General features: G+C 37.3%; 7 protein-coding genes and 2 non-coding genes across 18 annotated transcripts; 6 read left to right on the forward strand and 3 right to left on the reverse strand.

The window, feature by feature from the left end:
* Positions 1-3,790: 3,790 nt before the first annotated feature.
* LOC149835570 (ribosomal RNA-processing protein) lies at positions 3,791-8,205 on the forward strand. 2 transcript variants are annotated; one of them, XM_090010579.1, is made up of 5 exons: positions 3,791-3,982; positions 5,153-5,258; positions 6,290-6,419; positions 7,477-7,677; positions 7,806-8,205. In XM_090010579.1, exons 1-5 carry the CDS (start codon positions 3,852-3,854, stop codon positions 8,099-8,101), a joined length of 864 nt encoding a protein of 287 aa, XP_089866705.1. In that variant the 5' UTR covers positions 3,791-3,851; the 3' UTR covers positions 8,102-8,205. The 2 variants fall into 2 exon arrangements, with proteins under 2 accessions (XP_089866705.1, XP_089866706.1); XM_090010580.1 differs by having other exon boundaries at positions 7,809-8,205.
* A 3,429-nt stretch (positions 8,206-11,634) lies between these two features.
* Positions 11,635-25,620, reverse strand: LOC149835571 (FGGY family of carbohydrate kinase). 2 transcript variants are annotated; one of them, XM_090008597.1, is made up of 15 exons: positions 25,434-25,620; positions 24,572-24,651; positions 24,261-24,378; positions 23,856-24,034; positions 23,485-23,567; positions 22,929-23,113; positions 19,378-19,439; positions 19,075-19,183; positions 18,884-19,000; positions 18,573-18,692; positions 18,344-18,464; positions 16,955-17,111; positions 12,475-12,547; positions 12,259-12,386; positions 11,635-11,994 (listed from the first exon to the last, which is right to left on the reverse strand). In XM_090008597.1, the coding sequence occupies exons 1-15, from the start codon at positions 25,603-25,605 to the stop codon at positions 11,872-11,874; spliced, it is 1,827 nt and encodes a 608-aa protein (XP_089864723.1). In that variant the 5' UTR covers positions 25,606-25,620; the 3' UTR covers positions 11,635-11,871. The 2 variants fall into 2 exon arrangements, with proteins under 2 accessions (XP_089864723.1, XP_089864724.1); XM_090008598.1 differs by lacking the exon at positions 25,434-25,620 and adding an exon at positions 25,053-25,278.
* Positions 25,621-40,146: 14,526 nt separating this feature from the next.
* Positions 40,147-73,696, forward strand: BIO1 (adenosylmethionine-8-amino-7-oxononanoate transaminase). The gene is made up of 14 exons (XM_090009618.1): positions 40,147-40,892; positions 41,366-41,536; positions 45,990-46,251; positions 46,550-46,639; positions 51,776-51,896; positions 63,353-63,501; positions 64,839-64,933; positions 67,278-67,393; positions 67,472-67,615; positions 70,034-70,167; positions 70,263-70,394; positions 71,300-71,434; positions 71,604-71,716; positions 73,324-73,696. Exons 1-14 carry the CDS (start codon positions 40,147-40,149, stop codon positions 73,496-73,498), a joined length of 2,583 nt encoding a protein of 860 aa, XP_089865744.1. The 3' UTR covers positions 73,499-73,696.
* LOC149835573 (5S ribosomal RNA) lies at positions 56,012-56,130 on the forward strand. The gene has a single exon (XR_016432887.1). It is a non-coding gene; the product is annotated as a 5S ribosomal RNA (ribosomal RNA).
* Positions 73,697-84,722: 11,026 nt separating the features above from the next.
* On the forward strand, positions 84,723-101,586 carry LOC149835574 (calmodulin-binding protein 60 D-like). Its single transcript, XM_090008599.1, has 8 exons — positions 84,723-85,155; positions 86,175-86,250; positions 95,320-95,378; positions 96,885-97,378; positions 97,570-97,730; positions 97,814-98,017; positions 98,685-98,919; positions 100,596-101,586. The coding sequence occupies exons 1-8, from the start codon at positions 85,022-85,024 to the stop codon at positions 101,183-101,185; spliced, it is 1,953 nt and encodes a 650-aa protein (XP_089864725.1). The 5' UTR covers positions 84,723-85,021; the 3' UTR covers positions 101,186-101,586.
* Positions 101,587-122,291: 20,705 nt separating this feature from the next.
* Positions 122,292-199,970, forward strand: EMB3011 (RNA helicase family protein). 8 transcript variants are annotated; one of them, XM_090008602.1, is made up of 20 exons: positions 122,298-122,577; positions 122,937-122,969; positions 123,073-123,136; positions 133,637-133,745; positions 133,847-133,985; positions 134,135-134,341; positions 134,631-134,704; positions 139,952-140,183; positions 140,315-140,485; positions 140,687-140,829; positions 141,138-141,244; positions 158,911-159,016; positions 166,129-166,306; positions 167,808-168,037; positions 168,141-168,320; positions 176,882-176,953; positions 177,058-177,234; positions 177,480-177,541; positions 178,566-178,718; positions 198,239-199,970. In XM_090008602.1, the coding sequence occupies exons 4-20, from the start codon at positions 133,740-133,742 to the stop codon at positions 199,836-199,838; spliced, it is 3,837 nt and encodes a 1,278-aa protein (XP_089864728.1). In that variant the 5' UTR covers positions 122,298-122,577; positions 122,937-122,969; positions 123,073-123,136; positions 133,637-133,739; the 3' UTR covers positions 199,839-199,970. The 8 variants fall into 8 exon arrangements, with proteins under 8 accessions (XP_089864726.1, XP_089864728.1, XP_089864733.1 ...); XM_090008607.1 differs by having other exon boundaries at positions 133,850-133,985; XM_090008600.1 differs by lacking the exon at positions 123,073-123,136 and having other exon boundaries at positions 122,292-122,577; positions 133,688-133,745.
* On the reverse strand, positions 150,334-150,428 carry LOC149835576 (small nucleolar RNA snoR126). The gene has a single exon (XR_016432909.1). It is a non-coding gene; the product is annotated as a small nucleolar RNA snoR126 (small nucleolar RNA).
* Positions 199,971-201,017: 1,047 nt separating the features above from the next.
* LOC149835577 (uncharacterized) lies at positions 201,018-202,699 on the forward strand. Its single transcript, XM_090010581.1, has one exon. It carries the CDS (start codon positions 201,324-201,326, stop codon positions 202,542-202,544), a length of 1,221 nt encoding a protein of 406 aa, XP_089866707.1. The 5' UTR covers positions 201,018-201,323; the 3' UTR covers positions 202,545-202,699.
* A 26,690-nt stretch (positions 202,700-229,389) lies between these two features.
* On the reverse strand, positions 229,390-262,817 carry LOC149835578 (CMP-sialic acid transporter 2-like). The gene is made up of 14 exons (XM_090010582.1): positions 262,687-262,817; positions 262,249-262,409; positions 262,022-262,133; positions 261,724-261,803; positions 259,928-260,003; positions 248,759-248,859; positions 232,896-232,967; positions 232,578-232,626; positions 232,443-232,484; positions 231,821-231,942; positions 231,655-231,714; positions 231,529-231,577; positions 229,637-229,731; positions 229,390-229,535 (listed from the first exon to the last, which is right to left on the reverse strand). The coding sequence occupies exons 2-14, from the start codon at positions 262,302-262,304 to the stop codon at positions 229,484-229,486; spliced, it is 966 nt and encodes a 321-aa protein (XP_089866708.1). The 5' UTR covers positions 262,305-262,409; positions 262,687-262,817; the 3' UTR covers positions 229,390-229,483.
* Between the last annotated feature and the right edge of the window lie 25,541 nt (positions 262,818-288,358).

Here is a 288,358-nt window from a genome sequence, read left to right on the forward strand (position 1 = left end):
CACGAACCCGACCCCTTTAATAAACAGGTTAGGTGGGTCGACCCGTTTATGACACGAACCCGTTTAAGTCAAACCCGAACCCGGCTAAGAAGCGGGTTGGCGGGTCGTGTCAGATTTTGCCACCTGTAGAGGAAACCCTAAAACTGTATTTTTGAACTTTTTGAGTTATATAATTTTAGAAAGTTAAAGTGATTTTCTAGAAAAAAAATAGAAATTTCAAACTTGTCTTAGGTATTTTCCAGAGAACAGTCATGTTTTTGAATTTTTTCAGAAACAGAACCGCTGTTTTAAAAACAGAGGGCACAAGTGAAATGTTTAGTAAAGTGTAGGTGTATAAAACTAAATTAACTTAAGTAAATGAATAGTAATAAAAAATGAAAAAGTAAATATAAAAAAGGGAAAGAGCGGAGCTGACCCTTCTCGAAACCCTAATGTGTTCCACATTTTTTTTTATACAGATTTCTTCTGCAGTCACCAATCTTCTGGCATGAATGTTCAACGGGTCAGAGGTCAAGGCAAAGCAACGGAGTACTGCCACCTCCCCAGCCACCCCTGACTCCATCAGCAAAGGTCAGTCATTGTTCGGTGGAGGAGTTTCCTCCCTACGTTGCTGTCCCTCACCTGATCGTCACCCAATCACCACCACCATCAATGTCCTTGCCTTTCATGGCCGCCCGAGAGAGGTTTCCTCTCTGGCGACACCGTAGGGCATTGCAGTCTGGCGAGCATGCCCTTCGAGGCCGGGTATTCGCCACCCCCCTCCAGCAGCTCCGTTGGGATCAAGCTTTTCTCCAGCGGCTGCCTCTCTTCGGCAACACTATCGGCCTAGTCATCTATCCTACAAAAATGTTTTTTTCCTTTTTTCCTCCTGGCACTAGGGGTTTTCGGTCTGCCGAAATAGCCAAAAGTCGGCAGTCCACTTCCTCTTAGCAACTAACTCACTCCGGCAACACTGTCATGTAATCCCTCGGATTGCACTACCGAACACAATCTGCAGTTCTCTAGGGCTTACCGGTGAGGGGGGGGGGGGGGGGGAGGTTTTAGTTTGGCTTCGATAGTTGGGGGGTTCGATTTATCCTCCCTCGACTCATTGAAAACCGACGGTGGATTCCTTGTTACACCTCTCTCCTCTAACGGTTATCTAAAAAGGGTTTTGAGGCACCAATTGACTCAACCTACAATGAATTCTGTCGGCCAAAAGGTACAAGCGATGTATATTTTCTTTTTTCCATATTTGGTACTAAAGACCTCTGCCTCGCTACTTTACTCAAACAACACCTTCGACAATGATTTTTGAGATTTCGGCGAGGGGTTCTCAGCAAATATCTTGAATATTGTTGTTTTTTTTGTACCCTGAAATCCCATTACGGCTTCGTCGATCACAGTTTTTCGGTGACTGAGATACCGGTAACAGATTTCAATGACTATGGAGAGGGTGGTGTATGTTCGCCCCGGATGATTCACTGAATTCATGTACATGGGTCTCGTATTCCCGTGTAAGTTGACATAACTTTGCATCATGTTGTTGTAAAGACCTAATCACCCTTGCTTTTCATGCCCTGAAACGACGGTTCGAGGAAATGACAAAAATATCCTTCATTCAAAAGTTGTCAAACGACAGTTCGAGAAGCGGACAAAAAAGTCCTCCATCCAGAAAGTTAGATGTTAACTATTTAAAGTGGTGATGTTTTCTATTCATTAAACTCCTGCACCATCTGTTGTAACAGTAGTTCTCATTATCAACTCAAACTTTGCCTTCGTCTCCAGTCGAGTTTTCCGCCTTGTTTTTTACTCTGTTTTACAACACATTGTTTCCTTCTCGTGCTTACCTTGTGTTACAAAACATTCTCGTGTCTTCTTTTCATTTTTGCTGTCGTTAAGCATCATGGAAGAAAGCAATGATGCACAAACATTTCAACCAGTGCCATTAAGGCAACTTTAGTAGCTTTTCTTCTCATCATGCTATCGATGAAAAAGGTATGTCATCTTGTGTGCCATTAAGGAACATGAGATCTCAGTATCGGCCCTATTCGGAGGGGAACATATAACCTGCTTTGCAAAGATATGAACAAAAAAATTTGGACCCTCGCTCGATCGGTGTAAAGTCTCTGCGTACATCTGTAACCCCTGATACCAATGTTGGGATTTGAGAGGGAGGAAAATAAGAAAAAGAAGAGGGAAAGGTTTTCTCGTAAACGGCCTGTGTCACGGAGGATCGCTCGTACTATAACTCACTATGAGCATATGCCCAAGGACGTTGCTTGGTGTAGTTTTTTACATCTAAAATTTAATATATTTTAATATATATATTAATGCATACATTCGTGTTTTCTGAGTTAGGAGCTCACCGTTCATGTGGCTTCTTGGATTATATTTTTGAGCTCATATGGCCACATTAGATCATTTACCCATATCCAACAAAAAACAAATTGGGCTGGGTTGATGAGGGTAGCAATGGCGATGGGAGGGGAGGGGAGCAATGGCGATGGGAGGAAGACAGAGTAAAAAATCAGGGGGGGGGGGGGGGGGCTCTGCTTGTCTGGCAGGAGCAGTAAGAGCACGTTACCTTGTGTTGGGACATTGCAAGTTCGAACCTCAAATGGTATGGTTGTATAACCGGTAGGGGTTTTTTGTCGAAAAAAAGAGAGGAAAAAAGTAACCTGGCTTTCCTTTTTCCTATGTTCTTTCTTTTTATTTATTTTTATTTTTTAAATACCATAACACCGTTGCCTCAAGTGGGTGGCAAATAAAAAAAGGCCGCCACGTGGTATGATCTTGCCGCTCTCTCCAACGATCAGGATTGTCAGATGAAAACAAGTCTCATTTGACAAATGACCAGATCCCTCCAACTACTAACTCCCAATTCCCAATTAAAGCCTTGGAAATGATAATGCTTGATCAGGGAAAAAAAGAAGAAAATCAAAATCCAGGGTTTGTATGTAAAACACAAACGGATTCAATTTGATTCAGATCAAAATGTAGATCCTGCAGAAAGTACCCGATAAGAATTCAAACCCAAATCCAAAAAAGTCTAAGACTCTAATTATATAAGTCCCAATCTGATCCGAACATACTTTTGGTTTGGAGGTTACTTTAATATTCATATCATCATATCTTAGAATACCTGTCTGGATTCAGATTGAATCTCTCCGACTGAATCCAACCCATTTTCACCCCTCAATCACATCACAAGTTGGTTTTAGATAGGGGTGGCAAAACCTGACACGACCCGCAAACCCTCCTCTTAGGCGGGTTCGGGTTGGGCTTACACTAACCCATTTAATAAATGGGTTGACCCGCCTAACCCGTTTATTAAACGGGTCAGGTTCGTGTTAGGGGTATGCCAACCCACCAACCCGACCCGATTGCCACCCCTAGTTTCAGATATCCGATCTGAGTCAAACATGCTTTTTCTGGATATGAATCCTTTAAGTAAGATTCTGAGATACACTCCGATCCGATTTGGATCTGTTCAATCGGATTAGTTTTCTATTCGAGTAGGATGCCAACCAACATTTTATGTCAGATGTCAAATTGATCCGAATCGAAATCGGACCTAATTGCATTTTGTTTTTTACATGTAAATAACGTGTTTTTGTTCTTTTTTCCAGATCCAGTGTTACCACGAGTATGTCGGATTAAGATTCAACATTACCTCCTCGGATCTGATTCGGGTTAAGGTTCGGATCTACTGTTTATATTTTGGATTTAGGTCGGATCCAGAAAGAACCACCCCAAGTCCGATCCGTTTGCACATTTACAGGCCCCCCCTCATCTTCTTGGCCTTTGCAGCTTTCCCACAAAATCGGTCGCAGAGAGAAACCCAACACCAACAAAAACCCTAACTTGGGATGGAGTGGGATGATGAAGGAGAAGTGGGGGGTCGGATCCCCGACGCCTCTAGTGTTAGCGTGGGCCGCATCAAGAAGAAGCCTCTCAGGAACAAGTCGCTCACTGTCGGCTTCGACGAAAAGAACCTTCGGTGCGTTCTTTATTCCCCAACTCACTATCTCTTCCCTTGGCTCTCTCCCTCTTCTTCGGTTATATGGTTTCGTTGCCTTCATCGTCGTTTTATCTCTTTTTTTTTTTACTTTTTGAGCTTTTCGTGTGCAGAGTTTTGTTTTGATTCGCTGAAATGGGATAGTTTTCGTCTCTCTCTCTCTCTCTCTCTCTCTCTCTCTCTCTCTCTCTCTCTCTCTCTCTCTCTCTCTCTCTCTCTCTCTCTCTCTCTCTCCAAAACCCTACACTATTGTTACTTCTGTTTTACTCGCGGTATTTTCGTTTGATTTCGATTGCTTAAGCAAGTTAGAGAAGGAACATCTGTGATTCTATTGCTTGATATATGAATGATTTGCTGCCAATATCAAGCTTTGATTGATAGTTTTCTGTATATTGGAAAAGCCTTTAAAATACTGTATATTGGACCTCTTGCGTCGCAGATTTCAACGCTAGATCACCCCAAGTGTCAGATGAAGGCAATTCTCTCATAAAATTTGCTTTTAGGGATCATCCAGCATAGGGGCCAAGAAAGATGAATCTCTCAAAATAGCATCTTTGAGGGCTTGCTTTATGCAAATCCCTAAATTTTTATAGTGGTTCAATCCAAAAATTGTCGAGGGAAAAGGATTTTAGAGGTTTGGGTGTGAAAATAAGGTCAAAACAACCATTTTTACATTAAACCCTCTCCCCTCCCCCAAGAAAGAAACAGAAAAAAAATGGTTGGACGTCACTCTTCTTGCTACTGGGAACTTTACGTTCTCAGCAATGTCGACTCGTAGGATACAGGTCGGATTGTAGATTCCGTACTATATAAACTCATGTTGTATGATACGTACCCGTATCAGACTATCCCAATAGCAACTCCTGTTTTTGCTAGATTATGTTAAACGCGTTTGATACAGTAGACTTTGAATGCTTATGGTTCCAAATGCTTGCTATTCTTCCCTTTTTTTTTACATTGGAGAAGAGCCATAATTTTCTTTTTCAGGATGACCAATTTGAATTTTCCCTAATTTATTCACTTCCATTTTTTTGTGTGTGTTGGTGGGAATGGTTATTGGCATCTTTTCCTTTTTAAGTGAATATAAGATTCTTGATTACTTCATTTCTTAGTGGTTTTTATGCATGCTAAAGAAGATCTTGAATTTGATAGAGATTTTATCACTGGCTTTCACAAGCGAAAGAAGAAAAGGCGAAAAGAAGCCCAGCAGCAACTAGAAGAAAAGGCAAGAAAATGGCGAATTGAGCAACGTAAAAAGGTTTGATCTTTTTTGTTTGCTTCACAAAGTGTAATTCCTATATTCAACTACATTTGGTTGGCATACAACACTATGTAACATGGGTATGTCAAGGTAGAAAGAAAGAAGGAAGAAAGGAGGGGGGATCCTTCTTCTTCTTTAGTGAGCTCAAGTGACATACCTCTCCCTTTTTTTTAAGAGATAGGGGTAGAGGAGCAGGAAGGGGGTTCCAAAGCCTCACATCTTTTGTTTCAAGAGAGAGAGATTGAGAGAGAGGTGAAAACACCCCCTCATTTATAGCTGTATTTGCCCTTTTTAAAAAAATCATATTGTACTGTTCACACGTGTGCCCGTGTTTATGTGACATAGCATATGAAGTATATTCCCATATTAATGCATCTGGTTAACATTGGAATGTCAAGGGAGAAGTGAAAGGAGGAGGAGATAGTGAAGGGAGAAAGGGCGGGGTTATCCTTTTACGAGATTTAGAAAGGTACAGAGAGGGAAAGGGGGTTTCCCCTCCCCTGCCCTCCTTTCCTTTTCTTTTAAGGGAAAGAGAGAGGGGGGAGGGAGGAGAAAGGGGGTTAGAATCGAGATACCCTGAAGTGGTTAAGACGGTTGGCTCTATCTGATTTTATAAATCTTGTTAGCTTTTATCTGACTTTGTAAGGAAGTTCAGAATAAGCTCTGTGTTGTGTTCTGTTAAGCATGATATGCAATGGGCTTTGGCCTCTTTCAGTATTTATTTAGTGAGTTTTATTAATCCACAAACTCTGGAGTATAATGCATGTTAATTCAAAGATGACTCGCTGTTATTTGGTCATCACCATGATTCATACCATGTTTATGTGGCCCATTCCTTGCATGGATAAAATGAAAGCTATAAAATGGTAGACCCAGCTGAGAGTTGAGTGGAGCTATTCTAATCATTCAAATCGCAGGGACATCATCTTGGAACTGATTTGAGTCCCTGTGGCTATTCTAGTCCATATGACTTTCTCTCTGACTAAATATGCACACTGGCTCTATCTGATTTTACTAATCTACCACAGAGGAAGCTGGAAATAGAATTAGCTTATGGTGGATCTGCACTTGTTGGGAGAAACCCAAACACTGTTTCAGGTGGGTCCTACAATGAGCTTAAAGAGGACAATGAAGGCATTCAGACTCCAGCAGTTTCTGGTATGTTTGATCTGAACCATAAATTGCCACACACACACACACACACACACACACACACACATATTTATATATATATATATATATATATATATATATATAATATGGGTTAAAGTTTGCTACAATGGATTGTATGTACAAACAATTTATCAAACACTGTATTTAAAAAAAAATTAAGTCAAAGTGGCCCTATGTATGTGATCTGCGTGCTGTTTTTAGTAGCAACCAGTTCTTGAGACGATGGAATCCAATCTATTTAGAGGTTTTTCCGCTGATGCAAAAATTGACGGTTGTAAATGTACTGATTTTTCTAGACTCAAAATGGTGTTTTTTTCGAAAAAACATGATCCAAGGATCTATTCCTACTAAATCAACCATGCTGAACATATCTACAAGGTTAGTTTGAGTCAAAACGACTTGCATTGTGTGATTTCAACTAGATTGTAGGTAAAATCGACTGTATTAAACATATACACAATATATATAGGGAAAATATTTGTTATCCTCGTGGGTAAAGAACCCCATAGTTGGAACTCATAGAGAGAGGCTATTTTAATCAAATCTGACCCTGTGGATGTATTCAACATGTTCAAAATAATAGAAATTGACCCTTAGATCAAAAAATTTCAATGTAAAAATATGATTTTGTGAGGGTTGAAAATTCTGTACATTGTGGGCCATTGATTTTTCAACCCCTGGGAAATCTGACATACACATCTGAGAAACAAGATACAATGGCCAGTTTCTACTAAACCAACCATGTAGATCACATCTGGAGGGTCAGTTGTGTAAAAAAATTAAATAAATAAAGAATTTCGTTAAGGGGTTCTTTTACCCACGAGAGTAGCAAATATTATCTCCCACACACACACACAGTTTCCACTTTCCATTCAAATGATGTGATCTAAGCATCATGAATAAGAGAAAAACATAAATAAAACTTTTTGGACTTTGTATCTTGTAGCCCGACTTCGGTTATATGGGATTTTCACTCAAGTTTTTTGGTGTCCTGGAAAGGGATGTACCAATTTGGTCAATAATTCTCCTCCTTGTGCAATAGGTACTGCTGTGTATGATAATGGCGACATAACCATTACTGTGACGACTAGTGAGCTGTGTGGAGGAGAGGATAGAGATGTTCAGATATGGGATCACGAATCAGAAAAGCACACAATCCCTGTCAAGAAGCGAGTGTTGAAGGTGATTAAGGATCGTATGAAGTCGGGCAATAATTCAAGAGAACAGCGTGTGCAAAAGCAAGGCAGGAACAAGCTTTGATCTAATTTGAAGATTTTGCTCTTGTTTTAGTAATAAGTAACATTGTCATCAGAAATCATTATTAGAAAAGCTGTGTGGTATTTCTAATTATTGTGTTTTTGTTGCAAACAGCAGGTACCATATGTGGTAATGGTGATACGACCATAAATTTGGGGACTGATAAGTTGCATGCGATAGAGCAAGGAGGCTCTGGCTTGCGGAATCCTGAAGCAGAAAGGCATGCGATCTCTATCAAGAAGAATCCACTGGGTGTGGTGAAAAAACGCATGAAGAACCAGGGGAAGGGTTCATGGAGACTCAGAGGGAAAAAGAAAGGCAAGACCAAGGGTTCAAGAAAACAGAGAGGAAAATTGAAAGGCACGGCCAATGATTCAATGAAACGGAAAGGGAAAAAAGGCAGAGACTAGCTGTGATCAATGGTAACATTTGCTTTTTCCCTTTTTTTCTTGGTTAATAACATGTGAAGGTAATGGCCTTATTTTGAAAGAAGTATTGCATTTTTTGTGTTCAACTCTTACTTGCATTGATATTTGATACTACTCGTTGTGGTAAAGTTAGCTATTAACCTACCTGCCTAACCCCGTAAAATGCCTCGTGCCGCTGCGTCTGTATATCAGAATTGGTAGGCCCTAACCAGTTCTGCGTCTTTACTAGTTTTAAAATATATTTCATGTTTTTGTTAATCTTGTGTTTTTTTTTTGAAAGGCAACTGGGGTTAGCACTGGGGTTTGAACCTGCAACGTTCCACCACAAGGGGACGTGCACTGACAGCTCCTACCAACCACTCTGAGCCCCCGTTGGTAATGTGAGCTTAAAAAAACTCCCATCACAGGCTGCATATTGTCCGGCCCTCGGCTGGTAAAACAGTGTCTCCTCTACCCACTCAGGAGTACACTCATCTTCAACCTTTTTTTTTTTTTATAGTCAAGCTGGGTTTATGTCGACCCCTACCAGTTCATTTAATTTTAAAGTAACAGTTTACAAAATCAGGGGTGATCTTTCCATACACTCCGCTTCAACCTTGCAACAAAGGATGCCCCCATTGTGGGTTTTAAACCACTGTTGTCCTGTGTCAGGTGCAAGACGTGTTTTTTTTTTTGAAAGACAAGCTGGGGTTAGCCTGACCTCTGTAACAAATATTGCGAGATTTATAAAAAATCTCGCAATAATATTGTGAGAAATTGCCTGAAAGTTTAAAACAGCAATTTCTCGCAAGATTTTTAAACCGTGACAAATATCATGATATTTATGGTTTTAGATATTTATGGTTTTAGATATTTATCGTGAAAACCCCTGAGATTTTTATTTTTAAATGTGTTTTATTTATATTTTCTTATAAAATTTATTTTTTATTGTGGAGATTTTGCTGGAAAAAATGCAAGATTTATGAAAATTTTCAAAATCTCGAGTTTTTGACTCCTGAGATTTTGCCGTTTTTAACTTTTGTCACTGTGAGCCTGACCCTTACCAGTTATACAAAGATACCATTGGGATTTGAACTTGCAACGTCCCCACACAAGGTGACGTGCACTAGCTGCTCCTACAAGACAAGCGGAGCCCCCGCTGGGTTGTTCAACGGACTTCTAGAAACTCTAAAGATCAAGTTGATCAACAGCTCAAATTGCACTAGAATCTTATGGTTAAATGAAAATTTTCTATTTATTAATGGAATGTAAGTATCTTAGTAAATAAGCAATCGAAAGGAATCTATAGGTTCATCATTTAGCAAAAACACCTGAACTTTTTTTTTTTTTTGAAAGGCAAGCTGGGGTTAGGCAGATCCTTACCAATTATACAACTTTGCCATTGGGTTTTGAACCTGCAATGTACCCACAAGGTGAAGTGCACTAGCTGCTCCTACCAAACAAGCGAAGCCCCAGTTGGTCCCTGAAGTTGTTAAGATGGTTGTGTGGATCAACTGCCCAAGGCCTACCAATTCCTCTATGTATTTCTTGGTGATCACCACCATATCAGCATACCAGTTCAATGAAAACGGTTTTTAAGTTGCATCATCAAGCCTTGGATTTCATATCCATAGGATCAACCTTTGCCCTTTGGTACCTAAGATAAGCCCTATCAAAACCTTTACGCCAGTTGAGGGCTGGCTGCCAACGGGTCAGGTATCCAACCCATCAGGGTCAAACCAAATCCTCCTCCAAATAACATGCGGTCAGGTTGGAGTTCTGGTTTCAGTTATGTCAGGTGGAGTCCAAAGCTGACCCACAATTTAGGAAGGATCTAGAATATATTTTTTCTCCATAAAAGTATATAAGAAAACACTCAGATCAGCTAGGTCGGGTCTATACAGCAAAGGTCATACTGTGGATGTCCCCTCTTCGAATTGAATAGATTTAAAATGATGTCACTGCATGGATTTGGATTAGAGATTCTACCGTTTTCATCCACTAGATATTTAAGTAGCAAAAATAAAAAAGAGAGGATGCTCAATCCTCCAAGTCTTACCATCCACCATTCACAATGTCAGGCTGGGATGACAATGGATCGGAGCTTCACCGGACATCTATGGGTCCAGTCCTGCGTCCGACTCTGAGGTGCTGGTTTCGGGTCCAAACCTATACCTGGTTTCTATAAGAATAAAATAAACCAGACCTGGTTTATACCTGGCAAATAAATGTTTTCATGCTTTTCACTTTGAAATTTTGTGGATCTTAATTAAAGCTCACATCAGAATAGGATTCATGAACCATACACAGCTCTGTATCTACTGGGACCCTATGGGTCCAACCCAAATTCATGATCGAACCTCCTTTATTATCAAACCTGGATCTTATTGGATCCGATAAAGGTTGGGATCTACTCATATTCGACCCCTTGACTCCCTTAAAATGTCAGGTATATTTTGCTTTCAGTAGCTATAATGAGACATCTAAGAAACGAATTCAAAATAAGATTTCCACTTTACAGTTACTTCAAAATAATGACCCTTAATTAGAGGTCATTATTTGAGGTCAGAGTGTGCTCTGACAGTATTCTGTCAGAGTGCCTCTGGATGCCGTTGATCTCAAGATGAACGGCATCCAAAACCTGTACAAAATGGGATACGTATCACTTAGATGGGCCCCACTCATTTTTTTGTCGTTCTTATTTCGGATGAACGGCATCGGAATGGTTTAAAATGAACCGCACTCAATGGGTTTGTTCATTGTTTTTATGTGTCTCTGTTAGGCACCTAACAACGCCCCCCCTCAGGACGTGCATAGAAACAGATACATAGCCAAGTTGAAAACCAGGTCAGACAATATATATCTTGATGTCCTTAATTAAGGTAGGGCTGTGAAACAAGACAAACAGCTCATGACATGAGCTCAGCCAAGCCATAAGTTTGCTGATAAAACATCACTGAGCCGAGTGACAAATATCACGAAATTTATGAAAATATCGCGAGAAACTACCCAAAGTTAAAAACGATAATTTCTCGCAAGTTTTTCTTCAAAGCATAAATATTGTGTTTTAAACATGATATTTAGGTTTTTATTGGCTATTTATCATAAAAAACCATGTGGTTTTTATTTGTAAATAATTTTCGTTTATATTTCCTTATAAAAATTAATTTCTTTATTTTAAATTCTTTTTATTGCAGAGATTTTGTTGAAAAAATGAAAGATTTAAAAAAAAAAATCTTTTGTTTTAGGGCTCATTTCAAAACTTCTCATAAGCAAAAAAAAAATTCTATGAGAGTTTTTCTTCCTTCCAAACGTGAATTTAGGGCTCATTTGTTTTACCTGAAGCAGAGGGAAAATGGCCCAACCATGAGAACCGAAGACCTATCACATGAACTATCTTGGGCAATGAAAATGCGTTCATAACTTTCCCCCTGGGGAAGCGCTATCTTGCAGCACCATACGATGTACTGTCACCCTAAAAATGAACGGGAATGTACATGTCTCAACATGGGGGTGAATCAAGGCCGAACATCTCCAATCAAAGTTCGCATCACAAAGCAACCGTCACCGTTAAATAACTAATAATCCAACAATGATATGATAAAAAACAAATTGCACAAGATTGTCTAATCCAGGACACTTGATCGATTAAAAGGAAGAAAAACCAAAATTCCACTGCTTCCTTCCAACGTATAGTCGTACATAATTTTGGCATGATTTAATGGTTCCCCTCAATTAGAATCCATATTTTCGATTGAACACTTCCGAGACACTTAGCACAAGGCTTCAGCCATGATCGACCGATGAGAAAGTTGTTGCTCGTAGAGTTCGCGGAAAATGCGGTATTTGGCATCATGGTATTTCCTAACTTTTGGATCTTTAGAAGGATGGATCACCTGAAAAAGGGAAATTGTTAAGAGACGAAAATTCAGCCTCATGGAACTGACTAAAATCAAATATGGACCTGGCCTGGTCAAAAGATCGTATCTGAGCACCTGCTAGGCTAGATATCTAGAATAGAATATGATTTCATAAATCCAACTGAGTCCAGACTCAGACTGGATTGTGCCGATCAGTTCTCACCAGAAGTGTCGAATTTTTCAGAGTTGCTAACAGGCAGATGATACTAGAAGAGAGTGATCTTGGTCGAGTGCACACACCTGACCAGCAGCATTCATTGCTTTCATTGCATCATGAAGGCTCGGATGCTTTTTTGCAGCAGCAGCACCGAGAATTGCAGCACCCAAAAGCACGGATTCACTTTCTCTCGGAAGAATTATGGGGCATCCTGTCATTCATGAGAAATCATCACACACACACACACACATGTGCATCTGCGCATGCACACACACATACACAGAGGGATGAATAAGTACCAATAATATCAGCATGCTCTTGAATAAATAACCGGTTCTTAGCAAGCCCCCCACATGCTAGAACTATGTCAATCTGCAGATAGAGAAAAATAATCATGGAAAAGCATCCTTCTGATTGAGATAGAAAAAGCCAAAGATCAAACAAAAAGAAACAACTACAGAGTTAGAAAATGATCTCTATAATGGACGGAAAGCATGAAATGTAAAAGATAGTTCTGATTTGATGGTACAATTGCTTTTAATAGACCAAAATACTTTCTCAATGAAGCATTGTATTGACTCAGCCCTGCCAACTACTGAGAATCAATACATACACCTTTTATTTCAATGTCTCACTGCGACCTTGAATTGGAATTGTATTGTTCATCTGGTGTAGTGGAACTAGGATCCCATTGCATGGTTAGACAACAGGATCATTTGCCCAGGAGGCTTGTACACACAAAGTGGCACAAATCAGACAAATGCATGCATGCACGTCCCTTATTTTTGTGCGCATATAGTCACTTGAGTACATATATGTAGAAGACCTAATTTCCAAGGTACAGCCAATGTCTGCGCCATTTACTCTATAAAAAAATATAAATGCCCATTTCAGTTAAAATCAATGCATGAAAGCGTCATGCAGGTTTTGAATTTGTCAGAGGGTATAAATCGGTGGTCTAACGTGTTAACATCCACGCTGGGAGTATGCAGAAGTCTCAATTTAACAGGATAATAAAGAAACTTTACAAATTTAAAAATTCAAATCTAAAATTAAAAAATTCAGAGACATAAGACACAGACATAGCAATACAATTTAATGAAGAATAGGACCGTGGGACAACCTTATGTATTTACTTATTTTAATCATATATACAGTGTTCAAGAATTCCAACCTCCACAAGTTAGCATGTTAAGACTCGATCACCAAGAACTAATAGACATCAGTGACAAATTATAAAATGGAAAGAAGGTAATGACTTAACAAGGCTTTAAAACTTTGAACATTGTTACCACAAAAGATATGTGTTGTTATAAAACTTATGTAATTGTGAACTTTGATGACATTAAGAATGTATAATATATTTGTTTTAGTTACTATATTTGTGTTTCTTTGCCTATTTCTTAATGTTCAATGATTTGGTTGTTAATTGTTCTTTGGTAGTAAATATTTAATATGTTGTAGTTTACCTGTCAACTTCTATGTGTATTTGATAATCTAAACTTCCAATACTTTTAGTGCTTAAATCCTTATACATACATACATACATACATACATACATACATATACATATATTGATGAAAGCATGTTAAATGGATTTTCCAGTGCTTTTTCTACAATTCTGACCCAATAGATGTGTTCAGCATGGTTGATTTACTAGGAAGGGCAGGCAATACGGGTGTATCACACCTTAACGTATTGTATCGTAAGATATGGAAAAACCCCATTTTTTAAATCATAAAAAATTAAAAAATGCACAAAAACTCACAAAAAATCATAGAAAAAAAGAAAAAAAATCAAATTTAAGCATTATGAACAATTAAACATACACATGTACTACTATAACATATGAAACGATATTGTAACAAACTAACAGCTAACAAAACAAAAGTATTACTATTAAAGAGTCACATTAGATAATAAACAAAAGCAAAAAGTTATGAGTAAACAAATTATAACAATCACATAATATGGAATTAAAATAAAAATTAAAATAACTAGAAAAATAAAAATATGACCACAAAAATAATTAAAACACATTTTAGTCAAACTACAACATTAAATAAACTTAATTATGAAAATTGAGCATGAATAAATATGTAACAATTATCAAATATAAAAGCTATAATTATGATGTTATAACAATGTATCCATTACATATATCAAAAGAGTAAAGTAAAAAAAAAAGAAAATAATATGTCATTTCTAAGTAGTAAGCATTAAAAAAGAGAAGTTTCATAATGTCTTCATTAATTCATTTCACTAATTACAATAAGCACAAGAATTGAATAATGTGTGTTCTTCCATAATAATATTTCTCTTCTTTTTTTCTTGTCTTCACTAATCACAATAAATTAAGAAGAAACTTCTATTTTTTTGTTCACATAATTTATGAAATAAGTGAATAGGACTCTACTAAAGTTTTATTTATATAAAAAATTGTCACTAAAAGTGAAAAAGGATGCAAAATAAATTGCTTGAAAATTTTCAGCACAAAAAAGTGAAAAAGTTGTAGTATCGTAAGATATGGCATGTATCATAAGATAAGGCATATATCGTACGATACGGCCCGATATGATGCATTTTTCGATTCAAGGGTATGTCATATCGCATGGACCAGTGATACTGATAATGCTACTAAGAATTTTAGTCAACATATACATCGTCAGGGATCTCTCTCTCTCTCTCTCTCTCTCTCTCTCTCTCTCTCTCTCTCACACACACACACACACACACAAACACAAACACCATGTATGAAGCCTTTTAAGCTTCAACATGTATGACAATCTGACACCTGGATCAAGCTTTTTCGATGATGAAAAAACAATATTTGGAGCCTCGAAAACTTGGAAGATTTTGAGCCATGGATTTTTCAAACCTCATAAAAACCTAACCATGTGTTGGAATCAAACGCGCCAAGAGCTGATTCCTATAAAATCAAGCGCATAGATCACATTTGCAAGGTCAAATTTTAAAAACAAAACAAAAAAAACATTAGCTTATGCTCTCTCTCTCTCTCTCTCTCTCTCTCTCTCTCTCTCTCTCTCTCTCTCTCTCTCTCTCTCTCTCTCTCTATATATATATATATATATATATATATATATATATATATATAGAGAGAGAGAGAGAGAGTAGAGCGATGAGTAGGTGCTTGAGCACCAACTTAATCAAGCAGACTGTCCATCACGGGCTTGATGGACGGTCACGCACAAAAACAAAAAAGAAATTGTCAAAAACGCTAAGAAAGATGACGTTTTGCGCCAAAAATGCTTTAGCGGCGCTCAAAAAACGAAACTAAATGTCCAAAAGGATGTGCGCATGATTACAATTTTGTAATGACGTGTGCATCCCTATGTCTTTAGCGGCACTCAAAAAGTGCCGCTAAAGGGTATTTTAGCGGAAAAACTCTTTTTGACGGTTTTTTGTTTTGTTTTTGCGTGTGACCGTCCGCTCGATTGAGTAGGTGCTCAAGCACCTACTCATTAAGCAGCTATGCTCTACTATATATATATTATAGTGTTATGGCTTTTTTTCAATGTTGATTTTTTAAAATCTTTTGGAGGTGTATCTTACATTACAATACAATACAATATAATCCAATACGCTTGTATCTTAGACCCTTCTGGCACAATCCTCTGATATGCTTTTACAACATTGGTTTAAATTGAGTCCTGAATGGTTCAGGTACGAATGGGCTCAGACAAGTGGGTTCATTTCCAGGTCAATTCCTATAAAAATTATAAAGAACCATTTGGGTCAAGAATGGAAATGGTAGATTCAAGTAAAAGCAGAATGATCCTTGAGGTAGGGCCTACCATAGTCAAAATTCACATAGGATTTTCTTACAAGGGAACATCTCACAATGAGATAGAAGGTCCTGTTCTTTGGGAAAATCTGAGTACGTTTATAACTTAGATGAAAATTTTAAAAAAAAGTTTGAAAATATAAAACTATTAAAATAACAATAATATCATGATAAATTTTCACATTAAAATGACTAATAGGCAGAGAGATGTGTTGTATTACTTGTATAGAGTCGCATCTTCCTCGGTTGATGCATTGGCTCCAACATCTTCTTTATATGATGTCATCATGTGTCCATTCCACTTGCTTTTTTTTGCCCTTACGTCTTCATACATGGTTAACATATCCAGAGTATGACGCTCTATCTCCGTATGTTTTTCAGGCATCTAGCTCAACATACATGATTAGATGAGATTGGAAATTTCATTTTTTTAATTGCCTTAATGAAGATATGTTTTAGCTTGTAGTTATGAGCCTTTGCTTCATACTAAGGCTTCAGCATGTGGAATGGTACTTGAAAGTGTGGTTATGAAGAAAATGTATGAAAATATAAACAACTATTAAAAACCATAACAATATCATGATAAAATTGTGATATATTTAAAATTTTAAATTAAGGTTCTGAATTTCTTGTGATTCTATCAGGGATTTCCATGGCTCATAAATTTTTCGCAATAAAAGTCGCAAGATACTCAAAATACCAGTGACAGTGACTACACCTGACACACATCCTTTCGCTTTGCCAAAGGCTTCATACTCGGTTCAATTTTCTGAAGTTACAGATCTAGTACCAGACAGCAACAATGTTGCACATATGGGAATAAGCATTATGTCCAACATAGAAACTCTGGATAGATTTGATTTTATTGTTATTAAATGCAAAATGATACAACTTTATCCACCTCAGGGCACTCACAGTTTCAACTAACATGGTTTTATTGAAAAAATGAATCCTAAAAAGAAAGAAGCATGCACCTTGTGTCCGTGAGAATTACAATGATCTACAATGTGGCGTGTACCATATCCAATACCCTGTAAGGCTGCAAGGTACAAAAGTGCCAACTGTTTCTCACTGGTGTCCAGTGTTAAACCACATACCATTCCTTTTGATTTTGGATCTGCAATAGGGGACCTGCACCATCCAATAAACACAGTAACGCTCAGCTATTCATAAACAAGCTCATTCTAGCCAAATAATTGATGAAGTTCAGAAATGGTAGCAGTCTCATGAGGTCCTCAGACATGAATTACAAGCATAATATATATATATATATATAACATGATAAATTAATGATGCATATAACTTGGACAAAAAAAAAACTCCACAAAGTAGTTCCTGAAAAGATCACAATACAAAAACCACTGCCATAGCAACCTATGTGATCATTTAGACTCAAATAACTTAATCTCGTTACCATCCACTGCAACAAGTGCATGTAAATTTGACAATCCAACTCAGCCAAATCAATGGTGGAGCACTGCCAATAACTTAAAGTTGTACCCTACCTGAATTGCCAGAACACAAGAATCTATTTTCCCAAAGTAAACCATTATCTGTAATCTTTTTCTGCTGCAACCAGTGCATCAACAAGACTATGTACAACATAAATGAAATCCAAGACATGATCGATACTCAAGTACACTGAAAGTGCAGCAAGTTGGTAACATCGTTGACAAATTTCAAGATTTTGTACAGCCTAACAAATAAAGTTAAGATAGGAACCAATCTTGATCGAGATTTTTGGAGTCCGATATGTGTTTTTTAAGCTCATACTAGAATGATTCCATTCAAATAGCTATCCAGAGAGTTGGCAAAGATTGAACCTCGGAGGACCAGAACCTCACTGAGACCTTCCTCACATAAATAAGAGAAAGCAACATCAACGTGATGCAGATTGATTAGAAATCCCATACAAAATAAATTCCAATTTTCATTCATTGTGAAACTTTTGGTGATACAAGGTACTAGAGGAATGAACACAATCGAAGCTGCTCAAACGTTAACCCACAGTTAAATTATGGCAATCAACATACATAAAGAAAAAACTTGTCTACAATAGAACACATCGCAGCTATAATAGAAAACTCATAAAAGTTCTTGTCACCTATAAGAAACAATTCTGTGATGGATAACTAAGCATTTAACAAGAAATTTAGTAGCTCTGTCCTTTTAAGATGGCATGAAAACTGGTAATAAGTGCTTATTCTACCATCCTTATCTATAGGCAGCCATCAGTGCTACCACGGAATCAGTGGAGTCCTACCAACATTTATTACTCAATATTCTCCACCTGTGACCCTAAGTGAGCACATTAATGTGAATCAAGGCCAGAAAACCAATTAAATATAGCAAGTATCTGATACCTATTCCCATGGAAATCAGGAAGGACATGCAGATCCTTGGTCAAAGCAGCAACAAAAGGAGCTTTCAACTCATGGGCCATTGACTCTAGAATCTTGTTCAGCAATTCATACAGTGAAACATCTGGCAAATTTGAAAGACAGAAAGCATAAACTTAGAAACTCATGTCAGAGTCTTCATATCTGACAAATATTAAAAAACTGCTATTAGAGTATACAAAATATTAATTACGTTGAGCAGCAGCTCTATTAGCCAGATGAGAAGCAGCAACATGGTTATCCACTATATGGTCCAGTAAGGCTCCAGTCGCACTTTGACCACCCTCAGTGAGCCAATACTCTGGTATCATTGCTGAAAATAAAGAAAATTTTGTAACAGGAGGGAACTCATCATACTAAACTTAGAAACACTACAAGCTTGGACTCCATATTTTATCATCACCGAGAGGCATGAAACTTCAAGAAAGTTGCAGTTAAAAGTATGTCGAAAATGAAGACCTCATCAGTAAAGGGCTTCAATGCCAGGAACTTCCAGAAACATACCTGACCAATAAGGTCCCCAGACACCTGGAATAAAAATTTTATTCTGTGATAATGCCATGTGGCAGGTAGATGTTCCACAAACCAATACCAGGCGATGACATATCGCTTCCTTGTCCTCTGCATCAATAACGATTGTTGGACGGTAAGTTTTGAACTAATTAATATGGTCAACAGAACTGCAAGAACTGTACCCTCAGTAGGCAAATCCGAAAGAGGCACGCTTTCCATAACACCCACCCCACCAGCATGGGCATCAATTAAGGAAGCCCCCACTGGAGTCTCCGCTAGAAGCCCAAGCTCCTGTAACATATGCAGCTTTAGCAAATGGTGCATATTTTGCATAGATTACATGCAACAAAAAGGTTCAATCATCCATTTTGTTCCTCACAGAAAATGGGCTCTTATTTTACTCAAATGCATGTTAATTGAGTTAATGAACCTCAAGGAAGCGCCACTTAAGATCAATGTGAGTTCTTCATTGCTAAGTGTCTTGCCTTCGCAGCAGCTTCTGTTAGGCCAGCACCCAGAGGATGACCAGGAAATGCAACACTCCGTCCTATTAATTAGGAAATATGGATCAGCTTTACTCAAGAAACAAGTGTCTTTGGGCTTTTCTTTAGGTAGTACATAAGTAAAAAAAGATACAGGTAAAAAATGTAACCAATTAACCAAGAGCAAGAATTTACTTGATGCTTAAGATCATGTGCAACATACATCTCATAAATGTATTGAATTCACTGACTCTGTCAAGAGACTCAAGACAGTTAAAGATTCGTGATATATATAGCAGGTGGTAACTGCCTACCGCAAGCCTACCATCTTTTGAAGGGTTTTTTCCATGTTCTTTTTAAATCTGATCGAACAGATGTGTTTTACATGATTGATTTTATAGGAATCAATCGTCTGACTTCAACACACAGGTAGGTTTTTATAAGGTTTAAAAACCAATGGTCTAAGATTTTCATAAATATTTAAGGCTTAAAAAATCATATTTTTTTATCGAAAAAACAAGATCCAAGTGTCGTTTCCTAGCAACTGGACCATGTTGAACACATCTGCAGGGTCAGATTTGCTAAAAACAACCCAAAAACACCTGTTCACTCATGGTAAGCTGGTGGTAGGCTAAAAAAGCAGTAGGCAGCTACCACTTTTCCTATATATATATATATATATATATATATATATATATATATATATATATATATATATATATATATATATATATATATATATATATATATATATAGGGAAGGGCGTAACAGTGGACATCCTTCCCGTCGGACGCATGCATGATCAAGGGTGTGCGCTGATTTTGCGCAAAAATGAGCTTTAGTGGTGGTCTTTACTGCTGCTACCCATTTTTACACTTTTTTTGCGCCGCGCAATCAGCGGCGCAACTGCGTCCGAGTAACAGTGGACGAAATACTCGTCTACTGTTACTCCCATCCCTATGTTACAGACTTACATTTTACATATATATATATAGAGAGAGAGAGAGAGTTCAAATGCCTTTAAAGAGATAAAAACCATAGCGCAAGAGTTGCTATGTGCAACCAATCAACAATTCACTTTATTTGGGTATATGATAGATTCATATGTCATGACCTGCTAAGTATATTTTGGGTTTGAATCAAGGTTGTTTGTATCATACGATACCGATATGGTACGATACGTATCGTTACTATGAAGAAAAATGATACAATATGCACTCGTAGATACGAGTGTGTATCGTATGTACCGTACGATACAAACTCGTATGTACCATACGATACAAACTTGTATCGTACCATATTGTATGATACGGGGTGTATCGTACAATACAGGTTCAATGCACTTAAAAAAGGGCTGAATCATAATTTTTCAATTTTGGGTTTTAAAGACCTCTTGACAGCTGACTCCCGCATTAGTGTAGAAGCCATTAGAGAGGTATTCACACACCCTAAGACTTGTGAGAGCGATTTTGAGCTTTTTGGGGGGGGCATGGCATCAAATGATCTGGCATGGCATGGCATGGCAATGGGGCACTTGAATAATGAGTGAAAACCGATTGAAAATTGAGTGCACTTATTGTCATACAGTTTTTTCGGGTGGTATCTCTCGGTTGAAGCATTATTTAGCCGGAACATATCTAAATGTTGCAGCATGCATGTTAAGGAATTTGCCGGATGTCGTGAAATGTAAATGCCAGCAACTCACTGATTCAGGAGAAAAAAAAAAGCAAGAAAATATGAGGCAGAAATAAGGTATTCGCAGCCCTGGGAGAACAAAGATGAGCTTCCTACTTCTGATCCTGCAACCCCTAGCATAGCATCTAAAGTATAAAGTGAAAGGAAAAGGTATGGTTAGCGCAAGTAGTAGTAGTGTTGCAAGTACAAAAAGAAGAAGAGGAAAAGAAAGAGTAATAAAGAGTTCTAAGAGAGGAGGTAAATCTAGAGGCTCTATTAGGTGTTTTTTCCCTCCTAGTACTGCCCGTGGAGTGCAATCCAACATTCGTACTGCTATAAATCCTCAACATTTAGTTGAGCAGGTGAATGCCATAGTTGGAAGATGGTTCTATGATGCTTGAACGTCAATGAAGGAGGAGAAGAAGAAGAAGAAGCTGATAATGATGATGATAGTATAGTTTTAAAAAACTTGGTTATTGTTTCATGTGTTATTTTTTAAAAACTTGGTTATAATGTCTTATACAGCTCATAGATAAATAAATGTTTCATATGTGATTTTATAGTTGTAGTTTGTGCAATTCATCTTTGTTTCATGTGTTATGAATTTTTTCTATTTTTTCTGATTTTTCATAATTTTCTAGAATTTATGGATTTTTTTATTAAAAATTTATGATTTATTACGATATGATACGATACATATCTTATTTTGGAGTCGACTGATACGGGTAACGATACGATACTTACAACCTTGGTTTGAATAATTAGTTGATTTGAACCAGATGGGGTCATGAGTGTCCATAAAAAATCAAATAAAAATCTTAGACCAATCGGTCTTGGTCTTAGCTCAATTACTATGATTAAACTAGCACGCTATGTATTTGAAATTAATTTTAGATTGAAAAATGATTCCTTGACTACAAAGTCATGCTTTTTTATCACCACCTCTAAAGTCATAGTGTACTTTTCATAATTCACCTCAATGTTTTTGCTAATACTCTGACAGTCTGACTGTGCCTAACCTTTCATACGTGACTATTTCTCCAAGTCTTAAGACCCAATAAGATTGTTTATAATAGTAATTGGACATCAATGTATTGTTGCAACATACTTGAGTTTCACATTGAATTCATGTGTATTCAAGTTTTGATATTGAAATTAACAATTATATTAATTTCTACAGTTCCACCACTCTATTTCAGATTAAGCATTACATCATATTTGTGAATTTCATATATTTTCTGAAATGTGCATGTATTGGATTCTAATCAGCATGTACCTAACCTAATCATCATGTTTTAAATTCTTCCTGTTCATATATTACCTTAATTGGTACTATTTCATTGCTTGGTGTCCAAGTCCTATTCTTTAGTATTAACTCAACCATATGTTTTTTAGTATTCAATTAATTACTTTAGATATGATCCGAATATTCAACATGCTGATACCAATTACTTTTGCAGCACATATAGTTGTTCATATCATCTTTGTTAGTGATTTCAATTGACTTCCTTAAATCATATCTGAATTAGGTATTATTTTTCCTCTCAAAATTTTTTAATATCTTGCTATCTCTTAGGGCTCCTGAGAAGTTGTTTCAACACCATTGGCTAATATAGATCATACACACTTGTTCAAGAAATTAAGAAACTTGTCATGATATTGAGTGATGAAGAATATAAGATTCCATACCATGCTTTATGAGATATATAGGATTTCATACCATGCTTTATAATTTCACTACGTTCTGAACAGTGTAGTTGTAAGGGAGAAAAGAATGTTATCTACCTAATTATGTGCTGCTAAAAGGAAGAAATGATGTACCTACTCCATGTTCTAATCTCTTCAAAACGAGAGAGAGAGAAAGAGAGAGCAAAGAGTACCTATTTTAGCATGATGGCCGTCAACAAGATCTCCGAGACCAATTTCTTCCCAAAAGAGATCATCCCATCCACATGCTTCCATAGCTTCAGAATTCTTCTCGTGCATTTGTTGCATGTGAGCATGACCAAGGTATGTCCATTTGCACACTGTTGTACATAGACTGCGGGTATCATCTCCTGTAGCTCTATAGTATGATCACAGAGCAGATGTCATGGAATGCTTAGCTTTTTTTGAAGTCACATAATGCTTGATTTGAACAAATAAACAAGATATTGTATCTTCAATTTATTAGATAAACTTTTATAGAATAGTGCACATAACATCCTTTAAAGATTTCGTAATATGAAAATAAATGCAGATGGTGACAATATGGCCATGGAGGGTTCCTCTTTTCAATGCAGATGATAACAAGATAGTCATCAAGGGCTCCTCTTTTTCTTCCCTTTCATCCTTTCGCAACACATTGACAAGGTTGTATGGAGTAATGTCATAGAAAAAATGCCTACCTATCACAAGGAATATATAACATTATGATGGATGAATAATGAAACTTACCTATATGACAACCAGTCACTCAGATCCATCCACCTAAATGTCATGGACCAAGATTCTTGAAGATTTTCTTTTACCCACAAAAGCTGCAATTATTTAGAACCTTTAACGGATCAGGTTCATAGTGAACTACAAATAAACATGAAAAGCAAAGCTGTACAGCCTCCAAACATTATGCATACCAATCTTTGCTAGGAAATGAAGGCACCATGCATGTGAACCAGTGCAAGCAAAATAAATACATAGACAAGCACCAAATATCCAAAAAAGAGAAGATTATCGTTAGGGTTCATCCTATTGGTTACTTGAAATAAATGCACCTTGTTACTGGTTCAAGCCATTTTGGAAAATTAATTGTGGTTACAAATAAGTACCTTTGGAGGCTGCATTTCAGGAGACAGAGCCCCACCGCAATATTGCAGTACAGGAGATTTAAAGGAATTTATGCGTTCAGCCTGCTCCACAGCTCTATGATCCATCCAGACTATGACATTTCTCCTAGAATCACCACTTGAAGAAACTGTGACAGGAGAACCGTCTGCATCCACAGCAACTGCGACAAAGAAATAGGATGTAGCGTCCAATAATGTCAAAATCCAAAATGCCCAATAAATCAATGGTTTGTAAGCACAAATTTCGGTTGATAATCTTTAATGAAGAGCCAAAATCATGCAGAAAGAGATCACTGGTCTCAAAACAGACATTTTAAAGGAAACGCTAATGAAAAATATTAGACAACAATTACAGATATCGCGCAAAAGAAAATTAAATATACCAACCAAGCGAACAAGTAGCCGCAAATCCAAGACCAATAACTTGTTCAGCTCCAACGTTAGCTAAACTGCATGCTGCCTTAACAGCTGCACAACACGCATGCCATATATCTGTTGAAGATTGCTGGATTATAAAGCAAAACAAAATCAATCGCGAAACCCCGATAAACCAGTTAGTCATTGCTGATTTTACATTAGAGAGAACGGAAAACAAGATGAATAGCATCATACAGTCAAGCCGGAGTCGATTTCTCAAATTTCGCAACTCCACCAGAAAACACATTAATACGCAAGACAAAAAATGAATTTTTGGGTACCTCGATACAGTCACCATCTTTCCATATCTGTATGGGGCTACTAGCTGAACCTAGCAGTATTCCGTGTTCATCGAGGACACCTGCACCAGAAGCGGGCATTGATCTTCAGCGGATGATACTAACTTAGACCGTACAGAACCTTATAATCTGTCAATTTATCCGTTGTGCCTATAAAACTGCTCAAGTAATAGCAAGCAAAGATCACAGAGTACTTCTTTTCGTTTCAAGCCATTCAAATGCTGAAAAAAAAAAAGTCGATCGATACGAGTTCATATTGTTTAGGATATCAAGCAAAGGCTCGTTGGCACAAGCCATTTTCATAGCATGGGAATGGTTAGGTCTTGGGAGGACACTGTCTCAAACAAAAATTTCCTAATTTAATCCTTTACATAAGGCAACCAAAAATCAGGTGCAAAAGGAGGTAAGAAAGTAAAGGAAAAACAAAGAAACGTGAACTAAGGCCGGGTTCAGAATCAGATACCCATCGAAGCCACAGAGCGTCCCAAGGGGGGGTGGCGTAGTGGGGTGGGGGCCTTGGCTGCTAGACGGGCAGTCAAGATTCGATTCCCATGGGCGCGTATCATAAGCTCCGGGTGCAAGGGCCTAGCCTCTGAGTTTTACGCTGCCGGCACGACGACCGTAGGTATGGCAGGCTGATCCAGCGCTGCCGGATCTTCGTACCCGGCGCGGTTTCTTCGGGTTATAAATACAAACAAAAATATCGAAACCACAGAGCAAAACACGACGACGATGAACATCAATTATTACGACCCTCTTTCAATCACCAATACAGAACGTCAAGAGACCGAGAGAATTTGGAAAAAAATGAAAGCCAGCGAGAGAGAGAGAGAGAGAGAGAGACCTGCTCTGGCGCTGCCCGTGCCGACGTCGATGCCGATGAATGCCGATTTGGCGGTGGAGGGTCGGGTCATCTCGATGGAGCGATCAAGGGAGGAGGGACGCGAGGGAGGAGGAGGAGGAGGAGGAGGAGGAGTCTCGTTATCGTGATCGGACGCATTGAGCGCCGCGCCCATTTCCCCTTGTTTTTTATCCTCTTTTCTTGAGCTGGCCTTCGGAATCCACCTTGGCTGTTCGTGCTGAAGAGACGCACGCATATAATCATAATCTTGAATGAGCTCTAAAAGTAAGCCCTGCCTTCGTTTTTACCCCACCTGTAAAGTTACGGGAGGGTGGAGGATTTATTCCCAACTAACCTTTTTTCAAATGTACAGCTGGCACGGTTTCGGCATGGGAACTTGACTTTTAGGGGTTCTATCTTGTGAACTTGCAGTGATCTTTATTTTTATTTGTTGTTGCCCTTTGATATATAGGTAGGTCGTTCAGTTCAATTCCACGACTAGCCCTATTTCACTTAGGGATGGGCATCGGGCCGGCCCGGCCCATCCCGGTTTAGAGTTGGGTCCATCGGGCTTTAAGTGTGGTCGGGCCCATTTACTAACAGACCGGGTTTTGGCCCGGCTCTTAATGGGTTCGGTTTTGAAGAGCAACCCATGCCCCGGCCCATTGGTCCAACGGACCAACCCAACGTGAAGTGGACCGGGTTTAGCTCAACTAAGCTCAAATCCATTTGTAAATAGTTTTAATTATCTTTCTAGTTTTAACCTAACTAATTAGGTAAATAGTAATAGTTACCAAGTTACTATGTAATAGTTAATTTTTTTATTTTTATATTATTAGCAAATATTAAATAACACTGGTCCATCAATCCGGCCCTGCATAACGGTCCGGGTTTTGGCCCGGTACCTAATAGGCCCCGGACTAAAACCTTTGCCCAAACTCCGCCCACGGTGGGCCTGGTAGCCCAGCCGGTTGCCCACCCCTATTTCCACTTTCATACCGGCATCATCCGTTTGCAGGAGATAGTTTCTTCCGTTCTCTCAGGTGACTTGCCACAATTTTTGTTTAGCCTCTTCTTATGTTCCTTCACCCCATCTCTACTAGATCCATTTCATGACGTCCAAATATGGCTGATGTCCTATTAGTTATTTAAGCAAGTCAATTTTTAGATCCAATATTAGTTTTTTTTTTCTGTTCAAAAACCTAGTAAGACTCCAAATCAAGGTTGTTAAATGCGATGAGGCGAAGCGAGGCGTTGAGCCTGCGCTTCGCCTCTGAGGCGTACGCCTCATACGCCTCTCACAACTGGAATGGAAGTGAAGCGGTGGGAGGGGAGGCAGTAAGAGAAGGACCACCCGCCCAGCTGGTACGGAAGCGAGGGATATGCCGGTCGTCCGATGGTCGGAGAAGACTGAGCAGCAGCTGCAGCACAGCAACTCCGGTGGTCGGTGGTCACAACTGGTCGGAGGTTGATGAGGGGCGCATCACAGCAACGCCTCAGTACCTTGAGCGTGCGCCTCGCCTCTGAGGCATACGCTTCAGGTACTGAGGCGTACGCCTCTCACAACACTCCTTCAAATGTGAGTTTGAAGTCAATTTATGTAGTATTAGTTTTCTTGAAAGGCAAGCTGGGGTTAGACAGACCCCTACCAGTTATACAACTATACCATTGGGTTTTGAACCTGCAACGTCCCAACACAATGTGAAGTGCACTAGCTACTCCTACTAGACAACCGGAGCCCCCCCTCCCCCGTTTGTAGTGCATGTATCTTAACTGAATCCAACTCTTTTACATCCCTATGTGGGGATCTCAATTCTGTTTTCCATTGTTTTGACTATATAAAATACATATAAAGTAAATAAAAATGAAAAACAAAAATCAGAACATTTCCATATGCTGAATTTAGGGAAATTGAGACCCAAGGGATTTGGCGTAGTGGGATGGGGCCTACACCATTTGACAGACAGTCTAGGCTCAAATCCCTTGGGTGTCATCCCCTGCGTAAGCCAAAGCTTGGTGATTCCTTGGAGTCGAGGGGTAAGCCCTCGCAGTTTTACGTTGACAGGACAACGATCGAACACACGGTAGGCTGAGCCAGTGCAAGTAGGTCTCTCTGCTTGGGGCGGTTTCTCCAAGTATAAAAATTAAACAAAAAAATCAGAGAAACCGGTGAGGGAAAAGGTTAGGGGTGGCAATTTCTGACACGACCCGCCAACCCGCCTCTTAGGCGGGTTCGGGTTGGGCTTAAGCCAACCCGTTTAATAAACGGGTCGATCCGCGTAACCCATTTATTAAACAGGTCGGGTTCGGGTTGGGGGTATGCCAACCCGCCAACCCGGCTGACCCGTTTAATAAACGGGTTAGGCGGTTGGGTCAACCCGTCTGCCTGTCCCGTCAACCCGCCAACCCGACCCGATCCGTCAACCCAACCCGCCAACCTACCTACCTGCCAACCCGATCCGTCAACCCGCCAACCCGACCTGCCAACCTGACCCGCGAACCTGAAGACCTGTTTACCCGACCCAACCCATTTATTAAATGGGTTGGCGGGTCGTGTCGGGTTACCCGTTTATTAAACGGGTCGGGTTCGTGTTTGCCACAGCCGACCCGTTTAATAAATGGGTCGGGTTCAGGTTGAGGTATGCTGACACGCCAACCCGACCCGATTGCCACCCCTAGAAAAGGTATTGCCATAGAGTCACCTTTGCATTGTAGACTTCCTGTGCAACCCCAAGTGATGGAAGCTAAGCTCCTCCTTTCTTTTTCCTTTTTTTTTTATTATCAAGTTGGGGAATTAAGGCTCAAAGCCCTACTGGTGGCTATATACAATCAGGCAGTTGTTCAACCACCCATTCCAGTGGGGTTCGAACCTGCAACATTTCATCACTCGCTAAGCTACTTGCTTTGGTTAGACAAAAGCACTCTTTTATCTCTAATGAACCTTTGGAAGACATTCGATGGTTCTAAAACATGTGTTAGGTTAATGTTTCAAAATGAGTACTTGTTTGTCATTGATAACAATTCAACATTACAAATCTTAGACAATCTTACTCGTGACATTTTTCATCATAACTATAAGGGCACGTTTGGAAGCAAGAAAATAACTCATAGGAAAAGAAAAAATTGCCCATGACAAGTTTTGATATGACAAGTTTTTCAAAAGAAAAATTTTCTTTTGTTTGTGTAGCATGAGAAAAACGGGTCGAAAATGTAAGAGAAAATTTTTTGCTTGATTGGGTGTTGGAAAAATGGGTTGGAAACTTTCAACACCTAACAAATCATAAAACCACATGAGGGATCACCCAAAATTAAAAATTGGCAACCTTTTGTCGTCCAGCCCAAAACCCACTTTGAGAATGGGTAGATCAAGTCCCGAATAATACAACCAAAATCCCACTTTAAGAAAAAACACCACTTATATAGAAAGATATACATAATGTATCTATTGTTCATCACAAAAGTTGAAACTCTATCTCACACCAAAAAAACATGAAAAAATACCAAAAATTAATAGATTTTTCAACCATAAACAATCCCATGAAAAACAATAACTAAGATAAACAACACCAACGTCCACAATCTTCACAAAAAGACTCACAAACAACTCCACACCCATCATAAAAAAATGTACCACATCAACTAAGTGAAAGAAAAACCGCAAAAAAAAATCTAATTCATCCTCTTCAACCCAACCAACACCATTTTAAGAAGAAACTCTTTGCAAAACCGAGCAAGACCATTATTTGCAGCATAATAGTAAGAACCGATAATCATAACACATATGTAGTTCAAGCATTAAAATCATAGAAGGTTCAAATTAAATAGTCATACAAATTTAAACAACTATACAAATTTAACATTCATAGTCTTAGCATTACAAGCATAATCTCTCATATGTGTTTTTTTACAGATTAAATAATCGTAAGACGACAATAATCTCTTCAAAGCATGCTTGCAATTCGTAGACGAAGAACGTTGTTGCTTCCTCGCTTGGCACTTGGAGAGATGATTTCAATTTCTTCATTGGAATGATGACTTAAGTTTTTGTTACTTGTGACAACATATGGTTCAAATTGGTCATCATTTGGGTTTTGCTCCGTAATAAAATTTTGAAGCATGCACGCTACAAGCACAATATTTACTTGTGTCTCAAATTTATATCGTTAAGGTGTTTTAAGCATATGAAAACAAGCTTTCAATAAATCAAATGTGCACTCAACAATATTCAAATTTATATCGTTAAGGTGAGTATTTCTTTCTTTTAGATGGTTGAACTCCAAGTTTTGTGTATTGTTGCAAATGGTATCGGATTTTTTTAAACGGTGGTAGGAATCCAGTTATATTAGGATAACCTGGATCAACAAAGTAATATTTTCCGATACATAGGAAAACATGTAAATGAACATGTTAATATATCAATGAGAACATATAAAAAAAACCATTTTTAGATATAAAATATACCTTGAGATACTTTTTGTGGGTCATCTCTTTTATCAAGTGCATTATATAAAATTCATTAATAAGATGTTGAACCCTCTCATCAAGCCAATACATAATGAAACTTTACATCAAAGCCCGTTGCATCCATCACATTTTGTGTGAGTTGACTATTTTCATTGTAAAACCATGCTTGTTCTTTTATTGGTGTACATTAAGGTATATCAGTCTCATCAATGGCACCAATGCAATCCTTCGTAACAAGAATATTATTCTAAACTTATAATAATTATTAATTAATGTCTTATAAAAAAAAATATGTATTACACACAAATTTTGTTTACCTTAAAATATGAGCATAATCGAGGGTCACAAGTTGTTTTTTATGGAATTTTGTTGCTTGGCATTTTAATATACTCTAGTCAAAAAAATAAATTGCATATAATACTTCATTGAAATACCTACTAATAGTTTCACCATAATGCTAAAATACGTATTGAACAACTCATTTGTGTTCATTATATCCCAATGTTAACAAAAAAATGGCAACTTGTTATTTAACAATTATATAGTATCGATCATGTAACAAACCCTTTGTTCATAATATATTACGTAATTCTTGAAATGTCTTCGGCTAAATGCATAGGAAATCAAAACAACTTTGATGATTTTCATATAACAAGTCTTGTACAACATCCACTCCCTTAAGAATGGAATCATAAACAACAATTTTCATATAATGTTTTTTGTAATAGCTCACAAATAGAAGTACCATAATTCATAATAATGACACAAGTAAAACATCTTCATCTTCATGCCTAGTTTTTCAATGAAAGTGAACTTAATTGTTCATCAAACATATAATAAATCTAGTTTTCATAACAAAAAATTTAGTGTATACACACACTTTAAAGATCATAGCAAAGAAAGCATGCATAGATTGCATTACATTATTCATGACATACACATAATACAAGCCATTAAAAATTTAGGCACATATAAAAGTTTTTCGTCCCGACCCTAGCCAAAATAGCAAAAAGATGAACAACAAAGCTTGGTATGAAATGTGGAGAGGTGCCTTCCATTACACAAAATATATATAATATTTTCCATTTGGACTCTAGCTAATAAAAAAAAGACAAAATTGAAAGACAAGTTATTTCATTTCATAGGCAAGTACAAAACAAGGGTTGTGTCTTTTAACTCATTCAAACAATGGATTCACTTGCCTAACTCGTTAAACAATCAAAAATATATATGATCTTCCTTTATATCAAGAAAAACATGAGCCTTCCCTTCATTTTCAAATTATCTAACCTTGCAAAAAGTTTCATTGTTAAGGTGCTTGGTTTCCAAAATTTCAATGCATTTTTTATCTTTGATGTTGATCACTCTTTAACTAACTTCTGCAGAACTTCACCAACATTGTTTATTGTATTTATAATTAAATCTCCAGTTTTTTTTTCCGCTCTTTTGTTCCTCAACCCTTGCATTCCTCCAAAGAATCTCATAATTAGATGTATAATGGCCTAAGTTGTTGTTTTAGAAGATAAGAAAATAGATTATCATGGTCAAATATGATAAGAATATCATGTTTCACTGGTTCTTTCATCGGATTTGACGATGATAAAACTTTACGAACATGCACTGTAAAACATTGAGACATTGTCACATACAAAGTACCAACAAAAAAAGATAAATCCTCATAGTTAGTAAATGATGCATACCTAAATTTTTTATGCTTGTGATGTGCCTACATGTAAGTGCAAAAAAATCTATTAGTCAACAAAACTATAAATTAAGATATAATACAAAACAAAATCAAACTATTTTTCTATTGCTTACCATCACATATTCAGTTCATATATCATCAATAACTTCAACTTGCTTTGTCTCAAGCTTTATACCCACAACACTCAACCTTATAATCAGATGCATAATCATGTAATTGCCCTTTGAAGTCTTCAACTTGTTTCTTATGCTATCGTTGTTTTACTTGTAACAAAAAAATACTATGCATTTGTTCTCCATATCGGTATATTCTTTACTTGTCATTCCATTAGGTGTATTACTTCCATTAACTACTTGGTCTTTCATTGCTTGAATAATAACATTGTCATGTGCTTTGCTCTATACATGTAATGTTCTCTTTATTCTGAGAGCATCAATATTCTTTTGATATCTCAGGTACACTCTCATCGATATCAAATGCATCTTCAAACGTCTTTATTTTCATATTTATAATATGCAAATATATAAATGAACACATAGCAATACAATATAAAAAAAAAACATATGAAAATCGATCATGACCTGGCAACATAGAAATAGGCTTGTATTGGAATATGTGCAAAGGATCTCATGCTTCTAGTACATAATAACCTCCTATTTTGGATCTTAATACATCTGAATAAGTATTTGTTTACATGAATATAAAACATAAATGACAAACTATAAGTTGATTAAACATTGTGTGTGATCAAAAGATAGAAGTAAACACCAAATCAACGAGTAAACTACATCACAACACCTACTTTTTCTTCAAAGAACAACTCCATTGAGCATGTAGGAATACAAAAAATAAAGAAGGTAATGAATGGCAGATAGATGGCGGTAGTTGAGTCAATAAACTAGTTTAACTCTGTCCCTATCCAAGCTTTAACAATACTAGCACATATATGGCACAATTGCATTTCCTTTGGTTAGTTCATCTCAAAACTCCTCTTGCCCACTCACTCTCACACACACAACCACACACCCAAAAAGCATAAAGAAAGATAAGGGCAATCTCTAAGTAAAGAACTAGTCTTGACTCCGCAAGTAATATGACTATTGTTGCAAATGTAAGGCCATGTGGCCATAAGGTGATTGTTGGGGGCCATTCCAACAGTCACAATATTCAAATGAAGAGACGTATCTTTCGGAGGATGAAGGGATTTCTCCCTGGGTTGTGTCTCAAAACTTGAAGTATGGTTCAAAAAGTAAGAAAATACAAGGAATCATACAAGCATTCACAATTAGTAATGGTTGCAGTTACTAAAGGCATTCAAACTTGTGAAGGAGTTGAGAGTGTGGACTCCCTGGCGATTTCGAGCGTAATAGCGACACATTCATCCCGCAACAAATTTTGCATCCGTGTATCTATTTCTTACATTGGTATCAGAGTGGGTTCGACATATCCCTAATGGTACCAGAAGTAGATGATTCATGCGTGCGTGTTGACGCAGAAACATAACACTGGTAACGACAGTGACTCGTCGTCAGAAAAAGCATATAAAAGAAAAGTCAAAATAAGAGGTCAGTGCTTATTTTCTGATTTAGGCAAATCAGCGAACCAAGCATTCTCGATTTATGTAAATTTGAAAAAAAATGGAAGAGGGTTCATCCCTCTTCAGTTTTTTTATTCTTTGTCCAGGTAGAGGAAAGGAAAACCATCACTGATGGTGATTAGACATCGGTGGTGGCTTGGTCATTCTGACCTTCTATCTCTGTGCGCCGGACCACCAAATTTGTTGGTGGTCTCAATGTCGAAAAAAATAAAAAAAAAGAGAGAGAGAAGAGGAAAAGAGTTTGGTCTCCTCTTTCTTCTCTCTTTTCTAAGAGGACTTGAACCGAAAGAGGGTTCGATCCCCTCTTTCTTTTCCCTCTTTTTTTCTGAGAAAGGGCTCGAATCAAAGGAGAGTTTGGTTCCCTCTCTTTCTGATAAAGGCTTGAACCAAACGAAAATGTCTGCAAAGGCGTCGGTTGAATCCATTAAAAAAAACCGCTCACCCTTTCGATCAGAGGCTATATTAGTCATCGGAGGTGTTGTCGGGTCGCCATTGACACGAGGTGTCGTCGAACCGGTCCCTACAACGGCAGATAGATGCCAAATTTTCTCCAAGCCTTCAAACCCTCGCTGGTGGAGCCCTTAAGAGGTCGTGCGACATTCCGTCGGTCACCCAGTCTTTTGCGGCGTTCTCCATCAGTTGATAGTTGGGTGCAGTCGGGTGTGGTGTGTAGTCGTCGGACCGATGCCAAATTTCCACCCGCAGCGGCAGACAGACATCAAAACAAAAATAAGGAAGAGTATGGGGGAAAAGGTATTGCTTACCTGGGTGTCGTCGGACAGGCCGGAGGAGATCGCCAGAAGGATCCTTGCCAAAAAATCGACGTCGCTCCACTAGCGGGTTCCCTCTTTTCTCATAACAAAATAAAAGAAAACGAAAGGGGGAACCCTAATCAAGTCTCCCTCTTTTTGTTTTAACGTATAAACCTTTTTTACATAAAATAATAATAATTTAAAACTGGAATTTTTAAAAAAATCAGAAAAGGGGTTGGTTTTCTTGAAAAAAAATAGAAAAATAACATGCTGACTTTTCTAAAATTACAGAAAAGTGATTCCTTTCTTTTTTGTTTAACTCATAAAACTTTCTTTTTGAGGTTTATGTTTTCATTTTTGCTCGTAAGAGGTTATGTCTTTCTAGAAATTGCAGAAAAGTAGTTTGTCTTTTCTAATTAACTCAGAAATTCCAGAAAGTATTATGATTTATTGAGCTTTTGCAGAATAGGGTCTTTAAACCTTTTTGATATTGCATAAAAGAGTCTGAACTTTCTGTTTAACTCAAAAAGTTGCAGAAACAAGTTTCTGACTCTCATATTACTTTTTTAAATTGCAGAAAAGTGGTTCTCAGTTTCAGAAAACCACCTGCTACTTATTTTTGTCAAATAATGCTTAAATTTAGCAATTTTTGTAAGTTTATTATATACTTAAAAACTATATTGCATGCTAAACTAGTTTAGAAGGAACAAAACTAGTTACATTTATAAATATTAGTTTAAAAAGCTTTATTAATTATAGTATTTATTTATAATTAGGAATATGAAAAATCGAATAGTCATGGCTAAGTTATCAAAAATCAAAAAACTTAATGGGATAAATTTTAAAATATGGAGCAGAAAAATGAAATATCTATTGACACATGGCAATACCTTATACATATTGATCAATGTAAAATCTTTACTAACTAATAAATCGACTGAAGAAGAAAACAAAACTTATAACAAGTTTATTAAAGATGATCAACTTGCTCATGCAACTCTTCTAACATTTATGCAAGATGACCTCATCTGAGTGTTTGAAGACTTTGACACTGCGAAGAGAATGATGGAAGAAATCAGAAAAAAGTATGCTATGTCTTCAGAGATCCACATTCAACTTCTTTTGAAGCAGTACAACTCTTGTAGGATGCAATAGTACGACAATGTGGTTGATTATGTGAATCAAATGTTGATAATGGCTAAGGACATAGCCATAGCAGGAAATGATATTCTTGAGTGCATGCAAATCTCTACCATATTAAACAACCTTTCTCTAACATGAAAAATGGTGTCGATCGCCGTGAGATTAAACATAAAAGCCTTACTCAAACTGAGCTCTCTCTACAATTTGCTCTTAAGGAATAACACATGTCAAAAGATAAAAATGGAGAATTTATGAATACCTAAGAATCATTCACAACAACCTCTTATAAGTTCAAGTCTAAAGGCATATTCTTCAAGAATTTTAAGAGCAAATTTAACTAGAAACGTCCAGTGCAAACCAAAAACTCCAAGAGTGCAGTCAGGGGAGCATGTTTCTCTTATAGAAAAGTTGCATGTTTTAAGAATAATTGTCCAATTAAAACCAATAAAGAGAAATCAGGAAAGCAAGTAAATGGAGATCAATAATTAGTATGCATTATGTCTGAATCATTGATTGCAGATAGTGATCTTTCAGGGCGGTGGATTGATTCAGGGGTGACACGACATATGTCTAAGATAAATGAGGGACTTATGGAAATGAAAGAGTTGAAACTTGAAGATCATAAGGTGTATATGGCGGAAAATAACACATATAATGATATAGTGAGGATAAGGACCTAAAGGCTTCAGGTAGAAGGGACTAGACTCCTACTAACAAATATATTTTATGTATCTTCCATGAGAAAGAAACATTTAGCAGTTAGAGATTTTGCTAAAAAAGGCTTCGAAATCCACTTTCGGGGGGTGACAAGGTTACTATTGAGAAAGATAAAAAATGAAGTTGAGGGGTCACTATAATGTTGACCATGGTTTTTTTCGTCTTAATGTAACTCATTCTAGAAATAATACATTGAATATTTATAGTTATAATGATTGTACATTTAATATCGATGCATGTTTAAGAAATTTAAGGTTAAGACATGTAAATGTTAATAAAATAAAAATAATAATTCGCATGAGATTGTTATCTTCTTTTAAAAATGTAGAATTTGAAAAATATGAATCATGCATATAAGATAAAATGATTAGAAAACCTTTTTTTAATGAAAACATCTCATATGACTTGTTAGTTTTGGCATACACAGGTATTTATGGACCTTTAATCGTAGAAACATGTGAAAAAAAACATATTTCATCACATTTATAGATGATTACTCAAAGTATGGATACATATACCTAATCTCTGTGAAATTTGAAGTTCTAAAAAAGTTTAAGGCATATAAACATGAAATTGAAGGATTATTAAGAAGAAAAATCAAAGATATTAGATCTGATAGAAGAGGCGAATATAAATCTGATGAGTTTAAGACCTTTTGCATTAATAATAATATAACTCCTCATATAACTATGCTTTATACACCATAATAAAATGATGTAACATAACGAAGGAATATAATCTTAATGGATATGATAAGATCCATGTTGGCACATGCAAATCTTCCTAAGAAATTCTTGGGAGAAGCAATTTGCACTGTCATGTATATCATAAATAAGGTTCCTTCTAAGGTTGTAGAGCTTACACCCCATTAATTATGGACTGGTAGAAAGCCATAATTGAGTCATTTGTAAAAGTGGGAGTCACCTACTCTTGTATTGATTCATAATGAAATGAGAGATAAGTTGGATAGCAAAACTATCAAGTGCATCTTCATGGGATACCCAAAGGAATATCAATTATATAATCCTAAAATGGGATTTATAGAAAGTAGAGGGGCATAATTTTTGAAAACTCGAGAAAATAATTTTGATCTTGAAGATGATGATATCTTTCTTGATATCATAAATGATCTTAGGGTACCAAATAAAGATTTACAGAATAATAATCCAGTTATAAACAATGAGCAAAATTCACAACCAATAATTGAAAAAAAAAACAAAAGCTCTTCCATCCTATTTGAATTATTATTATACATTATTGAGTAAGTAATTATGTTATTCCATGAATTTGGATGAAACTCTTGACAACTTGAGTTTTGAAGATGTAGTTGATTCTAATGAGTCTGAACTATGAAAAAAAGTAATTAAAGATAAGTTGGACTCTATAAAAAATAATGAAGTTTGGGAATTAGTCACTTTGCCTAGTGGATATAGGGCAATTGGTAGTAAGTGGGCTCTTAAAAAAAAACTCAAGGCAGAAGGATCTATTAATAGATTCAAGGCAATGTTAGTAGCAAAAGGTTATTCTCAATAATAAGGGATTGATTATGAAGTAACTTACCCTCTAGTATCCAAAGTGACATCTATTCGTATTATATTGACATTGGTAGCTTATTTTGATCTTGACTTATATCAAATAAATGTGAAAATGACCTTCTTAAATAGTGAATTAAATAAAATTATTTTCATGTAGCAACCAGAAGATTTTGAAATTAAATGTCAATAGGATGAAGTATAAAAGTTAAATAAATGTCTATATGGACTTAAACAGACACCAAGATAGTAGTATTTGAATTTTCGTAGTGCTATAATCATTTTGGGTTATGAGGCAAATAGTTTGGACCACTGTGTATATGCCAAGAATAGTGAGAGTAAATTTATTGTGTTATCTCTGCATGTTGATGATATATTAATTACAGAAAATGACATAAACATGATAAATATAACTAAATCACGGTTAAGTTTTTTATTTAAAATAAATGATATGGGTGAAGCTTCATATATCCTTGGAATTAAAATTCAGAGATAAAAAATTGAGATTGCTATGTCTAAGTCAGGAAAAATATCTTGACCACATTTAAAAAAAAATAGAATGAAAAGTACCTAAGAAAAGGGTACTCTTGTAGTAAAATGCCAAAAGCTAAGTAAGAATGACTGACCAAAATATGGACAAGAAAAGTTTAATGTTCCTTATGATCAAGCAATTTGAAGCCTGAGGTATGTAATGCTTTGTACTAAATCTGATTTAAGCTTTTCTGTAGGTCTAGTACGTAGATATCAAAGTAATCCTGGCTCTCTCACTTGGAAGCAATGAAGATAATTTTTCAATATCTAAAGAAAACTAAGAAACTTAAGTTTTGTTACCAGTTAGATAGTTTAAAGCATGTAGGGTACTCAAATGCTAACTTTGTAGTGATAGGGATGAAATAAAGTTCACCTGTAGTTATGTATTTATATTAGGAGGTGGGGCAATTGCATGGTCATGCAAGTAACAAGGGTGTATGGCAATACATACCTAGGAAGTTGAATATATTGCCTATAATATGCCAACCACATTTGGTGAGTGGATAAATCATTTCATAAATAAGTTAAAAATGAACATTTCAAAAGATTCAATTTAACTTTATTGTGATAATAAAGCTGCTATAAGACTAATACAAACATGAGTTGATAGCGCTAAAAGTAAGCATATTGAAATTAAATATCAATATATCCATGATATGCTTATGAAAAATGAAATAGCGATGGGCTATATTCCTTTAAGTGACATTGTAGCAGATTCGTTAACGAAGGCAATCACTGAAGATGTTTTCACTAGACATGTGAGTCAGATGAGACTCATATACGTCTAAGTGGTGAGTAAGTAAATATTACTTAGAAAGTGTGTATGCATGGTTCTGATTGAGAACAAACATGTAAACATGGGGTTAGTAAATATTACTTGAAAAGTATGTATGCAAGGTTCCAGTTGAGAACAAAAATATAAACACAAAAAATCCCTTATAACCAAGTGAGAGATGTAAGGCCACGTGACCATAAGGTGACTTTTGTGGGTCATTCTAACAATCACAATATTTAAATGCAAGATACGTGTTGCTTGGGGGATGAAGAAATTTCAAGAGTTATCGAAACTTGAATTATTCGCTAACTATATATATAGTGAAAATGGTATGGTTCAAAAAGTAAGAAAATATAAAAAAAGCATGCAAGCATTCACAATTAGTAACAATTATAGTTACTAAAGGCATTCAGACTTATGAAGGAGTTGAGAGTCTGGACTCCCTAACGATTTCGAGTGTAACAACGATATCTTCATTCTGCTATAAATTATGCATCCGTTATGTATTTTTTACAACAAATGTTTTTTGAAGCATATCATCGACATTAGGCAGGCCCCATTGCAATTAAAAAGCCCCACAACAACAATCTTCTACATAAGCAAATTCAATAGCAACTTAAATATGTTATACGAATATATTTACAAGTTATGACATTATACAAATCATAGTAAACTGAAAAAGAACAGTAGACTGCCAATAGGAGAAGAAATTGAACTCGGCAAAAGTTGACACCACTCATAGGGCAAAGAAATCCATCAATTAGAGGGCTCATGTGACCTCATTTTTATCACTTGGCGAGTGTTGCTTTTGTCCGGCAATAGCAGCCCCGCCATTTCTTGCCATCACATGGCACACTTTGAAGTGTACAACTGCACTTGATGCCTCCATCTTTGGCTGACAGTAGGGGTGGCAAAACCTGAAATGGGTTGACCCGCCTAGCCCGTTTATTAAACGGGCCAGGTTCGTGTTAGGGGCATGACAACCCGCCAACCCGGCTGACCCGTTTAATAAACTGATTAGGCGGGCGGGTCAACCCGCCAACCTGACCCACCAACCCGTTTAATAAACGGGTTGGGTTCGTGTTTGCCACAGCTGACCCCGTTTAATAAACGGGTCAGGTTTGGGTTAAGGTATGCTGACCCGCCAACCCGACCCGATAGCTGACAGTATCAGTTGTGGGGCCCAAAAGGCACCATGTGATTCCTGCATCTTTCTTGCCAGCTTAGTATTTATTTATTAGTTTATAGTGGCCAAAGCCCTAGATTTTGGGTTTTGGTCAGCCAAACAGGTTAGAGAGTTGGAGGTTTTAAAGAACCCAAGCTTTGCCTATCACATCCAAACGGTACCTAATAAGTAATGAACTATCGTGTTTGAATTAATTTCCCTCGTCTGTCGCTGATAGCGTTAAGCTCTTCTCCCTCTCCCTTCGCTCTCTCGGTCTCATCGACGCGCGCTAGGTTTCCCCGGCAATTCTGACCCCCGCCCCCCCCGCCCAAAAAATGTCCCTAACCCGCCGTCTTCTCTCCCGCTCCCCTCGCCATGCACCCCCCTTTCCTCTCATCATCGCCCGGAGGGCCATCTCCACTCCCTCATTAGGTTTGGAACTCGACCTCTCCCACCCCGTCTACACCGTCTGGGGATCCAACACCGGCGTCGGCAAAACCCTCGTCTCCGCAGGCCTCGCCTCCTCTGTCCTCTGCCCCGACTCCAAGCCCTCCTCCCCTTCCAAATTCCTCTACATCAAGCCCGTCCAGACCGGCTTCCCCGAGGACTCCGACTCCCGGTTCGTCTACCGCAAAGCCTGCGAGTTTTTCCTGCATCAGCGGCCTAAAATCAGCCTGTTCGCGTCGAACCAAGCGGTGAGAACCTCTGTTGCGGCGTCGGAGTCGCTTCCCGGCTCTGGCGGCGAAGAGGACGACGTGGGAAGAAGCGGCGGCTTGAGGGAGCTGAACTTGTACGAGGAGAGGAGGATGTGCGGTGCGGATTCGCCGGTGGTCGGGTTCAAGTTGGCGTGTAAGATGCTGTACGGGTGGAAGGAGGCTGTGTCTCCGCACCTGGCGGCCGAGAGGGAAGGAGCGATGGTTAGCGACGCGGAGTTGCTCAGTTCTTTGCAGAGGTGCCTGCGTCTGCATTCGGCGGCGGATGGAGATTGCGGGAGCGAGGGGCGGATGTGGAGTGTGATCGAGACTGCGGGAGCCGTCGCTAGCCCGGGGCCTTCTGGATCCCTGCAGTGCGACATCTACAGGTTTTGTTTTCTCGACTTCAGATATCATTTTTGTGTGTGTTTGTTATCTTTGTTAGAAGCAAAAACAAACAAACAAAGATTGCTTGAAGAATTGAGATGAGCACACAGTTGGTGGCTTTAGAAATTAAGATAACTAGCTGAGTTGGGAAGTTGCACTTCACAATTAAAAAAAAGAGTTTTCTCTTCACAGAGGAATGTAATGGTTTATTTTGTTGTGAAGAAATATACGAGTAATGAGAGAATGTGTTTGGAGGTTTAGGTCCATTTTCATTGCTATTAGGTCTCTTATCTTTCACTACATCTGATAAATTTTGGTCTATGCTTGATGGTTGTGAAGAAATATACGAGTAATGAGAGAATGGGTTTGGAGGTTTAGCTCCATTTTCATTGTCATTAGGTCTTTTATCTTTCACTACATTTGATAAAATTTGGTCTATGCTTGATGCTAATTTTTCTTTATTTATCAAACCCAGAGCTTTTCGTTTACCAGCTATTCTCGTTGGTGATGGACGCTTAGGCGGCATTTCAGGGACTATTTCTGCTTATGAAAGTCTGAAACTTAGAGGTTATGATATTGTGGCCATTATTTTGGAAGATCATGGCCTACTCAACGAGGACAGCCTACTGTCCTACTTGAGAAATAGGTAATTTCCATTGTTCTGGTTTAAGTTTCATTTGTTAGGAAGCTTTTTTCTTTTTATAAATAGGCAAGTTCCATCTTAGATGTGTATTTTATGGATTGTATATTAGGAGTATTCATTATTACGTGGAAGATGCAGTTTATTGAACTATACCAGTGGGCACGTTCACCTGTTTTTTAGTGAATTTGCATGTGTCATCCTAGAAAATATGCCTAAATCTATTTTGATAAAATATAATACGTTTGCTATCCGTGATGGCTTGTTTCATGATTATGCTTGTGAAATTGCCATAGTTTGCATATCCTTTGTTGATAAGCATATATTTTGTTGGAAAACTTATGTATGGACACCTATTCAATGTGCAACAAATACCTAACCGTAGTCGTCAGTGTGCAAAGAATGTGGTGTAAATTGAATGCAAAACAGATGCTGTTAACAAGGAGAATGTTGGATCCTTGGTTATGAATGGAGAGGATTGGAATCTATATTTGTGACAAAAAAGGTTTGCTTAATGTAAGCTTTTAGAGGTCTAGCTTGTACAACGAAGAATTATGAAGGTAAGATCCTTCTGTAGGAAATGAGGTGGATATGTAACAAGCCTTTGTTTTCCTTCAAACAAAGTGGATGTGTCTAAACAATAAAAAAAGGTGGTTTGCTGAGGAAATTCATAGTTAATAGTTTGTTTTTTCCTCTAATGCAGCGGTTGGGTCTTTCCCAGTATCTTTGTTCTTTTCCACTGTATTGTGCCTTGATTTTCTTTCTCATGTCTTGGTTGAATCAGAATGTATTTTACTTTTGATATGAAAAAAATTTACCCATTTGAGTCTCTCATCTTGAATGCAAAGGCTAACCCTAGAGGATCTGTTTTGTGATAAACTGCTTGCCTCATATCTTTGCATATCGAGGCTTCTACCAGAGGAATGTGCTCTTCGTAGGATGGAACATGAAATTGTCAAGCGGTTTGCAGTGAATTGCTTGCAGGCTTCTTTACTCTTTGACTTTATTTACCACCTGAAGATCAACCTTCTAATTCTCAGCTTAGGGCACCCATAACTTTTCCATTTTGGGAAATCTAGGTATTAATATTGCAAAGAGAAGAGAAAAATGAAAATAATCGTATTTAGATTGGAAAAAATAGACTGGTTGCTTGAAACACATTGGAAAATATAAAGGAGGAGCTATTGTTAATATATATATATATATATATATATATTGTATGTTATGTAATAGGTAATGCTCTCTAGGGGCATTTTGGTCTTGTTTTTTTTCATGTAAACAGTGACTGTCCACTAAGGACAATATTGTATTTTTGTCTTTATTGTATAGTGTAGGGGGTCTATTTGACTGTTGGACTGTTCCAACAATCATAAATACGACTCTTGGAACAATGATTGCCCATGGGATTGTTCCAACCAGTGTTGTAAGTATCGTACTGTATCATACGCTACGCTACAATACGTATCGTTACTTTGGGGAAAACAATACGATACACACCCGCATCATACCTGTATCGAGTGTATCGTACAATACACCCCAATGTATCGATACAGTACTATATATATTTTTTGAATCGTATTTCATAAACTTGGTTATTTTGTTTTTGTTTATATAATATGAAAGTACGAGTCTTGTGGCATTATTCTTGTGAGATATGCGTGCAATATTATCCATAATTTTGTATTAGTTGATGTTTGATGATGTCTTATGTAGCTCATAGAGACATAAATGTGATTTTATGCAATTCATCACTGTTTCATGTGTTGTGATTTTTTTTTAGATTTTTTGTTATTTTTTTATGATTTTTCTGTTTTTTTGGATTTTTTGAAAATATTTTATTAAAAATTTATGATACGTTTACAACACAATACGATACAGTGTTACTTTGGGCCTGACTGATACAGGTAAAGATACGATACTTACAACCTTGGTTCCAAGCGTCATAAATATGATTGTTGGAACAATGAATGCCTCTTAAATGCCCATCTACATTTTCTCATATATAATGTGGCTATATAAATAAAATAAATTTTGAATGAGTTTATGTTGTGTTTGCCGACACATGAATTTATGTTAATTCTTTGAATCCAGGAAAATGCCAAAAATGCCAAAAAATGGATTAGACATCTCCTCACAACACTACATCAGCCCATTAGTAAATATTTGCTCTTTTGTGACAATCGAAGTGCAGTTGCAATTGCCTCCAATCCCGTTCAACACGGAAAGATGAAACATGTTGAATTAGATCAACATTTTGTTTGAGAGAAGATTAAGAGTCAAGAGATTCAATCTCTATTTATTAAAGGCGAAGATCAAATAGCGGATCTTTTTACGAAGCCACTTTCAGTTGCTCGGTATTGGCATCTCAAAGGCAAACTTTCCATGGTGATTTCTACCCCAAGTACAGTTTGAGGGGTGTGTTAGAAATATGAGCACGTTGACAGGGAAATATGAGCACGTTGACAGGGGTATTTTTGTCCATGTATAAATCTGTATAATTAAGGGTATTTTTGTCTCAACACATATTTCATTATATAAAGGAGAAGGGCGTGACCTAAGAAAATCACGACCCATTCAAGTTTCAGTTCTTCTTCTTTTGTTTTTTGGCTTTCTCTTGTTTTCTCCTTAACAGGGCATGATTCCCGAGGCAGGTTCTATCATTTTTTAGTCAATCATATCCTTTTCCTTTTCAATTGCTTTAAGTCTTTCTTCTTTTGATCCACCGTCGGTTCCAACAACCAATTTTGTGAGAATTGATTGTGGTTCCAATGCGGATCCATCAACAAAATGCCATAAGTCTTTACTCATGAGGATCCTCTTCACCGTCGCAGCTCACATGTTGTAGTTCTTCCCATCAAATTTGATGGGAACAACCATTATAATTTCTTTATCGGCCATAGTGGAGGAAATAATGAAGATAAGAATGAGAAGAAGGAAGATGAGAAGAAAGTAAAACAAGATTGTTGAAGAAGTTTGATGATGCGTTTCCTGAGACAACAAACCAACGAAACAATGCTCCACCAATCTCACGAATCTCCTCTTCAAGTTTTTGCCCAAGAGCACCAAAGGCTTTAATACCATGTAATGAAACAACAAGTGCACAAATACAATGCCACAATGTGGTTACAAAGTTGCACACTCACATGAACAAGAGCTACTAATGAGCCAAATACAAAGAGCCACTAAGGGCTAATCACACAAACTCTCAAACGAGAGCAAAAACATAAAAAATAATAAAGATTTTATTAAACAATGCTTGGCAACAAGCCTACATAATACAAGAGAGGTAGTGCCCATGCATAAAGGGGCTGGCCCAACTAGCTCTTCGGCCAGCCCTAAAGGCTAGATTTCTAGCCATTGGGGCTGGTTGGACCAGCTCCCAATCAGATGTCAGCTGCAGCTGCAACTGCAGTTGTCAGTTGTCAGAATCAAAATAAAAAAGTCTGAAAAAAGAAAAACTCGTCAGTCTCTAGTGGACTGTCCTATTACAACATGAAATGACTGAAATACCCTTGATGGGTATTTCAGTTTACATACATAGTGAACTATATGTATATATACACACACACACACACACACACAAAATACAAATGGCATATACACAATACATTTTAACATAAACTACCATCCTTACTTCTGTAACTGTGGTTGTCGTAAACCCAAAATTTGAAAAAAAAATGCTAGACTGATGTCAATGATATGAAAAAGACATGAATGGTTCAAATATTATGGGATTCAATTTGATGCGATACCTTTGAAGGATGTGAAATATCTAATTCACTAAATGTGTGCTCTTGCATTTTATTTTGTGGTTATGTAAATGGGGTCATTGGCCCTAGCTTATTGGTAGTGGAACCTTGGCAGATACTAACTTGAGAGGATTTGTCATTCATGAACATCTTACAGTGAGATTTCATGATTAATGAATATGTTTTTTAGGCTGGAACTTTTCTCAAAATATGTTCAGCACTGAGACTTTTTTTTGCTGAAAATGTAGGTCATGTGTAAATAACCTATTTCTAATGTGAAGCGTATGTCTGATTGGGGCTGCCTAAAAGTGTTTCACCTCTATAGTGATCGAGAAGTCAGAATTCAATCTTCATTCGCTTCCTGTGGTTAATAACTAACTGACAGGTTGCACTGTGCCTGAGCACGGTGCCCATTTGGGAGGCTTGGGTTCTCCTGCAGTACATCATTAGCTATAGAAATAGGTTGGCCTTTAAATTGCCATTGTTAACAACCAGTATCTATTCAGTGTTAGTGCATAGGCCTATTGAACCAATTATTCAGTGCTAGTAAATTTTTATATTGTTCCTTCCTTTTTTAACTTTCTGATGTTCCCTCCGTCATATAACATTTATCTTCTTCTTGTCATTCCGGTTTCTTATTTTGCGTGAAGGATGATATCAACTTAGTAAGGGTTCTTGACTATTAAATGGCTGCATCTTTCTTTCCTTAGAGTGCATGTGCTTGTCCTCCCACCGGTACCAAAAGACCTGTCTGATAACTTGATGGATTGGTTCAGTGAATCACAAAAAGTATTTGGTTCCCTTAAGGAAATAATGCTTGATCAGTTTTTGAAAAGGATTCGTCGGTTGAGAGAAATGCCAAAGAAAGCAGGGAATATGTTATGGTGGCCATTTACTCAACATAAACTTGTGCCAGATGACAGCATTACAGTCATTGATTCTCGATGTGGGGAAAACTTTGCTGTTTATAGGGTAAGTCTGCTTCTCCAGTTATGTTCTTTTATGTAGTTGGGTTTTGTTTTCGTTCTCTTTATGCTATTTATTAATTGAATTTGATTCTTCGTGTGATTGCTGCCTCTATTTACAAACGAATAATTTGTCATTGCAGTCTGCTGCATTTTACTTGTCTTGTTTGAACTTGATACAATATACTTTTTTCTTGGATAGGACACTATTTAGGTGATGTGATTTTGCATTTATTTTAGCCTTTTGAACTATTATTTATCTGATTTTGTTATGTATAAAAGATTGTGTCCTATTCTTATTGCAGGCTGTAAAAGGTGGGGATTGTTCTGTTATTGCTCAACAATTTGATGCATGTGCAAGTTGGTGGACTCAGGGACCTGATGCTGCACTTCAGGTCAAACAAATACTTGTATTGTTTTTTCAAACCACTTGCCTCTGCAAACAAAAACTTGTATATTTTTTTTTGAAGCCACTTGCCTTTACCCATGTTACCTATTTCTTGGTTTGCTCCTACTAGCAGGCCATACTGGTATCGGACATATATACAGTAATTTGATACTAACTAGGTTGAGTGCTTTAAGACACTTCAGTTTTGCTTCACGGATTGTCTGATATTTTTTGGACATGTATAGATGTGTTTTTCTGCCAGCTGATACTTTTGGACATTTATAAACACATATTTAAGGTGTCTGACCATTTCTAACACTCATGTTTACTTTAGATAGGTGCGTCATATTTCAGCATGTCCTTCCTTGAGTGCATGTGTGTGTGCAGTTATATACCTTAGTAAAAAAATATTGGTGATATTTTGATTTTTTTGCAAAAAAACACAATAAAATACCTAAATGAAATATTAGCATTTAAAACTCGATATTTTCAAAATATTGTTATATTTTAATTTCTTGTAAATTTATCACGTTTTATATATCCTTAAAAAGGCAATTCCATAAACACCCAATATGTAATGAAATATGCAGAAATACAAAACAAAGGCCTCTAAGGGCTTACATGATCATAAACAAAAGTGCACATGCAGATACACAAGTCTAACTAAGGGACAATCAAAGAGCATTAAGGCACTACACAAGCACTAAGTGCATACAAGACGAAATTAAAAGAACACAAGAATATAAAAAATATACATTTTATTAAGCATGAATGCTTAAGAGAAGCATTAGAAAATGAAAGGGGATAAAAGCTCCTATTTGTACACATAGAAGAGAGAGGGTCCTACAACTCTATTGACTAGTCAACTCTATGTTGCTTAGTCAGGAAAGAACCCAACAACTCTATTTGGTATTTGACCAAATAGTCCTTATAAAAACAGAAAAGAACAAAATAAATAAATAAAGTAAAAGTACTTATGTGCCCCTAATGGGCACAACCTATTACAAGGACTGAAATGACCAAAATACTCCTAATAGGTATTTACTTATTATATCATTATAAATAAAATATATATACATATATATGTACAATATGAACAATATATATATATATATATATATATATATATATATATATATTATACAACTTAACATTTTCCCTCAAACTTACAGTGTGATATACCAAAAGTTCAAAAATACAAAAAGAATCAACAGGAAGGATCAAAGTCTTCAAGTGTCTTCATTGGAAGTCTCTATCTTTATGTCGCATTAGAGAATTTTGCAAATACAAGTCTTCGAATGTCTTCATTGGTGATCGTCCTCAAACGCCTTCATCAGCTATCTTCATCTTCATGATATGATGTATCAAAGATATTCTTTTTTCAATCCATTGCATCTTTAAGAATTTGCAGAGAGAACAAAACAAAGGTTCTAACTACACAAAGGAAAATATCCTAACCAATAGTTATAAAGTTTTTAAAACAAATATATTTTTGAACAAGAGAAACATTAGATATTCATTAAGAAAGATAAGAGAAGCATATCTTAAGGATAATTTTTTTTGAAATCAAATCATAAACCCAAAATCAGATATTTTTTTTCAAGAAACATAAATATTGATTATAAGAGAATTTGATCGCTAAAGGACATATAAATCATAAAGAAGAGATAAAAAATTATGTATAAATAATATCTCAAGGATTTTTAGAAAAGCATTTCAAATGAAATAACTAATCATCACCTATAACATGCATATAAAATCTAACAATTCAAAAGAGCCCTCAAGAAAAGAGGAGATAATTAAATTTATGCATGCAATAATGTGAGCAAGATAATTAATATGAAACACATATATATCCAACATGTAATTAAAGCATATTTAATGCACATAATAATGAAAGAGAGCAATCTTATAAATCACAACTCATTAGGATTCATTCACACAACCTAAAATGGACTTAAGCACAAAGGGCGAAACATCAATCTTAATATATATATATATATTATTAATAAAATGCACATAAGATGCATAAAATTTTATCAATAAACATTTTCTCATACAAGTAGAAAAAGTTTAAAATTTTTATGGAGAGATTTTAAAAATCCTACACAACAAAAAGAATGGTATTTACAAATCTCAACAATAGTTCGACCACCACAAGCAATCACCTCACTAGACCTTTAAACCTCAAAAATTAAGTGTATCAACTACTAGAACAAGAGCATAATCACAATGCCACTAATGGGCTAAAACACACACAAAAAGTGTGAATAATTAACATTTCTTGTTTACATAAAATGACACTTAAACAAGTGTATCAACTAATAGAACAAGAGCATAATCACAATGCCAATAATGGGCTAAAACACACACAAAAAGTGTGAATAATCAACATCTCTTGTCTGCATAAAATGTGAATAACCAATGAGTGCACATAACTCATCATATTTGAAAAACATCTCTTGTTTATGTGAAATGACACTTAAATAAGAGGCATAACAAGAGGAAACACATGAGGTAAGAGAACTTGTAATGAAAACAAACTAATGCCATCAAGAAGAATAAGAATAATAATTTTAACAATCTTTCAAAACTCCATAGTTCCAAAAAACATAACTACTATCAGAGGAAAATCTAGATATCAAACATCTAATACTGTAACAATGGTCACACAAACAAATGAGTGGTAAAACATACCAATAGAAATTGAGGTCAATCACCTGCCAGTTAGATACATACTTATACCTACAAGATGACATGACGTGGACACAACTCACCCCAACGACTAACTCGGATTTTCAACCACAATGAGTTCAGAGGCCAATCAATCATCAATCAGACCCAAGGCAAATAGCAACACGTCACTCATAACCATTGAGAATCTCGACTGATAAGATGACATGAGGTGCTTTAACGACTAACCTTGATTCCACAACAACGAGATGTACAAGAAACAAATGAGTGATACAACACACTCATAAAACCAGAGGTTAATCAACTGTCAGTCAGAATCAAATCAATTGACAATCTATACTGACAAGAAGACAAATGTGCACACATAACTCACCTCAACAACTAAATCTGGTCCCACAACATAGAAGTGCATACAACTCACCTCGATAAGGCCAAACAAATAATAATGGATGTATCGAAAGAAGAGTGATGGACTTACAAAGCCAAATAATAAAAACCTTGAAATACACATTCCAAGGAACAAGAACTGATAAGACAAAAAATTTCAAGGAAATCCTCAAGTAATGAATTATAGAGCCTTCAATCACAAACTGAAATGTCCACCAATATTAAGTGGATAAACAAAAAAAAATGTTCTCTAACGAACATTCTCAGAAAACCCACAAAGGGGTACACAAGAAAGCTAACAATATAAAAAATGATATTTTATTGAATATCATAAGTATGCAATAAAAACATAACACTTAAAACTCATGCGAGGTATCATGACGCAAATAAATTTTAGTATGAAAATCGGGTCCAAGTCTAGTTCCACCTGAGTCCAAACCAAACCTGACCCGTTGACACCCCTAATGTATATACACATATTATATGTACTATATAAATTATCATGACATTTTTCTTGATATTTTGAAAAACATCTTTTCCTATATATTATAGATATTTGGTTCCTATTTTTTGTTTCTTCTATATTTTAAAAACTTTTGTAAATTTTTCTTTACATTTTTCTCAGAAAACTTATTATTTCTTATCTGTTTTATTATTTGTTATATTTTTTTTGAAAATTTAAAGATAACGTTTTCTTGAGAAGAACAGTTTTTTTGAAAAGAAGTCCCGAGAAATAGTAGAGGGCGATATTGGTGACTATGATATATATATATATATATATATATATATATATATATATATATATATATATATATATATATATAGAGAGAGAGAGAGAGAGAGAGAGAGAGAGAGAGAGAGAGAGAGAGAGAGAGAGAGAGAGAGAGAGAATCCCGTAACAGTAGATGAGCAAATCGTCCACTGTTAACGGACTCATATTCGCTGCTGATTCCGCAAAAAATCAGCTGCAGAACACCATTTTTTTGTAAAAGGCACATTTGGCGCCGGTCGCGACCACCACTAAATATGCAATTTCCGCCCAGAGCATTAGTGGCTGTCGTGACTGCTACTAATGCTTTTTTTTCTGCAAATCAGACGTGCAAGGCGCGTCCGACGTTTAACCCGCCCCTCATTATGAGTTTTCCTATATATATATGTGCACACACACATATACGTACATACATACATACATACATACATAGATACATATATAGGGGTCATATTTGATAGTCTTTTGTAGGTACAAATGCCTCTTTGTTATTTATTTATTTATTTCTTTTGCTTGTTTTTCATGAAACTAACCATACAAGTGTGGTCTACACGTTTTTCTTTGTGGGAATCGGCTCTTAAATCATCCAATTATGACATGTAATCAGGTTTCTATAAGGATTAAAAATAATGGCCTATAATGTGCAATACTCTCTGGGGTCATAAAATCATGTTTTTCATCAAAAAAACATGATTTGAGAGCCCATCCCTTACTATTTTGGACATGTCTGAATTCATTTATGAGGTCGATTGTATGAAAATGACCTGTCCCATGGTGATGCAGAGGCGTTTGTGCATACAAATTTTTCAGAAAACATTTTCCCACTATATATAATTTGGTTTTCTGTGCATGCATGAGTGCATTTCTGCTGTGTTACAGTTGGAAGGAAGTCATGCTTATTTATTGTATGTGGTGATTATTTGCACTTTTTGTTCACACATGAACACATTGCAACATGGGGGGTGCTTTTTCTGCGATACATCAGGGGAAGTTATATTTGTTTCTTGGTTGTTTACATACTTTTGATTGTAGACAATTGCTCTTGATGGGACTTTCATCCATTCAAGGAGGTGGATGCTAGCTTTGTCATAGTTACCTTTCATGGATGGTAGAATGCATTGTTTGCTTTTTCCCGAGGATGATTTACCATGTATTTCTCTATGCCGTTTCTCTTTTTTAATGTATTCTGGTTTTCCTTGTTCTATATTTATCAGTTGGGGATGTTAGTGTTTTACAAATTAGTTGCATATCTCTTAATATTTGTTCACAGTGACTCTGGTTAGGAGGTTACAGATAGAGCTTGCACGAGATCTGGGTTATGCCACTGCTAGGTTTGGTCATGTGATGTTTCCTGAGAATGTCTATGAGCCCGCATTGCATTGTGCAGAGCTTTTACTTGAAGGTGTTGGAAAAGGTCAGTGTTTCATAGCATGCATTTCATCTGGAAAGCGATTAGGCTAATCATTTTTACCTTCTTCAAAGCTCAAAAATGCTAGCTTAATCTTTTCTTTCTATGTTGGGAGAACAAACGCATAATCGATCCTTTACCTTGATCCTAATGACAGCTATATGAATTTTTAGCATTTGATGGGTTGTGATATTTCACGCTTTGATATATGTATATTTATAAATATACGTATATCAGGGGTATTCTGGTCATTTCATATTTTATATTTTTTGTAAAGTCCACTAGGGACTAAATAAAGCCTCCCCTCCCCTTGTTAAAGCATGCTTTTTAAAAGCATTTGAGATATTCTAATACAATATCCCTTTTCTTTATGATCTTGTGAGCTTTATGCTATTGTGATCTTGTGGGTTTCATGTTCTTGTATCTCTTTTATGAGATTCTTATCGGTCCATTAGAGACCACAATAATTTTTGTGCACTTGTTTAGCCCTTTGTTATTTGCTATAGTGATGGATGAGCTTACGAGATCAATTCAAGAAAATGTGCCGTGGTGTATGTTGTTTGCTGATGATATTGTTTTGATTGATGAGTCTAGAGCTGGGGTTAATGCTAAGTTAGAATTATGGAGACAGACATTGGAAGCAAGAGGTTTTAAGTTGAGTAAGAGTAAGACAAAATACATGGAATGTCGGTTTAGTAAGCAACAAAGTAATGATGAGAGTGTAGTGAAGCTTGGTGAGCAAGAAATATCGGTGGATGATTGTTTCAAATATTTGGGATCTATCATTCAAAAGTATGGAGAAATTGATGATGTAAATCATAGGATAAAGGTGTAATGAGATATTGCGGAAATATAAAGGGTGTATACAAGCACATACAACAATGAATAAAAGAGAAAATATCACAAATCCACGAAGGGACAATACAAGCACAAGCCTTTAAGAAGGCAACAATATACAAAGCCTCTTATTGAAAAGAGAGAGAAGCTCTCCAAGATGAGAATACACAAGGGGTTCACCCCTATTTATACAAGAGGAAGAGGAGGAAAAAGGAGGGCCAAAAGGGCCTCAAAAGGAGAGCCAAAAGGGGGCTCCCATAGAGTCGTTGGGAGCCCCCAACGGTCACATTTGTGACCGTTGGGGCTCCAACGACTTCTATGTTGGAGCCCCTTTAGGTCCTTAAAAAGAACAAAAAAAGAATTGAAAAAATAAAAATAAAAATTACATTTATTCAAAAAAGAAAAATAGTTGTTTTCTAAAACAACTATGTGAAATTACAAAAATACCTCTATCGGGTATTGATGTAATATACAGAATTTATATATATATATATATAATAGGTACATTTTAACACCCCCCTCAAACTTTACGGGGGAATGACAGAAAGTTTGCCAAGAAGAAACATGAAGCGAGGAGCCGGAAGAGCTTTAGTGAAGAAGTCCGCCAACTGTTATTCTGAAGTGACATATGGCATAGCAATAGTTCCTCGTAAAAATTCGTCACGAACATAGTGACAATCCATTTCGATATGTTTCGTACGTTCATGAAAAGTATGATTGCTCGCAATATAGATGGCACTCTTATTGTCGCAACACAGCTTTGAGGCTTCAGTAATATCAACTCCCATATCTTTAAGCAAACTGCGAAGCCATACAAGTTCCATTGTTGTGGTTGCCATCGCCCGGTACTCAGCTTCAGTGGATGATAGTGAAACTTTCTGCTGCTTCTTGCATTGCCAGGCAATCAATGAGTCCCTTAAAAAGACACAAAAACCAGTAGTTGAGACTCGATCATTGGGATTACCTCCCCAATCTGCATTAGTATAAGCAAGAAGATTCAAAGAGGAAGAGGAGGATAGAAATAGCCCTTTATTTATGGTATTCCGAATGTAGCGGATGATTCGGAGAACCGCACTCATATGCACGGTTGTAGGAGCATGCTGAAATTGACTGACTGAGTGAACCGCATGAGTGATATCTGGTCTGGTGATGGTCAAATATGTAAGAGACCCAATGAGTTGTCTGTACGGTGTGGGATCTTCCAGAAGAACTCCATCCTCTAACCGCAATTTGGCATTAATAACCTCGGGAGTCTCTACCTTCTTATCATCAGAAATCCCAGACTTAGAACATATATCTGCAGCAAGCTTCATCTGTGACAAAATATATCCTCTAGGAGAATATGCAACCTCAATTCCAAGAAAATATCTGAGAAAACCTAAATCAGACATATCAAAATTATCTATCAACATATTTTTAACATTAATAATACTACTTTGATCATTTCCAGTGATAATCATATCATCAACATAAAGCAACAAAATTACGATACTAGAACCTGCATTTTTAACAAAAAGAGCAGTGTCAGTATAACAAGAATGAAATCCTAATTTTATCATGATATCACTAAAACGATCATACCAAGTATTAGGGGCTTGTTTAAGACCATATAAGGCCTTTAAAAGCCGAAGAGTTTGACCTTGCTTAATATTTATTCCGGGTGGTGGATCCATATAAACTTCTTCACTTAAACTTCCATTTAAAAAAGCATTTTTTACGTCAAGTTGATAAATAGGCCATTTTTTGGTTGATGCGACAGCTATTAAGGTTCTGACACTAGTCATACGAGCTACGGGGGCGAATGTTTCTTCGTAATCAATACCATATTCTTGGGAGTATCCCTTAGCAACCAATCTGGCTTTATATCGTTCTAAAGAGCCATCGCTTTTAGTTTTAACTTTGAAGACCCACCGACAACCAATAGGTTTTTTGTGTGAGGGTAGATCAACTACTTCCCAGGTATTGGCCTTTTTTAAAGCATTTAGTTCAACTTGCATTGCTTCAACCCAATGAGGTATAGATTTAGCTTGATTATAGTGAGCCGGTTCAAAATAAGAATATAGAGTTATCAAACATGCCCGATAGTTGGGAGATAAAGAATCATAGGATACAAACCTATTTGGGGGTATTGATATTCTAGAAGAATGCCTAACTTGTGGTTCCTCAATGGATTCGGAAATTTGAGAGTATTTTTCGAGGGCACTAATAGGTTTTTCTTGATTTTTTCTTGAGTAAACATTTATATTGGCATCACTATCATGAACATTTGTATTTGAATTACTATCATTTGAGAGTGTTATGTCAAGAGGGGATACCTCGTGAGTGTCATCTATGTTTTCAAGAGAATCTTCTTGTATGTCATCAATAAGATCATATAAGAATATATAATCGATTTCATTTGTCTCTTCTATTTTGTCAAAACCGTTTTCTTCTTCGAGAAATGTTACATCTTTTGAAACATATAGTTTATCATTCTTAAAATCATAACATCTATACCCTTTTTTATTTTCACCATATCCAAAAAATACACATTCAATTGCTTTTGGAGATAACTTATCCCTTTTATGTAGTAGGACAAAACATTTGCAACCAAAAATACGAAGTCGATTAAAATCGGGTGAAAACTTAAAGAGTTTCTCATAGGGAGAAGCATTTTTTAACTTAGAAGAGGGCATTCTATTGATTAGATAGGTTGAGGTAAGAACGACTTCCGCCCAAATTTTTTTTGGAATATTTCTAGACACAAGTAATGTTCTAGCGGTTTCTATAATGTGCCTATGTTTCCTTTCCGCTAGGCCATTTTGTTGAGGAGTCCTAGGACATGACTTTTGATGACAAATGTCATTTTGGTTTAAATAGTTTTGAAATTCGTGAGATAAGTATTCACCACCGGAATCAGATCTTAAAATAGATATGTTACTTTGAAATTGATTTTGAACCTTTTTATGAAAATCTTTAAAGAAAGTAAATACTTCCGACTTATGACTAAGGAAATAAATCCAAACATACCGAGTAAAGTCATCAATAAACGTAACATAATATGAATAGCCCCCTTTAGACATAACCGGAGAAGGACCCCAAACATCTGAATGCACCAATTCAAAAGGCCTTGATCAGAGAAAAGATCTAGTTGGAAAAGGAATAGACTTCATTTTTCAAAAAATGCAATCTTTGCAATTAATTTCTTTTTCCTTACAAAATTTGTTTCCAAAAGGAAAGATACATTTTGGAATAACTTGGATGACCAAGTCTTTTATGCCAAGTTTCCATATTTTTTCCATATTTAGTGCGATCATACCAGCACTAAAGCACCGGATCCCATCAGAACTCCAAAGTTAAGCGTGCTTGGGTGAGAGTAGTACTGGGATGGGTGACCTCCTGGGAAGTCCTCGTGTTGCACTCTCTTTCCAACTCCGCCTGTGTAGTTATACACTGCCGGTCCCAAGCCCGGATAAAGGAGGAGGGTTGCGGTAGGCCTGTGACAGCCAGCATAAAAACTGTCATATCCTATGAAAATGAACCATTATGAGAATTTCGTTGGGGCGTTCCCTACTGAGCGACGCGGTGTACTCTCTAGGCCCGGAGGCAGTGATAAATGTGCAAGGGTTGCTAGGTCGTCGCCCAGAAGCGACGCGTCACACCGGCGCCCGGGTGTGGTGTCAAATAGGCAAGGGTTCCCTCACTTTGTTGGACGGGTGGGGGTAAAGAAGTTAGTCCAAGACCATAAAATTAGGCTAGCCACTTGGAACATAGGGTCTTTAACTGGTAAGTTGGTAGAGTTAGTAGATGTTATGTGTAGGAGAAAGATTGATATTTTATGTCTTCAAGAGACCAAATGGGTAGGTGAGAAAGCTAAAGTGATAGAACCTTGGGGATATAAGATTTGGTATACAGGAATAAATAGGAATAGGAATGGAGTAGGGATTGTTATGAGTCGTCAGTTTATAGATAATGTAGTTGAGGTCCGTAGGAAGGGTGATAGAATTTTACTTATTAAATTAGTATTAGGTACGGATATTATTAATATTATTAGTGTTTATGCACCTCAAGTAGGTTTAGATGATTCCATTAAGCATCAATTTTGGGAAGATTTAGATGGAGTAGTACAAGAGACATCTTATGGAGAAAAGCTTTTCATCGGCGGTGACCTTAATGGACATGTAGGCATTAGTAGGGATGGATTTGAGAATATCCATGGAGGCTATGGTATAGGAGAAAGAAATGAAAGTGGAGAAAGGATTTTAGATTTTTGTTTGTCCTATGATATGATCTTAGCAAACACTTGGTTTAGGAAGAGGGAGTCTCACCTAGTAACATTTAAAAGTGGGGTTAATACGAGTCAGATAGATTTTTTCCTACTTAGAAAGAGAGATAGGGGTTGTTGCATCGATTGTAAGGTTATACCAGGAGAAAGTGTAGCTACACAACATAGAGTCTTAATTTTAGATCTTAGAATTAGACAATGCCACAAAAGGGATAGACATAGGATAGATCCTAGAATTAAGTGGTGGGCACTGAAAGGAGCTAAACAAGGAATGTTTGTAGAGCAGGTAGTTTAGGAAGTTGATTGGTGTCTCGAGGAGGATTCAGAATCAATGTGGAATAAGATAGCGGGTGGTATGAGAAAAGTAGCTAAGGAGGTATTGGGTGAGTCTAAAGGCGGTGCACCACTAGGTAAGGATACATCATGGTGGAACGAGGATGTCAAATTAGCTATTAAGGTTAAAAGAGAGTGTTATAGAAATCTAAGTAAGAGTCGTGATAATGAGAATTTGGAGAAGTATATGATAGCAAAGAAGGAAGCTAAAAAAGTTGTTCGAAACGCGAGGGCTAAGGTATATAAGGAGGTTTATGACAAGTTGGATACCAAAGAAGGCGAGAAGGATATTTATAGGCTTGCAAAGATGAGAGATAGGAAATCGAAGGATTTGGGTATGGTTAGATGTATCAAAGATGAAACGCAAAGGGTTTTAGTCAAAGATGAGGAGATTAAGGAGAGATGGAAAGATTATTTTGATAAGCTATTTAATGATAGTCATGCTCAAGATCTTGGAGACTTCTCCATTCCTTTTCATGAGATAAATCGTGACTTCATGCGCAAGATTCAAAAGAAAGAAATTGCAGAGGCTTTGAAGAAAATGAAATCAAGAAGGGCAGTTGGCCCAGATGGTATACCTATCGAGGCTTGGAAATGCTTGGGAGAGAAAGGTTTAGAATGGTTGACAAATCTTTTTAACTTGATTTGGCGAACAAATAAGATGCCTAATGAGTGGAGGAAGAGTACTTTGGTGCCTTTATATAAGAATAAGGGTGATATACAAGATTGCACAAACTATCGTGGTATAAAACTCATGAGTCATACTATGAAACTTTGGGAGAGGGTGATTGAGTCTAGGTTGAGGAAGGTTGTCATGATATCGGAGAATCAATTTGGTTTTATGCCTGGAAGATCAACTATGGAAGCTATACATCTTCTTAGACAACTTATTGAAAGATATAGAGAGAGGAACAAAGATTTGCATATGGTTTTTATTGATTTAGAGAAGGCATACGATAGAGTACCTAGGGACGTTCTCTGGTGGACAATGATGAAGAAAGGTGTTTCTCTCAAGTACATTAGTATAATTAAAGATATGTATGAAGGAGTAGTAACCAATGTCCGCACTTGTGGAGGGGTGACAACCAATTTTCCGATAACGGTTGGGTTACATCAAGGATCTGCTTTAAGCCCTTTCCTATTTGCGATAGTGATGGATGAACTTACGAGATCAATTCAAGAAAATGTACCGTGGTGTATGTTGTTTGCTGATGATATTGTTTTGATTGATGAGTCTAGAGCTGGGGTTAATGCTAAGTTAGAATTATGGAGACAGACATTGGAAGCTAGAGGTTTTAAGTTGAGTAAGAGTAAGACTGAATATATGGAATGTCGGTTTAGTAAGCAACGAAGTAGTGATGGGAGTGTAGTGAAGCTTGGTGAGCAAGATATACCGGTGAATGATTATTTCAAATATTTGGGATCCATCATTCAAAAGTATGGAGAAATTGATGGAGTTGTAAATCATAGGATAAAGGTTGGGTGGATGAAATGGAAAAGTGCTACTGGAGTGCTGTGCGATCGTAGAATGCCATTGCGGTTGAAGGGAAAGTTTTATAGGACGACTATTAGACCCGCTTTAATATATGGTACGGAATGTTGGGCTGCCAAGAGACATCATATTCAAAAAATGAGTGTAGCTGAGATGCGGATGCTTAGATGGATGTGTGGAAATACAATAAAAGATAAGATTCGGAACGAAGAGATACGTAAGAAGGTAGGTGTTGCACCCATTGAAAATAAGATGCGAGAGAATCGTTTACGGTGGTTTGGACATATTCGGCGAAGGCCTAATGATGCTCCAGTTAGAAGGTTGGAGAAATGGGAAAATATATTAGTTAAAAGAGGTCGGGGTAGGCCTAGGAAGACTTGGATGGAGATGATAGGAAAGGATATGAATGCTTTGAACCTCACCGAGGACATGGCGTTGGATAGAAATGATTGGAGGAAAAGGATTCATGTGGAAGACCCAAAATGAATTTCTTTTTTGGTTCATATCGCTGACCCCAATTGTTTTGGGATGAAGGCGTAGTTGTTGTTGTTGTTGTAAGAACAAAAAAAATTTGTAGGGAGATCAAGATGGTCCATATAATAGAGGTCTCCCTTTCTATGGTCTTGCCCAATCCGCTTCCCGGACCGGAGATCCTGCACAAAGCAACCATTAGATGAGAAAGATATTTCACATCCATGGTCGGCAATTTGAGAAACCGAAAAAAGGTTTAAATTTAATTTGGGAACAACTCTTACTTTTGGAACACAAAAATTTTGTGAATCTTTAAAAGAGCCAATACTTGAAATTTTCAAAAAAGTTCCATCGGCCGTTGAGACACAAGAGTCCTTTGAATTGATGCAAACATCACTAAGTGCATTTTCATGAGGGGTCATATGAAAAGAAGCTCCAGAATCAAGGATCCAAGAATACGTACCGGGTGATGATGTTGAAGCAATGGCCGCACCCGATGTGGAGGAAGAAACTTTTAGCATTTGTTGGAGAGCCATAGATATTTGTCCAAGAGTTTCTTTAATGTCATTGTTTTTGCCTTCATCTTCTTTGGTGGTGGTTTCTTCAAGAGAGGCTACTTTAGGCTTGAAGGTTCCCATAAGCTTTGGACAAGCGGGTCTAATGTGACCCGGCTCATTGCAATAATGACAAACAATCATTTTTCTTCCTCCATTGTAGTTCCCTTGTTTCCCAAAATGAGGAGGCTTATAGGTTCTAACATTGTTACCCGGTATGGATACGGCAAGGACTTCATCAACATGCTTACTCATGCCAAGCCTTGTCTAGTCTTGAGTGATTTCGGCAATAGCATCCTCAATAGGAGGAAAAATAGATCTATGGAGAAGTGAGGATCTCACTTGCTCAAATTCGGGACGTAGTCCAAAAAGAAGTTGAAACAATCGCTCTTGTTCCATTTGTTTTTGTCTTAAATCAATATCTTCCATAGAAACCCACTTTGGCTCCAAGAGAGCCAATTCATCCCATAGTGGGTTTAGGGCACTATAGTAGTCTTGAATGCTAGAATCACCTTGCTTGGTGGTTCTAATCTTTTCTTGCAAGAAGTAAGCTCTTGCAAGATCCTTTTGGGTATACATACCCCTCATAAAGGACCAAGCCTCATTGGCTCTACGAAATTTAGCTATATTAGCACATACCTTAAGCTCCACATTGTTCATAAACCACGCAAGGATTTTTGCGTGATTGCTTTCCCAATCTTCCACTTCCTTTTGATGATTTTCAATGGCCTTGAGACGAGCATCTCCCTCAAGAGCCTTTTCTTGATCTTCTTCCATCTTTGTGAGCATAAGCTTAGGTTCCGGAACGGTCCCCATGACATAACCCCAAAGCTTCTTTCCTTTGAGATTATTCTCCATTGCCGATGCCCACATCATATAATTCTTTCCATTGAGCTTGAAAGAAAGATCAATCTTTGTCTCCATGATGTTGCCAAGAAGTGAGAAGATGTTCACTAAAATATGAGATACACGAACCACACCTTTCCTTCAAGAATCGAGTGACTTTGATACCATGTAATGAGATATTGCGGAAATATAAAGGGTGCATACAAGCACATACAACAATGAATAAAAGAGAAAATATCACAAGTCCACGAAGGGACAATACAAGCACAAGCCTTTAAGAAAGCAACAATATACAAAGCCTCTTATTGAAAAGAGAGAGAAGCTCTCCAAGATGAGAATACACAAGGGGTTCACCCCTATTTATACAAGAGGAAGAGGAGGAAAAAGGAGGGCCAAAAGGGCCTCAAAAGGAGAGCCAAAAGGGGGCTCCCATAGAGTCGTTGGGAGCCCCTAACGGTCACATTTGTGACCGTTGGGGGCTTCAACGACTTCTATGTTGGAGCCCCTTTAGGTCCTTAAAAAGAACAAAAAAAGAATTGAAAAAATAAAAATAAAAATTACATTTATTCAAAAAAGAAAAATAGTTGTTTTCTAAAACAACTATGTGAAATTACAAAAATACCCCTATCGGGTATTGATGTAATATACAGAATATATATATATATATATATAATAGGTACATTTTAACAAAAGGTTGGGTGGATGAAATGGAAAAGTGCAACTGGAGTGTTGTGCGATCGTAGAATGCCATTGCGGTTGAAGGGAAAGTTTTATAGGACGACTATTAGGCCTGCTTTACTATATGGTACGGAATGTTGGGCTGCCAAGAGACATCATATTCAAAAAATGAGTGTAGCTGAGATGCGTATGCTGAGATGGATGTGTGGAAATACAATAAAAGATAAGATTCGGAACGAGGAGATACGTAAGAAGGTTGGCGTTGCACCCATTGAAAATAAGATGAGAGAGAATTGTTTACAGTGGTTTGGACATATTCGGCGAAGGCCTAATGATGCTCCAGTTAGAAGGATGGAGAAATGAGAAAATATATTAGTTAAAAGAGGTCGGGGTAGGCCTAGGAAGACATGAATGGAGGTGATAGGAAAGGATATGAATGCTTTGAACCTCACCAAGGACATGGCATTGGATAGAAATGATTGGAGGAGAAGGATTCATGTGGAAGACCCATAATGATTTTCTTTTTTGGTTCATATCGCCGACCCCAATTATTTTGGGATGAAGGCGTAGTTGTTGTTGTTGTTGTTTAGCCCTTTGTTGGCATTGTATTTGTGCACTTTTGTTTCATTACATTGTTTACCCATGGCGACACACTCTCTCTCTCTTTTTAAAGCATCGATATTCGATACTATCTCTTTGGTTCACCTATTTTAGTGTGCATATATATATATATATATATATGTATATGGAAAACTTCTATTTTAAAAGGATAACTTTTATAGAAAAAATGGATCTAGTGCAAATTATAGCAGTTAAAATCCTACTACGTCGCCTAGGCTACCTAGGCTCAAGGCTACCGCCTAGGTGCCTAGGTGGTGGGCCGCCAAGGTTGGTATTCTGTATTTATTTCTTTATAATTTATAAAACATTATAATCATTTTGTTGTTTATTTTGAAACATTTAAGTTTTCAGTTATTTTCTTATTTTTATAATTTTATTTTAAGCGATTATATTCTTTATGGGTGTCTAGGCAGCGCCCTAGTCAGCTGACTAGACGTCACCTAACACCCTTGGGGGGCCAATGCCTAGGTGCTGCCTAGCACTTTTGTCTACTAAGGCCTAAATACATGGATGCTACTTTGGCTTCTATAAGGGCTTCCTTAAAGCCAATATGGTGTCTATCGAGTCAATTGTAATGAAACAAAAGGAAATACAATAAAGCCAGTAAGGGCATATAAGGATTAAGAACAATGTGCACAATCACAAGTCTACCAAGGGACAATACGAAGTTCAATCAATGGCAAATACAAAGCACAAAAAGTGCATACAATAGCCACTAAGGGCAACCGCAAGAGAGCACAATAAAAAGAATTTAAGTTCTCATTCACTAGAAAATGCTTAAGAAAAGCATATTTACAAGAGGGAAACCCCTTTTTGTAGACCACATGGGAGTCATTATAGTCGTTGAGTTGCTCCCAATGGCTATAAATATAGTGGTTGGGGAGATCCCAACAACTATATTGGTCTATCACCAATATACCCTTATTCAACATAGAAAAGACAAAAAAATGCAATTAAAAAAACAAAAAAAACAAAGACAGATCTGCCCCTAATGGGCAGTGCCTATTACATTCAGGTGAAAAGACAAAAATGCTCTAGAGGGCATTTTTTATTACATATATATATATATATATATATATTAAAATACACATATATATATATATATATTAAAATACAACTCATATTTTAACATGAATAGCTCCCCAAAATTTGGTTTTGATGTTTAAAGCACATAAACAATATAAATGCTTGTTTATCTTTGTTAAGAGATGATCAAATACACACGTACCCTTACAGGAAAATATGTATATATATACATATATATGTATGTATGATTGTTCTCAATTAAGTGTGTTACACTATTTTTACGTACTAAATTTTGTGATTTGACAAATATTGACTAGAGTCTTTGTCACATTCTTGGCAGGCTGGGCATCTCGTTCATACTTCTCTGACAACGGATCGACAGCTATAGAAATTGCCCTCAAGATGGCATTCCGCAAATATTCTTTTGAGCATGGGATCCTTTCCGATCCTACCAATGGAACATTAGAGGGAAAAAACATAGACTTCAAGGTTAGTTTTTTGTTGCCATGATAGTTCTGTTAGTCAAGTAGTTCACTCTGAATTATGATATCCAATCCCTTTGTTAGCTGTGTTAATGAAGTGGGTTATATTTTGAAGTTGAACCAACAAGAGTGTTTCTTGTTTGATTACCTGGACACCAATCAATTTTGTTTCCATTAGTTAGTGCTTGGATGGTGTGACCAGAGTGCTGCAACAGTTTTAATAGCAAAACTTTGAATATGGGGATCTAAAAAATGGCCATGATACTTATATCTTCTCTTGTGCTTTAACTCCAGACTATAAGGAGACTATAAGGACTTCTGTTCTTATGCATAATCTTTTACTTGGATGCGGGCTGTGTCACATGGACACTTTGCCATGTTGACACGATACAACACAACACTTCATGAGCACAATCAAACCTATATCGGACATGGTCAAAACTGTCTCGCTAACTTCATCTATTTCTTGTTATGATCTTGATTGTTCATTTTGTATTTACTTATGCGATTGCTCTTTTAAAATTTGTCATTTATTACATTACATTATCAGTTTTCAACTTTCATTTGCTATTAATGCTTATAAGTATAATGATTTAGATTTGATGTTGTGTGTGTACCATCTAAACCAGAGTTACCGGAAGCGCCTAGGTGTATGGGGAAGCATGCTTCCCCGATATGTGCTTCGGAAGCACGAAACGTCGCCCTTCCGAAACGCGTGGGAAAGCGTCCCCCTTTTTTTGGGAAGCGCGCTTCCCTTTTTTGGGAAACACGCTTCCCCCTCGCTCCCCCACACTTTTCCCTCGCTTCCCCATTTTTTCATTTTTTTCGCTTCCCCCTCGCTTCCGGTTCGCTTCCTAGGTCGCTTCCGAGACGGTTCATAATTTTTTTCTAAGTGGTCCCACGCTTCCCCGCTTCCTAAATTTTTGAAAGTGCCTCGCTTCCCGCTCCCGCTTCCCCTATCGCTTCCTCGATTGGTAACTCTGATCTAAACCCCATCCATATGGAAAGACACTAGCTGCCAATTTCCCCATTTTAGGCTTTTAGCAGCAGTCTTGACCATCACTAAAGATAATTTGAGTGTGCACGCCTGTTTGCATCTACCAATCACCTTATATATTTGTAGAAAAGAGTAAAATAATATATATATATATATATAGTACCTGTATCTGTGGTCTTATCTTAATCTAAAATTGCAAATTCCTCCGAAAAAAAAAATGCAAGTTCTTCCTACCATTCTATGTTGAAAACTTTCTATGCTTGGGAGGAAGTTGGAAGTTAGTGGACCAATATAGAAGTCTAGATCATCTTGCTGTATTGAAGAATGCTTGCTTTTCCTATTTCCAGGTCTTAGCTCTTAATGGTTCTTATCATGGTGATACTTTGGGTGCCATGGAAGCACAAGCACCATCACCATTTACTGGCTTTCTGCAGCAGCCATGGTATATCAATACTAACACTCAATCACTTTTTTGCTGTGTGATTAAGATCCTTTTTTTGTTGAGTTTGCTATTTGTTTTTTGAAAGCTTGGATATGACACTGTTCTTTAAATTTCTATCACTTGATTTGGACTTTTTAATTAGTCAGAGACCTGCTAGATAAATTTGTGTAGTTTGATTTACCGGACCATTTTTTTTGGTTTGCTCAGAACTCCTTGAAAAATCTTGTGGTTCATTTTAGTATCCGCATGTAGAGATTGCTAGATATTGCGATTCCATGTGTCTGTGGTAGTGTACAGGCTGAAGTGTGGTTGGGCTGGAGCGGCATGGGAAAGTTGGGTGCAGAGAGCACCCAGGTCTAGGATGTTAGCTGGGTCCAATGGGCTAAATCCATGTACAGAATCCAATTAGAGTAGAGTCTGTTATAAATAAGCGCATGCAAACATGATTAGTCATCAATTAAGTTAGCCTTGTGCTTTGAATGTCTCTCTGTTACTCTCGACATGTCTCTCTCACCCCTGTAATGAAACACAAGTGCTCAAGAGAGATGCCACAAAGAGCTATAAAGGGCTAAGCACAATCACACAAGTAATAAGCCACAAAAGGCTATGCACAATACTCACAAGAGGAACAAGAACAGATAAAAGAAATAATAATCTATTGAGAAAATGCTTAGAAAGGCATGTTAAATTGTATCCCATATATATATATATATATATATATATATATATATATATATATATAGAGAGAGAGAGAGAGAGAGAGAGAGAGAGAGAGATTTTTCATATATATGATTATGTATCTATCTATTTATATATATACAAATATATATACTTTTACTTTTGTAATACCCACTAGGGGTAAATCTGTCTTTTTCCTATTCACGTACCTTTCTTTTTTGAAATTTATTTTCTTTTTCTTTTCTTTCTTTTTTGTTATTTTTGTTCTTTTGGCGTTTAGCCATGGAGGGGCCCACCTCATGTGAACGTTGGGCCCCTCCAACGATCACATGAGGGCGCCCCTCCAAAGGCCCTCTCGTGTCTTATAAATAAGGGACTTTCCCTTCATTGTAACTTAAGCTTTTTTATAAAGCTCTCACTTGTGTTCAATAAAAAGATTCTTTTTATTTGTATGCCTTTTTGCATTTGTATCGGTGTGGGTGTTCATCTTGTGCCTTTATGCAATTGAAGGTAGTAGGTATTGATATTTTTTACTACTTGCAAACAGTTTAATTGAGATTTGAGATAGCTTGTCGTTCCCAGAGAAAATGATTAATGAGGTCTGAATTAACCAAAGAAGGAAAGCCTATCATGGAATGGTAGAGGGTTTGAGTTAAGCTGAATTTCCCCTAAAAAAGTTGAAGATAAAGGATTAGCATTCTATTCCATTAGAAACTTTATAGAATGTGGACTTTGAATAATAATACGTTTTAATATTTGCAATAATTGGCAGACAATAGCTAATTTGGAGAGAGTGAGGCTAAATAAGAAAATTCTACCAAATTTTTATGCATTTATTATCGTGAGAATCCGACATAATGACAAAGGTTTAAAAATTGGAAAAAAAATTATTGGCAGCCATATTCTCGTGGGAAATTGATTTTTTTTTTCTTTCAGAAAATATTGGCAAAAATAAACAAACTAAAAAGTAGGAATGAAGATATGTAAAAAGGCGCAAGAGATAAAAATATATATAAATACAAGATAACTATTTTTTCCCACAATATATCAGATATAAATGTGAATATCACGATAAAATCACTTTGTTTTGTTAAAGCAGAAACATCATGCTATTTGAAAATATCATCGATATTTTGGCTTTTAAAATGGTTACCATGATATCGAGTTTTTTGTGTAATGTTGCTGGCTTTTGTCACCATGTTTAGGGGGCACTTAATGGGTAGCATTAGCGAGAAGACTAAAAGGAGCATGTATAAGGTAGGTGGGTTTGGCTTGATCGGAAGTCAAGGCAAGACTGGGTTAAATAAAGTACAAGGGCATATAGATGCACATGCTATTTAATTATTTTTGGGTGAAGTATTCTAATTTTTGTGATGCTCAAGGCATGTTCTTTTTTCATGTTTCAAACCGTTTCTTTCTGATTTTCTTGTGTTTAGCGGTCAAACTAAAACTTTCCTTTGAGCTTGGCGCAGCCTATGTCATTATTTACTGCTTGCATAGTTCAAAAGTTGTAGAAAATTCCTAAATGTTTTGATTTTGTTAAATTCATTTTCTTTAGTTTGAATCTGTCATGCAGCCTATTGGATAGGACTTTGGGACATCTTAGATAAACTAATGGCATTTCTTTTCCTGTCACCTTCAATTATCATGGGTGATTATTTGGCAGGTATTCAGGTAGAGGCCTTTTTCTTCAACCTCCAACTGTCTTTCTCAGCAACATGGATTGGAAACTTCAGTTGCCAAGTGTTCTAGGGTGCAATAATTTTAGCAGAGATGACCTATGTGAGTGGCATATATTTTCTGTCATCATTGATATCTCCTTATACTATCACCTTTTTTTGAAAGTTCTTTTTTTTTTAGCATTTAGCTCTCGCAGTGAGCTATTTTCTGGAAGCAGGGACACTTCAGATCTAGCCCGAACATATTCTAATTATGTATCACAGCAGTTATCCTTATTCATAGGATCTAAAGGTTCTCATATTGCTGCATTGATCATTGAACCAGGCAAGATCCCTTTATTTATTAGCTTTTATGTTTTGGCATGATTTTGAGTTTAGTAGCTTTCTTGGAAATACTTGTACTATGTTTAGATTGTCAGATGTAACAGTATGATGAGTGCAACTCTTTTGTCTATGAGTTGAGTGTGCCACAAATGCAATGCATGTCTATGCATAGCAAGAAAAATATTTAATGTAATAAATGGGATAGATTTTATGCATGGTTTTAGCTGTTAGTTGCGCTTTGTTTTTTGATATGGGGGAGGGGGGAGGTGCTCCTGGCTAGAATAGGCTAGATATATATCTGGGGTTCTAGTGATTAATCATCTTATTATTCAATTGCATTTTCTATATTGGAGTTAACCTGTCTATGTTTCTGTTTTATATCTAAGTTATCCTGTCCAACATAAACCAAAATGGATCAATTTATGTAACTCTTTTTTGCTTGTGTCTTGGTTAAAGCTCAAAATATTAACATGCATTGTGCATTTGTGATATAATCAAATTGACCTATTATCTTAACAGCTGATTGTCTATGTCACAGGGACTCGGCTAGCAGGGTGCCGCACCCGCGTCGACGCGGGTGCGGCACCGGGTGCAGTCAACCTGACCCTGGGTGCGTTGACCGCACCCAGGGTCATTCTGGTCCATTTTTTTTCTAAAAAAAAAAATTCCCTATGAAATGGGCTGCGGAATTAAAAAAAAATCGGGGGTGGGGGGGGGGGGGGGCGCTGCCCCCCTGGACCCCCGCCCGCGGTCAGCACCTGCGCCGGGGGAAACCCCCGGACCCCCCTTATATATATTTTACATTTTTGCCCCTGCCGCACCCCCGCACCCGGGTTTTTTGGAAGTGCTGAATCCCCGCACCCATGTGACATAGCTGATTGTTTTGTTTGATTATCTTGTGCCATTGCTTTGTGTCAAATAGTTTGTCCAGCTTAGTGGCTTCAAAGTTGAGATTTGTAATAGTTGAATCATTACATATGGCATGGCTCCATAACAAATAGGGTCACAAGTTAATCACTATTTGGTAGGGTAAAAAAAGGTTTTTTATGTGACTATTGTCTAGTCATTGCCCGTGTGATTTTTCATATCAAACAAAGGTCTCTGTTTGGGTTCTTTGTCCAGGTCAAGTCTGTTGCACCTTAGGTTGTGTTATATGAAACTTATAGCGGCCAAAATAAACTTCAAATTCTTGGTATTGTTTCTCTGCACCAGTATATATTCTGCCTTTGTGTTGGTTCAACCATTATAGCAACAAGTATTTGTGTAACGCCCCAAAATTTCAAACTTGCGAACCTTTCAGAAAACAGGCAAGAGAGTAGAAAAAATCTCTTTCCTTCAGAGTTTGTTTATAAAATCAGCGGAAGACTATTCTTTTGTTGAATTTAGAAAGACAAGCTGGCAACTTTGGGCACGTTAGCTAAAAGAACCAAAAAGTGCAAAATTCGGATATTCAAAAGAAAACCCATGACAAAACCCACAAACGTCCAGCAGTCACATTTGTGACCATTGGAGAGGGTCCCCAACGACTCTATGTGGGCCCTATTCCAACACAAAAAACAAAAACAAAATATAAAATATAAAAACAAAAATAATAAAAATACAAAAAGGAAGTTCCTAATGGACATGCGTATTTACAAGTGAAAAGATGAATTTTCCCCTAGTGGACATTACAAAAGTCATATATATATATATATATACTTTAACATTAGTGTCTGGTACAAAAGAAGGCTCTAGCATCCTGCATCTAACATTAGGGAGTTGAATGGTGGGTTTGCATGTGAGGAAACAAAGAAAATAGGATTGTGAAAATACAGACTTGGGTTTCCGGTAAAAAAAAATGGTTCTGGTTGGGTTTCCAAGGAAAACTCATTAATCCTGGAGATAGTGGGCTATAAGCCTTTAGAGGCTGCTGTGGTTATAGGTCATCCATAGATACTTAGGGGGAAGATGAGTTGAAGATAAAGGGAGATGATGCTTTTTGAGTCATTCTCCTGATCTTCCATGCTCATAATTTTGGGACTTTTGTATCTCATTGGCCATCAGGTTGCTTCTCAGGGATAAAAACATTTTATACTTGTATGTTGATATTACTGAAGGTTCTGTAACATTGTTGGAAGCAATAGAGGACAAGATAGATGTGGAGTTAGTAACTTTACAATTTTCAGTTATATGTGTTCTTTTCCTTTCTGTAATGTTTTCAAAAAGTCCATTATTTGTCACAGGAATGCTAACTGTTGCATATTAGCTATGAATGCAAACAGACTTTCTAGTTCTTAAGGATGCAGGTTCGATTCCCACTATCCACCCATGGTGGAGTAAATCATGACTGCAATGTAGTCTGTCATATTCTTGGTGCCCTATTTGTCTATTGTCTTTTCAAGTGAATTGTGAAGGTCCAATTTGATGATTGTTTTTTCAGTTATTCATGGTGCTGGTGGGATGCATATGATTGATCCACTTTTTCAAAGGGTCCTTATCAATGAGTGTCGTGATCGTAAGATTCCAGTTATATATGATGAAGTATTTACAGGGTTTTGGCGTCTTGGAGTTGAGGTTGGTTGGGGAAATGCGATAGGAGTCTGATGGATTATTTCTTTCCAGGTCATTTTTCTTTCTTAAATGAAAATTTTGTGTTTTTTTTTTTTCAGTCTGCAACAGAATTATTAGGTTGTGTACCTGATATAGCCTGCTACGCAAAGCTGATGACTGGAGGAGTTATACCTTTGGCAGCTACACTGGCCACAGAAGCTGTTTTTAATGCTTTCAGTGGAGACTCCAAGGTTTTTATACCACTTTATATGACAGAAAATGTTTATCCGCTTTTGTTCTTGTTGCATAGGGAATCCCATGTAGAGCTTGCTTTGCCTACAGTGTGAATGAAAATTAGTTTCTTTAGCTATAATACTTGCAAGATAGGTAGTTCTATTGTCTTATATGTTTGCAAAGTTTGTGCATGTCGGATCATGTCATGCCTTGTTCTAAGACTCAGCTAACAGGATCCCGTGTTCCCACTTACATGGTATTTCTGTGTGGTGAAGCATATCATGCTCTTATATCATAGAGATAAAACCTTCCCATTTTCATTTTTGCTCTGGTTTGTAGTAAGTATGAACAGAATTCATCCTAATAAATTGAAGGGTTGTATGTGTTATATGTGTGCATGTGTTTTCCCATCATGGGCATGCATGCATGAATGTGTGGCTACAACAATCAGATCATTCAAATGGTTTCATGTTTTGAATTTCACTACCTGTGGTAGATCAAATATATTTTTTACCAATGCTATCCTCATTCCTTTGCGCAATCGACATGTTGTATAGGTTGTTGTATCATCACCAATACAGCATTTTCAGTGAGAATTCTGTTGTCCCCGTGAGAGCATGATAATTGAGACTTAAGAGTTTTAGAAGCGGTAGTGTGTGTGTGTGTGTGTGTGTGTGTGTGAGTGAGAGAGAGAGAGAGAGAGAGAGAGAGAGAGAGAGAGAGAGAGAGAGAGAGTTGGCAAAGCAGTTGTGACTTTTATGATAGGTGAATGTTTTCAAATCTTCACCTGTCTTTTGGTTATCTGATTTGTTTCCTGTGCATGATTTTACTGCTAAATTTGTTGATAATACTTTAATATACATCTGAAAAGTCCTCAGAAGAATTTAACATATTTATCTGTGTTACGTGTTTTTATTTCCAGCTCATGGCACTTCTCCACGGGCACTCTTATACTGCACATGCTTTGGGATGCACAGCTGCAGTTAAAGCAATACAATGGTTCAAGGACCCTCAAACTAATCCTAATATTATTCCCCAAGGAATGCAGCTAAGAGAGGTTTGTTTCTTTTTTCTTGTTGGTTTGAGCCGGGTTGTACAAGCAGACCTAGAATCTGATGCTTGCCCACTTAAAGACTTCTCTTTGATGGCAGGCCATTCAAGTTACTGGTCTTTATATTGTTTTTCTTGTGCTTGTATTGACTTGAGAGATCTGCTAATGCTTGCAGTTATGGGACTCTCAACTTGTCTACCAGCTGTCATCCAATTTAGCCGTGAAAAGAGTAATAGCTTTGGGAACACTATGTGCTGTAGAACTGAAATCAAAAGGCAATGATTCCGGGTATGTCATATGGTGCTACAATTTGTTATTTCTCTTGTACAGTGCTGCCGAGGGATAATCCTGGTTACTTATTGGCAGTCATTTGACTTGTAGTGTTATTTTCATTTGAAACCATTAGTATATTTTATGTAGTCAAAAGCACTAGGTGCCAGCCCCCTAACAGCCTGGACTGTGATTAGGTGCCATCTTGTTGGCCAAGGAGTTAGGGAAAGAATAAGAAGAAGAGGGATGAGGAAGAGGAAGAAGGCCAAGAAGAGAGAGAGAGAGAGAGAGAGAGAGAGAGAGAGAGAGAGAGAGAGAGAGAGAGAAGGCGGAGCCTGGTACAGTGATTTAGTTTGTGAAGGGAACTTGTGCGATAAATTGAGAAAATTTCTGCCTTCTTAAAACAGATCAACAAAATATCAGCAGATAGAAACATTGTCTTAAAACCTAAATATTATAACAACAGAAATGAGGGTAGTAGGTGCCAAACATTCATTTCTTAATGACTTTTTTTAATTGACATTCTTTCCATGTGGTTTAGGAATATAATTAAAATTTTATATGGGCATTTGTATGTAATTAAAAAAAAGTGTTATTTACATGGCACATTTGTATTTTTTTTAAACCAATGAGTTACCGTTTATAACGTAACCTCTTTGTCTCTCTTAAAAAAATTTAAGTATTTAATCTAGGATCTCCCTAAACTATCTACATATAAATTACTTCTTATCAAAAGCCTCTCTTTTCTAAAATGTCCCTCCCTCTCCCTATTTTTCTAAAAACGCCTCTTTATCTTTTTCAATACTCCAAACGTCCCCTCTCTCTATAAATCTCTCTCTAATGTATCCCCTCGGCAGAGAGAGAGAGAGAGAGAGAGAGAGAGAGAGAGAGAGAGAGAGAGAGAGAGAGAGAGAGAGAGAGAGAGAGAGAGAGAGAGAGAGAGGGTTTTGTGCTCCAAGATTGCCTTATTGGTTAGTCGAGGTCGACTAGTCAGTCGAATAGTCAACCTAGTATAGCCTAGCCGGCCGACGTGAAGTCATCCGGCTAACAGGCCCGTGACTGAGTGACTAGGCATGACTTTAACTACAGTAAATGCACTTATAGAAAAAAAAATCACCAAAAAATTGTGCTAAAAATGTCATGGACTAGTATGATTTTATATTTAATGTGTGGATCCATTCTATTTCACAATCAAAACTCTTGAAATTACTGGCTGACATTTGCAAAACCATGTAAGGATTAATTCTAGTGTTTTGAATGGAAAGTGATTGAGGTTGTTGATTTGTCCCATGGCGATTAAATTACAAACAATTTAAGTTAAAGGAACAGTATCATGTATCATGCCACTGCCATGATATATTTCGAGTATGGCGTTACTTTTGTGGTAAGCTCAGTTTATTGTGATGATTTTTTTTTATAGTGATGGCTGAAATAGGATGATAATCATGATATTTTGAAAAAGGACTGCCGATGCTTGCCTCTAGGATGACAGTTTGTGAAACTTAAATATGTGTATGTGCGTGCATGCATGCTGCTCCTACATGCTCATTTTTTGGTTGATTTGGTATGGAAGATTCTGAATGGGTCCCATTTGGCAAAGGTGTAACTTTGGTGATTTTATGCAGGTATGCTTCACTATATTCCAGCTCTCTTATAAAGAAATTTCGTGGAGATGGTATCTACATGAGGCCACTGGGGAATGTTATTTATCTTATGTGTGGCCCGTGTACATCCCCTCAGGTCTGTCACCAAGTTCTTGAGAAAGTATATGAAAGAATCAATAGCTCCAACTCGTTTTAACTTTTTTTACTGCAAAGGAGGATCAATCATGTTCTCCCTACTGAAATGCTGTAACATGTTGATTGGAACGGTAAAAAATTGTTTAGGTTTTGGCTTTGTCTAGTTTTCTTTAATTTTTTGTTACCTTTTTAGAAGTGATTCTTTTTTGGTGATGATGATAGTATCACCCTATCTGCTATTTCATTTGATTATCTGCAATTTATTGAGTGTTGATAGTAGGAACCTACAAATTTAATCTCTATAATTTTTTTAATAACAGTCATGTCTTAGATTATGATACTTTTATATGCAGACGTTTTTAATGACAATTTAAAGTCAATCACAATGCACTAAAATTTCATGATATGAAAATTGTTTTTTCGACCCCAAAAAGTTAAAAATGACTTTTTCATTTGAATGCATGTAAATGTTCAATAGAACTAATTTAATGCTAGATGAATAGTTTGTTTAACGGACACAATTGCATGCTTTGGTTTTGGTTAGATGTCGAACCCAAACCACATTCCTAGTAACTGCACTCCCCATTTTGAGTCAATGGATTTGGTTTGGTCTACTCCTTGTATGGTTGACTTGATCTATTGCCATTACAGTCCTTTTGTAAAACAAGTGCGAGTGTTGTTTTCTACACATAAAGCTCCAAAAACTCCCATATTGTACAAATTGGAAGCATGTTATGGCGGGTCTTGACTTTAGGGGCCTATCTCAGAATAACTTGTCATTAGGGCTTCTAACAGTTCGGGCAGATATTCTATCCGAGACTGATTTGTTATTTCCAGATTCGGATTTTTTAAGTAAAATCCAAGTGTGTATTTGGATCGGATTTGGATCTGTTCAATGGGATTACTTTTGGATTTGGATCAGCATTTTAAATCAGATTGGGAATTGATCCTAATCAAAATCTGGCCCGATCGTACTTTTTATACACGTAATAAGGTTGTTTTTGTTCTTTTTTTTTATCCAGTATTATCATATGTATTTTGGATTCGGATCCAATCATACCTCAGCTGATCTGATTCAGATCTGGATTCAACATCAGTAGGATAGCAGTCATATCGTAGAGGTCTGGCCTGCCACATTTTTGTATAGGGATGTAAACAGTTTAGATTCGGTTTGTATGTAACTGGTACCATATCCAACTAATTGGATGTTAGTTAAATGGATTGGAATTTGGATTCGGATTTGATGAGTGAAAAGCCCATGCAAAATCTAGATTTTTACAAGTAAATGGATTTGGATATTTGTTGGGCTCAGTATAAAAAAATAAATCAAACCATATCTGCATCCAATTATTATCTGTTAGAGTCTTGGCTTGCGAAATCCCAGTACATAGTGTCCGGTTCAGTCAGATCTAGAATAAAATCCAATCCATTGGCACCCCTACTTTTGTAGAACATGTATGAATCTTTTTAATTTCTAAACTCTTTTTGGGAACCTATAGGTGGCAATGAAATGCCTAATCCTGGATATATGAAATTCAGGATTTGGGGGCTTTGAGAGCTATATCCTTCGCCATTTTTGGAAGTTAGGTAGGAGGAAGGTATGGAATAATTCATTAACAAGCAAAGATGTGTTGAATGTTGGACGTTGAAGATAGCAATAACAACATTCTGAAAATTGCAGTGGAAATGGGGTGATAGGAGGGGGGGGCTCACCCATCCCATCTCCAAAATATCTGGCATACTCGGCTCCTAAATAAGCTAGGGAAATCAGTGTTGAGAATTCTTCATCCATGTCTCCTTCCCCTTCAACTCCTTAATGTTCCAGCTCCCAAACAGAGCCTTAGTTGTGCTTGATTCTGTAGTGTCATTATATGGAAAAATGCACATTTTGGGGGAAGTGACAAGTAGGCCTGCAAATGGGTCAGATTCGAGACCCAAGGCGTTTGGTGCATTGGAGGGGGCCTTAGCTACTATATGGGTGGTCAGGGTTCCATTCCCATGAGTGCCAAGCCCCTTGCATTAATGAGGGCAAGGGATAAGCCCTTGCTGAACAGAAGCCAGTTGATTCCCTGCGGGCAAGGGGTGCTCTGATCCAGAGGGTGGTTTCCCCTGTCTTTCATTAAAAAAAACAGGTCAGATTCGGGCCAGTCCTTGCCAAATCTGAATCTGAACATAAAAATTTGGATTGAAGAAGAACATGATGCAAAACTCAATCTAACAATGCTTTTCTGCCACAAGTACAAAAGAGGGTTGCAAACTTTGCAATTTTTGGCTGTCGGATCCGACTTCCCAATGTATTTTAGGATCCAAGATCCAATCCGTTTGCAACCCTAGTACAAAACAGGGTTGTCTTGAAAACCAACAAAATTATTGAGAATATTTTAGGAAGGAAAATGTCTTACTTCCCATATGGCAGAGTACAACAGGTCGTGCTTGTCTTTCAAGAACAACAACAGTGCCTCTCAAATTAATAGGATTACTAACATATGGTCCAATTGAATGGATAATAGTATTTTAAAAACATACTTTAGTAGTAAAAAAGTGTAGGTCCAACCAAAGTCTGTCTGGTACCAACCACATAAGAATGATGACATACTATGGGTTGGATTTGGCTTTGTCATAATATGCTAGGCACGTTTACTCACTGTAGCAATACACCAAATACCTTTTCAATATTATTGAGCGATATGCAAGTGGATTGGATATGGGCTGTATCATAATGGATCGGAATCTGAATCGGAATTTCAGACAGTAAGTTTGAATCTGAATCCGAATCCTAAATCGTTCTGATGAGGTAGATTTTAATCTGGAACTGAATTTATATGGAATATTGATGTTCTGCTCCGCTCCAGCGTCAAATATCAAATCCAGTAAAAATACTGTTGAAAAAACTGCAATTTACATGTAAATGTACATAGAAATTGGATTTGATTTGTTGATCCAAGTTCGAGTCCCGGTATCCAATATCTGAACTTAGGATAGCATCAAAAATTTTATTTAAGAACCATTCATAAAAGAAATATTTAAGAACCATATGTAAAATAGTGCAGCGAGCACAAATCAAAGGTTTGACCAAATCCAATCCATTTAGGCACCTACTCAAACCAAGGCGGGTCTCATGCTGGATCCATATATTGGGTTCCATAACTGGGTCTCAGTAAAAATCTTCTCAAGGCAAGATTCGATTGATCAGTTGGGCAAGCCATATCCATGTGAATTTTTACTTAAAAAAAACAAATTTTCCAATATACGTGGCAAAAAATTTCTAGGTAGGTTTGAGAAAATAATACCAAATGCAAAAAAAAATCACAAGAAAATTCTTTACACCGCTAATTTCCTTTTTTCACATGAAACAAGTGAGAAGATTTCTTTTTTCTGCAGAATTGGAACTTTCCTCGCTATTTCCCCACTTCAAAACGTGACCTAAAGATTTAGATCTGACTATTGAAGAGTGGGTCCAATCATGGATCCGGATCTGACTCTTATCTCAGCTTTTGCATGTTGTATTCATTTTTTATAAAACAGATTCTTAAGACTTGGACTTATACAAGTTGGGTTCGTTGTTCCATTTCCTCAACTTGACATAACCCGAACCAAACTAGTTATTTGGATGTGTTTCGGTACACCTTAATGGGTCCAATATCTGATCCATTCGCAGTACTAGAATCAAACATCGCCCAAATCGAATAATATTTTTTACCCGATTCAGTTGCTGTTAGAGCATATAGTTGTTCACTAGATTCGACTTGGATCTCACTGGCGCTCATTATATTTGTTTCTAATGACTAAGATTCAGGTATACAGCTATACACCATCTGAATATGGATGTAAATGGTTTAGATTCAGATTGGATGTGGCCAATACCATATTGGACTGATCGGATTTTGGCTAAATGGATTGGAATTCAGATTTGGATTCAGATGCTGAAAAGCTCATACGAAATCCGCTTTCTTACATGTGAGTCGATTCAGATATCTGTCAAATTCGGTTATTTATCATATTGGGTAGCAAAAAATGAAAACCGTATTAGCATCTGTTGACATGGTTTTGGCTTACCAAATGTAGGGATATAAACGGTTAGGATTCTGATTGGATGTGGCCATTACCATATTCCACTAATCTGATGTTGGTTAAATGGATTTGAATTCGGTTATGATTCGAATGGTGAAAAGCTCATTACAGATAAGCTTTTTTACATGTAAATGGATTTGGATATTGGATATTTGTCGGATTCAATAGTAAAAACAGAAAATAACCTACAATAAATATGACATGTTTTTCTAAAATTCTACAATTTATACTATTCTTTTGATGTCCAAAATCGTAAATATTAGATGTTAAAAAGTTCTTTTTACCCTTAGCACATGTGGACTTCATAAATATATGTGATTTTTTTCTCAAATATGTGATTGTTTTATACAAAATAGTCTTTGTTCTCGTATCTGTATCTCTCTAATCAGACATCAAAAACTTATGTGTTTAGAGTTATTGAAAAGTGGAGACACAAGCTTGCAATTTTTCATGTTTTGAGTCAGAATCAAAAACCCTTATAGGTTTCCGTTTATGAGTTTATAAAAACAAGAGATAAATAGGTGTGGCCGCACTTTTTTTTGTATGTTCTATGATATTTTTTTTTTGCCAACTGTGTTGAAAAACTAAAAAAATAGCAAAAATAACACACAAATTGGAATGTTAGCTTTCAAACACCACCAAGATCATCTTGATCTAATGAGTGATTAAAAAAAACATCCTTTAAAAGATAGACTTTTTAATGTATAACATCATATAACTAAAAGGTAGATTTAAATAATTTTTTTTGCGTGGACGAAGAGGTCTGCATATATTTTATGCGAGGATGAGGAGGTTCACATATATTTTATGCAAGGAATAGAAACAACAACAACGCCTTCATCCCAAACAATTGGGGTCAGCGATACGAACCAAAAAGAAAATCATTTTGGGTCCTTACATGAATCCTTCTCCTCCAATCATTTTTATCCAATGTCATGTCCTCGAGGTTCAAAGCATTCATATTCTTTCTTATCATCTCCATCCAAGTCTTCTTAGGCCTACCCCAACCTCTTTTAGCTAATAGATTTTCTCATTTCTCCATCCTTCTAACTGGAGCTTCATTAGGCCTTCGCGAATATGCCCAAACCATCATAAATGATTCTCACTCATCTTATTTTCAATGGATGCAATGCCTACCTTCTTACGTATTTTCTCGTTCTGAATCTTATCTTTTAGTGTATTTTCACACATCCATTGTCGCATACACATCTCAGTTACGCTCATTTTTTGAAAATGATGTCTCTTGGCAGCCCAACATTCCGTACCATATAGTAAAGTGGGTCTGATTGTCGTCCTATAAAATTTTTCCTTTAACCGCAATAACATTCTACGATCGCACAACACTCCAATTGCACTTTTCCATTTCATCCACCCAACCTTAATCCTACGATTTACATCTCCATCAATTTCTCTATTCTTTTAAATGATAGATCTCAAATATTTGAAACAGTCATTCACCGCTATTTGTTGCTCACCAAGCTTCACTAAACTCTCATCACTACTTCGTTGCTTACTAAACCGACATTCCATATATTTTGTCTTACTCTTACTCAACGTAAAACCTCTTGCTTCCAAAGTCTGTCTCCATAATTCTAACTTAGCATTAACCTCAGCTCTAAACTCATCAATCAAAAAATATCATCAGCAAACAACATACACCATGGTACATTTTCTTGAATTGATCTCGTAAGCTTATCCATCACTATAGCAAATAGGAAAGGGCTTAAAGCAGATCCTTGATGTAACCCAACCGTTATAGGAAAATTGGTTGTCACCCCTCCACAAGTGTAGACATTGGTTACTACTCCTTCCTACATATCTTTAATTATACTAATGTACTTAAAAGAAACACTTTTCTTCATCATTGTCCACCAGAGAACGTCCCTAGGTACTCTATCGTAAGCCTTCTCCAAATCAATAAAAACCATAAGCAAATCTTCGTTCCTCTCTCTATTTCTCTCAATAAGTTGTCTAAGAAGATGTATTAGCTTCCATAGTTGATCTTCCAGGCATAAAACCAAATTGATTCTCCGGTATCATGACAACCTTCCTCAACCTAGACTCAATCACCCTCTCCCAAAGTTTCATAGTATGACTCATGAATTTTATACCACGATAGTTTGTGCGATCTTGTATATCACCCTTATTCTTATATAGAGGCACCAAAGTACTCTTCCTCCACTCATTAGGCATCTTATTTGTTCGCCAAATCTTGTTAAAAAGATTTGTCAACCATTCTAAACCTTTCTCTCCCAAGCATTTCCAAGCCTCAATAGGTATACCATCTGGGCCAACTGCCCTTCTTGATTTCATTTTTTTCAAAGCCTCTGCAATTTCTTTCTTTTGAATCTTGCGCATGAAGTCACGATTCATCTCATGAAAAAGAATGGAAAAGTGTCCAAGATCATGGGCATGCCTTCCATTAAATAGCTTATCAAAATAATCTTTCCATCTCTCCTTAATCTTCTCATCTTTAACTAAAACCCTTTGCATTTCAACCATACCCAGATCCTTCGATTTCATATCTCTCATCTTTGCAAGCCTATAAGTATCCTTTTTGCCCTCCTTAGTATCCAACTTGTCATAGACCTCCTTATGTACCTTATCCCTTGCATTTTGAACTACTTTTTTAGCTTCCTTCTTTGCTACCATATCCTTCTCCAAATTCTTATTATCACGACTCTTACTTAGATTTCTACAACACTCTCTTTTAACCTTAATAGCTAATTTGACATATTCGTTCCAGCATGATGTATCCTTACCTTGCGGTGTACCGCCTTTAGACTCACCCAAAACTGCCTTCGCCACCTTTCGCATGCAACCCGCTATCTTATTCCACATTGATTCTGCATCCTCCTCGAGACACCAATTAGCTTCCTTAGCTACCTGTTCTACAAACATTCCTTGTTTAGCTCCTTTCAGTGCCCACCACTTAATTCTAGGATCTATCCTATGTCTATCCCTTTTGCGGCATTTTCTAATTTTAAGATCTAAAATTATGAGTCTATGTTGTGTAGCTACACTTTCTCCTGATATAACCTTACAATCGGTGCAACAACCCCTATCTCTCTTTCTGAGTAAAAAAATCTATCTGACTCTTATTGACCCCACTTTTAAATGTCACTAGGTGAGACTCTCTCTTCCTAAACCACGTGTTGGCTAAGATCAAATCATAGGACAAACCAAAATCTAAAATCCTTTCTCCATTTTCGTTTCTTTCTCCTATACCATAACCTCCATGGATACTCTCAAATCCATTCCTACTAATGCCTACATGCCCATTAAGGTCACCTTCGATGAAAAGCCTTTCTCCATAAGATATCCCTTGTACTACTCAGTCTAAATCTTCCCAAAATTGACGCTTAATGGAATCGTCTAAACCGACTTGAGGTGCGTAAACACTAATAAAATTAATAATATTTGTACCTAATACTAATTTAATAAGTAAAATCCTATCACCATTCCTACGGACCTCAACTACATTATCTATAAACTCACGACTCATAACAATCCCTACTCCATTCCTATTCTTATTTATTCCTGTATACCAAATCTTATATCCCCAAGGTTCTATCACTTTTGCTTTTTCACCTACCCATTTGGTCTCTTGCAGACATAAAATATCAATCTTTCTCCTACACATAACATCTACCAACTTACCTGTTAAAGACCCTATGTTCCAAGTGGCTAACCTAATTGTATGGTCTTGAACTATCTTTTTTACCCTCACCCATCCAACAAAGAGCGGGAACCCTTGCCTATTTGACCCCACCCCCGGGCGTCGGTTTGACGCATTGCTTCTAGGCAATGTCCTAGCTACCCTTGCCCACTTATCACTGCCTTTGGGCTTATAGAGTACAGAGCATCGCTTAGTAGGGAACGCCCCAACGAAATTCGCATATTGGTTCATATTCATAGGGTGTGACTAAGTCTTTACGTTGGCTGTCACTGGCCTACCACAACCCTTCTTCGTTATTCGGGCTTGGGACATACAGTGTATAACTAAACAATTATGCACAAGATAAAAAAACATGACCTAAAAATGTATAAAAAGCAAGTTTTTTTTTTAAAAGAACGACATGAAAACGCCAACAAAAGGAGAATTTGGCGGAAGTACCTAAAAAATATCTTGAATCGTCGCTCATCGATGAGGGCTTCCTCCGTCGCCCGTGTCGGATCTCCCAAAGCGTGAAAACCCCTCCCTGCCGCTGAGAGAGAGAGAGAGATAGATGTGCGGTGGGAGCTTCGTCTACCTCCTGCGACCCGGGTTCCGACGAGCTTCCTGCGCGCGCGCGCGCGCGCGAGAGAGAGAGAGAGAGAGAGAGAGAGAGAGAGAGAGAGAGAGAGAGAGAGAGAGCAGTTAATCGGGTTTGAGGGTTGGGGGAAGGCACTGACGAGCTTCGTTTGCCTCCGACGACCCAGGTTTCGGGGACCCAAAGAGAGAGAGAGTATCCGGTAGTCGAGGGTTTCAGATTGCGTCCCTGCTCTGGTTCAGGCGACCCCAAAAAGAGTGAGAGAGAGTAACCGTTAGTTGAGGGTTTTGCTTCACTGTTAGTTGGCGACCCAGGTTCCGGCGACCCAAAGAGAGAGAGAGAGAGAGAGAGAGAGAGTATCTGGTAGTCGAGGGTTTCAGATTGCGCCCTGCTTTAGTTCTGGGGACCCGCCTTGATTTACACCAAAAAATTGAATGAGAATCCCTGAGCCTTTCAGAAATCCACGAAATCTCCAAATCCACTACGCCTACGAATGTCGATTCACAAAAAATCTCAACCCCTCCTGGTTCCACTCATGAGAAAGGTAAGGAAGGAGTGTGGAATGTCTCATGAAAATTTGGTTGCCATTATTTTTCTCTCTAAGGCGTGAAGATCTCCTAATCTCAGAACGAATAGGAGACGCCAAAGAGAGCAGAAGAAGTGTCGGCCTATTTATAACGGTGAGTTGCCTGAAGAGGAAGCAGAAAATTCTATGCAAGGATGAGAAGGTCCGCCTATATTTTATACAACAATGAGAATGTTCACCTATAATTTGTGAGGTCCGCAAAAAAAATTGTGTGAATCTACCTTTTAATTAAAGGATTTGATACTTTCGTAAATTCTATCTTTTAAAGGATGTTTCTCTCAAACTGATCATCAAATCAAGACAACCTTGGTGGCGTTGAAAAGCTAACGTGTTGATCTATCTATTCTTTTTTATTATTTTTTTAGATTTTTGGCATAGATAGCGAAAAAAATCATGCAGCCAAAAAAAAATCATGTGAATCCTTAAATTTTTTGGTCAAAAATCAATAGTAAATTGTGTTACAGAAGAAATTTGCATATTTCAAGAAGTCTAAACGTTCAAAAATTAAGATGGTCATTTTAACACTCAACATTTATGGTTTTGGACAGCACGACAATAGCAAAATTTGCAAAGATTTTAGGGAATCGTGTCAAATTAGCCATACAATACGATCATTTTTGCATTAAAAAATCAAAACTATATCCATGTTCTATTATAATTCGCTACGGATTTGGCTTACCAAATGCAACTAAACCCAATCCAATAAGGTCAGATATCAGGTTTTTATCTTGTTCATTGACATATCCATATCTGAACATTCTGATAGCCATTAAAACGGTCAAAATATCGTTACATTTGAAAATTATTGCCCCATTTTATTTTTGAACGATCTTCCCTTTGTATTTTTTGTTTATTGGATATATCTTTGTAAAAATAGATTTTCTTTTAATTTGTAAGCACACTTACTTCTACTGAATTTTTACTTTATATACTTTTTGTCAATATTTTGCTGATAAAAATATGGGAAAAACAAAAAAAAAATCTGGCAAAAATTCGGCTGCCGTTATTTTTCCGTTTCAAACTTTTGTAATTGTGATAACCCCAGTTAGAATTGGAAGTCCCGAGCGATTTGCCGTCGGAGAATATTTTTGTCTTTTATCTTTTTTTTCCCACGAAAACTCTTTTCTCATGGAAATCTCAATGTGGTGAAAAGCAAAGTCAAAGCACATTCAGCCGCCAGACGCTTGTCCAACTAGTTCTGCTTTGCTGCTTCCGCAGGAGGAAATTACCAAAACGTGCATAACCTTCCAGTCAAGGACGAGAATAGGACTTCATTTCAGGCAGGCCAACCCCATGGTGCTTCAAGCAGACCCAAAACCTGTAACCGGGTCGGATCCAGTCCCGATATCCGAAATAATTTAAGTTAGGTCCCATTTGATATCCAGAACCCATATCAGCCAGCTTTACCCTTTAAATGGGGGGGAAAGGGAAAATGTAAAAAGGATTCAAGGTTCGGTTCTGGCGGAGATCCGGGTCCTACTTGTTTTTATACCCATCGAATACACTCTCGTCGTTCTGGTTCGGACCCTAGACCCGGAAATGACCATGACCATTGATCAAAGGATATGCTAGTGGGACCCACCACAGTCGGGCTAAAAGCTTTTGGCATTACTGACGCACGTGCATCATTGTTGCCGTGAAGGAGATGGGAGTCACATAACGGCTCCTCATTAGGACCGTCCATCTTGAGATGGACGGCTTTTCGTGGTGCTGCATCATATCAGTGGAGTATGAAAAATATTAAATATGCCCACAAGCTGGCAAATGACGAAACTATTCCTACCGTTTGCATCCCTGGCACGAAAATCATGTGTAATTTCGGAAATGTTTCATGAACAAAAATGTCTATCTGAAAATTGAAAGACCTCTTCCGTCCTTGACCGGGAAAACTATCTGTCCCGTTTACGTGCTTGACTTGTTGGCGAGGCACCGAGACGACCCAAATGTTGACAGTATCTGGACGATACGTATCAGCATACAGTCGATACGCATCACCTCTGAATCGGATTTTTAATAAATTTAAAATATACTAAAAATTAATTTTACATATTTTTAAATACTATTTAATGTTTTTAACACTTGTCAAATTTTGATTGACACGTAATGTTTTTAAATTATTTTTTGGCCGATACAGAACGATGCACTTGAGTATCGGTATCCGGCGATACATCTGAATCGTTGACCAAACGATTCAGGAACGATACGATACTGAAAAGTCATATCGTCAAAATATGAGGGATAATTTCGTCATATAACTTTGTCCTTGTGGATTGCCCGACCCCGGGCTGAAACGGACGGCCAGGATCTCTGAGAACGAGAGGATAGAGTTTGACGTGAACGGTGGATAAGAGGGCGAGGGAACTGTCAGCCGCCACTGGGAAAGCAAAGACGCGAGCTCTCGCTCTTCCTCTCCTCTTCTTCTTCCCCACCGGACAGTGATTTACCGGGTTTTTCTCGAATTTCGAGATCCCGATTTCAAGTCCTTCGTGGAAACTTCCCCGTTTGGATCTTTTAATGTTTCTGCTTCACTGGTTCAGTGATCTGAAGCTTCTGTGAATCTGAAGTTTGAGTTTTTTGCTTGATTTTTGGGGATCATCTCTTTTCCCGGCTTCAGAGTGAGATCGAGACCTGAGGGATTAGGAGGCAGGGTTTTTCTTCTTTTGCAGGAAAGGGAATGCAGAGGCCGGCGACTCGTTTCCTGGAGCGATCGAGCTCCATGAGGAGGGAGAAGAGAGGGTTGGAGCCCGGAGGCGACGCCGAGGAGCGCCCGACCGAGGAGAAGCGGCAGAAAGTCCCTGCTCTCGCCAGGTCTGCCCTTCCTCTCCTCCTCCCCTCTTTCTTTCTTTGATTATTTTTGTCTTTCTCGCCCTAATTCTTGGTTCGGCTTTCTGTAGTTAGGGTTCTTACTTTTTTCGTGTCCGTCTGTATGCTTTTCTTGGTAGTTAAATGATGTTAGAGCTTGTTAGTTCAGAGGGAGTTTGTAGGTAGAACTGTGGAATTTGTTGTATGTGCAGTTGGTGATGCAATTGCTGGCGAAAACGATATCTTTTAGTGTTTTTTAGTTTTATTGTTCATGCCGAGTGGCGTAGAACTGAGTGCATATTCCTGTGCTAACCCGTTTTCGTCTCGAGGGAGGGAAGGAGGAGGCTAGGTTATCCGGTCCAAGGATGCAACGAAACGTTGCTTTTTTTCTAGTAAGAAGGGGTAGAACAAATACCTCGACCAGCGCTTCGTATTTCTTTTCGCCATTTGTTTCCCACATGAATTGAAGGAAGCTTCTAGTTGTGGAATTCGTTGTCGTCGGCCTCGCACGCTTGATCGATGGTATCTTGGAGTAAACTGAAGCCGAGATTAGGCAAACAATCTTTCCTGTCATGAGATTGATGTGTGATGCTGGTGCATGATTTTTGTTGCTTTCCTTTCTTGTGTGTGTGTTAATTTGGTTGTGAAGGATCTTTTTCTCTCTGTCTCTTTCTTGGTGTTCTTTTCAGGAAAAATTCTGCTGTTTGTTTGCCTTTCTCTGTTTATGCATTCTGTTTGTTGTGTCAAATCCAGTTATTTTTTAGGTTCCTTTGCTACGAGCATCAAACCTTTGAAATCATATTTATGTCATTTGGTGGCAATTATGTTTAATTTTATTTTGTGGACTGCGAGAAAAAGAAAACTTGTTTTTGAGGAGTAATGCAATGTTCCTTGTGCTACATGGTTTATGATACTGCTTCGCACATTAATGATTTTTTTGGTGCTTATGATTGACTCCAGTCAATGGTTTGGGGAGAGACATCTGGTTCCTTAGCATCTTTTTTACTATGAATTGTTCTTTGCAGTGTGATAGTGGAAGCTCTCAAGGTGGATAGCTTGCAGAAGTTATGCTCATCATTGGAGCCTATTCTTCGTAGAGTTGTAAGTTATCTCTAGATGTATTGGCTTATCTTCATTACTTAGGTAGAAAGTGACGTTTCTATATTTACTACATCCACCAAGTGTGACCCGCATGTTGTGTTTTATTTTTCAAGTTATATGTGAGTTTGGCTTGAGCATGTTTAGCATGTGTTATCTAGTCTTCCTACAAACTTGCAGGCTGTATCAGGGAAAGCAGTTTCTGGCTTCTTCTGCTATAACATCATCAAAATTTCATCCTGTGTTTTTGTTATTAAATTATGCATAAGAAAAGATTAGTTTTGGCTGAGGGGGAGATCCTAGGAGGCTTGATATGATGGCTGGTTCTTGTTTGAGTGATTAGAATACTTGTGGTTTTCAAAATCTGTTTGCTCAAGCCTAAAGCCGCTTCTAATACCGATTTTATGAACATGGTTAGTATATTGGATCTGATTCACCTTCAGCATCAATGTGGCAAATGGCCCTCTTTGTCAATTTTTTGTTGTTAGATACGCCGCTCTTATATTATCTTCTAAAAATTCATATTGGATTTGCAGACAACTGCAAAAGAATAAGTAAACAAGTTAGATGTCTAGATCAAGTATGAAAGTTGCACCATATATAGCACATCGTGCAACAAAAGATAAACTTTTGGCAGCATTTGTTACTTGCAAGTGGCTAATGCTTCATGTCACATCTTTAGTGTTGACATTTTGATTGGCTAGATTTTGTTGTCAAGTACTGCCTCTGTTTTTCTGCATTTCATGTGTCAGGTTGTTTACTCTCAGAGGATATGCAATGCCTATCTATGCATTTCTGATGCACCTGGAATAAGGAGAGGTAGAAACTGTGGTTATCAAGCGAAAATTCAACGATTTCAATAATAGGAAGCATTATTCTTACCTGTTATACTGGTGCTCTTAATTGAAAATGGGCCATTTTCCATCTCCTCTTCTCATGAATACGGAGAAAAGGTATCTGTACATGGAGTTATGATATCTGAGTTTTGCATATTTCCAACCTAAACTTGTATGCTACTAGTATGCTATGAGGCAGCCATGGAGATCATGCTAGTGCAGGACTTTGGCTAGTTAAATATTCTTGGATGTAAGGGAGCAAGTTTTGCTTTCTGCATTCCAATTCGGATGAAATTTCAAGAGGAACATATAGAATGCAGAGTACTGTGTGTTTGAAGGTTTGGATGGAGAAACATTTAAAATTTTGATTTATATAAAATAGCAAGAAGATGTTGCATGAACTATGCTCAATGTCATTTTAAATATCAAAACTTCAAGTTGGGCAGTGTCAAAATCGTAGTTCTTGAGAAACAGAAATAATGGTGACCAAGGTGATTTTAATGTAGCGGGTGGTTCTGATTAAGAATTTGGAAGTGAAGTAATCTTCACTAAACGATCTGGATTTGGACATCTTTGCATATTGGTTAGTCTTATGTTATGCATGGCCAGCATGATTGTGTTGGTTGGAGGCCACAGGATAATTCAGTTTTCTCTATCTTTTGGTTGAGCATGTAACGTTAGCAGGTGGTCCATTATTGGACTATGAAGGATGAAGAAGAAGCTTTCAAATGTTTAGTTCTGCTCCTTTTGATCTTCGGGAAAAGGCTAAACTCCTTCGTGTAGGCTTCCAAATAGGGATCTAACGGCATGTGGTGAAGTGAATATTTTTTGTGGTAGAGGGAAACAATAAACCATATTGTCATGGGTAAGGGATTTGGTGTACTTTAAACTGGCTTCTATATGCAGCTAGCTTAGTTCATGCATCTGTTGGACTCCTGAGGGCACTTCATGGGGCTATCCACAACAGATGATGACAGGGCTGTGGCGGTGTGACCTTATGATGCATGTATGCCTTTTGAGGTCTTATTCCTTATTTTTAGCTGCATGCTTAGAGCATTGTGCGTATCTGGAGTATCTTTCATTGATTAGATGCTAAAAGGACGTATCGGATGTGCTTCTCTGACCTTTCTCGGAGCCTTGTTAACAAGATACTCACACCTAAGTTGATCATTTAATAGATTTCTGCACTTGAAGATCTCACAAGTGTGGGAAGCTTGTTCTGAAGATTTGCCATAAGGCTACTGAAGCAAGACTGTGAATAGAGAACAATCTGAATGCTCTTCTAAAAGTTAGCATAATGTTCATGTTGATTTTCTGTCATAGGATCACCAGGTTGTAATTTCTGTGTTCTTTTTGGAAGTTAACGTTTGCATGTTTTGATTTTCAATAAAAATGTACAGAATTTGTGAGGTGTGACCCAATAACCCTTTAGTAGTTTTTTCTTAATTAGATGGCCAGTTGAAAACTTGGCTAGCTGAGCACTTAGCTATCTAGTCAATTGCAACAGCAGCTCTAAGCCAATGGGTGAGCTAGGTTTACATCATATTCATGAATAACAGACAGCTTTATGTTAATGTCAGCAACTTATAACTGGTTCTTGGGAAATTTTGAAGAAATTTTAAAAATTTTAAAAATTGAAGAAAAAGTTTCTTTCAAAGAAATCTGGAGAGAAGAAAAGTGTACAATTATTTTCTCTAGAAAATATTGTGATATTATTGCAATAAGCCATTGTCATTTATTTGATTTAACATGATAGTTTTTGAGTTTTTTTATCTTTTGGAAAAAAATATTTTAAAACTAATAAAAATAAAAAAGGCAATATTTGTGTCTATGTTATGCATATAGGTGATACCTTCTTGGTTCATCTTGTTGGGCAAGAGGGTTCAATCATTTGCCTCCTATGCCTGAGGGGGTGAGTCTTCTGAAAGATGCAATATGTCTGTGTCACATGAACCTGAGTCACAGGGGCATGGTTCTAGAACACATTTCACAACATGTGGCAAGCATGGCCAACACTTTCTTTTCCCATTTTTTTGGTTTATATTATTTTGTTTGTATGTATTTATAGTGACCTTGTGTTTGGGCTCTAAAATGTATGCCTAAACTCGTGGAATTTAAGTCCTACCTAGTCATGTACATATTTTTATATAAACACGAATAGCATTTTTTGGGTAAATTAAATTTTGTCTGCATACATACCCCTGTACTGTATCCTAACCCATGATCCAGTCCTGAAGAGAGAGGAATATTATCATTTGGTCATTATGCCAAGCAACAAGTATGACAAGCCATTAGGGAAATATTTTGATGTGAGGATCATTGTTGTGCTGTTTCTGGTGATTATTACATACTACTCACTTTCCATGCTAGTTGTCAGACCTGGTTATTTGACAAGTGCATGGAGTGCCAGAAATAGATGCAAGAGGAACAAGAAATTGCAAAAGCTGCTTTCTATAATGGCCTTGTTTCCACGAGGCATGGGACCGAAAAAGGAGAAATTATTGATGCCAACTATCTTGAAGATGCGGTGGGATTGAGCTATCAACTGAAGGTAAATGAGATGGCTTATGAAACAGTAGCTTTTGATGAAGCCGCTATAAAGAAGGTTATGAAAAGTGGCTAGAGAATCAATGTTCTAAGGTACTATAGGTTTAACCAAGCAAGTGTTTCATCTAAAAAGTTATTCACTCAAGACAACTGCAATATTAGCCATTGTATTGTGTTTCGCCTCTATTTGGTAGACCAAATTCAAGGCTTCCCATCCTCCTTCCCCCAAAACACACACACACAAAAAAAAAGAGGATAAAAGTTCACCAAATTTACAGGATCCACAACATTAGTCTCTTTATAAGTTCAACATGTCTTCAGAACAGTTCTTCGAATTTTGGGCCTGTAGAAGTTTCTTTCTTGGATTGGCTCCATCTTTTCTTTGTGAGTAAGCATGTAAATATGATGCAAGAATATGTGTTCACAATTTTTTAATATTGTTTCTGTAAAAAGAATCGTTATAAGAAGTCTCTAAGCTTTTGTAGAAGGCCGTTTGGAGGCAGTATTGAGGGATGATGAAATTTTTATCCTTGTCCACTATTTTTTATTATTAAACAAGCAACTGAAAAAAGAACTTAATTTCTTAAATTGGATGGTAAATTTATTCTACAAATTTTGGTTTGATAGCAAAGACTTGTTGTTAAAGAGCTCTCTCTCTCTCTCTCTCTCCCCCTTTTTGGACAAATAGTTGGCGATTCTTTGCGGTCATTATACAGAGCTTGTTCTACATTAATTTGATAATTGTTCTGTTGTGTAATCAACTTTTTGTGTTTCGTACTTTCTTGCAAGGTTGTAAGTGTAACGCCCCGAAATTTTAACCCAAATTTTTGAGGATTTTTTTTTATAACAGCAGAAACAAGTAATATTATGGGGTTAAGCATTCCGGAACATTACAGTGGAGAGCAAGTCAAAACGTTTATTTTATTTCACTATCAATGAATAATGGCATCAGAGTCTTAAAGACATAAAATGAACCCAAACAATCCCGGGAACAGTAAATCCAAAACCTCGATCGAAGCCTCAGCCCGCAGCCGCTCATATACTCTATTCATCACCTGAAAAATAATAAATTTATAGAAATTAGACTACAACTGTTTAAGTAGGAATTACTGTAATTTTTCTTGCAGGTATATCATGTGTCAAGTATGTGATGTGGGTGCCGTGTGTGATTTTCAGCATATACAAGATTAAATAAAAAAATTATACAACACTAACATGTATATCATTTAATCTAGCAACCACAACATTAGCATGGATAACATTTAGCTACACATCAACATGATTCAAATATCTCACATGTTACAATTTCTAAAGCATGCTAAAAGTACAAAACTATATTATGAAAGAGTTATGATGCTATAAATCTAGCAATTTACTCAGTGTAATACCTAAAATGTTCTAATTAATGTTTTATCTTTATTTATCCCGCGGGCCAAATCACCCGTAACGGAAAAGAACATTCGGGGGTTTATTATTCATGGGTTTTTATTAGCCCGAACGTTCTAACCGAAATTGTAAATCTTAAGGGAGCAGTCAGTGACCGAGAGAACCTTCCAAAGGCCAAAACCAAAATCGGATGCATCTCTAACTTCTGCAGAAGAACAAAGAACTACCACCTATGATACATTGATTGTCTGGATCCCCTCCCCCCCAACTCCGAGGACTGAGGACCAACGAGTCACTTTAACTCGAAACAGTTAAACACATGTCCCCGGAGTTTTGTACAATCTACCCTCTCCAAAGTAAGCCTGAATCTGATTGGGTTAATTTTTTCATTTAATTATTTTTCCGAAGCACAGATGCATTTCCCAAACTACCTCCTACTACCATAGTAGCAAGTTCCCAACCTTAGTCATTTTACCAAGGTATAAACATCCCAATTTTTTTGTCATATTAATTGCACAAACTCACTCAGAGTGTTCCGGTACCTTTAAACCAGTCAAGCACACAAGCTTTGGTACCTTTAAACCAGTCGGGCACTCAACATTTAAGATTAAGTTTTTCACCAGTTTTTATTGTCATTGTGAACAAGTGAACAACCCAAGTACCCGCATCGGGTATTCAACCCATATTGCCCATTAGGCAGGGTTTCCCAAACGACCCATTCAGAACATGTGGTAATGTAACCATGAAATCATACCCCAAACATGTCATAACTTGAACATTTCAATATGAGAGTCCATTATATTTTCACAAAAAGAAAACTAATCAGAACACACTTAATGCTTTGCATTCAGCCACAAACAACATGCCCATACGCAGTTCTTGACCCCCGAAAAACAATAGCATTTTAGCAACCTGTGTGAAACACAATAGCATGCAGGTGTGCTTTAAACAATTTACGCAGGACATGATCATGTTACAAGGCAAATCCTATAAAGGGATTCTAGATTTTATTTCATCTAATTTGCAGACTAGATTTTTCACGTAGCATGCCACCTAAACCACAACTCGGTTACAGGTTTACATTCGAGAACACACCCTTCAGAGCATACATCCGACAACCAGCAGATCAATCTAATATGTACTGGCAAAATTTCAATGTTCCACCATATAAGAGCAATCTTTTCTTAAATAACCTATTGGCACATATTCAATGGTTGGAATAGTACTATGAAGATCATCCAAATGTAGAACACAAGCACATGATGTTTGTATTAGTATGTAAAAAGAAATAACATTTAAGTACAACAAATCTATGTAGAATCACAACATTTGCTGCTTATTTCATTTGCAGGAAATAAGATTTACAACTTATATCAATATTGTAGAACACGACACATATTGGTATTCATATGCAAGAAGAATAACCATTCAAAGTATGTCAAAATACAAAACTCGACACATACTGCTGGTATTCATATGCAGGAATTAAGTAACAGATCATACAAGTAATGACTTGACATTGCAAATAATACAAAAAAACAATCTAGCCCAAAAAAAACATGTAGACTACTAATCCTTCTTTTTTTTTTGAAGGAAAGGAAGCAATAGTTCATATGTGGGCGAGAATATCTTTTATGCATTGACATGCACAGACAACACATATTTGCATGATACCTTAATATCACAAAAAAAAAATTTGTTTATCCTGAACTACCAAATTCTTATACTAGTGTATCATAAGTGCACAGAGTGTACTGAGAAGCGAAATATCACATACGATGATGTTAATGTTACTGTAAAGGATAAAACATCTTAGGTTTAAGGTTTGGTTTGAATAAGAAACTTATATTCACGTAAATTTACAACTTATCATTGATAGAGGCAACACTTCTAAAATTCAGGGAATACTAATAAGACCATCACATCAGAAACTATAAGATGGATACCAAAAGAAAACTGAAATAAAATTATAATATGAATTGCATTACTGTTTATGGGTTTAAGTCTACAAGTATTCACGTGTACGTGATTCACATTTTTTTTTCTATAGTTCATAACAAGAATCAAAACCCTTCTGTCAGGAAAATCCAAAATCCCCAAAATTTATCATTTGGGATTTGGGATTTCGGATTCCCTGCTTCCATTCACTCGGATTTTCATGGCTGCCGAAATTGACTCAGTTGCAGAAATTGAAAGGTACCCCCAAATCTCCCTTTCACTAAGTATTTTCGGCAACCACAAAACCGGAATCGAAAACCCTCAAAATAACAATTCAGGTTGCCATTCACGGAACCCACACACACATCTCTCAACAGATGGGAACCCTAAAGAAGAAAAACAGGAAATCCTACCTGTTCTGGCACTCTAAAGGTGGCTTGTCATGAGGCTATGGTGGCCGGTTCCGATGGCCCTACCGCTTGCGACGACGGAAGGAAAGGTGGCTGCCGCGGGTGGAGGGTCGCCGGCGACATTGACTGTTGATGGTCGGGTTGTCGACAGGGATGAGAGAGAGAGAGAGAGAGAAACAGGGCGAAGAGGAGAGTGAGAGGAAGAGAGAGGAGAGGGGATTTGTAGGAGGGTGGCCCCCGAAACGGAAGGGCCGTTACCCCCACCCCGGCGGCTGCGCTACCCCTTTCTCCCAACTCCTTTCGCTTGCTGTGTTAGGGTTCAAAAATGAGCCCTAACGCATTTTTATCGAGTACGAGTTCTTTTTTTTTACTTAACGCATTGGATGTGTGCGAGGCGTGGATCGATCGGGTCTGTGATCCAGCTGCAGTTTGGATCCGTGACTCAGCGGCTGTTTGGGTCTGCAGGTTGGATCCATATGGGTCTAGTTGTGGATCCAAATATATTTTATTGTTATATTATTTATTATTTTATTTTTCTAATACATGTGCATGATATTATATATATATAGACCCCCAATTGATAGGGATCCTGGTTTCGAAAATTTTATCTTTATTACATGATTGAAACTATGGATCCAAATGATGTAATTTGGATCCAAACCTTCAGTAGATGAATATGGCTCCAAAATAAACTATTATGGATCCTATATAAAGTTTTTCCCCTTTAAGATCTACTTATAAATTCGCGGATCCAGATAATAAGTTTTGGATCCAATATCAAATCTAACCATGATATCGAAGTTCAAATATCAAGGATCCGAACCAAAAATTAAAATTCTACTATTAGGTATTTATCTGGATCCAATTATCGAAGATCCAAATAGTATTTTAAGGATCCGACATCGAAGATCCGAACAAGACATTCGAGATCCAATTAGATATAAAAATTAAAACAATGAAAGTATCCTTTTAGCAGCTTCTGAATATGAAATTCAAGTTTATTTATCTAATAAAATTCGCGGTTATTACAATAAGTATCGGATCGTTACCCGTATCGGTCGGGTTCATAGTAACATCGTATTATATCGTATCTTAAATGTATCATAAATTTTTAATAAAAAAAAAATCAAAAAACCCAAAAGAGTAAGAAAAATCAGAAAAAAATTAGCAAAAATTATATCACATGAAACAATGATAAATTGCACAAAATACAACCATAAAATCACATATAAAGCATGTATGTCTCTATGAGTTGCATAAGACATCATCAAACATCAACTAATATAGAATCATAGATAAAATTGCATGCATATCTCACAAGAACAATGCAAAATATTAAATAGTTGCACTTGATTTTTAATCGGTTTTCACTCATTACTTGAGTGCCCCATTGTCATGCCGGATCCTTTGATGTCATTTTCTTCTAAAAACACTCAATAAGAAGCAAAGAATAGAGATTTTTTACCTTAACCCACTTCCTTGATTGAAAAAATAGTAGAAATGCACTCTTACTTAAGAAAATCGCAAAAGCCCTCTTTTTTGTGCACAAATTGGCCCCCAAATTGATCTCACGAAACCTAGGGTTCATGGGTTCCCTTCTAACAGCCTCTAGACACATGGAGAACTCAGCCTTCAAGAAGCATTTTAAACCCAAAACAAAAAAATCGAGTTTCCGGTCCTTTTTAAGTTACACCCGATACGGGTATATGAGTGTGTATCGCATCGTAAACCCCAAAAGTAGCGATACAGACAACCTTGCTTTCTTGTTACAAGCAACTTACTCAGAACTGCAATCAAATTCTTTCTCTAAAGCGATCCATTTGTTACAAACTTGTTATTACTAGTGCTTGCTTTATTTATTTCTTGTGGTAAAGAAAGAGGAGATTTTATTAAATGGTGAGAGAATGAGTTATTCATATCATGTTCTGATTTTCTTCCATCTGAATGTAATACAGGTTAGTGAAGAAGTTGAACGTGCTTTAGCAAAGCTGGGCCCTGCTAGGATTGGTGGGAGGTGCGTTAGTGTGTATTGTTCAATGCCCAAGTTGTTAAAACATATACTTGGGAACAACTTTCCTTTTTCCAACTATTTGATTTTGCATCTCATGCATTGATACTCATTGATATGGGCTATTATACAGTTTTAGTTTTCTTACTGTGTGTTACTAATTCTAATAGACAGTTGCTTGCTTATTGTTGCGGTGGTAATTGCATGACATAGTTGAGAAACATGCGATCATCAACCAGGAGAAAGGCAACAACTCTAGATAGCTTACAACCACTTTGCAATTCACTGAAAGTAAATTTTACTTGCTATTCTTGTAAATAGTGTCTTTGGTTGCTTTGTGCTTGTACAATTGCTCCTTGGACCTAATGACTTTTTTGTGTAACGCATCAATTTGGATTTAAATTAAACTTTTGGGATCTTTGATGAGTTAGTTATATGTTTTCCTAATTGGTACTCAGCAGTTGATCAGAGCAACAAGTGAAAGCAATCTGGGAAAAGCAGCAGGTGCTGTAGAAAACTAATAACAAAAGGGGGTAAATCGGCGTATTTAAGACTACCAACAGGAGAGGTTCTTTTGATATTCTAAAACTGCTTAGCAACAGTCAAACAAATGGGTGGGTAATGTTGGGGTCAATCAGAAAAGTTTTGGCAGAGCTGGATTTAAATGTTGACTAGGCAGGTGTTCTTAAGAGTGGTTATGAGCCCTGTAGACTATCCTTGATTGGTAGAATAATACCCACAACTATTTGGGCTCATCCCATGCTTGGAAGGAATAGGAAAAGGAATAAATGTGATATTTTTGTTCTTTGTTTCTGTAAATATGAAGAGAGAAAAACTATGAACATTGTGAGGACAAATTTTTTTCTTTATAAAATAAAAAAGAAAGGTCCGTCATCTCTTGTTGCCTGTTCATTTAAAAAAATGCTTTTCTTATTGTAGCTAGTCTCTTATTAAGTAAACTTGAGAAACTCAATGTAGGGAGGAAACAAGGATAATAGTAACTTGGCCCCAGGCATCCACCATTTTACCTACAACAAAATGGTTTGCTGTTTTCTTTCTGCATCATTTTCATGACCCCAAGCTTGATGTTCCCTGTTTGACCATCAACTATGGATTATATGTCCACTTTTTAGTGTTATTGTGTGAGAAATTGCCAATTTGAAAGGAAATCTGCATTTTGGGGCCACATGTAACCTGGATTGACCATTGCTCTCATCTTAGGTATGCTATGTTCTCTGTTACCGTGTAAAAAAGTGGTATCCATAAATAAATTTGCCATCTTGTTGACCTTCTTTTGTGGTTCATTTTGTAGTATCTTAATTTGTTTTCTTTTTTGCTTTTTCTTCTCAAATAGTTAAGAAAATGAAACTTAACATATTATCATGTCTGTTTTTAGACCTTTCCTGTAACATGTGTATACATGCATCGTTCTCTTTGTGTTTATGTATGTGTGCATGCTCTCGTGCATGTGTGTGTGCACATTAGTGTTTCTTTTAACACTGTGAAATGCAGGTCCTCACCAAAACAGATAGAAGGACCTGATGGAAGAAAGTTGCAGTTGCAATTTCGCTCAAGGTTGTCTCTTCCACTTTTCACTGGGGGAAAAGTTGAGGGAGAGCGAGGTTCTACAATTCATGTAGTGTTGCTTGATACAATAAACGGTCAGGTCTTAACATCAAGCCCAGAATCATCCGCAAAATTAGATGTTGTTGTGCTTGAAGGTGACTTTAACAATGAAGATGATGAGGAATGGACACAAGAAGAATTTGAAAGTCATGTTGTAAAGGAACGTGAAGGAAAGAGGCCGCTTTTGACTGGAGATTTGCAGGTGACCTTGAAGGAAGGCGTAGGCACGCTTGGTGATCTGACATTTACAGACAACTCGAGCTGGATACGTAGCAGGAAGTTTCGTCTTGGTCTAAAAGTTGCATCTGGTTACTGTGAGGGTATTCGTGTCCGTGAAGCAAAAACAGAGGCATTTACTGTTAAGGATCATAGAGGAGAATGTAAGTGTTCTACGGCTTCTGGTAATATTGTTATGTGTTTTTTTCGTTGTTGTCTTGTCCTCTTACAGCTGTGCACTGGATATGTATTGACTACTTGACACGTTGAGTTGATGTGGGCCATTTTATTTTCTGTTATTCTTTTCTTATAATTTCTTGTTATTGTACTTTACTGAAGTTAGATTTTATTACAGTGTATAAGAAACATTATCCACCAGCACCTAATGATGAGGTGTGGCGATTGGAGAAAATAGGAAAGGATGGTTCATTTCACAAAAGACTGAACGAAGCACGAATCTATACAGTCGAAGATTTTCTGCGGCTTGTTGTCAGGGACCAGCAAAGACTACGTAATGTATGTTTTAAAGTTTCTGTTTACTTCCAAAATTTGCATTTGATTCTGTGGGATGCTAATATGTTTGTCTTGTTCCCCTACAGATCCTTGGAAGTGGCATGTCCAATAAGATGTGGGAGGTTGCAGTAGACCATGCCAAGACTTGTGTGCTTGGGGGGAAGCTTTACGTTTACTATAATGATGAGTCAAGGAATGTTGGTGTGGCTTTCAACAATATCTATGAGTTGTGTGGTCTTATTGCTGGTGGTCAGTACTGTCCAGCAGAAACTCTATCTGACAGCCAGAAGGTACGCACTTAGAACTGCAAATACTAAGGAAACTTATGATATCGTTTTGAATTTCTGGCTAATGGTAATATGGAGCTATAGTTTTGCATTTGGGACATGATTCTTTATAACCATAAACCATTGCATGTTTCGTAGGGCTAAACCTTCATAGTATTAATATCATAATCTTTTTGTTTACTGCATTTTTACCATTTTCTCAACAGGGAAAAGCATATACCTGAAAAGTGCAAAAAAAGTTGGTTGGAATAATTTTTTTGTGATAATAATTCATAATGGCCATCACACGATCATCTCTGGGGTTGCTTTGTCCAACTCTTAAGAGTTCATTTTTGGAAGTTCCTGGTGCATGTGTGGCATCTCAAGCCTGTGTCATGTCACCCACTGCCAGTTTTCGTCATATCTTTTGTTGGTTGTATATTGTTTACAACTTACAAGCTTCATTTGTGGAATAAACCATCTTTTAGGGATCATCTTGAATAATCATTGTTGATGGACTGCCTTCACAAGAAATGATATTTTTCAGAAGAGATATATTGTCATATATTCTCTGCTATCGATGCCTATATGCATGATTGGAGAAGGATCCATCTCCTTGAATAAGAAGCTAACTCATTTTATTGATTTGAACTATAATCATGTCTTAAATGTGTGAATTCTTGGATGATAGGTATATGTGGATACATTGGTGAAAAAGGCATATGATAATTGGATGCATGTGGTAGAATATGATGGCAAAGCCCTCCTGAACTTTAAACAGAGCAAAAAGATGATTACTACCCGGTCTGATACTCATGCGGCAAGTTCTGAATACCAGCCATTTGATCAGCAAGCTTCTGTCCAGCAAATGCCAATTACAGTTACCGCTGGGCAGGGGGCAATGGATCCTGGCATTGCTGCTAGAGGTCTCTCTCTCTCTCTCTCTCTCTCTCTCTCTCTCTCTCTCTCTCTCTCTCTCTCCACTGAGGATTTTCTTTCAAGGTTGCAAGTGACTGACATAATAAAAAATAGTTAGAACACCGTTAGAATTTGCGTTCCTGAGACAATCAAATGATCTTCGACACTTGAACAGTTAGAATTTCCTTGTGAGTATTAGATTGTCATTTGACCTTTCATAATGGCATAATTTTTTTTTCATGTCAAAATGATCAACGTTCACCTTATTGGGATTTATTAACACCCTAGCTCTTCATGATGTGTTTTATTATCTGAAAAAACTGTGTGAAATGCTGTCAATCTTGCACTCGATCTCGTGTAAGATCCCTTTCCACTGTATTCAATGGTTCCATCCACCTCAGAAGTGTGCATTTGTGTGTGTTGTGCTTGTGTACTCCGTGTATGTGTATATTTGTGCATGCTGGCAGCTGTGTGCATGTGTGTATGTGTGTGCATGTGCTTGTGCATGTCTGTGTATTCATGCTTTGCTGAGTATACCCATGAGAAGTTCAATGTGATATTAGAGCGTGGAAACTTGGGCTAATAAATTATTCCTCAGGTTTATTAACCATCAAGCTACATTGATCAATTTTTCTGAGTCGCCTAATTATTTCTATTTAAATTATTTGGTGACTTTTGTTAAATTTTTGCATACTATGCTAAGTTGTGTCTGTCCAAACTGCATTGCAACTTGGATTCAGCACTCTGGATTGGATAAGCAATAGTTCAACTTGTCCTGCTATTCTTTTTCATATGATACCCTTATGACTTGTGAGTTTATGTAGCTAATTTACGTGCTCTAGATTGGTTGCTTGCTCAGGAATGCTCCTAGACTTAGATATTTATCTGTACTTTTGTACCTTTTGAGGCAACTTCTTCTGAATGACTAATGACTAATTGTGCATGTGAACATATGGATCTGCATACGCAGAGACACACTTGTAAAACACATGGTCTACATGTGTGACTGTGTATGTGCATTGTCATGGTTCATATTTGTCACAACTGTGGCATGCATATTGTCCCGAACACTTTTTCTTTTCTCTGTTTCTGTTTACTTTGATGAATTTCTTTTTGTGGTGGAAACTCCTCTACCATTCTACCTTTGATTCTCAACATAAATTTTAATGCTTAGCAGATTAGGTGTACATTTTTGTTGATTTACTCAGTTTTAGGATTAACTTGGTGAACATGGTCAGCGTGAAGAAATTTAGGAGCCTTTCAAGTGATTTTAGGCTTTTAACATGTTTGAGAAATTACAATGAAAAACTATAATCTTCAGAAGGCTGGAAACGCTGTACCATGATGCCCTCTCCCAACCGTTTGCCCAAGACAGGACCTTTTTGGTTCCTCTGTTACGTTGAAATGGCTGTAGGATACAGCCATAATTTTTAGGTAGTTTTCCAATATAACTAGTTTAGCAGTTTGAATAGAAAGAAATTCTACATTCAAAAAAAGAAAAAAGAAAAGAAAGACAAATTCATTAGTAAAATTAAAAATAGAGGTGACAAGTCATCACCAAACATCACTAATTCAGATCCTCTACAACATATCCATGGGGAACCGACCCCAAGATACATCAGTCTGAGGTTGTGATTTGAATATTATGGATTTGCTGATTGTGATTGTCATTTATCTTTTGTAGGAGATGCAGCTGCATCTGGGTACAATGGTGACTCATCAGCACGTTATTCTACTCTACCTCAGCCGTTAATTCCTAATGCCCAGATCCAGTTCGACACTGCAACATATTCTGCTCCAAACCAACTTATGAGCTCCTCTCACCAAACGCAAGACAACCGAACTGATCCAGTGGTCGCACTGGCTTTGGGACCTCAATCTGCCAACCCTGGTTTTCAATCTATTGGAACACCTTTACAGACAGCTAATGTGAATTCGCTAGATGATTGGTCCCACCAACAGGATCATGATTTCTTTACAGAGGAGATCCGGATGAGGAGCTCAGAGATGCTCGAGAATGATGACATGCAGCAATTGCTTCGGCTCTTCAGCATGGGTGGAGGTGCTGTGAACATGTCAGACGATGCCTATGGGTATTCTTCGTACATTCCGTCACCATTGCCAAACTATGGCCTTAGTGAGGACCGTAGGCGGCCGTCAGGGAAAGCGGTAGTTGGATGGCTCAAGCTCAAAGCAGCTTTGCGCTGGGGTATCTTTATTCGGAAGATTGCAGCTGAGAAGAGAGCACAGCTTGTTGAACTAGATGATTCATGAGTTACAAGCGCGGCACCAGTATGTGCTTCCTTGTAACATGCATTGGCACAGAGTATGGCAGGGATTAATACACTCTGAATTTGCATGGATTCGGAGCATGGCACTGGTTATTTGGTGTTTTGTGCAAGTTCCAGCCAAATTCATTGCTGATGCTGAATTCCCGTTGCTTGTGCAATATGTAAAATGCATGTCTGTAAATTTCAAGTATTGTTCTTATTATTGTTTTGCCTAATTAGACTGTATCCTCTTAGCTGACGTGTATCAATGCAACAACTGAATCGTTCTCTTTCTGTCTATGTGCATGCGTGCGTGTGTTGTATCTGTGCCTGCGCATGCACCTACACTTGATCTCTCATGAAACAGGATTTGTGTCAAATGAATGAACTAGCATGTATTATTAACATGATTGCTGTGCATGGTCATGATTTTGAGAGAGAGAGAGAGAGAGAGTCCCACAGACTTCTGCTGCTATAAGTGAAGATGTTGCAGAATTGTTCAAAAAATCTCTGCCAACCATTTTCTGGATGCTGCTGATGTTTTATATGACAGGTCACGTCTGCATATTGTTGACATTACTTTGTTGTTTGTATGTTTTCCATCTTAACAAGCGCCTCTTTGCTTTGCTTGAAAATGTGGAATAAACTGAGGTTCGTTTCTTTCAATGTATGAGTATCTGGAGAGGTTTTTGAGTTGTGTTAAACCTTCTCTTGCTGATTGGTTTCTCTCGTGTTAAAAGTGAAGTTTCCATATACAATTTTCCTTCGCTTACAAGCTTTGCTTTGTCTTCTTATGCTCAATAATAGTTGACGAACATAACTTTGAGATTTATGTTATTCTTGAATAGAAATGGTGGTTCGTAAAAGTTGAAATTACCAACTTTTATACATATATTTGCCACAACCATTTGTATTTACAAGCAACAAAGCAAATCTTGTTTTTTTTTTATTTTTTAAAGTAAATTTAAACCTCATGGACTTTGCACTGTTAAGTGGAGGTCAGCGTTTGGATAGCTGGATTCCAACACCAAAGTTAGTAAGATCACTTTTTCCCATTGAAAAAACATGATTCAAGAGCTGATCCTTAAAATTTGGAGCATGTTGAACATATCTATGACTGAAGGCCACATAACCTCATGATATATATATATATATATATATATATATACAGTCAGCAAAATCTGGGGAACAGATTTTATCTTATTTTCATTGTTCGTTTTCTTAAAAAATTTGAGTTGTATAATCTTTGTTGTCTAATAGAACAATCACTTGTACCTTAATGAAGAACTCAAGATCAAATCTGTTTATCAAAGTGCTTCTCTGATTGCTTAAGACATCTCTTTTCAACAGATGTACAAAACAAGATCATTTTCTTCCATATTTAGTCAAATGGTCAAGATCCTTCATACTCTAATAATTGAGTGTTCGACTTTCGTATGGGGTTTGTTTATGTCAATCTTATCAATTGACAAATGGAGAAATCAAGACAGTCTATCTTTCATTGAAGGAGTGGTGATGCTTGCTTGACCCAAATTAACTCCCCACTTCTAACTCAGGTTTGCAACAGTTTGATGTAGTTGATGCATAAAAAAACTCTCTTGCCACGCGCTGATTCAATTATTGCAAGGAGCTTTCCAGGAACACCAAGAGAAGTGAAAATTATGAAAATCTTACCGAGAATTTATTAGTGATTGAACTGTCAAGGCCCCACCGCAACGACCTGCTTGACAACCGCTCATTTTGGCATTTCTCGAGATGGGTGCCATGTCTCGAGATGGATGGTCATATAAGCATGTAGCGCTGCTGCATAAAAAAAATAAAAAATGAGCTCTTTTAAAAGTTTTATAAAAAGCTGGAGAGCTCAAAAGGGACGCCTGGTGTACGGTGGTTTGAGAACAGGTCCTACAATTGCACGCTCTGGATCCAACAACTCGTCCAGGGCTTGTACTGGCTTTCCAGACTAGGGATGGCAGTGGACCGGGGGAAAGCGGGGGCCCGCCCTGCCTCGCCCCGTTTGGACCGGGGATGGAGGCGGGGACGAAGGTTAAAATCCATCCCCATCCGGGGGTGGAGGCGGGGATGGATGTGCACTTTTCCCCGCCCCGACCACTTTTCCCCGCAATATCCCCGCCCCGCCCCGCCCCACCTCATCCCCGTTTGAACCAGGGATGAAGGACATGAAACGGGGATGAAGGCGGGGATGGAGGATAAAATCCATTCCCCGCCGGGGATGGAGGATAAAATCTTGAGGCGGGGCGGGGGTGGAGACCTTGTCCCCCGCCCCGCCCCGCCCCACTGCCATCCCTATTCCAGACGGGAGAAAACAAATCAGAGCACTGATAGTACCAAGGAGTCCAAAATGCACAGAAAGGGCTTGAATCCAGATGGGATAGATTCATGCCGGATCCGGCGTATCTAGTCATGTCCAGACCCATCTCACAAATATTGGCAATATATTCAGAAGCCAGATACTGCACGTCACCTTGTGTTGGGAGGTTGCAAGTTCGAATCCCAATGGTATCGGTAGGAGTCTGCCTAACCCCCAGCTTGCCTATAAAAAAAAAATTATTCAAAAGCCAGAACTGATAAATATCAACGAAAATCAGTACTTTTAGAAAGATCGCCTATTCTGAAAATATTTTTTCGACAGAGACCTATTCTGAAAATATTACAATTTAATATCTTCTATTTTTCCATAATGTTTACGTTTTCATTATTTTTTAAAATATTTCCTGTAGTTTTAGAATTTTTATACGTCAATGATTTTATTGAGCTTGCCCACGAGGACTCCTCCTTGCTAGTTAGGGGAAGGCCATGGTTTGTCACCTGTAGTGGGACGATCACAGTTCGAAATCCACTAGGAGAATCTTGCTGCAAGTTCGAAGCTGCGTGTACTCGCCGACGGCATAGTGAAAATCTCACAAGAAATTACCAGAAAGTTAAAAATGGTAATTTCTCTCGAGTTTTTCATCAAAAACATAAATATCGTGTTTTAGACGCCATATGTTTTTATCGGCTATTTATCATAAAAAAAAATCTTCATAAAACCTAGATTGGATCTTGATCTGGCTTTGGAATAATCAAACAAGACTTGACCAGCTTGTTTCACCATCTAGCGGATCCAGGTACAGAAAGAGGTAGACTTGGGTCGGCCCAAATCAGTATCCAAGCAATTGACAGCCCCACTATGTTGATCTGTGGCATACCCGTCATGGTTGCTTCACCATCTAGAGCTAACAGGTCAGGTATACAACCCAAATTTGGGTGCACCGAAATCTGACAGGGTAAGTCGGGTTTGGGTTTGGGTTTGGGTTATGCGGGGTCGAGAAAGTGAGTTCCCAAACTCAGCCTGTATAATTTAAAGAGTATTTAAAATATGCATGTTTACTTAAGAACTCATATAGTTTAAGATTGACTATGGTTTGGTCAAGTTACCTGACAAAAAATCACAGCTCAAACGCGAACCAAGTAATATTTTTGTCAACCCAAACCCGAAAGAATATCATTCAGGGCTTCATTTTATACCAATGTCTGGCCACCGTGGTTCAGGTCAGGTCAGGCATCTCACACAGATCCAGCCCATTTATAGCCCATCAAGACTTGACATACCTCACCCTGAACAGCATATGTATCTGCTTAGATGGGTCGGAGTTCCTACCTGGTCGAAATTGGGCATGGACATATTATGGTAGGGTGTCAATGGATTGGATCCCCACCAGAAAATGGGTGGGTCCAGACCCAGATATTGACTAAGAGGTGTAAGTACCGGATCTTGACCCAAGTCTGCGGACCTACTAAAGGTAGAACCATAATCCGGTCTAATTAGAATTAGATAAACCAGACTCAGCTCATACCCAGTAAAATAATATATATATATATATATATATATATATATATATATATATATATATATATATATATATATATATATATATATATATATATATATATATATATATATATATATATATATATATACATTGAAAAGTTACAGATCCTAATCGGATCTGGGTCTGACACAAAATTTCATAAACCATACCCAGTCTGTTTATTGATCACTCTCTATAAGTCCAACCCAATTCTTAATCAAACCTCCTTCTTTCATACCAAACCTGGACCCTATCGGGCCCAGTATCGACCAGCGTTGGGTCATATATACCCAACTTGTTGACACCCCTAATTATCATGATGGATATCTGAAACCATGTTTTTTCTAAAGGAAAGATATTTGAAACCATGTATGTTGAACTCCGGAACATGCATAGCTGGATCTTTCTGGGTCTGGATTGGAATCAAGTAAATATATATGATTTGGTCCGAGTTGAATTCATGTCCAACTCAAACTTTTTGAAGTCTCTATTCTCATAGGACTGATCAGTATCACATAGATAACATCCGAATCTGGGATTCCACTCACGAGACAACCTATATGTGAGCCGTTTCCACACGCCACGACTAAAAGCGCTCACTGTCACCATTTTCAGAGGCATAAATCCTCATATCCAGAAGTCATTCATATCTGCTCCAAGTGGGGGTGGCGTAGTGGGTTGGGGCCTTGGCGGCTAGACGAGCAGTCAAGGTTCGATTCTCATGGGTGTTGTCCCTCAATGCAAGCCAATATTTAGCATAGTCTCCGGGGGCAGGGGTCCTAGCCTCGGAGTTTTACGCTGACCATAGGTATGGCAGGCTGAGCCAGCACAACCAGGTCTTCATGCCGGGTGGGGTTTCTTTGGGGTTGTAAATTAAAACAAAAAAAATCATTCATGTCTAGAGCTGCAAAACAAGCTGAGCCGCTCATGGCTCGGGTCATATTCAGTTCATAAAGAGTTCGTTCAAAGTCGTAAATTAAACTTGGGTAGCAAGCCCAATATAAACAATAGATGTTTAGCTCAGCTCATATCAAGCTCATTAAACAGTAATAAATTTATTTTGTATCATATCGTATAGCGTAGGACAAATAGTTGAGGTATTAATTTGGTTTGCAAACAATAGGCTTAAAGATAAAATCCCACTGCTTCCATCTCTGCAACAATATATATTTTTATAATCTCGATATTCTTTGCTCTGAAACATTGTATTATATATATATATATATATATATATATATATAAACAAGCCAACTCAAGCTTAGCTTGTTTAGCACCTGTAAGTTCGAAACTGATTTTGGCTCACCACAAAAATGATCGAAGCTTGAACAGTTCGAGCTCGGCTCATTTGGCTTGTTTACCAGCTCTAATCATATCCAAATGGTGGATTTCACAAGGTACTAGACATAGTGACAAAAGTTAAAAACGGCAAAATATCAGCAGTTAAAAACTTGTGAGAATTTGAATTTTTTTTTAAAATCTTGCATTTTTTGGCAAAATCTCAGAAATAAAAATATAAAAAAATATAAGAAAATATAAATAAATTATTTAAAAATAAAAAACACACCGATTTTTCATGGTAAATAACCATTAAAAAATGTAAATATCGTGTTTAAATCACAGTATTTATGTTTTGACAAAAAATCATGGTATTTTGATAATATCACGTGAAAGTACTGTTTTTAACTTAGATAATTTTTCGCAATATTATCGCAAGATTTGTCATCAATCTCGCGATATTTGTCACTATGGTACTAGAAAATATACAGCTCATATATGGTTGGCCATTCAACTCATTGGAGTTAAAAAAAATTACCAAATCCAAACTCTTGTAATAATCCTAGGGCTGTCAGGGTTTGTATCGGATATCTGACTCAATCAGAACCCGAATACCCGGGTATGGGTGCATGAAAAATGCCGACCTGAATAATATTCGGGTCAACCCAAACCTGACTTAAACAATACGCAGCACAGGTTAGGATCATGATTTTTGTTAGTACCCACCCAACCTGACCTGGCTTTTTTACTGGGCACCCCGCCCTGACCCGAGTATTTTATATGAATTTTTTAATAAAAAATTTGAAACTATGCAGGTCCAGGCCTGAGATTCCATTTGTGTGACCCGACAAAACCTGAACCCGATGATTTGTTATTTGGGCGGGTTCAGATATACCCTAATGTGTCGGGTACGCGACCCGTTCACAGCCCTAATGTCAACCATAAATATCTTAAGAAAAACGTGATTTTATGTCGATATTTTCATAAGCCAACGCAATTAAGACTCTAGGGACATGAAAGCCATAACAAGAACAGTCTAAAGGACAGAAAAGGCCTTTACGTGAAGGATGATTGGATGAGGATCAAGAGTTAAACCGAAAAGAGGGGGAGCCCAATGCCCAAATGGGTAGGCGTTATTCCCGGAAGGCTTGGCCTCATTGTCATCACCATCACCAACCTAATTTTCCTTGAGAAACTTTGCCCACTTCTCCTCCCACTGTGAGGCACGGACTTTCCTGAAATATGCCACAGAAAATAATGAGAGCAGGTCGGCGCCGAAGCACAACTTGGGAATCCATAGAAACCATCATCATTGCTCACTCTAATCAATGCCATTGAATGGTGAATTAGTAGTAGAGCATTTCATGCCCAGGCTTAGATTTGTAGGGCATAGGTTAATAGGTGGCTCTTTCATGATCTCGATATAATCAAGGCTAGATAGGAAAGGGGGGCGGTGAGATTTATAGGACAGCCTCATTATTGGCCTACAACCAGGCGGCATATCAGAATGTTATTGCCGGCAATAACTCGGTACCCAATCTTAGATTCGCAGAGTAGGATTTGTCATACTTAATTAAGGCCATTAAAGGCTCATGGACATGGTGCATGTCCATAGTGGCGCTGCTACTTCCTACATGCTCGTTCGCCTATAAATATGGGTAGGATGGAGAAAGCAACAGATGGGTTTTGTGAGACATGCCCATGGGAGCTCCCCAGATCAATCCAATCAGTCACGTAGCCTCTCTCTCTCTCTCTCTCTCTCTGAAATCTTACTGTTGATGAACAATGAGAAGCAATAAATTTTTTATGGTGTTTGATTACTTTTTCTGGGATTCATTGTTGATTGTGTAGCAAATGTGACTCTCTCTCTCTCTCTCTCTCTCTCTCTCTCAATGAAATCTTAGTGTTGATGTTGATGAACAATGAGAAGCAGCAAAACTTTTATGGTGTTTGATTTACTGTTTTGAGATTTGATTGGTATATTTATGTAGGGAATGTGATTTTTTTTTCTTTTTCTTTTTAAGTGTTGCCTTCTTTCCTCAGCATGAATCAGCTGTTCTCGTTATTGTCAACATCACTTCCTTTTGTTCTCTTGTGGTGAATGGATGGCTGCCAGGACAAGTTTGCAACTTTTAAACTTGAGGGATGGTGATGGAAGTATTGGCAGAAACAGGCACCGAATTGCTTTCCTGGCCAAACTTTCAGATCTTTGGCGATTTTATTCATGTCAAAAATGCTATATCCTTTGGATTGTGTAGCTATACATCATATTTGACACCTTGCTCTCAATAAGTTTCTTTTATTTTCTTTTCCCTAATTTCATCCGTTTTTTTATTGTTGAATCAAAGAATCATTATCATTGCTAAACACGTGGATACCCCAAATCAGCTTGGTCGCAGTCCAGAGAGAGAAAGAGAGAAAAAAGAAGAAGAATGACCACCAACACATTTGCTCATCATATACAGAAATCTTGTCATTTATATGTTTGTAACACGAGCACACATATTTTTCACAGGAACACTATTTGATGGCTGAGGTCTTAGCCACAAAGGACCTCCACAGATCAAACATGCATGAACAGTGAAACCAAGCATTGCATCTGGTGCTATTTTTTAAAAATTAGGGTTCTCTTGAGAAAATCTTGGGAAACTATTTATATATGAAGTTGTATAATATATATCTATGATAAGCATATAAATAATAGAAAATGGTTGAAAAAAATGTTTTTACCGTGTCAGTATGGGTTAAAAATGGCATATTTTTAAAGCAAGTGAAGTTTTGGAAATATCACGTTTTTAACTGCAAAATAACGGCTAAAACACCATTTCAAAATATCAGCGATAATTGTGCCTATGCTGTGAACCCACTTCATCGATCAAGCTTGGCATCCTGCTTCTAGCCTGCTAGTCTTAATTATGTGGGGGCATTGCACATTCTCTGGATAAACTAAAGTCTAATACATGCACATGCACACAAAGATCTGAATAAACTAAGTCTAATACGTATCGTGCACACAGAGATCTGAATAAACCAAGTTTAATACATGGATACCCACATCCGTGCAAGGGTTTCAAATTTGAATAGGTCTATTTCTGGATCTGGACTAACTCAAATTAGTCCAGGTGAGGACTCTTTGAACTGGCTTGATTCGGACCAAATTGTACTGCAAAGCAAGATAATACAATATTACCATTGTCGTAACAATGCATGGTAATTACAAACAGCCACCTGACTTATCTGCTGCTTACAAAAAAGCACCCCAACACTTTAATTATTACATTTAACCGCCTATTTTACTTTGATGCATTCCAAATATCCGCCTGAAGTGTAAAACGATGAACGTATCCTTTTCTGTTCAAATAACATAACTTACACTCTTTCATTAAAAGATTCAATAAGCAACTTATAATGAGGGTATTTAGCAATTCGGTTTGATTAAACAATGTCACATTAATGAATTTAGGGTGCTTTGAGATGTCATTAAAAATCAAGGTTGCCAATGAGGAAAACGGAAATAGAAAATATGTTGGGAAACAAACAAGGAGAAAATGAGATTTTTTTAGGTTAATGTAAAATGGGAAACAAACACACATACACCAGAAATGAGCTGCCAACAGCACCTTTTCCAATAGTTAGGAGGTGTTTGTTACACTCTCACAGTCCCGCTTAAGAGAAGCCTCTTTCCTTTGATCTGACCACTTTGGAGGGAAAGTGCTTTGGGAAAATACGAAGTTATGAACCCATTTTTAGAGAAAAGCAGGCTTTTGCATTTATTGTATGGGTCCCACTATATATTTCTCGCAGACATGTTTGTTTCACCCATTATAGGAAAAATATCATATTTCCTATAAAAAGATTATCTTACATAGGAAAGGGCATGAAACAAGCACCCTATTAGGAATTAATTTTGAGTGTGCATGGACTGAGCTTTGGAGAATGTTGGGATGTCAAAGTAGAGTTACCAAAAACTCTAAGTTTGTGTGGGAAACTGGTTTTTGAAACCAGAAACTATGGGTTTCTATTAGTTGTGAAAAACTTTTAAAAAAACATGGAAAACCCATTTTCCATCGAGTGAGAAACTTGTTTCACATCACATGGGAAACCTACTTTTTTATTTAAGAAGCATGATTTCATACATCTATTGTAAGTTTTTTTTAGATAAGATTTTTTTTCAATGCAAAAGTTGAGATATGTGTTATTCAAATTATTTATTTATTTTAGTTGTAATTAATGTAAACTCATAACATTTTTTGTTTATATTGTCTACATTTTGCACTTTTGCTTCTGACACACATATATATCACATTTCTCGTTTCACATGAACTTTAGAAATGAAGAAATCAACAAACCCTATAGAGCACATATGAAGAGAGAGAGAAGAGCAGAGAGTATAGATCAACAAAAGTTCTTCCTTGTAATACCCATAAATTTTTTATAGTTATTAAACAAATAAATGATAAACATAAGACATTCTGAACTTTGTCGATATATAATCATATTTAAATTTGAAGGACGAATTTTTTTTAAGGAGGGAAGGATGTAAAACCTGCAAAATTTTGATATTTTATGGAAAATAACATTGAATTAAAGCTAAAATATTATTTGAGATTAAGATGAAAATTTACTTATAATTCAAAGAAAAAATATTCTAAATCAGGGTTTCAATTTTTAATCAGGTTTGAATTTAAATTTTAATTTAATAAATATGTCTTAAATATTATAATTAGATTTGAGTTTGATTCAAATCTAAATTAAGACATAATCGAATAAGAATTTAAGTTTAAAAAATATAATAAAATGTATTTTTGTTGAAATTAAATTTATAATTTTAAATTTAGATCTGAAATAATACATGTGATTCTTGGGGGTATTTTTAATAAATAATAACTTTTATGAGAAAGAAGTGTTAAAATATAAATTAGCCTAAAAGAAATTGTAAGACATATTATGAAAACTTAAAGTTGATTTGAGTTGATTTTTTATAAAATTCGCAATCAGAATCAAATTTATGAAAAAGATCAGAATTTAATAAAATAACTGATAAATTTTACAGAAATAAAGTCAAATAGGATTTCAGATGAAATTAAAATAACTCGATATGTATGTAATATAAACTCAATAAATTTATATTTAGTTTCATGAATTTGAAATATAATCTACAAAAAATAAAATAAAATAAAACACTCAAAACGACACTGGTCCTGCTGACCCTGATAGAGATCGCTTTCAAAGTTCTTTTTTGAGAAAACATCATTTTCAGAAAATAAATTAAACAGTCTAGATAGTGATAATTTGCATTGAATATAGAGTATATAGGACTTAGGCAAAAAAATTTAAGTATAAGAGACACCCCTACATGCCCAAGGGTTTCATCGACCCTATCGAGTTTCAATTTTTTTAAAATTATTTTTGAAAAAATTGAATTAATCTCTTAAGAAATATTTAAAATAAATAATTTAAATACATAAAAATTCAATATTTTATAGATGAAATCTATTTACATTTAAGCCTAGTTCAGAGTCATTTAATCTAATTTCATATTTGAATTTGTAAAGAATTGGATTTTAATTTAATTAGGCATAAAGTGAGAATTTAATCATAAAATATATATATATATATATTTGAACATTAAATTAGGTAGTGGATTTAACTAATGGTATTTGGATCAAACTCAATTAAGTTGGATATGATCCATAACATTTAGATCAATTTAGGGATAGATTAGATTGGATGTAACTTAGGATAATTTAAATTATATATCATTGGATTGGACCCATGTAACACCCCAAATCTCCAAAATATTACTTGGTCAAAAATTCATGGAGTTCTTTTTTTTCTTTTTGCAGTGAAACTTTGAAAAGGTTTTTAGCAGTAGAAATTGATGATAATGAGTCATCGATTTTAGAAAACATCGGGCAAGTCATGGGTATGTGGCCAAGCACTCATTGACCACCAATTTATTCCATTTATAAAAATGAGTTGTTTATTATAAACATCACTGCTTAGAAAACCAGTATTCTATGAAACTATTTTTTATAAAGGAAGCGGTGCAACACTTTTTGGAGAAACCCCGAAACTTGATGACGCCTTGCTCTGCATATTGCATCGCAGGTTTGATACATGTATTCCCCATTAAACGGGGTGAGAACATTTGTTGGTTTGGTAGGAAAGCATTCAAAGAAAATCAAGTATAAACTCGTGAAAATACACAGGTCACTTAGGGCTACAGTTCGCAATAATGACGCTCAAGTCTCCATGACTTATCGTATATTGCGAAAGCCTCCTCAGGGTCATGCTTAGAATATTACGCTTAAGTTTCCACGACTTGATATACATCACATAAGCCTCTTCAGGGCCTCAATTGAAACATCAAGCTCAAATCTCCAAGACTTGGTACATTTGTATCCCATGAATCCAAACGAGAGTTTAGCTTAGTCGTGCATATACAACACGGGTCTTTGTCCTATCGGTCCAGTAGTATATTGATCTCAACACCTTTCACAAGGTTGTGTAAAAATCATCAGAACAACACACATTCATTTATGCATTCATACATTTCTGAACCTAAAACTAATGTATTGTTTCGATATTAACTCGTTCACCCCCTGGTACGCATGAGAACTTAACTTCAGCATCAACGAAGTCATCTGAGGGTTTACTATTCCATTGTTTTAGATACCTCAGAGGCCTGATGACCCTGTCCATAATGGGGTGGTGGAACTCATACTGAGATAACTCCACTAGGTCATTTCATAAGCATCCTCTACTACAGTAGTGGGGTTCGATCCTCAGATCTTAAGAATAACCCAACCTCCAAACCTCCTGAGTGACGAAGAGGTCTCTTGAACTCTTTGGTTCATAATAGATATGTGTCACTCCCGACTATATCATCATCGTCTGCCATGGCTAGCATAAGTCCTAAAGGGGTTCGGCGGTATAACCATTCTTTATAGGATATTCAAATGCCACTTGAGCAACCAATGTGTTTTGTACTAAGGGAATATGTACCCCAACCCCATTCAGTATTCTGAAGCACGATCCAACCATGTGGTCCAGGAACTATCATTAAGTTTTATTCATATTCATGCATAACTTCGCTCTTGGCATCTACAGCCTTTCACAAGCGCTTCACCTCTTTCGGGTGGACAACGAACTCTGACACTCTGACCCTTATGGATTTTGTTGTATAATTGTATTTCACATGAGCATGCATATACCATGATCACTTCGGAACGACTGCTCAGTATATATAGCCACAACGAGCACTTGTCCTAGTTAAGGCATAACAACTACTCTGGCGCACTGACCTTTATGAGTAGGGTGGCCTTACAGGCAAAGGTGGAATGAGTCATTCCGACAGCGTTCCTATAACATGGGCATCATCGTACCATTCAAACTAGTTCAAGCAAGTATTTTGCCAAACATTTTGACAGCACTTCCTCTGCTTAACTGAGGAAGCATGATGATATTTTCTACTTATAGAAAGTACTTTATCAGGAATTGGGCAGTACCTCCTCTCTTTGACGAAGTATGTGCTATGCTCCTTCTAAGCTTTGTTGAGCTTCTTTCAGATATTTTGGCAGCACTTTCTCTCTTTGATGGAGAAAGCATTGCGTTCTTTTAAGCTCAGTGAGCATTTTTTCAGAAAATTCGACAGCACTTCCTCTCTTTGATGGAAGAAACAATATGCTTAACTCGATGATAGATGTGCACCATTGTATGTACTTCACATCTATTGGGGTTCATTGGAACCTTAGGCCTTAGCTAATCCATGTGCAAGTGACTTAGTTGTTACGAAAAAATAGTTTTACACCAGAGTGAAGCCTTTTCAATAGGGGCTTCTTTCATCAATTAGAATCTTAATCGAGGTACAACATATAGTATCACATTGACGATAGAAGTTGATCTTCATTTGAATGCTCATTTATGTGTAGCTACATGTAATACAAGTACGAGCCTATGAGATATAGCATGACGGCGTAAATGAAAGCATATGTAATGTTCGGCAAAGAAAATTAAACTAAATAACTTGCAGAAAGCAAATACATATATATTTGAAGAAAACAAGAGTCTTGGCATCGTTCGACGTGACAATAATCTTAAAAGCATAAGCAAATACATATATATCGGGAAGAGTAGAACTTTGGCACGGTTTGGTGTGCAAAACTACCAAGATATGCAACGGTACTCCAATGAGGTGGTTGAGACACTCCTAAGTCGTGGCTAGCATGTCTTTTATGTCTGGTACAGTCACAATTAAGAGTGTCTCTTACGGCTTTCAACGGAAAGATGATCCGACACAGTTTAAATCAAGATCCGGTTTGGACCAAGCTTAGGTCCAACAAGGTTTGAACCTACCTCAACTAGGTTATGTTTAGTCATATGGGTTAGGTTTGGGCAAAAAAGGGTTTAGAAGATCATGCCGACATGACCAAGGGGTCATGTCCAAATTGTGTTCAAATTGGGTTAAGTGGGTCTAATCCCACCCTAACTAAGCTAAGACTAGGTCAAGTGGGTTTGACCTGGGCTAAGACCAAAACCAAAGAGGAGAGAGAAAAGCTAACCTGGTAGGTCAAGTGGGTTTTGACCAACTGAGCTCGGCCTGGGCTAAGCAGGTCCAAGCTCACCGCAAGTGGGCTAGGTTATGTAGGAGAGGTTTTAGAGAGAGAACGAGGTAGAGAGAGGGGGAGGGTTAAAAAATTTTCTAACATGAGGGGTCACCTCTTAGTTATAGGCAACAATATGAATCTTGGATCCACATGTGATGTGGATCTGATCCAAAACCCCTTACTTGATTGAAGACCCAAACTTGGGCATAAAGCAACAAAATGACTTCTATATCCCTGTGGAGCCCACCTAATTAATTCCATATGATATTTATGTGAGGCCCACAAGATATTTTTGGTGAGATAATTTTTTGAGACCCGCCAGATATTTTTATAGGTCCTGCACATTTTCGGAGTTTCGTCGAAATTTTTCACAAAAAATTATGAGTACATCATGTTCTTTGTATCGACAAAACTAAGAATGTTGGCTCGTTGAAATCTTCTAATTGTACTCAGAGATAAAGTTATTGCTCCTTGACTGATTGAGCATAGATTTGTGTTTATACGAACGTCATAAGTATAAATGGTTCATTGAAATCTATTCATTTCATATTTCAGGTTCACATGCTATATTTATATAAAATATCTCATGAATTTATTCAAAAATTTTACTGAAAATTTGTGGGTCTTACAACCCATAGGGTCGGACACTTTGAAAAATGTTATTTTATTTTGACAGAAATTTTGGTTGATAAGTAGATTTATCTATTAAATTGGATTCAACATTTATGTTCCTCATTTTTAGGGCATTAAAATCGACTATTTACATGCCCAAATTGATGTTGATTTGAGCATTTTATCATCGACTAAAGTTCATACCTAATTATAGGTCAAAAAAAAAAATTCAATGTCAACTAATTTTTTTTACCGATCTGTATGTGTATGATTAAATCTAAGACCACCACAATGATTTGTGTTTTGATAGCTATTGAATCAACTATTTAAACATTGAATTTAGATAAGTCTTTGGGTCTATAGGCCTCTCGGAAGGTTATCATATTACTAGAGCCCAACCAGGGTAGGAAGTATATACTTTTCTTCACTAGCTTAGTTAATTTTGAAATTTAATAACTTAGGACCTATAATTTATTTAGTTTTTTATTAAAATATATATTAATATACATTAACCTCTTATATTGAAGATGCAACTCATGTCTAAGTACATCTATAAATAGAGGCCCTCATGAGGAGGATTAACAAGGTTAGTTCTCCATCTTTCTCTTATTCTTATTCTTTCTCTTTTTTCATATTTTTTTCTCATATTTCTTTCTTCTTTCTTGAAGCTTTTTCAGCAGTCATTGAAGTTCCTCTAAGGTTTAAAGCTGGGAGACAAAGGCCGATCTATGTTTGAGAATCTGATTAAGGTAGGGAGTTCTATACTCTACATGTAATTCAGAATTCATGTGTATGAATTCTTTTAATTTTTTATAAGTACAGACCCCACATGTGGGTTTGGTTTAGGGTTGTCGAATCATGTGGTTGGAAGGGGTTTTTGAAAGAAAACTCCTCTAAAAATTGTTTTCTATCAAATTGATTTCCTAAAAAAAAATCATAAAAGCTGTAAAATATGTGTGTTACTTGATTGCTTTTCCGAATAATTTGATTTGGGTTAGTAGATTATGATAATATTAATGTTCTGTAAAAATTTGAAGGATTTTTGTGGTCATTTTCATGAGAAATCATATGTTTTTGAATTCGGGTTTATCAAAAAAAAAATGGTAGCCTCGTCTGAAGGATTTTTAATGAATGGTCTATTACGTTGTAAAGCTAACAAAATTTTGCATCTACTGTGAAAATTTGGGCTTTGATCATAGAATGAGCACAAATTTGTGATAGTCAAAACATAAAAATGTAGGTCTTCCCGAAAATATTCATAACTCCCTCATACGGATGAGTTTTTATGAATGGTTTACGACATTGAAAAGCTGACAAAATTTGTTATGATTTGAATTTTTTTTAGATATGTCTACTATACATAAACAAATTTATAGCTTATGTAACAGTCAGATTGAGTTAAGATTTTCATAAATTTGGGACTGGTTCAAGAATTGATCCTCGATGTTGGGTTATAGATGTTTTTGTTAAAGAAATATGATATGAGCATATAGGGTAGATTATTTTATGTTTAAAATTATTGAATAGTATGCCATTACATAAATGTTTCATGATCTATAATTATTTAAGGTTTTGTACGATTCTTGCATAGATGTAAGCATGCATGATATGTTTCTTGATAAATTTGTGTTTTTGATTAATGTATGCTATTGTTCTAGCAAATATTAGCATGAATCCATACAAGTATGCATTATATGATGATGTTATCATATTTATAGCATCAAAATTCATGAGTTTATGTATTTTACCTTGAGTCATGTTCTTTCTTGATGAATCTTGCATGAGTTTGAACCTTGTTATTTCCTGCCCTCATTTTTTATCCCAGCCTTTTTAGAAAAAATTTGATATATTGGTAATAAAAAAGCCAATAAATTCAAATAAAAATATTGAAGTATTCTACACATCCAGGGCTTGAATTTAGAGTCTTATTTTGCTTCGTTTGGATCCGTCTTATGGACGAAACACCCCTTGCAACATAGCACAGGTTTTCAACTTTGTCTGCAGGACTATTCTAACCCACGGTTTTGATGGTTGTAAAGACCCAAGACTGATCAAAATAAATCAAGAAAAATATGGGTGAATGATTATATATATAAGATTAACCTATAAAAAGGGTTTTATGAAAAAATTTATCTGTAGGTCTGGAGAAATTTCCCAAACTGAGAAAAAATTTCTGCAAATGATAGGGTTTGTCTTATATCTTTCCTAAACAGGGTTTAGTCTCAAATAATTTTTTTTTTATAAAAAAAAATTAAGTTCTATTTCTTGGATTATTTTTCTATGGCATATTGTATTCAAAGTAAAAATGAAAAAGTGCAATTTGATTTTTTAAATTTTCAATGGATTCTCTAAAATTAGTTAATAAATTTTTGAAACTACATAATGTGATGTGTATGATTTCTTCATTATAATTGATGATATGCATGCAAAGCTATGAAAGTTCATCATGATGATTATGTACATGTGCACATGTTTACTAAGTAAGAGGCATGAGTAGGTGATTAAATACCCTATTCAAAACTTGCATTCATTGATCCCAAAATGGCCAAATCAATTTTCATGAAATTTGTTATGGTGTCATATGTAAGAAATTAATGCATATAAGTAAAACCATAACACTAAAGCAATTGCTTGCAAATAGATGATGAGTGGTATTAATGGCTTCGTAGAAATATCTTTTGAGCATGAATGGTTGCTCCTTCCCCACCAACAAAGATAGGAAAAACCTCCCCAAAGTCTACAATGTAGAGGGTATAGAACTCATGAAAAAAATCTGATGTATCGAGTAGGTGGTGTTGGGAGTCTCTCTCACTCTTGTCGTCCTGCACCTGGACTTGTGCAAGGTGTCCGGTCAGACCAAAGTCACCCTTGTATGAAAACACTCCTGTATCATGGTCTTTCACCAGGTATATGCCTGTGTTCATACCCATAAAACTAATAAGTGAAACCTAAATGTATGTGCATTGAATAAGCATCACATTCGTCATATAAGAAAGAAAAGTTAATTGAAGATAATAATTGATGCATGCATATGAAGGGTTTCTGCATTGGTAAGTTCATACGTTTTTAAAATCACATGCATATGAAGGGCTTATGCATTGGTAAGTTCATACATTTTTAACTAATCATGCATTTTACTTGGCTAAGTTGAATGATTGATGAATAAATGTTAACTTTTGGTAATTACATATTTATTTGAGATATTTGTTATACTTGTTGAACCTTATCATATTTGAATTGGTATATGCATGAAAGTTTGAAGAGTTTTTTGCTTGTGAAATTTAGATTACTTGTTTAGTATTGATCGACCCTGCTGAGACATGTTTGTCTGACCTTACAAATTGTTAGTGTTTTTTAGGAAGTGAGTAAACTCATATGCGATGGCGAAAGGTTGAGATGGGTACTGAGTCATACCTTTTCCAAACCTCCGAAGTTTTAAAATAAGAGCATATTAGTTGCTAAGGACTCTGATATATAAATTGATATTTCTTATTATTAATGATGAACATGTGAAAACGTTTGTTTCATTTATGGATGTCTAAAATTCTAAGTTCAAATGCCTTGGTGAATGTAAATGTGAATGTAAAGGAAAAGTAATGCTCCAAGTTTTACTCTCGTTGATTTTTTGCTGCAATTTCATAAAAAAGTTTAAAAGTGTTTAAAAAAAATCCATGATTTCGAGACTTAAAATTTGATGTGTTACATTCCTCAAGGCGGGTTTTTTCTTCAATACTTTTCTATATGCAATATTAAGTGAAATACTCCTTGATAAAGGAGAGTTGCTGGCACACTATGTCTCCCTAGGGTAGTCATTGCTTAGCACATTTGGGATACTATGGATTTTCCTCTTTAGAGGGAGGGTAACTGCTTTGCATGTCTATTTGGATAGGCCCATGACTGGGTGGTTCATGAGTTAAAGCGAGAGTTAGCCCACCTCTCTTCTCAATGCATGAACATGATCATTTGTGACCCACTTGGCTGCGTAAACCGCATAATGATGCAAGATTTTACCTTTTACTATTGGAGTATTTTACTTACATCAAGGTTCTTGAAATGAGTTTTTTTTCGTTACTCATCCAGCTAGATGTCGCATTAGACATATCTTAATCTCATACATGATTCATGTTTTGATAACATCTTTTCTGATTTGTCTTCTGTTAAGGGTCAATAATTATATCATTTGTATATAAGTAACTGACTGTAATTTTATTTATTTCAATCATATCATGAATATAATTATATTTGATCATTATATGTTTGCTTTTAGAACTATTCACCCCACTATTCGTAAGAGAGATGAATTGATTATCACAATAAAGTTGTATTGGCACATTGGTCATATCCTGCTTCAAATCATTAATGAAGTGACTTATCCAAACTGTAAATGTAACAACAACATTGCAGGAAACATACTTAGCTTCCTGAGTATGCTGAGCTATACAACCTTTTTTCTTGCATAACTAAGAAATTGTTCCTCCTCCAAGGAGAAAAACAAATCGAGAAGTGAATTTACTATCATCTTTGCCGCCAGTAAAGTCAATATCAGAGTATTCAGTTAGTTCTAAAGCATCATCTTGAAAATACAATTTCAAGTTTATAGTCCATTTTAAATATCAAAATAAAATTTTCATTGCTTGCCAGGGTTAATCTGGTAGTGACTAACGATGCCAATAACAAAGTTGATATTAGGCATCAAGGTCTACAACATAACATAATTTCTTTAACAAGTAGACATAATAATCATCCAAGTATGGTAGAGGAACTCTAGATCTTTTTCAGCCAACTTGAGTCCGATGAGAAGATGAGAGATTACTAACAATTGATTCATCATTACCTAACTATTCATGTGGATCATCAAAGTCGTAGTTAAGATCAAATGGATTGTCTCCATTTATTTCAGAAACAATTGGTTTCATATTTTGATCTTCCAAGAATATGCCATCTCTATCTTCAATTAAACCCTTATGAGGATGGTAGAATTTATAACATTTGGATCCTTTATGATATCCAATAAAAACAAACCGTATAGATTTGTTATCAAGTTTATCTCTAGATCATTGTATAACATTTATATGAGCTACTGATCCCCATCTACGAACATGACTTAGGTTTGGTTTTCTTTCAGTGCATAACTCATAAGGTGTAAAGACAATAGCCTCACATGAAACCCTATTTACATATATATTGTATGTATCGCTTCTCTCAAAAAAACCTTGGGTAATGAAGCATTAGACAATATGCATCTAACCATATAAAGAAGAGACCTATTATATCTTTCAACCACACCATTTTGTTGAGGTATTTTTGATGTTGTAGTTTGATGTTTGATCTCATTAGCCTAACAATATTCAAAAAATTCATTTGATTTATATTCTTATCCCCAACCAGATCGTAAAACTTTAATCTTTTTACCAAGTTGGGTTTCAACTTTTTGATGATATTTTTAAAATTTTCTAATGCTTCTTACTTATATGTTATAAGATATATGTAACTATATCTTGAATAATCATCAACAAAAGGTATGAAATATTGCTTTCCTTTATGAGTTTTGGTCTTGAAAGTGCTACAAATATCTGAATGAATAATTTCTAACAATCCAGATACTCTAATTACATCATTTGAAAATGGTTTTATTGTCATTTTTTCATAAATATACGATTCACATATGTGAAAAGATGTTTATTCAAAGTTAGACATTAAATTTAATTTAAAAAGTTTTATTATTTTTTTTTTAATTGATATATCATAATCCTTGGTGCCATACATTAACATCCATATTAAAGCCATTGTCAATGTAAGTAGAAATAGACAAAAAATTATTCAACTCATAATCATAAATTTTAAACAGGCTATGTTCTTTGCCAAAGACCCAATCAAATATAACCCGATCGTGTTTTCCCATAGTGACCCTTCCCAGTAAAAACCTGACTTCAAAGTCCTTATTGCGAGTATTGGAACAAACACTAGACGGTACAAACAAGACATTTGATAGCAAAACATTGTGTAAAACCTGTAAATTTTTGAGATTTTAAATAAATAAAGAATTAGGCTTTATCGATAAATTAAAAATATGTTTCTATTTTTTATTTGCAAGTATTGGTATTATACACACTCAATTAATCAATTATGGCTAACAAGGGTCAAATTGGTATTTTAAAAAACATTTCAGACAAAATATTGTTAAATATTTAAATTATCATGCAGAATAATGGTATTAGTGAGTCACAAACTCATCTAAATATTTTTGAGGTGTTTTTACTTAACTATATACATTTCAATGATTTTCGAAAAAATTTCTTAAAAAGGATATTTTGGTCATAAAACAAATTTCGATAAATATTTTAATCAATAAACTATGATTTTAGAAAGTATCAAAACCATGAACTATTGAAAAATTAGTATGATTAATTATTAATGTGAATAAAATATAGAAAATTAGTTTGGAAAGAAAAATTAAAGATTTTATAATAGACCCGAACTCTATATGGGTTAGACCCAAATGGATCAATCCAAACATAAAATTTTAAGGAATTTATGCAAAAAAACAAATATCATATTATATTTTTTATCATGGCTTTGTTTTAAAATAAAAATTTATTAGTTAATTAGGTTTAGGTTAGTATTAATTTTTTTAGGTCGTTTAGATTGGAACCAAACCGGACCCGACTTGGGACCCGGTTCGTAAGTCGGCACCCACCCTAACACCCCTTAAACCTTTTTTTCCGTAACTTCACACCCCCGACCCCTCTCACTTCCCTTTTCTTCCTTTCTCATTCCATTTCAGCCGACCTCCCTTATCATCTCTTTTCCTCTCCCTTCTCCCTCTACCCTCATTTATCTCCCTCACCTCTGCAACTCTCCCCACCACAGCCGGAGGCCCGATGACGACCCACGACGTCACACCAGCGACGCCACTGTCGCCTGGGCAGGAGTCGAGCGATAACCAGGTTATCTGGTAGGAGACCAGCAAGGGAGCCGCCGCCCCTCGCCTCTCCCCTCTCGTCTTTCACCTTCGAAGACTCCAGCGTGAGGTTAAGTTCATCCTCCTTACCTCCTTCTCCACAGTCTTCTTCATTTTCCCCTTTTTACATCCTCCGATCAGCCTTCGGTTAGTATATGGGGTGTGAGCAATGGTCTGCATATTCTTGCTGTATTGGGTTTCTTATATTTGAGGGTCATTTAGCACATACTATTTTTTCATATGTACGTTTCCCGATTCATCAAGCAAGAGGGTTTGCAGTTCCTGTCTTTTATGTTGCTTTCAAATTTTGATCTCTTTTTGTTTGTCATCATAAATTTTCTTCTAGTTTATTTTAAAATGTTGGGTGTTTTCTTTTTACACTAGCCTATCTACCCTGACAAGGTTTCTTTGTTTTTTTATGCCCAGCAGGTTGGACTCGTTTGCGTCACACCAGCGTGCTAGGTGAATAATTCTCATCCCTATAGTGTTCTTATTTTTCAAATAGGAGTTATTTTTATTGATTTTCATTGGTTTTGGTTTCCTTGTTTTGCGTGGCCGTTCTCAGCATTGGGAATCATTCCTTGTAGCTGACGCCACCTCCGCCATCAGCAACAACCTAGTTTTCATTGGTATCATGTCCTCCTTTAGAGATTTCATTCTTTTTAGGGCGGTTTTCTAAGAAATTTCGACATTCATTGAAAACCATGTGCATTGATTTTCATGGAATCATGGCGAATGTGCATTGGTCAGTGTGCAGACCAGTGGAAACACACAGCTAAATTATTTCTGTTGAGCTTTGCTTGGTGTTGCGTGTCACAGACCAAGTGTTTGTTCATTTGCCTAATCAGCAAATGGTTATGGTTTCATGAGGCCTTAGGAGTAGGCGAGCCTACCCTGCTGGGCGTGCATCCCAATGCAGGAGAAGTGCATAAAAACACAAAATAAGCCTTGATTAGGCAAATGTGCTAATCATAAACTAAAAAGAAAAATGGGAATATAAAGGAAAATAAGAAGAAGGAAGAACCAAAGTAGAAAAATTCACCAAAATGGGCATAAATGGTGGTTGCAGGGTAGCGTCAATCCCTAAAAATAGCAAACTTAAATCCTAGTTTTTTGCGCAAAAAATCCTAAAGCAGGATGGTGAGGGTTGGCTATGAAGAAACAGTCCCAAAATGGTGAGAAGAACAGGGAAACAATATAAGAAAGGATGGGGAAACTCACATGAGGATGTCGATGATGGTTGAAGAAGGTAGCATAGGAAACAGCAGGTGGCACTGCATCCTTGTCGGAAAAATGGACAGAGAGAGAAAAGGGCAGGCCACACCACTAGCAGTGGGTGGTGGGTCTGCTCGCTGAAAATCCCGTCGGCGATGGTAGGTCCTGCTCAACGAAAAGAGAGGAGGGTTGGGTGATCTACCGGTCGGGATGGCCTTGTAGGGGGCACATGAAGAAAAAAGAAAAAAATAGAGGTGGTGGCCGAAAGTTTCAGGCGGTTCTGACCAACCCAGTTGATACGAATGAGAGAGAGATTCTTGAACTTACGGGAAGAGAGGAATAGGGGTAAAAAGAGGATAGAGGGAGTGTAAGCTTTTGTGTTTGAGAAATGAAAGAGAAAATATAGGGGGTTAAGGGTAAGGGGCTTTATGTTACGTGGGGGTGAGAAAGAAAGAGAAGTTGGGAAGGAAAAGAAAAAGAAATGGGCGTGCTGGGTGCCCTTGTGGGCCTTGTGACAAAGGTGAGCCTCCTCCTCCCCTCTTTTTGTTTTTATTGAACCAGTGTCAAAGGTCGCCGAAAAAAATTGACCTTATGATAGGGGAGTTTTACAACCGTCAATAGGGGTCTCCGGAGTCCGGCGACCTCATGACGGAAAAGGGTTTTTTCCCTCCATCTTTCTCATGCCGGGAGCAGACCCCGAAAGCACCACCAACGGCTCAGATCTGGCATAAGGTGAGGGGTTCTTTACCACCTCACTCTGTTTTTTTTTGTTCTCGATGCAGGGTTTCTGAGTTTTTGTTTTAGATTTAGAAACAAAGGTCGCCAGAATCCGACGACCTATTGGCTATATATATATATATATTGAGTTAAGGAAAACCGATTACAGGCTTTAAACAAAAATAAATAAATAAATGAAAGCCATCAAAGGTGCTTGTGGTTTGCTTGGTATTGCATGTCGCACACTAAGTATTTGGTGTTTTGCCTACACAACAAATTTATTGCGGTTTGCATGGGACTTCCTAGTTTTTCGAGTTATACTACGCTTTTTCATCATATCACAAATGTGAGATTCCTAAGCTAAATTTGTAGAATATAAGTTCTTGTTGTTTGGTATTAATCAAGTGTGTCTTAATGATACTTTGCTTAAGTATCGTAACATAGTGTTATGTATATCGAATTAGGTTTAGAAATGCTTAATTCAATGGTTTTACATGAAATAAATTAGCAAATGCGTTGTTTTTGTTATTAGCATGATCAATGCAGCGTATTAACACTGTTAAATATGTTGTATAAATTTGAAATTTGATTATGTCTTGGGAATTTTGCTTCCAGCTAAGTGTTTGGTGAAATGTTTATGTAAGATTGAATTCCAGTTTTGATTGTGGTTTTCGAACAAGGTTTCAAAAGGGTTTTCAAAAGTCGGATATGCATGTTTGAAACTTTGTTTCGAAATAGGTTTTGTATACGTTGTAAATATGCTTTTGATTTCGTAGTTTGTGTTATGAACATGCACTTGAGAGTGCGTGAATGTGCGTAGTTAACTATGATATCATGTACATCGCTAGTGCGATTTTCGCTCGTGCACGTGCATAGTTTGTGTTCACAAATGGATTGTGCTTAGATGTAATTATCAATTTTAGTTGTATTACCATAAATACTTAGAGTTATATATATTGCAATGTACTAATTGATTTGTAGGTACAAAAAAGAAAATAACGATTACTTATTGCTAAGTATTGTTGCGGCTAGAAAAGCCATGCGCATTGAAAACAATGCAAATTGCAAATTGGGTAAATACCTGTGTTAAGTATGGTGTAAATGCATCACACAATAAATTTATTTTATTGTATGCAACATTGTTATGCTTACATACCATTTAATTGTGGATATCTAGGACGTTTGTGACTGTAGTTCGGAGATCATGTTGAGCATGATTTGAATGAAGTGCTTGTATGCAACACCGTTACGTTCACACACGCCACTTAGTTGTGGATATCTAGGAATGTTGTGATTGTAGTTCGGAGATCATGCTAAACATGATTTGAATGTATGAGAATAAAAGTGTTTTTCTGGTTTTGGTTCAGAAGATCATGCTTGTCATGATTTTAGATAGTGGAATATGGAGTGTGTTTGCTGTAGGTATATGTTTGAGCATGCATTTATGTGAAATGAATGTTGCATGATTGATATGATTGACATGACTATTGTGAATGCTTGTATGAAATAATAATTTTGTAAAACATGTCATGTATGTACATTATGTATTGTGAGTGTATGCTTTGAAACGATTGATGTGTGTGAATATGGACATGTCATGTATCCTGTTTGTGTGTTGAATTATGATGTGACATGTATTATGTATGAGAAATTGGATCATTTATGATATGCTTCATTTATAAAAACACGTGGTAGAATCATGCAAGGTATCTTGTAACTGAATCATACATGAAATCATGTTATAGATGGATCATGCATGAGAGCATGTATAGTTAAATCATGACATGACAGGATCATACATGAAAACAAATATGAATGTCATGTAGCATGCATGAGGGTATAGTTACAAGGTGACATTTAGCATGCATGAGAGCATACAAGATTAAGTCGTGCATATGGCCTAAACTGTTTAATTATGCATGAGGGCTTGTTTGTGAGAGTTATTCTGTGAGATAATGATACTTGAATGTAACTTATGACGTAATAATAAAAATAACTTTGGACCGTAAGTTCATTTGAGGCATCGGTGAAGCCGGACTCTATAAGATGGTTGGGTCTATCACAATCTCTTTGTCCTCTCGGGAGAGGGAAGGATGATATAAACTTGGTAGGACATGTTGAGTTTTTGAGGACTGAAAACGCCTCTTGTCCTCCTCTCACGGAGGTTAGGGGACATGTCTACCAATGAGTCCTAGGTGGTAGTATCACATCTCTGCAAAATTAGGGATGCATGTTCGATTTTTGTCGGCGATTTTGGTTTGGCGTAAACCAAGACCTAGGACCATGGGTCCGTTCTCCCTGTTAAAGTATATACTTATATTCAAATATATATATATATATATATATATATATACAAGTACATACATGCTTGTAAACAAAAATATCCACCAAGGGTATTTTGGTCTTTTTCACTGTAATTGGCATCAACCATCTTTTTTTTTTTTTCCCTTTTTATTTTACCTTTATTTTATGTATTTTTTGCCTTTTTACCTTTTTCGATTTTTGGGTTTTTTGGGGCAGCTCCAATATACCTGTTGGAGCTGCTCCCAACAGTCATAAATATGACGGTTGGGAGCAGCCCAACAACCATATTGGGCTGCTCCCATGTGGCTCTTTCTCTATAAATTGGGCTCAAGGCCTTGGGTTGTATTATCCTCTCTAGAGTGAGGTTTCTTATTCAATAACAATCATTCTTGACCCTTGTGTGGGTGTTTTTGCTTATTCAATCAAGTGTAATGCTTGATTGAAGTGTGTTCTTACAAGTTCATAAGTGACTTTTGTTGGAGTTGATTTCTTTCATTACATGGTATCAAAGCTTTGGTGCTCGTGAGGCATAAGGTTATCTTCTCTAAAGGAGGATTGTGATAACACCAAGAAAATGATCGTGGATCGCTACATCGGGAAGCACACCACTTCATCTTTTGCGTATTATCCTTATCCCTTTCTTGTTTTTCTCATTCTTCTCTACTCTCGCTCATTATATTAGAATGGAGCATGAAAGGGAAGTAATGGTCTCCATTCCCGTACGCCTAAATGATATCAACTATATGATGTGAGCATCCATAGTCAAGCACAAAATTTGGGAAAAAAGCCTTTGGGGTTTAGTCGATGGGTCCGAAAAGGAACCAAAACTCATTCTCATCAAGATTGAGAATGGAAAAGAAGTGACTCTCCAAGGAGAAGAAATGTCTAGAGCCGTTTGTGACTATGAAAAGAAATAGAAAGAATGAAGGATGGGTCATTCTAAGATCATTGGATGGCTCATCAATAGTGTTCATATTCACAAATGTTCTAGCTTAGCGAAATTTGATTTCGCTAGTGACGCATGTAAATATCTTAAAGACATGTATAGTCTTAAGGATATTGCTCACATTTGTAATGTTCAAAATAAAGTTAGAACTATGATCAAAGGAGAGATGAGCATTAAGGAATATAATAATACTCTCTCTCTCTCTCATTTGGGATGAATTGGCTCTTCTTGAGCCAAAATGGCATTGTTCTCAAGATGTAGAACTCCGTGAGAATCAAATTAAAATGGAGCATTTCTACCAATTTATCAACTGGCTTAGACCCGAATTTGAAGGGACTAAGTCCTCCTTGATAAAGGAGGTGTACCATCCATAGTTGAAACTCTTGAGGAGTAAACTATGGAGGAAAATAGGTTGAAAAAGCCTTTCGCTTCAAAAAATGAAGAATCCGTGCTTGTTATGTCAAAACCCGACAATCATTCTAGAAGTTATAAACCTCCTCATTTTGTAAAAAATGAAAATGGAAGAAATTCCAACTATGAAAGGAATGAAAAGATGGGTGACCATGAATACAAAAAGGGTGAAAAAATTATTCGTTATCATTGTTATGAGCCGGGACACATCAAGCCTTTTTGTCGCAAAAGAAAGAAAAAAGATCATAGAGACGATAAGAGAGTTGCTTCGGTTGAAGGCCATGAAGATGATGACTCCAAATGTATCAGTTCACTATCTTTGGCTCAACTAACGGAGGTACTACAACCAATGCTCAAAGGTCAAACTTCCTCTTTCTCAGGAGCGACCGTATCTACAAACGGGAACCCTGGTAAGACTTCATGGATACTTGACTCTGGTGCCTCGTTTCGTATGACTCCAAATGAGTCCATAATATCTGAATGTCATACTAACTCAAAAGATTCCTATGTTTCAACTGCCGATGGAACATCCTTGAAAATCAAAAGTCTTGGAATTTTTAAAAATCAACCAAATTTTCACATACCAAATATTCGAATAGTACCAAAATTGAATTTAAACCTTTTATCAGTTTCTCGAATTACGGATCGTGGAGGTAAAGACTTGTTTTCATCTAATGATTGTTTAATAAATGATCTTCAATCCGGGAAGCTGATTGGGTGAGGCCATAGAAGAGGAGATCTCTATGTAATGGATAATCTTGAGCTATCAAAACTTAGTTTTTGTAATTTTGTGGAAAAGCAAGACATAGAACATTGGCACAAAAGACTGGGACATCCTAGCATCTCCAAATTATAATTGTTTCCATTTTTCTCAAGTTATAAAGTAAAAGATTTTGTGTGTGAAGATTGGATTCTTGGAAAAATGAAATCCTTACCATTTAGAACAAGAGATTTCATCTCTAAAAATCCTTTTGAGTTAGTACATTCGGACATATGGGAACAGACTCCTGTGGTTTCCAAATGGGGTGTATCTTATTATGTTATATTTGTGGATGACTATAGTAGACACTCTTGGATATTTTTTCTTAAACGAAAATCTGAAGTATTTGACTGTTTTAAAAAATTCCATCACTATATAAATGCTCAATTTAAAACCAATATTCAAATCTTTAGAACCGACTCCGGAGGAGAGTTTGTATCAAAAGAATTTGAAAATTACCTTGGCCTACATGGAATTATCCATAAAAAATCTTGTCTATATACTCCTCAACAAAACGATTTAGCTGAAAGAAAGCATAGGCATATCATTGAGACAACGAGAACACTCCTTATCTCAAAAAATGTACCTAAAAGTTTTTGGGCCGAAGCCACCACCCTTACGGCTGTCTATTTGATAAATAGAATGTCTTAAAAAAACTATTGAAAATATTTCTCCAATTGAAAATTTATTTAAAGCATCACCTGATTATAGTAGGTTAAAAGTCTTTGGATGTAAGTGTTTCATTCTTACTAATAAAAATGACAAACTTTCTCCAAAAGCAATCCCTTGTGTTTTCTTAGGCTATGCCGAAAACCAAAAGGGATACAAATGCTATGACATTGAAAACAACAAATTGTATGTTTCACGAAATGTCATATTTCTTGAAAAAGAAAATGATTTTACCCAAGAAAAAATCCAAGAGAGTTGTGATTATTCATTCATTTTTGATCTTATCAATGAACGTGAAACATGTACTCATGATGTGCATAAGATTGAAAATGAAGTTTGTAGTCATGAAGACGTACCTTATGATAATATACAAACTTATTCTCGATGTACAGAAGATCATCCACCATGTGCATTGAAAAGATATTCACAAAACCCAGATATGGATCCATAAGAATTTCAAAAGCCCATAGTAGATTTGTATCCTCTGACTTCTTTGAGCCAAGGTACAGAGCATGTCTTATGGCCATACATTCCTATATAGAACCAACTTTCTATTACGAAGCCAAAAATCATCAAGAGTGGATTAACGCAATGAATGACGAATTAGAAGCATTAGAAAAGGCAAAAACTTGGAAAATTCAATATTACCCAAAGGTAGAAAAACCATAGGATGTAGATGGGTCTACAAAGTTAAAACTAAATGGGATGGAACATTGGAAAGATATAAAGCTAGACTTGTAGCCAAGGTCTACAGTCAAGAATATGAGATATATTATGACGAGACTTTTGCTTCAGTTGCTCGGATGACAACTGTTAGGATTCTGATTTCTATAGCCTCAATTAAAAAATGGCCTATTTTTTAGATGGATATGAAAAATGCCTTTTTAAATGGTGATATGGATGAGGAAGTGTATATGAATTCTCTACCAGGCTTAAGTTTAGCACATGGGAAAATTCTTCGGTTACGCAAAGCATTGTATGGTTTGAAACAAGCCCCAAAAGCTTGGTATGATAAATTCAGTACTGTGATGACAAAACTGAATTTTAAATCTTGTTATACTGACACTGCATTGTTTGTTAAGTCTTCAAGTGTAGGAATAGTGATATTACTGCTTTGCGTCGATGACATGATTATCACAGGAGGTGACAAACAGAGAGTAAATCAAATAAAAAATATCCTCAAAGACAAATTTGAAATGTTAGATCTTGGTTTTTTACATTATTTTCTTGGAATAGAAGTGGCTTACTCACCTCGTGGTTATTTTTTATCTCAGACAAAATATGCAACAGAAATCATAGAACAATCAGGACTTACAGACGATAAATGAGTTGATACACCACAACAACAACAACAACAACTACGCCTTCATCCCAAAACAATTGGGGTCAGCGATATGAACCAAAAAAGAAATTCATTTTGGGTCTTCCACAAGAATCCTTTTCCTCCAATCATTTCTATCCAACGCCATGTCCTCGGTGAGGTTCAAAGCATTCATATCCTTTCCTATCATCTCCATCCAAGTCTTCCTAGGCCTACCCCGACCTCTTTTAACTAATATATTTTCCCATTTCTCCAACCTTCTAACTGGAGCATCATTAGGCCTTCGCCGAATATGTCCAAACCACCGTAAACGATTCTCTCGCATCTTATTTTCAATGGGTGCAACACCTACCTTCTTACGTATCTCTTCGTTCCGAATCTTATCTTTTATTGTATTTCCACACATCCATCTAAGCATCCGCATCTCAACTACACTCATTTTTTGAATATGATGTCTCTTGGCAGCCCAACATTCCGTACCATATAGTAAAGCGGGTCTAATAGTCGTCCTATAAAACTTTCCCTTCAACCGCAATGGCATTCTACGATCGCACAACACTCCAGTAGCACTTTTCCATTTCATCCACCCAACCTTTATCCTATGATTTACATCTTCATCAATTTCTCCATACTTTTGAATGATGGATCCCAAATATTTGAAATAATCATTCACCGGTATATCTTGCTCACCAAGCTTCACTACACTCCCATCACTACTTCGTTGCTTACTAAACCGACATTCCATATATTCAGTCTTACTCTTACTCAACTTAAAACCTCTAGCTTCCAATGTCTGTCTCCATAATTCTAACTTAGCATTAACCCCAGCTCTAGACTCATCAATCAAAACAATATCATCAGCAAACAACATACACCACGGTACATTTTCTTGAATTGATCTCGTAAGCTCATCCATCACTATCGCAAATAGGAAAGGGCTTAAAGCAGATCCTTTTTTTTAAAGCAGATCCAAATGAGTTGATACACCATAAGTTATAAATACAAAAATGAACATAGATGATGGAGAACCTCTGAAGGATCCTACTTCATACAGACAAATGATTGGAGCCTTGTCTTATCTATCCATTACTCGACCTGATCTTTCTCATGCTATTCATTCTGTTAGTCAGTTCCAGCATGCTCCCACTACAGTACATATGAATGTTGTAATGAGAATTATTAGATATATTAAAAATTCGATCAATTATAGATTATTTCTATCATCCTCTTCCTCTTTAGAAGTCATTGCATATTCTGACTTTGACTGGGGAGGGGATGTAAATGACAGACGCTCAACCACTGGTTCTTGTGTTTTTGTAAGTGATTCTTTGATTTCACGGCGATGCAAAAAGTAGGTGTCTCTCTCTTTCACGGAAGCTGAGTATCGTGCGATGGCAACAACCATATCTGAGTTGGTTTGGTTGAGACAACTTCTCGGAGATATGTGAGTTCATATTGTGGGACCATCAAAATAATTTTGTGACAACAAGAGCGCTGTATACATTGCAAGCAATCATACATTTCATGAGAGGACAAAAAATATTGAAATGGATTGCCACTACGTTCATGAAGAATTTCTGAGGAAGACCATCACATTGCCCTACGTTCCGTCCGAGTATCAACTAGCAGATTTCTTCACCAAAGCGCTTCCATCTCCCAGATTCCACTTCCTTCTTGACAAACTCTCGGTTGTGCCACCATGAGTTTGAGGGGGGGTGTTAAAGTATATATATATATATATATATATATATATATATATATATATATATATATATATATATATATATATATATATATACACACACACACACATGCTTGTAAACCAAAATACCCATCAAGGGTATTTTGGTCTTTTCACTGTAATTGAAATCAACCATCTTTTTTCTTTTTTTTTTTCCTTTTATTTTACCTTTATTTTCTGTATTTTTTTGCCTTTTTCGATTTTTGGGTTTTTTGGGGCAGCTCCAATATAGCTGTTGGAGCTGCTCCCAATAGTCATAAATATGACCGTTGGGAGCAGCCCAACAGCCATATTGGGCTGCTCCGATGTGGCTCTTTCTCTATAAATTGGGCTCAAGGCCTTGGGTTGTATTATCCCCTCTAGTGCGAGGTTTCTTATTCAATAACAATCATTCTTGACCCTTGTGTGGGTGTTTTTGCTTATTCAATCAAGTGTAATGCTTGATTGAAGTGTGTTCTTACAAGTTCATAAGTGACTTTTGTTGGAGTTGATCTCTTTCATTACACTCTCAACCAATGCATTGCAGTGTTGAATTGCTCGTGAAAGAACCAATTAAGCCATATGAGGAAAAATTAAATACATAGAATAATAAATACTCCTAAGAATGAACATGAGAATTTGATAATTGAAAGAATGTATGTCATAGTCATGAGTTTAGATATGAGTATGCTCTTTTGAGGAAAAAGAATGTGAAAATTTACATTTTTATAGGCTGTTATGTCTTATTGCACTTAAAAGCATGCTCGTGTCAAGTATGCTGAGATGGTTGAATGTGATTTCAACTTAGTGGTCATATGCATTCTTTTAGAAGCATATGGTACGTTTGTGTGGGACTCTGATGTCCTGAATTTTTTGAGAAGCATGTGCGTGTATTTCATGCCAGACACGATCAAATGAAATTTGGCCCAATTATGTTTGTGCAAATATATATGAATTGCGAATGCATCTGCACCATGCATCCTCAACTTACTTCGATTGTTGTTGCCGTTGAAATCAATCAAAACCTCCTTGAGCCTCTCATTCTCTCTTTTTGATTGTCATGTAGGTACAATGAGTAAATGAACCGATAAACATGTTGAATTGAACTTGGTTTTAGTTGATAATCGTTGGGGGAGACCTCTGTCGTTTGAAGAGGGCAGTTGAGCAGCATGGCGGTAAGTGCAATTCAGGATCAAAACATTAAATTTCTTTTTTCTTCCTTTTATCAGCGGTTTTTTATTTTTCTGTATGTTCATCTCGGTTGTTGTTCTTATAGCAGGGAGATGGAGGGTTTATTGATGTCAATGCCACAAAGGCTGTCCTGGAACCCGAGAAGCCTATCAAGGGTGGGCTTTATGTTCCTTCGAAGGAAAGAGTGGTGTTCAAACCTCCATCCGAGCGGAAGTCCATCGTGGGTAAGTACCTAATCCTCTTACCCTAAAAGTTCATGAACTTCTATTGTTTGATATACCCACTTTTTTTTTTTCAGCAAGCAACATTGATGCTTGTTATATTGTTTCAGTTATTTTATCTTACAAAATCGCACTTGGTCGTTGTTGAACAGGATCACGTGAACAAAGGGAGTCGAAGAGTGATGATGGATTTATGATTCCTAAGCCAAGAAATCTTACTACCATGTCACTAACAGATGAAGAAGAAAATCCTGGTTCCTCCAGAACAGAAGTGGATTCACTTGATCAGCCTCAAGTCAACCGCAATCATGTTCGTCGTAGTTATAGGGGTTCGCATTCTGAAAGCTCATCGGGTTCAGGTATACATGTAGCACGATTCAACAATTGGTTTCTGCTTCCAAATTTCTCTAAGAGTTGCAGTTCCATTGAGATAAGCCAAACCAGTTTATTTTTCGGAAAACGTTTTCTAGCTTTCCATATTTGTAGTTGATTTTATAAATAGCCAACTGTTTCGCATATGGTGCTTTCGCTGCCAAGTTGTTTGGGTACTCTTTTCTCTCTATATAATTACAAAATTTCCGTCTTCTCCAAGTTATAGTGATGCACGTGTTATCCATTCGATTCTGACTTTAGGTCATGACATTTCAGAAAGTCATAATGCGGATGAAGGAGACGGGGTTCTATCTGAAAAGGGAAATTCAAAAGTACATCAGCATTCCAAAGTAGGTCACGCATATTCATGATTACAAATCATTTTCAAACACGCGGCTGTGATATTTCTTTTGTTGCCATGCAAAAGATAATTGTTTGTGTGCTTGTTACCTTCTTTGGTGCGTGAACTTTTTGTCATTTATGCTCGTTAACTTCTTTAGTGCGTGAACTTTTTGTCATTTATGCTCGTTAACTTCTTTAGTGCCTAAAACTTTTATCCCTATTTTGATTTTGAATACATCTGATCATGTCCACAGTATCATTATTTCTTTATTTTATGACTGGATGCATGATTCATGTTAAAATGACTTGTATTTGTGCTAGAGACATACTATTCCTTGAAACTTTCCAAGTAAATGCCACAGTTTATTTAGGAATAACACATAAGTGCGAATGCAGTGACATACTGATGCTTAAAGATATGCCTGTAAAGGGTATTTGCATTGGCTCCATTACTTGTATCTGGAAATCAGCATGAGAATATTCAGGGTGTGTTTGGATTCGAGTGAAATTGAGGGAATGGAATTTATCAGCTTACTCATATTTTCTTGTTTGGATCTGTTTTGACATATGGTAGTTAGAAACTTAGAATTCTCGATCCTACAAATTCCCTGTTTAGAGTTCCCACCTCTATAGGTGGTGTAATTCTAATTCCCAGAACTCACCCTCGTTGTGGTCCTCCTCGTTGCTCTCTTTTCGTCTCCTCCTCTTTCTCTTTCTCTTCTTCTCTTCTCCTCCTCCTCCACCACCACCTCCTCTTCATCCTCTCCTCCATCTCTTCCTTTACCTACTCCTCTTCCTTCACCTACTCCTCTTCTCTGCTTCTCTCTCTCTCTCTTACAGTTGTAAAAATGGTTAGGATATGGGTCAGATCATGTTAGATCCGAACTAAAATCCAAACATGCTCCAAATTATCCTTCTTGTTATCCAAACAATAGAATTATGGAGGTTGAGAATTGTCTTTCTTTTTATTTATGGTGATTGAGAATTCTCTCTTACCTAAGAATTCTCCTCTAAAGTATCCAAAGACACCCTTAATGTTTTAAGGTTTCTTTACAGTTGAAATCAACATATGTCATGCAGTGACAAACTGGTTCCTAAGAATATGCCAGTAAAGGATATTTACATTGTCTCTGGTATTTGTATCTAGAAACCAGCATGTGAATATCTGATGCTTGAATCAGCGACAAATTGATTGTTTTCCTTTAGTGACTGGTGTTTTTTATTTGATTGAAGTTTATATTTGAAAATTTCTGAATGATATTTTAGGTGAGCTATTTGCAGCCTCATAACATCTATCGCAAAGCTGTTCTGTCACGTTATGAAGATAATATGCACGATCATTTCTGACCTCAAAGAATATTACTAATTTCTTGCTGGTTGACATGCACATGAACTGAGTCAGACAAGGTGTCATATTTTGCGTCTTTTTATGTTTTCCTTAGGGGTGCCATTTTAAATCTGGTTCTCCTGTTGTAACTGTATACTCTGTTGGTTCTGCTGCTCCTACCATAAAATGTCAGTGGAATTGATTTTTGTTGCATATAACTGCAAGTTGGAACAGTTGTTTTTTGACTCCTAATTCAGTGAATTTCAGAAACATCCAATGTAAGAACTCAGAACATAGTTATTTTACGTTTTTAATCTCAATGATTTAGAATCATTTTTCAAGAATTTGAACTTGTGATGATATTCATGCTTTAATTATTTAAATTAAGAATTTTGAATACATACATACATACATACATACATACGTACTTACATATATTATGATCATATTCGCATACCTATCTCCTAGTTTTACAATATGTGTCCATGTCTCTGTTAGATAGAACATCAACTGCCCTGATTGCTGACTACTTAAAATTTATAGGACCTCACCATTCTTTGGATTGGAAATAAGAAATAATGCCCTAATTCTATTACAATATTCGTGCCAACTGCTTGTATCTTTTATGTAGTCTTCTTTGCTCTTCCTTCGAAACCCTTTCTTTAGCAACATTCACGTCTTCTTCACTAAATCCTTGGCTTCCTTGGAAACCAAATTGGTGAACATCCTCACATCCTTCCTGATCTTAATCTTTGAAGCTGCGTCGAAGCCTTCCAACTTTAGATTGAACGTCATCTTCTCATCCTTCTTCTCCTCTGCCTTTGCACCCTTGGTATGGGCCTCCACTGCCATGCCACCCTTGCCCATCCCTCACATTGTTACCATGATGATTAACATCTCATTCACTAAATTTCTTCCTGTAAACCTTCTTTATGCTGACGATTTCCTGCAAAGTAAGTTTGATGGCCTCCTCAATGATCTTCGAGACCTTGCTAACCTCTCCTTCAATTGTTGTCACATATGTTAAATGATTCTTTTACCACACTCAAAATCCCTCTAGATTTAACCCTTGAATCAAAAAATCCAATCTTCACAAGCAATCTATTAAAAAATATCGGCACCCCGAACAAATGAAACCTTGAAAAAGACTGGTGATAAAACCCTTAATTTTTGATGGTTTGTAAGATAATCCTGCTCGGTTGTGGTAATTTCCCCTCAGATCATGGAAACCATGACTTTGGGAGATTTCCAAATGGTTGAAGGGTAAAACAGTCTTTTTAAGGAGTAACCACAGTCTAACCAGGGTTAAACCATTGGAGTTAAGTTGCCATGCTGTCCTTCAGTACCGACTTTTTAAACCCAACCTCAAAATCAATTGGAAGTGTAACTTGTTCCCATCTAATAAATGACCGCCCTTGCCATTGTTGATGCCTTTGCAAATGATTCCCCTAATGTATCTAAAGATTCTTTCTGCTGGCTTGCTTCTTTAGTTCCTTGGGATCTTGAAAATAGCTAGTTCATGTGAAGAGATATGCACAAAAAAATATCTGGGAAAGATGACTCATCCAGCTAATGGCCAGTAGCTTGCAGTCCAAGATTGCGGTTTTGCTAGCACTTGGTCTTCCACCCTTATCCATATGCTATCAATTTTTTCGGTAACCAAATACATACCAAGATAAAGCATTGGGTGGTGCACTTGTTTACAACCAAAATATTCTTAGCATTGGTAGTAAGGTCAAGTGACCACGTTTATTCTCTTAACTTTCAGCCCAGAAATTACAGTGAAGGCCTTCAAAATGAGACACAATCTGCTCATTTTTTTCATCTTCATGGTTGCAGTGAAAACTTCACTAGAAATGTTTCAACAACAATGATGATTATGTGCAGCCTTTACAGAGCTTTCAGGATAATCCAAAATTGGGGCCATCATTGCTGTTAAGTTGTTAATTATAAGCAAAACTGCTGCAATTATAATCATCTCCCTGATCTAGCCAATCCAATTTTACTTAAATCCTTCATGTCTGGGCATTTCAACAGAAACTTCTGTTTAATGGTGTCAAAACCTATGATCAAATCAACCTTAAGCGTGAAAGCTAGAATTTTACAGAGTTTATACAATGCATAACTTCATTTGCTAAGGCACCACACTTGTAAATCCAGCGGCCCTTTATGAAGGCCCGTTCTGTAGGGATGATGAGATGATTCATCACAACCTATAGTCGCCTTGCAAGGATCCTTTCCGCAAATTGTAAAGGTTGCCGAGAAGGGATATTAGACAATATCGGGTAATGTCCTCCGTGTCAGTCTCCCTAGGTAAAAGGATGAGAGAGGAAAAATTGAGGGTCTTCAACATTTTTCCATTCTCATGAAATTCCTTAGTGAAGCTAGGAAGTCATCTTTGTAACACCTCCAGAACCATTTTAAAATTTCCCCTGTATCTTATCCAGGATCAGTTTATCTACATTTCAACTGGCTTTCTCAATATCATTGCATAATGCCTGGAAACATTTGGAGGCTTTAGTCAGGGCGGCATTGTCGTCTGCTAGTGCGCCATTGATCTTCATGGACCAGATCTGATTGGAGCTTCTTCTTTGCAAGGTAGAGTGGTGGAAGAACTTAATGATCTAGTCTCCAGCCCTCAACCGAAAAATTTGGTCCATTATTTGTATTTCAGCTCTTCTTGGACATGCCACTATCTACTTTTTTCTGAGGATAACATATATTTGCATCAAGGCCCATGTTGTTCAATATTTTAGTCCCTGCATTTTTTTTGAGAAGCTCCACAGCCTCCTCCCATTCCTGAAACTCATTGAATGTGCTACAATCCTCACTCTTGTCCATTCTAGGATGTGTCTCTTAAGCACAGTTACAAATATCGTCCTTGTCAATTTCTAAGCAAGGTTTTACTCCGGAGTTTTTTTTCCAAAGTGGTTATTCTCAGGAAAATCTCAAATGTTTTAAGAAATTAAAAAATATAAAGAAAAATTAAAAAGGATAAAAAGATATATGCTTCTGCATGATTTTTTATGAAAAAATAAACAGTTAAACAGTTATTAAAAAGGAAATAATAAAAAAATATATGCTTAAAAAATATAAAGTAGAACTAGTGAATCATGCTTGCTCAAATGGAAATTTCCTGTGTTTAATAGATGTTGCGATATATGTACATGTTATGAGCTGCCTATGCTACATACCAGCCAATCATGATGCTTGTGAAATGCAGTTGGAAGCAGAGTTACCGGAAGCTTCTTAGATAAGTGGGAAGCTTGCTTTCCGGAAACTCGCTTCGGAAGTGCGATACTCCTTGCTTCCGAAACTTGATCAGAATCTCGATTCTCCCACGCTTTTCCTATGCTTTCCACACACTTCATCTATTCTTCTTATATGTTCTATCACTCTACTTTCCATGTTTTTTATGTGTTTCCTCTCACGCTTCTCACTTTGCTTTCTCTAAATTGGCGTTCATCATTTTTAGATTTTGTTAAAATTTTAATTCTTACACTAAATAATCATGAAATTTAACAATAATCACTTTTATTTTAGTTTTTATTTGCATTCCTTTTCGATTCCCATTTAATTCTTATATTGCTTTTTTTATTCATCGCTTCCCGCTTCCTTTACATTTTAAAATGCATCGCTTCTCGCTTTCGCTTCCGGTATCGTTTCTCACTTCGGCTTCCTAGTCTGGCAACCTTGAAAGTTCAATTCCTTTGCTCTGTTAAGCAAGGTTCTCATCATATTTTCCATTCTTTATTGGAGAAATTTCAAGGGGTTTGTGTTTTTTTTAACTTTCATGATATGCATATTGGCGCATCTCAGTTTCATATTTGTTAATTTTTTAGCAGATATCAACTATATTGAATAATTGATGGCATTTTAAAGAAGTATATATTTCTAGATGCTCAACATTTTCTTTTCTTGTTTGAAGCTTGCCTCTTCCAGTAACATGAGGTCTTCAAGTGACTCGTATAGGAGTTCGAGCAGTTATAGGATGGATGGCTCTCCTAACAACAGAAGATCTACACCAAGATCTAGTGATTATGAAAGACAACAATCAGGTAGAAGGGAGTCACATAGCAGACATATCCACGATGATAAATATCTTGGAAGACATGGGGGGAAAAGGAGTAGAGATGAATATTCCTCAAGCAGAAAATCTAGTATGTTTAACCTATTCTTTAAGCTATTAAAAAATTATAGCATAATTATTTGCAAATTTGTCTTTTGTGGTACTGCTGTATGTCTCTTTTTATGTGGGGTCATGCATTTTTGACTAGTGGATGTATCTCAGCGAGGTCTGACTGGGATGATGGGAGATGGGAATGGGAGGATACTCCTCGTAGAGACAATTCTATGACAGCAAGGCATAATCTTCATTCACCATCTCCATTGCTTGTTGGGGCATCTCCTGATGCAAGGCTAGTATCACCATGGGTTGGAAGTAATACACCTTACACTGCAGGTATGCCATTAATCTGTTTACTTTTGAATGAATCTTTCCTTGATTCTTTGACTTAAATGCTACATCAATCATATCAGAGAAAATTTGCTTCAATATCAGATTATAAGCTCATAAATGTATACGGTAGCAAGGAGCATCAGACTGGGAATGAAAAAGTCTGGATTTCTTTAGGCATATGATTATATTTCATAAAAATTGCAGCTTCCTCTCCTTGGGATCATGTGGCACCTTCTCCGGTTCTTGTACGTGCTTCTGGATCCTCAGTAAGAGCCCCCAGCTCTCGTCGTGGTGGGAGGTCACATCAAATTATGTTCAAAGCAGAAAATTCAGAGTCTCGCTACATGGTATTGCTGCTGTAACCTTTTTCTTATCATAAATTGGAAGTAATACTTATATTTTGGTAAAACAATATGCAAAAGATCTTTCTCAACTTGCATCTATATGATTGGTTGAAGCATATGTAACTTTCATTTAAGACCCAGATTAGAACCATCGATTCTTGGGGGAAATTATATATGCATTTAGGCTCCAATGCAGATCCTATTTGGGCAGTCCATGTCCTAGAATGTTTTGATTTTGAATATTGAACTATGACTTTTTTGCTTTGTAGTTCTCATACTCCCTCTCTCTCTCTACGTTCTTTTTCTGACAGGATAAGGAAGCTGATAAAATTCCTCCTGGTGGAGAACAAAGTGCTGAGTCTATAGAAACAATGAACTTAGAGATGGAATATGCTGAGCGAGATGCTGATCGAGCATGGTATTAAATACTTTTTAGTGCTCTATTATATGTACTTTTATAAGTGCTTTATTCACTTATAAGAAGTGATAGTCATATGTTTGGTAGTGCACCCAACACTATCTGTTTCTTCTGCTTCAATGGAATTTTTTATGTTTCAGTTTATGACTACCAGGGCAAATTTTGCATTTATCTGTTGTGGTTGTTTTTGGTTTCTAAAGAATATAATAGTCATGATTTTTCCTATCTATTAAATTTGCGTAACATGCATATAGGCAGTCACTGGGATCTATGAGTATGTAGCTATTTTTTCTATATTGTTCCTCATCTCTTGGATATTTGAATCCCAGAGAGGTTTTACTTAACCCTGATGCAAGTTTCTTAAATTTGAGTTAGCATGTGAAAAGGTAAAAAGAAGACATAGTTGGCAAACCCGCTAGTTGACTTGTGACCCAGATCGAATCCCAAATAGGGCACTGATTCGGGATCGCGATCACACGGAGATGTGGGTCGGCCCAGTGGGAGTAATGCAAAAGGGAAGGTCAACATGTCCAATCTGGATGCCTCCTTTTGTCTTTTTCTTTTCTATCATGCATTTTATGGTTTTAATGCAAAATGCTCATAGAAAGGCACTTGTTATGAAGAATCGAATGTTGTTAAATTATAAATATTAATGATCATGTATAGTATTGTATACTTGTATAGCCTAGCTATTGGTGTTGTGTGCTAAATTTAGTGATTTTGCAGCATGGAGTTCGATTATTTCCATGTCTTATTGGTGTAGTAACACTAAAAAGTGTGAAAAGTCCTAACCCATCCATGTTAGTAAGTGAACCCCCTTTCTTGGGAGTCAAGGGTCATCTCCGTCTCAGTTATGAGTTTGCCAAGCTATGGAAGAAAAAGGAGTCGAAGATGGTGTGATTCTCTTTCTGAAAGACATAAATGAGCATCTAATAATCCAAGAATGCCTAATGTTAGAATTGCAAAATTTTCTTATTAAGGCCTTGCATAGGTGCCGAACAATCTTTGCACTAAATCAGTCCTTAAACAAAGGATATACCCCTTTAACTGCTTACCCTCCTATTTCATAGGTCAATCTTCTTACTATGGTTTAAACAAATGCACGAATGGCATTAATTAGAAAAGAACAGTGGTTCCATTGTACCTGTGAAGCACTATTTTAGACCTTTAACAAAAGAAAATGAAGAGGTCCAACTTTTCAAGCATTGGAAGGCCATCACAACAACTCGTATGCGTAGCATGACTATTGCCGTGAGCAACTAGACATGCTCTGCAATGAGCCTATGATCTTTGGAGAGAATGATTTCTCATAAAGTCAAAATGAGAAAAAGAAAAAGAGGGGTGGGGGTTGGAGGTGTTTGGGTTTAAAATGATATGGTAGAAACAACTTGACTCAACTCAATTCATAAGGCAAAGAAGAGCCATAAAGGAGTTTGCTTTTTTTGAATGAAGAGAGGTTTTCTATGATTAATATTGATGTACTAATATAGCTAGAATTGGTTACAAGTAAGAAGGATAGAGTCTATTATTTCCTTGAGAGGTTGAGGATGTGAACATGTTTGTTCCTTGGCGTCTATGATGAGCACACAAATTAGGAAGTGGGAACCATTTTTCTCATCATATGAAGCACTGTGCAATTTCAGTAAATCAACTTAGATTGTTTAGTGTGTATACTCTATTTTTCCCAGAGATAAGAGGTAGAGGAAGAAGAAATTCAGATCTTGTTGGGGGAGATCTTTTTGCAAGACCAACAAAGTGATGATTTATTTCTATGTTACTGCGGCACGGCATCTCGGGTGCCGTACCCGTGTCGACACGGGTACTGGAACCTGGACACGGCATTTGCCGTGTCCTATATTATATTATATTATGTATTATATTTTCAATATATAATATATATTTTAGATATATAATATATATTTTCAGTATATTTTAGGTATTTAATATATATTTTAGATATATAATATATAATTTTCAGTATATATTTAGCCGTGTTCCCGTACCCACATTTTTTGGAATTGCCTTGTTGTACCCTCCATACCCTTACGCGCACCCATACCCAGGTGACATAGATTTATTTCCTTTGTCGAATCTGAATCTGAATGCTGGAGGTTATCTTACCATTAAAAGTGAATGTGCAGAAGACAAAGTTCCCAGCCATATACTTGACAAAAATTGAGTGTCACCTGAAATACTTACTCTTTATATAGGTGTTGTCTCTAGTTGATGCAACCTCCCTCCACATTACACATTTAGCTAGGGATGTCAATTGTCTGGGTTTGGGTCAGATATCCGACCGACCTGAACCCGACTGGTGGGGTTTGGTTGAAAAATATGAACCTGAATGTTTATTCGCGGAGGATTCAATACGGTTTCATAAAATCCGATCAGGTTTGGAGTCGGATTCGGTTTTATCTACTGAATCGATCGGATTTTTATGAGCTCAGAAAAGTATACGTTTAAAAATGTGTGATGGTCATTTAAAAACCTTTATTAGTAAAGTAGATACAAGTTAGGCAGTGTTATAAATATCGTATCATATTGTTTGGTATGACACAGTGTATTGTAGTATCACTAGCCCATGCGATACGATATACCCCCTTGCATCGGAAAATGCAGTGTATCGGGTCATTTCGTACCGTATTGTATGATAAATACGGTATTGTAAGATATAACTATTTTTTCATATTTTTTTGTTGAAAAATTTCAGGTAATTATTTTGGATCCTTTTCACTTTTAGTGATAACTTTTTACATAGATAAGACTTAAGTAGAGTCCTATTCACTTATTTCATGAGCCATGGGTACGAAAAATTAGAAATTTCTTCTGATTAGTGAAGACAAGAAGAGATGTATTATTTATGGAAGAGCACACATTATTCAACTTTTGTGCTTATTGTAATTAGTGAAAGACAATGTGGAACTTCTTTGTTTTAATGCTTACTACTTACAAAATGACATATTACTTTCCCTTTTTACTTTTTAATGTTTAATTTTAGACTCTTTTGATATATGTAATTGATACATTGTTATAACACAAACTTACCGTAAGCTTCTTAGATAGGTGGGAAGCCTGCTTTCCGGAAACTCGCTTCGGAAGCACGATACTCATCGCTTCCCAAACTTGATGGGAATCTCGATTCTCCCACGTTTCTCCTATGCTTTCCACACACTTCATCTATTCTTGTTATATGTTTTTTCACTCTACTTTTTATGTTTTTTATGTGTTTCCTCTCACGCTTCTCACTCACTTCCATGTATTTTCTCTAAATTGGCAGTTATCACTTTTTTATTTTGCTAAAAATTTAATTCTTACACTAAAAATTTATGATATTTAATAGTAGTCACTTTTATTTTACTTTTTATTTGCGTTCCATTTCCATTCTCATTCAATTCTTATATTGTTTTTTTTATTGCATCGTTTCTCACTTCCACTTCCCGTATCGTTTCTTGCTTCTGCTTCCTAGTCTGGCAACCTTGTTATAACATCATAATTATAGATTTTATATTTGTTAATTATTACATATTTATTAATGCTCATTTTATTTCATAATTAAGTTTACCTATTATTGTTGTTTGACTACTTAAATCTGTTTTATTTCTCTTTGTGGTTAAATTTTTTTATAATTATTTTAAATTTTATTTTATTTTTGAATTATGTGATTGTTATAGTTTGTATACTCAACCTTTTTCTTTTGTTGTTATCTAATGTGACTCTTTAGTAGTAAACCTTTTGCTTTGTTAGTTATTTTGTTACAATATTGTTCAGCATGTTATAGTAGTACACGTGTATGTTTAATTGTTATCATAATGCTTAAATTTGATTTTTTTAATTTCATTCTATGATTTTTTTCTCAATTTTTTTTTGGATTTTTTCTGTTTTGTACATTTTTTTTTGCGATTTTAAATGTTTTTTTCTGTATCTTACGATATAATACAGCACGGTATGATGCACCCATATCGCCAGCTCTTTCTATACAGATTCTGATATGATAATTGCACCATTGGAGTTAGATTCCACTAAGGTGCAATAAATGCATTGAGTCATGCCTGGAACTGTTTTAAGGCTGCTCTAGGTCCAATGAGCAATATTAAAAAACATTGATGCCACATGTCAATTCATTTGGTTTAGCTTTTAAATGTTATGAATGTTAAAGTTCAAACTTTTAAGCGCGCCAAAAGTTCATTGCCTTTGAAGGATGAATCCGGGTTTTGGTCAGATATCGGATTTTATTTTGTTAATTGGATTGAGATTTGGTTGAAGTAATTTTACATCTGACTCCGAATCTGAATCCGAATAAAAAAATCCATTACTCGGATTCGGTATTGCCTACATCCGCCTCGAGTCTGACCCGTTTACATCCCTACATTTTGCTAGTGCTATCAATTTGTTAGATTTTGGGTCGGGTACTCACCCAACAAAAATTAGATTTTCAGGTCTGGTAAAATTAAAAGAAACCCAAATAGGCATATGGTCAGATCTGAACCTCCTTTTGAGACCTAACTGGATTTGGGTACGGATATGAGTATGACATGTAGAAGTCTCTCATTTAACAATTCAGATTGCTTACCCAATCTGGCCCGTGTGAATGAGTGTAAAAATGACACTTGAGGCTTTGAAAAATATCCTCAGCTTAAAAATAAACAAGCCCATAAAGCTAGCGTTTTTGTCATATTTGCCATAAGAAATGCTACAAGTGCTTAATGTCACCCAACCCGACCTCATGTTCTGTTGTAAGCAGGTTTGGGAACTAAATTCATAATTGTGGTTGGGTATGAGATATCCCATATGCGACCCAACACGTATCTGAACCAGAGTTGCCAGTTGCCAGTCGAGGAAGCAGGAGCGGGAAGCGATACAGGAAGCAAAAACGGTAAGCGAGGCAATTCTAAAATTTTAGGAAGCGGGAAGCGCAAGACGACTTAGAAGCGAACCAGGAAGCGTCTCAGAAGCTATTTAGGAAGTGAACCGGAAGCGACCTAGGAAGCGAAGAAGGAAGCGACCTAGGATTCGGGTGTGAAGCGAAAATATAATGATATATTTTTAATTTATCAAAAAATAAAATTTATGTTATCATTGACAAAATAAAACATGAGTATCTAAGATAATAAATAATAAATGTTGCAATTATCTAACAAATGTATCATATTGCAACTTTCAAACATTTAAAAAATAATACATCAAGAAAAAATCATAATTCAGATTCCTGTTGCAACCATTTAACAAATGCATACAAACACTAAATAATGCATTACGAAAACTAATATTTTTGATTAAAAAACGTACCTTTTGCAGCGAAAGAATCAAATGACTTGTTATTTGATGTGATTCTTGTGATCTCTGCAACATAAAAAATAAGAAATTAATAAACTCAAAGATTACATAATACATAGAGATATGGTTAAAATTTTAAGCTATAAAGTTATAAACTGTAAACTATAAGCTATAAAGTTCTAAACTATAAATTTAAAATTAACATAATCCACTACTTTACTTCATCATGCAAGCTTCAAAACAAAAGTACATATCAAAGCAAAAAAATATTACAAGAACATTACAAAAAAAGTAACATAAAAGTTTCAAAGTTGGACTACTTCAACTACATCATCAAAAAAATAATTAAGAATTCAAGAATTCATTTCATTGTCAACAATCAATAATGTCAACTTTCTCTTTCCCTTCAGGTCAACAATAGATCGAGAACTTTCGGCGTCATCACGTCCTTGTCCTCAATGACCATGCTTTCTACTTCTTCCTTCATTTTCTATAATGAATATATTAAAAAATTAAAATGTTCAAGAACCTTAATTTAAAATATAAAAAATTCATATATAGAAGAAAGTAAAAATAAAAAACACAAGATCAACATACCTTGCCTAGGTCTCTTGCTAAAGAAACAATCAATCCGGCCTTGAGGAATTGATGGTCGCTCTTGTATATCTGCACTAGTTCTACTAGCTTTATTGGATTGATTTGTACCTTTTCAACCTCATTTGTACATATGATTATTGAAGGCAATTGAGTTCTTGGTTGTACAACTTTGGGTTTGGATTTGAAAATGGTGCTTGATTGTTGTTCACTATCATCCAAATCTCTCCAACGCATGTTTTCTAATCTCAACGTATTTTCTTCTACAATAGAAAGTTCTGGATTGATATCCTATTTTCGACTTGGTCTTTCTTTGTAGCGATTGTTGCACCTTTTTATAACAAGAATATAAAATATGAATGCTAATAAATAATCAATGATAGTAAAAGAGAAAAAGAAAATACTAAAACAAAAGTATAACACTTTAATTATACCTGTCAATCAATCAAAGATTGTAATGAATATACACCAAGGTATCAACACGATCTTCATTGAGCCTATTTCTTTTAACATTGTGAATCTATAGGTGCTCTACACTCTTTCTGCAGAAGATGTGCTAATAGGTTGAGATACTTAATGACTAATGCTCTCAACTCAGGTGTATCACCACCATAAAAACGCCACCAATTAAGGACCGTCATTGTAGGATTCAATATATCTATTCTTGCTGCATTTCGGCTAAATCTTTCACTTCTTGATGCAAAATTACAAGTTGTGACCTATAAAGTGTAGAAAACTCTTCATTTTCAGCAGACATGACTTCAAGCGCGAGCATTGCACCATGTAAGATATCATTATCCTTTTTTGCAGAAAAAAATGTTTAACAACTATAACAGGAAAATGCAAATGAAATAATAAACTAATTAAATCATTAAACTTTATTAAATAGATAGAATACAATTTTTACCAGGAGAAACTCGTTTGACCCCTCCTGCTGCTGGGATCTTGAGATACTCTGACTCGTAATATTTTGGAGTAAGTATGAGACTATGAAGAGGCACATTCATTCTACCCCATATATTTGAGACAATCTTATGAATCTTTTCATACAAATCTGGTCCTTCATACACCTCACCAATTATAGGGCCTTTCTGATCACAAAATTTAATCATCTTATATATGAGTTTTGTAATCAATAATGCTAAACGAACAAAATCCCAATATTCTTCATTAAGAACAATTGTTTCTGTTGTAACAACTCTTTTTTTCATAGTCTCATTAGTGCATGATTGCTTCCACTTGCTCCATCTATCTGAAATGACTGTGAGCTTCAAGCTGCCTCTCACATCAAGCAAGCACTTCAAAGTAATATAATGTGAAACAAACCTTATTTTTGCAATATTTATTAGCTCTAATTTTTCATTGCTTGTAAAGATTGCTAGTGCTTTTGAATGATTTGTGATATACTTTACAATTTTTTACTCTGCAAATATGTTTCTCCCAACTAATTAAACTCATGTGCCAAATCCTTGAAGATCAAATTAAGTGTGTGCACAACACAAGGTGACCAAAAAAACATACTTATATGTTTGTTTTAATTCATCGCCTGCTAACTTGCAATTTGCTGCATTGTCTGTATTCACTTGCACTAACATTAGAAGGCCCCACAAGTTTAAATCCCGTCTTCAAAAACTCGACAATATTTGCAGCTGACTGTTACACAGAAAAATCGCGTGCATATAAGAACATCAAGCAAAAACAATTTGATGCAAATATATTTATCAAGTGTTTGTTCTTGATATTTGTCCAACCGTATGAGACAATGGAAACTCCAAACTCCTCAAACATTTCTCGAAATTCATTTAACTTCCTATAAACACTCTTTGTCACTGTCATGTGACATTGTTCACGCTTTTTCATATGATGGAGGTTTATATCCAGACACTTTACTAACTGCAGATATCATCTTTTCCCAATACGGTGATCGAAGCACATTGAAAGGTATGCCATTTGCACACAAAAATCTGATAATTTTATGATCTACATAATATTTTTTTATATTTTTAAAGGTATCAGGAATATCAACTGTGTTTCGGCTTCCAGTAGAAGATGTAGTCATACTAATAGGCTTCAGTTTATCAATTCTGGATCTCCTCAACTCAAATGCACTTGATGAAACCTCCACTCATCGAACTTGCCTCTTAATTTTTCTTGCCAATTCTGCATTTTTTGCAACTACAGGACAAAAGGCAATCCCAACACTTTGTCCCTTTGGAACTCTCATGAAATGTGTAAAAACTCAAGTATATGACCCATGATAAATATTTTTTAGTGCCAGCACATAAAAGCCTGAGTTCCACCTTGCTTTTCTTGCTCATTCTTCTTTTGTTTCAATATATGGTGCCATAACACTATTGTTTTATGCATGTTAGGTGGTTCATCATCTTGGTAATCTTCAGAATAGTAGTCATCTAAGTCATATTCTTCTTCATCTTCCTCATCAAAACAATTTTCTTTTCTGTCCTCAAACTGATATGGACAATCAGAAGACCCCTTGCCCTTTCTTGCATTGTTATTCCCAACACCACTAGACGATTCATGCTCCAAATTGCAAAAAGAATCATCATCGTCATCATAATTGTCATGATCGTAGTTTGTGATGGTCATTAACGAAGCAAATAACAAGCAAATATACCTGCATCATAAAAGTATAGGAATCAGCCTAAAACACTTTAAATAAGCATCATGCAACGAGGTGAAAGATCTATCATCTATGATTCTATAATATACTATGATGAAGCAAAGAAAAAATGAAGTTCTTTCAAAAGTTTGCATTTATGAAAAATGTTAAAGAAAGACAACATAACAATGAAGAAAGACAAAATTCATATTGGCCAACTGTTTCTAGCAATAATGATATTTATTTAAAATTTTAAACAACTAGCTGCAGCATACTATTTGCCCCCACTCTTCTGATAAAGTAAATGAGGATTTAATAAATACCACCTACTCCTGCAGGTGCTTGGGAATCCTGTTTTGTGTGAAGAAAACGGTGTTTGGAATGGATATGGGCCAATTTCAACTACATCCTCACAAGGATGTTGAGAAATCCAATCTCATCTCCTATTTTCTTCTTGGCTCCCATCACCCCTCTCATCTCCTCCCCCAACACCAGCTCCCAAACAGAGCCTAACTGTTCCAAAGACTTGAAACTTTCACAGAATCACAAACAAAAAAAGATAGGACGCAGAAACCAGAACTCCCAATAGCCTCTTAATAAAGTGGCTCAGACACACACAAATAGGTCATCATCGGTAGATATGAATGTAAAGAATTGTTTCATATCAGTATAAAATGAAATCTATCATCACAGCCACATCCAAAGTTATAGAAGCATCGCAAAAATTTTTGAACAAGCAGTGAGAAGGATTTTTTCATGTTAATGTACAGTAGTATGTTTCTATCTGATTGGCATCCTCCCCATGTACAGTAGAAATGATAGACAAGAATCAAATCCCCAGGCCTACAAGGGCCCCACTCATCTGCTAAGGGCGACTTGTGAATGTCACAAGTTGGAAACCCTCAGGTGGCAATCGGTGATGGGGGAAGGTGGGTTTCTCTTGGATTAACCAAGAAAACAACCAAACCCCATAAAGAAATACATGCATTTGTGAAAGCCAGACTGACCAAATAAACATCAGATGAACATTGATTAAGTAGCCAATGTGCCAAAATTTTTTACAGGGAGATTACTTATATGCATGTTGGGGCTTGCGTAACCTGAATATTGTTTCAAATAATCATATTCAGGCTTTAAAATCCCCAATTTCATTTTAGGAGTAGAACAGAAAGGTTCCAACCACTGCAAGGTGGTCCACTATAAGAAGTATCTACTCCCTACACAGCAAAAAAACTGAAAAACAGGTGAGTTCACACGTTTAGTATGTGCAGCAGTCATCAAGAAGATTGGTGGGGGATTTAGCTGGTACGAAAAGGTTGGAGTTGTAGGTAATGGCAGCAGTCATCGGGGCGTGACTGGGAGAGAAGATGCACAGATGCACTCTCACAATCGTGAACGGTGAATTTGCATCTCGTGGGCGAGATGGAGAGAAGAGAGGAGAGAAGAGATGGAGGGAAAAGGGATACACGTACCTGAATATCCTCATCGCCGGTCGGTGGAGGCCGTCGGACGTCGGAAAAGGTCGCCGGAAGTTCTGAAGGTCGCCGGTCGGTGGCCAAAATCCTGAGAGAGAGAGAGAGAGAGGAAGAGAGACTCAGAACAGTCGTGAAAAAAAACCCTAAAGCCCTCTTTTGAGTTTTGTTTTCACGAGTTTTTTAAAATTCTCATTTTGCCCTTAATAAAAAAAATTTCTTTAAAAAAAAGGGGAAAATAGTAAAATAGGTTACGCGTCCTTCAAAGTGGTACCATATGTGAAGAATCCTTGCAAACAATCAAGTTTTCAAATAACTTGATACTTCAAATACTCAATACACAAAATAAATGCACAGTGTTTATAAGCTTTACACCACAAAAGAAGTGCAATAAATGCACAGTGTTTATAAGCTTTACACCAAAGAAAGTGCAATAAATGCACAGTGTTTATAAGCTAAAGGAGACAACTCCTTACTCTAATACATGCATACAATGGGCTCACTTAGCCCTTATTTATAAGCAAACTTAAGAGACGATGGGCTATTCCCAACAACTCTTATTAGAGACTTTGGGAATCAGCCCAACGTCTATATTTTTAAAACTGTGTACACAGTCAATGGCTGTATGTTGTACACTGTACACAGTCATCCACTGACAGTGTACAAAAACATTATATAAAAAAACAAAAATAAGAAATGAAAAAAATTACAAAAAAAAAATAAAACGGAGGAATTACAATCATATTCAAAAACATGAATATGCGTAAAATGTAGAAATGACTAAAATACCCCTACAGCCAATACAATAAAGAAATATATATTTTATATATACAAGTAGATGAATACATATACGTATATGATATATATATATATATATATATGTATATGTATCTTCTTTTATATATATAAAATATATATAGAAAATACAATGTCTTATAAATTACAATTTAACACCCCCCCTCAAACTTAGGGCAAGATGACCAAAAGTTTGCAAAGGAGGAAATTGAACCGCGGAGCACACAAAGCTTTGGTGAAAAAAATCTGCCCATTGATATTCTAAAGTTACATATGGAAGATCTATAACTCCTTTCAGATACGCTTCCCGAACAGTGACAGTCCATCTCAATGTGTTTAGTCCGCTCATGAAAAGTATGATTTTTGACAATGTATATTGCAATCTTGTTATCACATCATAGCTTGGTGGGCTCTTCTATTGAGATCCCCATGTCTTCTAATAGCTGATGAATCTATACAATTTTCATAGTAGTAGTCGCCATGAAACGATATTAAGCTTCTGTTGAGGATAGAGACACTTTTTGTTGCTTCTTACATCTCCATGAAATCAGCGAGTCTCCTAAAAACACAAAAACCAGTGGTGGAGTGACGGTTATTTGGGTCACCTCTCCAGTCAGAGTCAGTATAAACAATTAATTTTAATTCAGAAGAAGAGGATAAGAATACTCCCTTGTTTAGTGTGCCTTTTATGTATCTCACAATCCGCAAGATGACACTCATGTGAACTGATGTTGATGCATGTTGGAACTGACTTGCAGTATGAACTGCATGAGAGATATTTGGTCTTGTAATACTCAGATACATCAAAGATCTCACAAGCTGTCTGTAGGGGGTGGGATCGGAGAGAGAAATACCATCATCAATCTTCATTTTGGCTCCTACTATAGCAAGAGTTTTACAAACCTTATCATTCGTAATATCTGACATGTCAATAATCTCAGAGACAAGTTTAGTTTGAGATAAAAAATACCCTTTAAGAGAATATGCTACTTCAATACCCAAAAAATAAGTTAGAAATCCCAAATCAGACACTTCAAACCTATCCTTCAAAATTGTTTTTATGCTTTTAACCCCTTTAAAATCACTTCCAGTTATAAGCATATCATCCATATATAAGAGCAGAATGACAATCTCTGCATTGGTTTTTCTAACAAATAAGGCAGTGTCAGTGAAACAGGAAGAAAAACCATTTTCTAACATTACAGAGTTAAATCTATCATACCAAGCCTTAGGGGCTTGTTTTAAACCATAAAGTGCTTTTCGAAGACGAAACACTTTTCCTTTGGGAGTCTCCATTCCTGGTGGAGCATCCATATATACCTCTTCATTCAGATCACCATTTAAGAAGGCGTTTTTAACATCCATTTGATAGATGTTCCATTTGTTGATTGAGGCAACGCTAATGAGACATCGAACAGTGACCATTCGGGTCACAGGGGCAAAAGTTTCTTCATAGTCAATCCCGTATTCTTGACTATATCCCTTTGCAACTAATGGAGCCTTATATCTCTCAAGTGATCCATCACTCTTAGTTTTTACCTTAAATACCCATCTACACCCTATTGCTTTTTTACCCTTAGGAAGATCTTGAAACTCACAAGTCTTTGCCCTGTTGAGAGCTGAAAGCTCACACTCCATTGCTTTCAGCCATTCATCATTCATTTTGGCTTCTTCGAAGTTTTTGAGTTCTATATAGGAATGAATGGCGCTAAGGCAAGCTCTATATTTAGGAGTAAACGAATCATATGAAATAAACCTAGAAGGCATCTTTTTACTTCTCTCAGTTCTTCGTAGGTTTTCATCATTTGTTGAATTGGACCCACTAGGTTCACTGAATTTTTCAATTGCACTCCTAAAACTGTTTTTATCTCTATGGGTATATGTTATAGGATCTCTCAATGCTCCTTTACTTCTATGTTGGGAGATAGGTGGATGGGAAGAGCCATCTTCTTTATCATTGACGTTATTATGAATGAAATCATCATCACTATCATCATCATGTGCTAACATTTCAAATAAAAAGGAGTAATCCATATTTTCTTCAAAGGGTTCACTCCTTTCAAAACCATTAACATTTTCCAGAAAACTCACATTTCTGGAAACATATAGCTTGTCATTCTCAATATCATAACAACGAAACCCTTTTTGGGTTTCAGAATATCCAAGAAAAGCACAGACAATGGCTTTTGGCGAAAGCTTGTCATTCTTGTCAGTAAGAACGAAACATTTGCAACAAAAAATTCTCAACCGACTATAGTCGGGTTCTTTGGTATACAATTTTTCAAAAGGCGAGATATTGTTCAAGTTTTTAGAAGGTAGCCGACTTATCAGATAGACAGATGTTAAAGCCGCTTCAGTCTAAAAACCTTTTGGGATGTTTTGAGAAACAAGTAATGTTCGAGTTGTGTCTATTATATGTCTATGCTTCCTTTCGGCTAATCCATTTTGTTGAGGGGTTTTGGGACAAGATCTTTGGTAAAGAATACCATGACTTTCAAGATAATTTTTGAATTCACTTGAAAGGTATTCTCCACCAGAGTCAGTTCTAAAAATTTTTAGATTCTCGTTAAATTGATTTTTAATCATCATATGATAGATTTTAAAAATTGAGAAAACTTCATATTTGTGTTTAAGAAAATAAATCCAACAATATCTCGTGTAGTCGTCAACAAAAATGACATAATATGCAAAGCCTTCTTTTGATAGGACGGGTGCTGGTCCCCATATATCCGAATGGATAATTTCAAAAGGTCATGTTGTAAACATAGATCTTTCACAAAAAGGCAATTTTTTCATTTTCTTAAGAATACAGTCATTACAAGTTAAATCACTTTTACATAGACTTTTAACAAAAGGTAAATGAGAAATTTTTGCAATATTTGGATGTCCAAGTCTCTTGTGCCACACATTAATATCCTTTTGTTGGACAACATTACAAAACAAGTTCTTTGGAATTTGAAGGGAATCGACATAGTATAGATCGCCCTTCCTAGAGCCTTCCCCAATCAATCTCCCGGACCGGCGATCCTGTATCCAACATTTGTTAGATTAGAACTTTATATCACACCCATGATCCGAGAGTTGAGAAACAGAAAGCAAATTTAAGTTTAATTTGGGTATAAATCTAATTTTTGGAATAAAGAACCCTTGTTTTTCAAAATTTCCTATTCTTTTTACTTCAAGAGATGTTCCATCCGCAGTTGAAACAAAAGATGGAGAGGGATTTTTTGAGTATTCCGAAAAAGAACTAAAACTTGGGGTCATGTGAAAAGAAACACCCGAATCTAAAAGCCAATAGGTCTTACCGGGAGGAGAAGAGGTTGACATGGTGGCTCCGGAAATAGCCCCCTTTAAAAGAGGTTAAAGTGCATCCACAATTTGTTGCAATGAAAGAGCTCCATTTGAGGATGACGAGCACTCTTTCTTTTGATGTTGGGATGTACTAGCCATGACAAGTAACTTTTTCCACTTTGGGCAAATAAGCTTGATATGCCCCAGTTCCTTACAAAAATGACATAAAAGCTTGCTATAATCCTTCTTCCCTCCTTGACCACTTGAGTTTTGATTCTTGAAGTGAGGAGACTTGTAGGTCCTTAAGTTGCTCCCCGGTCATGAGACAACATTAACTCCTTCATTTTCTTCATTATAGGAAGGTGTAGCTAGAACACTTGGGTTGTTCTTGTTTATACCCATACAAGTCTCTTCCCCACTTAGTTTAGTAATTAAATCTTCAAGAGAGGGGGAAGTGAAAACGGATAAAAGAGAAGATCGGATTTGTTCGAATTCAGGCCTAAGCCCATTCAAAAAATTAAAAAATCTATCTTCTTTCAATTGTTTATGACGAAGCTCTATGGCTTCTCCACTCCACTTGGGTTCGAGCATAGCAAACTCATCTCAAATAGAAGAGAGTTTGGCAAAATACTCCCTTATAGTCATCTCTCCTTGACGAAGAGTTAGAGCTCTCTTTTAGAGATAATATTTATGAGACAGGTCCCTAGAGGTGTACATCTTCTCAAGGTACTCCCACGCTTGAGAAACCTTCTTAAACTTGATAATATTGGAGTTAATTTTTGTTTCTACGGATGAGAAAATCCATGAGAGGATTTTAAAATTCCTTATCTCCCATTCTTCATGCTTTTTGGTGTAGTCTTCAAGAGCCTTGACTCTTTCTTCGCCTTCAAGGATTTTTATTTCTCCTTTCTCCATCAAGGTTATCTTTGGCTCCGGTTCGAGAATCGAGCCTTGAACATAACCCCAAAGCCCTTTTCCTTTAATATGAGCCTCCATGTTTCCGGCCCAGACGTGATAGTTGGACCCATTGAGTTTGAAGCCGAGAGAAAAATGAGAGTCTTTTTCACCCATTAGAGAGGAGAGATGATGAAAAAGAATACGTAGCAGAAAGGATTTTTAGACCTTTCTTGACAGAAGTCTTCTAAAATATTGGATGAACAAGCGAATCCACTTCAATCACCAAAAAAATCAAGGGCACACTTTTCGGGGCACCCGAAAAAGTGAGAATCCACACGATCCTTTTTTTTCTCCAACCTTGCTCTGATACCATGTGAAGAATCCTTGCAAACAATCAAGTTTTCAAATAACTTGATACTTCAAATACTCAATACACAAAATAAATGCAGTGTTTATAAGCTTTACACCACAAAAGAAGTGCAATAAATGCACAATGTTTATAAGCTTTACACCAAATAAAGTGCAATAAATGCACAATGTTTATAAGCTTAAGGAGACAACTCCTTACTCTAATACATGCATACAATGGGCTCACATAGCCCTTATTTATAAGCAAACTTAAGAGACGTTGGGCTATTCCCAACAGCTCTTATTAGAGACGTTGGGAATCAGCCCAACATCTATATTTTTAAAACTGTGTACACAGTCAATGGCTGACTGTTGTACACTGTACACAGTCAGCCACTGACCGTGTACAAAAACATTATATAAAAAAACAAAAATAAGAAATGAAAAAAATTACAAAAATTACAAAAATAAAACGGAGGAATTACAATCATATTAAAAAACATGAATATGCGTAAAATGTAGAAATGACTAAAATACCCCTATAGCCAATACGATAAAGAAATATATATTTTATATATACAAGTAGATGAATACATATACATATACATATACATATAACAGCGTACCCCTTTAAAGGGGTACGCGCTTCCTGATATAAGTGTGTGCTTCTCCGTGCATTTCGGAAGCCCCACGTTTCGCGCTTCCGAAGTGTGTATCGGGGAAGCGCGCTTCCCCTAAGGCATAGGCGCTTCCGGTAACTCTGATCTGAACCCGTACCCATGCTACCCATGCTGGACAATCTGTTATATGGTAGGATATGGATATGCACCCCATGGGTTGGGTACCCAGCCTCTTGGCAGCCCTATATTTACTAAGATTAATTCTTGTGGCCCATTTATCGATCACATATCATTTCTATTTAAGGTTAGTTGGACTCCTCAGTCCCAAGCAGCAAATGTGAATGTCAATTCATATAGTTGCTTATCATTTTTCTAGGGAAAAAATTTAGACCTTGTATACGCTGAGAGTTCACAATAAGCGAACTTTACTTGATCGATAAAATAATGAAGAAAGTTGTATTTTCTTCTTTTTTGCAAGCCAACATAAATGCTAGTGTGTGGTGCCCTCGTTTGGGTTGTAACAATGAATGCTTGTCAGAAAGATCATTAAATAGGCGTTTTCCTTACTAGTCAAAATTGAGGTCCTTCTGTTCCTTTTGTGGTTATTATTCTGAAAAAGACCAAACTTTGTTTCAGAATAGTCGTCATCATTTCTTCTTTTGAGCCAAGAAGTTCATGGTTTAATGCTATAACTTAATTGTAGTTTGTTGCTTGTAATGTTAAAACCATTGATTATTTTAATAGTGATAAGCTTGATCTTAAGGCTGATGTGATGATATGGTGCCTCTTCACTCTTTCTGTTGTTTCCCCTAATTTATTCCTAAATCTCTAAGCTACAAGTGTACAAATCACCAACCTATGATTTCACAGAAGTGGCAAACAAATGGTTCAGTTGCAGCATCATGTGCACTAATTAGCTTTTGGCTAACTAGTAACTTAGTGCATATGATTCAAAGAGAAGGCAGACATAGAACATGATGATTTTCCTTAAAGAGCTTTATTATTCTAGCCTCACTACTATTTTGTTTTATTATTAGTCTCACTTTGATGCCATGAGAACTAGACTGATTTGGAGATCAATCAGATCACTCAAGTAGCTTAAAATCATCATCATATCATCTACCCTTCTCTCTAGTGCATTTGATTGCCCAAGAAATCTTTTTTCTTGGGGAAAGGTTTTCAAAAAAATTGTCAAGGCTGAAGTTTTTCCATGTGCAGTTCAAACAGGAGGGAACTTGACAAATTTATCAGATGGGTGCTTTGATTTAAACTTTTTTTTTACTTGGTGAAACTTCTCCCAGAAATAGTGAAGTTTTGAGGTGTGGTTTTTTGCCTATTCCTTTTTTTAAGTCTCCAGGTGAAAATTCTCCAAAATAATAGACTCCAAAGTGGAGAAAAAGGTCTGAAGAGTGTCGGAAAAAACCATTCCCATCTGCAATCAGATACGATTCTCATGTCATCAAATCCAAGCATGTGAATTACATCTATAATTGAAAAAAATGCCAAAAATGCTGATGGTGGTTTGTGCCTTCACATTATCACATCATGTGTGTGTGTCTCTCTCTCTTTTATATATATATATATATATATATAATGTATGTATATATATGTATGTATGTATGTATAGTGATGTGTGCCTAAGTTATTGAATTTTTTCAATGTTTTATTTTTGTTCATCTAATGGTAGCTTGAGTTTTGAGCCTGTAACAACTTGATGATGTTGTCTAAAGCTGAGTTTGTCCTCTGATATTACAGGTACGATAGGGAAGAGAGTGGAGCCATGTTTGACACTGACCGTTCATCATTATTTCTAGGCGATGAAACATCCTTCAAGAAGGAAGCAGAGATGCCTAAAAAATTGGTAGGATTGGAACTTTACCCTTTTGCTTATCCCATCTTTTCATGTTAATCTAGAAAAAGAAGTCTTACTATTAAGTTGTTTGTTTGTTTTTATTATTAAATCACACCAGCTTGAGCTTGTGGTGAGCCTCGTATGAGCTTTTAGCCTGATCCCTAGCTCAAGGCCAAGCCTGAGCCAACTATGAGTTTAGAAAATCTGAGCCCAAAAGTGTCTGCTCTTCTTTTTGACTTGTTCAACGGATCTAGATTAGAACTGATCTGTTTCTTACCCTATATATCCTTTCCAACTCTCAATTTTAATCTCCACACCCTTGGCCACTCCATGGATGGGCATGGCCTTAGAGTTAACCACTTCATGCGGCTTTCCCTTTTCTCGAATCGAAGGCTTTTCTTTCTCTATCTCCTGAACGATGGCTGTGAAAGGTGATTTCCATTCCTGTTGGGAAGAGGGCACAAGACACAGGATCCAATCAGAAGGATCACGACTAAGTGCTTATAGAAAGAGAGAAAGACAATGCCCGCCCATCTCCGGGACATTGATGAACCTCCCTGCTTTTTTGGTTGGTTACTCGCCTAAAAAAGCTGAAAAGGTACTGAGCGAGCATAGCGAGTGTGAGATTTCTTTTATATTTTCCCTTGCCTAAAAGAGGGAGCGATAGCGATCGGGTGACTCGAGAGTAGGCAACTAGCGTAGAGTGATCGTCTACACTTTTCATAAAGTGCTTGACAAAGCGAGCGAGTTTGCGGCTCTCCTATTTCTGCACAGCTTCCAGTTGATGGCTATGTTGCTTTTCCCTTTCTCCTTTGACTTCTTTGACTCATCTTCCCCCTAAATGGCATTTTCTATCAGGCATGCCCATATCATCTTCAAGACTTTCTTATTTCCATACTTCTACGATTCCCTTATCCACTTCTATGAGATTCTACTAGTCTGGCCATGAGAGAACAGAAGTCGGGTCCTAGGGCATGTCAGGTTGCTAGTCCTTTGATGGTTCCCAACCCGTTTCTAAAAAATCTCATTTCCTTCCATGATATTATATGGGAAATTTTTTAGTAGTATTCGGTTCAAATCCCATCGTCCTTCCCTAAGTAAATATAGGGGCACCTGAAGCTTATCTATCTAACGCCTTTTCCTGTAACCCTCCTACAGGGTGCTTACCCAAGAATTTTTGAAAATTGCTCAGAGAATTGCTTTACTTTACCTTTGAGATTGTCCAATTTAGAGTGCATTTTGCTTGTTAGTTTGTGGAGTAGGAGCCCCTGTTCGAGCAGGCTCACTGGGTTGGTGTTCCACACCTAGGGAGGCAATAGACTTATAGTATAAGGAGTTGTTATAGAAGGGCTTACCCTAATATAGTATTGCTATATGTCTTCCTTACGTTCAGGCCCGTTCGTTGCGAACCGAACATTAACCCATGGGAAACCTTCGGTTGGAACCTTTGGCAACACCACTCAAGCAAGCAACCAAGCCTTTTTACAAGACGATAATTAAATTCAAGAAGAAAAGAGGGACGACATTCAAAGTAGGTACTTAACGGAGACGGTTCGAGCTCTCTATTTTGGCTCACTGAGGGTAGATCGTTTTGTTTCGTAAGGTGCCTATCTCTTTTCTTTTGTTACAGAATTAAAGAGTAAGGCATGAAAGATCAGAGAAAAAGGGATTAGTCTTAGAAGTTCATAGACAGTTGGTTAAATTTAGACCTCAGAGAATAACTAGGAGAGAGAACTAGGGTGAAAGATTTGTTTGTTGCCTTATGTTACAACCTAAATGCTGAACTATTGACCCTACTTGTTCGGATTGGTGTTCACCCCCAAAGTGTTCCTGGACTAGGAAAGGGGGATGGTTGATCGAAGCATCAAATGCGAAGGCATAGGTAACAAAATAGGTAAAGGTGGAGCCCTATCACGTTAGACCGAGTTGCGGTTGAAGCATCACAAAAAACAATGTATCATACTCTCGACCAGATCATCATAATGTAATAATGAGCTTTTGCTCACGGACACTTTCTTTCTCTCCTAGTGGCATAGTGGTCGGCACATGTTACGAAAGAAGGAATCACCAACTAGAAACAAATACAAGTAACAAAGCTCTTAACTCTGCAACTGCCTTCGGGCTGTTCTTTCATCTCGTGTTAGCGAAGCAGAACAAAGCTTAGGTGCAGAGCCTTCCACTACTATGGATGGATCGAGCTACGCGAAGGTGCGAAGCAACGAAGTGTGTCTGGTCCACGAAGAACTGCCTTTGGTCCCCCCCACATTGGCTTACTCACGACAACCTTCCATCCGCCCAACGACCTATGATGCTATGGTGGGTCCCTACATGTACCCTTGTGGAGGGGTTAATCTTGAATAATACACAATTGGTAAGGGGCTAGCTTTATGCCACCTCGATGGAGTGAGTGAAATGTGAAATCTTATAATTCATTCAATAAGTTTTTTTAGAAAAATTATTTGTCCTTGCTTGAAGGGAAAGGACTTACCTTGAACAGTTTCCTTGCTTTTTTAGTTGCTTAGCAAGCGAGGGATTTCTTTTATATTTTCCCTTGCCTAAAAGAGGGAACAATAGCGACCGAAGGAGTGCGTGAGCATAGCGAGCAGTAGCTCTCGGGGTCCCTACCGACGCTGGTGTGCGAAAGCACGAAGAGAGAACAAGATTCCTAGTGGTCCATGCCGTAAACGATGAGTGTTTGGCCTTGGTCTACTCAGATTAGCAGCCCAGCTAAGGTGTGAAACACTCTGAGCTAACAGTCTGCCTTAAGACAATCTCCATGCCAGGCAAGCTCCTTCTTGGTGCGAAAAACAACCAGCTTAGCTTGCAGGAGAATGAACGAGCAAAGCCCTAACACTTTGCTTTGCGAGTGCTTTGAGGATGCGCAGGAAAAGAGTTCTGTCAAGCAAGTAGTATGAGAAACAAGGGGATTGTTTCCGAGAGCGATAGCGACCGAAGGATTGAGTGAGCATAGCTCTTCAAGCTATTCAAATAGATCCAGTCTAGAGTAGTGGTGTGTTACTGGGTCGTCAACTTCTGTCCCCTCACACAACTTGCTTGCAAGCCATGACAAGCCTTTATCCTGTTTGTACCGGTTCCCGTTTGGAGAGAACATCAACAAGTATAAGAGAATTAAAATCAGCTGTAGATGAGAATAGACTCATGGATTTGGGAATGCACGGAGGTGGTTTTTTCTGGTCCATGAACTAGATAGAGTTTAGCCCATCTGGAGCTCGAGTAGCCTTCGAGGCTCCTCGAGCGTTGGCACATGCAATAATTCACTTGCATTTTCATTGATCCTCTACCAATGAGCTAGCTTAAATAGAACTTCTAAGCAAGACCTTCGGCTTGACTAAAGCTTAAAGATAAATACTTGTAGGTAGATCGATACTGATTCCAAGAATGGATAGGAACTCCGGGGTGAGAAAGGATTGAGGATCGAAGTGGCTATATCCTCATTCACATTTCTCTTTCTCTGAAACAACAGATGCATTGGTCGAGAAATCCCTAAACTCCAAGAATGAGAAGTTCTTTCGGCTTCCTCTCTGACTATGTCGGGTGCTGTGCATTGCCAAAGCGAGCACTTATACAACTATGTTATCGGGACACGCCGTTTTAGGTGGCCATACCTGTGCTGACTCGTGTCGACACGGGGCAGGTACTAGACATACCATTTTGCGTGTCCTATCAATTTTTAATTTATAACTTTATATTTTAGATATAGCACATATATTTAGATCATGTTCAGTTTATTTTGAATTTATTTTCTATTTATGTGATATATATATATATATATATATATATATATATATATATATATATATATATATATATATATATATATATATATATATATATATAGCTGTGTCCCCATACCCACATTTTTTTGGAATTTCCGTGTCGTACCCTCCGTACCCGTACCTAGGTGACATAGTTATATAAAGAACAAAAAAAGAGCCTGCACTTGTTCAGGACATCACCCGTGCGAGAGTACTGTTGGACCACTCTTGGAAGGTCAACTCTCTCACAATCGTTTTCTGTTCAACGCGGAGCTTGCAAACTCGCTCAGATTATCTTGCTTCTTTGCTCGCTTTCTTCTGGACAAACTCACACTCAGACACCATAGAACTCATTTTTTTTTCAAATTTTTGGATGGATAAGCTTACACTCGGCTGCCTCGCTTTCGCTTGCTTCAGCCTAAGGGCTGCTCTAGCTCGCTGAGCAAGAGATTTCTTTTATATTTTTCCTTACCTAAAAGCTATGTCACATGGGTGCGGGTGCGGGGGTGCACCAATATATATATATATATATATATATATATATATACACACACACACACACATACACACACATATAATTTGTGCAGGGGGAGGGGTCGAAGAGGTGAGGAGAGGAGGAGAGCAGAGGGAGTCGGAGAGGAGAGAGCGTACCTGAGGAGGAGAGCAGAGGCGGAGTGGTCGACGGCGGCGTCGAGGTTCGACAGAGGCTTCAGGAGGAGAGGAAGGGAGGATTAGGGCAAATTTTTTTTGCTCTAATCCTCCCTCAACAACATATTTCATCGGGCGTAAATTTCTTTTAAGTTTAAAAATTAGACACAAATAACCCTGGGTGCATTGATCGCACCGAGAGTCGGGTTGACCGCACCCGCACCCTCGTCACGTCGACACGGATGTGGCACTTGGTTTGCCGAGTCCCTGTGACATAGCCTAAAAGAGCCAGCGATAGCAACCGAAGGAGTGAGTGAGCATAGAGAGCGAAACGACTGAGGGAGGGGTTAGTCTTGAATAATACACAATTGGTAGGGGGCTAGCTTTATGCCACCTTGCGCAATACCACATATTGGATCACTCCAGTGTGGCACGAAGCCACTGACGCCGAGTTGGCTCCTATGCTGCTATGTATGCCTTGCTTGGTCTCCCGGCACAGTGGGGTTCCATTGCGAGCCCTTGTCTTAACGAAAGTAGAAGATAAGGGATAACCATGCTTACTTGCTATATCCTTGCATCCTTGCACGACTTGTTCTTCTAGCCGGGCAATCTGGCCCCAATGGACATGGGTGTCTTTTTTGCTGTGTGAATGGATGAGTCCTTCCTGCAAGATTTGCAATAAATCAACAAATGCCAGACGCCTCTGCAACCCACTCTGAAGGGTTCTCTTGCGTAACCCGATTGTTGAAGGAAGTCTTGTATCGTAGAGTGGAACTGGGCGAGCATAGTGAGCAATTGATTTCTTTTATATTTTTCCTTGCTTAAAAGAGGGAGCGATAGCGACCGAAGGAGTGATAGGATTTAAAGGAATTCGATCTGGCTGGTGATGGTTTACCTGAGTCAATAGCGAAGTCAGACACACTATCAAGGGCTTATGTGATTGAATGCTTCTAGGCAAAATTTCTCAATATGGGAGAGCCATTCCAAGTAGTTTAGATCCTGAATTACTACAATCCCTTTCGGCAAAAGATGGGTTAACTCATGACCTAAGGGCCTCTCTCACTCACTGTTGCAGGGTTTTTTTTGTTTCCCCCCTTGTGACCTCCCGCTTGCTTCTCTTCTCTTGCGCTTGTTTGCGCGGAGGCAAAGAATCTTTTTGTTTCCGTTGGGTCGCTTCCGTCAAAGTGAAAGATCTGATCCAACAAAAATCTTGCATATTTAGTGAGCGTGACTATGACTTGTTAGAAGGCCATCTGCTGGCCTACAAAGGAAGCTCCATGATGCCGAGAGAAGGGTGACTACCCTTAAGGAGATGACTGTTGTAGTGCATTGCTTGAGTGAATAAACAGAACTTCAATGACAAGAGTGGCTTGGTCATCAAAGGGCTTGAATAGACAAGACATGAAGGCATTAGCATTGCTTTGTCTGCATTAAGCCATGACAGCCGGTGGGAAGGCCAGTCAATCAATCCGGATAGGATGACAGTCTCTATAGGTAAACCCATAAGCAATCTCAAGTTTTCGTCCCATAGTTGGAACGTCCCCCCCCCCCCCCCCCCCTCCCGAAGGTAGCCTCTTGGTAGTATCGGTCGGTGAAGTGCTTCATTTCTCTTGTCAGATTAATAAGGGCGCTAGGCCCTCCTGTGGTTCGCGAAAAGAAAGGACTAATTTTTTTTTATATATATATATATATATATATATATATATATATATATATATATATAGAGAGAGAGAGAGAGAGAGAGAGAGAGAGAGAGAGAGAGAGAGAGAGAGAGAGCATTATGTTTTTATTGTTATTAGATAATACATATGTATAAGTTGGGTAGAGCGGATCTGGGTCAGATTTGAGTACTACTATAGATTAAAATTGGGGTCTGTGTAGGGTATTTACCATCATGTGGGTTTTACCGATGCTTCAATTATTTGGAAAAGTTCGAAGGGTTGTCCATGATGCAGGCTCCTATATTTGACCTGGAGCCGCTTTCATCCTGAGCACGGTCAAACATGGACTTACCTGTTCTAGCCTAGCCATCTAGTTGCGACCAAGATTAGTTTCAGTCTCATTTGGGCATATCAAACTACACTTCTATCCATCTGATTGCACCTAGACTGAATCTAGTTTAAAAATTTCAATTAGACCCATATATGTCACGAACTTAAAATCATTGAGTTTATTTTGGGAACTATATGCTCAAAAATCACCTAGATTGAAACAAGTCTCAATTGGAACCATATATGTCTCCAACTCAAAATCATTGAGTTTAGTTTGCGAACTATATGCACAAATGTCCAAAAGTTTTCTTTGATATCCATGTGCTTTAATATTGCATCAAAAGTTACCTTTTCTGGACCAGTTAATTGGCATGATGCACATGAATATTCAGTGATCAGGAACATGCCCTATGGATGTTTTGCTTACTTGTTTCATGTTTGTAGTAGCCCTAGTAACCATGACATGTGCTTTTTCTTTTGCAATCTGCTTGTGTATTGAGCTCTACTGACGTATGTAATGTGACACCTAATATTTGTTCTTATCAGTTATAATTCTTTTCTGATCTTATCCCACTTTTATCTTCTATGTGGAAAATAACTCTCTCGCTCTCTCTGTAATATATATATATATATATATATACATACACACACACATGCAATATTCTTCCATCATCTGATTGAAACTGTATATAACCTGGACATGCAGATAAGAAAGGATGGAAAAAAAATGACACTTGCTCAGAGCAAAAAGTTGTCTCAGCTGACTGCAGACAATGCACAGTGGGAGGATCGGCAACTTTTAAGATCTGGTGCTGTTAGAGGGACTGAGGTGCAAACTGAATTTGATGACGAGGACGAACGGAAAGTTATCCTTCTTGTTCATGGTGAGTTATCAATCTAAATTTCATTTTTCTTGGTTAAAGTTTCTGGAAGTTGTTTTGGCGAGAGAAAACTGTCATCTAACTAAATGTTATCCTGTGCAAAAAATTGCTGTTTGTGAACTCACCAAGTTAAGTTGGTTGAGCCCATTGAAGGATTGATCAAAACTTTTCACTTCTATATTGGGTAGGCTAATCCCCATCATCTAGTTGTCTCCTTTAGACATTTTCTCTTCTCCAAACAAAGTGTGCACCTTTTGTTGGCTGTTAGCATTACATGGTGGATTATTACCTAAATTCATCTAATGATCTACAACAACAAACAACAACAACAACTATGCCTTCATCCCAAAACAATTGGGGTCAGCGATATGAACCAAAAAAGAAATTCATTTTGGGTCTTCCACATGAATCCTTTTCCTCCAATCATTTCTATCCAATGCCATGTCCTCGGTGAGGTTCAAAGCATTCATATCCTTTCCTATCATCTCCATCCAAGTCTTCCTAGGCCTACCCCGACCTCTTTTAACTAATATATTTTCCCATTTCTCCAACCTTCTAACTGGAGCATCATTAGGCCTTCGCCGAATATGTCCAAACCACCGTAAACGATTCTCTCTCATCTTATTTTCAATGGGTGCAACACCTACCTTCTTACGTATCTCCTCGTTCCGAATCTTATCTTTTATTGTATTTCCACACATCCATCTAAGCATCCGCATCTCAGCTACACTCATTTTTTGAATATGATGTCTCTTGGCAGCCCAACATTCAGCTACACTCATTACATGGTGGATTATTACCTAAATTCATCTAATGATCTGTTGACAAATATTAAAGCTGATTGTCAGTATTATTTTAGAACTGTCATAAGTAGGGCTTAGCTTTATTATTTAACAACCTTCAGGATGGCGGAAAAGCAGGATCACCCTACCATAATCATGTGGGTCTTCTAGCCCTGGAATCCTTCTCTGTCAAAACTTCACATTGATCCCAGGTTTCAAACCATGCATTTGCTAATCTGGTGTCATCTCTTTTTTCTGTTGATTCAAACTGTGAAAAGGGTGTGAGGGCACATGTTGCATCTAAATCATCATGGAAAAGTAGTGCATAAGATTAAAGTCATGTAATGGTACATTAGATTATCCAGGTTACTTCCCAAAAATTAAGAAGCCATCCAGAGCTTCCACTAGGGTAGACAATCAGAGAATTCCACCTCTAAACTATGTGTAAAACCTAGGCTCCATCTATTTTTCCCAAATGATAAATCCTACATTCCATGTTCCTGCAGCGTCTATTCCTAGTGCATGTGGAATGATTCTGGAAACATTATCTGATCAAGGCATCATTTTCTTATTGACTTTTGATGGCATAATAATTGTTCCATTCTGTCATTTGTTCTGCTAAAACAAAAAAATATATGTTGTCTTTCTAAGGAAATACAAGAGAGTAATTCTTTCCTGGAATACCAAAATGTTGTTCACTTGGTGTATATCTGTTTTCACAGACACAAAACCACCCTTCTTGGATGGCCGGATTGTTTTCACAAAGCAGGCAGAGCCTGTTCTGCCATTAAAGGATCCCACATCAGATATGGCTATAATATCAAGGAAGGGCTCTGCTCTAGTAAGAGCAGTTCATGAAAAGCAGAGTATGAACAAATCACGTCAGCGGTTTTGGGAGCTTGCTGGGTCCAAGCTTGGTGATATTCTTGGTGTTGAGAAGACAGCAGAGCAGGTCTTGTATCGGCTACTAATAACTTTGGTTTGTTACACTTAAGGTTTTTGCAGAATATTGTGTTGGTTGTGGATTAACTATTATCTGTATATATGCCTTCCAGATTGATGCAGACACTTCTGTAGTAGGGGAAGAGGGTGAAGTTGACTTTAAGGAAGGTGCAAAGTTTGCTTCACACATCAAAGATAAAGGTGAAGCAGTTAGTGATTTTGCAAAGTCAAAATCATTAATGGAACAAAGGCAATATCTCCCAATATATTCTGTTCGAGATGAGTTGCTTCAGGTAGATATTCTCTTAACTTAGCAAATGCTAATTCTGCTTCATTAGTATTTGTTCTGGATACTGCTGATATAGATTTTCACTTTCTTCATTGAGCAAGAATTGCATGAATATGTGTGATAGGATTGCTGATTTATAGCTATACGTTCACCATTACTGATTTATAACTGCACACTTGACACAAGTTTGTTTTTGCAATTCCAGTGTGTTATCTGTGGGTATCTTGACACAAGGCTCTTTGGCATGTAATTGTTAAGATATGTAAGATATGCATATACATATGTGTATATGTATACATATACACATGAATATGTATGTTAAGATACAGATTTAGATCTACATATATGTATATGTATGTTTAAAGCGCTGTAAACCGAAATACCCATCAAGGGTATTTTGGTACTTTCACTGTAATAGGCGTCAGCCCAATAGGGGCTGACAATCCTTTTTATTTCTTTTTTATTTTCTTCTTTTTCTGTTTTCTTTTTTGCTTTCTAGGTTTTTGTAATATTGGGAGCAGCTCCAAGTGACTTTTGGAGCTGCTCCCAACGGTCATAATTCTGACCGTTGGGAGCAGCCCAACAGTCACCTTGGGCTGCCCCCAATGGTGAACTTGTTCTATAAATTGGCCTTAAAGGCCTTGTATTCTTTAACACTCTTGTGAGTGAATTTATGCAATATCAACATTTTTAAGACCCTTGTGTGGGTAGTTCGGTGATTCAATCAAGCATTCAACTTGATTGAGAGTTTGTTCTTACATGTTCTTGCATGTGTATCGGATTCAATCCATTTCATTACAGTAATGTCCTTTCTATCACAAGAAATGTGATGATTTAACTGTTTTCTATGAAATAGAATCAAAATTTTGTAATATAACAAGCTACTATAAGAATTTTTCTTGTTTTAAAAAGCTATTATGGGAAAAGTGCTGGAAGCTTGTAATTAATTATCTGTAGACCATGACTAACTTTTTTGCTTTTGTACTTGTAGATGTTCTTTTGTTTGAGCGATTTAGCATTAGAATCATTTCTGGCTTAAATCATGGAAGGGGTATAAGTTATCCAGTGTGTTCTGATATTAGTTGGTTAAAAATATTTCTGCATGGAGATGGTGGTAAAGTGGACTATCATGGTATTCTAACAAGTATTCATTTTCTAAGTGGATCATAAATGATTCTAGTAACTTATTATATGTTCATATTTTTGAAGTAGAATATTTTCAATGTTGTGTTGGTTCAAGGCATGAAAACTGATTATACAGATAAAGTACATTTACAATCACACTTGGCAATTTTAGCTTTATTTTTTTCTTTTTCCCATTCTGAGATTGAAACATGTCTTTTCTAATTTGTTTGTCTAAAACTACAAACATTTTGATGATTTAGATTTGATATCAATGAATCATCAAGTAAAGAAATGATCAAGGCACTTGGATTTTCTTTTTTAGGTCTCACATGCTGTGCTACTAGTTTAACATTCTTTCTGTTTGTAGTTTGAGGTTCAAATGTTACCTTTTCCTACTCAATCTGGAGCCCTGGACCATAATGCAAATTTTTCAAGGAACACAAATCAGGTGGAACACTGACATGGTATATATATAAGGTCAAATATGGGAGTAACAGGGCATATATGGTTGGTTCTATGTGGATCCTGGTCAAAATCATGTAAATAGAAAAGGTCTAACTTACTAGTTTTGCTAATTTCACATGGAAATTTATATAGTTTAACTAATTTCAGTTTATAAATTATCACAGGGTTGCGAGTCATGACCAGATCCTGAGTTATACTGTGAAATCTGACTCAGTTCTGGTCCTGCTGTTCAAAATCACATCCAGTGTCAGGTCAAGCTTTACCTGACCCATATCCAGTCAGCTTGCTTTCCTATTTTCCAGCTGTCTTTGTTGGTTGCATATCACGTTAAGGTGAAAACATCACATTGTTGATTACATCTGTTACGCTAACTGAGAAATTAAGTGCTTTGTTAAATAAGCCCTATAATTGTGCATATCTGAGTCCACATGGAAAAGAAGCTACATTTGAGGCTCTCTTTAGCTGTCAAATTTGTTTGCTGTAGTCTGGTGAGAAATATTCATCATTGTATTGATAGCATTACTGAACTTTCATTCAAATATAGGTGGTGGATTGAGGGCAATGACTACCAATGTAGCTTCTGCATACTGTCCTGGCTGATGTGCTAAGTATTGCTGGCCTTTTGTGTGTAAATCGTTGTAAATATGATAGGATTGCCACTTTTTAGAATGCATGCAGGAGACCCAAAAACTAGATTTTGCAAACTAATCTACCCATGTCTAAGTTAAGGCAGCAGTTGAGCAGGTTCAAGCTATAATTTTCTCACAATGTGCACAGCGCACCAGATTTTTTTTTGTCAACTAACAGCCTAATTGTGCACACACAAAAACACAAATACCAAATGTGCACACACAAAAACTCTCAAATATGGAAATGACTTAAAGTCATAAGTTGGATATTATTGAAGAAGAGAAGAGAGAGGGGTATATAACCCATACATGAGAAGGAGAACACCTCCTCTATTTATAGAGGAGGGAGGCTCTAAAGAAGAGACTACAAGGGGGCTCCCTTGTAGTCGTTGGGAGCTCCAACGGTCATAAATATGACCGTTGGGGCCCCAACGACTACAAGAGTGGGGCCCCTTGTGGTCATCCTAAAGTGAAAAAATAAAAAGACAAAAAAGTAAAAAGGAAAAAGATAAAAAAGAAAAGGAAAGGTACAATGACAGAATTACAATAATACCCCTATCGGGTATTTCAATAAATTAGAATATGTATATATATACATATATGTATACATATACTTGTATATATACGAATGTGTGTGTATATATATATATATATATATATATATATATATATATATATATATATATATATATATTTTAACACGCCCCCTCAAACTTTACGGGGAGAAGACCGAAAGTTTGCTAAGGAGAAACATGAATCGTGGAGTTGAGAGCACCTTGGTGAAGAAGTCAGCTAGTTGATGCTCTGAAGTAACATATGGTAATGAGATAGTCCCTCTGAGGTATTCGTCTCGAACATAATGGCAGTCCATTTCAATATGCTTGGTCCGCTCATGAAAGGTGTGATTACTAGCAATGTAAATTGCACTTTTGTTGTCACAGCAGAGCTTGGTGGGAGTAGAAATGGGGACGCCCATGTCAGCAAGGAGACTTCTGAGCCATACGATTTCCATAGTTGTCATTGCCATGGCCCGATATTCAGCTTCAGTGGATGACAGTGAGACATTCTGCTGTTTCTTGCATCTCCACGAAATGAGGGATTCACCTAAAAAAATACAAAGACCGGTTATTGAGATACGATCATTGGGATTTCCTCCCCAGTCACCATCAGTAAAAACAGTTAAGTCAAGAGAGGAGGAAGAGGATAAGAAGAGTCCTTTGGATATAGTATTTTTGATATATCTGACAATTCTCAATACGGCTGCCATATGAACTGAAGTAGGTGCATGCTGAAACTGGCTTACTGCATGAACCGCATGAGCAATGTCAGGACGTGTGATGGATAGATAGGTGAGAGATCCGATTAATTGACAGTAGGGGGTTGGATCCTCGAGAAGAACACCATCTTCAAGTCTCAGTTTTGCATTAATGACTTCAGGAGTCTCAACTTTCTTTTCATCAGATATTCCTGATTTGGCACAAATTTCAGCAGCTAATTTCATCTGAGATAAGATGTATCCTCGCGGGGAATAAGCCACTTCAATCCCTAAAAAATATCTCAAATAACCAAGGTCAGACATATCAAAAGTGTCTTTTAACATGGTCTTTACATTATCTACTCCCTTTATGTCATTCCCAGTGATGATCATATCATCAACATAAAGCAGAAGCATAATAATGGAGTCACCTGTCCTTTTAACAAAAAGAGCAGTGTCAGTATAACAAGAAGAAAAATCTAAATTTATTAATACATTACTAAACCTATCATACCAAGCTTTAGGAGCTTGCTTAAGACCATATAAGGCCTTTTTTAATTTCAAAATTTTTCCATTTAAATCCATACCTGGAGGCGGTTTCATATATACTTCTTCATTTAAATTACCATTCAAAAAGGCATTTTTGACATCTAGTTGAAAGATTGGCCATTTTTTAACTGCGGCTATAGCAATGAGAGCTCGAACACTAGTCATTCGAGCAACGGGGGCAAAGGTTTCATCATAATCTACCCCATACTCTTGGGCATATCCCTTGGCTACCAACCTAGCCTTATATCTTTCCAATGAACCATCACTCTTAGTTTTCACTTTAAAAACCCATCTACATCCAATGGGTTTCTTGTCATTGGGAGGATCAATGATTTCCCAAGTTTGTGCCTTTTTAAGGGCATTAAGTTCAAGTTGCATAGCATCATTCCAATGAGCATATTGCTTAGCATCATTGTAATGAGATGGTTCATGAAAGGAGTGAAGAGCAAGTAGACATGCTCGAAAATTAGGCGAAAAAGAGTCATAAGAAACAAATCTATTTGGTATTTTAGAAATCCGATTTGACCTTCTTTGAGAAGTCTCTTCGATGGAGTCATTTTGGGAAAATCTTTCAAGGGCACAAGGAGGATTCCTTTCATTCCTTCTAGAGTAGACTTGTATTTGTCTTGAAACATTTTGTTCTAAGTTTTGATCATCGCTTGGATGTTCAACAAGATCTTCACTAAGGGATTCATTAGGATCAATATGATCATCTTTAGGCAATAAGTCAAATAAGAATGAATAATCAATATTTTCATTTGGTTGGTGCGAAAAACCACTTTCCTCTTCAAGGAATGTGACATCTTTAGAGATATAAAGCTTATTTTTAAGTATGTCAAAACATCGATATCCTTTTTGTTTTTCGCCATATCCCAAAAAAATGCATTCAATAGCCCTAGGGGAAAGTTTATCATTCTTGTGGGTTAAAACAAAACATTTACATCCAAAAATTGTTAGTCTTTTATAATCGGGAGACATATTGTAAAGTTTTTCAAATGGAGAAAGATTTTTCAAGGAGGACGAAGGAGTTCTATTGATAAGATATGAAGAGGTTAGAACCGCTTCGGCCCAAAAAGATTTTGGAATGTTTCTTGAGATTAATAACGTTCTTGTAGTCTATTATGTGCCTATGCTTTCTTTTCGCAAGGCCATTTTGTTGCGGAGTGTTGGGACAAGAACGTTGGTGAAAAATTCCATTTTCTTTCAAATAGGTTTGAAAATCATTGGACATATATTCGCCTCCCGAATCGGATCTAAGAATAGATAGATTTCCCAAAAATTGGTTTTTGACCATTGCATGAAATTCTTTAAAAAAGGAAAAAACTTCGGATTTACGACTTAGGAAGTAAATCCATGTGAATCGAGTAAAATCATCAATAAATACCACGTAATACGAAAAACCACCTTTAGACAAAATAGGGGAAGGTCCCCACACATCGGAATGAATAAGTTCAAATGGCCGAGTGGTAAAGTAACTTCTTTATGGAAATGGAATAGCTTTAGATTTCCCAAAAATGCAATCTTTACAAGTCATGTGATTGTCTTTACAAGTATTGTTCAAAAACGGAAAAAGAGACATTTTTACAAAATTTGGATGGCCAAGTCTCTCATGCCATATTCCAATACTTTTGTCCTTTACAAGATTGCACGATGGCTTAGATGGAAGAGTCAAAAAATCCATAAAATAGAGGTCACCCCTTCTATGGCCTTGCCCAATCAGCTTCCCTGACTGGAGATCCTGCACGGTGCAATCCTTGGGTGAGAAAGAGACTTGGCATCCATGATCGGTAATTTGAGATACGGAAAAAAAATTTAAATTTATTTTAGAAACGATTCTTACTTTAGGAACAAAAAAGTTTTTAAAATTAAGGGATCCAATACTTTCAATTTTTAATGATGTACCATCTGCCGTTGAAACACAAGAAGATATAGGTTCGGAAAAAACATTTGAAAGAGAATTTTTATGAGATGTCATATGAAAAGAAGCACCGGAGTCTAGTATCCACATACCTGGAGGAGATGTAGAGTAGGCAATGGCGGCCCCGGATGTTGAAGGAGAAGCCTTGAGTAGATGTTGGAGAACTTCGGAGATGTGATTTAGAGTTTCTTTGATATCTCCTTCTTTGGTGCTTTCTTCCTTCTTTGGAGAATCTTCTCCAACCGCGGCAACTTTTCCTTTAAGCTTTGGGCAAACCGGTCTTATGTGCCCCGGTTCATTACAATAATGGCATATAATCCCCTTTCTAGGTCCATAGTTATTTTTGTTAAAGTGGGGAGGTCTATATGCTTTAACATTAGATCCGTGCCTAGTAACGGCCAAAACATCATCACCCTTAATGCTCAAACCAAGTCGAGTCTCTTCTTGACATATCTCGGCAAGGGCATCTTCAATAGGTAGGGCTTTGCTTCTATGGATGCCCTTGTTCAAATTCTGGGCGAAGGCCATGAAGGAATTGAAAAAAGTGCTCCTTTTCAATTTGTTCCCTTCTTAGCTCAATATCTTGTGGAGCAACCCACTTAGGCTCAAGAAGAGCAAGCTCATCCCAAAGGGGGGTTAGAGAGCTAAAGTAGTCCCGGACACTCATGTCCATTTGTTTGGTAGAACAAATTTTCTCTTGACAAAAAAATTGTCGAGCAAGATCCTTTTGGGTATACATACCCTTAAGGAAAAACCAAGCCTCATTGGCCCTTCTAAATTTGGCAATATTAGCACAATTTTTAAGATCTACATTGTTCATAAACCATGCCAAAATTTTGGCGTGGTTACTTTCCCAATCCTCAATTTTGGATTGATGTTCATTAATGGCTTTGATGCGCTCATCGCCATCCAAAGCCTTCTCAATCTCATTTTCAATTTTGGTGAGAACAAGAGAGGGTTCGGGAGTAGTTCCCATAACAAAACCCCAAAGTTTCTTACCTCTTAGGTGATTTTCCATAGCGGAGGCCCACATGAGGTAGTTGGACCCATTTAGCTTAAAAGAGAGCTCCACTTTAGAGTCACGTTCCATCGACACCAAATATTCTTCTCTTCTTCAAAAACTTTGAGAGGCACGCGTTCCAAGATGATAAAAGAGAAGCCCAATCACCAACCGAGCTCTGAAACCATGTAATGAAAAGAGGCGGAAGCACCAATAGAGCAAATGTCACTCTTAAAGAGTGACCACTAAAGCCAAGAACACAAATACCAAATGTGCACACACAAAAACTCTCAAATATGGAAATGACTTAAAGTCATAAGTTGGATATTATTGAAGAAGAGAAGAGAGAGGGGTATATAACCCATACATGAGAAGGAGAACACCTCCTCTATTTATAGAGGAGGGAGGCTCTAAAGAAGAGACTACAAGGGGGCTCCCTTGTAGTCGTTGGGAGCTCCAACGGTCAGAAATATGACCGTTGGGGCCCCAACGACTACAAGAGTGGGCCCCCTTGTGGTCATCCTAAAGTGAAAAAATAAAAAGACAAAAAAGTAAAAAGAAAAAAGAAAAAAGGAAAAAGATAAAAAAGAAAAGGAAAGGTACAATGACAGAATTACAATAATACCCCTATCGGGTATTTCAATAAATTAGAATATGTATATATATACATATATGTATACATATACTTGTATATATACGAATGTATATATATATATATATATATATATATATATATATATATATATATATATATATATATATATATATATATATATATATATATTAACAAATGTGCACAGCGCACCAGATTTTTTTTTGTCAACTAACAGCCTAATTGTCAAGCTAACATTCAATGTGCTCATTTTTCTTTTTTGCACATATTCGGCCATGCAGGATGGTGCACTTGCTGTTGTATTGTCTTATGCATGGCTGAGCATGTGTGAACAAGAAAAATAAGTGGAACATTTAATATCAGCTCAATATAGCTCCAATTTGAACATTTAAGATCAGTTTAATATCACTCCAAGCTATTGGATTCTTTTCTTGTGCATCTGCAAAGCCGTCCAGTTATATACACTGTATATACCATGTAGAATGTATACGTTTGAATGTATGGTAGCTGTTAAGGTCCATGACATTTATGCATGTTAACACGTTCACCACAATTTTATGCCCCTAACAAATTTGAAAATTGCTATGGTGATTAGGTGTATTAATTATCATAATTATGGAAAGTTTAGTAATTTTTATTAGGAAAACATAATAATTGTGCATTTTGAAAGCACAGCTAATAAATGTGTAACTTATTTTTACACAGTTGTAAAAATATCTACGGCAGTGTCCATTAATGCATGGAGCCGCCAAGTTATTTTTAAACTTCAAGGGTGTATTTTGTGGTGATGTGTTAACACCTGCAGATGGCTATGGAAGTCAACACCTTATTAACTTCCTAGATTAACCCCTTTTCATGATCCACCTTTTGTTTTTTGTTTGCAGAGGCATTGATTTTTTTAGATGTATATCTAAATGTGTGCCCAACTTGCTTTTTATCATTATTTATCTCATATGGTTGTCTCCAAAGATGCAAGCATTATCGCACTGTGTTGGCTTATTGTTTTGGCAGGTGGTTCGTGAGAATCAAGTGATTATAGTTGTCGGAGAAACTGGGTCTGGGAAGACAACTCAGCTGACACAGGTTGCTATCCATAACTTTGTGGTTGTGTTTTTGCAACTAGCTCTTGTTTTAAAAAACGAGGGATATTATGTAACTAATAGCTTTGATGGTATTCCTGTTGACAGTATCTTCATGAAGATGTATACACAGAAAATGGGGTTGTTGGTTGCACTCAACCACGGCGTGTCGCTGCAATGAGTGTTGCAAAACGTGTTAGTGAGGAAATGGAAACTGATTTGGGGGATAAAGTTGGTTATGCTATTCGATTTGAAGATGTGACTGGACCAAATACTGTAATTAAGGTGATGGTCATATTTGTTACATCTTTACTGTTTATGTTCATTGTAGTATATCAATGTTGAGAAAGTATTTTTCAGCATTCATAGACTAAAGATTACAGAGGTTCCAGTGTATACTTAGATAGTTGGGCTTGCTTCTCTTTATATGTAGAATATGAATAACCAAGCTAAACTAGTCACAAGGCTCTTTATTCTGTATGTGATTTTGGAGTTCTATTTACTGATCACATTGCATTTCATTCTTACAGTATATGACTGATGGAGTTTTATTGCGTGAGACATTGAAGGATTCAGATCTTGACAAATACCGGTATAAATTTGGCCCAGTCTTTGCACCTGTAGTTTGTCAATCCTCTTTCCCTTTCCTTTCTTTAATTTATTTTATTTTTTGGTTGACTGTCTATGACAATCTTATTGGATTTTAAAGATACTGAAGAGGAAAGCCTGCTGTTATGGGTGATCAATTCATAATGGATTCCCTAGTAGACAATGCTTCACATTTTTTCTTTTGGTCTAGATTCCAGCTTGAACTTTTGCTCTCACCTCTCAATTGTCTTTAAGAAAGTTTTTCCGTGCTTAACAAATTGATATTTTCATCACGTTTAAGTTTTGGTCTGCTCAAAGGTTACCTATGTTTAATGTCAATTGAGAAAAGAAATGTCTAAAGCTTATTTATTTTAGATCAGTGAATATAACAGATGTGCACACTGGAACTTGCTTCAATGATCGCGTTAAGTCAACATCCTGCCTTATGTGTAAAGACTGTTGCGTACTCTCTGCATGTAATTATTATCTTTTTTGTTTTGCTTTTCTGAAATATTCCAAAATAAGAAATGCTATTGTTGTTTTCTTTATTTAGCTTTTTGAAACATTTCAAAATAAGAAGAAACTTTATTTTGCGAATCATTTTAATTTTTTGAATTCCTATTTAAAAGTTACATAAGTTTTTATTTCTCTTTTGGGATTTTCAAATAACCATCACAAAATTTACTGTAGGTGGTCAGTTCAGTACAACATAAAAATGTATTATCATACCTAATCATGTATCATATGCACACTTGTAGACAAATGCATAAACATGATATATACATGCACATATATCTAGGCAGAAATTTAACATGTAATGCAGCCTATGAGGCCCTGGATCTTTTCATAGATTTTTTATTTGTTTTCAGTTGTTTCTTTTACCTAATATTTTATGGAAGTCCCTAACCTTTTCTCACCTCTCTCTCTCATGGTTAGCATGCATGTGTTGAACACTTGCACAACAAAAACCATGTTCATTTATCTCCTATTATCTCTATCTTAAGTTCTTAATTACTATTTTTTTTCAGTGTAATAATCATGGATGAAGCTCATGAAAGATCACTAAGTACTGATGTGCTGTTTGGGATATTAAAGAAAGTGGTTGCCAGACGCCGTGATTTCAAGCTTATTGTAACATCTGCAACGTTAAATGCACAGAAGTTCTCTAACTTTTTTGGAAGGTAATACTTATCATTGTTGTTCGAAGTCCTCAAAGCAAGAAATATGAATAGGAGCATTGGTCTTGATATTGTTGGAATGTTAGTCATGATCTTGATTTCTCTTAAGTTTTGTAATTTATCTCTCCTTTTTAATAAGCGTGCACACATTCAGGTACACAAACACATGTTCATGTGCATGGCTTATACAGGGCATTAGCAAGCTCCACCAGCTTTTATTTATCCTGAAAAATTTCAGGATTCGATGTGCTTTTTTTGGGATAGCATTGTTAAAATATAGTTGTAATTGATGTGTGTGTGTGTGTATATATATATATATATATATATATATATATATATATATATATATATATATAGGATCTGCCCATTAAGGGCAGAACTGTCTTTTAGTATTTTTTAATTTGTGTCCTTGACAATATAGCCGTCGGGGGCTCCCCAACGACTATAATGGGAGCCTCACTCCCTTATGTGTGTATAAATAAGGGACATATTGCCCTTGTAACTCTTGCATTCTTTGTGCATTCCTCCCATAATATATTTATATTTTTAAGTGCGTTCTCTTGGCCATTAGTGGCCCTTGTGATTGAACCCATTTTGGGTTGTGTTTTGCCTCGCGTGAGGTGTGTGAGCTCTTTTTCATTTCATTACATGGTATCAAAGCTTTGAAATATTGAATCTTGTGGACGTGAGTTCGTGGATCTTGTGAACATGGTTTCTCTCTCTCTCTCTCTTTCTCTCTTTTTCATTCATTACTATGGAGGAGGACCGAGAGACCATCGTCACCATTCTCGCGAGACTTAATAATATACCGATTATGTGATGTGGGCGTCAATCGCAAAATATCAAATTTGGGACAAGGGTATATGGGGTTTGGTGGATGGCACCGAGAATGAGCCAAGACTTGTGCTCACAAAGAATGACAACAGAAAAGAAGTGGCACTTCAAGGAGATGACATGACCAAGGGCGTTGTCGATTATGAGAAAAGATTGAAGGAATGAAAGATGGGTCATTCCAAAATTATGGGGTGGCTCATTAATAGTGTAGATATAAAGAAGTGTTCTAGCTTAGCAAAGTTTGATTTTCCTAGTTATGCCTGAAAATATCTTCAAGATATGTATTCCTTAAAAGATATTGCTCATGTTTGTAATTTCCAAAATAAAGTGAGAATCATGACCCAAGGAGACATGAGCGTAAGAGTGTTATAATGCTCTATATCTCATTTGGGATGAATTAATCCTCTTAGAGCCTAAATGGCATTATCCTATGGACATTGAGCTTCGTGAAAACGAAGCATTTTTATCAAGTTGTTAATGGACTTAGACTTGACTTTGAGGAAACTAAGTATTTGGTAGATGAGGTGCTCTTTCCATAGTTAAAACTATAGAAGAATTAACTATGAAAGAAAACAGGTTAAAGAAACCTACCTCCAAAAATGAAGATTTCGTTCTTGCTATGTGAAGACCCGAAAATCATACAAGGACTTACAAGCCTCTACATTTTGGAAGAAACTCCAATGACTATGAATCCAGAAAGAAGATTGTGTCATTTTTGCAATGAGCCGTACTACATCAAACCTTTTTGCCCAAAAAGGAGAAGAGAAGATAGAAGGGAAGAAAAGAAAGTAGCTTCCATGGGGCCATCATTTAAGAAAGGTGGTGTAAATGAAAACTCAAAAAGTATTGGATCAATGTCTCTTAGTTAACTAATGGAGGCTATACAACCACTATTCAAGAACCAAACTTCTCTCTTCGGTGTGACCGTATCTACATGAGTGGACCCCGGTAAGACTTCTTGGATTCTTGATTCCAGTGCATCTTTTCATATGACTCCTCATGAGTCCACATTGTCCGAATGTCATATTAGCCCCAATCATTCTTATGTTTCAGCCGCCGATTAGACTTCTTTAAAAATAAAAAGTTTTGGAACATTAAAAGATTTTTTTTCACAAATATTCAAAATTTCTATATACCAAACATTAGAGTAGTAAAAAAATTAAATTTAAACATCTTATATGTTTATCATATTGTCGACCATGGATGTAGGATATCTTTTCCATCTAGTGATTGCTTGGTGCATAATCTTCAGTCTGGGAGGCCGATTGGGCGGGACCATAGGTGATGATCTCTACTTCATGGACATATTAGAGTTATCAAATAAAGCTTTTTGTAATTTTGTTGAAAGGAAAGACCGAAAATTGACATAGGACATCTAAGTATATTAAAATTGCACTTGTTTCCATTTCTTGAAAATTGTAATGAAAAGGATTTTGTTTGTAAAGATTGCATCCTTAAAAAAATAAAATTTTTGCCTTTTGGCATTCATATGTATGGAAACCAATGAATGCCATATCTAAAGGAGGAATATCGTATTATGTTATATTTGTGGATGATTATAGTAGACATACGCAGATATATTTTCTTGGACTCAAATCCGAAGTGTTTGGTTGTTTTCAAAATTTTCAAAACTATATTAAAATTTAAAAATCATTTTAAAGCAAACATTAAGATTTTTATGTCCAATTCCAGAGAAGAATTTCTACCAAACGATTTTAAAAACTATCTTGATTACCATGGAATTGTACATCGCAAATCTTGCTCAAATATCCCACAACAAAATGGTTTAGCCAAAAAAACATCGGCATATTATTGACATCAAAGTTGTAAGTAGTGTATCGTTACTCATATTGGTCGACCCAATAGTAACACTGTATCATATCGTATCATAAACGTATCGTAAATTTTTAATAAAAAATTCAATAAAAGAAAAAGAAAAAGAAAAAAGAAAAATTCATTAAAAATTCAAAAAAAATCATATGACATGAAATAATGATGAATTGCACAAACTACATACATAAAATCACATTGTGAAGCATTTATATCTTTATTACATACCACAAGAGTCATACTTTTATATTACATAAACAAAAACATCTCACAAGAACAAGTTTTTTAATAAAACATGAATACATGATACATAAGTAATGATAATCATCTTCATTATCTTTTTTCTTCTTCAGTTTCGACATCCACATCATCACCAAGCTATGTGGGGTCTTTGTCATCTACCTCTTGTGCTCCTTTCATGTTAATCCATTCAATGTCCTCTTCAGTCAAAATAGCCTCTGCTTCTTCAACCCATGCATCCAATTCATTAAAATGTTCTAAACTGATGAGATCAAATTGCTTTTTGTGCTTTCTGTGTTATAGCTTTTTGATTTGCTTAAAAAGATAACATGAAAAAATTAAATATATTTGAGTTTTGAATGAAAATGACAAATAAACTTTACAATTCTATATACCTCTGCCTAAGTCGTAAGTTGTAGCGAACGTAGACAAGGTCATTGAGCCTTTTGTGTTTCAATCTGTTTCTTCTTTTAGATGAATTTGCTCAAAGGCACTCTAGTTTCTCTCGTATCCACTTGCACTACATGTTTGGCTTAGAATGCAAATGGCAAAAACTCTAAGATTTGGAATACTACTTCCAAACCTGGCCCACCATAAGTCTGAAAAAAAAAAATAAGAAACCAATTCAATAACAGATATACAATCATATAAACCATCATAGCTAAATAACAATTTGAAATTAAAATTGAAATACACAAAATAAATTATTTGGATGCATTGTGACACGGTTTCACACTGCTGCAGATCTCCTCATATCATATAATGCACTATCATAAGTTTTCATTTCCTTATGAATTTGATCTTGAATACTATAATAAGGGTTTAGTCTTACGATGCAATCCAAAAGTCCCTTGTTGACTTCTCTGTCCATTTTAAGAGTAGGAGAGTATCTAAATACATGATTTAAATAGTATGTTGCAGCATAAAGAGGTTGATGAAGTTGCCCATTTCACCTATGATCAATGATGTTGCATATAGTTTTGTAAATTTTTTTCTTCACCTTTAAATTATCTCTAATAACCTCTTTTGCCTTATCCATGTCCTCATAGCGATAACCCATAGCTGATTTGTTTTCACTGTCAACCAATCGAAATACATTCACCAAAGGTATAATTATTCTTAATAACTTTACGCATGAATCCCAGAATTCACTTCTCAATACAATATCTACAAATTCTTTGGCTTTCTTTTGTGTTCATCGAAATGTGCATGTCACTCATCGGATGAAAACATTTTTTAGTGCAACTTTATTTTGTACTAAACTTTGCATTGTCAAAAAATTTGTAGCAAATCTAGTAACTTCACTATGATTTGACTCAGCATCATTAGTGTACTTTCTCATTAGGCTCAAAACCTATGTCACATGGGTGCGGGTGCGAGGATGCGGCATTTCCAAAAAAACCCAGGTGCGGGTGTTGCGTCCAATATATATATATATATATATATATATATATATAGTCCAAAAGTTGGACATAAATGAATCTGGGTGCGGGTGCGGCACCTAGTTAGAGAATCCCTGTGACATATAGGGCAAAATTTTTTTCTTGGCAATTTTTTTAAGTCTGAAAAATTGGACCAAAATGACCCTGGCTGCATTGACCGCACCCAGGGTCGGGTTGACTGCAACCGGTGCTGCACACGCAGCCGAACCCACGTCGCGTCGCGTCGACACAGGTGTGGCACTCTGCTAGCCGAATCCCTGTGACATAGCTCAAAACCCATGCTTGATTATAAATAAATTTAGTAATTTCTTGACAACATTCAACTGTCTGATGTACCTTGTCCATGTTGCCAATGTCCTCAAGCATGAGGTCTATGCAATGGGCAACACATGGGGTCCAAAAGAATGACCCAAATTTTTCTGCCAATTCTTTACATGTTGCCCTATAATTTTCTGCATTATGAGTAATGAATTGCACAATATTTTGAGGTTCAACCTCTACAACAACCTGATAAAAAACTTTAAGCAATACATTTGACGACCTGTGGGTATCAGACATATCAATTGTAATATCTTGTAAAAATTGTAGGTTTTCAAATTTAATAAATATAATTTTTTACTAAAATAATAATACTTTTGCTGTTTGGATTAATATGATATATAATATATTCTTAATATGTGTTGGCACAACTTTGGATCTGAATATGGATCATGGACCTGTTGGCCGAGATCAGTGTTATAAAAAATGCGCCTTGAGGCGCAAAAGAAGCGCCTCGCCTTGAGGCGCGGCCCTCTGTGCCTCAAGGCGCAATTTTTTTTTTTTAAACAAGACTTCTGAGACATAATCAAAAAGATTTTTGTAGGTTAATCTCATATATTTTTCAGTTATTTCAGTTATGTAATAAGTTTCTTAGTATATTACTATATTTTAACTTTTGTTGGTTAATCTCGGATATTTTTCAGTTATTTCAGTCATGTAATTAGTTTCTTAATATATTTCAACTTTTGCAGGTTAATCTCACATATTTTTCAGTTATGTAATCAGTTTTTTAGTTACTTTTACATGTTAATCTCATATTTTTTAGAATAATCTTATATATTTTAACTTTTGTTGGTTAATCTCGTATATTTTTCAGTTATTTCAGTCATGTAAGTAGTTTCTTAATATATTTCAACTTTTGTAGGTTAATCTCATATATTTTTCAGTTATTTCAGTTATGTAATCAGTTTCTTAGTATATTTTAACTTTTGTTGGTTAATCTCATATTTTTTTCAGTTATGTAATCAGTTTTTAGTTACTTTTATATGTTAATCTCATATTTTTTAGAATAATCTCATATATTTTAACTTTTGTAGGTTAATCTCATATATTTTCCAGTTATTTCAGTTATGTAATCAGTTCCTTAGTATATTTTAACTTTTGTTGGTTAATCTCATATATTTTCCAGTTATGTAATCAGTTTTTTAGTTACTTTTATATGTTAATCTCATATTTTTTAGAATAATCTTATATATTTTAACTTTTGTTGGTTAATCTCATATATTTTCCAGTTATGTAAACGATTTCTTAGTATATTTTTTCTTTTATTGGTTAATCTCATATATTTTCCAGTTATGTAATCATTCTTTTAGTTACTTTTATATGTTAATCTCATATTTTTTAGAATAATTGCATATATTTTAACTTTTTCAGGTTGATCTCATACATTTTCCAGTTATTTCAGTTATGTAATCAGTTTCTTAGTATATTTTAACTTTTTTTGGTTAATCTCATATATTTTCCAATTATATAATCAGTTTTTAGTTACTTTTATATGTTAATCTCATATTTTTTAGTACTTATTTGATATTTTTTATTTCTTATTGATTGTTGTTTCATCAATAAAGCATTTCTTTATTTATTTGTATTTTTAGATATTTTTTTTTTTATATTTTTTTAAAGTTTTCAAAAAAACAAATTGAGGCTTACGCTTTACGCCTCGAGGCTTACACCTCGCCTCGTTTTTTGGTGGAGCGTCTCGCTACGCCTCAACGCTTTTCACAACACTGGCCGAGATCCTTGACCCATCCATGTTAGGATAAATAAGTTTTAAAAACAATAAATTATGACTAGAATAATAATATATATTATATTATATATATATTATATATTATATATATATTGATTTTAGTTAGAATGGGACGTTCTTTACTTAATGAAATATAAGACTTTCTATTTCAGAAAATAACAAGGGATGTCTCCTCCTTAGAGGAGACTTCCTTTTATAAAAAGTGAAACCCTCTCAAATCACGAGAGAGAGAGAGAGAGAGAGAGAGAGAGAGAGAGAGAGAGAGAGAGAGAGAGCAATGTGTGGTCTTCACCATCAATGTCTCCTCTTCATCTTCTTCGCGGTTCTGTCCGTAACAAAAGGTATGAGTCCTTCCTCTTGAGGTCTGATAGGCAGGGTTTAGCCCAGAGTTACTAGAAGCTTCTTAGATAAGTGGGAAGCTTGCTTCCCGGAAACTCGCTTCGGAAGCACGATACTCGCTTCCGAAACTTGATGAGAATCTCAATTCTCCCACGCGTATGCTATGCTTTCCACACACTTCATCTATTCTTATATGTTCTACCACTCTACTTTCCATATTTTTTGTGTTTCCTATCACGTTTCTCACTTGTGCTTTCTCTAGATTGGCAGTCATCATTTTTAAATTTTGTTAAAATTTTAATTCTTACACTAAAAAATCATGAAATTTAACAATAATCACTTTTATTTTAGTTTTTATTTGCATTCCATTTCGATTCCCATTCAATTCTTATATTGCTTTTTTTATTCATTGCTTCCCGCTTCCTATACATTTTAAAATGCATCGCTTCTCGCTTCCGCTTCCTAGTCTGGCAACCTTGGTTTAGCCTAAATCGTTTCAGCATGGGTTTAAGAAAATAATTAAATCTGTGTATTTATGCACAGATTTTTGATATCTTTTAAACATAGGCTGTCTCTGCCGATTGGAATATCAATTTTCTGATTTGGGTTTTGATGGGCCTAAATATCTAAGCTCTTGTAAGAATCACACAAAGGAAATTGCTGTGATTATCTTGCATAATGTTTCAGGTACACTGTTGTGCGATTGTGTGCCGGTTCTGTACACGTTACAGATTTTGTTGCGAGGCCAAATTGACACGTTAACATGATCTGATTGGTGATTTACTTGCATGGTCTGGATTAATTTAAAGTTTGGACCTTAGCCCTGCATTTTCTTCTTGGATTTTAGAATCTGAATTTCTTCCTTAAACATGTACAAATCTTTATTGAGGATGCCTACATAGTTCTTGTTTTGCTGTTCACGCAAGATTTAGATCCTTGTTCGTACCTTGTCTTGAAGCATGTTTATATTGTGTTTAAACTGGGCTTTGAATTTCAGTGTGTTGGTTAAACTTTGGTCCATATTAAAACTGAATTGATGAAGGATAGTCAGGGTCTAATAAATCTGATTATTGATTGAAAGTAAATTTAAGTTTTTGGTTAATAGTTTAAGTCTAAACTTAGTAAGCAAAAACCTGATTTTCCATTCCTTGCCTAGAGTCTAATACTTTTTAACAGCCTGTGAGGTATGATTACAAACTGAGTTTTTAGTTAGTTAGTTCACTTAGATCTGATTAATTAAACAACCTGAGTTTCTTTTAGTCAAAGCCAATCTGATCTTTTGGGGGATTTGATAAATCAGATTCTGTTTCATTATGTTAAATCCTAACCGGTTTATGTGAACCTAAATATGATAGAATGGATTGAATTTTATATCTATTCATAAATCTGATTTGTTTTAGCTAACCTATTTTGTGTTCTGAAATCTGGAATTCTTGAAGAAATAAAACCCGAACTTTCAAGACGAATCCAAAACTGTTTTGCTTGAACTTAAGCAACTAAGCTACAAATTTTATGTTAAAAAACTGGTTTGGAAAATTGATTTGAAACTTGAATTTTCTTAAGTTGCCTAAAAGTCTGATTTCCATCAGAAATGGTTAAATCTGACATGTTTAGTCAAATCTGAATTTAATAGATGTTGAATCTAGTCGGATATCAAAGTTTGGATGTTCGGTTGGCATGGTAAACTGATTTGCTTGTTTCAATGTGCATTCATTCATTTGTTATGAATATGCATTAATGTTCTGTACCGTAAACACAAATTGATATATCTATGTGTGATTGTGGTTCACAGAAAATTGCAATTCCATTCAAATTTCATTAAATTGTGTAGTGGTTATGTATGAACCATTGATGGGCCTTTGGAGTCTAGATGCATGTGTTGCTCTAGAAATAATAAGTTTTAAATGCATTACAAAACTGTTTTATATTGCTATTGAATTAATTACATTGTTGAAATTGATAGGGTAAAGACCCAAAATTTGTTAATGCATGTTGATTTACATAACTGTTCTCGAGTAAAAAGAACCCTTAATAAGTTAAGAATGGTAAAAGAAACCAAACAATGTAATAATTTGTTTTTCTTTGGTTACCCTCCGAAAAGGGTGAGAATCTTGGATGGCGGTCATGGGTGACAGTGAGGATATTGAATACCGTGAGCACTGTTGTTTCTAAGAATCTGATGAGTGGTTCGTGTTTCCAACCACGGTTGCAGGGAACTCTCGTCACTTTGCCTCGTAGGTGGTGTTGTTAGACTCAGTTGTAGTTATTGGTATACCGAAAAAGTGGGGTCAATGAATGTTGATTTTCTTGTCGTTTTGACATTAGGTGTTGATTCGTAATGTTTTGACTGATGATGTTGATTCCTGATATCGGTTGAGTAACAGGTGTGAGACAATTAATAAAGTATAAATTGCGTGTTAAGATACCACTAGGAACTGCCTTGAACCTCGAAAATTTGGCCATTTTGAGTATCTGCGATTTTATATAAGTGAGAAATTAATTATGTGCATTAAGTAGGACATGCATGCAAAAACAATGCTCAATAATTGAACTTAAAAAATCATTCATGTATGTTGCATTGATTCATGCATTCCTATATATTTAAATGAGATTGTTGATTGTTTTTAATTGAATTTGCTTATATTTTCAACATGTTCTGAATATGTGATGTTTGTAGAGCTCTCTTAAACTTATGTTTGATATCGTTTGTGCTAATTTTCTTACTATTGGATTTCGAGAGGGTCTCATATAAGAACTTCTGTTCTTACCCCGTTTTTAAAAACCTTTTTCAGGTACTGAGGCTCAGTGATGGAGGGAGTGGCTTGCTAGAGTGATCGAGGGTTATGATTTGATGGACCTGATTCTGATAGTTTTAGGAGTTTGTGGTTTTTGCGAAACTTGTTGAACCCTGAATGGGGACTATTCAATTAATTTAAATTCAATTTAAATTTATGGTTTGAATAATTTTATGTTTGGAATGAATGATGGGTTGTTGATATGAAATCTGTAATGTGCCTCAGGTCCCTAGGATATCTTTTCGCAATATTTTTAAATCATTTATTCGTTTAAAGTTTTTTTTTTCGCATTTTTCGAATGTCAGATTGGGGTTTTTATAGAATTGGCATCAGAGCAGATTAAAATCAACACCATAAAACATAAACTCGCACTCCAGAAGCAGTCTTTACGTCACTGGTAAGAGGTATTTTGCGAATTTGTTTCGTTACTTTTCCTGCAATTATGAAAATTGTCATTATGCAATGTGGATAGTTACAATTAATTAATATAGAATGATTAAATTTTTATGGTTGATGTGATTGCTTCCTTTCGATATCGGGATCAAGTCTAAGGGGGTAGGTTTGATTTATGGGCATAGTTTAATAACAAATTTGGTTTGAATTAATTTTTAGATGTATACTCATGCCCGTGTAAACGCTCCTAAGAATTGGCATAAATAAAGAGACTTCCTGACGAATGCCCTCATCAGCCTAACCAAGATAGTCACTAACCATATTCAGGTATAAACTGTTCAGCCTGCACCATGCGCAAACCCCACACCTGTCGCGACCCCTAACCCTGGTGTGGTGACTTACGAGAAGTTTGTGAAGTTGGACCCACCATTTTTTTTGGGAAGGCGGACCCTGAAGCTTCCGAAAGTTGGGTTGAGGAGATAGAGCATGCCTTTCGCGTCTTGCTCGTGCCAGACGAGAGGCAGACTGATTTGGTCACCTATCGCCTGAAAGATGATGCCAAGAAGTCGTGGGATACGATTCAGAAAGTTGAGTTTGTTGCGATGGAGTCTATATCCTGACAGACTTTCTGGGAAGAGTTCTTAGAGGCTTACTTTTCTAAGTTTGTTATTGAGAGGATGTAATAGGAGTTCCTCGAGTTGATTATGGAGAACATGAGTCTGGTGGACTGTACCAAATTTTAGAGACTCGAGCGTTACTGCCCCAACCTTTTTGCTGATGATAAGGCGATGCCAACGAAGTATGTGCGAGGACTCAAGGACGGGTTGCGGGTTCGTGTGATGAATAGCCGTCCTACTATGTTCAGCGATGTGATTGAGTCAACTTTCGTCCTGAATAAGGAGTGGGAGTGATTCAAATGAGGCCAATGCAAGAAGATGGGTGACAGTAGCAATGGCAACAACAATGGTGGATCTCAGACTCATCCACTTACTGGTGGTAAGGCACTGTGCCCATAACATAAGAATCAGAAGACCTAGTAGGGAAACCACCAAAATCGTCCTCAACAGAAGCAACTGCAGTAGGCGAAGACTCAATAGGAATGCCAGAGGTGCAACAAGAGCCATCCTTTTGGTGCGTGTCCTCTTTTCACTGGGCTTTGCTATCAGTGCAGGCAACCATGGCACATTACATGGTACAACCTGAACAAGCTAGGAGCCCAGGGCAACCATTTGCAATCACAGCAGCAGCAGAGGCCTCCACAACAACAGGTGCAGAGGAAGACCAACGAACGTATGTACTCTACTATAGCTGCAAAGTAGAACGATCAGAGCGATCTGATCGAAGGTATTATAGTTGTTGTCGATCACCTTGCACGTGCTATGCTTGATTCTGGTGCAACCCATTTTATTTTTTCTTCATTTGCTGAATTGCTTGACATTACACTGTCTAGCTTAGAGACCACGCTAGAAGTTATGTCTCCGATGGGTATGTTGACTCGATGGGTTAAAGTGGTTATTGAGGGACACGAGTTATCTACCGATCTAATTTTACTCAAGATGACATTCTACGATGTTGTTTTGAGTATGAATTGGCCATCTTGTCATAACATGCCTCTTCATTGCTGAGTCCTGAAGGTGTGCTTAGAGCGACCCGATCTATAATCATTGGGTTTTCAGGCGATTAGGCCTGTTGATGAGGTGAAGATCGTATCTGCATTAAAGATCTCAAAGTACTACAAGCAGTGGTATACTATGTTCTTGGCTAGTGTGTCTACAACTGATAGGCAGGAGTTACCATTGGAGCAGTTGGACATAGTCTGCTAGTTTCATGACGTATTTTTAGAGAAATTATTGGGATTATCGCCTCACCGTGAGATCAAGTTTTTGATTGAGTTGATGCCTGTAACGACACCAGTGTCGAAAGTACCATATTGTATGGCACCTGTTGAGCTCGTTGAGCTGAGAAAGCAGTTGTAGGAGCTTCTTGACAAGGGGTTTATCAGATCGAGTGTGTCACCTTGGAGTGCACCGGTCTTGTTTGTCAAGAAGAAGGATGAATCCATGAGGCTTTGTATCGACTATCGAATGTTGAATAAGCTAACAGTGAAGAACAAATACCCTTTGCCCAGGATAGATGATCTGTTTGATCAGTTACACACAACGAAAGTGTTTTCTAAGATTGACCTTCGATCGAGATATCATGAGTTGCAGATTAAGGCAGAGGACATCCCAAAGACTACATTTCAGTCCATATACGGGCATTATGAGTTTTTGGTGATGCCTTTTGGACTCATGAATGCCTCATGAATCGAGTCTTTCGACTATGGTTGGATCAATTTGTGATAGTGTTCATCGATGGCATCCTGATTTATTCAAAAAGTGAGGAGGATCACAAAGAGCATTTGAGAATCGTGCCCTCAAACATTGAGGGAACATATGCTCTACGCTAAGTTCTTTAAGTGCAAATTCTGGCTCGATAAGGTTATATTCCTCGGTAATGTTATTTCGGGTAATGGTGTCAAGGTGGATCTGGCGAAAGTGGAAGTAGTCGAAGATAGTCATAGAGATCAAGAGTGTCTTTTGATTGGTTCGATACTATCGTAGATTTATCTAGGATTTCTCTCGTATAGCTGCCCCAATGATGAAGTTGTTGCAGAAAGGGGTGTTTTTTTGGATGCCTCGTTGTGAAGAGAGCTTCAAAGACCTAAGGATGAAGTTGGCCTCAACTCCAGTTTTGACGCTACCATTAGGATTAGGAGGCTTTGTAGTGTACAACGATGCCTCAGGCACCAGACGAGGCTGTGTCTTGATGCAACTTCTAAGCAACTGAAGGTACGTGAGATGCACATCACTTGGAGTTATCAGCCGTTATCTTTGTGCTGAAGATTTGACGTCATTACTTGTATGGAGAGTAGTTCGAGGTTCTCTCTAATCATAAGGGCCTCAAATACATATTTACGCCCTAAGATCTTAACTTGAGATAATGCATGTGGTTAGATTTCCTCAAAGATTATGAGTTTTCCATCACTTACCATTTGTGTAAAGCGATTGTGGTGGCAGATACACTAAGTAGGAAGACTTCAGTTTCAATTGCCAGTTTGATTGGACGAAGTTGAGATTTACTTGAGGAATTTGTAAGTGGTAGCCGTTTGCGGATGAAGCCGAGCATATGTATTGTGCAGGAATGAAAGCACGACCCGAGATCATAGATTGTATTGAGGCATTACAGTCGGATGATCTGGATTTCGAGAAGACGTGTGAGAGTGCTCGAAAGCCAAATGCGCAATTCCATCGTGAGGAAGACAGGACCATTATGTTCAGGGGATCGATGGTGGGTTTCAAAGTCTCTTCATGAAGAGCTGATGAGGGAAGCACACAAATCATAGTATTCGGTTCATCCTGGTAGCACCAAGATATTCAAGGACTTACGGAGGATTGAGGGAACATAAGCTTTGCGCTAAGTTCTCTTGATAGAGCCTCTAACTTTACCTCCTGGTCCTCTTCTCAAAGACCTCCTTCCTGCTCCTTTTCTTTCTCTTCCTCTTCTTTTTGTGCTGGCGGCAGCAGCTGCGACCCTACTGCTGGCACCAACTTCTGATCCTAAGCTATGGGTTGTAGGATCAAAAGTTGGGAGCTTATCTTCGTAATACAGATTCTCCTAAGGCTCCCCATACCCCATTTCTGCCTTCATCTCTCGCCCTTTTTCTCTCAAATCATCAAGTAATTGCTAGTATTGCCATTTTACGGCATCTGACAATTTGCTTGACGTACATGCTTGCACATTATGATGTGTCCTTGCTAAATCATGCTTCAACCGAGAGATATCACTCGAAAACTATTTTTGCAATAGTTGCATTTGATTCTCAATAAGTTTCCACTCGTTATTTGAGTGCGCCATTGCTATGCCGGATCTTCCCCCCAAAACACTCAATAACAAGCAAATAATATAATTTTTTTACCTTAACTCACTTCCTTGAGTGAAAAAATGGGTGGAAATGCACTCTTGAGAAATTCGCAAAAGCCCTCTCTCTTGTGCACGAACCAAACCCCAAATCGATCTCTCATGAAATCTACGGTACATGGGTTCCCTTTCAACAACCTCTACTCGTGTAAAAGTCTGCATTAAGAGGGCTTTTAAACCCAAAATGAAAAAGATCGAGTTTTGGGTCTTTTTTAGTGTGCCAAACCCATATATGAGTCAATGTATGATACACCCGATACAGCTATGATACACACTCGTATCTCGATGCGAGTGTGTATCGTATTGTTACATAAAAAAGTAACGATACGTATCGTGTCGTATTGTACTATACTGCACGATACTGACAACCATGATTAAAACCACTCGAACTCTTATATCCAAAAATATTTCAATTTTTTTGGGCCTAAAACGCCCTTACGACGGTTTATTTGATTAATAGAATGCCTTTAACCATTCTTGAAAATATTTCTTATATAGAAAAATTGTTTAAAATTCCTTTCGATTACAAAGGTTAAGATTTTTTTGTTAGAAATGTTGTCCTTACTAAAAAAATGCTAAAATTTTTGCAAATGTTATTCCTTGTTTATTTTTGGGTTATGCCAAAAATAAAAAGGATATGAATGTTATGAGACTGAGAAGGACAAACTTTATGTTTCAAGAAATGTAACTTTTTTTGAAAAATAAAATGGATTTTATAAGATTGAGTCTAAGAAGCATTATGACTATTGTTTTCTTTTTGATCTTGTTAATAAGCATGATAATGTTAATGATGATCTTGATAGTGATATGCATGAGAATAGCGATGTTGATATTCATGATGTGCATGAGTGACAATGATGACACACATGATGCACATGAGAATGACAATGATATTCAAAATGATATAGTTGAACCGTACAATGAAATACATGTCTATACTTGTCGTACCGATGATCATCCTCCATGTGCTTTAGAAAGGTACTCTCAAAATCAAGACATAGACCAATCTAGTATTAAAAGATCCATGAGGATCTCTAAAGCACCTAGTAGATTCGCATCCTATGAATCATTTGAATCTAAGTATAAAACATGTTTTATGGCCATCCACTCATGTAAAACCATCCTCTTATAATGAGGTTAAAAATCATTTAGAATGGATTGAACTCATGAATAATGAATTAGAAGCCCTTGATACAGGAAAGAAAACAAATAAGTCTACAAAATTAAAACTAAATCTGATGGAACATTAGAATGGTACAAAGCTATGTTAGTGGCTATGGTTTACAACCTATGTCACACGGACTCGGCTCCAAGGTCGACGCACCCGCGTCGACACGCACCGACACAGGTGCGGCTCAGACTCGGTCAACCTGACCTGGGTGCGGTCAACGCACCCAGGGTCATTTTGGTTCATTTTTTGATTTTTTTTTTAAATTTTTTGGGTTACAAAATTTTAAAAAAATCTTTGGGGGGTTGGGGGGGGGGCTGCCCCCCTATAACCCCTCGCTAGGGGCGCCGCCCGCCGGGGGGAACCCCTCCTCCTGTAAGGAAAAAAACCCTGAATCAGCTTAACAACTCATCACCTGTCCCCTTATGGGCACAACTTTGACCGAGTCTTTTATATATATATATATATATATATATATATATATATATATATATATATATATATATATATATATATATATATATATATATATAGCCGAATCCCCGTGTCCAAAATTTTTGAAATTGCGCCGCACCCGCACCCATGTGACATAGGTTACAACTAATAATGTGAAATAAATTATGAGGAAACTTTTGCTCCGGTAGCTAGAATGAATACAGTTAGAACCCTTATTGTTATAACATCTCTTAGAAAATGACTTATTTTTTAAATGGATGTTACGAATGCTTTTCTTAATGATGATTTTAATGAGGAAGTGTATATGAAACCTCTGCCTAGATTAGGATTGGCACATGAAAAAGTTCTTCTCTTACGCAAGGCCTTGTATGGTCTGAAGCAAGCCCCTAAGGCTTCGTATGATCGTTTTAGCAATGTGATGGTTCAACTAGGTTTTAAATCCTGTTACACTGACACTGCGTTGTTTGTTAAGACTTTTGATGTAGGTATAGTAATTCTACTTCTATATGTGAACGACATGATTATCACAAGAGGTGATAAGTAGGAAATTAGTCATATCAAAGAAGTCCTCAAGTTGAACTTTAATATGATAGATTTTGGATCTCTTCGGTATTTTCTGGGTATTGAAGTAGCTTATTCACCTCGTGGTTATTTCTTATCACAATTTAAATATGCAGCTGAGATAATAGAAAGATTGAGATTTACTAATGAAAAACAAGTTGATACTCTAGAGGTTATTAATGCTAAAATGAAAAATATGATGGAGAACCTCTAAAAAACCAACTCTGTATAGACAAATAATTGAATCTGTAACTTATTTTTCTATTACTCGACCTAACATTGCACATGCTATTCATACTGCTAGTCAATTTCAACATTCTCCCAATACAATACACATGAGTGCTGTAATGAGAATTGTTAGATATATTAGAAATATTATTAATCATAAATTTTTTTATCATCTTCCCCATTAGAAGTAATTGTATATTCAGACTCTGATCAAGGAGGAGATGTGCATGATTGATGCTCAAGTACAAGTTTTTGTGTCTTTGTAGGTGACTTCTTAATTTCGTAGAAGTGAAAGAAACAACAAAATGTGTCCCTATCATCTACAAAGGAAGAGTACCGAGTTGTGACAACTACTAATTCCAAGTTGGTATGGTTGAGACTGTTGCTAGAAGACTTGGGAGTTCACATAGCAGAACCTTCAAGATTATGTTGTGACAATAAAAGCGTAATCTACATCACATGCAATCACATATTACATGAAATAACCAAATACATAGAAATGGATTGCCATTATGTTAGAGAAGAATTCTTGAAGAAGACTATTACACTATGTCACATGGGTGCGGGTGCGATACGGGTGCGTCGCAATTTCAAAATTTTTGGACACGGGGACTCGGCTATATATATATTAAAATATATATATATATATATATATATATATATATATATATATATATATATATATATAAATAAATAAATAAGACTCGGTCAAAGTTGTGCCCATTAGGGGACAAGTGATGAGTTGTGAAGGCATTCTGTACACTTTCTTCATACAGGAATAATTCACTTTTGAGCACTTTCTTCATACACTGTAATAATTCACTTTCTTCATACAGGAAAAAACCACAAAAACTTGAGTTGTGCCCATTCTGTACTTAAAACTTGAAAGTGTACAAGTTTTTTAGTTGTGATGGGTTTTTTTCCTTACAGCTGTAGCCCAGAAAATTTTAAAAAAAAAATTTCAAAAAAAAAAATCCAAAAAATGGACCAAAATGACCCTGGGTGCGTTGACCACACCCAGGGTCGGGTTGACCGAGTCCGAGCCGCACCCGTGTCCGCACCCGTGTCGGTGTGTGTCGACGCGGGTGCGGCGACCTTGGAGCCGAGTCTGTGTGACATAGCTATTACATTTTCGTATTTACTACCTAAGTATTAACTGGTGGACTTCTTTATCAAAGCACTTACGTATCTAAGGTTTCACTTGTTTCTTGGCAAACTCTTGGTTGTGGCACCGTGAGTTTGAGGGGGGGGTGTTAAAATATAGTTGTAATTAGGGATGCACACGAGCCGGGTTCCAGCCGAGCTTGGTCTAGCTCAGCTTGGCTTGTGAAGCATGCTTTGGGATTGGCTCTAGTCGAGCTCGAGCATGACTCAGCTCGAGCTGAAAACCTTTAATTTAAAAATGTTTTTAAATTTTTGAAACTTGTGTAAAATGCTTTTTTGAAAGAGATGCAAAGAGTACTTACGTCTCTTCCAATGATGACCAATGAGTTGTCCACTAAGGTAAGACACATCTTTATATTATGAATGTGAACAAAATATATAGATATATAAATCTATATTTTTATATAACTATGTGAACCGAGCCTAATCGAGCTTACCGAGCTTATTCGAGCTGGACTGCCGGTTCAAGCTCAGCTCGTTTATGTGTTCCGAGCCTGAAACCTTGTTCCAGCTCGACTCATTTATTTTTCAAACGAGTTCGAGCTGAGCTTAAACGAGTCTAGCCCGAGCTAGCTTGGCTCGTTGTACATCCCTAGTTGTAATTGATGCACATACATATATATACACATATATCTATCTATCTATCTATCTATCTGTATATATATATATATATATATATATATATATATATATATATATATATATATATACACACACACATGTATATAGATATATATGTGTTTTCTGGGTTTGTAATGAGTATTACCCTCTAGGGGTATTTTAGTAATTTGATATTTGTAATAGGATCTGCCCATTAGGGGCTGAACTGTCTTTTAATATTTTTTATTTTCTTTATTTTTTATGTGTCCTATGTAGGTATTCTCAAGGGCAGTTTTGTCCTTGACGATATAGCCGTTGGAGGCTCCCCAACGTCTATAATGGGAGTGTCTCACTCCCTTGTGTGTATAAATAAGGGTCATATTGTTCCTTGTACCTCGTGCATTCCTCCCATAATATATTTATATTTTTAAGTGCGTTCTCTTGGCCCTTAGTTGCCCTTGTGATTGAACCCATTTTTGAGTTGTTGTGCCTATTGTGTGAGGTGTGTGAGCTCGTTTTCGTTTCATTACAAGGGTTACTAAGTTGTTCCCACAAATTTATACCACTGCAAGTAATTTTTCTGACAGATTCCTTGATTTTGAAAAGGTAATAAATCACTAATGAAGTTATATTGTTTGTAAATTTACCTTGTTTAAATTCCAGATCATGGAATTTTGAAAATTTGTTAGGGACAATGAGTGTTGGTAAACTTATTTGCATTCACTGTAGGCCATGACTCCAAACAACATTGACATATAACGGGCTAAGCACATCAACAAATAAAAGATATCTGTGTGGACCAGTTTCTGAAATTCATCACTATGAACCTGATCAATAATATCAAAATGTGACCTCCAAATGTTTATGTATTTATCAATTTTTAGCCAACAATGGATATCGCTGTGTGGATTCTACTGATCCAGCTTCTTATTTGTATAAACACTTATTATTTTTAATTGATTGTAATCATCAGCCAATTCCTGATTAGTCAATTGTTTATTGTTTGACTGAAGTTTGTCTTGATGTCCCAAAACTACCCTTTACTCTGATTTTCTCTCAGTTCATGTAAAGAGGGGTTTGGCTCGACGACCTTGGCACTGCGACCTGCTGGAAGTGGGGTTATAATAAAAATGTAAAATAACTTTCACTGATTGTGACAAATGGATTTACCTGGTCCTCCAGCTCAAGTATAAACACGTTGCTTCTCAACAAAGAGGATCTGGTATCCTCAGAATGCTGAAGTTTTGCTTAATATTCCACATCAATATGCTTTTAGAAACTCTGCTCAACTTGGAGCGTGCCTATTTGCTTGTGTACGCATCTGCCTGGCCTGCCTGTCATTACTATGTCAACATTATAGACGCTGATCCAAATTCCAAACATCTCTGAAACCTGTTTTGCATTTCTGATCGTTTATTAATGTAAATCATCTAATGTGTTTGCAGTGTCCCGATCTTCCACATTCCTGGGAGGACATTTCCTGTTAATATATTGTACAGTAAAACTCCATGTGAAGACTATGTAGAAGCAGCCGTAAAGCAGGTCTTGACTGTGCATATCACGTGTCCTCCTGGCGACATCCTTATATTCATGACTGGCCAAGATGAAATAGAAGCAACCTGCTATGAACTTGCCGAGCGCATGGAGCAGCTTGCCTCCAATACAAAGAAGGCTGCTCCCAAACTCTCCATCCTTCCTATTTATTCTCAACTCCCATCGGATCTCCAAGCCAAAATCTTTCAGAAAGCTGAAGATGGTACCCGCAAATGCATTGTTGCAACCAACATTGCCGAGACTTCTCTTACTGTTGATGGTATTCTGTACGTTATAGATACAGGATATGGTAAAATGAAGGTTTACAATCCTAGGATGGGTATGGATGCGCTACAGGTATTTCCGGTCAGTCGAGCTGCTGCTGATCAAAGGGCAGGCCGAGCAGGCCGAACAGGGCCTGGCACGTGTTACAGATTGTACACTGAGACAGCCTATCAGAATGAAATGCTACCGAATCCAGTTCCTGAGATCCAGCGAACTAATCTTGGAAATGTGGTTCTACTGCTCAAGTCTCTAAAGATTGAAAACCTTCTTGATTTTGATTTCATGGACCCTCCTCCTCAGGAGAACATCCTTAACTCTATGTACCAGTTGTGGGTCTTGGGTGCTCTCAGTAACACGGGGAAGCTGACCGACCTTGGGCTGAAAATGGTGGAATTCCCTCTGGATCCGCCCCTGGCAAAGATGCTGTTGAAGGGAGATGAGCTTGAGTGCATTAACGAGGTACTCACTATCGTCTCAATGCTCTCAGTCCCGTCGGTGTTTTTCAGACCCAAGGACAGGGCTGAAGAGAGTGATGCAGCGCGAGAGAAGTTCTTCGTGCCAGAGTCGGACCATCTGACGCTTCTCAATGTGTATCAACAATGGAAGGCAAACCAATATAGAGGTGACTGGTGTAACGATCATTTCCTTCATGTGAAGGGACTCAGGAAGGCAAGAGAGGTGAGGTCTCAGCTGTTGGACATACTCAAGACTCTGAAGATACCGCTAACTTCATGTGGGCCGGACTGGGATGTTGTACGAAAAGCCATCTGCTCGGCATATTTCCACAATGCAGCAAGGTTGAAGGGTGTCGGTGAGTATGTAAACTGCAGAAGTGGAATGCCTTGCCATTTGCACCCGAGCAGCGCACTTTTTGGACTTGGTTACACTCCAGATTATGTGGTGTACCATGAACTGATCTTAACAACAAAGGAGTACATGCAGTGTGTGACTGCAGTGGAGCCACAATGGTTAGCTGAGCTAGGGCCCATGTTCTTCTCTGTCAAAGAGTCTGATACTTCCATGCTGGAGCACAAAAGGAAGCAGAAGGAAGAGAAGACATCAATGGAGGAAGAGATGGAGGAGTTGAGGAAGATGCAGTTAGAAAAGGAGAGGGAGGAGAGGGAGAGGGAGAAGGAAAAGCGAGCAAAACAGCAGCAGCAAATATCAATGCCTGGGAAGCGTCAGCCATCTACATATTTGAGACCACCAAAAAAACTTGGTCTTTAAATCTGTACCTCCTTGTTTGTATATTACATACCCAAACTAAAAAAAAAAAGATTATTTGATTTTAATCAATGAGATGTAATGTCGAGTACAAAGTTGTAATAATGTTAAAATTATTGGTGCAATACTTTTCGTGCATTTTGATCTTGATCCAATCTACAATGGCTTACTTTTTTGAGAGGCGTGACCTTGGTGAGTTGGGATCCAGGGATTGCATAAGTGCCTGCCTATGTGACACAACCCAATCACATGACAGCATTCTTAATATTGCTGTGTAGCCTATGGAATGTTGGCACTTATACAGTCCTGTATGATCCCAATTTTTCCGCTACCGGGAGTTTCAGAGCTTTGGTAGAGTGCCTGCCTATGTGACAGGTCAATCACATGACAGCATTTCGTAGGTCCCACAGTCACAGAATTCAGTCCCCCACTCAGAACACAGTCGTGATTTGTCACATAATCCGGCCCCTAAGCTATCCTCGGTTGAGGCTTGGAACCAACTTGGGAATTTGTCCCGAAGGGTTAACGTGAAGACACCCAGCGGTGGTTGGGCGGTGTCTCACTTACACCTTAGTGGCAAAATCTCGCCAGATTTATGGAAATCTTGCGAAAATATCGTGAGAAATTACCTGAAAGTTAAAAATGGTAGTTTTTTTGTCACAAATATATGTTTTTATCGGCTATTTATCATGAAAAAATCATGTGGTTTTTATTTTTGAATAACTTTATTTATATTATCTCTTAAAATTTTGTTTTCTTATATTTTTAATTTATTTTTTATTGTTGAGGTTTTGCTAAAATATGCAAGATTAAAAAAAAACAATTCAATTTCTCACGAGTGACCGCAGATATTGTGCCGTTTTAAACCTTTGGCACTATGCTTACCACGCAAGAAACATGGGAAGCTCAGTGGTCAAGACATACATATACAGACAAAACAGGACATCTGACCCAGCTGCGTGTCACAACCAAGTTTAGTCACTCACCGCCCCTACGACGATAATTTCCCTTAACCCTAACCCCTTTCTTTAGACCAACCAGGCATAACTGTTCAAGTCCGACCATCTCTCTCTCTCTCTCTCTCTCTCTCTCTATATATATATATATATATATATATATATATATATATATATATATATATATATAGAGAGAGAGAGAGAGAGAGAGAGAGAGAGAGAGAGAGAGAGAGAGAGAGATCCCTGCATCTGGGGCTTATGCGGAAAGCTATGAAGGGGGGGTGAGACAAGAGGTATATAAACAAGAGGGACGGGATAAGTGGTGTAGTTGTGAAAGCTTAGAGCTCAAGTTTGCTGCTGCTTCAAGAAAAACGGTTACTCCGTTCCTTTCACTCTCTTGCAATATATAGGAGAGCAGAAGGGAAGGCCCATTTCATCGAAACCACAGACAGGATAGGAGGCTCCTCTGTCCCTTCTCTTCTCTTCTCTTCTTTTATTGTCTCTTTGTCTAGGGACGAGTAGCCGAGAGAGGATGGAAAGAAGCAAAACCACCATGATCATAGCGTTGCTTGAATTGGTGATGCTTTTGAGGAGTACCACCGTGGCCATTTTAGACCCACTTGATTTCCTGGCGCTCCAATCGATCAGGAAAGGCTTACAAGACATGCCGGGCTCTACCTTCTTCTCGACCTGGGACTTCACCTCCGACCCCTGCACTTTCTCGGGCGTGCTGTGCGATACAGAGTCTCAGCCCAACAGGGTCGTGGCCTTGAACCTGGGAGACGCCAGAGCCGGCTCACCAGGTCTGATGGGCAAGCTCGACTCCTCCATCGGACGCCTTTCTGCTCTCGCGGAGTTCACCGTGGTGCCCGGCCGGATCACCGGCCCGATCCCGGAGTCTATCGCTCGATGCAAGCAGCTACAATTCTTAGGCATCAGCAAGAACTTGTTATCGGGCCGCATCCCTCAGGGTCTCTCCGGGTTGGAGAGGTTGCAGACTCTGGACCTCAGCTACAACCTGCTGAGCGGCTGGATCCCTCGAGGGCTCGGCTCGCTTCCCCTGCTCACCAACCTCATTCTCTGCCACAACAACCTCAACGGCAGGGTGCCCACATTCTCCTCGCCTTCGTCGTTGGTGCACCTCGACCTGAAGCACAACGGCCTCGCCGGCCCGCTCCCCCCATGGCTCCCACCTTCCCTTCAGTATCTCTCCGTCTCATGGAACAGGCTCTCAGGAAACGTCGACCGGCCTCTGAGCGGTCTCCAGCGGCTTAACTACCTGGACCTGAGCATGAACAGACTCTCCGGTGGTATTCCCGGTGCGGTGTTCAGCTTCCCCATCGAGTTCTTGCAGCTGCAGAGGAACCGCTTCAGCGGATGGGTGGTTCCGTTGGACGTGGTGAGGATCCCCACCGTCGACTTGAGCTACAACCGCTTCACGGGCCATGTCTCTCCCTTGTTCTCGTCGGTCCGGAGCCTCTACCTCAACAACAACAGGTTCACGGGCCAGGTCCCCGGCAGCTTCGTCGATGGCTTGTTGGCCTCGTCGGGCGTCACCCGGGTTCTGTATCTGCAGCACAACTATCTGACGGGGATCGGGCTCGATGGCGCGTCCACCATTCCGGTCACCACTTCTCTCTGCATTCAGTACAATTGCTTGGTTCCCCCCGTTGAGACGCCGTGCCCTCTGAAAGCAGGGAAGCAGATGACAAGGCCCACTTCGCAGTGCGTCCGATTGAGGGTTCGAAATTAAATTGCACCAATGGCGGCCGCCCCACTATTATGTTTGATATTTTTATCGCTATTCTTTCATTTATGTCATTGGTAGGCCTTATTTTCACGTATGTAATCCATCTCCTATAGTTTGGAAGAAATAAACAGGGGACCCTGGTCCTTTCTCAGTTCTCAGTGGCACAAGTGATTGTTTTTGCTTGGGTGCTTTTCATACATCATATAAGAAGGGCCGAGTTGGGCGAGCATGTGGGGTTGCTCTCTCTCTCTCTTCATTGCCGGCTCATCAGACAAATCACCCACCAATGTCATTGTCTTAACTCGAGAGTAGTCCGGTTTCACTCATCTCCTATGTCATCCCCATCTTCGTACCCCTTTTAAATTTTAAGATGCAAGTTGTTTTGATCAAATCTGACCTTATGGACGGATTCAACATAATAGATTTAATAAGAATTGACCTTCGGATCATATATTTTTCAGGAAAAATATGATTTTTTTTTAAATCCAAAAATGTGTGTTTTGTCAACTGTTGATTTTTTATTCAGCAAACAAGTTGGATTTCGGTGATTTAAATGATTCAGATCTTCACTGAATGAATGATATAGATCGCATCTATAGAGTCCGATTTGATCAAAACAACTCGCATCATTGAAATCTCAATAAGGGAAATGAAGATAGCGATGGCATAGGGGATGAGTGGTAGGTAAAAAAAAAAGAACCTGCCAAATGAAAGGCTTCCACCTGAACCAGCGCCCTCCACAAGTCTCTATGATGACATTCACTTTTTAAATGAACGATTAAGATTTCTTTTAGAACATGATATGTTTGGTGGTTTTTTGGCATCTTACATTTGGGTGCTGAATGCCATCCAAGGTTCTTTTCACATCTTTCCGTTAAGTTTCCTTGGTCCGTTCCACACGTGAAAAGATCAGGTGCAATACGATTGCACAAATATCTGTGCATTAAGCACCTGATCACCCTCAATCTTGAGGACAGGGCCTGTGCCCAAGGCCTGATGGAGGGTAATCAGGTGCTTAATGCACAAATTTTGTGCCATGTGATTGCACCCGTTCAGGACTCGTTCTACACTCTGTAAGGTGATCACATTTTCTAAAAATCACATTATCGCTCAACACGTGTTGACATAGATCGCACTTTATGGTGTCTAGAGATGGGTGTATCTTCGAACAACCATACTAGCGAACATCACAACAGACGTTCATGTGCCGTTGATTGCGCGCAATCAGTAGCACAAAAATGGTTCTTTAGTGGCGGTAGTGACTGCTGTTAAAGACCAAATAGGCTTTAGCAATGGTCGTTGACTGCCACTAAAGGGTTATTTTTGCACGATGCAGCGCGCGATAGTGCGTCCGCCTTTGTTCACTCATTAAGATGTTTGAACTTACACTTACCGTCTTATATTGTGTAGACAATACTAATTTTCAATGTTTCAGGCATGTTTGGTAAACCTGGGTTGTGCTTTTTTAATGAGAAAACGTGATTTTATGAGCTTTAAAATTTATAAAAAGTTTAGTCATTGATTGAATCATTATAAAAACTTGCTTGTCATGATTGGATGATTTTGGAAATCTGATTCCTACTAAATAAAGTGTAGATCACACTTGTAAGGTTAGATTCTGAAAAAATACTAGAAAACAAAAGTTGAGAACAGCCTACACCCTCTTATTTTTAAGAGGAATCAATCAATATATATATATATATATAGTGAGAGAGAGATTATGGATTAACTCATGGCAAGAATGAGTTAAAACGAGCTGAGCTCATATATTGAATATTAGCTTTTTAAAACTAGAATAATAAATTTGGACTCTAAACTTATCGAGCTAAGCTCAACCTGACGCATTTTAGAAAATAAGTACATTGTTTCAAAGTTGCAAGCAATGGGGTTTGAACTCCAAATTTATTATTTGCAAGCCAAATACTTCATCCATCCACGTACGAGTCGAGCATGGCAGAATGCTCATTGTTCATGTTGGGCTTGCCGAGCCTATTTCATGAGTTCTAGTGAGCTCTTTGCGAGCCGCTCGTTTCCCAGCCCCTCGGGTGCTGCAAAAAATGGTGTTACTGCTACCCTCGAGTCATTTCCCTTCAATAAATGTGTAAAAAATGAGTGCCGTCTCGAATTCTCAACTGCTAGCAGGGCCCTGTTGTCCTTTACAATTAAGTCAAAAGCTGGGAACTGTAGTCACTTTTAATTTTTCAATTATTTCTGTCATTGAAATTTGCACAGGCTGCCCTGTAGCTTTAGCTCAAAACATTAAACGATGCTTAGACTTTTAGGGGTCGTACATCGTGATAAGGAAGCGTTTTAGCCTCACCTACTCTCGACATACTGGATATGGCATGAAGAATCTGTTGTAGACATAAAAAGTCGGTATCGAAATGGGAGTGTGTCTCTGTTGCTGTGCAACTTGATTGTCAAAAGCATTAAATAACCTTATTGTGCAACTGCAGAGCATGTCAACAATGTTCTTGTCTCACTATTAATTTCTTTTATCCTTTTCCTCAGCAGATGTCACTACTCTATGAAAGAAATATTTCACTTGTACATTTACCGAAGGGATGATTGGTGAAGTAAGGGTAATCAATCCTGCCACAGGGGGGGGGGGGGTGTCCTGGATCAGTAGGGGATCTTCACTGTGGCAGCAAGGCCAATGCCCACATTCTATAATTAGGAAAAATGATTTCCCATTGAGTGAGAAACCCATTTCACACTACATAAGAAACTTAATTTATACAAAAAGAATCCGTTTCCATTATTTTAAGAAACATGGTCTCATATGTTTCTTGAATTATTATCTTAAATATATATATATATTTTTATTTTCAATGGAAAGTTGAGATACACATGTTAGAGTCAAATGTAACACATGAAAATAGTAAATTGTACTAAATATAAACCTAAGGTCCACAAGGTATGGTACCAAATTATCTATAACTTATGTTAGAGTCAAATTTACTATATATATGAGTCTTATATATATAAGGTTAATATTTGGTGTTATTGAAGGCACAAAACTATTTACCATAAATAATCTTCTTCTAGTATTTTTATTTTTATTTTTGCAGATTGAACCTTACGGATGTGATCTACAAGGCTTGTTTAGAGAGCAAATGAGTTCTGAATTATGTGATTGTAACATGTAAGCAAGTTTTTTAAGCACTTTAAAAATCAACAGCCCACAATATACTAAAATTGCATGACTAAAAAAAGCAAACTTTTAGATCGACATAACATGATCCAAAGTTTGGCCCTTAGTAAACAGACCATGCTGAACACATCAAAATGGTCAGATTGAGTCGATAAAGCCTGAAGCTATGATTTACAGAACAATAATTCCATGAGGTCAGATTTGGTCAAAACAACCTTCCTCTATGAGTTCCAAAGGGAATCCTTAGCCACAAAGGTAGCAAATACTTTCCCCTATACATATAATGTGTCAGCTACACTGATGGATTCCAAACCAATAGATGAAAGGGTCCATTATTTATTTATTTATTAATTTTTCATATCTGACCCTCTATATGTGATTCACGTCTGGTCTACTGGAAACTAGCCCTTAGATCATGTTTTTTTGGTGTGGTTTGGATTTTTTGAGGGTTGAAAAATTAATAGCCTACAATATGCCAAATTTTCATCCCTTACCAAATTGTGTTTTTGTATAAAAAAATATACAATCCAAGGGTCCATCCCTACTATTTTTGACCATATTGAACACATCCATGGGATTATATTTGGTCAAAATGACCTCGCTCTATGAGTTCTGGCTAGGGCCTTTAATTAGGACCCACATGTGTAGCTTATATATATATATTTGGTACTATTGAAGACACTAAATGTATGGAACCATTAAGCTGAAAATCATAGGTTTTAGATTTTTTGTAAATTAAATAGATGTGATCTACAATGTTCATTTAGTGGGTAATGAGTTTTGAATCATATGATTGTTACACATAATCGTGGTTTTTAATGGCTTCAAAAATTAACAGTCTATAATGCACTAAAATTTCATAACTGAAAAATCATATTTTTAGATGGTAATAACATAATCCAAGGTTTGATCCTTAGCAAACAAACCTTCTTGAACACATTTATGTGGTCAGATTGAGTTGATAAAGCTTGAACTTATGATTTTCAGCTTAATAGTTCCATATAATTTGGTCAATAGCAACACACACACACACACACACACACACACATATATATATATATATATGAAAGAGAGTAATTGTTGCACCCAAAATCTCGGAGAGCCTCGCAACGTGCCATAGGCATGGGACTTGGTGCGGTGCATGGGGTTGAAGAGACGTATGCATGCCACTGATAGTGCTGTGTGCCTGAGTTTGGCACTGGGCTGTGCAAAGGAGTGTGGCATGTGCACGGGTTGGTGCAACACAAGTGCTGAAAAGGTGTGTGCATGTCACTGATTTCGTCATGTGCCTGAGCTTGGCACTGGACAGTGAAAGGAGAGTGTGGCATGTGCACATGTGTGGTGCAGTGCAGATGCGGCAACAGATGCATGGATGTGTGTGAAGTGCGGTGGAAGTGCCCCAAGAGTGATGGATTGGTTGGTTGCGGCGTGCATGAGGCGTCGGGCCAACCCCGTGACAAACAGGCCTTGCCCATCTGTGCAGAGTTTGGTGCACAAGCATAACAGTGGCGTTGTGTGTTGCACAGATCATTGTCATGCATGATGCATGTGGCGTGCGAAGCACAGCATGCGGTGGGCACGTAGTTGCGGTGAGCATGGTCAGAGCTTGGCATGTGCAGCAATGTGCGCAGTGTGGGCACAGTTGCGTGCACAATCTTTGAGGCGATAATCCAATGAGCATTTGAAGTTGTTTGGGGCCAAGATCGAAGATTCACCGTGTAAATGGACTATGGGGAACACGTGGGTGAAGGCGGATTTGAAGAATTCCGAAGTTGAGAAATTTATGGTTCCCCAAGTGTTATTCGGGTTCCTCTTGCTGGCAGGGGCCTGGCTCCTAAAATACCTATATAGGGGACCTCCTGTTTGAGCTGTTTGGCACATGTTGCAGCAGTTTGGCATAGGCACCCCCTATATCGCACGGGCAGCACTGGGAGTGCATGGGGGTGTCCGTGTGTAGTTCAAATCTCCCATGGGGCGTAGGCAAAGACCTTGGGTGCGTAGACAGGCGGCCCTTGGTGCGGCGATGCGGTCCCAACCATGCCAAGTGGCATGGGGTTGTGCAAGAGAGTGCACAACGCCGGCGAATGAGTTTGGGTGGTGCTATTCGCTATGGCAGATAATCATCAACTGGTTTGCGGACTGGGGGTCGAAAGATCTTGTCCCTTCTATGGTGAGGTTATGTTGGGAGCGTGCCCATGGGGCTGCTATCTGCTCCATGGCACGCGAGGCTAAGGCATCCGTGCGTTGTTGGCTCGGATGGTTGGGCTTGAGAAAATGTGGCTTGCAATGATGATTGGAGGCATGACATGCATCGGTAAAGGCTTTGGGATGTGTTATGCTCCCCATGACCCGTGTTGGATGTTGGTTAAGTCGGTAGTGCTGCGAAGGCACGTTTCAGCCCTTGTCAACGTGCACTTGCTTGTGGGAGTGGTAAGGCACGTTTGGCTTGGTGGTTGAAGGTGCTAGCCGGTATGGGACGGCTATGCACGTAAGTGGCTATCAGATGCACGATGGACCATGTTCGGAAGGATCTCTTGAAAAGAAGAGCTTGTTAAGTTGACGTTCCGCTGGGTAAGAAAGTTACGTGTGGGAAACACGTGCTGTGAGGCTGACTAGGTCGTGAGGCCTAGTGTCGCACGGGGCTTCCTTGGCTTGAAATGCGAAAAATTTGGCCTTGGAAAGTTAGCCCGTGACAGTAATAGCGGATAGAGAAAACATTGGATGTATAATGGAGTGCCGAATGCAATAAAAAAGCCCCTTTAGTAGTGGTTTTTGACCTCCACTGAAAGGGCTTTTTCTTAATAATGTGTGTGAGATCAGCAACACACACGCATCCAACGTAACGTCAAACAACTTAGTTGTGCTTCTATGGTGGCACCGCACCACCATATCTTATGGTGGTACACTTGATTCACATAGATTTAAGCTCCAAATATAGCATGTTTTATTTACTATTTCTGTATGTTAAAGTCGATTAAAATACGATGTTTTATGCTATTTCTGGACTATTCATGTTTTTCGTGAATTGTGAGCCATTGAATTTCACTATCTAAAAAATAGGATCTAATGATGTATTAGATATGATAAAACCTTTTAACATAATAAATAAGTCAAGCTAAACACATATGTATGGTTAGATCTACCATTTGGTGGCTAGATCCATACAAACAAGAGTGCACAACACTATTAAGGTATCATGGTACATAACCACCATATATTTTCCCTATGTTTGGATCTGGACCTGATCTGGTGACCCAAATCCATTTGGATATGTTCCAGCTATACTGTCTGGCATGGACCAGATCCGATCTAGTCAATAGAATTGGCATAGACCCAAAGGACTGGAGTTGGATCCGATCCAGCTGGCCCAGACCCAAGGAGGTCTGAGCTCATTTAGAATACAAAGTATCTTTTAGACAGAAGGAATCCTTGTCTCCCAAACATTAACCAAGCACGCTAACATTTTTTTTAAAAGGGCATTTCAAAGTTACCATTAGATAAAATGAATTTCAAGATATATTTTCAAAGGTTTTTAGTATTTTTAAAGGAAATCCGGTTGTACCAAACCCTAGACTTGTAAAATAACATCCTCAACCATATTTAACCAAAAGTAGAGCTTTATAGCTTTCCAACGATCTAAAAATTACTTAAATCCTATATTGGAGCGAAGAGTTATAGGTAAAACAAGGTTTTGGATCCTAAATTGACTTTTTAAAAAGTAGGACTCACTTTGAGAAAAAATTTGACCATTCAAATAGTTAAATCTGGTTTCAATTTTAAAATATATAATTTGTAGCCATGGATGTTGCCTTTCAAATTTCACAAACCGTTTGTCAAATGGACTTATGAATCTCTACTGCAACCTTTGAAAACTGGATCTATATTAGTTTGGGTTTTGACCTGCCAGACCCATTTGGGTCTGAGCCAGTCCTACTAAGTGGTGTAGACCTATGTCCAAGCCAGTAATATTGACCGGTGCAAACCCCTTGGGACTAGACCTACCTCGGATCTGGACTTGATCTGGAGGCCCAAATCCATTTGGATATTTGCCAGGTGTACTAACTTATGTGGACTTGGTCTGAGCAAGTCAATGAACTGGCATAGACCCAGAGGATTGGACTTGGATCCAGATCTAGATTCGAGCTACTTGGCCTAAACCCAAGGGGGTTCGAGCCAACGATACTGACTGGTGTAGTCCCAAGTCCGATCCAATCATACTGACTAGAGCATACCTCTCGGGTATGGACCTGGATCAGACCCAGACCGGATCTAGACCAGACCCAAAGCAAGAAAACCAATGCCAGTTATATTAGCTAGCACAAAATTGATATATACCCGACATACTGTTTAACAATAACCTAGATCTACATCAATCAGTATAATTGGTGCAGACCTAGCTTTACGCCAATTATATTGTCTAGTGCAAAAATGATGTGGATCCAATAGTGTGTCGATCCACGATCTAAGATTCAATTGGATCTTCACGCGCAGAAGATAAAGAGTGGGATATTGAGTTCTGGCAGGATTCAGTCCGGGTCATTTTGACCTAGTTACGTTCCAAACTGCCCAAAGGTAACAACACAAAATTTGTAGAATACATGCTCACCTTTCCAACAAATCTATGCTTGTAATTTTTTGAAAAGAAGTGGTCGAGAAATAGGACGGACACTAAGACAATAGATTGGTTTCCACATGTTGGAACCACTGGAACAACCCAATGGAGACATACCAGAACGAGGTTGATCCTTGTGGATTATGCCAAAATTTCACACATAAAAGTTTTAGAAATTTTGATTATGAATTCAGGAAAATAAAAATAAGGTCGATCGGAGTTCGTATCACTCAGATATAACTCGATCAATGGGGTATACTGGTACAGTCCCGAACAGTCACCCACGAGATTGTTCACTCTATTTTTGGTCATTTTTTTTTTCAAAATAGGCAATAGAATTAGAAAAAAAGGCTGTACATGAAACTTGTAGGTGTGTGTGATAGCTTTTCAACAAGCTATTACACACTAAGTTTGATATCGGAATTGAAAGTTATGATGCAAACAATGACTTGTTCTAACAAATAGAGTTCTGTGAGTCAAATATACAGTCATACACTTTTTTAAACAACAAATTAGTTAAACCAATTTAGTTTACTGTTCAACATGCACACACAAACACTTCAATGGTGGATTCTACACTATGATTCACCCTTTCACCTTAACCCAACTTCGGTTAGTTTTAGCAAAAGAAAACAATAACACACCACAAGCAAAATCGACTAAACAAGATTTCTAAACAGAAATATACTTAGATAACATTGTTTCTTCAATCAAGATTGCAACAAACTCAAGTCTAATGTATCAAGTTCTAGTCAAACCAAGTTTGCATACACAAGACAAGTTTCCAACAGTATGCAAAGGTACACGAAGACACGAACAACACTAACAACAAAGACACAACTTTCTTCCAACACGACAAGAAATTACAATAGCCAAAGGGAATGACAACCAATGTTGGGACAGATTTGTCACAACAACATCACTCCATGTCTGAGAATATCTTCAAAATAATCTCTTCAACAATGTGATACGCAGTAGTAGGTCACACACTAATCAAGAAGCTTTCATACTATGGACAACAACTAGGTTCCAGCACACACAGATTGGCAGTAATGACTTGGACATCAACAGGGGTCACACGAACAGGCTGGAGCTCAAAATAGTGACACCTCCACTCCTCCGCAGCAACTATGGTCTGCACCAAGGTCTGGCTGCAGCAAGCTTCAGAAAGAAAGTCATCCAAGGTAGGAGATGGCTAAGGCACTTCCACCATTTTTTTTCTTGAATCAAATAATTTTCCAAAAGAGAAGAGAATGCCTTGCACGATTTTTCCAGAACTCTTAAAACTCAGTCCAAGTTGAGTTAATGTAAAGAAGAGGATTCCAATGCCACCTCCAATATGGCCAATGAAGAAACACTATTTAAAAAGAGCTTTTACCACATTCTTCCAACAGTCAAAAATCTTTTTAAGGCTACACAATTTTCTCAAAAGCTCTCAACTCATACACAATTTTCTTGGAGCCTAATAACTCCCCAAACAGGCCTTTTGAGCTGGTAAAAGCTGATTCAAAAGAGGCCCATATTGGTCCAGCCCCAAGGGCACCAATATGGATCCATCTTTAAAGTATTGGATCTTTTGCAAGATCCAATACCTGCAAATGAATCTCAAAATATTTAAGTGACTTTAGATCCAAAATAGAATTTGCATAAAATATAAAATCTACCCAATTATTCTCATACACCTTCTAGTGCCCAAAAAAAATCCTAACAGACATTAGAACTATCTGGCTCCATATAATCCGACACCTAAAAAGATTTTAAAAAAAAAATACAAGAATGATTCTAACATTCACAACAATAGAATCACAATACAAAATATATTTTTTGAGAAGATAGAAATCAAAATTCTCAGACAACAAGTTATGCATAATGAACAAAATACCCCTCACCCCCAAATGGACCCAAAATGAGCAATTTTGACATAGGGTCGCGGGTCTTGCAATCTGGATCAGGTCTTCTACTCCTCGCTTATATCTGGATGCTCTGCATCATCTCCTCCTAGGTTGAAAGGCTTCGTCCTCGGTGCCTTATTCTTTAAAAGTGAAGCTCCATAATCCCTGTAGAAATTCAAAATAAAATCAACGTAGAATCTGTCTCCAAGAATAAGAGATGAACTATGCATTGCAAAAAAAATTAAATATTTGTGAGAACAAGTATGTTTGTAATTTATAATTCCAAGAAATATAGAACAAGAATGCTCATGCATGTTTAAAGAATTTGAATGGCTAAGATGAGGAATTACTCGAGTTTTCCAACATAAAGCTCTACAAAATTCAAAATTCACAAGTTCTAGAACTTCTAACATATTTGAAAATTGCGACAAGTTGTCTTTAGGCAAAAATGCATCTAAAATAGAGTATTTAACAATTTTTACTTCAAGCAAAGCAATCATAATTTCAAAAAAAATTGAACATTAACATGTAAAATTTTTCTATTTAGCATTTCACACAAAAGGTAGAATTTCTTGCTAAGTTCACTAAAAGATGCAATTTTCATTTCAAAACTAGAATTGAAATACATCCTAAAATTCAATATGTCAAATGAAACCCAAAAAAAATTGGGACTTTCACACGCAAAATATCTAATGTGTTCAACTCACATTTAGGATGAAAATAGATAATTGAATGCTCTAAACGTTCATCATGATAATTTTTTTTTTGAATTCTTAAATGCTCGACAAAAAATGATTTTCTTGTTGATCCTTACTACCCTCACAATCATAAAACATAGATGGGTCCTCAACTTCGCGCATAGGTTACTTGCAAACCACATTAACTAATAGGACCTCTTTAAAAAGCGGTAGGGATTTTCCTTGGACTTCTTTATCGACATCATCGAATATTGGATTGTCAAAGATGACACAAGAAGGTTCTTCATGAGACTATTCAACTTCCTCCTTATCGACATCATCGAATATTGGATTGTCAAAGATGACATGAACTTTATCTATGAATGTAGGAACATCCTCAAATTTAGGTAAGGATTCCTCTTCCTCTAACTCCTCAACGAATCAAAAATTTACCTCAAAATCAATACCAAATTTGACTCCTTTGTCATCTTCAATCTTATCGAATAACAGATCCTTATGGGACACATGGTTCGGCTCCTCCGTCTCTACTTCTTCTAAGACCTCCTCAATTCTCTCATCAAACAACAATTCTTATTCGAGTTTAGGACTCATTCTCAAATCACTTTTTAACCTAATCCTAGATGATGCAACATACTTAGATGTGGATGGGTTGGATTGGGGAATGGATGAAGATGGCGATGCATTGGATGATGCAAATGATGACGATAGTGGTGACAAATCTTTAGAAGGTAACAAATGTATCTTCTTTCCCTTATACATAAATGAATAGGTGTTAGTCTTACCATTATGTATGACAAGCGTATCATATTGCCATGGCTTCTCTAAGACTAAATGCCTTGTGTTCATGGAGAACACATTGCACCATGAAGAAGCTGAGGCTAAGGAGGATTTAGAGGTGGTTATCGTGGATATGGTAGAGGCCGAGAAAGGTTTAATTGGCATTATCAAAAAAATAAAAATGTTGATAAAGGTAATCAAAGTCAAAACTTCAAAAAGAAACACTGAAATTACTGTAAAAAAATTGGCCATATTGAAGCTAATTGTTTTGAAAAGGCCAAACAACAAGCATATTTTGCAGAGTAAGATGAAAATTTATTTCGTACTTGTGAGGATACTAACAATAGTAGAAGTAATGTGTGGTTTGTAGATAGTGGATGCAACAACCATATCATAGGTAATAAAAGTCTCTTTTGAAGCATTGATGAGTTGGTGAAGCTAAGTGTATTGGTTGGAGACAATAACAAAGTAAAAATTGATGGTAAAGGGGTTGTTGCGATCAACACTAAATCAGGTAAAGAAATGCTTATTCATGACATCTATTACGTTCCAGCTTTAGCTTGGAATTTTCTTAGTGCGGGTCAATTAATGTAAAAAGGTTGCTTAGTTCTATTTGAAGATGGTGCATGTAAAATTAAAAGCAAGAAAAGTGGGTTATCTCTTGCTAAGATTAGCATGGCTCAAAATAAAATGTTTCCTCTTGAAATATCTCAAATTGATGATTGTGCTTTTATAGCGAGCACTTGTGATCAATCCAAACTTTGGAACATGCACTATAGACATTTACATTTTGATGGACTAGAATTATTAAGTCGAACAAACATGGTATTTGGTTTGCCGTCTATTGCCTCTTCAAATGATGTGTGAAGGGTGTGTTTATGGAAAACAACACTGATTGTCTTTCTCTTTTGGAAAATATTGGAGAGCTAAAAGGCCTCTAGATGTGATTCATACAGACTTATGTGGCCCAATGAATACTCTATTTTTGAATGATAGCAAATACTTTATGCTTATTATTGATGATTTTACTTGAATGAGTTAGTTTTTTTTTCTTACCCAAAAATTTGATGCTAATAAATTTAAAGAGTTTAAGGCTTTTGCAGAAAATGAGTGTGGGCAAACTATCAAAATTCTCCACACTAACAGAGGGAAAAAATTTTGTCTGATGATTTTGGCATGTTCTGTTCAGAAAATGGTACACAAGTATCTCATAGTAAGAAAAACACTACAATAAAACAATGTAGCTGAACAAAAAAATAGGACAGTGGTAGAAATGACCCAAAGTATATTGAATGAGAAGCACTTACCCTATGAATTTTAGGTAGAAGCTGTAAACACATCGATGCATCTTCTCAATATTTCACCAACAAAGGCAATTCAAAATAAAACTCCATATGAAGTTTGGTGGAAACATAACCCCAATGTAAGTATGTTGAGAATATTTGGGTGCATAGCTTATGTTTTGATTGATTTCTCTGATCGATCAAAATTGGACAAAAAAAAGTGATACATATCAACTTAGACTTCAATATCCACATATTAATAAAAGTTCATTATAAAATTTAAATTAATAATATCAGTCTCTTCAAAGTTCAAAAAAAATGTGAATGCCCACAATCCAAAACACTAGCATAGGTGGAAAAGATTTGGCTCAGGTTCGATCACAACTTTTTGCCATCACGTTGGTCGTTTATTCATTACCTGAAAAAAAAGTTTTCATAATAAGGTGAGACTTAACAAGTCCTCAGTTGGAAAACATTATTCAATACATATAAATTAAAATAAATTGACAAAAGGATATTCCTACACTCACATATGTAGACATCGGTCATCAACTTAAGGATGCATACATTTCAATGCTTCATGCAATTACCAATCATACACACTTGCATATTTTTTTCAATCATAAGTAGTTATATATCCATGAACATTTAAATATGCATGAGCAGTTAATAATGCAAGCGCTTACCAATGTAGAACGGACAACCATTTATGCATGAGTAAATTTATTATCTTTAATTAGATTTTTATTTTAAATGACACATGTCATGTCTAACTACATGCACAATTAATTTAAGTTCTCACTTCTTAGCCCCGTGGGTACGTTACAGGTTTAAACCTTGATTAGGGTCATGACGCAGACAATGTATTCATATAATTGTGGCTTTGTCTTGGCCAAATACCTTTCACCAGTCCCAGGTGAGGGACAACCATAATCAAGAGAGAGCTCACAATACTACCATCCTGATGCATCAAACTTTCACTTATGAGTATCTTACCATCCACACTGTAGTCTATTATGGAGGCTTTCAATATCTTTGTGGTTGAGGAGAAACAACCTTTCGTGCTCAAAGACTTTATCCACAAAGCCATACGTACTACTTACCCTCTCCTTGTAAGCATTATATTTTAGTGTCACATGGTTAACCTTTTTAATTCATTAAGTTTATGCATTTCACATTATGCATCTACTTTTAAAGATTTAGCCCTTTTCGGGCTTATAGATGCACGTACTTTGAATACAAATTTTGCAATCATGTATCATTGCACAATTTTACACTTTTGACTTTAACATTCATTCATCAATAGACAATGATTATAAATAAACAAATGCATTCATATACGATCACATTGTATGCACAATTCGTTCAATATGATAGCAATTGACAATAAAAGTTCTTTTTGTGCCACAACACTATATTCAAATTGTGTTCCTATGTGGACACTCAATACCAGCATACAATCAATATGGAATTACATATGCAGTACCATTCATTTCAGCATAAAATCAGATTCGAATAACGACAAGGTATCACATATATCATTTTCCCAATCCTTAGCTTGTTTGGTATCCGTTGGATGCCCAAACTATCTTACTGTTATGTCTGTCACAAAAATATGTACAGTTTGCAAAGAAAGCTAAATTTTTAAAAAATTATAGAAATTTCTATCAGTTTTTAAATAACTCAAACCATTCATAAAAATTCCTCTAAAGGAGGGAGATATGATCGATTTAGTGTTCGACTATACTTTTTGTTTTGACTATCATTGTTCTGTGCACAGTTCGAGAACATAGCCCAAAATTTTATAAACTATGTGAAATTTTGTTAGCTTTCCAACACATCAAACCGTTTATAAAAACTTCTTCGAACGAGAGAGATACAAATGATTTACCAAATGAATGTCAGGCCAGATATACATAATAACAACTAACATGCATTCAAGTGAGCAGAAAAAAAGCAAATCGAATTAAGACTTTTGTTATTTTTCACTAACAATAGATTAAACATCATTACAGTATATCAAACATTATTGCAAAAATTCAACTCCTAACAATACATATTCTATTGTGAACAAATCTCATTTCCACGACCATTAAACCAGGAAATCGATTTGTTCTCCTGAAAACTATTTCTCAATTTTTTTTTTGATATTTTTCCTCATTTCATACATTTATGATATTTTTTTTTTATAGAAAACATTGTATATTTTCAATTTTCTTTTATTGACAACATATACCATGAATGAGAAAAATAAAGCAAGGATGTTAAGTTATTTTACGAAAAATAATTACCTATCCCTTTTATAGAACCCGAAAACCATATATTTTTTTAATTAATCCAACATACTCGTTTTGTATAAATACTAGGCATTTTCATCAAAATTTCTTTTTTTAGGGATTTGGCCGACCCCCACAGTGAAATCTGATGAGTCCCTACTTCTCTAACACATATTTTAATTTATGAAGGGTTTTCATTCGAAAACCCTTTGTGCATCGAATTCAGGCTAATTAGCTATGCTCGATTTGCCTGTATTCGGCCAAAACATATAGACATGTATTAAATCTCACTTTTTTTTGTTGGTTAATACTCTAGACCAGAGTCTTCCTCGCACATATATGTGTGTATACATAACAAATTTGATATGTATACACGCATATGTGTATACAACTCAATTTTATTTTAAATCCTTAAAACTGATTCGAGTGGGAATCAAGTTTTTGAAACGGTCTTCGATCCCGAAAATTGTTTTTATTCTAAATATGATAGATTTGACATTAAATCCTTATATGGGAGGTTTGATGCAGGGTTTATCAATTTAGAATCGAAATAGACTCGTGCATACAAGTTTTGATTTACTGGTAAAGAATAGGTACCCCTACCTTTTGCGAAAATAGCGACTCCACTCGCCAAAAGACCAGTTTCTTTACTTGATTTGCCTCCTCACTTTCATGTGATGATTGTATCTCTATGCTCACCCTCACTCCAATGTGTGGTATTGTCCTCTTTGTGACGTGAAAGAGAAAAACTTAAGAAAGAAGAAGAAGAGAGAGATAGAGAGGAGAGAGAGAGAAATTTCTAAAAAATAGCAAATAGCAGGGGCATGAGCCCCTCCCTCTCTTTTATAAGCCCTACCTCCTCTATCGCTCTCCAAGGTGTTGAGGTTAAATCTCAGCCCTTGGATAAAACTTTCTATTTTCTTCCTTTTTTCTTTCTTAGTTTTCCTTAAGTATATATTTTTTTGAAATGTATATATATATTCCTATTTAGCTATTTAAGGTCTTAGGCATCCATATGATGTACATTAATATACATCATATAGTTTAAATGCTAAGCAAGGAGGTCCACAAGGTTGGATGTCCCCCCTTGTGTAGCTTCTTTTCAAATTCCAAAATATTCAAGCTTGCTTGGCAAGCAATTTGACTTGGTGTATTTTTTGTTATTATTATTATATTTTCTTTCCTTCTTCTAAACATTATATATATATATATATATATATATATATATATATATATATATATATATATATATATATATATATATATTCTTCTTTGGCTTGTCAGCCCATCTTAGAATCTTCTAGGATGGGATGCCCTCCCTTGAGAGGGTTTCCATGTAATTTGGAAACTTTTGACTTAGATTCTAAAAATTTGTTTTTTGAAAACTTTTAAAATCCTTTGTTGTTTTTAAAGTTTTTAAAAGTTTCAATTTTAACTTGAGGTGCCGCATAGAATGGCCCCATAGGGGACATCCCACCTATGGACCTCAACTAATTTATATAAATTTTTTAAATTCAATTTTTCATTCCATAATATTTATTTTATTAATTAACTTTATTTGGTATTTTAGATTTCAAAATTTTTGAAACTAAATTTTAATTTTAGATTGAATGACACTACATGTAAACCAAATTATTTCAAATTCATATAAAATTCTTTCAATTGCTAATTTGTCACAATAATCTAAATTCCCTTCTTAGAAATGCCATTTTTACTGAAATTGATTTCAAGTGTGATTTTCACTAGGGTCGGTAGAACAACTTAGTCATTTTAATTATTTTTTGAAATCTAATTTCTTTATTTCATACATCTTATTATCATTATCCATTTATTATTTGTGAGAATATTCATGAAAAATCGCATGTATTACACCATTGCCTATGGTGGAGGAGTTTTTTAAAAAGCAATTCATGAAAGATGATGAATCAACATTTGATGTTGAAACTCCTCCAAGTTCTTTAGATGATATTTATAAATGTGCATTCACTTTTATGGTTGCAAAATCTTTGCATTATAAAGAAGCATGTGAAGTGGCTGAAATTAATAAAACAAGAAATACATGCTATTGAAAAGAATGGTATATGAGAGCTTACTAATTTGCTTCAAGGAAAGAATCCAATTGGCATGAAGTGGGTATACAGAATGAGATATGATGCAAATGGTAATGTGCATAAATATAAAGCATGGTTAGTTGTGAAGGCTTATGTGCAAAAATATGCAATTGGCTTCTTTGAAACTTTTTCTCCTGTTGTTAAATTAGTTAGAATTGTCTTAGCAGTTGTAACTCAATTAAAATGAAAAGTGTTTCAATTTGATGTTAAATTAGCCTTTTTAAATGATTATTGAAATGAAAATATTTATGTTAAGGAGCAACAAAGATTTGTTGTTGAAGGGAAGGAAGAAAAAAATTATAAATTGAAGAAAGCTCTGTACGGGCTTAAGCAAGGCCATAGAGCTTGGTCCAACAGACTTGATGATTACTTTCACCAAAATTTATTTTAGAGAAGTAACAGTGAACCCACACTCTATGTAAAGGTGAAAGGTCAAGAATATGCTTTAGTAAGCGTGTATATAGATGACATTATCTACACAAGATCCTCTATTGAACTTGTGATAAAATTTAAAAGATGCATGATAAGTGAATTTGAGATTTTTGATTTGGGACTATTGCATTATATTTTTGGTATTCATATTATATAATCAAATCAGGGTATCTTTTATTTCACAAGAAAAATATGCAGTAGATCTTCTCAAGAAGTTCAACATGTTTAACTGTAAAACATGTTCAACTCCCATAAATGCCTATGAGAAATTGAGTATGGATGATAAAATAGCAAGGGCTAATGAAAAGCATTTTAGAAGAATGATTAGAGGATTAATGTATCTCACTCAATCGGCTAGATATTGTGTTTCCAGTTAGTTTGATTTCGAGGTTTATGCACAATCCATCTATACATCACTTGAGAGATGCTAAGAGAATCTTGCTTTGTATACGAGCTACCACATACTATGGGATTCTATATAAACCTATTACTAACTTTAATTTGATTGGTTTTACAAAGAGTGATTGGGTAGGTTCTATAGATAATCAGAAAAGTACAAGTGGATTTGTATTCTGATTCAGTTCAGGTGTTATTTCATAGAGTTCAAAGAAGCAAAGTTTGAGAACTTTATCATCATCAGAGGCTTAATACATAGTTGCCACTACTGCATTGTGTCAAGCAATATGAATGAGACAAATTTTGAAGGATTTGCATATGAGCAAAACAGTCCAACCGTGCTCTTTTGTGACAACAAATCAATAGACTCTATTTCGAAAAATGACGGGTTCACAAAGGCACTTTCATGTTCAAAATTTGCTAAATTCAGAACATCAGTTGGAATGGCTGGATTTTCATATCAAGGGAAAGAAAATGTGGTTGATGCTCCAAAATCGTTGGGAGCATAAAGAAAATGGGTCTTTGGCTTTTGGGATTTGTGTGGGCCCCATGATAATAAAGAAATAATTTAGAAAGTTTTGTAACCATTCCTCCCACGTTAAAAGGTTTTAATTTCTAGCTTGTGCTCCCTATTAAATCCTATGAGAAGGTTGTAAATTTTTGGTAACTCTCATCCTACTTTTAAGAGGACTGTGGTTGAGAGTTTCATATTTTTTTAACTCTTAGCCTTCCATTTTAATAGCCTTTGAAAGCGGGATGTTTTCTTATTGTTAGTGGGACCTCCATGTAATTATTTTAGAGTTTCTTTGGGGAGATAAAAGCAAAAATATGGACGAATGGTCCAGCCCATGAGTCATCTTGTTTCTTATGAACACTGGTTAAGTTTTGTGTGTGTGAGTCATTTGAATACAATCCAAGTGAAGTGATTTTTTGTTTTCTCCCCTTCTATTTTATTCTTTTGAGTGTATGCTATGTTGTGTGTCATCTCCATTAGAAGGTGTGTTGAAGCTTCATTCAACAACAATTATCTTCCTTAGAGATTACCATGAGGGTGTTAGTGAAGCTAAGTTTGGATCAACATCAAGTGAATCTGGAGCGCATAATATTCTTGGATCCAGAATACAGTTGAATGAGCTCACTTATTCAAATGGGACGAAAGGTGCCAAATACAAATGGGATCAGACATGTGAACAACTAAGAGAGGATACAAATTCCTCTAAAGAGAATTTTCTTTTCTAAAATGTTGCTTAATTCTAAGAGATCAAAAGGAAAGAAGTAATTCTGATCTCATTTTTGTGAACTCCAACACACATGCATTGTGTGAGAGAGCCTATGGATGTAGGTGTTTACACATTGAACCACGTAGTGCCTTTCTTTTCTCTTTGTGACTGTGTGTTTGCATGGTATTAGAGCTCCTTCTTGGGAGTAGCTGATTCTATTGCATTAATAGCATAGTCTTTACCTTCAGGATCATCATTGGCTACATCCAAATACCCATATCTCTTTATTCTGAATGTGGCAATTTTTGTCATGTTAAAACTATCCTACTCGATTTTTTTATTATGCAAGACTCAATTCTTTGGCCTAGTAGCAAACCATGAAATCACTATTGAAGTATGGGCCAAACTCTGCGAGCAATTCTCTCAATCGATATATCAATTTCAGTAAGAAATCATAAATATCAAGCAAATGCAAACCTATATGGCAACCTACTACACAAAGATAAAGGGTCTGTGGGACGAGCTATCCACATATATGACCAATCCTCCATGTACATGCAGAACCACGAAGGCAAATCATGAACAACATAACTAGGAAAAACTTATGCAATTTCTAATGGGATTGAATAAAAGCTATGGTGCCATAAGGAGCCAACTGCTTTTAATGACATCATTGCTGAACATATCTAAAGCCTTTGCATTACTTGGACAAGAAGAGAGACAATGTGATATTAGGGTCACGGCTAATCAAGAACCAGTGGTGGCAATCACAAACAGATCCAATGCTTAGATCAAAATAAAGATTGGCAAAATCACGTTCATCTAAAATGCGATCACTGCGAAAAACTCAGCCATGTGAAGGCCAAATGCTTTCACCTTCATGGGTTTCTGAATCAATCTGGTACACCCTTCAATGCTCTTCAATAGAGTCAGGCCAGTGCCAATCCTACAACTTTCAAAGGCAACAAGTCAATGTCATTCCAAAGCCCCAACGACTTACCCAGGAACAACTTGACCAAATACTAGCTGTGATAAATTTAGGTAATCCCAAACTAGCACCTGTGATAAACCTAATAGGTAATCTCGATGCCCCTTTTGTTTGTTCCATATCGCCCGAAAATCAGATCATACACACGGGCATGACTGACCATATTACTAATTCCTTGCCAAATCTAATGCTTCCAAATCCTATCATTTTTCCTCCTATTGGATTGCCAAACAGATCTTCTACACATGCGACTCACATGAGTAGTGTCCGATTGGCGCCAAAACTTTTTCTCTCAAATATCCTTTTTATCCCAACATTCAAATTTAATCTTATTTCAGTGAGAAAATTGAGCTAAGATCTGAAATGTGACATTTTCTTTTACCACGATCATTGTGTTTTTCAAGACCATCTCTCGAAGAGGAAGATTAGAGTGGGTAAGCGACATGGTGGACTTTATGTTTATGAGATAAGTGATAACTTTTTCTTGAGTAGTTCATCCTTTGATTCCAACATCTGGCACTTAAGACTTGGACATCTTTCAAATACTAGATTACAAACTCTTATAAATGATAATAAAGTACATGATTGTGTTCCTCACAATCATTGTGATATCTGTCATATGGCCAAACAAACTCCTTCTCCTTTTTCAAGCGGGTCAATTTTCTCGTCAAAATCTTTTTAATTAATCCATTGTGACATATATGGAGGATATTAAACCACCTCATTATTCAGAGCATAATATTTTTTTACCATAGTGGAACGACTATTCGAGAACCACATGGGTCCACCTTATGCGGCACAAATCAAAAGACATAGTCCAGATCAAAAATTTCTTTTTACTTATTGAAAATTAATTCAACAACAAGATTTTGAGTCTCAGGTTTGACAATGAAACTGAATTTTTCTTAAATGACATGCAAATTTTTTTAAAGGAAAAGGGTGTTGAACACCAACATAGTTGCGTTGCGACCCCCCAACAAAATGGTGTGGTCAAGTGCAAGCACAAAAATCTTCTCAATGTTGCGAGAGCCTTGAGATTTCAAGCTTCTTTACCTATTAAGTTTTGAGGAGCATGCATTTTAACAATTAGATATATCATTAATCACATTCCCTCCAAACCGTTAATGGGAAAACCCCTTACGAGTTACTTCATGGAAAGAATCCTGTTTATGACCATTTTCGTATTTTTGGATGTTTGTGCTATGCCCACAACATACATCACTCTCATAAATTTGATAATCACGTATGCAAATGAGTTTTTATAAGGTATTCATATGGTAAAGTCAGTTATCGTGTGCATGATCTTGAAACAAAAAAGGTTTATGTTTGTCAAGGAAAAAAGTTTTATGAAAGCATGTTTCTCTTTCAAGGTCATAACAACTCAGATAAAGAGGAAAGGCATATCCTACCCATCTCCATATTCGAGCGTCAACCTTATGAGATTCAAGAACCTAATGATATTCAAGTCAATGAGATTCTTAATCCCAATCATCTTGATCCAACTTTTGAATCTCCCAATCATGGTGCCATTGAACCAACTCAAGTCCATCTCTGAAGATCCGAAAGAACTCGTCAACCACCACCGCATCTCAAAGACTACAATTGTTACACGATTGCTCCCATACTCAAATTGACCGACACGAGAGAGGAGGTCCATAGCATGCACGATTGCTCCCATACTCAAATTGATCGACACGAGAGAGGAGGTCCATAGCACGGATCATGAGTTATCCAAAGTCATAAGTTATGATCACTTTTCCAAAGGACACATCTTCTTAAGTGCCATTTCTCAGCACTCAGAACCCAAAAGCTTTTCTCATGCTATGAAGTTCCAGCATTGGCACAATGCTATGATCTCAAAAATTAAGGCATTAGAGAAGAATAACACTTGGTCGATTGTGGATCTAACCATGGACAAACACCCCATTGGTTGCAAATGAGTATATAAAATTAAACATCACTCTGATGGCTGTATTGAAAGGTATGAAGCCTGACTTGTGGCCAAGAGCTATAGCCAAATTAAAGGATTAGATTATAATGAGACATTTGCTCCTATGGTAACAGTAAGATGCTTGATAGCTATTGCAGCAATAAAAAATTGGCATCTTTATCAAATAGATGTTAACAATGCCTTTCTCCACAGGGATCTTGATGAAGAGATGTATATGGACTTGCCACCAGGCTTTTTTGTTCAGGAAGAGCGTAAAGTTTGCAAGTTACATAAATCATTGTACGAACTCAAACAATCCTCTAGAAACTGGTTTGCCAAGCTCTCACATTATCTACTTCGAGAAGGTTTTTTCCAATCTAAAGCTGATTATTCATTCTTTTAAAAGGCTACTAATGCGACATACACTTTTGTTCTAGTTTATGTAGATGATATAATTGTAAGAGATGATATTACATACATTGAACAACTTAAATCTCACATCAATCAACAATTTCGATTTAAGGACCTTGGATGACTAAAATATTTCCTCGGGATTGAAGTTGCAAGATCTAAAAATGGTATTTTCTTATCTCAACGAAAATATGCTCTTGATATCCTGTAGGAGATGGGTTATCTTGAAGCCAAGCCAAGTCAATTTTTCATGAAACCACATACCAAACTCAATAATGAAGATGAAGATTTGTTGGAAGATCCAGGGCCGTAGAGCCTAGTAGGTCAATTGTTATACCATACTATAACCCGACCTGACATCATTTTCGTGATCAATATTCTAAGTCAGTTCAACAGTCAACCATGATAGCCTCATATGGACGCTGCCATGCGGGTCCTTCGATATATCAAGGGTTTTCCAGGACAAGAAATTATAATGTCGTCCACCAACAAGATTCAAGTAGTTGGTTACTGTGATTTAGATTGGGCCTTCTGTCCGATGACTCGTAGATCCACATCCGATTATTGCATTATGATTGAGGACAACCTTCTTTCTTGAAAGACTAAAAAGCAGTCTACCATGTCACGGTTATCGGTTGAAGCCGAATATCAATCTATGACCCTAGCATGTTGTGAACTCACATGGATCAAGTATTCGCTCGACATTGATCACTCTTAAGCCATGATGCTATATTGTGATAGCCAAGCAACACTTTATATTACCGCCAATCCAGTTTATCACGAGCGCACTAAACATATAGAGATTGATTGCCACCTCGTGCAGGAGAAAATTCAAAGTGGTCAAATTCAAACGTGATTCATTTCCATGCATTCCCAGTATGCGGACCTTTCCACCATGGTGCTCGACATTGATCATTTCACTCGTCTCAAAACCAAGTTGGGCGTTTTCAATCCGTACGCTCCAACTTGAGGGAGAGTAAAAGTTTCTTGATGCCGGTGTATATTTTACTGCACATGTGCACATTTTATTTTATCAAGTTACCCTTGCTATTGATATGGTTAGGTCATTGTTATCGAGAATCAAGGCAACAATTAGTCAGTTAGCCTTGCTATATCGATATAGCAAGGATATGGATAAGCCAGTAGCATCATTTGTTATATGTTACCATTTGCAACAGCTATAGCATCATTTGTTATCATTTGTAACAGCTACTTGCTATATCGATAATCTCGTTATCAATATAGCAAGGATATGGTCAGCCTTATCAATAGTCAAGGATAGCATCAAATGGGTTAAATCTTTGATTTTTTTAAGGTGTGTGTAATAGCACGCTGCTCATAACATTCTTTCTCACATTCTTGATGCTATTTTCCTAATCTCAGAGCCTCATCTTGGCAAATCTTGTGTGATATATTACTCACTTAACCCCTTTCAAAGGTATGTTTTTGGCAAACCAATGCATTATATATGTGAGAATAAAATGAAGAAGATGCAGACCATTTGTTTTGGAAATGCCAGTTTATATATCCAAGACTTAGGCACGTTTGCTTTCCCTTTTGAAATGTGTAAATGCTGAAAATGTGAATGTGGTTCCAGTTCACAGGGTCGTCCATGAACTGGAGTAGCACGCCCTTGTGTGTAAATGAATCATATTCACACCAAAAAATCACATTTTTTTTTTTGAAAGGCAAGCTAGGGTTAGGCAGACCCCTACCAGTTATACAACTATACCATTGGGTTTTGAACCTGCAACGTTCCAAAACAAGGTGACGTGCACTAGCTGCTCCTACCAGACAAGCGGAGCTCACGTTGGTAAAAGTCGCACACATTTGCTTAGAGGTGTGTCAGTGGACTTGTGAGTCGAATTCCGAGATTCCAATTCACATTGTAGACCAAGTAAACGTGCACCTAGTTCAAAAAGCTTGAGGTGACTCTATAATAAAGTTGAAAATCATGATCCACACTCTCATTGAGGGAGCCGATTGTAGCATAGAAAGCGGGATTTTTGGGTGCAAACTGGAAGTCCACACATAAATACATAGAAATATGGTTAAGAGTATAATAGGACTACTTTTAAGGGACCTCACGATAATTTATGTGTAATTTTCCCTAGAATACAAATGAACCTAAGGTTGAACTTAGAATCAAGATATAGACAGGTTCCGGAGTTGTGGGTTTGGCCTAAATTCTGTGGGGGCAGCACGCATGAATGTCTTATGATGAGGGTTCCAATCTGGAATTTGGCTGGGGCTACAACTTGTCATTATAGGCCAATGGACCTATGTTTTCGCTCTACTTTGCTTTTCCTTCTTTTTTTTATTGAATGAAAGAAAAAAAATTTACTGGCTAAGATGTAGATGACACTCACTTTTGGCACTATTCCGTGCTTTGGATAAGACAAAAAATATGACAAACATAGCAAATTCTTAACACAAAATATGACAAATCTGGCAAATTGATTTTTTTTTTCTGAAAAATTATGAGCTTTGGTCAAATCATTTGTCTAAGTTATCGGCTGAAAGAATAAGGGGATATATAGGTTGTCACTTGGAAAAATCAGGCACCATGTAAGTTGTCGCCCAAAAAAATCAGGTGCTATGATTTCAACCAAACAACAGAGCAAAAACTGTAAAGAAAACAATAAATTGGAAATGTTGGATATATTTTCTAGTTTGGGGTCAGCTATGGTATTGTGCTACAAATTATTGCCATCTACATCATTGTCCACAAAATTTATTAAATAGACAGTGATTACATAATAAGAGGGCGAGCAGTCACTCTATAAATCTTTCAAAATCAATAACTAGCATGGGCCATACAAAGCCAATTAAAATCCCTTGGAAGACCATCAATTAACAAGTTACCTAGTGATCAAGTATCTTTGTTTCACTTCTCTTGGGTCTATGCTGCTACTTAGAACTTTTTGGCATAAGTTTGATGGGAGACAGCCAGGAAATATCCTTTGTTGGTGGAACGCCGATGCTCAGTGACATTTTGCTTTTCTTTTGTGTCTTTATTTGTTTTGAAAAATAAAAAAAATGATATTCTTTTTCAATAAAAAAGACATTGAAGTTCAGCTGAAAAAAGCTGTTGCAAGTTTTAGTTCAACTTTCTAAGTTTTCATTGATAATTTACCCTAACTAAGCTCTAAGTATGGGATATAGTGCAACCACAAATACCATACAAGTTAGCTTTGTGCTATAATTATCGTCTGATATCCTACTTGATCCAAACCTCTACAGGAGATTTTTTACATCTTTTAAGTAAAACTATATTCTAAATAATTACTCAATTAGTGCCAAGGGATTTGGCATAGGTGATTCCCTGGGGTCCTTGGCTGTTAGAGAGTGGTCAGGGTTCCATTGTCACAGGCGTCGGACCCTGGGATATAAGAAGGGGCAAGGGCATTATGTACCTTGCTTGTGCCGAAGCAAGGCGATACCCTGGGGGCAAGGAGTGTGAGGGTAAGTACGGCAGGCATAACCAGCACGACTAGGTATCTGATCCCAGGGCGTTTAACTCATTCCTCATGAAAAAAATTACTCAATTATATGTCTAGATATTGGGCTTCCATTTTCTTAATCTAACACCGATCCGTTAATGGCCCAAGACAACCTCAAAGTTTTTCTTAATTTGCATACTGCTCACAGAACTACTATGGACATGACAAATACCATAATGATTTGTCTTGTCCACTACAGATTTTGTGGGTTTTGCACATGGTAATATAATAACAATGGACATAAAACTCTGTTTGGGAGCCTTGCATTGGGATGGAAACATTATTTCCACGTGTTGCCAACGTATGGTTTGGACAAAATGTGGTGAGAGGATGTAGTTGCCACAAAAATCCTCTTATGAATGGCATTGAAATGTGGTGTTTGGGCAGCCAATTCCATTCACAATGCAGTGTTTTGGCAACATCACTGCTCTCAAACAGTCAGAGATGAAGAGGGCATTGGGAAAACCGCAATACACCCCGGACTAAAGGCTCCCAAATGGAGCATCATAGTAATTGCTATGTAACTAGAATATTAATTCTTTTTATTAGCTATGTAACTAGAAGATTGTAGCTTAGAAAAGTTGCCAAAAAATTTGTGTTGTCAGCTTTAAAGTTTAAGTTATCTTTTCCAAAAGTCTCCTCAAGCTTTTTATGTTAATAACATGAATACAACCTTAAAGTGCACACATGGCAGTACTAGCTGTATGCTTTGACTGCTTCATGTATTTCATTGGTGACGGTATCGTGGCTATAATAATATAATAATTAGTATATTGGTTGCTTAGTTAATTATTTATTACATATCAAATTAGTTAACTAATAAATAAGCCAAAGGGCCCAAATTAATGTCCTAAAGGCTGGATTGGACTAGGCAATTGAAAAAGGTCCAACCAAGCTTGAATAAGATGGTTCCTGATCTGCATGTGGCTTGCAAACCTTATGCTTGCAATGGTGACCCGAGTGTATTTCACTCATATAATTATCTAAGTTGGTTTGACCCTGTGTCGCAGTACAAGACACAACATGAACATGATTGGTGCGATAGAAGAGTTTTGCAAAATTAGAATACAGTGATAAAGTCATATATCTTAATGATGGTGGTGATGCCATTTGTCCCTATGGAAACCTCTTTATCTGGTAAAAGAATTGCTTTACTGATGACAGCTTTTAGATCCAAGTTAGCTACAATGGGAAAACAAAATGCGGCTAAAGAATGAAAAGAAAAAGGGAAACAAACTTGCAAGAAATAGCAAACAAAATCATCTCTGGATCTTCCCTATGGAGTGCAAGTAAATTGAGACAGAAACAACCCTGGAAGTAACACAAGGGAAATTAGATGGTGATTGAGCTTGTTGGTCCAAACCAAAAAGTAAAAAGAGATGAAACAATCAGAACTAAAGGTAGCTACTTACGTTGAACCAAGGAAAAATGCAAGAGACAGATGAAAACCAAATAGAAATACAGATACAACGGCAGTTAAAAGCATTGCGACTGAAGTAGAGTACACCTGTAGAATACATAATAGCCAGTTAATATTGCAAACACACACAAAGGAAAAAAAAGACCAGTTAAAACTGCAAGTGTACACAAATGAAAGAGGGAAAAAGGAAAAACGAGAGAGAGAGAGAGAGAGAGAGAGAGAGAGAGAGAGAGAGAGAGATGCCCTTAGAGGGGGCCACCCTCCTATTCCATTCAAAATTTCAATCTACACTTTATATGAAGGTCTAAGACACTTTTATATGGCAATTAGACTTGGGCCCCAATTATGTTGCTCCTGATCCCTCCTTAATTATGTTCTTCAATACAATCTAGCATGCTGATGTGATGATAAAGGGTGACATAGGCAGCACTCCATTTCAATGTTTTAGAACCTGGAGAGTCAACTTGTTAACTCATTCCACTCAGCCCAGCTCATTCATTTTGTAAGTTAACCAAGTAAATGAACCTGAGAACCAGCATAACGGGTAAGACAAGGCCGAGTCATAATGTTAACTAGGCCAAGTCAAACTATGAGTGGTAAAGTCACGGTTAAGTCAAACTAGGTATCTCTCTCTCTCTCTCTCGATATATATATATATATATATATATATATATATATATATATATATATATATATATATATATATATATATATATATATATATATATATATATATAAAGTAGAGTAGCTGCCTACACCAATCTGTGACTACCCTTGCCTACAGGGCTTTTTTGAAGGGTTCTTTTCCACATTTTTTTTCTAATCTGACCATACAGATGTGTTCTGCGTGTTTGATTTTATAGGAATGGGCTCTTGCATCATTCTATTCCAACCTGCAGGTAGATTTTTATAAGGTTTAAAAATAGTAGGTGCAATTTTTTTATAAATATCATAAATATTCAAGGCTTAAAAAATCATGTTTTGTTATCGAAAAAAGCACGACCCAAGTATTGTTTCCTAACAAATTGACCATGTCGAACACATCTGTGCGGTCAGATTTGGGAAAAACAACTTGAACCCCCCCCATCGCTCGCGGTAAGCTGTCCTAGGCACCTACTCCCTTCTTGTATCTCTCTCTATATATAAAACAAGTATTTTTTAAACTATGATATTAATTGATATTCTCAATGTCTGAAGTTTAAGGCTTGTTTTATTATATATTTTTTGTTTTGATCATTGATCTTGATAGTTAGTCATGACTCATGATGTAGGTCAAGCAATATACAGTTAAACACTGGCTTAGTTATTAGGTTTATTATTACTAAATGAGTATACATAGCTTAGTTGTAGCTTAGCATGATATTATTTAACCTATTTGTTGATTTTACAAGTAATAGTCATTCTGTAGGTTTTTTGCTATTCATATAATGATTAATGCAGTATTCGTTTATAAAATTAAAAGTTTACAAAACCCGGCCAAGTCACCAAAGGTGACACACCCAAGTCATGAGTCAACAGCAGACAAGTTGGTTACTGAGTCACTGGGTTTTCAAACACTCTTCTGTTTCACAATAATAATCTAAAAAATAATCATGCAGAATTATTGCTTAAACCATTCTAATCAGGGACTGCATGTGTAGTGCCATTCTTTTGTAATCTAGCACAGGTATCTCCAAGCATGTCCTTTGATAAATATTGGACCATGATAAATTGGACAGTGATAATAAGCCAGTGTGCAGAAATTATTTTTCATCCGGAAGGCATCTGTAAACATGTTACCACGTGAGATGTTGGCAAAATTAAGGGACACATAGGGACATAGATAGCATCACACACATATGCCAATGCACATTCAGATAGAAGTTAACTGCATATGGTATTTACCTTAACAATATTATCAGCATACTTCATTACCATGGACACTGCAATTCCACTGTATATATAAACCATGGCTTTGTTAAGATCAAATCATAGTGCAGAAAATGCTTCTCACATAGACTTCAAAATTACCTGAGAGCATGATTAAGTATCATGCAAGTTATAATAAGTGAATAACCGTGGAAGAAGCCCCTGTAATTACACAACCATTATTGCTGAAACAATAAATAATAAAACAATATGCAAGATGCCTACTAAGAGCTTGCCACTGAAGAGATTTGAGTATTTTCAAACTTACTTGTTCAGAACCGCATCAAAATCCTGAATGAATATTGCTGCAACATTGAATATCATGCCAAAAACATATAACCAAAAGTTCTGCACATTTATATTTCTTGAAGGGCGCTTCTTAATGATGGCCTGCAGAAATCATCAATACTTAAACAATAAAAAAACCTGCAATTGGAGGCATCAATTATTACAGCAGAAGGGAGGAAACAAAAAGTTATTATATATTCAAATCAACTAGAAAATCATATAAAGCACAAAGGTAGGGCCGTAAGCAAGATCACAGGTACAACACTGCAGAGGTTATAGAATCCAGTTAGCAACAAAACCAGATTACAACACTGCATCTCCATGTAATGTATAAAGTAAATAATTACAGAAAACTGGTGAACTTATGTTGATCATTAAATGAAGTACACATCATTCATAATATTCACCATCATCACTATCATCATTATAACACCATAGTACCAAATAATAATAATAATAGTAAAGATGACAACTATTAGTCTATTACTAATAATAGAGCATGATATAAAAATCTTCAGCACAAAATGAATCAGATCCATGTCATCTGCATGTATAAAGTAAATAATTACAGAAAACTGGTGAACTTATGTCGATCATCATACCTCTGTATAAACACCAGCAAAGCCACTCAACAAGGCCATGACCTGCATTGAAATCCATTTTTGTTATTCTTGATCAAATATATGGCAAAAAAGGATTGGTTGTTACAGAAACAAATGGTTGTTACTCAAACTCACAATTGCCATAATCCATCCTTGAAAGGGAGTCTGAAGAACATGATCTGATCTGCACAAGGAACTCTATTTATAAGAGATCATTCAGGAACCACAATAAGATAAGAAACTTCTGATGAACAGATTTGCTAATGAGACAAATGCCCTTTATTTTGCCACTTCTGATATCAATTATTTTCCTATTCAATTACTAACATGAATGCATGAGCGAGCAAAAAAAAACACATGTACACACACCAAAGCAGCTCAAGAAAAGTTAAATCTGGCAATCCAATGGCATCAATAAATGAAAAATTAAAATGAATAACGGTTAGGACTTACGAGGAATTGAGTTGTGCAGTCGTAACTCCGACAGATAGAAGAACAAAAGCTGCCCACTGAATCTCACTTAATCTGGAAGACAGTTAAACAGTCAGTGCTTAATCAATTAGAAAAAGAGGTTAAATCACCTAAAAATTGATAAATTCAACTGTAGACAAACGTAAGGATCATAAAACACAAGCATTCACAACTATACAAACATATATTCAAGGGCATTTTAGACTTTCTTGTGCCTTCTGATATGGCATCGAAGCAATGCAGGTTCTGTCCTTGTGCTCTAGATGAGAGATCAAGCCGTCATAAGACATTGGTAGTAGAATCTTTCTTGTGCAATTGAGAGATCCTTCAGCTGTTACCTCTGAAAATCTAGTCATCAACATCTACTCTCGCAGATACCACCAGACATGCAACTCATGCTAGGTAGATAGAGGACTATCTGAAGGTGAAATCTGTTTTGCACCATTCAAAGACATCATTTAAGCATATTTTGAGGGGATAGTAGTATTTTTTGGACATGAATCTGGTAAACACTATTTTTCAAGGGTTCTCAGTCACAACTTGTGACATTAGTCTGCCTATTCATGCCTGATCATCTGAAAAACCCTTTGACCTGAAATTGTTTAGGGGTGCTCTCAAAAAGATTTTTAGATGATTTAAGGTGTTAGCCAAAAAGAAAGTTTAAGGTTTTTCAGTCACCGCCAGCTGATTTATTGCATATGATACAACCTCTGTTATGACCATGGATGATTCACTGTACTATGTCTTTAATTAGAAGTAGATAAGTGTTTACAACTTGGATTTGGTTCAGTTTCTACTTGTATTAGCTGAAGATCTGTTTGAGAATAAAACAGTCAGATTTTGATATTAGCAAGACTCTGGATAAAGTTCTATCCATGTGTATCTGAGGTATTGGTGTGAAGATCATCTGAATGGGATGTTCCTATGCAAAAATACCTATTTAAGTTTGTCCATGTGCTGGATATCTGAGTTATCCAAGAAAAGTCAGAAGGGATCATGGCTGCTATTCCTACGTCGTCATCTTCACCTTGTTTCTTCCACTCTTTCAGGTTTGATGCCAGGTTAACACATGGGCACATAACCATTTACTAAGCAGCCAACTCAACCCATAATTGAGACATCACAGTGTAGTGTTCACTAGCACTTCTTTCTTCTTGCATAGTTGCTTTATTGTTTCTTGTATATGTTCTTTTGAGCATACGTTTCTTCTAGAGAATCCCATGCATGCTTGGCCTTTCTGAATTTAATAGTATTAGTGTTAAGCTATCAACTCCTTAGACACCTACCTTCACGTGATTCATGGTGAAACACATTTTTCTCTTTAACCACCTACCTTGACAGGCAAGCCATTGACTCCTTTCATTCGGGTTGATACCTATCCTTATCGCTCTTGTTGTAGACTATATATATAACTGGTGTATGATCTCCTCTCAACAAAAAAATGAATGAAAATATATGACTCCCATGCTCCATGAATGTAAGCAATATGCCAAACAACATATATGTCTTGTATCTTCTCCTCTCATGTTTGTGATCTTGGGTATGGTACAACATCATTTTTAATATGGTATTAGAGCAAGAATTCTCCCCTTTGCATCTACCATCTTCGACCTCTTCTAGTCCATTATATGTGTGATGACTGCAGCAGAGTTCACCGGCAAAACAAACTCAATGACTGAATTAGATTTTACTTGTCCAACATCAACAGTGATCACCGTTAGCCCTTGCCCTGCATCCAGTTGTCATGCACATCTTCATCTCAGGTCAGTTGCTCCCTCCATACCCTTATGGCTGACAAAGAAGACAACTCTGGTATCAAACCAACAAGTGCATAAACCACCACCAAGATGGTTGTGCAAGAACAAAATCCTACCCTCAAAATTACTATGGTTCCCCTTAATGGATCAAATTACCTAGCTGGTCCAAGGCTGCCACTCTATTTTTTAATGGAAATTTCAAAATAGAATTCGTCAATAAGAATACTCAAGCCCTTAAACCCGATGATTCGGGCTATAAAGAATGGGAATCCAAGAATCACCTTGTCATGTCTGGTTATTAAACTCGATGGAACACAACATAGCCGAGGGATTCCTATTTCACAAAACTACCAAAGAAATATGGGACACCGAAAACTTGGCTAGAATTTATCGATTGCAGGAAGAAATCACAAACTATAGGAAGGATGATAAACCTTTCCATACCTTGGAATCTCACGTGGGATGTGCGACGAACTCTGTAATGAAATACAATAGGAATGTGCACATTACAAAAGAGGCAAAATAAGAGAAGTGCACAAATACAATGCCACAATAGGAAATACACAAGAGCCACAAAAGGGCAAGTACAAAGAACACAAGAAATACACCAACACAAGCCATCAAAGGGCTAGAAAGCACATAAAAATTAAGTAATTATTATTACTAAAATGCTTAAGAAAAGCATAACAAAAATGTGGGAAGCATCCCACATATATACACAAAGGATAGAAGGCGGCTAGCCCAACAGATAGTTGGGCTAGTCCCAACGGCTATAAGTAAAAGGTCAAAACTGCCCCTAATGGGCATCACCTATTACAAAAAGAGAAGAATAAAAATACATATAAACACCTAGATACAAGCTATAAGGAAATACATATGAAATGTATATATATATATATATATTAACTCCCCCTCAAACTTATGGTGCGATGAGCAAAATTATACTCTTTTTTATTTTTGGCATATCTCAAAAATACACAAGGAATGACTTTTGAGGAAAGTTTATCAATTTTGTTAGTAAGGACAAAACATTTACAACAAAAACTCTTAGTCTTTTATAGTCGGAGGAGTTTTAAACAATTTTTCTATAGAAGATACATTTTCAAGAGTCTTTGAAGCTATGTCACATGGGTGCGGGGACGGGTACGGGTGCGACACGGGTGAGGAGCAATTTAAAAAATTTTGGACACGGGGACACGGCTGTATGTATATATATACACATGTATATATATTTTTAAAAAATATATATATATAACAATAATAAGACCCAATCAAAGTTGTGCCCATTAGGGGACACGGCTATATATATATATATATATATATATATAAAGATCGATTTTTTTTAGTTTTTATACGTCTTTTGCCTTAAAAAATGGATAAAAATAGACTTGGTCAAAGTTGACCGAGTTCAAAATGTGGACGGACTCGGCCCCGGTGCGTTGACCGAGTCTGACACTTGGTTGATCGTTTTCGCACCCGTGTCGGGGCGTGTCGAAGAGGGTGCGTCGACCCCCTAGCCGAGTCTGTGTGACATAGCTTTGAAGGCATTTTATTAATTAAATAAACTGTCATAAGAGAAGTTTTGGCCCAAAAAGTTTTAAGAATATTTTTTAATATAAAAAGAGTCCTAATGATTTCAATAATATGCCGTTGTTTTCTTTCTGCTAGGCTATTTTGTTGTGGAGTATGTAAGCATGATATATGATAAACAATTCCATGATGATCAAGGTAAAATTTTAAAATATTTGACAAGAATTATCCTCTGAAAACAGATATAAAAATCTTAATGTTTGCTTTAAATTGATTTGAAACATAGTTGTAAAATTTTTGAAAACAATCAAATACTTTGGATTTGAGTCTCAATGTATGTCTACTATAATCATCAACAAATATAACATAGTATAATACTCCTCCCTTAGACACAACTGGTCCCAGTCCACATACATCCGAATGTATTAACTCAAATGGTTCTTTAATTAGAAAATGACTAAGCCCAAAAGGTAAGGATTTCATTTTTTCAAGAATGCAATCTTTACAAACCAAATCCTTTTCATTACAATTTTCAAGAAATGGGAACAAGTGCAATTTTGATATACTAGGATATCCTAATCTCCTGTGACAATTTTTATATTTTTTTTTGACAAAATTACAAAAAAACTTGCTTTAATAGCTCAAGATCGTCCATGAAGTAGAGATCTCCACTTCTATGGTCTCACCCAATCGGCCTTCCGGATTGGAGATCCTGCACCAAGCAACCACTAGATGAAAAAGAGATCTTACATTCATGGTCGACAATTTGAGAAACGAATAGAAGGTTCAAATTTAATTTTAGTAGTACCTTAATGTTTGATAAACGAAACTTTTGAGTACTTTTAGAAAAATCTTTTAAAGCCCCAAAACTTCTGATTTTTAAGAAAGTCCCATCGGTGGTTGAGACATAAGAATCACTTGGGTTAATATGACATTCAAATAATATGGATTCATTAGGAGTCATTAGGAAAGATGCATTGGAATCGAGAATCCAATAAATCTTACCGGGATCAACGCATGTAAATACAAACACATTAGAGAGGGAAGAAGTTTGGTTCTCGAGTAATGGTTGTAGTGCCTCCATTAGTTGAGCTAGTGACATTGAACCAACACTTTTAGAGCTTTCATCTACACCACTTTTCTCGAATGATGGCCCTGCGAAGACCACTTTCATTTCTTCTCTTCTATCTTCTTTTCTCCTCTTTCGGCAAAATGGTTTGATGTGGCCTTGCTCATTACAAAAATGACATACAATCTTCTTTTTGGATTCATAGTCATTGAAGCTTCTTCCAATGTGGAGAGGCTTGTATGTCCTTGTGTGATTTCCAGGTCTTCACATAGCAAGGATGGAGTCTTCATCTTTGGAGGTGGGCTTCTTTAACTTATTTTCTTTTATATTTAATTATTCTAGTGTTTCTACTATGGAAGAAACACCTTCTCTATGTAAGAGTGTAGACTTAGTTCCCTCGAACTAGGGTCTAAGTTTATTTATAAATTGATAGAAATGCTCCATATCAATTTTCTTTTCATGGAGCTTAATATCCAAAGGACAATGTCATTTTGGCTCCAAGAGAGCCAACTCATACAGAAACAAAGATAGAGCATTTTAGTATTCTCTTATGCTCATGTCTCCTTGGGTCATGGTTCTAACTTTATTTTGAAGGTTACATACATAAACAATATTATTTAAGTAGTAAATATCTTGAAGATATTTTCAAGCATCACTAGCATAATCAAACTTTGCTAGGCTAGTACATTTCTTTATGTACAACCTATTAATGAGTCATACTATGATCTTAGAATGCCCCAACTTCCATTCCTTCCATTTTTTCTCATATTCGGCAACGGCTTTATTCATGTCATCTCCTTGGAATGCCACTTCTTTTTTGTTGTCAATATTTGTAAGCATGAGTTTAGGTTCTTTCTAAGTCCCATCTACCAAACCCCATAGACCCTTGCTCCAAATTTGATGTTTGATTATTGACGGCCATATCACATAGTTGGAATCATTTAGTCTAACAGGAATGGTGACAATGGTCTCTCGGTTCTCTTGCATGGTGATGACAAAAAAGAGAAAGAGAAAGAGAGAGAGAGACAAGAAGAACAATGCTCTTATGAACACCACGGGCTCCACAATAAATGAACTCACGTCCACACAAGCAACTTGTTCTCAAGAGTCGATATTTCAAAGCTCTGATACCATGTAATGAAATAAAGGTATTCACAAAAAACACAACCCAGTAGGGTTCATGCGCAAGAGGCAAAAGAGTCACTCACACAACTCAAATATGGATTCAAGCACAAAAGCCACTAAGGGCCAAGAGAACACACATAAAAATAAAAATTTTATTAAGGAGAGAATGCACACAAAATGCATAAACTACAAGGGATCCAAGGTCCCATATTATTACACAATAGGTGAGTGAGGAGCTCTCTCATTCTAGTCATTGGGGAGCTATTGTCAGTGGACAATAATGCCCTTGACAATATAACAAAGGACAAACAAAAGAGTAAAGGGCTACCTAAGCCCGATGTGAGATTTGATTTGATACTTTTTGTCAATGGACCGTAGAAAGAGCTACCTAAGCCTAATGTGAGGTTTGATTTGATAGTTTTTGTCAATGGTCATCTATTTCATTTGTTTTCATAAGTTTAGATCTTGCTAACATTGGTATATTGTCTATGTTTTGTTTTTTTTTTCTGAGTTTTGGTGGTTCCTACCACCGAACTCGCTTTCCACCCGAGGTATGTACTTTCGTAATGCCGCCATCCCAAAACAAAGATCAGAGATCCCTCGCTCGGCTGATCCTTGCTCAGCAGAGGAGAAAAGGCGTGAGATCTTGAAGAATAACCCCCATATCTCAAGTTCAGATCTGAGTATTTGGATCTATTTTCTAAAATACAATAATTTTTCATGGAAAACCTTTTTTTGTTATTTTTGTTTACAAAAACCAAAGGAGGGACACCTGATTTGGATTCAATTGACCTGATCCAGGATCTACGTTAATGTCAAGCACCTAGCATGGATCTAGTTGGTTTTGGACTAGTTTGGATACACACCTGATTTAACCCAGATCCAAATCCAATGGATCCACACCAGAGCTCAAGTTTGGCATAAATTTAGTTGGGTCGGACCCAATTTAGATCCAAACCCAATCCAACCTGGATCCAAATCCACGTTAGAGCTAAAGTTTGGCATGGATCTAACTGGATTTGGACCCAATTAGATCTAGATCGGATCCATATCCACGTCAGAGCTCAAGTTTGGCTTGGATCTAGCTGGTCTGGACACCGTCTAGACTCGAATCCAACCAGAACTTTGGTCCATGTGGGCTGGATCCATTCTAGTAGAGTAGTTTTCCTATGGGGAATGTCCTTCCCACATGGGAATTTCGGCTAGAAAGAGGAGACTATGCTGGATTTGTGGCTCGCGATCGACTAGGGAAGCTCTATCCGTTCGTCAGGCAAGGACTGAGGCTTCATGGAGCCCGAGTAAGTATTCTCTCACCTTTTCTTCTGTTTACTTTCCTGTGAATTTGTTTATAAACAACTTGCACTAACTTGTACACACTATTTTTGTTCTATTTGAGCCTTGGGTGGGTCCACTGCCCTTGACTTACTGCACAAGTGCTTGAAAGAGGCTTTTTCAACTTTACCAGGAAACTCTCAACCTTGGTCGGATTATCCCTCGCCACTTGAGGAGAAACGGTCTAACCTCATACCAGTGAGGACCCCACATCTCTTGAAAAGAAGTTTGTTTTTAAAAAATTATTTTTCTAAAATCTTTTCAAAATAAAGTTTTTTCAAATGTGGGATTTCGGTCCTACACCCCACAAAGAACAAGTTTGTACAAATGGCTTTGCAACTCATCCCCTCCTTGGATTCTAAGTTTTGTTTTCAATATCCTAGAAAAGGACTGCCTTGGTTATCTCATTGTACAAAGAAAACCCTGTAATGAAATATGCGGAAAAGCAAAGAGTGCACTAGGCACTTACAACATCTACTAATGAACAAACAAAGAGGGGCTAATACCCAAACCCACAAGAGACAACACAACATAAAAATATAAATGCCTCTTATTGAAAGAGAGAGAGCTCTCAAGAGTAAGAAATACAAGAGGGGAGCACCCCTATTTATACACAAGAGAAGGAGAGGGAGAGGGCCAAGAGGCCTTAAAAGGAGAGCCACCTAGGGGGCTCCCCATGTAGTCGTTGGGAGCCCCCAACGGTCACTAATGTGACCGTTGGAGGCCCCATCGACTACATGGTGGGGCCCCTTTTTAGTGAGCAAAAAACAAAAAAATAAAACATACATTTTATAAAAAATAAAGAGAAAAATAAACTAAGAAAAACAAGTACCCCTATCGGGTACTTGTGAAATGACAGAAATACCCCTATCGGGTATTATATATATATATATATATATATATATATATATATATATATATATATATATATATATATATATGAATTACATATATTTTAACACCCTCCCTCAAGCTTTACGGGGATATAACCGAAAGCTTGTTAAGGAGAAACAAAAACCGAGGAGCCGCAAGAGCCTTAGTGAAGAAGTCCGCCAACTGGTACTCTGATGTGACGTAAGGTAGTGCTATAGTTCCTCTTAGGTATTCATCCCGAACGTAATGGCAGTCCATCTCAATATGTTTAGTACGCTCATGGAAGGTGTGATTGCTTGCAATATAGATTGCGCTTTTGTTGTCACAACACATCTTCGAAGGAGTAGAGATGACAATGCCCATATCACTGAGGAGGCTTCTTAGCCACACAAGTTCCATGGTTGTAGTGGCCATAACACGATATTCTGCTTCCGTCGAGGACAATGATACTTTGTGTTGCTTCTTGCATCTCCACGAAATCATAAAGTCACTTAAGAAAACACAAAAACCGGTAGTTGAGACACGGTCATTGGGATTTCCTCCCCAATCTGCATCAGTATAAGCAATTAAATCAAGTGACGAGGCAGAAAAAAGAAAAACTCCCTTAGTTATGGTATTTTTGATATATCTGACAATCCTTAAGACTGCACTCATGTGCACGGTTGTAGGTGCATGTTGAAACTGACTGACAGAGTGGACGGCATGAGCAATGTCTGGCCGTGTGATGGATAGGTAGGTTAGAGACCCAACAAGTTGCCGGTAGGGAGTAGGATCCTCGAGAGGTGTTCCATCTTCCAACCTTAATTTTGCATTGATGACTTCTGGGGTTTCTGTCTTCTTGTCATCGGAGATACCCGATTTGGAACAGATGTCAGCAGCAAGTTTCATCTGAGAGAGAATGTACCCTCGAGGAGAGTACGCCACTTCAATTCCTAAAAAATATCTTAAGAAACCAAGGTCAGACATATCAAAATTTTCTTTCAAAACCTTTTTAATATCATTAATGCCTTGCTCATCACTTCCTGTGATGATCATATCATCAACATAAAGTAGTAAAATAACTACAGAAGACCCTGCACTTTTCACAAACAAAGCAGTGTCAGTATAACATGAACGAAAATTTAAACTTGTCATTACATTACTAAATCTATCATGCCAAGCCTTTGGAGCTTGTTTTAAACCATATAATGTCTTTTTAAGTTTAAGAATTTTATTTTTACCAATACATACTCCTGGTGGGGGATCCATGTAAACTTCTTCATTTAATTCGCCATTTAGAAATGCATTCTTAACATCAAGTTGATAGATAGGCCATTTCTTTACAGACGCAATAGCAATAAGAGTCCTAACACTAGTCATTCTAGCAACAGGTGCGAAGGTTTCTTCATAATCTATACCATATTCCTGAGCATATCCTTTAGCTACTAATCGTGCTTTATAACGTTCTAATGAACCATCACTCTTGGTTTTAATTTTGAAGACCCATCTACATCCTATTGATTTCTTTCCAGTGGGTAACGAAGTTATTTCCCAAGTTTTTGCTTTTTCAAGGGCACTAAGCTCTAAGTTCATGGCTTCAACCCATTGGGGAATATTTTTTGCCTCATTATAGTGTGAAGGTTCATGAAATGAATGTAATGCAATTAGACATGCTCTATATCTAGGAGTTAGGGACTCATAGGAAACAAACCTATTTGGAGGATTGGAGATCCGACTGGATCTCTTTAAAGATGTTTCTTCAATGTCGGATCCTTGAGAGTATTTTTCTAAGGCACTTATCTGAGTTTGTTGACCACACCTAACATATGTTTGGATTGGTCTATTATTCTCATCTACAGCATTATCAAGAGGGATTTCCTCTAGGTCATTCAAAGACTCATTAGAGATTTCCTCTTCTTGAGGAGTCTCATCTTCTTGAGATAGAAGATCAAATAAAAAAGTATATTCACTTTCGTCAATATCTTTAGTTTTCACAAAACCATTTTCATTTTCCAAAAATGTTACATCTTTGGATACATAGAGTTTGTTATTTTTCAAGTCAAAACATCTAAAACCCTTTTGATTTTCTCCATAACCCAAGAAGACACATTCAATAGCTTTAGGAGATAATTTGTCCCGTTTATGAGTAAGGACAAAACATTTACATCCAAACACTCTTAATCTATTAAAGTCAGGTGTTCTTTCAAATAGTTTTTCGTATGGAGATGTATTTTGTAAGGATGAAGATATCATTCTATTTATTAAATAAGTTGAGGTTAAGGCCGCTTCGGCCCAAAAATTCTTTGGAATTTCTTTGGAAATAAGGAGTGTCCTAGTGGTTTCCATGATATGTCTATGCTTTCTTTCGGCCAAGCCGTTTTGTTGAGGAGTCCTAGGACACGATCTTTGATGACAAATCCCATTTACTTCTAAATAGTTTTGAAATTCATTTGATAAATATTCTTCACCCGAATCGGATCTAAGAGTAGAGATATTACTTGAAAATTGATTTTTAACTATCATATGAAATTTTTTTAAAAACTCAAAGACTTCGGATTTTAAATTGAGAAAGTAGATCCATACATACCTAGTATAGTCATCGATGAAAGTGACATAATAGGAGTACCCTCCTTTAGACATGACGGGGGAAGGGCCCCAAACGTCCGAATGGACTAACTCAAAAGGTCTTTTGGATACAAAAGTCCGGTTTGGAAAAAGAGTAGATTTCATTTTGCCAAAAATACAATTCTTGCAAACAAAATGTTTCTCATTACAAAATTTCTTTCCAAATGGAAAGGAGTACATTTTTGAGAAACTTGGATGTCCAAGTCTTTGATGCCAAATATCAATATTTTTATCTTGGACATGGTTACAAAAAGAGTTAATGGGGAATTTCAAGTTGCTCATGTAATAGAGATCTCCCCTTCTATGGCCTTGCCCAATCAGCTTCCCGGATCGGAGATCCTGTATAGAGCAATCCTTAGTTGAGAAGGAGATTTTACATCCATGATCGCATATTTGAGCAACAGAGAAGAGATTTAAATTAAGTTGAGGTACAACTCTCACGTTTGGCACAAAGAAGTCTTTTGAAAAGTTTAAGGTTCCAAGACTTTTAACTTGTAAAGATGTACCATCGGCAGTTGAAACATAGGAGTTTTTAAAGTTATTACATAAATCGGAAAGCTCATTTTCAAGGGGGGTCATATGAAAGGAAGCTCCAGAGTCAAGGATCCAAGACGACATACCTGGAGGAGAGGAGGAAGCTACGGCGGCACCCGAAGTTGATGGAATCTTGAGTAGAGTTTGTAGTGCCTCCGATAGTTGAGCAAGAGAAAAAGAGTCCGTTCCTTTTATTGCTTCCTCTTTCTTTTGAGTAGCTTCTTCGACGGAAGCAACTTTATTTTTTGGTGCTTCATTCAACTTAGGGCAATTAGGTCTTATATGACCCGGTTCTTGACAATGATGGCAAATGGCTTTTCTATAGTTGCCATTATAGTTATTTTGTCTTCCAAAATGTGGAGGTTTGTAGGTTTTCATATGGTTGCCGGGTTTGAATACGGCCAAGACATCATTTCCTCCTTTAATCATGCCAAGACGGGTTTCTTCTTGGCATATTTCGGCTATGGCATCTTCCAAGGGAAGAGGCTTTGATCTATGTAGGAGGGAGGATCTCACTTGTTCATATTCGGGCCTAAGCCCATGTAAAAATTGGAAAAAGTGTTCTTTTTCCATTTGTTCTCTCCTTAATTCCACATCTATACTAGAAACCCATTTTGGTTCTAGTAAGGATAGCTCATCCCATAGAGGGCCAAGAGTGCTAAAGTAATCCCTAACACTCATTTCTCCTTGCTTGATAGTCCGAATTTTTTCTTGAAGAAAGAATTGACGAGCAAGGTCTTTTTGTGTAAACATACCTTTCATGAAGAACCATGCTTCATTTGCCATCCTAAATTTGGCAATGTTGGCGCAAATCTTGAGCTCTACATTATTCATGAACCAAGCAAGAATCTTGGCATGCTTACTCTCCCAATCTTCTATTTTAGATTGGTGATCTTCAATGGCCTTTATGCGGGCATCTCCTTCAAGAGCTTTTTCTTGATCGCCTTTCATCTTAGTTAGTTGGAATTGTGGTTCTGGAATGGTGCCCATAACGTATCCCCAAAGCTTTTTCCCTTTGAGGTTGTTTTCCATGGCGGCGGCCCACATCATGTAGTTGGAACCATTGAGCTTGAAGGAGAGATCAATCTTTTGTTCTCCTTCCATAACAACCACTTACAAGAGAATATCAAGGAGAGAGAAAAAAAAAACAAATATAGCTACACCACTAGCTATATTAAAAAGAAGAGCATACACAAGGCTCTGATACCATGTAATGAAATATGCGGAAAAGCAAAGAGTGCACTAGGCACTTACAACATCTACTAATGAACAAACAAAGAGGGGCTAATACCCAAACCCACAAGAGACAACACAACATAAAAATATAAATGCCTCTTATTGAAAGAGAGAGAGCTCTCAAGAGTAAGAAATACAAGAGGAGAGCACCCCTATTTATACACAAGAGAAGGAGAGGGAGAGGGCCAAGAGGCCTTAAAAGGAGAGCCACCTAGGGGGCTCCCCATGTAGTCGTTGGGAGCCCCCAACGGTCACTAATGTGACCGTTGGAGGCCCCATCGACTACATGGTGGGGCCCCTTTTTAGTGAGCAAAAAACAAAAAAATAAAAAATACATTTTATAAAAATAAAGAGAAAAATAAACTAAGAAAAACAAGTACCCCTATCGGGTACTTGTGAAATGACAGAAATACCCCTATCGGGTATTATATATATATAAATATATATATATATATATATGAATTACATATATTTTAACAAACCCTACCCGTTCAGCCCTTATCCTGAGGCATTTTTTATTTTATGAAGAGGAGCATAAAAGGAGTCAAATTCTTATGTTGTCAAACTTTCCCTCATTCAACGTTGTGTGTTCTATCATTCAACACGAAGAAACTAGAAGGAGAGTCATGACCCAGGTCACTAAAATCGGAATTGAACCCCATGAAAAGGTTGCATATACAAGTGAAGCCAAAAAGGAAACAACGCATGCCACCATAACTACCAAACCCAGGGACAACTTCAATACCAATGGTCGAGGACTCAAGGTCGAGGACGTAGGAAGTTGTGTTGCACTCACTGCAAGAAGAATTGACATGTAAAGGAAAAAATGCAAAAAATATGTGTGGTTCGGTGTATTGCCTACATCCACGAAGCAAGGGAGTCCTATATCTTCATTTATTTTTGTGTTAAGAAAAGATTATAAAACAATTATATATATAGTCTACAATAAGAGAGACGTATCAATCCAAATGGAATGAGTCAATGGCTGGACTGTCAAGGTAGATAGCTAAGGAGACAAGGTGGCTAAGAAGAAAATTGTGTCTCGCCGTGAATCACGTGAAGGTAGGTAACTTAACACATACCTTCAAGTTGGCGTGTTGATGTTGATCAGTACAAACTCGCCAATGATACCTTGGAACTTGTCCTTCGATATAATCTTGATGAATATGTCTGTCAATTGGCCCTCACTTCTAACATGGGGGGTTGATATGAGTTTGAATTGAATCTTTTCTTTGATGAAATGACAATCAACGTCAATATGTTTGATCCTCTTGTAAAAGACTGGGTTCGCCTGCATATGAATGGCAGTTTGGTTGTCACACCTCATATATCTACTATATTAGTACACTAGCCACAATACACCTCAAAATTGGGAATGCAACATACCCTCCCTTTTTAAGTATAGCATGCCTCCAAGGTAAAAATCCACGAAAAGGTCAGAAAATACATTTGTCTTCACATTTGGCTTATAAGCATACTTGCCTTTAATTGCTTCATGGTGATACAAGGATGTTTGAATCCCCCTTAAAGCTCTCAATGGGAGAAATTTGGAGGCATGCCTAGCCGGGTTTTTTTCATTTTCTTGCCTTGTGCTCCCTTTAGTGGAGATCCTCTTTTAGCATAGACCTTTGCTTTCTTCTCTTCTTTTTGCCTCCTCATTTTCTTTCTCATCATCCACTATAGGCATGTACATGTTTTTGAATTTGTGGTAGGAATGCCACATTACGTCCCATAATTCTTGCTTATTGTGCTCTTGTTTGCACCAAGGTTACCAGATTAAGAAGCAAAAGCGGGAAACAAAATGAGAAGCAGAAGTGAGCTATTTTAAAATTCATAAGAAGCGAGAAGTAAAAAATCAATTTAAAAGCAAAATAGGAATAAAAAATGAAGTCATATGGGATCAAATGAGAAGCGAATACTAATTGAATGAGAAGGGAATAAAAACTAAAATAAAAATGACTATTCTTAAATTTCATAATTTTATAGTGTAAGAATTTAATTCTTCTCAAAATCTAAAAGTGATTATTACCAATTTAGAGAAAGTACATGTGAAGTGAGTGATAAGCGTGAAATGAAGCACATGGAAAACATGAAAAGAAGCATGAGAGAAGCGCATAGGAAGCATGTAGAAAAGCAGAAAATAAACATGTGGGAAGAATAGGAGAAGATTGTGAGAATCAAGATTTCCATAAAGTTTAGGAAGCAAGGAGTATCACGCTTTCGAAGCAAGTTTCTGAGAAGCATGCTTCCCACCTATTTGTGAAGCTTCTAGTAATCCTAGTTTACACCCACTATTCACCCCTTCTATATGTATATTTTCCACTATTTTTACATTTTGAGGTAAAGTGGAAGAATTTGTCTTTAAAGGCTCCTCTTGTACCTTTGCCTTGAAAATAGGTGTGATTTGAGTGATTGATGGTATGGTTGTCCAAAACCTTAGTGTAAGGGCCTTGGCAAATGATACCTAGCAAGGAGTGCCCACATATGACTCATACCATTTGAACCATCAAATTGCTTCTTTCTCATGTTCTAGAGTTTGAGCACTTTTAAATATTGGTCCACCTTCAAGATCTAACTTGTGAGATCTTCCCCCCCAAAAGTGACAAATTTCAAGCGAGTTTGTCGAACTTGGAGTACCCCAGCTGATGTGTCGTAATCCTCACCCCGGTTGGCATTGGCAATGGAGGAACTAGGGGTCTTTGCTTGCAATGGTACCTTGGTACCTCCCCGACTTAAGAGGATCTCCATCGTGCGAGTTAAGTTTTGTATTTCTACCTTGAATTCTCTTTTCATCTGGTCCATTTTCTCATTAATGGCCTTCATTTGCTCCTGAGTCTCAGCTAGAAGCCCATCGACCAATTCATGTGCAGTGTGGATCACCATAGTAGATCACAAGTCTTAGGCAAGACCTTCTTGTTCTGAATTTTAGGTTCTGTCCTGAACTTAGGTTAGGGAAGGGTAAGTTAGGTTTAAGGCAAGGACTCGTTATGGTCTCAATGTATAGGATGTCAGCTAAGTACGGTGATGTTTCCATAATTTTTGGTGAAGTTTAGGTAGGGAAATTCGTTATACAACAGGGTACTGTTTCTGTAACAGAGTAAGTTCTCAGTCAGCAGAAACAGTTACATTGTTTTCACTTGGTCCTAAAATAACTAAGCTGATCACTGTTAGTCAAACACAATGACTAAAATTTGCTCAATGTTTATTCCGCTTTAACACAAGCACATTGGTTATTTTATCAACAATGGAAAAAAAAAGGTGAATTTATACCTTAAGCGGGTATCTGAAATGCATTAAGAAACTGAAGGTGGCTAAACACAATAATAAAAAAGTTGCGTCTGCTTTGTACTTTCTAAAAAACTGGACAGCTTTCTGTGACTTCTCCATTAAGAAATGAAGCATAAGTGAAAAGAATACCTTATGCATGACATGAAAATTAGCAAAGTTCCATACAGAGCTTGTTTTGCGAAATTGTTAAAAGCACAGACACTGTTCTAAATAACAAATAATAAAGCATAGTAAGCTCACAAGAAGCAACAAATGAGGCCCACTCCAAGCTTTAGAGTGCTGAAAAAAAATAATGTTGATTCTAAAGAATAATGAGAATAATGACCATTATATTCATGATCCAATACAGATTTGTAAATCGAAAGGAAGAAAATGATGTCCTTTCATTTGTGGTGTGTTGCTAGAATTTTTCTAGTAATCATTTCATTGTATAAGGTAGACATAACATATAGAGATTTAACAAACATTAGTAACTTTATCAAGAAAGGATGCCTTACTTTTTCTTCAGAATAATTCGGTATAGTACACCAGTACTAACAATGTTCAAATTCTTCAATATCTGGTAAGTTGGTGCATCAACGTACACAAAGATGTAATACTGCCAGTACGAATTAAAACATAACGAGTTAGAAAATGAAACCAGTACAACTTATCAAGAAGTTAAAATTGTAATGTTTCTTATGCAATATAATTTTACAGATGGTGGAAATAAATGATGTTTGATTCATCAATGGAAAGTGTATCTACTCAAATGCTGTTATAAAGGTCTTTTCGTTAACCCTTTAATGACCAAATTATGCCATTCACTAATGTAATGGACCAAATCTGTAGGCAAAAGATTTAGTTCATCAAAGAAATATGAACCAATATGCAAATTTCGTTGGGGCAGTCCCTACTAAGCGACGCTCTGTACTCTATAGGCCCGGAGGCAGTGATAAGTGGGCAAGGGTAGCTAGGACATTGCCCAAAAGCGATGCGTCTAACCGGCGCCCGGGGGTGGGGTCAAATAGGCAAGGGTTCCCACACTTTGTTGAATGGGTGAGGGTAAAAAAAGATAGTTCAAGACCATACAATTAGGTTAGCCACTTGGAACATAGGGTCTTTAACTGGTAAGTTGGTAGAGTTAGTAGATGTTATGTGTAGGAGAAAGATTGATATTTTATGTTTACAAGAGACCAAATGGGTAGGTGAGAAAGCAAAAGTGATACAACCTTGGGGATATAAGATTTGGTATTCAGGAATACATAGGAATAGGAATGGAGTTGGGATTGTTATTAGTCGTGAGTTTATAGATAATGTAGTTGAGGTCTGTAGGAAGGGGGATAGGATTATAATTATTAGATTAGTAGTAGGTATGAATATTATTAATTTTATTAGTGTTTATGCACCTCAAGTCGGTTTAGACGATTCCATTAAGCGTCAATTTTGAGAAGATTTAGACGGAGTAATACAAGGGATATCTCATGGAAAAAAAAATTTCATCGGCGGAGACCTTAATGGACATGTAGGCATTAGTAGGGATGGATTTGAAAGTATCCATGGAGGCTATGGTACAGGAGAAAGAAACGAAAGTGGAGAAAGAATTTTAGATTTTGGTTTGTCCTATGACTTGATCTTAGCGAACACGTGGTTTAGGAAGATGGAGTCTCACCTAGTAACATTTAAAAGTGGGGTTAATAAGAGTCAGATAGATTTTTTCCTACTCAGAAAGAGAGATAGGGGTGTTAAAATATGTACCTAATCATTTAATGTAATATATATATTTTATATATATAAGGTAATACATATACATATATTAATATATATGTATATGTATCTACTTATTATATATATAAAATATATATTTCTACTTTGTTTAAACCATAGGGGTAGTTTAGTCTTTTCCCCTGTTTTACGCACATTCACTTTATGAATGTGATTGTAATTTAGTTTATTTTTATTTTTATTTTTATTTTTTATTTTCTTTTTATTTTTTATTTTCTTTTAATTCTAGTACCAAAAGGTACCTTGGGGGGCCCACTCAAATAGACGTTGGGCCCCTCCAACGGTCACATTTGTGACCGTTGGAGGGGCTCCAACGTCTATGAGTGGAGCCCCTCCAAGGCTCCTTTTTGTGGTTATAAATAGGGGCTCTCCCCTTTGTATTTCTTCATGGCTTTGAGTCAAAGCCCAAGTGTTTAATAAATTGATTCCATTGTTTTAATGCCTTTGTGCATTTGTGGGTTATTTGTGAGTTGTGCCTTTGTGCACAAGTGTTCTTAAGTGTTCTTATTGTGCATTCGTGGTGGGTTTATTATCAAGAATATTAAGGTCTTGATCTTAGTATCTTGGTGGAGATACTTTTACATGGTATCAGAGCCTCGTTGAAGAAGGAGGATAGTGCATCCCGCCACTTGTGAAGTACCTTGGTAATCATGCCCTCAAGAAAGTGAAGTTTTGAAGTATATCATCTACTTCGGGCGATATTTTAGAAGCAACTTTTGTCAAGAAAAGTTGGAAAAACTCTTAAGGTACACATTATTTTCTATCATCTTACCTCTCTAATGGGTAAAAAAGACTCGCACTTCTCCCTTGGGTTTAAACTTAGTGGTTCGAACTATCATGTTTGGGCCGGCAATATGGAAGCCCATATCAAAGGGAAAGGCCTTTGGGGATACGTTCAAGGTTCCATATCGGAACCCGAACCCAAACTTTCTATCATAGAGAAAGGGGATATTAAGATTCTTGCAGGTGAAGATAGACAAAAGGCCCTTGAAGAATATTCAAAAAAGCATGATGCGTGGGAAATGAAGAACTTCAAAATTTTATCTTGGATTTTTTCGTCCGTTGAAACCAAGATCAATGCCAACATCATTAAGTTTAAAAGAGCCTCCGAAGCTTGGTTGTACCTTGAAAAAATGTATACTTCAAGGGACTTATCACACAAATATTATCTCCAAAATGATTTGTCTATTCGGAAATATTTTGCCGAATTATCATCTATTTGGGACGAGCTTGCTATGCTCGAACCAAAATGGAGCGGAGAAGCAATTGAATTAAGACACAAGCAACTAGAGGAAGATCGATTTTTTAATTTTTTAAATGGTCTTAGACCCGAATTTGAGCAAATTCGGTCCTCTCTCCTATCCGCTTTCACATCCCCTTCTATTGAAGATGTCATCACCAAGCTAAGTGGTGAGGAAACACGTATGGGGATTAGTAAAAATAACCCGAGTATTCTTGCTACCCCTTCTCAAAGTGATTATGAAGTGGTTAATGCCGTGTCAAGACCCAGAAATAACTTGAAAACCTACAAACCTCCACATTTCAAGAATCAAGGGCAAGGAGGAAATGATCGATATGGCAAGAGAGACTATAGCAAATTAACTTGCCATTTTTGTAAAGAACCGGGGCATATCAAACCCCTTTGTCCTAAATGAAAGAAATTTCTTGTCGCGGCTTTAGCATCCCAATCAGAAGAACGACCTTCGTCATCAAATGAGTCTCTTTCGCTTCAACAAATTGTGGATGCTCTTCAACCTATTCTCAAAGGAGGCATTTCTGGAGCCGCTATGTCATCCTCATCCTCTCTCGGTAAGTCATCTTGGCTCCTTGATTCCGGTGCCTCATTTCATATGACTCCAAGTCCTTGTTTTCTCTCTGATTATTCTAAAAATTTTCTTCCATCTTTTGTCTCAACGGCGGATGGAACACCTCTTGAAATTAAAGGAATGGGCAATTTTGAAAAACAAGACTTCTTTATCCCAAAAATTCGTCTTATACCAAAATTAAACTTAAATTTACTTTCCGTTTCTCAACTCTCGGACCATGGTTGCGATATAAGGTTTTCTTCTAATAAATGTTGGATACAGGATCGCCAGTCCGGGAAGTTGATTGGGGAAGGCTCTAGGAGAGGCGACCTCTACTATGTTGATTTTCTTAAAATTCCCAAGGATCAATTTTGTAATGTTGTTCAAAACAAAGATATTCATGTATGGCATAAGAGATTGGGTCATCCCAACATTGTTAAAATCTCTTATTTGCCCTTTATTAAGCATCTTTGTAATTAAAATTTTGTTTGTAATGAATGTATTCTTGGAAAAATGAAAAGTCTCCCTTTTCCTCAAAGATCTATGTTTACAACAAGACCTTTTGAAATTGTTCACTCCGATGTATGGGGTCCGGCTCCGGTGATATCTAAGGGAGGTTTCTCATACTATGTTATCTATGTGGACGATTTCACTAGGTTTAGTTGGATATATTTTCTTAAACATAAACATGAAGTTTTCTCAACTTTTAAAACATTTCATATGATGGTTTTAAATCAATTCAATGGAAAGTTAAAAATTCTTAGAACCGATTCGGGTGGCGAATATCTTTCCAATGAATTCAAAAGTTATCTTGAAAATTATGGAATTCTCCATCAAAAGTCTTGTCCTAAAACTCCCCTACAAAATGGGTTGGCGGAATGAAAAATAGGCATATTATTGAAACAACACGAACTTTGCTCATTTCACAAAATATTCCGAAAAAACTTTGGGCGGAGGCCGCCCTTACTTCTGTCTATCTCATAAACAGACTTCCATCTAAAAACTTGAACAAAATTTCCTCATTTGAAAAATTATACGAAAAAGAACCTGATTATAGCAGGTTAAGGGTTTTTGGATGTAAATGTTTTGTCCTTACTGATAAAAATGACAAACTCTCCCCTAAGGCCATTCCTTGTGCCTTTCTTGGTTATTCTGAAACTCATAAAGGCTTTCGCTGTTATGATATTAAAAGTGATAAACTATATGTTTCCAGAAATGTAAGCTTCTTGAAAAATGTTAGTGGTTTTGAGAAACTTGAAACTAATGACGAGAATATAGACTATTCTTTTCTGTTTGATTTATTAACTGAAGATAATGATACTAGTGATGATGAAACAAATCAAAATGACTTGAATAATAATGAAACTCATTCTGATTCCTCAACACATCAATGAAGAACCACATAGAGATCCTATAACCTACTCTCATAGAGATAGGAATACTTTTAGAAGTGCCCTCGAAAGATATGATAGTGAGCTTACCCCTTCGAGTGAAGAAAATCTTCGTAGGACCGAAAGATCAAGAAGACCCCCTTCTAGGTTCATCTCATATGAGTCATTTTCACCGAAATATAGAACTTGTCTAAGCGCCATTCACTCTTACATAGAACCTAGGGATTTCGAGGAAGCACGAAAATGTCCGAAATGGATAGTCGCTATGAATAATGAACTTGAAGCCCTAAAAAAAGCAAAGACATGGGAGTTTCAAGACCTCCCTAAAGACAAGAAAGCAATAGGGTGTAGATGGGTGTTTAAAGTCAAAACTAAGAGTGATGGGTCCTTTGAGAGATATAAGGCCCGCTTAGTTGCAAAAGGATATGGTCAAAAATATGAGATTGATTATGAGGAGACCTTTGCCCCGGTTGCTCGGATGGTCACCGTCCGATGTCTTATAACCGTTGCCTCAATCAATAAATGGAACATCTATAAGATGGATGTTAAGAATGCGTTTTTAAACGAAGATCTAAACGAAGAAGTATATATGGATGCTCCTCCTGGAATGGAGTCTCCTAAAGGGAAAGTGCTTCGTCTTCGGAAAGCACTTTATGGTTTAAAACAAGCTCCCAAGGCTTGGTATGATAGGTTCAACTCCGTAATGTTAGAAAATGGTTTTTCATCCTGCTTTACTGATACTGCTTTGTTTGTTAGAAAATCTAATGCAGAGATTGTTATTCTACTACTTTATGTGGATGACATGCTTATAACTGGGAGCGACTCTAAAGGGATTAAAAGCATAAAATCCATTTTAAAGGATAAGTTTGAAATGTCTGACTTGGGTTTCTTAACTTATTTTTTGGGTATTGAGGTAGCATATTCTCATAGAGGATATTTTTTGTCTCAAACTAAGCTTGCATCTGAGATTATTGACAGGTCAGGTATTACAGATGATAAAATTTGTGAAACTCCTGCTATAGTAGGAGCTAAAATGAAGATTGATGATGGTGTTCCTCTCTCCGATCCTACTCCCTACAGGCAACTAGTAGGATCGTTGATGTACCTAAGTATTACCAGACCAGATATCTCACATGCGGTGCATACGGCAAGTCAGTTTCAGCATGCACCAACTTCTGTTCACATGGGTGCTATCTTACGTGTCGTAAGATACCTAAAGAACACTATTAATAAGGGAGTTTTTCTGTCTTCTTCTTCTGAGTTAAAATTAATCGCTCATACTGACTCTGATTGGGGAGGTGACCCAAATAACCGTCACTCCACCACTGGTTTTTGTGTTTTCTTAGGAGACTCATTGATCTCGTGGAGATGCAAGAAGCAGCAAAAGGTGTCTCTATCATCAACTGAAGCCGAATATCGTGCCATGGCGACTACTACCATGGAAATTGTTTGGATTCGTCAGTTGCTGGAAGACATGGGGATCAATATTGAAGGGCCTACCAAGCTTTGCTGTGACAACAAAAGTGCGATTTATATTACTAAAAATCACACTTTTCATGAGCGGACCAAACACATAGAGATGGATTGTCACTATGTTCGGGAAGCGTATCTCAAAGGAACCATTGACCTTCCATATGTCATGTCCGAATATCAATTGGCGGACTTCTTCACTAAAGCCTTGTGTGCACCGCGCTTCAACTTTCTTCTTAGCAAACTCTCGGTCATCCTGCCCTAAGTTTGAGGGGGGTGTTAAAATATGTACCTAATCATTTAATATAATATATATATTATATATATAAGGTAATACATATACATATATTAATATATATGTATATGTATCTACTTATTATATATAAAATATATATTTCTACTTTGTTTAAGCCGTAGGGGTAGTTTAGTCTTTTCCCCTGTTTTACGCACATTCACTTTATGAATGTGATTGTAATTTAGTTTATTTTTATTTTTCTTTTTATTTTTTATTTTCTTTTAATTCTAGTACCAAAAGGTACCTTGGGGGCCCCACTCAAATAGACGTTGGGCCCCTCCAACGGTTACATTTGTGACCGTTGGAGGGGCTCCAACGTCTATGAGTGGAGCCCCTCCAAGGCTCCTTTTTGTGGTTATAAATAGGGGCTCTCCCCTTTGTATTTCTTCATGGCTTTGAGTCAAAGCCCAAGTGTTTAATAAATTGATTCCATTGTTTTTATGCCTTTGTGCATTTGTGGGTTATTTGTGAGTTGTGCCTTTGTGCACAAGTGTTCTTATTGTGCATTCGTGGTGGGTTTATTATCAAGAATAGTAAGGTTTTGATCTTAGTATCTTGGTGGAGATACTTTTACAAGGGGTTGTTGCATCGATTGTAAGGTTATACCGGGAGAAAGTGTAGCTACACAACATAGAGTCTTAATTTTAGATCTTAAAATTAGAAAATGCCACAAAAGGGATAGACATAGGATAGATCCTAGAATTAAGTGGTGAGCACTGAAAGAAGCTAAACAAGGAATGTTTGTAGAACAGATAGCTAAGGAAGCTAATTGGTGTCTCGAGGAGGATGCAGAATCAATGTGGAATAAGATCGCGGGTTGCATGCGAAAGGTGACGAAGGAGGTTTTGGGTAAGTCTAAAGGCGGTGCACCGCTAGGTAAGGATACATCATGGTGGAACGAAGATGTCAAATTAGCTATTAAGGTTAAAAGAGAGTGTTATAGAAATCTAAGTAAGAGTCGTGATAATGAGAATTTGGAGAAGTATATGGTAGCAAAGAAGGAAGCTAAAAAAGTAGTTCGAAACGCGAGGGATAAGGTATATAAGGAGGTCTATGACAAGTTGGATACCAAAGAGGGCGAAAAGGATATTTATAGGCTTGCAAAGATGAGAGATATGAAATTGAGGGATCTGGGTAATGGTTAGATGTATCAAAGATGCAACACAAAGGGTTTTAGTTAAAGATGAGGAGATTAAGGAGAGATGGAAAGATTATTTTGATAAGCTATTTAATGGAAGGCATGCCCAGGATATTGGAGACTTCTCCATTCCTTTTCATTAGATAAATCGTGACTTCATGCGCAATATTCAAAAGAAAGAAATTGCAGAGGCTTTGAAGAAAATGCAATCTAGAAAGGCAGTTGGCCCGGATGGTATACCTATCGAAGCTTGGAAATGCTTGGGTGAGAAAGGTTTAGTATGATTGGCAAATCTTTTTAACAAGATTTGGCGGACAAATAAGATGCCTAATGAGTGGAGGAAGAGTACTTTGGTGCCTCTCTATAAGAATAAGGGTGATATACTCTGTCACAGGGATTCGGCTAGCAGGGTGCCGCACCCGCGTCGACGCGACTCGATGCGGGTGCGAGTGCGGTCAACCTGATCCTAGGTGCGTTGACCGCACCCAGGATCATTTAGGTCCATTTTTTTTTTGGATTTTTTTTTTTTAAATTTTCCCTATGAAATGGGCTGAGAAATTTTTTTAAATTTTTTTTTTTTAAAAATCTGCTGACAGCAGCTGTCTGTCAGCAGCAGCTGTCAGCTGATCCTTTTTTTCGTAAGGGATTTTCTCTCTCCATGATGGTGGTAGCCTTGCTTAAGCTATCGTGCAATGAAATTTGAAACAAACCGCGTGTTCCCCTGACCCCCTTTATATATATATATATATATATATATATATATATATATATATATATATACATTGTTGCCCCTGCCGCACCCCCGCACCTGGGTTTTTTGGAAGTGCCAAATCCCCGCACCCGCGCTCGCACCCGCACCCATGTGACATAGGTGATATACAAGATTGCACAAATTATCGTGGTATAAAACTCATGAGTCATACTATGAAACTTTGGGAGAGGGTGATTCAGTATAGGTTGAAGAAGGTTGCCATGATATCGGATAATCAATTTGGTTTTATGCCTGGAAGATCAACTATGAAAGCTATACATCTTCTTAGACAACTTATTGAGAGATATAGAGAGGGGAACAAAGATTTGCATATGGTTTTTATTGATTTGGAGAAGGCATACGATAGAGTACCTAGGGATGTTCTCTGGTAGACAATGATGAAGAAAGGTATCTCTCTCAAGTACATTAGTATAATTAAAGATATGTACGAAGGAGTAGTAACCAATGTCCGCACTTGTGGAGGGGTGACAAACAATTTTCCTGTAACGGTTGGGTTACATCAAAGATCTGCATTAAGCCCTTTCCTTTTTGCTATAGTGATAGATGAACTTACGAGATCAATTCAATAAAAAGTGTCGTGGTGTATGTTGTATGCTGATGATATTGTTTTGATTGATGAGTCTAGAGCTGGGGTTAATGCTAAGTTAGAATTATGGAGACAGACTTTGAAAGCAAGAGGTTTTACGTTGAGTAAGACAGAATATATGGAATGTCGGTTTAGTAAGCAACGAAGTAGTGATGAGAGTGTAGTGAAGCTTGGTGAGCAAGAAATAGCGGTGGATGACTGTTTCAAATATTTGGGATCTATCATTCAAAAGAATGGAGAAATTGATGGAGATGTAAATCATAGGATTAAGGTTGGGTGGATGAAATGGAAAAGTGCAACTGGAGTGTTGTGCGATCGTAGAATGCCATTGCGGTTGAAGGGGAAGTTTTATAGGACGACAATTAGACCCGCTTTACTATATGGTACGGAATGTTGGGCTGCCAAGAGACATCATTTTCAAAAAATGAGTGTAACTGAGATGTGTATGCTTCGATGGATGTGTGGAAAGACACTAAAAGATAAGATTCAGAACGAGGAAATACGTAAGAAGGTAGGCGTTGCATCCATTGAAAATAAGATGAGTGAGAATCGTTTACGATGGTTTGGGCATATTCGGCGAAGGCCTAATGATGCTCCAATTAGAAGGATGGAGAAATGGGAAAATATATTAGCTAAAAGAGGTCGGGGTAGGCCTAAGAAGACTTGGATGGAGATGATAAGAAAGGATATGAATGCTTTGAACCTCACCGAGGACATGACATTAGATAGAAATGAGTGGAGGAGAAGGATTCATGTGGAGGACCCAAAATGATTTTCTTTTTGGTTCATATCGCCGACCCCAATTGTTTGGGATGAAGGCGTTGTTGTTGTTGTTGTAGAGAAATATGCATGATGCAGTAGGACTAATGATACAACAGTTTAAATGCATCATAGAATGAAAGATACATATATTCAATAGACTCTTCAACCTCTAAGATTTTGCCACATATATTATCACAATCTAAAGGTATAAGGATAGTTGAGAGACAGTGCACATAAACTTTGGGCACATCACCTTTTATTGACATGCATTCAGAATAGCGCATAACATCTAAATATATCTGCAACTGAGGACATGAGCAATTTTATTTTTCCTTTGAATGAACAACCATATGTAAATATCTGAAGAGGGTGTGGAACTAATAATTCATAAAATGTCAAAAAACCATAGAATGAAAGATACATATTTCCAGCTTAGCACCTGCAACAGAGTTTGAGTCTTGCTGCATATTTATCAGAACATAAATAAAGGGTAACTTTGGGCAAATGTTACCTTTTACTGACATGCTTTTGGAATAGTGCATAATATATTAATATATCTGCGAGAACCAAAAGTGAATATCTAAAGAGGGCCTGAAGTTTATCTTGAATGATTCATGTGAAGTTAGAGCAATGCCTATGATAGTTTTTCCAGCTAGAAAGTCACATGCTGGACTCGTTTATGGTGGGTTTCCTAGATATCACAAATAAGAAATCAAAAGAGTGCCAAATGTAGAATGTACTTCTTTAAAAAGCCTTTTTCTTCATGGGTTCTTTCCTCTTTTGTTCTTTCGTTTATTTAATTTGTGAAGAAACTGTTGGTTGATTTTTTCCTTTTTTCGTGGGTGGGTGGGGGTTGGGGGGGTTGTAAATGAGGATTCCATGGTTCATCTGAGCTTTCTATCCATGTAACGCTTCTGCATTTTTTGTTTGTTAAATTTACTGCATGTTATCTTTGATTAGATGGATGGATTTGCTGGTTTACATATCTGTTTTCAGAAGAAAAAAATATACATGCCTTTTCTAATGAAGATACTGTAGGAATCGGGTGTTTTAAAGTTTGTTATTTATTCTTTAATGAGGCCATTCATCTGCCATTTCCATTGAAATGCAACATATCTTCTACCTTTATTTATTTATTTATTTTAATTTCTGGGATTGACAGTTTTGGATGCATTGATAGAAAGAGAAAGGATTTTATTCAAGAAGGGTGACAAAAAGTAACAAAGCAAAAAAAAAGTAATATTTTAGGAGAAAAAAAAATGTATGCTTAATTGATTTCAAAGGATTCCTCAGATAATAACATAGTCTCGATTCATGAAAGGTTGCATGTTAAGGAATGAATATAAGCTATCCATTAGGATTTCTAACCATTAGTTTGCAAAGATAACATTTCAATGAGTTAGTTTATCTAATGAATTAGGAGAAAAGGAATAAAAATATTCCCATTGGAATTTAGGAAATAAAGCAAAGGTCTATCAGGGTATAAAAGTATTGATATCGCTATAGCACTAAAATCACAAATAAGAGAAGAAATTACAACAAATGATAAGTCTCTAAGTGTAGGAGCTTATCCAGATGACATTCTTATAACATAAGTAGTGCTTTCTTAAAATTAAAAAGTAATAGATCATTCCCTGCAATATTGAACACCCTTAGATTTGAATATGCCAGCAAGTAACTCACCTGCAACAAGTTCTTAATGAGATAAAGTGCTGCAGGAATTGGGTAAACTTTAACTTCATCAAAAGTAGTACCTAACCTGGGTAGCAAAAGAAAAAGAAAATGAATTGTTCGACAACAACCATTAAAAAAGAGAGAAATAAATAAATTGGATGAATGCAACAATAATATGAAAAAATAAAAACCAATGAATAGACAATCATATAGATAGGCCCCAAAAAACCCTCTATTTGACCAACATGAAAGCAGAAGATATATGTTGCAAGATAGGAAACACACACATGCCAGTGCCCAGATGGAAGTGGGCAACCACCAAGCTTTGTTCTCCCTTAAATCAACCTATTAATGGGCGTCTGGAAGGCCTACCACATTTGAGAAAGTTGAAACAAGCCAAAACAGAGTGTGGTATCTAGAAGCACAGATCTAAAAGCTTCCCTCGACCAGTTTCCATTCTATAGAGCTGTTAATTCGGATTTCTAATTGGTGCTCTAGGTCTTCTCCACAGTTGGATCCTTTGGAAGTTCAGGGGTAAGAGATGAAGCTCGAGTAGCAGCCCCCACAGGTATCATCTTACTGTTCCCATACCTTTCATTGAGCATCCCCCCATTCTCTAACGAGTTGCACAGAGCCATATATATAGGAATGCAAATATAATCACCTTGATACTAAATTATGATTGAGCTGGGGATCTGATTGGAAATAGGAAAATCTAGGATAGGTGGCCAACCTCCTAGAAAGAGCGATGTGATTGACCTCATGAATAGGGATGCAGCTCCATGGATCACTTGTCAGGTGTGATAGGTGGTGGTATCACACCCTTTCAAAGGAATTGTACGTGACACTCTGGCATCATGCATCACTGTCCAAGAATCTGGACCTCCCCTTTGAGCAACAAGTTACCAAATAGTGGTGGGCTTGATGCATTGAAGACCGCAATGGGACCGTCTAATTAAAAGCAAATGTGGTTTACATAGCTGGCCATAGGATCGGACTTATACACAGATGGAAAAGAGGCTCAAGGAACTTGGAAGGGCTAGACTTCAATATTGGATGATTTTAAACAGCATTTTATGACAAAATTGTGGGCAGGAAATAAGCTACTTTTCTAGAAAGATAGATGGTGTGGTAAAGAGTTATTGGCTGGGAAATTTTCTACATTATTCAGGGTTAATATTTTTCATTCAATCTGGACTGATGTTATTATATGGACAAAGCATAAACGGCCTAACATTGATTTCTAAGGTTGAAGCTTAGGACACTAGTTTATTTATATCTCATCTGTTTCCGGTGATTTGTTGTCACCTTCATTCTGTTTAATAATATTTCTGAATTTCTCCTTTGTCAAAAAAAAAAATCTCTTTCAAGCACCCACACATAAACACACTTGTTGATGCAGGTTAATGAAAAAATGGCCTGTGTTGGTTAACCACGTAACACAATTGCCCTGTTGGAGTAACTAACATAAGATACCTTTATAGTTCAAATCCATCTCACATTAATTCAATGAAAGAAAATGATGATTACTATCATCACACTTATATTTACGAGAAGGGCGCAAAGGGAATGAATACCCTATCAGAAAAAAAAACGCATAGCCATGCACACAATTCATAGGATTTATGCACTACCAAACTGTCCACTATAAGCCAGAAAACAACCAGCATCGCAATAAACACTTATAACCATCAATCATGATTAAGCAAGTCAACCAGATGAACTTTCGAGTAAACAACAAACAAAAGATTCACATGAGAAACAAAATAAAAGCTGAAATCAGAGCTTGACTGAGAAGAACTTGCCTGTTATCTTCAGTAACACCATCAGCCTTCCATGTTTTTACAAGGGCAAGAAGCGACAATGCACACTTCAAGGCCTCCACCTGAACTCACATAAAATCAGAAGATAAACCAACAACCCCAAGTGGAAAGCAAACCACAGATCAACAATATCATAAGAAAGACAATCAAATGCTTGACACCAATACAACTTTGATTTTTTCCTATGAAATGCATTTTCACAACATGGATGTGACTCGGGAAGCAAGTAACAAAGCAAACTAAAGTGAGAATCATTCAGTGTATTCTACCAGCTACCCACCAAAAAATTGGCTGTTGTCACGCTATAGTCATACTTTCCAGCTCTTCTCGACCACGCAATCAATATAGCCTGAGAGCTAGTAAGTAACGTCAAGGAGACAGTCACGAGAGTTCTGCATCAACACGAAGCCAGAAACAGAAAACCAAAAATTAAAAATTCTAGAACTTGCCTTTCACTTTAAAACATAAAACTACAATTACATTCCATCGCTGGTCATTCTCACTCACTTGCGCTTCCATTTGGAGCTATCGAGCAACGCACCCCCAATCTTTTTCATATTCATCAGCAAAACGAAAAGAAGGGGAGATTACGCCTCCAGCTTTTGGGATTTATCGAAAAAATACCAACTCAAAGATGCTCTCCGTGAATGCCTCCCATCTTCTTCTCCCTAAGGAATTGAATCTCATAAGAAAGGAATGATGAACTGAGAGACACCCAAGAATCGATGGATTCACCTGAGGGAAAACGGTGAACCAACGACATAGGCCAAATCTCCCAGGGTTTAACTCATCTAGCAAAATCTCAAGCGAGATCCATTACAAGCACGCGAAAAAAAAAACAGGGGGAAAAAAGAATGGCACCGGAGATCCAAAACTATATGAGATCTGGATATTTGAAGATTATCTAAAAAACAAAAACTGCAAAAAGGAAAGAAGAGTTTTCACCGAAACCCGACGATCTAGACCTTCAAAGAAGTGAAACCCAAGAACACAAACCCTGAATGGGGGCACACACACAGAGAGAGAGAGAGAGAGAGGGACTTCTTGTTATGCAATTTGTAATTCCTTTCCTTCCCGGTAATGTCCGTCGTACACTGGTCCGATCCAGGTCCAAGTTTCGTGGACCTCTTCTTGCCTAGCCGAGATCTGATGCAATGAGATTGCACACTAAAGTGTGCTGCTGCACCATATGCTGTTGGGCCCCACAGCTGACAGGTCAACCGGTCAGATTTGGTTCGGATTCAGGTCAAACCAGACCTGGCCCCAATTTTTTTGGTATGGTATCAGGTCTAGACTTAGTCTAATCACACCCACCATAAGAGAAACAATATCGGGAAGGACAAGAACTACATGAACCAGACCCGAGCCATACCCGATAAAATACTATTTTTTATCATTTTTACATTAAAAATTTGCAGGTCTTAGTCGTAATTTGGGTGAGGCTCGAGTCTAATATAAAATTTCAAAAAATATACTCGAATCCATGTATTAATAGGATCTTCGAATCCAAACCTAAGTTTTAATTGGGTCTTCTTATTTATCACTATACTCGAACTCTCTATAGGGTTTGATATGGGTCCGGTCTAAGTAAACCACACCCCTAGTCGTAACCGACACATTGTGGCTGGTGACCAGGTGCAGCAGCACACTAAAAGTGTGCAACCACATTTCACCTGATCATCCTTCCTCGCTCTAATCCTTAGATTAAGTGGCTTGAGATCAAAGGCGTTCAGAGACAATAAGGTCAAATCCAACATAAAAGGGATGAAGAAATAAAAGAAAATTAAAAAACCCTTATTTCTCAGATACCAAATTAGATTTTAAGAAGGTCAACCGAGCCTGACGACAAGGTGATGACTGCTGACCCTTTTGTTCAGGTTCGACTCTCACCGGTTGCACATGTGCCTTCAAAATCTTGTCGATGTGTAGGGTACCAGATTATAATATTATATTGTTTTTTTTTTGTATCGGTAATTCGTTTTTGTGGCACGGGTACGACCGTAACTCGAGTTGGACATGCATGTTTGAAAATTTTTCCAGAAATAAGATACGGTGCATGGATTTTTTTAATGTTTTAATTAATAAAAAACTATTTATTTGATGTTATATATATGTATTTTTCTTAAAATGTTATTTAAAAAATAATAAAAAACATTTAAAATATTAAATTAATGGTCGTACATGTCATTATCTATTGTGTCATATCGTGTCCAACTCGTGTCACCTATAACATGTCCCCAAATGGCGTGTCAAAATGGTACCCATGATTAAGTTTTTGTACAAATACACTTACATATAATGATTATTATAAATATGCCACTATAGCCTGTAGGGTGCGATAATCCAATTGTTATGGAACGACTCCATTACCTTGGTATTACAAGATCACATATATGGTGGAGTCCAAATTTGGTCATAAGGCTTATGACCATTAGGGGTCATTGCCATGCGACTTCATCTTGAGAAAGCTATCGTTCGTGATGACTCAGTTGTGGAACCAACAAGGTCTAGGCATCTTGAGAAACCATTAGCTGTTTTTTTAGTTTAAAATGTATTAATTGACAGGCTTTTGATAGATTGGAAGTCCTCAATCTCAGTTACTGCAGTACTAATCTCAAAGTTACTCTAGATTTTAATTGCATGCGAGCTGAAGTCATTCCCCTTCCAGTTTACCTACTACTGTACCAGAGTGAATATGATCCCCCAAGACATACGCTCATGCTTTAGCTAGTACACGGAAGTGAATACCATGATTCCTCTGTCTATCAATAACTGCATGCATTGTGCATGTTCCCTTGCGACTTACAGTGTACAGTTGCGCTAGAGTCTGTTTTGCTTTTGTTGAGTCTGATGTAAGCTGCCCGGTTCAGGTGAATCAATACCCCGAAGGGGCAGCCCGTATACTTGAACTGTAATAGCCTGCGGGCAAAATTGTGAATGAATTAAATGCGTTGAGCTTTCTTTTGTTCACCCTCGTTGTGATTGCTTCTTGTGATTGCAACTTCTCTCCCTCTATTCTCTCTTGCTCTCTTGCACTCTGATCATAAGCTTCCGCGACCGGCAAGCGAGCTGACGAGTAGGCTTGCGGCGGTAAGGAAGGACCGTCGCGCCGCGCTGGCCCATTGAAGGAAATAGGCCCGTGACAAGTGGTATCAGAGCCCGTTCTCGTGCTGGGGAAGGAACTCCGGAGTCGGTGTCGACAGACACGCCGACAGGCTGCGATTTGTGAGCAAGACATCGTGGCGCCTTATCAACACTTGCGCAACACTATAGGCAAGGCAGTTGCCGAAGCTGAGGAGATGGGTTCACCTCGGGGCCAAGAAGAGTTGGCTGCAACTGTTAACAAGTTGGTGGAAGATGTGACTTCGCATGATGAAGCGATTTCACGCGCATGTGAATCATTCAATGGATTGAATGATGTGGTGGCGAGCCTGCAAGAGCAGGTGAACTTACTAATGGGGCAGGTCACTTCGTTGACGACTACAGTGACCGATCTTGAGTTGAGGAACCGTACGTTGCAGCGGACGGTGACCCTGAATGGCGGAAATGGTGAGAGACCATCAAGGATTGATGTACCTAGACCCACAAAATTCAATGGTTCTCGCGACAGCAAGGCCATTGAGAACTTCTTGTTCCAAGTAGAAGACTACTTGGATATCCAAAATGTGACCCTTGAAGATCTGAGGATCAAGGCTGCAGCGGCCTTACTTGATGGTGATGCTATCGCTTGGTGGAGGCGGAAGCGCAATGACATGGAGAGGGGTCAATGTGTGATAGACACCTTTGACGACTTCAAAGTAGAGTTGTGCAACTACTTCATGCCAAGAAATGCGCAGAGACAGACTTACCGGATGGTTCGTGAACTCAAACATACTGGTTCGTTGCAAGACTATGTCCGAACGTTCCAGAAGCTTATGCTGGAGATACCTAACATGCCAGAAGACGACATGCTCAACTGGTTCATTGTGGGACTTCAACCATGGGCACAGTCCGAAGTGGAAAGGAGCAACCCCCGTATTTTGAAAGATGCATATGTGGCGGCGGAGCGCTTAGTTGATACTCAGCGCAAACCTTTCACCCCATCAACCAAAGTTGGGAAGAAGCCTGACCACGGAGGCAAGAAGGATGAGCAGCGCAACGATAAAGGTGAGGCGTCGACACGCCATCAATTTGAAAAGAAACAGAACTACACGAAGCATAACAACAGCAACAAGGGTGCGGTTGTGACATGTTGGTTCTGTGGTGATAGACATATCGCCCGGCAATGCCCAAAGCGCCTTGTAAAGGACGACGGGCAAGCCAATGCTACACAGGAAGAATGCAACGATACTGAAGGCAGTGACACTGAGACCATGCAACCGAGGATGGGCGCCATGCGATCGATTAACGCAGCTAGAAGTTGCGCAGCTAAGAACATGCAGGTCAGTAAAGAACTTATGTACGTTGAAGTCATTATGAATGGAAAGTCTACTTCAGCAATGGTAGACTCCGGGGCCACACACAACTTTGTCTCGCGGGAAGAGGCAGAGCGGTTGGGCTTGAAAACTGGGCCAAAGCAGAGGACTATCAAAACAGTAAACTCTGAGGCCAAGCCCATTCTTGGTGAAGCAAGAGATGTGGCTACTCAAGTGGGGAGTTGGGTCGGCAAAGCCAACTTCTCTGTGGTGCCCCTGGACGATTTCAAGGTGATTCTGGGTATGGAGTTTCTGCGAAGCCAGAATGTGATGATGCTGCCAAAGTTTAACACGTTGACGATCATGGGATCAGACCTGTCCCACACAGTGCAGTGCCTTACGCAGAAAGGCAAGTCTTTAGTGTTATCAGCAATGCAACTGAAGAAGGGTGTCAAGCATGGGGAGCAGACATTCTTAGTTGCAGTGCGTGCAGATGAAGGGAAGGTAGAAGCAGCAGTGCCGCCGACCCTAGCCCCTCTATTGGAGGAGTTTCGGGGGGTGATGCCTCCGGAATTGCCAAAGCGTCTTCCACCAAGACGCGAGGTCGACCACAAGATTGAGTTGACCCCGGGAGCAAAGCCTCCCGCAATGGTTCCATACCGTATGGGGCCAGCAGAGTTGAAGGAGCTGCGCAGGCAGCTAGACGAGATGTTGGACGCAGGCATTGTTCGTCCATCAAAAGCCCCATTTGGTGCCCCGGTCCTTTTTCAGATGAAACATGATAGCTCTAAACGGTTATGTGTGGATTACCGGGCCTTGAACAAGGTCACGGTGAAGAACAAGTACCCATTGCCATTGATAGCAGACTTGTTCGATCAGCTAGGCAGTGCCCGTATCTTTTCCAAGCTAGATCTGCGATCGGGTTACTGGCAGGTGAGGATTGCCGAAGGTGATGAGCCGAAAACAACTTGTGTCACCTGCTATGGTGCTTACGAATTTCTAGTAATGCCATTCGGGTTGACAAATGCTCCAGCCACGTTCACGACTTTAATGAACCAGATTTTCTACCCTTACTTAGACAAGTTTGTGGTAGTCTATCTGGATGATATCGTGATCTACAACAGCAACATGGAGGAACATGTCGGGCACTTGCGAACAGTGTTTCAGGTGCTGAAGGAGAATGACCTCTGTGTTAAACGAGAGAAGTGTCTCTTCGGGCAGGAGGAGATCAGCTTCCTTGGCCACGTTGTGGGGCGTGGTGTGCTGCGTATGGATGGGCAGAAGATAAGGGCCATCCAGGAATGGGTTCCGCCAAGCAAAGTGCTAGAATTGCGGTCATTCCTCAGCTTGGCAAATTATTATCGGCATTTCATCGAAGGTTATTCCCTCATTGCTGCGCCCCTCACAGATTTGTTGAAGAAGAATCGGGTATGCTCTGGACAGAAGCGTGCCAAGATGCCTTCGAGGGCTTGAAGAAAGCCTTAGTGAGAGAGCCAGTGCTGCGACTGCCTGATCATTCGAGACCCTTCGAAGTCCACACTAATGCCTCAGACTTTGCCGTTGGCGGAGTTATTATGCAAGACGGGCATTCGATCGCATATGAGAGTCGTAAGCTGAAGGATGCAGAGAGGCGGTACACAGTGCACGAACGTGAGATGACCGCCATTGTGTATTGCCTCAGGACCTGGCGACACTACCTTTTGGGTGCCGAGTTCGTCGTCAAGACGGACAATGTGGCCACGAGCTATTTTCAGACGCAAAAGAAGCTGACGGCCAAGCAAGCTCGATGGCAGATGTTTTTGGCTGAGTTCGACTTTGCCTTAGAGTACAAGGTTGGAAAAACCAATGTTGTGGCGGATGCTTTGAGCCGTAGGGCTGAATTAGCTGCTGCGCGCGCAGAGCCTTCTGAAGTGCATTTGGAGGGTGCATTGCTGAGCCGCATCCGCGAGGGTACACAGCAGGATCCGACCGCACAACACCTTGTTTCTCTGGCGCAGGCAGGGAAGACTCGACAATTTTGGCTACAGGATGGCCTCCTTATAACAAAAGGGGGACGCATCTTTGTACCACGGTGGGGAAGCCTTCGCCGAGAGCTACTCAAGAAGTGCCATGATACACTATGGGCCGGCCATCCTGGTCAGGAGCGGACCTTAGCACTCCTTGAGCGCGGCTACTATTGGCCGCAGATGAGAGACGATGTTGAGGGGTATGTGCGGACATGCCTCATCTGCCAGCAAGATAAGGGGACAAACCAGAAGGCTGCCGGTCTCCTTGAGCCTCTACCAATTCCAGAACGTCCTTGGGAAAGCATCTCTATGGACTTCATTGTTAGTCTGCCAAAGGTAGAGGGCCTCAGTTCTATTTTAGTCGTAGTGGATCGTTTCTCAAAGTATGCCACCTTCATCTCAGCTTCCAAGGAGTGCCCTGCAGAGAAGACTGCAGAGTTGTTCGTAAAGCATGTGGTGAAGCACTGGGGCATACCAAAGAGCATTGTGAGCGATCGCGATGCTCGCTTCACGGGCAAGTTCTGGCGTGAAGTATTTCGGTTACTTGGCTCTGATTTGCTGTTTTCAACAAGCTTCCATCCGCAGACAGATGGGCAGACAGAGCGCATCAACGGGATACTGGAGCAGTACCTTAGGCACTTTGTTAGTGCCAATCAGAAAAATTGGGTGAAGCTCCTTGATGTGGCACAGTTTTGTTATAATCTGCAGAAGAGCGAATCTTCAGGCCACAACCCGTTTGAGATAGCCACGGGGCAGCAGCCACTGACCCCGCACACTCTTGCCGCACAAGAAAAGGGAAGGCCATCCTTCGCCTATCAGTTTGTTCGCGACTGGCACGAGCAGAATGAATTGGCGAAGGCATTCTTACACAAAGCGGCGAAAAGAATGAAGAAGTGGGCGAACAAACACCGTCGGCCCGCAGGGTTCCAGGTTGGGGACCAAGTGTTGGTGAAGTTATATCCTGGTCGCACAGGCATCTTCCGCGGGCGGCACTGCAGACTACTCAGAAAGTATGAGAGACCCTTCACCATCACAAAGAAGGTGGGCAAGCTGGCATATAAGCTGGAGTTGCCCCCAGACTTCAAGGTGCACCCGGTGTTCCACGTGTGCAACCTCAAGCAGTTCCATCCAGATGATGGAGACCCGGAATGCAATGTGCCGCAACGCGCTCCCATCATGCAGAGGGCCCCGACAGCACAACGGGCCGAGAAGCACCTCAGTCAGATCCTTCGCCACAAGGTCAACTACTTGGGGCAAACGAAGAAATACTTGGTGCAGTGGGAGGAAACAGCGGAACCAACGTGGGAGCCTGCATTTCGAATGAACAGCCGCTACCCGGCTGAAGTCAGGGCTTACCACGAAACAGATGGCGCCGAGGACGGCGCATGATTTGAAGGGGGGAGCATGTTCCCTTGCGACTTACAGTGTACAGTTGCGCTAGAGTCTGTTTTGCTTTTGTTGAGTCTGATGTAAGCTGCTCGGTTCAGGTGAATCAATACCCCGAAGGGGCAGCCCGTATACTTGAACTGTAATAGCCTGCGGGCAAAATTGTGAATGAATTAAATGCGTTGAGCTTTCTTTTGTTCACCCTCGTTGTGATTGCTTCTTGTGATTGCAACTTCTCTCCCTCTATTCTCTCTTGCTCTCTTGCACTCTGATCATAAGCTTCCGCGACCGGCAAGCGAGCTGACGAGTAGGCTTGCGGCGGTAAGGAAGGACCGTCGCGCCGCGCTGGCCCATTGAAGGAAATAGGCCCGTGACAGTGCAGGGGATGTGAAGAAGTAGGCCATTTTCTAGTTGTGCTTGAACAGCAGCAACACTAGCATAGTTGAGCAGAGCAAAACTCGGCTATCACCGAGCGCAACCCTAGTTGGTCCAGTACCCTGGGCCAACTCGTACGCAACATATATCAACTCGATTATCTGCCGAACCAAACCCGACTTTTTATGCCTCGTTCAGCCCGGTTCGGCTTGCTAGCGAAGCCGACTTGATTTCTTGTGTTGAGCTTAGCTCGGTCTGATCGGCGCGAATTGGGTTCAGGTTTGACCCCTATGACGCAATTGTCACTTTGTTCGCTAAAATAATGTTTTAACATCATTCTTATGCAACACAATACAATCTTTTTTAGTGCTACATACCGGCACAATGCTTACCGAGGTACGAGGCTTTGAGAACCTACACTCAGAATCGTCAGACATTCAGACCATCACCGAGATAGAGAAAAGTTGCATATGAGAATAATGTTAAGATACTTCTAACTTATACATTTTTTTTTGTGTAAACTTTAGTTATCAAAATCATTATTTTGAATATATGTGGTTTCAATGCTTGTATGGAGATACAAATCTTTTGTATAAAGGAAAGTTTGCTTGTAATGAACCCAAGGTCCGTTGACTTATTCTTTCAAACACTATTTTTTGCTGAACTATCATTTTAAACTCTAAAAAAATGATTGATTGCAAAGTTTCAATTTTTTTTAAAAAAAAAAGTTTACAAGTGCAAGGTTTTAGGGCATTACAACAACAACAAAGGCAGGGGCAATGTGTCTGGTAGGTGTCGGACACACAACAGCGAGCAAGGCATGTCACTGGATAGGGACACGACTAGGTAGGAAAGTGAGAGAGGTATGTCATAGGGTAGAGGACACAACTAGAGATGTCTAGAAGGGAAGACAAGTAGATAGGGCATGTCTAAGGGCAGGAGGATATGGCAAAAATAAATGACAGGGAGAAAGATGAGGATTTCACCTAGCAGGCAAAAAAATCAAGGTGAAAGGCAAATGCATAAATAGAAGGGAGAAATATGTTCTGAACTGGCTGACTATGTGTCGGGATAGACGAATGGGTGGGTAGCAGAGTCTTTCTCTAAGGAAGAAATCACATAACTCAAAACAAAATTTAGAGGTTGAAGTTAATAAAACTCATTGAAAAATAAGTAATTGTACATGTCTATTAAATTATAAAAACAAAAGAAAGATAAAAAAGTAAAATACATCCACAATCTCACCCTAGAGAAAACTTTAGGGGGGAGGGGGGTATCCCACTAGAGTCCCAAGCTAGGCAGACTCTGATAATTAGTAGAGAGTCCTCATTGGCGTGGATAATTCAGGGAGTTCTTTTGAGGTGGATCTTGGATTGAATGGATCCAACACCGAGGCACATTATTTGGGTCGAACGTGGAGTAGGAAAGTGTCCCTAACATAAACAAGTAGAGGTTTAGTGTGCTTTACCAAAGGATGGGGTGGGTGCACAACAAGTCGGAGCTATCAGAACTATGGCAATGGTGGTTCCACCACTGACACTTATGACGGTAGAATAGATGTATGGACAACCTCTAGAAGGTGGATTTCCTGCATATGGTTTCTTTGACTATCAAGGCCATAACAACACACCTCATATACATGTTACGTAGAGACAACGATAAACACTTATTGTTGGATTTGGGACTGAACCTTGGTCATGTACATGTTAGGTATCCACTGATTCAACTAGAACCCAATTTTACATGTAAGGGCATATTTAAGCTACATTCTTATTTGATGTTGACATGATCCAAACTCATTGGTACCACTCTTGTTGCGAATCTTGTGATAAATTGGCCTGCCTTATTAAGGTGTCCTAGCTTGGTGAGATTTTCACATGCAAAATTGTGTGTGTGTTAGAGAGAGAGAGAGAGTTTAAATTTAAACCCAAATATCTTACTATCCCAGACTGGATATAAGCAGGTTAACAACATTTTCCAAAATCATCCCCACCTTGTGCTAGATTCTCAAATCCATCCCTAATCTTTTTTTCTTATTCATCCTTGATGGCAAATCTATCATTTCATTAATTCTGACGGTTTCGTCAGTTCAGCTTACGGCAGTTAACCACAAGGATGATTTTGGAATGATTGATGGAAAGACTGGGACAATTATGGCAATACGATATAAGTTGTAAATGGCTCATAAGTTAGGGATTGATATGAAAAAAAAAATTCTAATTTCAACTTTTCTTAGATAATTAATCGTAGTTGGTAGCCAAAGTTTTCTACAGTTCATTGTAAATCCAATCTCGGGTTTACAACATAAGTTGAGATTCTATTAGGTCAGGTGAGAAAGCTTGAACATGAAACATCTCTCCTTCCTTAGGACGGACCCGCGCCACCTTCAACTAATCCAAGACATGACTTCTACCTATATCTAGGGGTGTCAACGGGTTGGGTTGGGTTTGGACTCAGGTTGAACTAGACTTGGATCAGATTTTTAAGTATGGTATCGAGTCCAGACCCGAGTCTAATATAAGATAAACCATACCCAAACCCGATAAAAACTACATGAACCAGACCCGGACCATACCCGATAAAATAATATTATTATTATTTTTACTTTGAAAAATTGTGGGTCTTAATCGGAACTCGGGTCAGGCCCGGGTCTGGTATAAAATTTCACAAACTATACCCGGGTCCATGTATTAATCAGACATTCAGGTCTGGGCTCGGGTCTTCTTATTTGTGTCACCATACCCGAACCCTATAGGGTTTGGTCCAGGACGGGACCGGGTAAACCCGACCCGTTGACACCACTACCCATATCCAAGCTTTAGCAAATTGACTGTTTGAGCATGGTCCCCTTAATGTCTATCAAGGCTTTATAGATGCATATTGGGCTTAATCAAGCTTAACAAGATTAATCTCACTTGCTTGATCAAGCTCGGCCTGTTTAGATGGTCGAGCCTGGGCATGGTGCCCCGGCTCAGCTCATTTACTTTGTTGGGCGAGCCCAGCCAGGGCTTAAGCGGGCCATGCCCAAGCGAAGTCTGGACTTCCCTTGTCCATTGTGCACCGCTATGTGTGTGAAAGCGAGCTGCACAGTTCAATTATGAACGCAATAGCTGCAATACAGTCCGTAGGCCAAGTACCTGACTGATTAGTATGTATCATATTGTACACTCGAACCAGGTAAAAAACGTGTATTCGAGCCCTTACGGAAGTACTGTGTTCATCTTTTCGAAGGGACACATCTTACATGACCAAATGGTTAAATGAGCCTAGGGATGGCAGTGGACCCGGGTGAGGTGGGGGACAAGGTCTCCACCCCCTCCCCTCTCAAAATTCTGTCCTCCATCTCTGCCTCCATTCCTGCATGGGTTTTAATTTTAACCTCCATCCCGGTTTCATGGCCTCCATCCCCAGTCCAAACGGAGTGAGACGGGGCGGGGTCCCATTTCTTCTCGATCCACTGCCATCCCTAAAGGCATTTTAGTTATTTTACTAACGGAGATCGGGGTCGGGGTGGGAAAAAGTGTAAGTCAATCCCTGCACGGGGATTGATTTTAACCTTCATCCCCGTTTTATGTCCTCGATCCCCGGTCCAAACGGGGCGAGGTAGGGAGGGGCCTGTTTTCCCCGGTCAACTGTCATCCCTAAATGATCCCTAGCAGGATTACCTTCATTGAATTACAGAAAAAATCAATTTATTACTCAGAGAACACAACATGCAAAACAAGCTGTGCGGTAGGGATGTAGACAGTTGGGAATCAGATCCGATGTGACCAATACCAGATCGGACCTCTAATCGGATGTTGGAATTCGTATGGTGAAAATCTCATACCATATGCCATTCTTTTGCATGTAATCTGTTTCGGATATTGAATTGAATTGCATTAACCCTGATATTTTTAAGATTCAGTAGAAAAAAAATGAAAACCATATCTGCATCCGACTATATAATCGCACTGATATCATTTTGGCAGCCAAATCCAACTAAATGGAGTTGGATTCGGTCACATAATGGATAAAATCCAATCTGTTGACATCCATACTCTCAGGTGACAAGCGGTCACCCAAAATGCAGAAAATGCATAACCAAAACTAAATCAATAGCCCCAAGGGGGGTTGGCCTACTAGGGGGGGGGGGGGGGGGGGGTTGGATGCTAGAGGGGCAGTCAAGGTTAGATTTTCATGGGCAACACCCCTCTGTGCAAGCCAATGTGTAGCATAGGCCCGGGGGCAAAGGTCATAGCCTTAGAGTTTTATGCAGCTGGCACGACGATCGTAATTATGGCAGGCTGAGTCAGTGCGACCAGGTCTTTGTGTTGGGTGCGGTTTCTTCGGGTTATAAATTAAAAAAAAAAAAACTAAATCACTGACAGAACTACTAGTTATGCTTAGTTTTCTAATAAACAGGCTAAAATGGGGGCATCCCAGAGCAACTGTCTCCGAGCTTCTTGCACTATGAGAAAGAGACTGGGCTTGCAGATAGTCATCAACATTTCTGTCCTAAAAGGCCAACTCTTAAATGGAACATAAATGAGTTCGCTCCACCAGAAACACCGGTACAAATTTAAAAGACTGAAATAAATAGATGACCAGATCAGTTCATATCTTGATATATAGTGTACAACTTGCTATTAGTTTTGCATGGCTTTTCTTAGTTTTCCCCTTTGTCCTTTGTCAAAGGAGAAGAAAATTGACCATGCAAATGTCGCGCCCTTTAAGTAAAGATGACGTTGAAGAACTGCGGCAACCAACCCAATGATTTGGTGACATAAATTTCCTTTTACATGAGTAAATGTAGCAGTTTTGTTAGTTGACCTGAAAAAAATTAAAATATTTTAAAGAAGTACAGTGGGGTTATTAAATGCCTATAACATTATGAATATTTGCCATGAAAACTACCATTCGGACGGGCCCTTGAGAGTAAGAGAGGGACTCATGAAAGAGAGAGATTCAAGTTCCAAATTTCATTCCTTTCATAACGAATTTAAACAAGGGAACAACGCCTATATATAGGCCAAGGGAGGATCATAAAGCCATACACATTTCACAAAATAAACTTAATAAAAACTAAATTATAGATAAAACCTAAATAAGCTAAGACTAAATGAAAGGGCTTGAGTTATTCTTAGTTAAGCACTCTTTTGACCAATCTAAAAGTAAGGTCTTATTTTTCATTTTTAGACTTCTTATCGGTCTTTCCTTTTCCTTAGGGGTGTCAACATGTCAGGTTTGCCCGAAACCAACCTGTACCAAACCTTATAAGGTCCGAGTATTGTGATAAATAAGAAGACCCAATTAAGATCCTGGTCTGGACCTGAAGGTCTGATTAATACACTAGACTCAAGCCCGAGCTGAGTTTCGATTAAGACCCACAAATTTTCAATGTAAAACTTATAAAAAATATTATTTTATCGGGTATGGCCCAGGTCTAGTTCATGTAGTTCTTATCGAGTCCGGGTAAGGTTTCACTTATGGTGGATCCGATTAGACCCAAGTCCATACCTGATACCATACTTGAAAATAAGAGTCAGGTCTAGTTTCACTTAAGTCCGAACCAAATCCAACCCAATCCGTTGAAATCATTTTCCTTTCTTAAAGAAGCACCCAAAGCACCTTACACGATTTCCATGGGCCTATATTTTTAGGTGGGTTCCACTGAATCTTCAAGCTTCATTTCAGGAAGGGTCATTCCATGGGTGGCGCTCCACTTGGTCTTCAATGTCACAATTAGGAGGGGACGTAAGTGAGCTCTACAAGTCCTAGCAATTGTAGAATTGAATTTGAATCTGAGTCTCTTCAAGAAATGGATTAGAATGAGAGGCTTTTAGAGTTTTAGTGCCAGAACATCTCTCTCTCTCTCTCTCTCTCTCTCTCTCTCAAAGGAAATAGCGACTGATTGCCTTCACTTTTCTTGTTTACCTACTATATAGCCAAAACTTTGTTGAGAGACAAAGGAAAAAGTTCTCACGTTCCAACTCTAAAATCCTCTACCTGTAGAGGCCTCCCAAATGATGGCATGCAATTGGTGAAGTCCATTATGGCCACCCAATAGGGTCGCCAAAATATATCTCATAGTTTATTTATTATTTGCTCCAGAGTAAGTCAAAATATGACCATTATACATCCGAGTCTGAATAACAGACTGGTGTAGTCATGTCTGAATTTCGATTCCAACCCAAGGTTGCTAGCAAAAGAAATGAAAAGGGAAATGCCTTGGAAAACCAGCACTAAAACTGAGGTTTTCTATGGTCATGTAAAACAAGAAAAGGGAGACCAAAAATAACGATACTAAGCATTAACCACTCACAACTCTATATCATCCAATAGTTGCTGATAAAGGACGTGGAGGATAGGGCTGCTAGAGCATGAGATGCTGAAAAAAGAGAGTGGATCCTGTCAAAGAATCTCACTTAGCGTTTACAACCACAAAACCCACCCCTCTGTAGGTCTCACTTGTACTGAGCTACAGTACAAAGGGGTGGGTTTTGTGGTTGTAAACGCTGGGTTTGATAGGATCTGCTCTCCTGAAAAACAACAATAAACTTTGTTATGTAAACCACAACAAAAACATAGCAACCACCGAGGTGGTAAGCGGGGTGTTGTGCCAAGCTGAAGGCCCAGCTTCGACCATATGGGGCTTAAGAGTTATTTGGTAAGGGTTTGCCTAACACCAGCTTGCTTTTCAAAAAAAAAAAATCATAGCAAATCACAAGATACAGAAAAAAAAAATGCAAAAGAAGACACAAGATTTACGTGGTTCAACACTCATGTTTGCGTTCACCAACGAAGAAGGAACAAGAAATTCACTAGCAAATGCAAAAAAAATATAGAGGTGAGATATAGAGCTCTCAATACTCTAATCCCCACTAGATTTAGATTAGGAATGTCCACTCCACGGACTCGAAATCAGAACTGATAGTCAAATCTATGACAGACTTTCCGGCTTTGGTGGACAGCCTATTTGAAGATGTTTTCGACTCCTCAAACGGCAGAGTTTGTCAAAACTCCCAATAGAAATATCGTAGGTCGGATCTAGACCTTTCTAACGAGCTATAATTTGGAATCTTTTTTGAGTTGCCTATGACCCTGTACACAATTTTGAACTTTTGAATCCATATGTGGTTCTTGGTATAGATTGTAATCTAGGGTTCGTAACATGCATTATATCAACATGAATTTCAGACTTGCAGACATACGAATCAGACGAAACCCAGAATAAGAATTAAGTTCAACAACATTTCAGCTAATCAATTCTAGTTTCAGATTCACAAGCTATGCAAGAAATATCAGGAATCGAGAATCTCAAGATCCTAAATCAGGATATTAACAAATGATTTAAATTACCAATTGTTCGACAACAACAAAAAGATGGACAGTTTTGAGACTCTTAGACGAAGATTCAACTTCGACAATGAATATAAAAGTTGTAGAGTTATGTCTTAGCTTTTCACAAAATTAAAGAAATCAAAGTTTCATGGAGGGAATTGGGAGTAATCTCCAAAATACGAACACTATTCATAGTATTCTGGATGGGATAAGGTCTGACAGATTCTGTCCGACCGACTGCTTGACAGGGATTTTTTGAGACCCTTCCGACTGAATTAGGCCACGACCTCAACAACAATGTTGTAGGTCTGTGTCTCAGATTTCCAGAAAGCTTAATAACACTGGAATCGAACCAGTATCTTAGTAGATACAGTCGATTCTTTGGAGTTGTCTCTGACAACTCCAGAACCGGGAATCCATTTTTTTTTTACAGAAACTGAATTCGTCCAACCACAAACTACATGATGTAAATCAACTTTCAAGAATTCATATGAACATAAAAACATCAGGCTTTCATTCCATATCATGAACAAGTACTAGATACATGCCAGAAATCAGAAACAATCATCAAGTTGGAACTACAAAATGAGAGAGTTCAACGAATGCAAACTCCGTCGGTAAGATGGACGAGGCAACTAGGTAGCAACCAACACCCGCATCAGCTCATCGAGGTTTGGAGGTTGCAGAGTTTTCCACCATGGATGCGACTCCTGCAGCTCTCATCTAGCCACTGTGACCTCCCTCAATGATGCTCCAACCCAAACTCGAGTCTCACTCTTCTTTCACCAAATTCACCCATAAACTTCATTGATGTCGTTAGTAGGTAACTTGTCATGGACTTTATCAGCTTAACCAATTCGAATCAAGGCAAGTGATAAAAAACAAACTTGTAGGAAAGGATCTTAGCTTTTCAGCGAGCTAAAGATCATGCAATTTGGACCAGTATCTAGGAAGATACATCCAAATTAGCAAGACTGTCTCTAACCTTCAAACCTTTCTTCTCCACTCCATTTTAAATTTCTTTTCTTTTTTTCTCTAAACAACCACCACCTCATGATCGACCACCATGCGGGTCTTAAGCTCTCAAGGGAGTGAAATGATGATGCCACTCCCAACACCAATCACTCACAAAAGGGGGGTGGGCTTCTCCAAGTTGCCACCCACTTGCCCAATGATTGGGCTCCTTTTAAAAAAATCCATCATTATCTTTTATCACCCCTTTTGACCTTCTATGATCAAACTAGATTTAAAGGATGGCTATTGAAGTCCAACCAAGGTGGTGTCATCTATGGCTGGATTCCATATGAATTTGGATCTCAGAAAGATCCAAATGTCTGATAATTTGGATAAAAAAAAAGAAATACAGAAAAAATAAAAATCTACCCGAAGACCCCATACACCCTCTAGTGCCGCAAAATAATCCTACAGGCACTAGAACTATCCAGATTCGTAGAATCTAACACCTAAAAATAAAAATTACATAAAATAAAATACATAAAAAAAGCATAAATGATTCTAGACATACAAAATGGAATCAAACATAGAAATACAATTTCTGAGAAAACAAAATATCTCAAAAATTTGGAACATGATATTCAAAATGGATCTGGATACATAGAGATCCAATCGGACCCAGATGGTCTACATGATTGGATTTGCCATTGTTCGCATCCTATATCGGATCTGATGGGTTGGATATGGATCCAACTTTGCCTTCAATGCATGGATCTTCAGGATGCTCTGCATCAAAGCCTATCAAGGTTGAGTGACCTCAAAGAAGTCCATAAATATACATATAACTGAGAGCATTTAATCATTGAGAACACACACTACACTCTACTTACTCTATTCAACTCTAGGGAAAAACAAACACACAGTGCAACCATTTATTGGAATGACCTGTACCACTTTAATCGATCATTTCTATTGAAAAGGAATCAAACCAAAATTCTATAACCCGGACTACCTATAAGGTTCAAAATCTCTACTAACCTCATATTTAGCAATGGAGAGATACCTATTAGCAAGACATTGAACATATATATATATATATATATATATATATATATATATATATATATATATATATATATATATATATATATATATATATATATATATACATATAGGCATTGATGACCAGTATCTCATTACACATTGTATATTTAATATTTCACATAGCAGACAAAGTTAATCAATTGACAATCTAGGATGACAAATGAAGGCATATTAATTAAATGTTAAAACTTTATAAAATGACATTCTCGACACCGTTATTTCCTGACAACAATGCAAATATTCATGATCCAAAAAGCACTATATTAAATAATACGTGTACTTAACATAAACCTGCTTAAGATGGCATGAAACATGACCATATCAAGGTTGAACAAACAAAAGATATCAATAGCTTTCTAAGCTACCAATAACTTTCTGAAATCTCATCCTGCAAAATCAAGAAAATGGTGATCCTAAGCTACCAATAACTTTCCAGTGGTAACTAAACAGATAAATGATATAAGTAAATTGAAAAGCAAAAAGCATACTCATCCGGCTTGGAAATATTTTCTTTTGATACAATATCTGTAAGCACTAGTGCTTTCTTTTTTGCAGCATGAACACTCTCACCATATTCCTTCCTAAAAAATGGTAGAATGATTCTATCTTGGGTAGAAGCAAACACGACCTAAGTGATGGTTAGTAGTTTATACTAAATGTATATTGCCATAACATGTTAGCAATGGTAGTTTCAAAACACAGGAGTCAATGAACACATTCTATATAATCAGAACCTGCAAATGATCATAATAGCATTTTTAAGTAGCTTAATGCCTTGTGCATCAAATTTTGATTACAATTTGATTTACCAAATATGTTACAAAATTTTCTTGACTCTACTCATCCTATTCATCCCATGCAGCATGCATGTAACAACTATTAATGATAAAATTAAAGTCCCACAAAGGGCGCTCTGCTCTATATCTTCAATGATTGAGAGTGGTACACTTGAATTTTGAATTCAAGTTGTCGATTGAGAAAAAATGCTTTATGTTTCTAACCTAACTGGGTAGACATGCACTCAACCAACCATGAATTGAGTAACATAGACAAGAACAAATGAAACAAAAAATATTGGCCCAAGCAAGAGAGGGTCATTCCTGTGCTTAATTCATATGAAGTGAGAGAAACCAAATTAAGGATGAGGATTATAATTTCTTAGCAACCAAGTCTAGCTTTGAGCTCTGCAGGGACTGCATCAATGATCTCCTCTGTATTCAAATATTGATATGGCTAACCTTGCATAATTCAAGAATATGATGATGAAGTTAAGGTCAAAATAAAGGTGAAAATTAAATCCATGTTTCAGTCAAACTGTGATACCCAGACATAGACATGTGAATACAAGTTGAATGATTCTTGAAACTGATACCCTCACAGTTTGATTTAGTAGCTCCGGTTTCACAATTGCCATAAGAAAAAAAGTAAATCTCTCTCTCTCTCTCTCTCTCATGAACTGCAGCTGAGGATGCACGTCAAAGCATGACTCACAAAGCAATTTGATTTTATGGAAAGTAGAAAGTGCTTTGCAAAATTTTGCCATTTCATCAAGTGAACATCATTTTTTCCTGAAACTGCAATACGTGACCCACAATAATTCGAGAATTACCAATAAATTAAAGAGAATGATTCATGAATAGAAAAATTAACATTAGTGAAACAAAGAAAGCTAGAAGACTTCATTAACCCTATCAAGGTGCTATAATGCACTTTGGTAAAAAGCATGTCTGCATATGCTCAACTAACATAAAAAACATATGTAATGAGATACAATAGAAACCCAAAGCATGGTGTTCAATTGAGATACAGTTTCATAGCTACCATCTGGGAGACCAAGATGGCCAAATCGAGTCCCAAACATTGATGATAATTAAGGAAGCAATGTCACCATCTATTGAAAAAATCACAAGTTGCATTTCAGAACTACTTCAAGCATTGCAATCTAGTGTTTCAAAAACTAAAGATTCCGAAAATCAAACACAAAAATAGATGCAACACTGGAAGAGAATTTCAAAATCATAAATCCCCATCACAGGAGAGAAAAGGAGAAAAGAAATCAACCGTGTGGGGGTCAGATCAAAAACCCTAATCTCGTGTCATGGCCACCATAATGAGGATGGATATTGGAAAAATCATCATTGGTGGTGTTTTTCATTATCACCTGATCTCAACCCCACAGTAACAGTGTAATGGTTACATGCACGGCTAGGTGATCAGGTCGAGTGTACTTCACAGAGTACCCGGGCCATGCAAACACAGAAAATTGATAATATATGCAGTGAGTTTATGTATAAAACACAAACACAGAAAATCATTGTATAAAACATAAAACATAGAAAATCGCTATACTTGAAGTGATTTTCTGTGTTTTGTATGGGGCGAGTGCTTTATAAAGTACTTGGGTCCAATCATTGCACCTGCTCGGCTTTGAACAACATATAAAGCTTAGATGTCCAGGATTATAAGTTTGTCATCATGGCTATCACCACCATAAACAAAAGAGTTTTTTTATGACGAGGAACACTTGCTGAGAATCAGGTCATTGTGCTGGGGCCTGTGAGGTAAACCCCAGGTGGGGTCACCAACACCTAAGCCCTTACTGAGCCCACCATTTAAAGGCACTGACACACCATGTGGGAGTCGAACCTGAGACAAAGGGGTCAACACCTTCTCCCCAGACGCGCTGCAACCCGAGCGGGTGTAAGCAAAAGAGAAAGTTGAAAACCAAGTGAAGATAACTATCACAAACGTACTTCAATCAATTCACACTTCTCTCTATAAATAGATGTCTTCTCTGAAGAGAATAAAGGGGAGAACAATGATAGAGAATGACTTCTAGTACTTTTTACTCAAAAAAACTCTTTACACTTCGGATACATACAATGACTCTTAGACTAGGCGTTTATAGCACTAGTAAGACCTTTTTAGATGTATTGAGACTCCAAAAGACTCTTAAAAACTTGTACCTACTTAATAACTCTAGAAGACTCTTAGAAACTTGTATATACACAATAATTCTAGAAGACTCTTAGAAGCATGTACATACTCAATAATTCTAGAAGACTCTTGTTCAAGTTTAATTTATTCCCAACAATGCCTCTTCTAAATTAAACTTGCTCCTTACGCCCAATCTTTCTGCATTTCTCTTGAAGACTTGTCCACTAAGTGGCTTTGTGAAAATATCTGCCATCTGATCTTCCGTTCTGCAGTACTCCACATGAACATCACCTTCATTCACAAGTTCCCTCATAAAATGATACCGAATCCGAATGTGTTTGGTCATTCCATGAAGAACTGGATCTTTCGCAACTGAGATAGTTGAGTTGTTGTCACAAAAAAGAGTTGTTGGCTTATTTTGCTTCTGCTTCAAACTCTCCAAAATTCCACGCAACCCGATTAACTGACAACCTGCAAAAGATGCAACAATATATTCTGTTTTCGTAGTAGAAAGCACAACAATTTCTTGTTTCTTTGAGCTCCACGAAATTGCTCCACTTCCAAGATTAAATACATAACCTGAAGTACTTCTGCTATCATCAACACTCCCTGCTAAGTCACTATCAGTATAACCAATAAGGTTGACTACAACATTAGTTTCATAAAGAATTACATAATCGATAGTTCCTTTCACATATCTTAGAATTCTTTTTGCAACTTCCCAATGATTTGAATATGGCTTCTCCATGAATCTACTCACCAAACTGACAGCATACATAATGTCAGGCCTTGTGGATGTGAGATACATTAGATTTCTAACCAAACTTCTGAACATAGTGGAATTGACAAGTTTTCCTTCACCTTCTTTAGATAGCTTCAAACCTAGAATGCATGGAGTTGAAACTGGATTAGCATTCTCCATCTTGAACTTCTTCAAGATCTCTTTTGCATAGCTCTTCTGCGAAATAAAAATTCCTTTCTTGGTTTGATAAACTTTAATACCAAGAAAATGATGCAATTCACCTAAATTTGTTATCTCAAACTCTGCCATCATTGAGTTCTTGAACTCATTCAACATCTGCGCATCATTCCCTGTGAAAATTAGATCATCAACATAAAAACTTACAACAATTAATTTTCCTTCCGAATTGAATTTGATGTAGAGAGTATGCTCATATGGACATTTCTGAAATCCATATTTTTTAAAATATGAATTGATGCGGCTATACCATGCTCTGGTTGATTGCTTCAACCTGTACAAAGCTTTCTATAACTTGTACACTTTCTTCTCTTCTCTTTCCTTGACGAACTCAGGTGGTTGGTCAATATAGACTTCTTCATTAAGAACACCATTCAAGAATGCAGATTTTACATCTATTTAAAAAAGCTTCCAATTATTCTGAGCAACAATAGAAATAATTAAACGAACAATCTCAAGTCTTGAAACAGGAGCAAATACCTCTGTAAAATCTTCTCATTCTTTTTGCTTGTACCATTTTGCTACCAGCCTTGCCTTGTGCTTGTTGATAGAGCCATCTGGATTCATCTTTGTCTTGTACACCCACTTTACTCCAATAGAACTTTTGTGTGGTGGTAAATCTACAGGCTCCTATATATCATTGTTTTCAATTGAACCAATTTCTTCTTTCATGGCTCTCCTCCATTTTTCTTCTTGACATGCATCATCAAAAGAAATTGGATCTTCACCTGCAAAGAAGGCAAAAAATATGACATCATTCTGAATAATTTCTTCTGTGACGTCATATAATTCTTGGATGCTTCTCATTTTTCTTATAGGGCTGCTCGATGAAGAACTTGGGGAAGCAGAAGAATTTTCTGCTTAGGCACCATTTTCATTATTTTCAAATGCTGGATCATTTTCTTCTTCTTCAAACTCAAAAGGAAAGATAGGCAAATTTTCTTTTTCAACCTCCAAGTCTTCAAATATGAAATTTTCATCAAATCGAACATCTTGGCTGATCACAATCTTCTTTGTCACCGGGTTGTACAGCTTGTAAGCCTTGCTTCTTTCGCTATAGCCTGTGAAAATACACTTCTTTGATTTATCATTCAACTTGTTTCTCATAGCATCTGAAACATGAGCATAAGACACACTCCCAAATACCTTAAGATGGTGAACACTAGGCTTTGAACCATACCATGCTTCATGTGGTGTGTAATTTTTCAAGCTTCTTGTTGGTGATTTGTTAATAAGACAAACTGCACAAGAAAGAGCTTTTGCCCAAAATCTTCTTGATAGCTTCTTCTTCTTAAGAATGCATCTGGCCATCTCCATAATTGTCTGATTCTTTCTTTCACACACACCATTTTGCTGTGGTGTATGTCAGACCGTTATTTCATGTCGAATACCATTCTCCTTGCAATATTTTTCAAACTCATTTGAAAAATATTCACCTCCGCGGTCAGTCTGCAAAGTATTGATTTTCAGCCTAGTAAATGTTTCAACTTCCGCCTTGAAGTCTTTGAATTTCTGAAAAGCTTCAGATTTTTCTTTAACACAATACACCCAAACTTTTCGTGAGTAATCATCAATGAAAGAGATAAAATAACGATTACCTCCCAAAGATGTCACTGTCATCGGACCACAAAGATCTGAATGAATAAGCTCCAAAGGTCTTGTTGCACGCCATGATGATTGAGGAGGAAATGAGTTTCTGTGTTGCTTTCCGAGTTGGCATGCTTCACAAAGTTCATCAAGATGATCAATTTGAGGCAAGCCTTTGACCATCATCTTCTTTGAGAGAAGCTTTAATTTTTTATAATTCAAGTGTCCATATCTATCATGCTATAGCTTAGAAACCCCATTATCAATACTAGTAAAACAAGACATATTTTTATTTTGAAGAGTAAGTGAAAAAAGATTATTTGAAGCAACTCCAACCCTTGCAATAACTTGCTTTTTCCTTGACAAGTAGCAAGCCATGTCATGGAAATGAATGTCGTATCCCTTCTTCAAAAGATGCCCTACACTGAGCAAATTATTTTTCAAACCAGGAATGAAATAAACTTCAGACATTTTTTCTATTTTTCCTGATTTTGTTTTGAACTCCATTTCACCAACACCACTAACTTTGTAAGCCTTTCCATCTCCTACTTTAACTTCACCATAATTAGATTCAAACAACATAGAAAATAATTTTTTGTTACCTGTCATATGCTTACTAGCACCACTGTCTATGTACCAGACATCATCAAGATCTCCACCATGAGACACGAGCAACAAAGTGTCATAATTTTGCTCTTGGTTTTTGCTTTCATACACCAAACGAGCATCATGCCTTTCTTCCTCCTTGTACTAGCATTCACTTGCCATATGACCAGGTTTGTGGCAATTATAACATTCAAAATAGTTACGGCCTCTCCCTCTTTGATTTCCACGACCTCTTCCTCTTTGCGAGCCTTTGAAATTTTGATTTTGATTCAAGCCATTCTCCTTGCTTGAATAATCGCCTCTTCCACGAGCATATGAGCATCTTTCTCTAAAGCTTTCACTTCTTCTACGACCACGTCCTTAACTTCTTTGATTTTTGAAATTCTCCTTCTTCTCATTTAGAGACAATTTCGACTAGAGTGCTTGATCCAAAACTACTTCTTTCTTCTTTTTTATTAGCCTTTCTTCATGAGCTTGCAATGAGCCCGTAAGTTCATCATTGGTCATGATATTCAAGTCCTTTGATTCTTCAATGACTACCACAATGTAGTCAAATTTTGAATCCAAAGAATGAAGAATTTTCTCAATGACACGAACATCATCCATAGTTTCACCATTTCTTTTTAATTGGTTAACTATAGACAATACTCGTGAACAATAATCAGAAACTGATTCTGACTCCGTTTTATGCAAACCTTTAAACTCTCCTCGAAGAGTTTGCAAACAAACTTTTTTTTACCTTTTCACCTCCTTTAAATGAACTTTCCAAAATCTCCCATGCTTGCTTTGAGGAAGTAGCACACACAATCTTCTCAAAAACGACTTCATTTGAGGTTACTCCTTGGTAGATTACTACAAGCGCTCTCTTATCTTTCTTTCTCGATGCTTTTAGACTCTCTCTTTGAGCCTGTGACATTTCTTCTTCATTTTCAACTTTAACATAACCTTTCTCGACTATCTCCCACAATTCTTGAGATCCAAGAATAGCTTTCATTTGGATACTCTAATTGTCGTAATTTTCTTTGGCTAATTGAGGGACGAAAGGAAGATGAATAAAGTTGTTCATTTTAATCGAACAAAGCTCTGATACTAGTTTGAAGAGAATAAAATATAAAATGAAGAGAAAAAGTGGAGAACGATGATGGAGAATGACAATGTTTGAAGAGAATAAAATATAGAATGGAGAGAAAAGGTGGAGAACGATAATGGAGAATGACTTCTAGTACTTTTTACTCAAAAAGGCTCTTCACACTTCGAAAATATACAATGACTCTTAGAGTAGGCTTTTATAGCACTAGTAAGACCATTCTAGATGTATTGAGACTCCAAAAGACTCTTAAAAACTTGTACCTACTTAATAACTCTAGAAGACTCTTAGAAACTTGTACATACACAATAATTCTAGAAGTCTCTTAGAAGCTTGTACATACTCGATAATTCTAGAAGACTCTTGTTCAAGTTTAATTTATTTTCAACATCCTCCCAGTACTTTTCTACCAATTGGATGAGTCTATAGTCCCAAAGGCAAGATTAAGGACTTCCTGCTTGGTGATGGCGACCAGCAGATTGGTGAAGGCAGAAGCCATCCTCAAGTTTCTTGAGCTTGTTTTAACTCTGAAAACTGCTATTCTGATAGGAAGGAACAAAGAAACAGAGGTGGTCTTCGGTGTCATCAAAGAGACGGCCAATGTCCGTTCACTACAGGCTTTCATGTAAGCGTTTCTCTCTTTTACTTGCCGTTGTACAGAAAAGATCCACAGAATTTCAACTCTTTATCTTCACCTTACGTCCTTACCATGCCTCAATTAGCATCCTGGGTTAGGGCAGTCAAGGTTCCATTCCCATGAGCATCGCCATTCCGAGCAAGTCGATGGCCAGCATAGGACCTGGGGTCTTTAGTTAGAGTGTGGTTTCTTGGGGTTATAAATTAAAAAATAAACACATTTCTATACTGTGGCTTAGTTACACTTGTTTAATAATATGCTCCAAGGCAGTAGGCCTTCAAGCACTTTGCATGGCAAAACAAAGGCTAGATCATACATGCACATCCTCTCATATTATTGTCTTTGATGGTTGTTTATTTATTGTTTATGGTTTTTTTCTCTGCACATTACGTGCAGTGCATCTATAGATGGATGGGCATGGATTTTTTCTTCTTTTTTGTTGGTCAACAAAGAAAAAGAATTCAGGTTTTATAGAATGCTTGATATAACAAGAAAAATGCGTATTAGCGACGAACGCTATTCGTTGCTAACGTGTTTAGCAATGGCTAGCGTCTGTCGTATAATTCTAGTCGCTAAACTGTGACAAAATTTATCTGTCGCTAATTATCGACAGCTTAGCGGTGAATCATGTTCATCGCTAAATAGAGACAAATTTGGTTATGTGACGAAATTTAATTTGTCGCTAAACTGTAACGAGGGATACATATCTGTTGCCATCGACTGATTTAAATTGGAGACCTATTAGCGATAAAATTATCTGTCGCTATTTAAAAAAAAAGTTATTTTTTTTTGAAATATGAAACTCAAGAAAAATTTCTCGTTATACAATTAATATAATCTGCTTATAAAAAATAAAGTACACATACAAAATACATATACAGGTGAAACAAATTTAACATAAATTCTAAGTTAAACAACTTTAACAACCAAATACAGTCCTTGCCAAGTTATAATTAGTTACAAGTACGTCAAACAAATTAAACACATGAATCTAATCCTCACAAAGATTTGGGGCATCATCCTCTTCATTTTCTCGATCTGCCCCTCCCTCCATGCCTCCATCAGCTCCTCTACACTGATCATCTCCAACATCCTACAAGAGAACCAAAACATTAGTATTTATAAACAAAATATAATGAAATAAATTATATGCAATGCACCTAATCAAATGCAACAAAGTAAATGACTGAATGACACATAGACTAACAATAAACTGAAAGACATTAACAAAATTCAGATATG

This window comes from Nuphar pumila, chromosome 6, assembly GCF_984573655.1.
Source record: "Nuphar pumila chromosome 6, dmNupPumi1.hap1.1, whole genome shotgun sequence".
NCBI lineage: Eukaryota > Viridiplantae > Streptophyta > Magnoliopsida > Nymphaeales > Nymphaeaceae > Nuphar > Nuphar pumila.

What these genes read in the sequence shown, in the direction of transcription:
- LOC149835570 (XM_090010579.1), top strand. Translation starts at nt 3,852, where the DNA reads ATGGAGTGGGATGATGAAGGAGAAGTGGGGGGTCGGATCCCCGACGCC. An exon ending in TTCGACGAAAAGAACCTTCG is followed by an intron (nt 3,983 to 5,152) that starts GTGCGTTCTTTA and finishes TGAATTTGATAG; the next exon opens with AGATTTTATCACTGGCTTTC. An exon ending in GAATTGAGCAACGTAAAAAG is followed by an intron (nt 5,259 to 6,289) that starts GTTTGATCTTTT and finishes AATCTACCACAG; the next exon opens with AGGAAGCTGGAAATAGAATT.
- LOC149835574 (XM_090008599.1), top strand. Translation starts at nt 85,022, where the DNA reads ATGCAGAGGCCGGCGACTCGTTTCCTGGAGCGATCGAGCTCCATGAGG. An exon ending in AGCCTATTCTTCGTAGAGTT is followed by an intron (nt 86,251 to 95,319) that starts GTAAGTTATCTC and finishes AATGTAATACAG; the next exon opens with GTTAGTGAAGAAGTTGAACG. An exon ending in TAAGGATCATAGAGGAGAAT is followed by an intron (nt 97,379 to 97,569) that starts GTAAGTGTTCTA and finishes ATTTTATTACAG; the next exon opens with TGTATAAGAAACATTATCCA.
- EMB3011 (XM_090008600.1), top strand. An exon ending in TAATACACCTTACACTGCAG is followed by an intron (nt 140,486 to 140,686) that starts GTATGCCATTAA and finishes TAAAAATTGCAG; the next exon opens with CTTCCTCTCCTTGGGATCAT. An exon ending in TCAGATCTTGACAAATACCG is followed by an intron (nt 177,542 to 178,565) that starts GTATAAATTTGG and finishes ATTTTTTTTCAG; the next exon opens with TGTAATAATCATGGATGAAG.
- LOC149835578 (XM_090010582.1), bottom strand. Translation starts at nt 262,304, where the DNA reads ATGAATATGAAAAAGATTGGGGGTGCGTTGCTCGATAGCTCCAAATGG. An exon ending in TCATTAAGAACTTGTTGCAG is followed by an intron (nt 248,860 to 259,927) that starts GTGAGTTACTTG and finishes TCGTACTGGCAG; the next exon opens with TATTACATCTTTGTGTACGT. An exon ending in TTTGATGCGGTTCTGAACAA is followed by an intron (nt 231,715 to 231,820) that starts GTAAGTTTGAAA and finishes GTGTAATTACAG; the next exon opens with GGGCTTCTTCCACGGTTATT.
- LOC149835577 (XM_090010581.1), top strand. Translation starts at nt 201,324, where the DNA reads ATGGAAAGAAGCAAAACCACCATGATCATAGCGTTGCTTGAATTGGTG.
- LOC149835571 (XM_090008597.1), bottom strand. Translation starts at nt 25,605, where the DNA reads ATGGGCGCGGCGCTCAATGCGTCCGATCACGATAACGAGACTCCTCCT. An exon ending in CGGCCATCATGCTAAAATAG is followed by an intron (nt 19,440 to 22,928) that starts GTACTCTTTGCT and finishes CCTAATTAATAG; the next exon opens with GACGGAGTGTTGCATTTCCT. An exon ending in TAATAGAGCTGCTGCTCAAC is followed by an intron (nt 18,465 to 18,572) that starts GTAATTAATATT and finishes CAAATTTGCCAG; the next exon opens with ATGTTTCACTGTATGAATTG.
- BIO1 (XM_090009618.1), top strand. Translation starts at nt 40,147, where the DNA reads ATGTCCCTAACCCGCCGTCTTCTCTCCCGCTCCCCTCGCCATGCACCC. An exon ending in GGCTTTCTGCAGCAGCCATG is followed by an intron (nt 64,934 to 67,277) that starts GTATATCAATAC and finishes ATTATTTGGCAG; the next exon opens with GTATTCAGGTAGAGGCCTTT. An exon ending in TCAAAAGGCAATGATTCCGG is followed by an intron (nt 71,717 to 73,323) that starts GTATGTCATATG and finishes GATTTTATGCAG; the next exon opens with GTATGCTTCACTATATTCCA.